This window comes from Stenella coeruleoalba (genome assembly GCF_951394435.1).
Source record: "Stenella coeruleoalba genome assembly, chromosome: 3".
NCBI classification, from domain to species: domain Eukaryota; kingdom Metazoa; phylum Chordata; class Mammalia; order Artiodactyla; family Delphinidae; genus Stenella; species Stenella coeruleoalba.
The window spans coordinates 56,128,682-56,417,039 of NC_137148.1; the positions used below are offsets into that span (position 1 = coordinate 56,128,682).

The 288,358-nt window shown below is 42.3% G+C and overlaps 4 protein-coding genes across 8 annotated transcripts; 3 read left to right on the forward strand and 1 right to left on the reverse strand.

Annotated features, from left to right (window-relative positions):
• Nucleotides 1–9,404: 9,404 nt before the first annotated feature.
• Nucleotides 9,405–101,464, forward strand: MAP1B (microtubule associated protein 1B). 2 transcript variants are annotated; one of them, XM_079916783.1, is made up of 7 exons: nt 9,405–10,191; nt 18,821–18,922; nt 78,982–79,064; nt 81,525–81,665; nt 87,141–93,660; nt 96,575–96,813; nt 97,938–101,464. In XM_079916783.1, the coding sequence occupies exons 1-7, from the start codon at nt 10,008–10,010 to the stop codon at nt 98,091–98,093; spliced, it is 7,425 nt and encodes a 2,474-aa protein (XP_079772909.1). In that variant the 5' UTR covers nt 9,405–10,007; the 3' UTR covers nt 98,094–101,464. The 2 variants fall into 2 exon arrangements, with proteins under 2 accessions (XP_079772909.1, XP_079772910.1); XM_079916784.1 differs by lacking the exons at nt 9,405–10,191; nt 18,821–18,922 and adding an exon at nt 75,500–75,993.
• Nucleotides 101,465–102,974: 1,510 nt separating this feature from the next.
• MRPS27 (mitochondrial ribosomal protein S27) lies at nt 102,975–204,151 on the reverse strand. 4 transcript variants are annotated; one of them, XR_013827475.1, is made up of 13 exons: nt 204,018–204,151; nt 203,794–203,901; nt 197,281–197,358; nt 185,223–185,293; nt 183,113–183,171; nt 130,092–130,206; nt 126,557–126,635; nt 123,411–123,526; nt 119,606–119,708; nt 117,132–117,274; nt 114,946–115,119; nt 103,788–103,915; nt 102,975–103,010 (listed from the first exon to the last, which is right to left on the reverse strand). XR_013827475.1 is itself a non-coding variant. In XM_079916004.1 (12 exons), the coding sequence occupies exons 2-12, from the start codon at nt 203,864–203,866 to the stop codon at nt 103,901–103,903; spliced, it is 1,026 nt and encodes a 341-aa protein (XP_079772130.1). In that variant the 5' UTR covers nt 203,867–203,901; nt 204,018–204,151; the 3' UTR covers nt 103,484–103,900. The 4 variants fall into 4 exon arrangements, 3 of the variants coding, with proteins under 3 accessions (XP_079772130.1, XP_079772129.1, XP_079772128.1); XM_079916004.1 differs by lacking the exon at nt 102,975–103,010 and having other exon boundaries at nt 103,484–103,915; XM_079916003.1 differs by lacking the exons at nt 102,975–103,010; nt 103,788–103,915 and adding an exon at nt 109,068–109,813.
• LOC307184360 (NHP2-like protein 1) lies at nt 163,292–164,189 on the forward strand. The gene has a single exon (XM_079917849.1). It carries the CDS (start codon nt 163,336–163,338, stop codon nt 163,720–163,722), a length of 387 nt encoding a protein of 128 aa, XP_079773975.1. The 5' UTR covers nt 163,292–163,335; the 3' UTR covers nt 163,723–164,189.
• On the forward strand, nt 203,886–232,419 carry PTCD2 (pentatricopeptide repeat domain 2; the record flags this gene model as incomplete). The annotated part of the gene is given in 11 exon segments (XM_079916005.1): nt 203,886–203,934; nt 203,937–204,095; nt 205,377–205,469; nt 209,121–209,250; nt 213,397–213,514; nt 216,203–216,281; nt 216,663–216,754; nt 219,223–219,336; nt 220,964–221,038; nt 227,657–227,770; nt 231,337–232,419. Coding segments are annotated over 11 exon segments (1,248 nt in total). The 3' UTR covers nt 231,562–232,419.
• Between the last annotated feature and the right edge of the window lie 55,939 nt (nt 232,420–288,358).

The following is a 288,358-nucleotide window of genomic DNA, read 5'->3' on the forward strand; positions in this document are numbered from 1 at the left end:
TAAAAGAATTCTAATGAGATATTTAAAGTCTGATTTGAATTTGAAATATTACATGTTAAAGTTTAAAGCCTTATATTCTTTATAGATACTGTTTTCACCCTGATCAGTGATAGTTATCTCATGAATTCAGGTTATATCCAACAGGGATTTCCTCTAAGAGTGTCATAGACTGTAATGTCAACTTCTCCACATCTTGGTGGCTTCTTTGTCATGTTTGCCATATGGTCATGGTTTCCTGTTTTCTCATTTCCATTCTCTTTAGTAGAGTCTTCACATCACACTAAAGAAAACCTTTCAATCAAATGCCCTGGAAAACTCCACCAGGAGTGAGATGTTGGCAGAGGCCAAGGTAGGCATGTGTCCTGAAGAACAGGTAACCAGCAACTCTGAGAGGCATGTTCATACTCAACGCCCCTGGTCTATCCCATGGGTATTCATGAGCTGGAACAGAGCTTCTGAGAATGATTTTTTCTCTTTTTGGTAGGAGTTCAGAAGCAGCAGAAACAAATATTTCTGGCTCAGAGGTTGGGCTCTGTTTAATTGGTATCTTGGAACCGAAAGCCACCCGCAATCACGTGACTGCAATCTTTGGATGGCAGGCTGCTGTTACATATTATAGAATTAGGATTCACTGTGAGGAAAATGCAGTGGCCAAGGCTGTATTGCTACACTTCACAAACCATCTGAAGGGCTCTATTTATTCATAAACACTTATAGGGCACCCCAGAGATTATTTAGTCAGCTTCTGTTTGTAAGTCTGCCTGCATGTTGCTTTATCAGCATATCTTCTGCATTATATGTTGCATGTTGTTTTGCTTGTCTATATCTTTTGTGGTTCCTGAGACTCTGAAAGGACACAAGAATACAACCATGGGTGGATTATAGTGTGACATTTTTTATAGTCTATTGTACTTTAAGGTATTATCAAAAACAAACCAAAAAAGCAGCAAAAATATGTCAAACCAGTAAAACTAAGTAGTTTAAAAATAAGGTCAACTCTGGAACTGTGGACACCACCTGTATCTCCTAAAAGATTTAAAAGGACATTAGACAGTTAACATACTGTATCCCCAGCAACTAGCACTGTGTCTGACACCCAGTGTGTGTGTAGTAAACGCTGAATGAGTAAATGAATGGATGACTGAATTCTATGATATAGAAATGATAGTTATGCACAGTTTTCAAATGAGGAGATTGAGACACAATGAGGTGAGGTAGCTTGTCTAATACACACGGCTAATAAAAGGTGGGACTGGGCTTGGAAGTCAGGCAACCTGACTATAAACTCACTTGATAAACCTCTATGCCACGCTTGAACGTAATGTTAGTGAAGTTTTCAGAGATCATTTATATTTAGGTAATGTGACATTTTTCCATCAAATATGATGATTGAATATTTAGTCATTATTAATATTTAATAATTATTTTTTAGGATGAAAGGTCTAACTTCCTCGCTGTCAGTAATCACTTATTGGGGTCATCTCATTGGTGACAGTGAGGGGGGTGGTGGATGAAAATCTCAGGGGACGGCACGTGTGGCTCAAAGACTAGCACAGTGGCCTTCGTAGTCACATGACCTAAGTAGCCCCCTCTTGCATGCTTCCCTGCTGTGTGCCCCTCCTTCATGCTGCTGTCATGATTAAGGTAAAATGCTTTTCCAGATCAAATGAGAACCTTCTTTTACAATTACCATTTGGTTTGTTTTATTTGTAATCCTGATGATTAATACATTTTGGAGTTTCAAATACTTAAAAGGCAGTCAATTTTTATATTTGCCACAGGAGGGCATATGGTTTAAAAGGCTGAGAAACGACAATATAGCCTTGTTGCCTCCAGGTTATAATAATACCTGTTAGTGATGGTCCTAATGACCTCCCTGTGCCGGTGTTGTGTCCTGGAAAATGGAAGCATGGGAATTGAGAGAGACAATCTTTCTGAAGCCTGCTACAAGCTGTGAAGGCAGTACAAATGCCCAGTTACACGGGGGCTGTTCTGAGTCTGGTCATCATCCCACGCCCCTTTAGTTCTGGCAGATTCTCCACATTTCTCACTGTCAGTTGGCTCTTTCTTCTGTCATGTCCACTAATGGCCAGCTTCTCACTCCCTGGTGTGGATGGAGAAACGGTGGTTCAAGGGCATTCAAGATGCCATCTCATTCCACACTGAATCTGTGCCACTTCACAGTTCTTTCAGAGACATTTTGTCCAGTGAACCTTCCTTTATTATCATCTAAAGAATGTTTAAGATGCCGTTTCTCCCCTTTCCCTGGTTTTCTGTATCTGTACTTCTTCCCTTCTGGAAAGTAAGCTCTATGAGTGTAGGGACCAAGCTTGTTTTTCTCATCATTGCATCTTGAGGAACTACAATAGTATCTGGTACATGGTAGGTGGTTATTAAAGACATGCTGACTGAACAAATGTATGAGTGACTTAATAAAGGACTATCCCTTTGCGCACTGATATCACATCTTGGAAAACTTTCTTTTATTCTGCTTGTCTGTATATGATTTCCTTTTTTTTTTCCTATCACTTTTAAAAACTTCTCACACGTACACACAGAAGGAATCCATCTCTGAAGTAACTAATCCATAAGCAACTATGGAATTCTAAACAGAACCAAACTCTTTACAGAAATGGCAAAACTTGAATACCATCTAATGGGAAATCGGATACTTGCTGACTATGGGATTCGAGATAGATGGCCCACAGTTTTCTAAAGGGCAACTTTGATTGTATCGCTATTTTAAATCCCAGTGGTTTTCAGATGTTTTTGCTCAGCTCCAACCTATTTAGAGGGTGAATACCTTGTACTCTGAATGTGCTCTATGAGAAGCACAAAGATGAGAGACGCTGCATCAGGCAGCTTCGCAAACAGTCCCAATCCTTCATTCTCAGACCCATTCTCCCCATGACCCAGCCCACAATGGGTGGGACTGGGACATAGCCGTCCAGGATGCCAGGCTACATGAGAGCTTCCCAGAAGGCATGACACAAAGATTAGGTTCCCAAAGTGTTACCTGTGTTAACAAATTACCACAAGTTTAGTGGCTTAAAACAACACAGATGGATTCGTTTACAGTTTTAGGGGTTGGAAGCCCTAAAATCAAGGTGTCAAGCAGAGGTTCGTTCCTTCTGGAACTTCAAGGGGGGAATCCATTTGCGTGTCTTTTCCAGCTTCTAGAGGCCACCCACGTTCCTTGGCTCATGGCCTTCTTCCCCCATCTTCAAAACCAGCGGAGTACCTTCAAATCTCAATCCCTCTGTCTCTGTCTTTCTCAGCTCATCACATCTCTCTTCCATCATCACATCTTCTCTAACTCAGAAACTCCTGTCTCCCTCTTATAAAGACCTTTGTGATTATACTGGGCCCACCCAAATAATTCAGGGTAATCTCCCCATCTCAAAATCCTGAGCTTAATTACATCTGCAAAGTCTTTTTTGCCAGGTAAAGTAACATATTCACCCATTCCAGGGATTAAGACATGAATGTTTTGTGGGGGGCATTATTCTGCCTATAACCCCACCCCCCTGCTTTCTTCCTAATAGCCTCACAAAGTGGCCTCAGGTCCTCCCCTCTCCGGAGGCTGAGCACACTCACAGGCTGCTGGAGGCCTCCTGCCATTTCCTCCTTCTGCGTTTTCCTGGTCCTCCCATCCGGATGCCACCTACTTCTTTCTCCACGTTCCTTGGAGCAAGCCGGACCCTCTCGGGGCATTCCTTTCTGCTGCCTCCCACCACATGTGTGTGTGCATGTGTTACTTTCCTGACTCACCTGAGCCCAGAGCCAGCTCTCTGTGCCCTCCTGGGGCCTAGAGCACTGCGGCAGATTACAGGTGCTCAGCTGTAGCTGCCAGTGCTCAGCAGAGGACACGTGAGCCACTTCTCCCTGGGCCTGGGGCCATCCGGAGGTTTCCCCAAGAGTCCCCAGACAGCACCCCTCACCCCAACCCCGGAGCACCTGTGCCCGCGAGGGATGGCTTCCCTGACTGTAAGCTGGTTGGATCTTGCTGTTTAGACTACAGTTGTGCCTGGGGCAGGGGCCGTTTGCCTGTGGCCCGGGAAGGGAGTTTGCACTTACGTCTGCAGCTTCCCACCAAGCCGGCTTGTTATTGCTCTGCTGTTTGCTGTGGCCCCGGCAGTTTGTCTGCAGTGCCAGCCGAGGAGCTCCGTCTCCAAGCAGCCTTGGCTATTTCCACTATAATTCTCTTTCCCTCAGGATGCCATCCTCTACATGTGTTTGTATGACTCACTGGGCACTTGTACTTGGTAAGCGCCTGAGCTTAATGAGAAGGCTGGCCGAGAACTTCCCAGACCCATTTCAGCCACTTCCTGGGCAGGTCTTACCTCAGCACAGGCAGAATCTTACCTCTAGCCATCAAGAAATGCAGAAGTAAGAACTGCTTAATTGCCAGACACTAGGTGAAGCTTGGGGCTGGAGTTGAAGTGGATGAAAGGGCAGGGCAGGTGAGGGAATAAAAACATGAAATCAAAGTTTCTGCTCTTACACATTCAAAATCGGCTGGGGAGAAAGATAGGTTACCAAGTCATTGCAAAATCTTCTCTCAGCAAAGTGCTGTGGAGCTGAGGCAAAATGAGTGGATTCATGTCTCCCAGTCTTCATCTGGATAAATCCAAATCATTAAGAATAAAGTCTTAAAAGTACTAGAAAACCCCTGGGTGAATTTTTCTTACATAATCTCAGAATGGCAAAGGCCTTTCTAAATATAACATAGGACTCATAAACCATAAATGAAAAAATAGTTAATTTAACTACATAAAAAATATTCCCCATGGCAAAATCTACAATACATAGAGTCAAAAAAAAAAAAAAGCCAAAATGAGAAAAAATATTTGTAAATTTTACTACAGAAAAAAAGCAAAGTTCCCTAATGTATAAAAAATAGACACGGATCAATAAGAAAAACACTAACCATCCAATAAAAAAGTGGGCAAAGGATATAAGCAGACAGTTCACAGAAGATGAAATGCAGATCGCCCTTAAAAGTATGAAAAGATGGTCCAGCTCACTTACAATAAGAGAAAAAATTTTAAATCCATTCATAAAAACTGAGAACAAAATGTAACAAAGGAACCTATTTATGTATTGAGTTAGTGGCATAATATATAGAAAGGAGTTAAGTGACTTTAAAACTGCATCCCTGTGGGATATATCTAATAACAAAGAAAATTGCAAAAAACAAAAAATCCTAAATTGCTTTCAGTAATCCTATTGATATCAGTAGCATTTTTATTGCTATTCTGTTATTCTAAGAGGGTTGTATACGAATTGTAAAATAAAACAAATAGAAAAATGACCATTTTGGTGTTTTTGGCAACTGGTTATTTTGGTTCTCTAGTGTGACACATTCTAAGAAAAAAAGTAATTGCAAAAATTTTAAACTGCTTTTAGTAATTGTTGGCAAAAATATTTTGACCTGAGACTCCTGTGAGTATAATTTTTTTTTTTTTTTTTTTTTTTTTTTTGTGGTACGCGGGCCTCTCACTGCTGTGGCCTCTCCCGTTGCGGAGCACAGGCTCCGGACGCGCAGGTTCAGCGGCCATGGCTCACGGGCCCAGCCGGTCCGCGGCATGTGGGATCTTCCCAGACTGGGGCACGAACCCGTGTCCCCTGCATCAGCAGGCGGACTCTCAACCACTGCGCCACCAGGGAAGCCCCTGTGAGTATAATTTGTATATATTTTCAGGTAAGGAAAATGAGAAATTATCTGCTCTTCTAATTCTTTCACCCTTGGTGACTTTGAGAACTGGAGTTCTTGGCATAAGACAAAGGAAATATGTTGTAAAATTGAGGGGTAAGCAAAATCTCTGCAGTCCTGATCCTGAATTGGCAATTTCAGAATGAACTCTTATTATCTTGAAAAAAAATTCACTTTCTATTTCTGTCCACTGAAAATATCTATAAACAATGACTAAGATAGTAGCAACAAGTCACTCCTAGTATTCAGACTATGGTCTCTAAATACAATTTCCCTCTTAAGGAACTAGGGTTCCTTAGAGAAATGGCTAATTCCATGTTCTGAGGCCAGGTATATTCAAGGTGAGCTGGGAATATCTTAGCATATCACTGCCCAAAGATTGAAAAATTAAAATATCAATATGAATAATGACTTAAGTTATATTCTTAATGATACAAAAAATTATTAATCACCTTTGGAGGGATGTTATGGAATTCATTATTTTCAAAATTAGTAAATAAAGAGAATCATGTGTTTATCTTTCCCTTCCTGCATAAGTGTACCTCAGGCTAACCAAGTGACAGGGTGATATTTCTCCGAACAGAAGTCTCCCAGCTGTCAAATGAAGAAAGAATAATAAAATTAGAATATTATTATATTCCGACCTTTAATGAAATAAAGGATCTAGGTAATGATCATCAGTGGCTGCCAGGGCCTCAGGACAAGGTCAGCCAGTTTTTATGTGCTTCCTGATGGAAGAACACAGTATCACCCAAGAAGTATAATTGCAAAAACTATCAAACCTGAATGTGATCAAGCCTTTAGATTTAACTATCAATATACAGATAATTCAGGAGTTGGACGAACATGTTAAATAACACAACAGAGATGCAATCAGCAAAACTCAGACTGTGAAATTCTGCAGAACAAATGTTCCTACTATTCAACAAGAAGTTTCAAAGGAAAAAAAAAGGGTAGGAACACATAAAGAGACTTAAAACATATCAATCAATCGAAATATATGGATCTCATTTGGATCTTGATTTAAATAAGCAAACTGTAAAAATCATTTGATTGGGGATAATGGGTACATGGCGGTTTCTTATACTATTCTCTCTCCTTTTATATACGTTTGAAATTTTCCATAGTAAAATGTTTAACAATAGCAGGAACAACTAACCCTTACTGAGTGCTTATTATATATACGGCACTATTTTAAGCACTTTACGTATTTAAACTGTCCCCCTGTCTGTGAGGTGGGCACTCATCTCTACCATGCAAATGAGGAAACCAAGGCACAGAGTGGTTAAGCATCTTGCCCAAGGTCGCACAGCTAATAAACCATGGTGCTGGGACTTGAAAGCAGGCGGTCTGACTCCAGAACCCAATTTCTAACCTGTACACTACTGCCTCTCATGATGATGGTAGCTTGGACCAGGATGGGGACAGTGGAAAGAAGTAGAAGGATTGAAAAGATACTTAGGAGGTAAAATTGACCAGACTCCATGCTAAATTGTACATGGGGCTGAGAGAAAGGAGTCCAAGATGTCTGTGACGTTTTTGCTTGATCACAGGATAGGTGGTGATACCGTTCACTGAAATAGGAAAAGTGAGAGAGGATCAGGTTTGGAGGCCAAAGACAATTTGGGTTTGGAGCATGTTGAGCCGGAGGGGCCTTTGGGACACCCAGGTAATGTCAAGTGGCAGCAGGTAACACAGGTACTCTTATATGTTCGTTTTCCCCTTCTTCCTTAGGACTGTATCTTTTTTTCCTGAGATGGGGATGGGAGCAACTACTTTTCTAGTTTGTAGTGTCACTTAACATTCAATTCTTGTTTCAGAGGTGTTGGTAGTTGTGCCCAACTTGATGTCACCTACACATTTTGTAAGGGTGCTTTTACTTCATTATCTGAGAAACCTGGTCAAAACAGGTCTATTCATCAGTCATGTCTTGAGTGCTTACTATGTTCCAATCACTGTATTAGGCATTTACATTTATATCATTTACTCTTCTCTTATGTAGTTACTCACGCAGTTGTAAATATACTCTGCCCAGTCTATAGATGAAGAGACTGAAGATAAGAATAAGTCACTTTCCCAAAGTTACAGAGTTTTACAGTGGCAGTCAGCGTCTCTGGTCTGTGTTCTTCCATTTTGTCTCTTTCTCCAAGTGTGGGTAATGACTTAGGTGGTTCATGGTCATGGCATTTAATTGCACGAACTCATACAGTAAAAAGGCTCTTCTGTTGTTTCTTTACATCCAACCTTCTGTTATGACAACGGAGAGTGACTCTGGTGCTAGTATGTCTTCAATACCTCTCTAACACTTGCTATCTCTGTGTTTAACTTAGGGTACACCTCAGGGTCAGAGTCTTCAGCAAGTAACAACAGTGTATAGCAGGAATTTTATAATTTACTTATTTTCATTATGTTTATTCTTAAGGATACCTCCTAATTATAGTAATATTAGTGTTTCCATCTCTACAGCAATAAAGAATTTCATTTAAAATAAATTTAAGTAAAAGAAATAGAGCTAATGAAAACTATTACATAAATAGAAGTAATGGTGGTTCAGAGAAATGGAAGACAATCACTAGCTGACGCTAATTCCAAAGCCTGAAATTGGAAAACAGTGCCCTCGCCATTTCTCCTCCCCCCATCATGGGCTTTGGTGCTGGCCTCATCTCTCTAACAGCAATTGAATGCCTTCTCTTGACCAAAATGTGATCTGTTACCATCTCACTTGGAAACTCTTTGTCACTGCTCACTGGTGAGGGCAGCTCACCAGTAAGATTGTCACAGACCTCAAGTGCTGTGGGCCAGATGGTATCTTTAGTCCCCATTGACCAGACTGGCATTTAGGATGGGGCTAGGACCATGTCAGGGTTTTAGGAAGGAGCTAAGAGCAAAGAGTACATTACCAATAAGTCAGGGTGGTTAACAGCTAAGACCATGGGCTATTTTGGAAGTCTTAGTATATCCAGGTGATTTTTTTTTAATATGCATTCTAGTATTAAAACTATATTGACTACTCTAGTTTCCATCCATTCCTCTTTCCTAAGCCTCTTATCCACCAGTCTTTTATGATAGTACTGTGTTTGCACGTTTTGTTCCTTCTTCACCACCACCACCCCCTTCCTGGGACAGAAGCTATATTCAGTGTTTGTGAGAAATGGTTGTAGATGGGCTGCCTTTAAACAACATTTTTATGAGTTATTCTAAACATAGACAAAGACAATAAAAATTCCCAATGCTACATGTATTTTAAAAGACATCATTGTCACATGAAATAATTTTTCTTGTGTGTTCCCCAAGGAACTGAAAAGTATATTATAGTCACTGTAATCCTGCTGGGTAGAGACAGTATCTTCTCTTTATTCTTTGTTATGCCTGATATCTGTTCAGGCATATTATTAAGAAAAATCTGTATCTGGAATAATGCATCTGCATTCTTTTCATTTCCCACGAGCACCACAAAGCCAGTACTTTTTCATCAGTGGCTCCTGCAGAGTAAGGTCCAAAGCCTGAACAATGGTAAGCTTAGGTTTTGCATTTTTGATGTATTCTTTACAGTGAAGGTGGTGAATACTGGTAAATATGTCTTCCTGAATTCACATCAAAGAAGAGACAGGTTCCATCTTCCCGGGCGGGGTACCCTCAGCCCCAGGTCCGCTGTGCTAACACAGCTCCTGAGAACCTGGCTTCAACGCAGACAGGACATAAGGCAGAGACCTGACTTGTGCACCTCGGACAAGGTAAAATATCCCAACTCTGAAAACGGAAACACATCCCATTCTCCTGCACCAGCGGGGTGAGGGTTTGCAGCGGGCGGTGGGTGTGGTGTGGGGTGTAGGTTGGGAGTGTTTTCCCCCCTTAGAGTCCTCCTGCCACTTGACTCGCGGCCCTGCCCTGACCATTGTCCGCACATCTCGTCCCTCCAGCTTCCGGGCCGCGGGCGAGATGATTTGCTGCAGATGACATCAGCTCTGGGCCAACGGCTGGAAGAGCGGAGGCAGCCACCCCGTGAGGATGTGCCGGGTGGTCCTTGCCTCCTCCTCTTCCTCCTCCTCCCCGGTTCCCTGCCTAGTCTCCATATAAGAGGCGCCGCCTCCCCGCCCTCTCTCACTCCCCACTCCTCTCCGCCGCGCGCTCTAGGAGAGGGCGGAGGGGGAGGTGGCGCGCAGCGCCAGGAGGAGGGGAGACGCAGGGGGCGGAGCGGAGACTGCACCTTCGGAGATAATCCTTTCTCCTGCCGCAGAGGAGAGGAGCGGCCGGAGCGCGGCACTTCGCCGAGGCACAGCAAGCCGGCAGGATGGCGACCGTGGTGGTGGAAGCCACCGAGCCTGAGCCGTCCGGCAGCATCGTCAGCCCGGCGGCGACCACCTCGCCCAGCCTGTCGCATCGCTTCCTCGACAGCAAGTTCTACCTGCTGGTGGTCGTCGGCGAGATTGTGACCGAGGAGCACCTGCGACGCGCCATCGGCAACATCGAACTCGGTAAGAGGCCCTGCGCCCCGAGGGGACGCGTTTGGGGAGACGCGCAAACGCGACCCCACCCAGGGCGCGACGGCCACCTTTCTCCTCCGGCACACCCCGCGCCCATGTCTTTCCCCGCTACTTCCCGCACTCGGTCCAGACTCTTTTTTTCTGGGCTCATTTCGGAGAATAATTCGAATTATCAGATTTGAGACGCAGTGGGAGAGCCTCCTAATCTTGACGGATCCGTTACCAGGCTGGGTCGGCAGATCCCAGCTGGCTACCGCCTCTCCCGCTAAATGAGATGCAGGTGTCAAAGGGGCAGAGGCCACAATAAAGCCGCAACCGCAGGAAACCAAAGGTGGGGGGGGCGCTGATGCGGCCACTCCTTTCAGCCCCCCTCTCACCCCCGCAAAATGCTGGGATTGCCCCTCGCCGGCAGACCCCAGGCTTAAGTACCATGTGCCAGGGCTCTCGTGGGAATCATTCCCACCACAAACACCTCAGCCCCCAAGAAGTGCCTTTGCTGGCTTAAAACCTCCCCATCTTTTCTTTCCTTGGAATGACTAGGCTAGTCCTAGGGCCACGCCCGCTTCCCCCCCACCCCCCGAGATGCGGAGATGGAGAACCGCCTGCGCCTCCTTCCCAGGAGGCGCCTGCCTCGCTACCGCCCCTGGGGCCTTGGTTGCAGCTTTTAGCAAGGACAATGGGACCCCCAAGTTGTGGGGTGGGGCTTCTTTTAAAAGTCTCGGCTTCGGGAGTGATGGCTTAGGGAGGGGGACGGCGGGAGGCCCGCGGGTAGGGCCGGCGCCTCGCCCGGTGCGCGCACTACTGGCGCGCCCTGCAGAGGCCGAATAGCGGTTTGCCTGGAACCCTGGGCGGGGCCGTGAGGGTCCGGCGGGCGCAGCCTCGGGCGAGCGGACCGACCCGCCCCGCAGCCCCACCCGGGCTGCCGCAGTGCCCCCGCCCGCCGCACCTGCCCCCCGCACTGCGGCGCCCCCGAGTGGGCGCGGCTGGCCGGGAGTGCGCTCCGCCAGGGCTTGGGGGTGCTACCTGCCCCCACCTCTCCCCACCCCGGCTTTGTTGCGCTCTAAGTCCCTGGGTAGGCAGTCTGTCCTCTGCCTTTCCCTTTACCCCCGGCGTCCCAGACCTCCCCTCGCCCTGACAGAGGTCGCTACTCCCTCCCCAGGCCCAGCCAGCGCTCTATTCTCTCGGGGTGGTGCTGAAGCGGTTCTGCCCGGAGACACCGGCTGGTGGGCGTGGTGCAGTCCGCACTGCGGTCTCTACGGCAGCCCGAGGCGGACAAAGGGCGTTCACGCAGCCCTCGCTCCCCGCGCCCGCCCCCACCCCATAAATTTAAGAAGAGAGAAAAACCTTGTTTTAGATGAAAAAAAAAATAAACGCTAGTAGTCTGCCTCTGCATTTGGAAACGGTCGCCTGTCCCCAGAACAAAAGGCTGCAGGGTGGGGGCTGGAGTTGCAGACCTGGTTCTTTTGTTTAACTTTAAAAGCACTGATGTTCCCTTTCAGATTAAAAAAAAAAAAGAAAGAAAAAAGAAAAAGTGAGCAACAAGCAGTCTTGTTATTTTCTTCGGAAAACAATATTTAAGATATAGGATATGTCAATAGTGAAATGCCTCATTTGAGCATCTCAATAACGCTTTATTTTCAAACTACAGCCCTTTAATCTGATCTGTACTAATTTAGTTTATTTGCACATTTTCTCCTTGGAAGATTTCACACGTACTGATTTTGGGTGTGGCTACTGTATGAATCAATGACTTTGTATTTTTTAAAAAATATTATTTGTCAGCACCTTTGCTGGGAAGCAATAATACATCAGGAAGTGTTTTTCTATCTATAAAAGGTTCATAACCACCCGATGCAGTGCGAGGAGAGGGACCACCATCCCCATTTTGGAGATGGGGGGCCCAGAGAGGCAGGAAGGATAAAGGGACCAGCTCAAGGTGACACCACTCATAAGTGACAGAGGTGCCAGCACTGCAGCATCACTGGTTTTCTGGCCCTGTCATGATGTTAGTGCAGGACAAGCTAACATCAGGGAGATCAAACAGCAATTTTCAGAGCTTGCCTTTATACAAAGGCAATAGTCATCCACTTGTGGGCAGCGCCCCATGCAGGGAGGTGGTTCAGCAGTCACCTTCCATGTAATTATATTCCTGCTTTGTTACTCTGCTGATATCCTTTTAGTGCCCCGTTTCTCAGGGGGTTTATTCAAGCTGCTTCTGTTTGAGGGTAAACTAGAGGCATTCAAGTATCGCTGTGAAGTGCTCTCTACTGTGTTTTACACTGCTAGCACGTAGTGATAATATTCAGATTTGTCTTCCTGTCTTTTAAAAAAAATTTTTTTATTGATGTATTATATAGAGAGGAAAAGGCACAAATCATAAATGAGGAGCTTGGTGAATTTTCACAAAACGACATACCTGTATGATCCTGATCAAGAAGCAGACATTACTGGAATCCCAGAAGCCCCCTCAGGTTTCCTTTTCAGTCAGCATGCCTTCCTGATTTTTTTTTTTTTCCTTTTTTGCGGTACACGGACCTCTCACTGTTGTGGCCTCTCCCGTTGCGGAGCACAAGCTCCAGCCGCGCAGGCTCAGCACCCATGGCTCACGGGCCCAGCCACTGCATGGCATGTGGGATCTTCCTGGACCGAGGCACGAACCCGTGTCTCCTGCATCAGCAGGTGGACTCTCAACCACTGCGCCACCAGGGAAGCCCGTCTTCCTGATTTTGAATTCCCTGATTCAGTCAGGTTTTTGCAGGTACCTCTGAAATGGCAGTATTGATCCCATTAAGAATCAACCAAGTGAGTGAGCAGAGCCATTTCCTAACGCACAGTAACAGATGCTGCTTTTCCTCTGGAGATCACTCTCTTGGGTCCTGGGGTCTCGGATGCAGATCAAGCTGCAGGGCCTTCCAGTGCTAAGTGAAAATACTGCTCCCGTAGCTTTTCCGACAGTCTGAGATGACTTAGCAACAGGGCAGGCTGGCTGTTTCCCTGTGCCGGATTCGCTGCCGCCTCAGCTTTCAGGTCCCAGCTGGACCTCCTCCAGAGGTCACTCTGATACCACGGCTGTAGTTGCTGGTGCCCATGGACCCCGTTGTGTGAAGCAAGATGGAGATGCTCCAGGGGGTTCGGCTCTGCTTGTGTGCTGCAGGCTGGGAAAGCCGTTCATCATCTGTTCCTCTTGCTTCCCATTTCCCCTCTTGCCTTAACAAAGGCTCTGTGGGTTTGGAGACCCTGGTGACTTGGATTTTTGCCATTTGATGACTTGGGCCTCTTTGGGAAGTTCAGCAAATAGGTCTGTAGGAAGATGGTGGTAATGCAGTAAATCAACAGGCCTGAAACACCCCAGCATGGATGCTTAGTAAATTCTTCATGAAACCAGGTGTTACTGAACCAAACTCAGGTCTGCTCACCCTCGCACAGTAAAGCCAATCTACTGACACCAGGTTGTGGTGAAGGAAAGTGCAGCTTTATTGTAAGGTGCCAATACAAGGAGAATGGGTAGTTTGTGCTCAAAACCCTGAACTCCCCGAAGGGTTTCAGCGAAGCATTTTTAAAGGCAAGGTGAGGGAGGGCGTCCCAGCGTTTGTGATGAGCTCGTGCACAATTCTCTGGTTGACTGATGATGAGGTAACAAGGCGGTAATGGGCACTGTGTGCTCATGGTCATCAAGTAGTTAATTCCTTCCATTTGGTGGTGGTTTTAGCATCTGAAAAACAAGTCAGGAAGTAATGCATCAGAAACTAATATCTAGGTACTTCAGAGAGGAGCTAAAGCAGAGGATATAGGGGAGGGGTCTGTCCCAGGAAGGCCCCATAGGGTCCTGCTTGGTTACACAAGGAAGAGAGACCATCATTCATTTCTTCAGCTGTATTCAGAATGCATAATGGAGGGTCTGGTCATTTCTTCTCAAATTTGAAACAATAGACTTTCCTCAGACTGGTCTAGCTTTAGTTAGTTAGTTATGCAAGACTCAATGCCAAACCATTGTTGCTCCACCAACTGCTCTTTGGCACCTCTGTTGCCCCCTTCCTAATTAGTCCCCAAGAAGGACTTAACAGTCATCCCTATTTTTAGCAGAGCCTCCACTCCTCCTGTTTATTTTAGGACATGGACTACATATATCCATGCCTTGCAAAACTAATTCTATAGCCTTTTGAAAAGTTTTCTTTGCTTTATTTTTTTAAAAGAAACTAAAACATATAAAGAATACTAAGTGTCCGTTTAATGTTTTCAATTACTGTTAAAGAGTTTAACTTTCCTCTAGTTAACATTGGGAATCAGCGGGATTTGTTCATAATAAGATAGATGTGTGTAACATCTAATGTCCTGGATTTTTAGATGTAAGTTTCGCTAACTACAGTGTTTCTGATGTCATTTATTGAATGTTTTTAGTCTAAGATGGTTAAGAGAATTAACCCAGGAAAGATTTGGGGTTTCATTTCCATTTTGTTTCAACAGGAAAACAACAACAACATGGTGGGAATTAAAAGAAATGTTGGGGACTGTTAAATTGATTATATTCATCTTCATACGTTTCAAAGTCAAAAGGCAGATGCCTTCTGCTTGCGCTGCTTAATTGGTGTTACCTACTAAGGGTTCTTTGATCCATGCTGAAATATAAGCCAGACACTAAACTAAGGTCATTAAATTGATGAGTCATTATTAACCTTCTCTAAAGGCTTACTTTTTAAATAAGTTCTCACTTTTAGGCCAATAAATAAATTATTATAAATCACTTCTTTTGCTTGCTTCTAATGTGAAGTGCTAGCCAAGACCTCAATTATTTATCATCAATGCTTTGAAACGAAGAACTCTGTAAGATACTGTCTGCATTACACATAACATATAAATTATGAACGTCAAATTGTTGGCTTAAAACAAAAGGAAAAAAGCAAATTGAAGGTTAGGTCAAGGGAAAAAATAGGAAAACTTTTCTCTAGGAAAGAAAACCTTATGGAATTTAGCATTTCCTTTGTTTTAATTGTTTCTTTATGATTCAAATCTGACTTCAGATCACGTTTTAGCATAGTTTTGAAAATAGAATCTTATGGTTATAGTTTAGTAATAATTTAGGAACTTGGGCAAAAAATATTCAAAGTCTGTTTCTGAGAGGGAGCAACTAAAGCTCATGGAAGAAAACCAAGTTGCTCAAATAGCAGTCAGATAGAATCCGTGTACCATTTCAGCACACAATGCATGGTCATTTCTTTCTGCTTTCTTCAATCTATTTATTTCAGGATATAGATTTTCGCCTTTAAATGAGAGGCGTTTTTAAAAAATTGTTGGTTTTATTAAATAATCCTGCAAAATGCTTGCATGATCAGTAAACCTGGCAAGATCTAACCTATGTAAAATAAGGCGACCTGGTTCTTCCTTATTGTTCACCCTGACTTGTCCTGTGATACCCACCCCCCAACAATACACACACACACACACACACCCTTTTCTTTTCTCCTTTTTTCATCTGTCAACTTTATGTGCACTTTAGCCTCCCCTTGTGCACTGCCACCCCTGGAATCAGAGAACTGAGATGGAAATCCATGATCCTTTGTTCCCGCCTGGTCATCAGGCTACACATAGACAGTGATGGTACTTGCTTCCAGGGCTGGAAGATAGTGCCAGGTTAGGCAGGGGTGTTCTCAGGATGCCTAGCCATAGGCTAGCTGCCCACGGGTGACAGATGTTCTCTGGGCCCAGTTTAAAAAGTGGAGGTTGATCTCCTCCAACTGGTGGGGTTGTTTTGTCCCCACCTGGGTAAGCCTGTAAGGGCACAGTCATGATAGAGTTTGCTGGAGAAGCAGAGGCCCAGGGAAGAGCTTGACCCGGCGTGGACTGGGGGATAGTCAGAAAAAGGGCCAGGAAATTCCATGGCTTTTCTACTGCCCACTGGAAACCAGGATGACCTGCTTCTGAAAGCCTCTTCAGACCTTCTTTACCAGCACCCCCCACTATCCCCTCCAGCCATGAACTCAGGGAGGGGACTATGTGAGAAGAGCCAAAGAAGACATTTTTTTGTCCTGTGAGCTTTAGAGAGGCCACTGCTGGCTTCCTCTTAGGCACAAAGGAGCGATATATAAACTAAGTGCAATATGAATCTTCATTGAGAAGCAGTATTTCCCTTGACTAACATTATCCAGTAGAAGGTACAAGGTAATTACACAGTCTTTTCTTTCTAAAATTGGTATAGAAAGTGGCTTGGTTCCAAAATTTTCCTTTCCAACTAAAATTACTAGTAAATCCATTGTAACCTTTATTTTATAAGTGGTAGTAGTGATGATGCATCGTTAAGATGTAATTTGGCTGGAAATTGCTCCCTTGAAAAGAGAATCCTGAATTTTTAATTTCACTGGGAGTATAAGTTACATTATCAGCTGTTTGCTAATGTAACTTAAAAATTACTAAATGGTTTTTCTACTGTTTCATACTTTTTCCATTGCTGAATTACAAATCATACAACCAGGAGTTTATGAAATAAAAAGCAAATGTTTAACTGCATGTGTCATGACATTGAAGTTAATTGAAGCCAAGGGAAAAATGGCAAACAACAATCTAAGAACAAGTCTATGTATAACTCTAGATGAAGCCATTCAAATAATGTAGCAATTTAGACATTTCTTAGAACAAAGGCAGAAAAATTATGCAAATTTAATTTTAATACATGTGTTCATTATTAACTTTATTGACCCTACTTGACAAGCCTGAAGGCAAAGTGGAGCTCAGACCTGGAGCACAGATAATCCAGTCACCAATTTCCAATTAAGCAGCTCAGACAGGAGCTCGATGATTTTCCATGCTAGCCGAATACATAGTATATATACGTGGAAGTAAAATACTCTGATGAATTCAGGCCTCTCGACCTGTCACGCTTTCTGTGAAACAAACAAAAACCCACGTATCATTTCTGCACGGAAAAGATCTGCAAAATCACAACATGCCTTTCTTGTTAAAATTTAAATACTCCATTAGCACAAATGCAAACTGAGGCTGTTAATGTTTCCAGGGAGACCCATAAAATTCTCCCTTGTAATTTAGCCTCTCTTTAGGAATGTTAACTCTTGCACACCTGAATTCTTCCCAAAGATTGTATGAGAAATTTCTCCCTCTATGTAGCAGATGTACATCTATTTGAAAATATTTCTCATATTCGTAAAGATGTTTGGTGTGTCATCTGAAGATATTTTAGATGTGTAGTCAACTCAGTTTCCAGAATCTTTGTTGTGTGTGTGTGTGTGTGTGTGTGTATCTACCTTCATTCTTTGCAAGACAGGAAAACTGAACAAGATTTAAATGGGGGTAAATGCACGTATGCCTTAAGGATTTGAGAGGTGTGTTTAAATAACACACTGCCATTTATACTTCCAAGTCTGTATGCATGACTAATGACCAGAAAAAATGATTAAATGACCAAGTGTTTATTTAGAGATAGTTCACCTGTGTGGTACCCCTAGACGTTCAAGTCCCTGCCTTTAGTAGATAGGCAATAATGATAGTTGTTCCAGAGGTTTGTTTCCGGCAATGGAGGATGCTCCATGCAGGGGTACAATCTAGGATACTACCTACATAATGGCTCTACCATGAGCCGTCTATTTGGGAAGATATAAAAATACATGAAAAACAAACACACGCTCCCAGTTCTGTGGTTCCCCAATTTTGCCTGGCCTGCTTCCCAGGACTCCCACCTCTGCTGTACCCTTTAGCCATCTCTCTTGGAAGGTCAGGAGAGAGGAAGGAGGAAGAGATGAGGGAGGTAGGGTGTCAGCACTCCTTACCCTCGTATTCCCCTCACCCCAGCTTCCAGTCTTGTGAACAGAAGCCTGAACTTTTGTGGGAATAGACAGTTCATGGCCCTCAACTCTGTAGAAGTTTTATACAGTATAAAAAGTTGCCACATTTCTTTGCCTCTGGATAAGAAAATTCAGGACAACTAACAATTGTGAATGAAAGAGCTGTCTGCCAAGCCAGTCAGGTAAATGCCTGGGAGGACAGAGAGGCCACGTCTTTTAAGATTGAGATCCAGCTTTCTTAGCAAAGATCACACAAATTTTGATTGATATCTAGGGGTTGAGAAATCAAGGTCAAAAATGGGAGGGGTAAAGAAAAGTTACCAGATACACAAAATGCATATGCACACTGCAAAAACCTTTAAAAACAGAGCCCTGGACTTGAATGCCAGCCTCCATATCTCTGCTTCCCCACCCTCATTCTACATTTTCTAGCCACGTACAAGCGGACCATGGGAAAGCTAGCAATTGTCTGGTAGCCCCCTAACTGCTACAGGCTCACCATCTTCCTGTCCTTTCTACTCCCACCCTGGAGTAAAGCCTGTCATTTTCCTAATAACTGTTTTCCTTTACTCTTCCAGAAGAGCTGCATTTACAATTTATGAGGGGCAGGAGTTCAGTCCACACTGCTAGTTATCCTTCCCCTGTGGCCTGGTGGAGAGACTTCCCCGGCCCTCCCGTTTTGTGGGCATCCACTGCTGGTCACCACGCTCTTCAGGAAAGGAGTTTCCACATCCTTCCTTAAAGCTTGAGAAATGCTACCGTGATGTTTTCCAAACCACTTCGAAATGAGTAACTGGAGATCTGTCATCTGTCTTCCTTTCCTTCCTTAGGAATCCGATCATGGGACACAAACCTGATCGAATGCAACCTGGATCAAGAACTGAAACTTTTTGTATCCCGACACTCTGCAAGATTCTCTCCTGAAGTTCCAGGTGAGGCTTAGTTAAGTATTAGTCAAGGTAGAATTTGAAAGGAGGAGAAACAGGCCATTGGCTGGAAAGCTTTGCCTGGGGCATGGAAAAGATTTCCTCTTATTGCTAAAGGATTCTTTGTGTTTGTTATTATCAACTAGGTTAGCAAGAAGCCATATTTTAGGAAGGTGAGCTAACTCTTAAGTTGTCACTGTGTGGGTTTCCATTCTGTGGAGTCTTAAAAGTTTTTAAGTTCTAGGGTAAATTTAAAAAATTTTTTTCGTATTTATCTCACTGTACTCTGAGCTTAAGGGTTTGTAAACTATTTAAATGTTAATTTTACTCACATGAAGTTATGAATACAAATTGGATGCTCCCAGAATTTCATAACTGCCCTTCCCTCTCAAGAAAATGAAATATTTGCTTTACTGCATTTTCTATCTGAATGAAATACACATTATCATTTTCGTCATTGCATTATCACCTACTTTTCTTAGTGTGGGTAAAAGAGTCTGAAATTCCAAACTACTGTTAAAATAGCCTTTCTTTCAGAGATGAAAAGAATACTACAGAATAATTAAAGGTAAGGACACAAACATTTGTCATTTATGAAGATGCTGCCGCTAACTAGCCGCTTCACTGGGGATGTAGTCTACCTGTGCCTCTAGGCCTGGGGATGTAGGCAGACTCACCCACCTTGTCTTCCTCATGTGGGCTGTGACCCATACTTCTCCCACTTAGTCACATTTGAGGATTATGAACAGAGTTACTTGCCCATAAAGACTCTAAACCTGGGGTGTGTTTTTCAATAGCTCTGTCATTGATCTATCACGTACTGTTTTGCATTTTATTTCTTAAATACCACCTAAATTTTATGTAAAAGAGAGAACACCCTTTTCTGTTTACATGATTTTGTTGTATGATTGCAAATTTTGTTGGCGTTGATAAAAAACCAGCAAGGAGGTTCAGCCTTTTTTTTTTTAATCTTTTTTTTTTTTTGCGGTATGCGGGCCTCTCACTGTTGTGGCCTCTCCCGTCGTGGAGCACAGGCTCCGGACGTGCAGGCTCAGCGGCCATGGCTCACAGGCCCGGCCACTCCACGGCATGTGGGATCTTCCCGGACCGGGGCACGAACCCGTGTCCCCTACATCGCAGGCAGACTCTCAACCACTGCGCCACCAGGGAAGCCCGGTTCAGCCTTTTTGACTGATTACATCGTTGTACATACTTGTACGTAGCCTTGTACATACTGAGATTGGAAATCACTTACAGACCGTCAGTGCCTTCATGCATCACACTTGGGTACAGCAGTATGCCCTTGAGACTGGGATAGTTCTTCTCTTTGAGTTCGCTATTAGAATAAAATCCCTTACTTTTCAGTTATCAAATGAATTGTAGCTTTCAAGCATGGAGTTGAGTAAATGTGTTCAGAAAAACTTAGCAAGAACTGGTTCATTAAAAGTTAAACTTGCTGTAAAGCCATGTGAAAATCAGCTCTGTAGCTTTGCGTCGAGCAAAAAGAATGATCCAGAGACTATCAGACAGCGCATGATTTGCTGAAGTAAAGGTACAGTATATGGTTGTTTCTCTCGTTGTTATGTTGCATTTTTATGTCTTGCACATTTCTGTGACTTTTGAATTCATCTCACGAAAAGAAAAATAAGGGAAGTACCCTTTTCGAACAAGTATGTTTCAAAATGTAAAATTCAAGCTTTTGTCCTTTCTCTGTAGGTTGTTCTGGCTTTCTTGCTATGACTTTTTTTTTTTTTTTTTTTGGTAAATGAATCCTGTGATTTGCATTGTGTTCCTTCATCCTTGTATTTGACTTTATAGAATGACAGTATATTGTGAAATGAAAGGCTGCAAGAATTGCTAAAGAATTAACCATTTTTGAACCAGGGACCTAGTATGACTCTTGTGGACTAAGGAAGGTCAGGTCCCCCCACAAACCACTACCATGGGCTCATGTAGCCCATTCTCCCTTCTTTTCCTGCTGTCACCCACAGTAAAGGTTGGTTACCGACCTAGTTGTAGCAGTGCTGTGCTAGGCTCTGTGTCTAGACATTGGCGCCTGGACACGCAGCACCCTCCCATTCTTGCCAGGTCCAGGAAGAGGTTATGAGCTTCCTTCCCCAGCCTAAGAGTGCAGCTGTGCGGGGCTGGGCCTGCGCTCTGAGAACCGAGCATCCAGAATGCCGCCATGGGGGTGAGGCCCTGTGTGGGAAGCATTCAGAGCGGGGTGAAGGTTTCTAACCAAGACTACAGCAGAGGTTAAAAGCACACTTCAGATTCAGTTCAGGTAAGTAAGGGTGTTTTAGAGAGAAGAGATGTTACGTTAGAGGATGAGGGTGCCAGATTGGGTAAGCGGAGATCGTAGGGTGATCGCTGGATTGGACCCAAAGAAGTCTTTAGCTTTTCCTGGACGAACTGAAGGGTTTTATGGGAACATTTGAGATCTGTTTTTTAAGTGGCTCCAAATCTAGTGTGTCTTCCCCACTCCCTGATAGTCTGTAGAAGCGAATGCCTGCACCTCAGGCCCCTAAAATGGAGTCAGCGGAACCTCTGCATTTAGAGTTTCAAGAGTCTGAGTTAACTTAGAGGCAAGGAACGAGATGAAGGTTGAATCCTCTAAAAAAATAAAGCTGTCCCTTCAGCCAATTAAAAAATACCTAAATAGCACCTACAGTGTGCCAGGCCGTGTGGGGTGGGGAAGGTGAACACAGTGATGAACAAAAAAAAACACAGCCACTGCTCTGCTTACTCTTGTCTTCTTGTGAGAAGAGTAGGCATTTAACAGTCATATACAGACTAGCATCAACTCTAGCACCCTGCATCAAATCCAGACAGTTTTTTTGTTTTGCTTAGGCTGGCAGAGTTTTAATAAAATATTCATTGCCCTCCCTGATGACACAAGTATAGGGGCACTCAGAATCTGTAGAGATTTGGTCCAGGACTCCTGTGGGTACCAAATCCGATGAATTCTCAAGTCCCTTATATGAAATGGCATGATGTTTACGTATAACCTACGCACATCCTCTCATATACTTTAAATCAGCTCTAGGTTACTTATAATACAATGTACAATACCTAAAAGCCATGTAGATAGTTGCCAGCCTGTGGCAAATTCAAGTTTTGCATCTTGGAACTTTCTGGAATTAAAAGTATTTTCAACCCTTGGTTGGTTGAACCTGCAGATGTGGGACCCGCAGCTATGGAGGGCCAACTGTAGGTGAGGAGCTAGGGTTGCCCATATATCTGTTTTGCATTCATGCCACTATACCCCTGTTGCTATTTTTAAGAATTGGAGATTCCTTATAAAAGACTGGTGACAGCCTCAAACGCAGCTAATAGCTCATGCGAACAGCACAACCAGATTTGTCAGATTAGTTCCCTTGTACTAGTTTACGTCTTGTACTAGTTTTTAAACATGGTTTTGAGATTCAGTTGGCCTATTTCTTCAGGATTGCAGGTCTGATTGAATGGCTTAGTCATCTTGAACAAATATCCTTTGAGCAGGAAGCTGGAATATGTTGCTTTCTCTGCAGAGGTGGAGGTCATCTACTATGAATAATGAGGTGATGGGTCCCCCAGTTCCCCAGAATGTGAGCTCTGGGATCACCAAGTGCCGTCCAAGTCTGGCATGCTCGAATTCTTAGAATAGTCAGTCATCTAGGGTCATCTTACTCGCTCAAACCTGTTGCAGCATTGACTTCCTCAGTATCCTTCAGCAGATGTCTCTGTTCCCAGGGCAGATCTCTGCTGATTAGCCCTGGTGTAACACCACTCCTGGCCACATCTAAGCAGGGTTCAAGTGAGACCAGTTATCTTGAGAGAAAAGGTTATGTATTCTTTCATGAACACCCCCCAGTCTTTTCACTCAAGTCAAAGTTCAACAGTTGAGTCTTTTGAAAATAGAGGAATAGTCATATATTTCCTTATATGTACAAATTCAAATACTATTGTAAATTTTTGTTTATATATTACAGTATCTTTTTTGTCCCTTAATTGTGTTGGATGAGAATCATTTTGATAAATCTTACCATGAGAGTAGAGCTAGGTTTACCGTGCTGAATGGAATTTATTTCACTCTCCATTCCTGTTTGCTTCTTTCCCTAACTTAACTTTAGATCTGTCTGCCCCTAACAATAGAGAGGACTATATCCTAGGGTTCTAGAAAGTGTCCCATGATTGCCTGTGTTAGACAAACATCATTTCAAAACAACAAACAAATACAGAGCATTCCTAGGACAAGGGACACCAGAATGAAAATTAATTTCAGTCCTTTTTCCATCATTTTGCTACTTCTGCCTAGAAAAATAATTCAACATTTTTGTTAACCCAAATCCTCACTAGCAACAGAGCATGATGCAGATTCTGGGTCCTAGCTCTAAAAGTTATTTGCTGTGGGATCTCTTGACAGGTTACCTAAGCATTCTAAGCCTCAGTTTTGTTGTTTGTAACACAGAGATGATCACTTCTACCTCGTAGAGTTTTCATGAGGATCAAGTGAATTAATTTGTATAAAGATCTTGAAACAGTGCTCATCACATGGAAAAACAATAAACATAAGCTAGTATTAAAATTGTGGCCCTTGTTGAAAATCTATCAGATTTGTATATCTGGTGATTATTATTATCTAGGGGAAAGAGTGGCTTTAGATATTGGCTGACTTCCTTTTTGTCATTAAAAAATTTGTATGAAAGGTGTTTCTCGGAGAAGCAGTTGCCATCGACATTATCAGAAGGCACATAGTTGCTGGGTATGTGCAGGAGACAGCAACATGCTTTGGCTGGGTTTAGGAAGGTCCTTTGGGTGTGAGAGCGAAATGGAGGTGATGCATTAAGGTGCTGCCCCAGCAGGACCGTAGGGCAGGGTTGAAGACCATGTGCAAAGTGGTCCTGTTGCTGCCCCTCTGAGGATGCTGAGGTGGGTGAGATTGCTAGCCTGCTCTCTCGCTGTGATGATCTGTCCACGGGCGACGTCTTCTGATCCCTCCTACCCCTCGGTTCTCTCTTCTTTTCTCTCCAACCAACAAGTGACTATAGACTTTTCCAGTTTTAAGAAACTGAGATTTCTTATGGCTTATTTTCTTAGTCAACTGAATAAATAGTAGTAAGACTTTGGTACATTTACATGTTGTCACTCGTTTTATAACTCCTAGATCGCATTCACAAAAAAGCTTCATGTGGTGTGATTGACTTTGTAATGTGTATATGGGTGCTTCTGTTTAAGAATCCATGCCTTTTCTCTGGAAGGTAAATAAACCACAGATTTGTGCTGAGTGACTGCTCAAAATATCTTGCCTCAAGATTGGTTTTTGACGGAGAATTAAAATCAAGCCCTTTGAATTTAAGTCATGAGAATCCCTTTCACGTTGAAGAGTCAAGGATTTACAACATTTGCTGGTAGAATGATAAGAAAATACTAAAATGCTCTTAGAAAAGGTCTAAGAATGTTGGTACTCATCTTCTTTCTCTGTCTAGACTTGTATGTTTAGTCTGTCGTTGCACAGAATTATAGCCTAATTGTATGTGCCTAGAATACATCAACCCCTCTATAACAGCCAGTAATGAATGTGTTTTCAGCCCTGCTCCCAACCTTTAAAAGATAAAGCACACAAATACACGTTCACTTGCATTCGAGAGGCTGACGCGACCCTCAGGGATCCTGTGATTTCCGAGGGAAAGCAGATGCATTATCCCCTGTTCTCTCTCTCACGTGCACACGCACAGGTACAGGCACTTGCTCACATGCCCAGCGGGCTCATCTTTTCTCACTGCATCATCATATGAGGTTATGGCAGGAATCCTGGTCTTAGAAGAAAATGGCAAATAAAGAGCCTTAGTTTTGTTGAAGTAACCAGACCTCTGCTTAACATCCATTGAGGTCAATGCCGCCCGCCTGGGAAGGGGCCTCCCATTTTAATGCAAATCACTCGCCTTTCTCCACTCGCCCCCTGCCCTCAGCCTTCCCGGCCCCTCCAGCTTCATGCTCCACCCAAGTGCTCCCATTCACACGCTGCCCCAAACTGCCTGCTTGCCCCTCGACCCCCCGCCCCATCCGCATTCCTTTGAAACAGTGAGCGGGCCAGACTTTCCAAGGAGAAGATCCAGAATTTGGTAGTGTATGCAATACAGGCGTTAATTCCTGTGAGGTTTGCAGTTTGCTCAGCTTTGAAATTTGGCGATCCTTTATATCCATAGATCCTTACAGCGCATGTGATTTTTTTTTTTTCTTTTTCTGGTGCAAGTGTGGCCAGAGGAATAAAACGGTGTTTCATTGCCCTTTGCAGATGCCTTCATTCCCCAGGGTTGTTAATGATGGCTCATTCGGACCACCCTAGAAATACCTATTCATCTCACTTTTTTTTCAGAGTCGGAAGGATGCTTTACTCTGCCGGCTGTAACGGCTCTCAAGCAGTTCCTAATGGGCACTGCGGGACCACTCAACATAGGCAAGCATAGGCAGGAAGGTAGCAGAAAATTGGCTGCCTGGGCCCAGTAGCCATTTTGGGGACTGTCAGTAACCCCGCCATTAAATCTCACTCGGTGCATCCCAGAACAGCTGCTACCATCGCCCACCAAGGACGGCACCTTACGCTGAATGTCAGTGCTTTTGTCTTCATTTCCAGAGACCAAAGAGAGCCCATGGTTTTTGCTAGATTTGTTGCTGGGGTGGGTGTGTATTTGTTTGTTTTTAAAGCACACCACACAGCAACCAGCAAGTACAGTCCCTTTACTTTTTACTGCCTGCTTTTTTTTTTTTTTTGTAGGATGTTTTTTTCAGCATCTATGAAAACATGCTGGAAATGATGGTGGAAGATGAGGAATAAAGCATAAGCTAGTAGATTTCTTTTAAAAAAGTCAAGTAGTATTTCTGAGTGTTTAGGAATAAGCAAGGAATTTGTAAAGGGATCTATGGAAGAATTAGGTATCCCCACTGCTTATAAGTTAGTTGGGAAAATACGTCATTCACAGCTTTAAAAGACACTAACAAAGAGTGTTTCCTTAATTTAAAAACCATGTGTGTGAGAGAGACAGACACACGAGGAGGGGTGTGGGGGTGGATTTAGTCAAATTCCTAAAGAAGACAAGGGGTGAGAAATGGACATCATAACAAGCATTGCATTTTGATTGTTCAACCACAGATTGAGTCACAGTGACAGAGGTTACCCAGGTACCAGCACCCCACCCCAGCCGCAACCCAAGCCTAATTAAACGCTACCCAGGCAACCATCAAGTATCTCCAAACATCATACTCCAGGGCTTACGCCTTTTGTTTTCTCCGCCACGGTCTAAGGGTAATTTCTATTGCATGTGAAGTCAGATTTCTTTGGTCCTAGAGAAATGTGAGAAAGTAAGAAGTGCCCCTGGGGATGTGCACTTAAAATTGGGCCACAGGGACTGGAGAAATTAACATAAACACAAGACGAAAATAATGTTGTTTTAATAAACTTTTCTAACCCATGTCAAAGACTTGCCTACAGTCAGGACTAGAGAGGTGACTGCTTGCAGAAAATGCAATATGAGAGTCTACATATGATTTAAAAATAAAATTATCTAATTAAAAATGAGCATTAAAAGCCTGGGGAAGGTGGCGTTCTATGAGATGTGGCTCCTTTCCGCAGTTACAGCATCGCTCATTTTAAAGACGCAAACTGAATTGCCTCCAAAAATTGCCTTATGGAGTTAATTACCTGAGGGTTTGAGATAAAATATGAACATCCCTAGGATTGCCTTGATTTGGAAAGCCCTCTAAACCTGCCCTTTGCTGGCCCTTTCTTTCCTGATCAAACTGATTTTCACTGGAGGCTGTGAGTAAGTGAGGCACAGTGGAGCATTTTGGACGAAATTCATAGATTTCCTGTTTGCATCTCCCATGGAGAGTCTGGGGCAGGGACAGCTGCTCCCCTGAGGGAGCACCGCATTTTGGTGCACCTTGTCCCTAGGATACTGCTCCATATAGACGTTGGTTTTTGGTTCCGGAGATGTCAGTCGGTGGAAATGTCACATTTGGGCAAGCTAACTTGATAGCCATAAAACTAAAGACGGCATAAATTCTGCATCTCAGGCTGACGACACTCTCTTGGTACAGAGCTCCTCAGCCATTTGGGGCAGTTGTTTTCTGCATTCTAAATTCCCATCTGGAAGTGTAGACCTGTGTAAAGAAAAAGACCAGTGAAATAGGCATGAAGACTGATTGATGGAACTCTTCCCCTTTAATGTTTGTGTGCATCCAAGACAGAGAGAGAGCGAGAGAGAGAGCGAGAGAGAGCGACAGAGAGAGAGAGAGAGAGAGAGAGAGATGGAGGGAGGGATACCTTATCATATTTAGAAAGGAGATAATCTTTTCATATTATGTCTTTTGAGAAGGTGTCGTAGTATCAGCCAGTCATTAAATATTTTCGTGGCAGTTCCTGGGAGCTGTTTACAATTGAGCCTGAAAATAAGATAACTAACAGAACAAGTCAGGGTATAATAACGTGTCAAATGAGAATTTTGCAGGAGAGAATCCTTCTGTAAATTTTTTTGTTCAAGCTATTTAAAAAAATATACAGGCATAAAAATATGCACTAAAATCTTATTATCTATACAAATTGAGGCATAAATACAACAGATCTAATGTACTGGATTCCCTCTGTGATCGAGAAATTTGAATTCACACTGAATTAATTATTCCCTAGTTTGGAGCTACATTGTAAGCCCTTAAATTTAATTATGAAAAGATTGAAAGTTTTAGGATTCCTTCCCCCCTCTCTCCTGCCCTTCCCAAAAAAAAGAGCATGTGAGAACAGAACTGCCGAACTGAATGTAGAGACTTGATTTCAAAATTGTCTTCATCTTTGAGTGCTGGAAAATTATCCATTGGCAGACTCTGAAGACACTTGGGAGAGATTGTGGCAGTGAAAGGTTTTATGGAAATAAATCTGAAGTAATCGGTTCACTGCCCCGAGGCTAGAAGGGACACTTTGGAGAGAGCAGGGAGGGGACGTCTGTTGTGAGCTGCTTCCCAGGACCGCCCCCTTCCAGAGAGTCCTCGAAGCCTGACCTAGTCAGCAGCTCTGGGCCACACCTGAAATTACTGTTGCCCACGTAGCCCCCTGAAAAGTTGCTATGAGGCCTTTTCCCCTTCTTGCAAAACAAAGGGGCTGGACTAGATTGGGGTATCCGAAGCTTTGTTCTGCCAACTGTTAGTTCTCTAAAATATTAATAGATAGTCAGTGGGGAGGAATGCCATGGTGAAATAAATCTGGGAACTATGGCATACTAGATCTTGTGTTTTGAGGAGCCATAAGGTATGTAACTGCGTGTAAATAAACTTGTTTAGTTTTGTATAACCGTAAATGTCCTTAACCTGTTTGACCTGTCACTTCCAGCGCTGCTGTCTCCCAGGGATCTAAATTGCTCTAGAACACAATTTGGGAAAGGATGGACTAAATGACCTCTGAGTCCCTTCCAGTTTTTGTATTCCATGATTCATGGATTTTTACTAAATTGTCTCATCTGTGAAATGTAGAAGGGAATTTGTCCTGTTCTGTGTTTAGCTTACAGTGGCTTTTAATCCAAGTTTTAAAATGTCAGTGAACAAATTTAGTTTAGAAAATCTGCCTGTCGCATCTGCTAGGATTATTAATTTTAGGGGAAGATGCACGGCTTTTTGACACTCAGGCTGATCTCCCAGTTTGGTAATTCTTGGCCCTTGGCTTTTCCCATCTGTCTTTACCTCGCAGACAGACCAAACAAGACAAAACTTAATCGTGTTTGCACGATGCCAAACACCTGCATGGAAAGTATTTCAGATGTCAAATTCTTGAGTGTTTGGTCTACATAATGCCAAATAGGAAATAGCTCCATTTTTTCCCATTAAAATTAGAATTTCCACGTTGATGTTTGGTGCTGCATTGAGCTTCAGATTAGTTACTTATTCACAGATCTTTGGAAGGAGGCTGAAGACTCAGCCTCCTGAGTTCTGGGGATCATCTGTAGGTTGAGTGTATTAAAAGTGCCAGGGACCTCGTTTGTTCTGGATAATTGAGAATGGCCTGCGTTTTAATAAGCATGATCAGCTATGCATATCTTGTCCTGTGAACCATCAATTAGCACAACACAATTTAACAAGTCAGTACATGCAGATATGAACACCTTTGGGAAGCAATGCTCAAATCAAATTATTACTGACAGTGTACAGCTTGCATGCAGGTAATCATTATCAGAAAGCCATGATTGTCCAGAAGGGAAAGTGATTTTTATGGTAATGTGTCATGTGATTGACTCTTGGTATCTGATAACCTTTGAGGTAACGATTTCAATCTGTCCTCTCCCTAATTTGATCATGTTTGCAAAAAATGTTTAGTTCACTCCCTAAGACCTATGTGTAATATTTTTACAGCAAACCTTACAGAGTGTTCTAAAACCCAAATGAAATAATCTTTGTACCAAAGACATTACTGATAATATCTCTATGGATGAGAAGACTGGTGGGCTGGTTAATCAAATATTCTACGTAATAGAGAGTTGCCAGTAATTCCTTGTGGGATTATTATTCTTTGAAAGTTTTAGAATCTAGTTATACAGCCCTTTCTTTTATATATACCCTCAAATTTATCTAGAATTAGAATTCCTAAACCAAATTTATTTCTTTAGCTCAGGATATATTTAAACAATGTATAGAAAACATGCCCTTAGAAATCTGTTGTTCCTTTTTCCTTCCGATTATGGTGATATTTTCAGAGGGAGTTTTTAATAAATAACTATTGTACCTTTGGGGCAAATATTGGCATTTTATTGAAGCATGGGCCAAGAGAGATGCACTCACACGAGAGAACACCCTTTGTTTGCCACCTACTTGGAACCCAAGCTCAGAACAATCTAAGTGAGTCTTCCTTAGATAATTCAGGAGGAAATTCCCCTGTGCTTTGGGTCCTCATTAAAAACGCTAGTGGTAACTACACTGTCTACACAGGGGTGTGCTGATTAGAAGCAAGTTCTTGTTATTGAAATATTAGTGAGCAAACCATTTATGTTGAGCTAGCCAAATGGCCACCTCAATACTAATATGATTGTGTTTCTATATAAGACATCGGATATCCCCGGTAGTTATACTGCTTTTGAAGAAGAGTTATTGGATCTAAGTATTGCAGTGGAACTCAGAACTGCGGTAGGGAAAGAAGGGGAGAGCGGAGAAAGAGACGACGGCAGTCTTCTAGGTAGCTTTACAAAATGCGACTTTGCAAAATATTTGTTAGCCCACTGCATTTACATTGTCCTGTTATATATACAACTACTACACCCCACGCCTAAGTCCTAGCCATTTTTCCTTTCTGCTTCCTATGTCTCTTGCACATGAAAACACGATTTTTTAAATAGAGAACTGTCTTCTCCATCACACCATCTCCCTCCTCATGAGCTAATAAACAGAAAAACCCAACCAAGTGGTAAAGGAAATGAGAAGTGAGATTATTTTTAAAGGCTTATGGCCTGTGCTTTTAGATGGTCTAGAATAGCTTTGGATCTGGGAATAGACAGGTTGTGTGGCTAAAATTGTGTAAACATTTCCATGCACATATGTAATTATACGTGTGTGCGTGAATGACTTTGCTTTTACATTATTTCAAAAACATCTTTCCTCTTTAAAGAAGCATTCCAAGAGCCAAGTAGATATCCGTTGATGAAAAAGTGACATTTCACGTGGGTTTACCTCCTTTACTTCCATTGTTTTGTCATCTGTATCAATCACTCAAGCCTTTTTTTTCTAATCTAATGTCATCTATTTCCCCCGTTTCTCTTTTCTTTTTCTTACCCTTTTTCCTAATATGCCCCTCTCCACTCTCCAATCACAGTTTTCTTTTCTACAGATAATGCCGGTTTGGGTTATTTTAAAACATCTGACAAGATCGTTGTCTGCTTTCTAAAGAAGCATTATATTATGTATTCGTTATACATATTATTATACTGTGTCTTATTTTCGTTTTATTGTTTTATACGTAGAACAGAGACTATGCGGAGCCTTTGGAATAACATTCCAGCATATAAATATAAATGAAATCATTTGGCAAATTGACTCACCCTGGGGTCATCTAGAAATATGATTCCATCATCAGATAGAAATTTCTGTTGTTGGGATCCTTTAGCCAGCAAATGGATTTTCTATGCTTGGTTAGCAGACTCATCAAAAATACGAAACTAGTTGTTAAAAAACAAAACAAAACAAAACAAAAAAAAACCCAGTCTCTAACTTACAACTTAAAAAGAAGGAAAAGAAAAAAACCCAACTAACCAAACAAAAACCTATTTCGAATGAAAAAAGTGGAGACCAAAGACCTTGAGTCAAGTAATTGTAGGGCTAGATTTTTAATCTTTCAGGATTCTAACTTTTCAGAAATGGCTTTTTCCCGGTCGCAACTGAATGATAAGAGAAAAGGAATGCAATTAGGTCATAACCACAGAACTAAGGAGGCCTTAGGCTAATGTCCCTTAATAAAGAACCGTAGATCAGTGCCTGGCACGTAATACTGGCTTAGTATGTGTATGACAATGAAGAAGAGGTGTCATGGGTTTGAGAAACTATAATTAGCTCTCAGGCTTGACAAATAAGCTGCGTAAGAAATCTGAAAATTTGTAGTGATTACTTATATAGCAAACAATTTCTTTATTGCAGATTTCCTTTAAACATTGAGGTGCGGCAAAATGTTTATTTACAAACTATTGATTACTTTCAGAGACTTGGTAACCTAGAAGCTCTGGTTAAGAGCCAGTGTCTTGAGAAGCAATGGATAGAATCTTTGGAGGGTGGAGGTGAGGGATAGAAAATGTGTTCCAATCCCAGTTTTACTGCTAAGTAGATTGTGCTATTGTGGACATATTACTTAGCATTTATTAACTTCAGTTTCATTACCTCTGAGATTCCTTTTATGTTCAGTACTCTGATATAATGCCAACCCATAGTGAAAAAAGCCATTTACGTGTTAGAAAAAAATGGTTTGCCTGGAAAGTTGATAGGCATAGCCAACGTGTAGAAGCAAGATGTGTTGTTAGTATAAAGTGCTTTGGGATTCTTAGGATACAACAACTTGCTTGGTTGAACAGTGCATAAAAACATATACACTCAGTCTATTCCTTTCACATATATATTGCTTGTCTGATGGGGCTGGTCCTGTGTCAAATATTGAGGTTAACGATAATAAGCAAAATAAATAAATCCGCTCCCACATGGTCTCCCATGGAGCTCTCAGTCAAGGTAAGGAGGCAGATATTAATCAAATAGCCATGTAAATATGGATCACAATCTGTGCTAAGTACTAGGGAAGAGAAGATGGTGCTATATAAGGATATAAGAGAGGAAACTGACCTATAAGGGGAAAGTGAGAGAACTGTAGAGCTGAGATGCGTGATGAATGCTTTTTATTTTATAAAACATTGGACAGCGTATTTATCTTTCCCTTTGAATGCAACATTAGCAATTTAACCTAGTTTTACAGGTTCTAGAGTATACAGATATTTCTTGACTTTCACAGGGATCAATGTGAGGTTACAATAGCACATTTCTCAGGATATAGGAACAATTAAATAGACATGATTTTAAAATATTTCTGTGAAGATACTAACATTCTTGTAAGGATTCCACTACTTTGCTCTGAGTTAAGAATGGAAGTAAAAGAGAGCTATCTGAATATTCATTGGCCTCTTAAAAGCGTGGGCTTAATTACAAATTTGCTGGGCTGCAAAAATCCCAACGAGAGGGAAGTGAAGCAACCAAAATTTCTGAATCAGAATTTGAAGGTTTGTGTTGCAAAATAATTATGGTCCCTGAGTCCCTCTGGAACATCCCTCATATACATGGTTCTTAGAGGTTCGTTCAGTACCTTCTTCCCAGCATCTTCCCTGTGCCTCCTTCAGGGATACTCACCTGGTCATTGTAGGGCTCTGTTAGGCCAGACATCCCTTACTGATGTTTTCTTTTTTTTTTTCAGGCCAATTATAAGCAGCTTCCTCGCATCACCTCTCTGATCATTTGTCATTTACCTTCTGGTTTAAATGTCCATTTCTCCTCTTGCATGGGAATTAATATCTCTTGGCCCTACTTGATGAAGTATAAAAATATTTTTGCTTTAACCTGGAGGATATGACCATAGCAACAATCTGTGTATTATTGGAAACCAGTGTCCCTCATTGGGAAAAAGAAAACCCGACTTTCCCATCAAGTCTAGTATAGAACAGGCTTTCTTGTTCTACATAGGATTTTATGTGGAGGTGTTAAAAATTCAGTTGCGTTCAGATTAACTTTCCCAGTCATTTGTTCACTCCCAGATCTTGGCTGCTCTTCTGACGCTATCTGAAATTAAAATATGTTGTAAAGAAATATTGAGATAGAAGTATATTTCATTATTTTTTTCTGAAATACTCTTGAACCCTTTCAGACTGCAGACTTTGGTCTTTTTTCAGGTGCAAAGTTCCTTTCCATATATCCTTGTCATTGTCTCTGTTCCCGTTCTGATTTTAGCCTTAAGAATATGTATATAATTCTTATAATAGTATAAGTTGTTTTTATACTCATCCTCTGTCTCATCATTTTTCTTTGATCTTTTGCCACATGTTCTAGAACACCTCACATTTGCCTTGTACGTCACGGTCAGTATTCTACAGGGTTTGTCCTGCCCTTTATTGCCAATTTAATTTCTGCTACTGCATTTCGTCTTTCCCAGAATTATTTTGTTAATTCCAACTGTCTTCTTTTTCAATCTCTACCTATAATTCAGCCCATTCTATTTTTATTGTTCTCTGTCATTTCACAGAGATGATGTCTGCCATCTTTTGTATCGAGTGTCATTTTCTAAAATTTTATTTTTTTCCCTGTGGAAAGTCATTTTTAGAGATAGGGTTTTCCACCAAGCCTCAAAACAGTGCTCATTTTTTCTTGTGCTGCAGACTCTTTTCAAAGGTCCCATTTTTTTCTATTTATTTTCTGCTTCTTATAACACAGAGAAAGGTCTGTCCAGGCACAGCACTGGCTAACAGTGGGTTGTGGAGACTACTTACTGATCCCCACTGCCCACTTGGGTGCTGACAGTTTCACCCTTTCATAAGTAGAGCCTGGAAGTCAGGTTCAGGTGCATATCCCCACCCCGTGTCCATGGTCCAGCATGTGGCTTGGGATGCAGGCCTGAGAAACGATGGTGTGTCTTTACTGTCAGAGCTTCTGCCTCTGATAGAGAACTAGATGGAAGCTGCAGTTCTGCTTTGTACAAATAAGATGTTAGGAAGCTCGTGTACAGTATGGGCTGCTCTCTGAGTTCTTCCTCTCTCTGCTTCCACTTGCAAGTGCTTTTCCTGAGAAACCATTCAGCTCAGGTTGTAATGCAGGATGGCAATATTTTTCTACCCCCAGTGTCTGCTGGGTTCTGAAGGTGAGTAGCTGGAGGGGAGGGGGGCAGGGAGCAGTGGGAACAGAGTTATCAGTTACCCTGCAGTAAGGGACCAAGACCTCTTTTTCTGGTCTCTGCATCCTAGACTTAGGGGCAGATATTGAAAGGGTGAGTCAAAACCTTTTTAACCTTCTTGAATCCAGCAAAATGGTGAAGGGCAGGGACTCAAGGGCTGGAGTGCCCATGTTCAAATACAAGCTTCACCTCATGCTTAAGTTCTTTGTGTCATGGTTTTCTCATCTATAAACCCCACCTTTAGGGGATTTATGTTCTTCATCTATAAATCTACCTTACAGAGGATTTATGAAAATTTGGTGGCATTAGGACATGTAAAGCATTGACGTGGTGGATGGAACATACTAAGTGCTCCACAAACGTTAGCTATTGTTAATATAGGTACTGTTTTTCTGGGGTGGAGAGTGTGTTCAAGTATGTCCAAAAATGTGTATTTATTTCAGTTCCCTTTGGTGCAATTCTTCCGGCCCCTGCTGAACCCCTCTACCCACCACCTTTCAGCATATGGCCATCTATTTACTATTTTTTTTTTTTTTTTTGGCTGCGTTGGGTCTTCGTTGCTGCACACGAGCTTTCTTTAGTTGCGTCGAGCGGGGGCTACTCCCTGTTGCAGTGCGCGGGCTTCTCATTGCGGTGGTTTCTCTTGTGAAGCACGGGCTCTAGGTGTGTGGGCTTCAGTAGTTGTGGCACTCGGGCTCAGTAGTTGTGGCTCATGGGCTCTAGAGCGCAGGCTCAGTAGTTGTGGCGCACAGGCTTAGTTGCTCCGCGGCATGTGGGATCTTCCTGGACCGGGGCACGAACCCGTGTCCCCTGCATCGGCAGGCAGACTCTCAACCACTGCGCCACCAGGGAAGCCCCAAAATCATATTTTTAAGAGAGAATTACACATGTCATTTGTACAAAACAAATCCTCTGGTAAACTTGATTCGTTTCATGGTAAACAGCATACCATTCTTATTCTAAATAATGTGTAGAATTCTGTACTATAAACCAATAGCTTTCTTTACCAAATATGTTATATTTTCTAAAGGGATTTTTAGATAAAAGTGCTTTAAAAGAAAACTTTGTGAATGATTAATGCTTTTAACCTGCTGTTCAAGGAAATGAATTAGAAATGTTAGCAGGAAAAGCTGATTCATCTTGATGTAATGTTCAAATGACCTGTAACATTTGCTACTCATAAAATCTACAGTATTATTCAAGCATAATTTGTTTGGGCTTATGGTTTCTTTATAACATTATCAGTTCTCTTTACTTGAAGTTCCCTAGAGCTAAATATCTTTATTTCTCTGTATCTAATCAAGGCTTTACACATTTCAAAAGTTTATGTAAATCCCTCTCTTCTTTACAGTTTAGAAAATTCCTTCCTGCAACTTCTAGTTTCTGCCAAATGAAGTGCTACATTCATTCTTATGTCACTATATGAAAACCTTGTGATTTACAGCTTTCTTTCTTACCTTCAGTTTGTGCATGTTTGTGAGTGTTTTATGTGTGTACGTGTTGTCTTTTGTGACACTACAGTTCTCCTTGGTTGAATGAGAAAAATGCAGTTTTATTTAAGTGGTATCTTGGGGACGTAAAGTTTGCATCAGAAAAATCAAGCCTGAACCCATGGCCCAGGTAGTGCTTTGATTTCTGCTTCTTTTGGTATTGTCCCAGCAAGACTCCACCACTGCATTCGTGGGTCCCATTGTATTCACAGAGAGGGCCCAGTGGGAAGGGCTTGCCTGCCCCTCCCAGCGCCTCCATCACTCTGCATTATTAAGCCTGTAATTACAGCGGACATTACATTTGTCCCCAGCTTCTGTGGGATGATGTCATCACCCGTCAAACAGGGGATTATCATGAAGAGAGAAATCCTACTGACATGTTCGTTTTCATTAAGAAGAATTTGGTTTTACTTCATTTTGTTAACAGGAACTGTTGTCTTACTTCATAGGATAAATTTTTAAAAAGGAAAAAAAAAAACAAGAAAAACTTGAGAACGTAGAAACAGACATGCGCTGACTGCATGAATGGGAACGTGCTCGGTAGCGCTACTCTATCAATTAGTGAAAGAGTCTGGGACACAAAGCATGCCTGGGAAATCTGCTCCCTTTCTTACAAAAGCAGAATATCATTCTTCTCAAAGCCCACAATGGCCTGGGCCTGGCTGCAGAAAATGTTCCTGAAAAGAAGGAAAGCAAAGACTGTGGCTACAGCTGAAAGGGTTTGCAGGCGGCTGGTCCCACCCACCTCTGAAACGTTTCCCTTTCTCATGATGGCGTTGATCGAGGATGTCTTAAAGTCTCATTCCTTACATCTTAGGGGAAAGCTTAGTTCCCTTCCCATGTGGAAAAAATAAATCAGGGAGAGAGGCCTGATGGCCAAAGGATGCTTTGGTCCCAGAGCTGAGTCCATAGGAGAACATAATTTATATCAATCATTTTCAGTGCCTCCAACAAAAATAAGCATAGGAAGAAAGTCATGGTCAGGCTTGGGAAAGGGAGTCCTGTCCTCCTTTGGAGCAAACTACCAATAATTCTGCATCAGGAAAGCTGGACTCAAACGCCAGCTCTGGCTTCTACTTAGCTCTGTGACCTCGGCCAGCTGAATCGCTCTGAGCCTTAGTTTGTTCATCTGTACAGTCGAGTTAACTCGCAGGAGTGCCTGCACCTCGCAGGGCTGTGCCTGGTATTTTTCATCTCCCCAGATGATGTCCTTTCAGAATATAGTTCTGAAGTGGCCTTATTACTCGAGCGAGTAAAGGAGGCAACCTCCTCTTGTCCTTTGTCTCACCATTTCCCTCAGCGACTTGCAGGCACAGACCTAGATTCTCGTCAGTCTAGATTCTCTCCCTGGAGCGTGGGCTGGGAGCCGTGAGATTGAGGAGATCGAGGGTCCCTGGATTAGACAGGCTCTGGAATTTCAGTCTTTTTGAATTTTGTCACAGCACTGGAAGAATTTTTAGAAGTTCTCACAGATTTTTCTTGGGAGATTTTCAAACCCTTCTAATGTTTCTCAGTTCTCTATATTTGGACACCAGAATTTTCTTAGCATCCAGTTTCTTTGGAACAGAGTCGTCCTGTGAAGAAGGCTGAATCCAGTCCAAATCAGGCCCTCCTGCCGAGTGATAATTTTCCATCCACACTGCCCTGGGACCTTTCCATTTTCATTTTTGTCTTGCTTTGAAAGGTAGCTGGTAAGCTGTTTCTTTTTTCTCATCTGACTTCTCAGGTTCAATTACCTAGCTGATTGTTGCTTGTTAGAATGACATTTTAGAAGTAAGATCCTGAACCACACGTGGTTTTGAGGTGTAGCACAGCTGGGTTTGACCAAAGGTCAATGTGTTTGATTGTTGTGCTGGAAGGGAACCTAGATGTGCCAAGCTCTGCGTGAATGTTCTAGAAAGAACTAGACCCTCCGAATCACCTCTCCCATTGCCCTCGTGTGGAATGAGGAGAAGGGAGAAGGCACTGACTCGTGCTGAGCACTTAACTGCGACGTGAAGTACCAGTTACTGCCCTGGACATACCTGGGTACATGTGCTCTCTCTGAGTTTCCCCTGAGTTTCTCTACTGAATTTATGGAACTTTGCCATTGTTTCCTTCACCCCCACCTCCAGTACTCCTTAGATTATCTGAAATACAGGGCAGGTCTCTTACCACAAGTTACCCGTGTAGATGGAATTCCCAGGAGACATATTACAAATAGGAAATTGTCAGTTGCTTTTGGAAGTTGAAATTGCTCTCTGTAGGTGGCAAGATGCTCTTTCCTGGGCGGCTGGTGGGGCAGTTAGGTCATCTTCCCAGTGCCTCATTGTGTCCTCTCCAAGCTCTCAGCATGGTGCTAGGATAATTAAATATCTGTTTTCCACCCCCTTGCCCCCCATCTCCCCAGACCTGATAGCTGAGATGGTAGGAAAGGGAAACATTCTCAGATGCCCCAGATCATACCTGGTCTAATGCTTTCTTCTCTCTTCTTAATTGTTGGCCAGCCACTCCCTTCCCTTCCAGTTAGAGGGTATTCTTGAGTTGTTTTGCATTCTCCCCTGATTATAAACTGCAGACTTACAAATTTTGTCTACTGAGTCCAAGTCAGCCTACAAGAAAAATCTTGTCTAGAGTTTGCCAAGATGAGTGAATAATATGTGAATCTTTTTTTTTTTGCAAACACAATATAAAAATTTTTTATTAAAAATGTATTGAATTCAGTTTTGAGTATTTTACATTCGGTCATTACAGGTTGTAGAGAGATTCAGATTTCTGCGTCTTCTTCCACCCAGAGAACCGAGTGCTTTCACTGTTACTGAAGGCTGTGCTTGTGGCACAGAAGTCAGTGGGGTTCTTAGAGTGATTGGCATTTTTGTTTACAGCAGCAGTCTCAAGGGTTGAACGATAGCTAATTCACAGTTCCACAAAGTCAGTTCAGTTCGTTCATTAGGATGCTTTTTTACAAAGCAGCTTTTCCATTTATCTTCCTAGGGATGACAGACCATTTGCTGATAGAGCCTGTAGCTTGGCTGTTGACCTCCATGGATAGGAGTAAAATCAGTGACTGGTTGGCCCTGTTGCTTTAGTGGTTGATCATCTTGACAGCCTGTTTCTGTAGAACCTTGGAGTGGATTGTATTTCCCAGATCAGTTTCCTCGAGACGTACAGGCAACAGAGGTGTTCCATAACTGTGGTTTCGTGAAAACCACACATTAAACCGTATTTTTCATTTGAATTACATGAAAACCTTCTGATCTTTAACTGGTAAGACCCGTCTTCATCCAAAATGAAGTGGCAGCATCTTCCCTTAATTGGCCTGGCCAAATCAAGCCTGTATTAATTTTGAATGATCTGTAACTAGTGCATATCATGGTGTAGGAGAAGCTCTGGTTTGAAGATACCTCTTTCTAAAAATGCCTTTTGAAAAAAAATAATAAGGCTACCTCTCTCCATTCATCTGATATTTAAACTTGGGTTTTCAATTATCACGATTCCTTAAATCAAGGCATGCATACCTGTGTCTAAAATTGGTTCCAGAGATGGCTTCAGAACTAAACTTTGCTTTCTCTTAATGATATCTAACAAGAATCAAAGCTTGTCTGTTTAAGTGAAGTAACCTTAAAAATATTTAGTGAACAGATATTTTTAGTCATAAGATCCATGTGCGTGAAATGTCATAAATCGCTCCAGTCCACCATTTGTCTTTTGTTTCCAACACTTTAATATAATCAGCGTGGAAAAAGTATTAACTCTGCATCCTATCTTAACTCTGCATCCTGTCTTGGAAACATGGAGAATTGTCCTCTGTTTTGTTTTGTTTTTTTACCAGCAGGTGGCATGAGTTATTGCTATGCTGGTAACAATGTAAAAACCAATGCATCTTGTTACTTTAAATTGTTTTAGAGTTAAAAGTGATTCCCAAAGTATTTGCTCAAAATATAACAGTCAAAATTTAATATCCATATTATATAAAGAGATTTTATAAATTAAAAGTAAATCCTTAACATTTCAGTAGAGAAATGGGTAGATAGGAACATTCAGTTTACACATATGTACACAGACACACACAGCAGGGAGTTGGTGGGGGGGTCAGGAAAAAGTGAGGGATAAAAAATGGCCAATAACATAAAAACACTCAACCTCTCTATCAATTAAGAAATACAGATGAACACAATGAGGTACAATTTTTTACCTATAAATTGTAAGGCTTTAAAAAACTATACTAATGATTGGCAAAGAGGACAAGATAGGCAGCTTCATATTTTGTTCTTTGAATATAAATAACCTTTCTGGAATGGAATTTTATAATACATATCTGGAGTCTTAACAGTACTCACACCCTTTACTCAGTAATTCCCTACAGAGAATTTGTTCTATGGAAAATAAGCAGAGATATGTACACACACACACACACACACACACACACACACACACACACACACAAACCTATGTAAAAAGATGCTTACTGCCACATTATTTATATATGTGAAAAACCGGGAAAAAAAAAACCCCGAAGTTGTCGGTAATAGTGAATGGTGTAATGGATAATGATTCATCAGCAGGATGCCACATTTGGCCCGTTTTATGAAGCATATATTTAAAGAATCTTTACTGATTCGTGTATTTAATGAATCTTTACAATCATTACTGATGTGTAATGTTGAGTGAAAAGGGCAGGCTATATGAAAGTATTTTTCAGTTTGATCACAATTTTGTACCGAAAGAATTTTTGTATATTCATAGACAAAATACACCCACATTTTTAATATGGGTTATCACTGACTAATATGTTAGCAAGTTATTTTAATTGTCTTCCTTATCTTTTTCTGTAGTTTTTACATTTTACACAGCGGGCACGTGCTATGTTACAGTGAGGGAAAAGTATAAGACTTTTCAAAAATGGGAAGCCTAGCATTGGAGACATGAGTCACGAGTGCTTTTGTGATTCTCATGGAAATGAGATTCAGTAGTAAGTTATATGTCTGGGGAAAATAGAGCTCATTTGAGTCGGAGGTTGGGAAGCTCTTACGAACACTAACCTCAGAAACCTCAAACCAGTATAAAGTGGAATAATGACATGGCACTAAAAGCCACAGATGTCAGTTTGAGTTAAGGAGGTTAGGGTAAATACATAATACAGCCAACAGAGGAGAACACTCACTAGTGTCTTTTCTCCAGCTCTGGTAACCTCTAGGGTCAGTCTGTGCCGCCATATTTAATCTGTATCAAGGTGCATTGCACTGGGGCTGGGTACTGGAGGCCTGTGTTCTCCTTCTGGCTGCTGTGCTGATACATTTTGTACTTAACCTTGGGCAAGTCACCAAGCTTTCTGAACTCTGAGTTTTCTTCCAGGGCTGGATGTTTATTCTTTTTTGCAGTTTGGCGTTCTGATACAGTTTTGAGCCCTATAAGGTGAGTCTCTTGTGGTGTCTGGCCAATGCTGAGGCAGATGGAGGCCCCTTTGGGGTCACACCCTTGAATCAGATGCGTCTGATGTAATCCTGGTCCTGTCATTTTTGAATAATAAGTTACTCTGACATAAATCCTTGAGAAGGACTGCAGTCGAGGGTAAAAAAGGCAGTTAGTTTCATTCTCTCTTGGAGCTCACAAAATGAAAGCAGAGATATGTCACAGAACGTGAACAGACCTGGTATACTTTAACAATATATTTTTTTCTTATATAAAAATTCAAGTTTGCAGACTCACGGACATAAAGAACAGGCTTGTGATTGCCGAGGGGGAGGGAGGGAGCAGGGGGAGGGATAGATTGGGAGTTTGGGACTAACAGATGCGAACTATTACATATAGAATGGATAAACAACAAGATCCTATCGTAGTGTATAGCACAGGGAACTATATTCAGTATCCTGTAATAAACCATAAGGGAAAAGAAAAAATTTCAAGTTTGCAATTATCAAGTTAATTTTCATCCCATCAATGGTAGAGGTGGTTTTAGAATTGAGACTTTAGGGGCCGTGGATCTGCATCCAGCAAGTACACTGGCACATAAGGAGGGCCCAGTGCAGGAGATTTTATCGTTTAACCCAGACGAACTTATATTCAGAGATGTATGGGAATGTTTTATAGACTTGTTTTACCATAACTGCAGTATAAAAAATATGTGGTGACTCGTGAATACGTATAAAATAGAAATAAAATTCTCACAAGACAATACCTGTCCTTCCTATTTTCAGTGCGTTAGGATTGTTTTCTCTTCTATTTTATTCTATTCTATTAAATACTGGTTGCGACTCACTAATGTGATTTCCTGCCACACCACCATATTGCAAACTTCATTTTGAAGAACCCTGGTATAGAGCTTTTTAAAGAGGTGCACAGAATGGAGAGAAAAACTATTAACTAACCTTGAGAGCTGTTAAATATCACTTACACATTTCTTTGCAGAGAAATAGGAAAGGAAAATAGATCCTTTCTGTATTAAGTTCTTTGTGAGGAAACAAGAACGCAAATAACATAGGGAGCACATGTCAAAGAGGAGGTTTGCACGTATCCAATAATTTTCAGGTGAGAAGAATGCATCTGAAAAGAGGTAAAATTGTGCTTGTGGAAGCAATCACTTTAAACCTCTGCAGGTGGAGGAAATGGCCACGGACTTTAGACACCTCAGGCAAAGAAAAGGGCCAAGATCTAAGTGGGCCTGTTTCTAGTGTCCACCTAGTTCTTTTTGCTTTTTGTCTCAATACCAACCTCAGTGTAGGGGTCCTTGTGACTGAAAGGATTACCACACGATAAATCAGCTCTAGGCAGCAACTCCTGAGGGTGGGGGGGTGGTGCACTGTCCAATTTCCACCTGCCTCTGGACCACTCGATTACTGGGGATGCCCACGACATCATGTGCTTTTTCTGGTGTCTGGGTCTCCTGCAGCATCACCTTGGCCAGCGTAGGGAGGAGTACCCTGCACCCCAGGACTCCACTCCCACCGTGTAACTCCCTGCACTCCCTTTCTGCACATTGCCCTCCTCCTGCCCGTGAGCTTTTCTCCTCCTTTCCTCCCATCCTCTCCTCTCTTCCCCTCTTTTCTGCCTTTGCTTTACTAATGGCACCGGTGACCATATGGCTGGTAAGGCTGAACACTTGTCACCCAGTGTGCCAGGATTTAAGTGGTTGGAGGTCCTTGAATAAGACTTGGTAGCCACAAGTCTTTAATTTCTTCAGCAGGTTTTTAATGGCCTCGGATGCCCAGTTAGAAATAGATGAAAAGACCTTTGTGCCGGGCACTTTATCAGCAGGCCAGCCCTGTCTGTGGGCCGAATGGATCTCTTGAAATCATTAATGCGTCGAGCGGGGACCAGTAGCCAGACTGACCTTTCCCACTCGTGGCCAGCCTGGAGCTTGGAAAGGTTGAGCTCTTTCCTGTGTGAGCTACCCACTCCGTCCCCGGTACTGCATGACTCAGAAAGCTTGAAAGTGCCCTAGGATGACTTTCTCTGTTGAGCCCAAGAAACATTGTGTAAAATCAGTCTGTCTGAAACTCCTTATATGGAGAGGTTCTGAGACTCTATTTTATGTTTGGTTTGTAAGAGGATCACAGCTTTAAACAAGAAAGAAAAGAAAGGAAAGCCTAAGGCAAGGGAATGATATCATATTACTAAGAGGCTTGGTTAGAGAAAGAAAAATACCCTTTCCAATCCGTTCCACCCTAATTCTGGATTACTGTCGGGGCGACAGCAAATCCATCATTTGCACTGGTTCTGGCAGACCTTCCTCTGCATCTTGAACCCTTTGGACCAAGGAAGCCTTCCCTGATGAGACGCTGTCTGCCCGTGTCTCCCAGCGCGGGCTGCAGAGAGGCTGCGAGGCCGGGAAGTCCTGCCACGTGTTTCTGTAAATGGGAGGTTTTTATTATTTCTGGAACGCAGCCCCCAGCCCTAAATCTTAAAATGCTGACAGGGCAAAAGCGAAGGAGATGTGTGGGGCCTTAACCAGCTACAATTTGCTGACCCTCTCCAACCTGGCTCTGTGCCCGGAGGAGTGAGTGACAGCAGGGGGGGACTGGCTTAGGGGCTGGGACACCCTCCCTGTGCCCACCGTGGACCCCCAGCCCTCCTAGCTACCCTGAGTTGACTGGGGGCGCAGGCTAATCAGTAAAGAGGAGTAACTGATTAAGGTACCTCTGTGGGATGGGGGTCTGGGCGCTGCTTATGATGCAGATCAGAGTGTGTTGCCAGAAACTTGCCTGTCTGTGGGCGGGGCCTGCCTTCCTGTGGGTGGGGCCTGCCTTTTCACATCCACCTCCTTTCATCCGGGAGGAGCAGGGGCAGGCTTTCTGTGAAACCTCTCAAAGTCCTTTAACATAGTGTTGACCTGGAACCTCTGATGGGTGAGCAAGAGCCGAGAACTGTACCTAGGCGTTTCTAAGCCAGGATATTGGAGCTAATTGAGAAATAATGACGTGGAAACAAATTCAATATCCAATCTTAAATGGATTATTTAAAATGTAGTTAAATAAAGCTGTGCACTTCTAATTTTCAAAGATGATTTGAGAAGACAAGACTTTTCAAGTCAAAGAGACTTGAAATAAAGAAAAAGAGATTTCTCAGGGAAAAAAATTGCTCTCCAAGTGGAACAAGTGAAATTTTCCAGCATAAGTTTCAATGAAAACAAGCAAGCAAACAACACCCCGGCAAACTGACTTCAGCACATGGTGTTTGAGCAAAGAATCAAAGACTAAATCAGAACTGTTGTGCGTCATTTTTATATGGCCTGTAATCTATAAACATTTTAAACTTCCAGTTTTGATTTTCTATTTCTTAATAGGTTGGGGGTGGGTGGGTGGATTGAGGCATAGAGTTTTTAAGTGATTTGAAGGAAAGATATAACCATTCTAGGTCCAACTGCATAGTTGACCCTTCAGAAATAAGATTTTCTGGTTCTTGTGTGAAATCCATAGTGAAAAGTTTGGTTGTCTAGGGGCCAACATGTTGGTGTTCTCATAAAGGATTCTTCTGTTGTGTTCTTAAGGGGGGTGTGTGTGTGTGTGTGGTTTCTACAGGAACACACAACTATTGACTCAGTGTGGAAAATCTTTATATTTACTTTAGATAAGCTGTATAGTTTGACCAGGATTCCCAGACAAGAAAATGTGAAATACTGGTCCTGGGAATTTAGTAACAGAAGAATACACTGCCTTGTTGTGATGCTATATAAAAGAGAATGTTCAGTGCAGTCCAAGGGGCAAATATGTTTCCTTTCAAAGACCCTGGGGGGAGGCAGTGCAGTGAGGCCTTGCTTGAACATCCTGAACAAAATCCAGCCTTTTAAAAACCAATTCAAGGTGATCATTATGAATGTCCACAATTGGGTTATGTCATTGTGCGTTCAGTGTCCTAGCAGAGTGGACCTGTTGGTTTTTCCATCGCACTAAATGGTCTCATCTATGTTTTTTTATTTTTAAAAAATTTTTATTGGAGTATAGTTGATTTACAGTGTTGTGTTAGTTTCAGGTATACAGTAAAGTGAATCAGTTATACATATACATATATCCACTCTTTTTTAGATTCTTTTCCCATATAGCTTCAGCTATGGATTTTTTAATTCATAGTCTTTTAGAAAACTTATCCATCTTCATCTCCTCCATGGGTATCATGCTGTAGGTTGTTTCTTTCTAAATTACCTTCAGTTGTTTCTAAGTACTCTTCCATTGTTAGTTTTCTATGGCTGTCCTAAGGAAGAATCACAAACTGGGTGGCTTATAACAACAGAAACTTATCCTTTCACACTTCTGGAGGCCGGAAGTCTGAAATCAAGATGTCAGCTAGGCTGGTTTCTTCTGGGGGCTCTGAGGAAGAATATGTTTCATGCCTCCCTCCTGGCTTCTTATGGTTGCTGGCAATCCTTGACATTCCTGGGCTCATAGATGGCTCTGCCTCTGTCATCACACGGTGTTTTCTCCCTGTATCTCTGTCTCTGTTTTCTCTTCTTATAAGGACATCAGTCATTGGATTAGGGCCCACCCACCGTAATGTGATATCACCTCCTCATAACTAACTATATCTGCAAAGAGCCTATTTCCAAATAAGGTCACATCCTGAGGTTCCATGTGGACATGAATTTGGGGGGAACATTTTTCTTCCTTCTATTTTGTTCTTTTGAATCTGCAGTAGATTAAAAATCCAGCCACAAAGCCTATTAGACCTCGTATCTAAAGGAGAACAAAAGAGGAGAGACTTGACCCCGTGTGTCAAACCTTGAGGGATTTCCCTGGGATAAAGTCCTTGAGCTTTAGCGCTTTGACTGAGTTGTATCTGTCTTGGAGCTCTTTTCTTTTCTTCCTGGACTCTAGCCTGAATGTCCTGTAGTGGAGATCGCTGAGTAAAGAACCTCTGAATACATGATGTGTTATGGTTGGACCCTTCAGACAGCGCTTTGTAGGGTACTGGGGGAAAATGAGCCAAGTAATGCTTCTCGGAGGTAGTCTAGGCCATTACCAGAAATGGGCAAGAAGAGGCTGTGTGGGAGAGGTCCTAGAATGCATTCCTTCTTACAGCTGAAACACAGATCCCTCTTTTTTCTTGCCCATCTGAGTTGCTGGAAACTGTTGGTGCTTGTGTGTGATTTTAGAAGAGGGCCCATCCCTGCCTATCTCTAGTGCTGCTTGTGAATTACTCTCTGTGTCGGTGCAGATCATGTTCTGTACAGCTGTGGGGGACAGTGTCTGGGACAAACTCCCTCCTCAGTTCCACTTATTAATATTTTTTAAGAACTACCCTTGTGCAGGTTTGCCCACTAGACTGTGGACGGGGAGGGCACTGGCCTCTAGAGAAAATGAGAACAACCCTAGTGGAAAATGGTCATCCACACAGTATGAAGTTATGGAAAGATCTTCCTGGGAATTTGGGAGCCCTTGCCACCAACCTTTTTATTTCTCTGCCGAAAGAAAATACTAAACCTCAGAGGAACACAAAGAAAGAGAACGATATGAAATGCAGAATGATTTTAATCTTCGGCAGCAGCCCACACACTTAAAAAAAAGTCCTGTTTCCATTGTCGTGCACCTGTCATGACACTGAATGAATTCTTTTTCTCTCTTGATGGTTGGTGGTCTTAAAAGCTTGGTATTTTTCATTAACAAAGTGGAATGGGGTGCCAGTGCGAATGCTCTGTCATTCTGATGGAGTATAATGCCTGAATCGGTGTAATTATTCAGTGTTTGCATAATCAGCAAGACTTTGAAGGGGAATGTTGCACAACTCACAAGTGGCCTCATTTCACCTACAATATTCCATTCAGACTCCAAGCACCCCCTTCAAGAAGAAGTGAAGTGTTGGTGGATTTCTGTAAGGCACAAGGCAATGATGATGGGAAATTGAGTTGTCCTAAATCACTGGCTAATTATGATAATGCCCAGTGGGCACCTAGAGGGTCTTGCTCTAGATCTCAGATATATTCATCGCTGTTGTTTGAGAAATGTCCTTTATTTATTATGCATGAAGTATGATACATTGTCCCACATGGGTCCAGTAAGGAACGACCAGCCAAATCCATTAAATTCCATTCAAGAGTCAAGTGAGACCCAGAAATATGGGCAGTTTGTTGGGAATCCTGACAGAAAGGCAGAAGCTGAATAAAGAGGTAGGTCAAATCAGAGACTCATTGGGAGTGATTTGGAAAAAGCTACGTAAGTTAAGTGTATACTTTCCTTTCTGAAGGAGAGGGTCTCATTTATCTATACAAGGAAGGAGCTTGCTCAGTTGAGCTGTTTCAGAAACCCTTGCAATACCAGTTGCAAAGAGGGAGACTGAATTTTTCATTAACTCATTTAAATCAATTTATTTCAGCCCTGCATGACACCAGAACCAAAAATCTGAACAGTGCCCCAGGGCTGGATCTCACAGTCATCCAGCTTCATCAGACTTGGACTAGATTGCTTTTTTCATTAAATCTAAAAATAATTTCAGGCAGGCCACCTTTCTAGGGATTTCTGTGGTGAATCATATTCTAGGGAAGAATGCTCGCCTTTCTCAGACAGAGCTAGTGGCTTTTGAGTCTGCGTTTGTTCCCCTTTTCTCCATGAAGCCAGCATGTCTTGAGCCTCATTTTTTTTTTTTTTTAGTTGAAGTATAGTTGATTTACAATATGGTGTTAGTTTCAGGTGTATAGCAAAGTGATTCATTTATATAGATGTATGTATATACGTGTATATATAGACATACATAGACATACATATATAATCAAAAAGAATATATTCCTTTTTTCTATTCTTTTCCTTTATAGGTTATTACAAGGTATTGAATATAGCTCCCTGTGCTATACAGTAAATCCTTGTTGTTTATCTATTTTATATATGGTAGTGTGTATCTGTTAATCCCATACTCCTAATATATCCCTCCCTGCTTCTCATTCTTGATGAGAGTTAATAATAATAATAATAGCTAACATTTGCTGAATGATCACCTTGTGCCAGGCACTGTTCTAAGCACTTTACATGTATTAACTAATGTAATCCTCACAACCTCCCAAGAGGGAGGTACTATTATCATCCCCATTTAACTAGGAAGAAACTGAGGCACAGATTAGTTACGTAGCCTGCCCAAGGTCACATAGCCAGTGAGTAGTGTAGAGAGATGGGGCTCAGACTTCAGCAGTCTGGCACCAGGGCTCGCTTCTCAATTCTCCAAACCTCTGAATACAAGTGGAGAGCGTTCTCTAGGTAAAGAACTCCTGCATCCCAAGGCAGACCCTCTGAGCACCTTATGGGTCTGGGGCAAATGGATTCCAAGCACAGGTAGTACATGCATTTGAGATGCAGCATCGACCCCTTTCTGGGACACGTAAAAGCTTTTTAGAAAGCGGAGTCTGGGGCTTCCCTGGTGGTGCAGTGGTTGAGAGTCCGCCTGCCGATGCAGGGGACACAGGTTCGTGCCCTGGTCCGGGAAGATCCCACATGCCGCGGAGCGGCTGCGCGCGTGAGCCATGGCCGCTGAGCCTGCGCATCCGGAGCCTGTGCTCCGCAACGGGAGAGGCCAGAGCGGTGAGAGGCCCGTGTACCGAAAAAAAAAATAAATAAGCGGACCCTGATTGGCAATGAGATATGCTAAAGGATACTCTCATACACAGCTGATGGAAGAATATATTTTATCAAAATCCTCTTTTTTAAAAAAAAAAATGAGCAAAGCCTAGAATCAACACTGCTGGCCACTTTCTCAGTAAGGCTGTACCAGAAAGGCCTGTCTTTTGTCACTGGGCCAACATCCTGAAGGACACCTGTGCCGTATCACTTGCTCTGTAGTTATTTATAGCCCACGTTAGAGGAATTACTGGAAGGATCCCTTTTAGTGATTAAAAAAGAGACGGGGGAGATGTCTGGGAGGGAAAGGCAGGCTCAGTCCCTGGAAACCCAGAGCCTGGGGTGAGGCCCACAGAGGACACCCCGCTGAGTGATGAACTGGTCAGTGTTCACGTGTCCTCCTAGGACTCTGCCCATCCTCTCCTCCCACTGCAGTCGGATGGCCCGCTGGGAGGGGAGGACTTGGGAGAGATGTCAAGGGAGAAAACTGGTGACTATTGGATGGACCAGGGTTGGTGGCTATTGTCTGGGAGACCCTGCTGACTACAGAGTGGACCAGAGGAGGAGCCAGTTTGCTGTCTTCACTGACAGATTTATAGACTGAAAAACAAGGCTTTCTTACCAGACCCCAGTGAGAAGTTAACGTGAGAATGAAAAGGAGTCTCTGCAAAGTGGTGTTCAGGACAGTGGTTTCCAAAACATCTCTTGGGTACAGAGGAGAGAAAATCACCCCAATTAGGGAAATGGTAAGTTTCCCTAAATAGAAGAACAATTTCTTACAAAGATGGTACCTAGTTTATATAGCAAATGATCCATATTAATTATAAATAAAGTTTTTGGTAGGTAGGAGGGGTATGAAGACTTTAAAAATAGGCATTATTTTGTAAAATACTTATTTCCTGAAACACTTCTTTTGCAATGCTCCTTGGAACCAAAGAACGTATCCAGCTTAGTGAAGCGACTTCTGAAGCTCTCTTCTGTGGAATTTTTCATTTCACCCTGAGGCAGCACAGGGCTTCTTAAAGTCCTCTTTCCTCCTAGTCCCCTGGGGATTCAGAGGACACTCCCTCAGCCCCTCTGTTCTTGGAGACCAGTGGAGGCGTGCAAAAGAAGAGCACTCATGCAGGGAGGTCTTTGCTAGCACCGTCTAAGGAACTGGCCACCCGTCCTCGATGTTACCCTGCTAGGGTTTTCAATATTCTCCTCTTCAGATTCATTGCAGAAAGTCCAGCTTAGCTAAAGCTTTCATGAGACTCCCTTGGCGGGGGCATGCATGTGACAAATCTACAGATTCCTGAGTCTCATCCCAGAGCTGCTGAACTGGAGCCTCCGAGAGTGGGATCCAGGACTCTGCATTTTGAACAAGCTCACCACCAGTGCTCATCAGAGCAGTTTTCTGCTCTTTCTAGAGTTTAGAAAGCGACATGCTCTTAAGCATTTTAAGATCTGTTGAGGTCTTAAGCATCACTGTTCCTTCAAACTAACAAGGAAGAGATTTCCGATTTCTAACCAAATGATTTATCCCCTCTTGGGGCAGTGTACTAGTCAAGCATGTTAGGGGAGGTGGTGAGCAAAATCTAATTTCCCTTTTTTTCAAAATAGACATTTATTTCACTGTATACTCTCGACATACATCTGATGCACATTATATTTGTCAAGAAGTGTTTGGTAATTTGTTGCCTTTGTTGAAAAGATTGTTAGCTCATTAGTAAGACTCTGGTCCAGCTTCCTAAGATTGGAGAACTTGATTTTCTAAACAGATTGTTGTAAGTCTCCCAGGACGCCCTCTGGATAGAGTTTGTTTGCTCAGTGGGGATGCCTCTGTCTTCTGTCACTCCTCTGAACTTTTATTTAGAACCACGGAGGCAAGTGGGTTGGAACAGAAGATGGGGGAGGTAGGGGCAGGAGGTGCGGACCAAAAGGAAGGTTTTCTCTTACATATACCCTATAGCCAGAAGGGAGAAAGTGGGATAAATGAAATTCAAAAATAAGAATTGAAATTTATTCCTCAAAGCCAACTTCTCTGTGTGTGTTCGGGTTTTTGTTTTTTGTTTTTTCCTGAATATTGATGTAGCCACTTGAGTGTACCATGGGGAGAGAAATCTTGGCAGGATTAAGTTTGTTTTGGGATTTGGCTGTGTGTGTGTGTGTGTGTGTGTGTGTGTCTGAGTGGGTATATCACATGGGATCCCATTTTCTCCACTAGGAGCTAAGCGTAGGCCATTTCTGCATCTTTACATACGTAGGTTTTCACTCATTTCTTAATATCGGGTTGATATTTATTCCCATTTAGGTTTTTACAAAAATGAGTGTGTTGACGTAGTGTGCAACACAAGCAGACTGGCTCATTTAAAACACCACCATGGCTTTCTAGGTCTTGATGTCTGCTATTTTTATTTTACTATGCACTAATTTCTGATTCAGAATCCATTTAAGATTTTATACCTGTGTAACTCAGGGCACTTGCATTCTCTTTTCTTATGGGCTGAAATTTTCTCTGGTGGTCCCTGGCGTTTTATTCTAAGCATCATTAACTGACCACAAAGCCAAAATGGACCCAAACATTCTGGAACAATCTGTTGTGCCTAATTTGCCAGTGAGGAGTAACTTAACCCCAGAGAGAACTGGATACAGGACCGTTCTTTTCCTTAAGCCATCCCTGTGGTGTATTAACCGAGTGGACACAAGTTGGATGCACCCTGATGCAGTGGGTGTCCGGTTAGGGTGAACTGCAGAGCTGTTGCCCAGTGGAGTTTGTGGGCAGCCATTAAACCTGTGTTTGCAAAGCTTTGGGTTCACGTCGGGAAGTCAATTACGAAAGAACATTAAGTGAAGAAAGCAGGACCGCAGAACGGTGTTTCCAACATGCCTTCAACTATGTAAAAAATGTGTGTGTAGAAATGAAAGGAAATACAATGAAAGATGAACAAGAATGATTGTTTCTGGGGAAGGTGAGTATAGGTGAATGTTAGCTGCTGCTTCATTTATGGCATCCAAACTGTCCACAGTGGGACATTACATTTACTTTCAAGATTTGTTACAGGTGTTAGAAAATCCATCTCTGTGAGACTGAAAAGGGCGTGGTCTTGCTGTTGGTGCAGGTGGCCTCCCAAGGCGGCAGCGCCGAGCTGGCCTGACCCCAGGGTCCTGGTTCTATCCCTCCGTGGTTGTCACAGCTCCCTCCCTTGTTTTTTGGGTAGGTAATAACCCCTGTGTGTGGACTGAGCACATTTTAAATCCCTTTTGACATTTCTTTTATTTTTGAATAATTTTAGGTTTACAGAAAAATTTTAGATATACAGACATTTGAATAATTCTGGATTTATGCAAAAGTAGTACAGAGAGTTCCTCTAGATCCTTTACCCAGCTTCTCCTAATATTAACGAGTTCTATAACCATGGTACCTTATCAAAACTAAGGAATTAACATTGGTAGAGTGCTAGTAAAGAAACTACAGATTGTATTAGAATTTCCCCAGTTTTTCCCATTAATGTCCTTTTATTGTTCAAGGATCCAAGGAAGAATTCCACAGTGCATTTAGAGGTGGTTCTTCTTAAAGGTACAAATGAGAACAGCATTCTAGCAGGTGTGTATGTAGATTATTCTGTCTGTTGTAGATTATCGTATCTGTTTTATGTACATAAAAACCAGATTTGTTTTCCTCTAGGGGTGGAGTGACACAGTTAAGCAATCAGCCTCTAACTTCTCAAAATGAGAATTTATTTTTTCTCCAAAACCCAGGGGTCGACTAGACCCTTCCCACCCTGAGCATTATGGTGAACAACCGCAGGGGAAAAATAGCAGAACAAAAGAGAGCATTTGGAAAATCCCATATGATTTTTGATGGCATTTCTTATAAATAAATCAGGTTCTGTAAAAAAAAAAAAAAATACAACTTTTGTTGAGAAATGCCATTTCAAGGGAGGACAGTGTACAGCTAGGCCTCTGAAAGCAGTGTGGCTGCAGCGTGGCCCCCCGGCTGTAACGGGAAGCAGCAGCGTGGTTCCCCCAGCAGAGCCGCAGGGAAACCCAGGCCGTCTGAAGTCTGAGAAGAAAGCCTGTCCAGGGTCCCAGGAGTGAGCATAAGAAAACAAAAGTCAGTCGGGAAATCGCACTGTGGCTGTGTCTGGCGTCCGGCTCTATAGAGTCTGACCAGACGATAGACAGGTGTTCGCTCAGTTACCTTGTATTTGCGGAACCTTTTCGCATAGGTTTGTCTTTCTTTGCGTGCCACCAGCACACGCGAGGCCACAGGTCACCCTTGTTGCATGGCAACCGGCTGCGCTCTCAGTGCCCGAGTTCTCATGGGAGGGTGCTGAGCAGGTGCTGAGCCCGCACATCATTCTCCCTGGAAGCTGTCTCACAAATAGGCAGGGGCCGCAGTTGACTTGAAGAGAAGCACTCACTTGATCTTGTGAAGGTATGAGGTCTTTTAATTGGCTCAAGTCAGGAAATATTTGGTAGAGGCAATAGTATTTTGCCATTTTTTTCTGCGGGTACCAATCTTCCATTATAGTCGCACTCAAAAATGAAGTGAAGACAGGCAGAACTGAGGCCTTAAAGCTGGTGTGGTGGTGATTTATAAGGGTGGGTTGGAACTGAATCCGGGTGGGACCACACATAGCGGGTGGTGTGTGGCTTTGGGCCGTGGGGGATGAATAAGATAGGCAGTTAGGAATATAAACCCTGAAGATGTCGGAATTGGTTTACTTTCCCCTTTCCATTCCCTGGGTTCCCTCCTGTGGGTCATGAAACAAGGAGAGAGAGGGCATCCCTTACCCTGGGTTTAGAGACCACAGGTTGACTCTGAATAGCAAATGAGAATGGAAATGCCCAGAACATCTCCAGCTCTCAGCTGTGGGACCCTGTGGGCAGCGTGCTGCATGGACTCGCTCCCAAAGCCTGTGCTGGTGCTTCTACGTTGTGTATTTTTTTTTTTTTAAATCTCTTTTCCTTAGATGACGTTCAAAACACAAATTCTGACTAAACCCTGCAGGTTGGAGCTATAGTTAGGGACCAATTCCTGATTAAAACACCCTGGAAATTTCTCATATATTGAACAAAAGCAAAACCAAAACACATATAGTGGTATAGAATTACTATTTTGCTTATATTTCCACTGGGGGATTGATTGTCTTTATTACTTGTCTCTTCTTCCTCGCTCACCCTGTGGTGTCTGTCGCGGTGGGCATGAGGCCGTCAGGTTCTCTAGGAACGTTATGTACATGGAGTGTTTTCATGAGCAGAGGGGACAGGATTTTGGGCCAAGGAACAGGGATGGCCCTGTTTAGGGCCCACGTGTAATGCCACACAGACTGAGTGACTTTCTTCCAAGTGTATGTTAGGCTGACATATTTTTGGATCAGTTGAATGTTTTTGGTCCCGTTCCAGTTGCTGTTAACAACTTTATCTATTTGTAAACAGACATAGAGGTGGTGTCTCTACAACGTGAAGGGAGGTTTGACAACTTACAGTTAATTTGGCCGATCCAGATGGCCACGGGCAGGCGAGAGTCAGAGGGACCTGGGGGAGCAGTGAGCCTTGTGGTTTCAGCTGTGCCCAGCATCCTGTCCAGTGGAGCTTGTGAGCTCTGCCAGCCAGGTTTCCTGAATAAATAAGCACAGGGCCCCTAGCAGACAGAAGGGTGAATGTAGCACAGGCCTCCAGGTGAGCGATTGTACCACTCTCTGAGCCTAGGCTTGGGGGACTGAGGAGCTGCTGCTTGTTCATGGGGGCCTCTGTCCTCCAGGTGCACTGGATCCCAGCAGGACTGGGCTTCCTCATTGCTTCCCTTCGTGCATGCCTCCTTGCACTGTAAACAGGCATCCTACAGCTGCTGTCTATCTCTGCTCATCTTGAGAGTGTCTTCTAAACAGGCAGAATCTTTTATCTGGGGAAATTTTGCCCTGACAAATCCAGGCGCACTGCAAAGTTTTGAATGTCATCAGCGAGCTCCGAAGCCTAGGTTATACTACACTCCAGGTTGGACAACAGATTAGGTGTTTTTCCAGAAATAGAGGGCTGAGCAGTGTGGTGAATTGGAGATGAATCCATGTCCTTACCCACTGTGTCCCTTCCCTGGCCGGGCACTTGAATATATACTAGCATATATTTTCTAAATATTTTCTATACAAAAATCTGGCCTCACTGACTAGAATGTTAAACTCCTCAAGAGTGATAATTCCATGTTTTGTACAGCTTGTTCCCCCCAGAGTACAGCAAAAAGCCAGCTTGGGAAAGGGCTTAAATTCTAGGCTGAGGAACTTGGATCTAATCCTGAGGGCACTGGGAGCCATTGGTGGTTCTTGAGCTGTGGACTAACTCAACAAAAGCAGTGATTGAGCATGTGATTTAGTGAGAGTGTGATGGCTCGAAAACAGAGGTTGTGGTTTTGTGTATTCCTGTCCTTGAAAGTTTCTGGTAGTTATGCTAACAATAACAAAAATACGTTATGGATTCCATGAAAATAGTGTTTAAGTCTGTGAAGGGTAATGTCCCTCATCAAGGAATGGCACAAGCATCCCATTATTTCCAGGCTCACACAGCCACATTCAGGGTCTCCATTCTGTGTTCCCAACATCAGCAGACTTGGAAGACCAGTAATGTTCTCTGGTCTATGGTGGCCTTTTCTTTAAAAGCATATATATATATATATACACACACACACACACACACACACACACATATGTATATATATTTACTTATTGAAGTATAGTTGATTTACAGTGTTTCAGGTGTACAGCAAAGTGATTCAGTTATGCACATATATATATATACACACACATATATATATATTCTTTTTCTTTTTCAGATTCTTTTCCATTGTAGGTTATTACAAGATATTGAGTATAGTTCCCTGTGCTATACAGTAGGTCCTTGTTGTTTATCTATTTTACATGTAGTAGTGTGTATCTATTAATCCCAAATTCCTAGTTTATCCCTCCCCACCCCTTTCCCCTTTGGTAACTATAAGTTTGTTTTTCCATGATGGCCGCTTTTGAAACATTTCCTAAATCACTTTGTTTCTTGACAGTCTCCCCCTCACGTTCGAGTAGCCTTTTGGTAGAACATCCAATAAGAATGGTGCAGAGGTAGTTGAAGGATTTTCATGTTGAACACACATCTAGCCCCTCAGGCTCACCCCTCTACCCCTGCCCCCCGATTTTCACTTCCTCTGCTTCTGAAACACCCAATTTTCTTTATGGCATTCACGTGCCATCATGCTTGCTACTCCAGGCTGCGTGAAAACAGCAGGGGAGGTGGGGACCTTGCCCACGAAACCCACCCCTTTCTGCTCCTCAGCCTAACTTTCTTCTGTCTGGGGTTTCTTAAGCCCCCTCTGGGGATAAGCACTCAATTTAGGACACAAAACAGAAAGCTGTCTGGCTAAGCAAACATTTACTTTATGGACCAAGGAGACAGTAGATGAGGGCAGGAAATTTTTAAAAATCTCATCTTACAAACAGAAGACCACCTGATCGTGGAGTATAGCATGGCCACATAGTAAGAGCCACTGTGTGCTAATGGAATGGTATAAGCGTAAAATACGACAGAGATGCTTAAGCACAGTAGAAAGATAAGCTATCGATTCCTGATCCTGAAGATTGTTGCATTTCAGGGATGTGAGTGATAACTCGTATTTGTACAGTGCCTTCCAACGCAGTTCTCATGTTACCTCTTTTAAATTTTGGAACAACCCCGTAGATAAGAATTGTCATTGTTCCCATATTGTATACCAGGAAACTAGGACCTAGTAAGATTTAGGGACTTTATGGTTCTTCTGGTTTCGGCTCCTGTTGCCGTACTTTTCCACGCACCATGTGGGGAACTGTTTTTTCTGACATACACAGGAACACAGAGCAAGACCAAAGTACCTGAGTTCCTCTGGAGTGTCAGAGCAGAAAGAGACTCTCTAGGGAAGCCAGTACAAACTCCCTCCCCACCTGTTCCCACTTTACAGATGAGGACACTGAGGCCAGGGAGACCTTGTGAGTCAGAGCGGAGAAGCAGCGGCCTCTCACGGAGCAGACCTTCCGCCTTCCTGGCTCCTAATCACTTTGCTGTAGACTTATTTGTACCGGGCAACGGATCGTAAGCTCCCACATCCACCCTAACTGGCTGGGGGCCCGTGACCAGCGCTTGGTCAGTGCTTAGTAAATGTGCGTTGAACAGATGTATGAATGATTGACTGCCTTCAGTTGTAACTGTATGCAAATGGTAAATTTCTTTTGTAGCTGATTTTTCACTCTGGATTGAGAGGGTGATGTTTATAAAAATCCTGAGACGATCAGCTGAGAGGCCCCGTATGTGTATCAAGGACCATCAGTGGTAATAATGAGTCTCTTTTCTGTGGTACTGTGGGTTAATCAAAGACCTTTGTTATCGTTGTTTTAAACACAAATCTCCAATTTGTTATTTAATTTCTTGCTTTTTCTTAACGTATTTGAAATGCAGATAGTAGCAAAACATAGGTCAACAGCTGCAGCTGTGGTCTGAAGACAGTGGGAGGCAAGGGACTAGCTGGATGTGGGATCCCATGCCCTCCCCGGGGACTGACTAGGGAGGACAGCTTCGATTACGGGGAAGCGGGGCGGGTCTAGGAGCAAGGGGGCAGCAAAACCTAAAAGGAATCATTGATCTCATTCCCTCAAAGTGGAAAAAATGACTAGAGAGCCCATACCTGCCTGATAAGATTCATGGCCATCCCCTAATGGATCATGGCTGGAGAAGCAAAGTCCAAGCCTTCCAGTAATTGCTCTGGACTATGGGAAATGACAGTGGTAAAGAAAATAATGCATGCAGAGCACTTTCAACAATGCCTTGCCCAGGGCATCCCTCGTGGCGCAGTGGTTAAGAATCCGCCTGCCAACGCAGGGGACACAGGTTCTAGCCCGGGTCCGGGAAGATCCCACATGCCGCGGAGCAACTAAGTCCGTGCGCCACGAGTACTGACCCTGCGCTCTAGAGCCCGCGAGCCACAGCTACAGAGCCCGTGAGCCACAACTACTGAAGCCCGTGAGCCACAACTACTGAAGCCCACGCGCCTAGAGCCTGGGCTCTGCAACAAGAGAAGCCACCGCAGTGAGAAGCCCACGCACCGCAACGAAGAGTAGCCCCCGCTCGCTGCAACTAGAGAAAGCCGGCCCGCAGCAACGAAGACCTAACGCAGCCAGAAATAAATAATTAATTAATTAATTTAAAAAATGTCTTGCACATAGAAAGCACCTACTACATGCTAGCTATTATTACTTTTTCATCTGATTTGTATAACATTATAGTCCTCATAATCAGATGTATTAGTAAGAGAGTGGGAAACTCTAAAATGATGCAAAATGAAATGAACTTTAAATCTTGTCCTAATTTCGCACGACTATTGAGGTGACTAAAGCAATTGGAGAGAAGAAAGAGAGGTGTTTGGGAAGCGTGACCGGGTTCCCTTCCCGCTAGCAGCGATGGATACACAAGGGAAATGTCACGTGGCTGAATGGGGGAACTTTTCAGTGTTGTTTTATAGGTGTGTGATTTTTAGGATGACTAATTCGGAGAGGATCACCGATGTATCGATTGGTAAAGCAATGACAGCTTGGAATTTTGGTGAGATCTAAAACTCATGCTCAGTGGCAATGATAAAGGAAGTGGCAGGTAAGATTGAGGTGCACAAAGCACTGTGCTGTCCCTGTTCTAGGACTCTGACGGCAGAGCAGTTCAGGAGTGAGAGCTGATGAGTGGAGGACGCCGAATGGAGACAGTCGGGGCATCCTGGAGAGGAGCACAGGGATGGTCCGGGGGGGTTATATATAAATGTCTCTATTTTTGTATTGAAAGGGTTCATTTATGCAGGAAGTTAGATATTTGGGCAATATATCCGACTCTAATTATGATAGTAATTATAGCTACGCCCATTTAGTGAGTACCCGCATGCCAGGCTCCTAAGGAACAAGACCTCATTGAACCCTCACTGCAGCCCTATGAGGTGTGGGTCCTGTTATTCCCATGTAATGATGGGAACGAGGAACCTGAGGATCAGAGGGTTTCAGTAATCTGCCCAATGTCGTAGCTAGCCAGTTGCAGCGCTGGGATTTGAACTCAGGTCTGCTTTCTCCACAGCTTCTCTCACTGCCTCTATTGAGAGAAGGAGCTTTATACAATCAAGACGGGGGATAAAAATCTGTCTTTGATAAAAGGCTGTAGAGAGGTGATCCATCGTTGAAGACGGATGTTTAGGAATTAGTCAAAATGATAGATTACTACTCCATTATGCCTACATTTGCACTTATTTCTTAAGAATCCTTAAAAGTAGCAACAACTCTCTGAGTCTTTTGAAGGGGCAAAAATATCCAATGTCTGGAAGCTCCTGAACAGGCAGATAGGCTGTTAACACAGTGAAGAATATTGCTAGGTGCTTACTTCCTAAGGGCTGGTAAGTAATTAACAATAGGCCATCTTCTAGCTTGGCTGTGTACATGAAATTATGTGGTTTAAGTTGACCTATTGTGTTGTTGATAAACATCATTATACCAGTGATTTAGTTTAGGCCCTGGAGGAGGAAGTGCCTAGCCTCTCTTAATATTCATTAAAAGTTGGCATCGGTGGATTTTTGAGGGTGCCCTCTAGCCATTGAACGACGGAAATGAAGAAAGGAACACTTATAAAGGTTCAACAGGGATTTCGGGGGCCCTACAGGAACTAGAGTTTCGTACCAAATTCACATCTGAGTCTGAGTCCAATTTTCAGGGGAACAGTGTTTCACGAATAGCGTGAGATCCAGGCCTTCCTCATGGTTGTTTAACTTGAGAAATGGCGCACACACCACCTCTGTCCACAGGAAATCATGCTTTTCACCTGGTAGAGGACGGGGCTCCATCGGAGTCACGCCCAACTTGCTTCTTTTCTGCTTCCTTATCTTTCTGTGGTTTCTTCTCGAGCCAAAATGTGAGGTCTATTTCAGTTTTTGTGGAGAAGGGCAAAAATACGTTTTTGAAGATTTCAACCCATTCTTTTCTCTTCCTCGTATTTCCGTTTTCACTTTGAGCACAGAGGAGGTTGGGGGGGGGGGCAGGGGAAAGGAAGATGATGTTATTGTGCATCAGGGACAGAGGAAGAGGGGGCTGAGTTGGAACTAAAGCCACCCTAAGCGAAAAGACCTCCTGCAGCCACTTGAAAAGACTCTGAAAGGAGAATAACATCTTGAATCAGGATCAGTAGTGTTAGGTCTTTTACTACAAGTTATACTTTTCTTCGAGTCTGTATTTATTTTGCCTGGCTGGAAATAGCTGACGTTATTTCAGCAGCCATGACTGTTGTCTAGGAATTGGATGTGGGCTGGGAATAGACTGGCTGATTACCACACTGTTTAGAAATAAACTCCTTTTTTGGCAATCTCTTCTGGTGAGAAGCGTTCATAAATGTCCCTGTGGCTGGTTGTTCCATGGTGCTTTTTTTTTTTTTTTTAAATCAATTCAGTAGCCTTATAATGCGATCATCTTCTTCTGGAATATATTATTTTAAGCAGAGTGCACAGGGCTAGTCTTGTTCCTGGAGACAGGTACTATAGGCAATATCAGGAAGCCTTATAAGAAATCTCTTAATTAGTGCTAGCACTGGTGCTACAGTGAAGGGATGAATGAACTGAAATGCGTCCCTCTCTGAGATTCTTTTCAACTGAAAGGGCCTCTTGCCCCATAACAGCCCGTAGTCCGGCAGATGGACGGACTGGGAAAGTTGCAGTGGCCGCAGTTGGTGATGTTCCTGGCTTCCTCTGCCCTTCTTACCTACTTCTGGGGTTTTCTGCACCCTCAAGTCACACTTGGCTCTGTTGATGGTGTGGTGAAAAGGTAGGTGTTACAAGAACCAGAACTGACAGCAGTTCAGAGACCTTATGGGCCTTCAGGTCTGAGACAGCACTGTAGGCAGCATGACTCCATCCAAGGTGAAAGGCAATGGACTTTCTGTGGTGCTTAAGACCTAACGTTCTGTGATCAGGGATGTGGCCTGTTGTGATAAAACTGGTATGATGGACAAGATGAGTGTCTGAGCTGGAAAGAAAGGGAAGAACCGAGAATAGAGGCAGAAGTTTTTTTTCTCCTATGAAAGTCATTGTCGATATGACCATTTGAAAGACCTTTTCATTTCCTCTGAGATCTTTTCAACGTGATTACCTTGAAAAATCTTTGATGTGAGGGTCAGGACATGATGGGGAAAACATCTTCTTTTTCTCCACTTTTATCTTACTCCTTGGAGGAGAGATGAAAATAAAATGGCTCTAAGGAAAAGGAAAACATTCTTTTAAAAAGAAAGTTCATAAAAAACAAAAGGTGATAGCTCTTTCCTTACCCACTGTGGTTACCTATGTTACCTATGTTACCCATGGTCGTGATAATGAAATATTTCTGAAGAAATATAAGGATGATCGCATGATTTTCCCTCCTTAGATGTTGTCGCTTCGGTGGAGCCCAAAGATTTTGTTTATGTGCATCGTGAGGGACCCAACACAGTGGGGACTTCGTAAATATAAAATCATTATCATTAAAAAACACTTCCTACTTCATTCTGAGATCTTTCCGCTTTATGAATGCACATGGGGAGAAATACTAATTACAGCACAGTGAGTGTTGCTCGGAGGTGATTACGCCACCCAGCTTGAAGCCTTCCTGTGCCAGGGTATGAGGATTTTTATTTCGTCCATCCTCCAGAGTTTGCCACGAGGGGTCTCCGAAGACAGGAAAAAAGGAGCCTGAGGAGAGGAGACTTACTGGACATTCTGTGATAGAGTTCCCTGCCTCCACACTATATCGTTTTGTAAATAAGATAGTTATGTTTTCCAGTTTGTTATTTTTCTAAAAGAAGAGAGGATGTGTGATCAACAGTTTTAGCCTAAGTGGATGAGGTTCGATGTCTTTGCCATCACTGATCCAAATAGGTAACCTAAGAACAGAGCTTCAGTTGCTTCTCTCTCAGTCCACTTTGGCTTCCACTAAGGAATCTGAGCAATATCTAGACTGAGAATCAGATACCTTTTATGTCACTTAACAGGGTGCTTCCGTTTGCTATGGGATAGAGTGCAGGTGCAGGAGGGAGGCATCTGGATCCCAGAGCCGTGGGGTCACGAAGCTCTGTGGGAGCATCCTCAGCCTCTGCAGTGGTCCTTCCAGGAGAGGGAAAAGCTTGGGTGTCGGGATACCCACGCTTGACTCCTGGCTCTCACATTCTCTTGCTGTGTGGCCCTGGACAAGTCACTTAGCCTTTCTGAACCTTAATGTCTATATCTGTAAGACAGGGGTTTGGAGTAGATCCATCCAAATTCACATTTCTCCAAACCTGGATTACTGGCTGTAGGCCTTCTAGTTGGACTGGATCTCCTCACCCCTGATGGCTCATTTCTAGGGCTTGGGGCTCCCTGCCGTACACCTTCTTGCTTCATTTCCCCACCATCTTCTAACTCCCATCTAGATGCCATCTTAGTACGGAAGCCTTCCTAAGCACTCCAGTTACTCCCATGAGCACTTCTCTCTCCTGGGTCAGAGTGGGGCCATCCTGCTCTTTTTGCTGACCACTACCCCACAGTTCTAGGGTCATGCCAGGGTCAGCACTCTGTCAGGATTTGGTGAATCGAATTATACCCGATCATGAAGTAAAACACGGCCTCTGCCCAGTCATTCGTTCTTGTTCTCACATTGGCTTCTAGCTCCTTCCAGACTTCTTTGACTCTTCGCTCTCCTGGCTTCGTCCTGGCCGGAGGTCTTTTTCTTTCATTCGAGCGTGCCACCTCTTTCTTTTCCTGTTTTCTTAACTTGTGAAAGCCCCTTAGATTATCTCCTGTTTCAAATCCTAGAGATGACTATCTTGATACATTGATAAGAGGAGAGCTTGCCAAGAGGAGTTGCTTTTTACAGTGTCACATGTGGTTATAAATCACTGGAACTTAGGATTTAAAGGGGCCCTTAGAGGAGCTTCTGGAGAGGTCAGCCCTCCCCCCAACACTAGAATAGTCTGTAGAACGGAGCTTCCCAAATCTGCTTGGTGATCAGAATCATTGCTTTTAAATCACAGCTTTCAACCCTGGCTCTAAGGTTCTGACTTAGTAGGTCTAGACGTGCGGGGGCAGCCATGTGTAATTTTCACAAGCACCTCCGGTGCTCCCGGTGGCCAGCCAGGACCAGGAGCCCCCAGGCTAGAACTGCTGACAGCTGGACCCTCAGCTCCTGGTTTCACACCGCCTCTACAGTGCGGGCAGCCAGCCTCTGGGAACGTGCTTTCAGCCCCCTTTCAGCCAGCCTCTGGGAACGTGCCTTGACTCTACAGTGCTTGAAACTATTAGCTGGATCTAAAACCCATATTTGTAGGTAAAGTCATTTATTTAATGACTAGATTAAATCAGGTACCTGTTTAACAACTTCTTCTCGGGTATTTATGAACAGGTAGAATCAGCTTATGGGGGATACCTTTATGCAGCTATTTAAACATATCTGAGGATAGCTCATAGTCTGAATCAGTATCTTTCCCTGTCTGCCTCATTTGCAAAGTCTCTTTTTAATGATTCTGCATCCATTATTCAATTAATAGTACTCTTTTCAAAACCTTGAACTACGATTTCCATTAAGGAGACCTTTTCTTCACACTGTCACCCCACGGACGAATAATAAATAAATGCCGAGCACCCCCCTGTAAGAAAGCACCGGATTCCATCTTGAAACCTGATTTCTGACCACGTGGGAAAGCTGAGAGTGATGTTTACCATCGTGGGAGTGAGCCCCAGCTGCTCTGGGGCTGGGCCCTTCAGGGAAGACTCCCCAGAGGTGGTGGTGTGTCTCCAAGACCTGAAGGAACATAGGAAGCAGCCAGGAGGGGACCAGTCTTCTAGACAAAGGGAGCAACATATGTAAAAACCCAGAAGGACCGGGTAGAACAGGTTGAAACATCCTAGCTACGGTTTGTGTGACTATGGTGTAAAAACGGCATAATTTATGAGGTGTGTCCCAGCACTTTGAGCCTCAGAACGTCTTCCCAACATTTCCTCCCAGAGCCCTGTGGCTTCTGTGGCTCACACAGAGCCTCGCCTCTGAGCAGTGCTGCTGTCTCGTGATCCACATGAGAGTCCAGGGGGCAAGGGCAGCTCGGGGACCCATTTCCCGCGTCTGAGAGGAGAGAACTGACCACTGGAATTGTGGTGGAGAGTATTCCAGGGTCCTGCTATATGATGGACACCTGTGTGTAAAAAGCATGTGGTTTTGGCCCAAAGAGCGTTCAGCGTGGTCTGGTTCTTTGCTCTCATCTGCTGGAATAGGGCCCAGTGATAACAGAGCAGTATTCACTCCCTAGAAATCGCTTCCAGGCACCCAGAGGTGTCTCCCTCATCTTCCCCTCGGCTCTCTGGGGTGGGTGACTACCTTTAGCTCCTTTATTGTCTGCAGCCAGCAAGCCCTTGTGATAACGTGAGACCTTGGAAGTCCAACAGTGCCACAATTTGTCTCTGGGACTCTCCTCTGATAACGTGGAAAGAGAAATACAAGCCCCAGGCACCAGCAGCTGGCCGGCTTCCAGAGCCAAAACTGAATTAGAAACTCATTAAATACTTCGAGCCAGTTAGGCTGGCTGGGCCGTGCAGCGGCTGGGAAAGCTGGGAGCGGAGGAGGGGACGGGGCGGGCGTCTCTGGTTGGCAAATGGCAGGCTGCGCGCCGGGCAGGAAACAAGACAAAACAGGGCCGCCTTGCCTGTCACCCAGACGTGTTTGTGAGTGTGCTCGTTTAGCACAGTCACATAATGTATGCTAATTGCTATATTTCCTTTATTTTTTCCACTGGAAACGCTCCGTTGGAAAGCTTTGAAACCAAAGAGGCGGCGCAGAAATGCCCAAATGTAGACGCTACAAAAAAGGGAGGAGGAACAAAGGGAAACGGGGGATGTGGGTTTACAGAATGGCTTAGCATTCTGGCTCTGTGAGCACCTCCCTCTCCCACGCAACCTTATGGAGAATAAGTAAGCAGAAGGGTCTGGTTTCCTAGTCCGAACTTTGTTAGTTGGATTTTTTTAAACAATGGAGTGAACATAGAGGTAGCAAGACGAAACTCCAGAGTAGTTCTCACAGCTTCCAGTAAATGTTAATAAGAAAGCACGGGCTGGTTCTCTCTCTGCGACCCTTCTGGCCAAGCCAGAAATGCAGAACTGAGGAGGGCACGCAACTGAGCCCACTTAAATAATTATCCATTAATAGGAAAGACTCTCTCAGTACCTTGTTTTTAACATGTCAAACCATGTGACTCTAGTGTCCCATCAGATACCCTTGAATGACTGTCATTCTTTAAATCAAGTAAAAACAGACCAACATATTAAAATAATGGTTTTTCTAATGAAGCTTATCAGAGTGCACAGACATTTTATATTGAAAAAAATGGGCTAGGGAAGAGAAAAATATATTTTCTTCATCAGTGACATCAAAATCCCAAGGGTTGTAGTATCGATAAGTGAACGTCTTGTCTTTACCCCAATAACCCTTAATTTTTTTATCATTAAAAAATGTAATTTATTTTTTTAAAGCAGTTTTGGAGACATGAGACATTTAGGAAATTTCATAATGAATTTGATTGGTCTGATAGCAAGACAATGTAGATATTTTCTGGAACAGTATAGAAAACACATCAAAGCATCAGATTATATCCTTTCAGAGTTGTAAGGAAAAAGTGGCATAAATTTAAGCATCTTTTTCAGATGTTTTAAACTTCCTGTAAGGCTTTTTGTCCCAGGATTAAACATTTAGCCACACTGCACAAAAGATACTGGATACATGGTCAAGTGCCTGTGTGGGGAGGCCTCTATTTTATACACAGAAATCCTCTTCTGGCCCGTTTCCCCCCAAGTCCTGGTTGTCTGAGGGCAGATTCCTTTTGTGAAGCCTAAAGTTGTGAGAGAAAGAGCATCCTCTTTGTCTGGGGCTGGTATTCTGGCCCAACTTCAGTTAGGAAGTTGCCTCCAGAACCACATCCAGACCCTGATCCAGAAGCGTTTCTCTGAAAGAGGGAAGACATCCAGCAGGTCCTGGAACCTCTTCATGGAAAAAAGTTAAGGCTTTAAAGGGGGGATGGTATTGGATTTGCCTGGAGGCAGGATGAACAGTGGTCCCTTTTCTTCAGTGTGATTTGCAGAATAACTGTCCGGGCTGCAGTAAAGCCCCTGGTATTTGGTTCTCTGTATAGGAGAACCTCGTACTGAAGATTCCAAAACCCGGATTGGGAAGAGCCAGGAACCTTCTAGTGCACTTGTGCAGCCCCTGGTCGTGACCAGCACACTCCAGGCTCTCACCTGTGCTCCAGCCTCACAAAATCGAGTCAGTGGTACCTGATACAACCTTCGTGTACCCAGCTGACCTTTCTAGCTTCTCCAGTGACAGCCTCTACTCCAAAATAAATGGGCAGGTGTTCAGAGTGTTGTTTTCTGGAGCAGAATTTTATGTTCTTTCTTTCAGTTATACCCCAGGGCTCCAGCAGAGGACGCTCTGGGGAACCTGATTCTGTCTGTTCTCCAGAGCCAGCTTACCTGTCGACATTTTCTACTTGGGACAAAACATACTCTCAACTCACACTCTTTTGTCTGTGAAAGGACAAAGAGTAATGCATTCTAAGAACTTTGCTTAGCATACACGTGGAAAGTGCATATATTCCATGTGTATAAATACATAAAAATTAACCAATAAAGAATAATACAAGAGGGCTTCGCTGGTGGCGCAGTGGTTGAGAGTCCGCGAATAATACAAGATAGGAATGTAGAAAAATGCTAATTTTCTTATGAGAACCTGTTACTTCTCACCGAAATTAAAACCTGGAGATTCTCTTAAAAGCAAGTTTTCCCAAAGTCCCCAATTTACCTACCTTCCTCTTTGAACTTATTCTAAACTGGAATTTCAGTCTTTCTTAAAAGATGATTGAAGAGGGTAGAATTTGCTTGACTGACTATCTGTTAGAATCACTTTGCATCACAGGGTTTGGACTTTTTTTCAGGAGAGCTACCTCTGTTGGTTCAGAGTACACTTAACACTGCCTTGAAAATGTCCCTTAGCCGGATTTGATTGAATCATGTCAAAAACCAATCTCTGCTAAGTAAATATTAATTAATTATATGGCCCTGAATTTAGTCCTTGTTTCCTACATTAAATTTTCCTAAGTCTGCAGATGTAGTCATTCAGCTACAGTCTCCCGCAGAAGGTCAAGTGTGGTTTGGTGACATACAGTGGTACCCCACTGATTGTGACCTTGTGAAGAACTTGTAGACGAATAGAAAATCAAGATGGAATCTTCCTAATGATGCCCTATGTTAATTCTTTAAGGAATCATAAGAGGGTGGCTGAACGACCAGAGGCAAAATTCAGTGCACTGGTGAAAAATATGAACACAAACAACTCCTGACATCCTTCTGCTGCTGCCTGTTAGAACAACACACACAGAGTACAGAGGATAAGATGGGAGCAGCCGGGGGGTGGGGGGGACACTAACCTCTCCTTCACTTGGAATAAGAAAAGGAGGGGACTTCCCTGGTGACGCAGTGGTTAAGACTACACACTCGCAATGCAGGGGGCCTGGGTTTGATCCCTGGTCGGGGAACTAGATCCCACATGCATGCTGCAACTAAGAGTTCACAAGCCACAACTAAGGAGCCCGCCTGCTGCAACTAAGACCCAGTGCAACCAAATAAATAAATATAAAAAAAAAGAATAATAAAAGGAGCAAACTAAGGAGGAAAACATGTGAGCAAAGATGTCAGTCTGCTGGGGCCATTTGTCAGAGCACGGCAAGGGATCGAGATGAGCAGAAATCATGAAAGACTGGCTAGGAGCCATGGGTTTTCTAAAGAAAAGTCCTTTACAAATGGAAAGAGTGCGCTCCGGAATCAATGAGATGTGAGCAGAGCGTCTGAGTCAGAGAAGCTGAGGACCAGGCTGTTAAGTGAAACTTCACATCCTGGGTCAGCAGACAGGGCACATAACTGAGGGCAAAGAACAGGAAAGCAAAGAGGAAACACGGCTCTGCCCCCGGTGTGCTGAGCATCACCCTTCAGCCCTAGGAGAGGGAAGACCCAGGTCCATCAGAATTGGCTGTACTTTTCCGGGCAGCCCAGGCACCAACCCAGGACGGGACAACACAGGCACATGTAAAGGAGAAATATACAGATGCTGGGCGGGGCAGCCATTTCCGCACCCCCCTTTCTGAATGAGGCAGTGTATACATAAACAGAACTAACACAAACAACAAAATGACAGCTCCCTTGGGTTGGGCTAAGGCTTTATGCCAGGTACTTTAAGAGATATGACCAGGTTTACTCATAGCAGCTGGAACACAAGACTGTGTATCCACCTTCTCATTACTTACTACAGATGGTGGCAGTGGAGGCATCACTTCAGCTAAGGCCAGATCTCAGGTCCCTTGAGCCTCATACTTCCAGGTCAGGATCTTGACCTCAAGAAGTCCCTTCCTGGCAGATCACCAAGCTATTTGCTGTGCCCCAGCCCGACGCTACTACTGCGGGTTGCATTGCCCCCTCGGGACGTTACCAGGAAAAATTCAACTCCTGCTGTTTCTCCCTGGTGTATGGCTAAGAGCTACCAGGGGATTAGTAATTATTAGTTAGTACGTGTGATATATGTTATGTCAGCTATTTTTTTCTTTTTCTGTTTCCTTTTCAATAGCCAATACCAAAAGGACTGATTTAATTTTTGTTTTTAAGGCAGCTGGCTTTGAGGTTGAATCGTGTGATGATTTGGTTCTGAACAGTAACAGATGAGGGTGAAAGGTCAACCATTTCCCTGGATTTGATCAATGGCAGAAGTTTGATGGCAAATTAAACGCCAGATAAAACTGTCAGATGATTCTGAGAATCGATACTGACTGGGGAAAGTCGTTTGAGCCTTTAATGATCACACTGGCTCCCAAGGGAAATAATTCTAGAGTCTGTTCAGACCTTAGGGTAGTAATGCGTGAAATCAATGTGAGGATGATTTAAAATAAGATCACTTATTATGCTGTTATTGAGCAGTAGCACATTCAGCATCTACACTGTCTAGTTTCTCAAAGAAGGGACCACAGAACCAGAATTGAGACTGCAGAAATGCAGAGTCCCAGGCCCCACCCAAGCCTCCTGAATCAGACTGCCTGAGGGTGGGCCATGCAAGTCTGCATTTTATTAAGTCTCTCAGGTGACTGCGGGGAATATTACACCCTGAGAACTGCCAACCTAGAGTCTTTTCCCTCCACCAGGCAGATGTCTCCCAGACAAAAACTAAAGCCATGCCCCCGGGCTAAGCATAGTATCACGGCAGTGGATATGTAGGTCAAAGTGCGTATGCTTTGGGTTGAATTTGTAAAGCAGGTATCAGTTATTACTGGATGATTTAATGTATTTGCAATATTCTGCCTCGACTCTCCTCTGTGTGGAGGCGGTTTGAGTTTGCAAATCAGGACAGCACTGCAGTTATAGGTCACGTCAGGGGCTGGGGCTGAAGGTGAGCAGAGAAGTCGGTGGCACCATCACTTCTCTCGAGTTTTTCTCCATCACCTTCACCAGCTCTTTCCGCTTTTGCCCACCCTTTAAATAGTGGCATTCCCCAACACTGTTCTCAGCAAAAGGCTCTTTCTCCAAGAGCATCACTTAAAATATGCTGATGCCTCCCTGATCTGTGCTTATGGCCCAACCTATGGCCTCAGCATCAGATCCACGTTTCTGCCTGCCTATTGGACAGAGCCACCTGGCTCTCCCATGGGAGAGACCTCAAATTCAGCGTGCCCCAAATCGAACTCACTGTCTTCTGTCTTCCCTCCTCCCGTTTAAAATGACTTTTGTGGCTAAGAGCCTGGGCTCTGGACACTAACCACCCAGGTTTCCATCCTTCATTAATATTCCCTTGGGCTATTGCTTAACTACCCTGTGCCTCATTTTTATCATCTGTAAAATGGGATTAATGACTTCCTCATAGGGTTAATGTGCAGATTAAATGCGATAACCGCGCATAAATAACTTAGGTCAGTGCCTGACCTGGGGCAGGTTTCAGTATATCTTAGCCATTTTTATTATTCATTCCTTTATCAAATATTGATTGAGCTCTCTGCTGTGTGTCAGACACTACTTCTGACTTACGTTTCCCAAATTAGACACTTTCAAAATTCCAAGTCTCCCCGTGAAACTCTCTTCCCTTCAGGGTAGGTATAGCATCCCATTCGTGCTTTAATCTCAATGCTAGTTTATGAAGGTAGCACTAATTTGCCCAAATTAAACTTTAGAAAGGTGTGTTCTCTAAGTAATTCACATTGTCTTAATAAACAGGGGATATAACATCTCTTACAAAGGCAAGGAAAGACCAGTAGGATTGAAAAACATTCTCCGAAACCTACTCTGATCTCAAGAAAGTGAGGTCTAATTGTTGAACCATAGGAAAGTGTCATTTTTGAGTTAAAAAGTAGCTAATATTGGCAATCTTATGGTTTAACCTCATAATTGGTAGGGTACCTGGAACATGGCAGGTATCCCTCAATACAAAAAGAATTTCCAAACCTGGGTCCCCAATTCTGGGAGTATTCTATAATATACTAAGAGAAATGTATCTCAGATAAACCTTATTTTTAAAAAATAAGGTTTCAGACCTTGTAGACTCCTAAAACAATCTGAGAAGCATTGGGAGGCAGTGACAAGAATGGGGATCAGGATTCAGACGGGCTAGATTTAAAACCTAGTTCAACAGCTTATTTTATCCCTGTGTTGCTGGATAAGACGGCTAACTCTTATTAGACAACCTGCTTCATCAGCTTCAATTTCGCCATCCGTAAAAAAGGAATCATAACAGTTGAACTTTGTGATGCTCTGAGATAACATGCAAAGTAGAAAAGATTTTATAAGCCACCAAGTGCATAACAATGAAAGGTAGTGTTAGTATTTTAGCACCTACCCCCAGACAGAACTGTCTACAGTATGCATAGGAATTGCCTTTGGCAGCTGTACAAATACAACAGTCACCTATCATGGGCCTCTGTGCCTCTGAGGCTCGGCTTTCTCTCCTGTAGAGGGAGAAGAGTGGGATGCAATGTCGCCAGGGCTCCTTCAGGTCCCCCCATTCTATGGGATGAGGAAATTCTAGTTTCTTCTTCCACAGGGCTGGCAAGTCCTTCTCAAGGCTCATGGGTAGGAGGTTCTCTCCTTGGCCTGCTCGACTCCATGCATCTCAGAGGCAGAAGGGACTCCTGTCTTATGCCTGAGGAGCATATGCGTATTTTTCTTTGTCTGCAGCAGGTTTTGCTGAGAACAGGGCACTCAAACCTCCCACCTCGCTGTAGCCCAGGGGACCGGGTTCATAGACTTGGAACACCTTCATCAAGGTTTAAATGGGTGAGCACAGAGGAAGGCGCTTTGCAAATGGTAAAGTGCTAGATAGATGTTGATCTCCGGAGTTGGCGGCCCTGACAGGTTAATACATCGCCCTTCACTTTTTTTTTTTTTTAAATCTGTAGCATCTGTACATTTTGAAGAAACAACCTTCAGGTTATCTTATCACCCTCAGCTGGTGCCAACGTTGGGTGCTACTGTTTCCCCGTAGATGCTCTCCAGGGAGCCAGACTTTCATCAACACCGTCTCTGAGATTCATTTCTACTTCTTTCAGCCAGAGCATAAAATAGGGGGAAAGAAAAAGGAAACAAACAGCTTTCTTCCACTCTCTTCCACTTCTAACCCTTGATAGCCTGGATTCTCATCCCTCTGCCTTCAGACCCTTAGAAAAGGGAGTGGGGAAAGGGAAGAAGTTTACCTAGGAGAGCAGGATTGGGTAGGAGAAAACCCCGAAGAGAGGATTTAGAAAAACGGTGCACTGTGAGAACCCTGCAAAAGGAATAGACCTTTTGTCCCTGGCATCCCATTTCCTCACGAGCTGTGCTCCTAGTGTGAGCAGCTGGAACAGGATGGGAAGGAAATGCAAAAGGAGGCTCCGCCCGCCCCCAGGAACAAGGGTGCCTGCACCTTTGTGCGGTGAACGTGCTTGGGACGAGGGAGCCTCGGAAGCCTGGGTAATTTGGGTTGTTTGCTTATCTGGGCATCTAAAGGTCAGGGAAACATAAAGCAGAAGATGGCAGAGAACCCAAGAGAATGATGGGGTGGAAGGACCAGCAGGTACATGAAAAACCAAACCAAACCAAATGACAATAAAAAAGAAAGATAGTTCGGTCCAGAAAATGTAAAGAAAAATAGGTATTAGACTCAAATTCCATTATAACTAAATTCTCTGTAATGCAAAAGATATCTGTAAGTTTTTGAAAAAAAAAACCTCCCAAGCAATGATCAACTTATTTAAATTTAAAAAATTATTTGTGAGGGGCTTCCCTGGTGGCGCAGTGGTTGAGAGTCCGCCTGCTGATGTAGGGGACACGGGTTCGTGCCCCGGTCCAGGAAGATACCACATGCCGCGGAGCGGCTGGGCCCGTGAGCCATGGCCGCTGAGCCTGCGGCCTCTCCTGTGCTTCGCAATGGGAGAGGCCGCAACGGTGAGAGGCCCGCGTACCGTAAAAAAAAAAAAAAAAAAAAAAAAATTATTTGTGAAGTCTCCTGAACTTGTTTATAATGGAATTTGAGTTCTTATTCTCTTAAAAAAAACAAACACTGAAAATTTGGGGAGTGACATGACACTCAGGAACATACATCGGTGTTGAAACAAATGCAGAAACAGAAAAAATGTATTTCCAGTAGAAAAGAAACACCATTTCCAGGAATTTCAGGGGTAAGGTGGGAGAGAACTGGGCTCCGATTGTGCAGCAGAAACAAAGAGGGAATTGGCCTCGGGGTGTGTGGGAGGCCAGTGTGCCCGCTGGAAGGGTGAGTGAGTGAGTGGGCAGGCATTGGCTGACCAGTGGCTGACCCAGGCTGCGTGTTTACTGCTTACAAAGGAGAATCTTGGCATCACAACTTGAAAACCTTTATTTTGGACGAGGTGGATCAGGAAAAGAGGGAGAAAAGGATAGCGTCACAGCCTTGGCCACGAGTGGCTGCATGGCGTGTGACATGGGCCCTAGTCCTGCTCTCCTGTAGTGTCTGTGAGGCCTTGGGCAAATCATTAGACCTCAGATATTTGGTCCATGAAGAGGGGAAAAGAATATTTGCTCCCACCACTTCACAGGAATGTTATGAGGATTAAACAGGGCACCACTACCCACAGGACAAAGTGCTTTGGAAACTCTGAAGCCGTCTACAGGCAGAAGGGTTTACTGCTGTGTTCTTGTGATGGGCTCTCTGGCAAAGAGTTGGATGCTCTTACTTCCACTCATTTGCCTCCTATTTTAGGTGTTTTTTTTTTTTTTTTTTTGCAGTATGCGGGCCTCTCACTGTTGTGGCCTCTTCCATTGCGGAGCACAGGCTCCGGACGCCGCAGGCTCAGCGGCCATGGCTCACGGGCCCAGCCGCTCCGCGGCATGTGGGATCTTTTCGGACCGGGGCACGAACCCATGTCCCCTGCATTGGCAGGCGGACTCTCAACCACTGCACCACCAGGGAAGCCCCTTTATGTGTTTTTTGATCCAGGTGGGATAGCGGGAAGCACACAGAAGGTGCTCCCACACCTGTGTGACCTGAAAACCAGCTCGCAGGGTTGGGTCATGCTTCTGCTGTCTTTCCCCCCTTGTTCCCCCTTGCCTCTGGGACACCCTGCCTGGAAAGGGTCCTCTTCCCAGCCCCAGGCTGCAAGCTGCAAGAACAGACAGATGAGAAAGATAAGGAGTTGATTTTGATGTGTGAGAGCCCCTGGGGAATCAAACTCCCTCCAGCATTAGGAGTTTTACTGCCCTGGGGAGGGGATCTGTGTCGTCTCCCTGACAGCTGGTGTCCTGTGGTCTGCACTGACACGTTGGAGGTGAGAGGTTTCCTCTTTGAGAATACACTTTGGTGAAGAGGTAGAGTTGGAGAGCTCTCATTGCTGTCATTTTCTCTTTCTTTCCTCCCTCCCTCCCTTCCCTCTGAGGAAAACAGACTTTAACCTCAAGCCCTTCTGTGCTTGTGGGCTTTTCTTGATCTACCAAACCTTACCTTTAGTTAAATAATCACAGCCCTTCTCTACCCCACGCATTTCCCTTTCTAACTCTAGAATCTTCTTTAACCCTCTCTAAGATTTCTGCTTCTGCACATTGGACCTTTTGGTAGTGCTAAATCATTATATCAAATTCCTTTTCCAAAAAGAGTCCACTCTGATTTTCACCAGGGCCAGGGGCTGGAGGACTTGTGGGTGAAGACAGGGCAGCGGCGGGAGCTGGCGGAGGAAAGGGCAGGGCTGGCGGGCAGAGGGCTCTTCTTCTCCCGTCCCAGTTACCGGTCCGTCCCTATCAGTGGTTCAGGACCCTTCTCCTCACTGCCCCCCGATACTGAATGGATACAGAAGCTATCTTTATTCTTCATATCCGTTTCTTCATTATGCTCGCAAGAGTTCATTTTTTAGGAAAAGCAAGTTGTAGGGATAAGGTTCTGGATTGCGATCATTAATGGAAATGGAAATTACATAGTCATCCCCAAGATATGCAGCTATCATTCCTCTTAAAGACAATCTGAAAGGTTTTAGCGTTACTGGTTATTATTGTCATCAAGGATTTTCTCCCATCTCTTAGCGCCCCTGCAGCTTGGGTCCAGCACTCTCTCCTTTGCGCTCAGCTCTTTCATTAAGCGGCTGCCTGCCTGGGCGGAGACCGTGGCTGGTGTTGGCCTGGCAGCAGAGACGCCACAGCCTCCTAGGCCACTGTGTTCTGGGGCCGACGTGTGAGATGTGTGTGGGAGACAAGGGGAGCTGTGTGCCGGCGAGAAGGCTCTGAGTTTTATGGGGCTTGGTTACGGCTGTTCCTCAACAGTGCGTGTCTTTTAATTTAGCCACGGTCGGACCCTTCTGAAACCAGGAGAGAGCCTGTGTCTGTGCGTGTCTGTGTGTCTTTAGATGAATATTAACTCTGTGGAGATAAGACCCTATAAGCGTCCTAAAAATCAAATACCTAGAAAATGACGTTTTGCTTTCAGAGATTTCAAAGTCACCTGGATACAGTAAAACGTAAACCACTAAAACAGCCCAACCTTACAAGACACATAGATTGAGTTAATCTGTCAGAATTTCAGTAATTAAAAAAGGATCCAACAATAGCTGAAAAATACAGGCTTATTTGAGTTTTAAGCATAGCCTTTGGGAGCCCACAGACAAAAGTCTCATTGTGTGTGAGGCCCTGCTGCTTCAGGGGGTCCCCAGGCCTTCCTCTTTTGATTCCGAGGTGCAGCACACCCCTTTTTGTCACATAACAGTCCCCCCCGCCCTCCCTGCCGCCCAGGATTGAGCCTTCACAGTGACCCTGAGTTTTGTGGGGAAGCCCTCAAGGACCTTTTTTTCTTATCACGGCAGTAAGTGACACAGTCAGTCCATCTCAAGCCCCCGCTTCTGGTGCCCCCAGACCAGTGCTGAGGAGACCTGACTATTCATCCGGGCTGCCTAATGGTTTCCCTGTGAGCTGTTTCTGGAGAATGCAGGCGATAATGGCAAAGAGAGAGGCTGCAACCGCGTTGTCTTTCTCTTCTGGGAACTTCTTTTCTGAAGCAACTGAATGAGACCTCTGCAGGCGAGGGTGGTGGCCTCTCCTTCAGAATGCCTGGCCTGTTTCCCAGTGTGAAACATTCCCCAAATATGCAACTTCGTGAGCGTCGCAGCAGCCCGAGCCCAGAGCCGCCTGCGGCCAGGAGAGCTGGCACCCCACTGGGATGTGGGAGTGCGGGCATGGCTTGCCCGGGCCCCTCGTGCAGGCCCTGGGTCTGCCAGATGCCAGGAAGGCCCGGCCCCTGCTTACGTTGTCGGTCGTCTGGGGCGAGAATCTGGCCAACAGTCGGCTGTGATGAGAGCTTGAAGCTTCTCTCTCTCTCTCTTTAAATCCCCTTCTTCATTCAAATCCCATCCTGTAAAAAGGCTTTTGTTGAAGGAGCAGCCATGGCATCTTGGTGCATGTCTGTGTCACTGCTGTCCGTATTTCCAAAGATGGGCAGAGAAAACGTCCTTGGTTGAATTCCTGAGCCAACAGGTCCAAAAACTGACTTGGAAGGAGTAGAGGTAAACGGCAGCTGTCACGTGGCGTTTGTGTTGTTTGCAAGTGATGAAGCCAAAGAGGAAAGGAACTTCTTGAGGATGGTAAGAACCCCCTTCCAGGGGGCTTGGCAGGAGGGTCCTCACTGCGTGTCTCGGGGAGGGGGTGCTGGGCTTTTGTGCTTGGACTTGCATTTGGGAGGGTGCAGCTAGCAGGGTCTGGGCACTGTGTAGATCACTTAGGAAAGAGGAGCTCTGGGGAAGGAGCTGCTTCCATGTACCTCGCTGGATCTACTTTTGTGGGTTCTTACAGAGCATAGCCATGACCACAGCCCCACCTTGGCATTATGCTGCCTGAGGCTTTGGGTGCCAGAAGGAGGCACATCCAAAGTACGATCGAGGAAACGAACACTCACTTTTCCTTAGTCTTAAGCTTTCGCGTAATTTCACCTCAACTTAAGCACCTCTGAAGCTCCTGAAGTCTTTGTTTCGAGGAGGCCACTGATGGAAGGACCTAGAAAAGGGACGGTTTTCTTGTTTTGCTGATTGTCGTTTTATCGTTTGCTTAATTCAGTTTGATGTTCTTTCGCTTTAGCTTGAAATGCACATGCTCGTCAAAAGCAAAAACAACTAAGCCAAAAAGCCGTGTCTAATAAGTTACAGGCTTGAGCGTCCACAGTAAACAAATGTTCTTTCCCATGGCTTAGTTGGATTATTTTTCCTGAGGCTTTAGTCCTTCACCTGCTCAAACTGTGTGACACTGTTCTGTTTTGGAGTTTCTTCACTTCCAGGCATTTGTAGTAAAACGTCATGTCCCTTCCCTTAACTTTACCCTCTTTTATGTGGGTGTTCTGTCACCTTCGCTTTTTTTTTTCTTCTTTTTGCCAGTATTCTTCTCCTCATGCTTTCTGAGTTCTTGCTTCTTTAAGCACATCTCTGATTTTATTCCTTTGGATTTTTCCCAAGCTCTCCCTTTGGCATTCGATGTCTGCACCATGTCTGTTTTTCCAAACCCTCATCCACAGAGCAGTGAGGCGGAGGGCTCAGGAGCCTGGGTGCAGGTCCCAGCGTGACCACTTCTTAGTTCTGTGACTTGGGGCTCGTTAGTTCTCCTCTATAGGCTTCACTGTCCTCAGCAGTAAAAGGGGATAATCATGGTACCTCTGTCACAGAGCTCTTCTGCGGACTAAATGAGTTCGTACTTTGAGGTGCTTGGAACAGTGCCTGAAACGATTATTTACTTTGGGCTTTTTCCATTTCTAATGTGGGGGTTTACTGGTAAATATTAGCTGTTAGCAAAGATAAGACAATGGAGGAGAATGGGCTTGTCAATGTGGTGGTGGTAAGTATTTCAAAATATTCTGTTTCTGTAGTACTTCTGCTCCTTGATGATATAAAGGAAAAAAGCCCTAGCTAAAGCCACCTTCTTTTTTTTTAACCTCTTTATTGAGATTCAATTCACACACCATACAATTCGCCCCTTTAACATGCGCTTTTCAACGGTTTTGATACACTGCATTAATAATTTTTTTTCATTTCTGGTAAAATATATATAAAAAACGAAATTTGCCATTTTAACCATTACTAGATGTACAATTCAGTGGCATTAATTACATTGACAGTGTTAGGCAACATCACTGCTATTCCCAAAACTTTTTCATCACTCCAAAGAGAAACTCGTACCCATTTAGCAGTAACTTCCCCAATCCCTCCCCCTGCAGCCTCTGGTAAATCTCATCTGCTCTCTGACTCTGTGAATTAGCCTACTCTAGATAGTTCATGTAAATGGAATCATACAATTATTTGTCCTTTAGTGTCTGGCCTATTTCACTTGGCATCTTTTCAAGGTCCGTATTGATGCATGTATCAGAACTTCATTCCTTCTTATGGCTGAATTATGTTCCACTGCACGGATAGACCATAATTTGTTTTCCAGTCATCCATCGGTGGACACTCGGGTTGGCTCCACCTTTTGGCTATTGTGAAAAGTGCTGCAGTGAACATGGACCTACAAGTCTCTTTTCAAGTTCCTACTTTCAGTTCACCTAAAGTGGAATTGCTAGGCCATAGAGAAATTCTGTTTTAGCTTTTTGAAGAACTGTTTGCCTGGAAAGCAGTTGCTTTCTGGCCATCCTCTCTTGTATATTCTCCGTTGGTGTCTGTCTCCCTCAGATTCTATTCCATTTCCTCCTGTCACCAGTGCTTCATTGTCCTTCCTTTTCTACCGTCCCAAGCACATGTCTCCCAGCCGTGTGTCTGAGGGACACCCCTCTGCAGCTCTGTCCGTCACCCACAGCCGGAGCATGTATCACCCACTCTGGCCATACATCCGCTTGATCACTTTCATCTCATTGTCTGAGGAGGGAGACGCTTGTAGAAGGTCATCCGTAGACCGTGCTGGCCACATGAAGTTCCTAAATCCTTTCGGGTGCGGGGAGCCAAAAGCCCCGAAGAATTTCAGCCCTCCTCAGACAGGCTCCTTCATCCTCACGTCCCCTTGCTTTCATGGTCTCCATCCACTTTGCTTGTCTTTTTTTTTTTGGCCACCCTCTCCAGAGGGAGAGTTGTTCTCCCATCTTTATTTGCTCACAGTTTCTGCACTTTTCTATGAGCAAGTGAATTAATGAATGAATCCCCCAACAGACTGTAAGCCTGCCTCAGACAGACATTCTGGTTGTTGGGCTAATTGTTAGCTGGGGTTTCTGGTATGTCATTCATAGTAAGGCTCCTAGTTAATCTCAGCGCCGTTCTCACCAGAAGAAAGGCTGATACGGAGAAACATCCTCAATTACCATGAGAAAGGAAATGTCAAGAGCCCCGTTGAGTTTTACTGGCATCCACCCCTTGTCTCAGATGAAAACCGCCCTTAACGCGCAGAGGCAGCCTGGCGATCAACCCTGACAACTAGAGGGTTGTGAGAGCCCGTGGAGCCCCGGACCATCTTGTTTGGTGACACCAATTGTGTTTCCCAGGACAGTGGGGAATCCTGGAGCCCTGGGCGGCAGCGCCTCTGCTGTCCCAGAAGCAGGCGGGGCGGTTTTAATTCGGAAAAGCTATAGGTCTCCTCTTTTGTCTGTGTTTTTGTGCCTGCAGGACAAAAGATCCTTCATCACAGAAGTGACGTTTTAGAAACAGTGGTCCTGATCAACCCCTCAGATGAAGCAGTCAGCACTGAGGTAAGTATCTGGCTCTGCAGGGCCTCACACAGTGGACGGAGACCCAGCTGATGAGAGGGGCTGGGCAGGTGGCCAGAGAGGGACAAGGGAGAGACAGGTTCTGGGTCCAGGGATGCTTCCATACCCCTAGTCAGTGGCTGGTTCTCTGCATCAGTACCACCCGAGACTGCCCCTTTCAGTAAGGACGGAGTGGAAGATGCTGGCCAGAACTGGAGTATTTTGTAGAGGTGAAGCGGGTGTGGAATGTGGGGGTATACCTGGAGGGTGTGCTGCTGGGATGGAGTCTGGCTGGGAGATAGCAGGGGAAGTAGACTGCAAGCCTTCGGGCTGAGACCTTCATGACCCAAATTTGGAGAATAATGGCTTCTCAGATGCAAGCCTCCTTCAGAGCATCCTGCCCACCCCCTTAGCACTGTTGAAAGGCAGGGCAGCACAGCTGCCAGGGGCACGGCCTCTGCTGCTGGACTGCCTGGGTTCTGCCACTTATTAGCTGGCGGCCTTGGGCAAGTCATTGACCATCTCTTGTCTCATTCCACCTCTATAAAATGGAGATCATAATAGCACAGACATTTAGTTTTGTGTCCAGAAGTGTCAAGTGCTTAGAACAGAGCATGGCATATGACAACCGAAACATATATGTTGGCTTTTCTCAGTAGTAATATTTTTATTACTACCATATGAAATTGTTGCCAGAGAGAGTGGGTATTTCAGAGCCTACTGTAAGGTAGGAACTAGGCTGACGCCAAGAATCCCTGCTCACCCAGGGTAGAAGAATTGTTTCACCTCCGTTTCCCACTGTCTTTACTGCAGTTTGGTACCTTTGAGATTGAGTTGCTTCTTGGATGTTAGTTAGAATAGCCACAGGCCCAGGGGCCTGCACCATCCACAGCATCTCTTCTCCCACGCTGAGCATCTCTGTGACTGTAGCTTGTTTTTCAAAATTGAGATATAATTCACACGCCATAAAATCCATCCTTTTAAAGTATGTAGTTCATTGGGGTTTAGTCTATTCACAGTATGGTGCAACTATCATCAGTATCTAATTCCTGAATGTGTCCATCAGCCCCCTAAACCCCAAGCCCATTAGCAGTCACCCCCATTCCCCCAACCACCGGCAACCACTAATCTGCTTTTTGCCTCTGTGGATTTTCCTGTTCTGAGCACGTTATTTCAGACAGTGGAATCATATGATATGCGGCCTTTTGTGTCTGGCTTATTTCACTTTACGTAGTGTTTTCCAGAGGCATCTACATCGTAGCCCATATCAGTACCTCATTCGTTTTTATGACAGAATAGTATTCCAATGTATGGGTATACCACTTTTATTTATTCATTCATCAGTTGATGGACATTTGGTTTGCTTCCACTTTGTGGCTCTCATTATATAGCCTGTTTTGATCCCATTTCATCTGCTCCAGATGAGCAGGACCTCTCTGACAATCCCTGAAGGTACAAGGTGAGGCAAGTGATGGGCTAGCAATCTGTCTTTGGCCATCAGGATCAGGAAGTAGATACAACTTGAAAAAAGCTGGAGGTTGAATATATGTGCAGGCAGATTGCCTGGAACAGCTGTGAGAAATGAAGAAGGAAAAAATGAGGAATTTCTTTAAGGAACCCAGGCTTGCCTGTGGAGCAGATGGGGCTGGAACAATTACTTCGGTACATGTGCATTTCCCTGGATCCTGGGGTTCGTGGGGACCGTGGGTCACGTCCTGTTTACTTTGCATCCCTCCCTTAGTGCCTAGCATGATGCCTGGCAGTCACTTTGTGCTGAACTGAGTTGGGCTCAGAATGAATAACCTTGGTGCTTGGAGTGGTATTTCTGCTGAAGGACAGGCTGGCTCCCTGCCACTTAAAGAACAGAGAGTTCTTTCGTGCAAACCGTTTACAATTCTATTTAAAAGATTCCCAATCAGGGCAGCCTTTTGTTTATGTTCAAGTTCAACGTTAGGCACCTTGCTGATCCCATTGGAGACTGCTTTGGGAGCTGTGTGTTCGGTGTATGGCTTGGCAGGAAAGGGGTCCTGGGTGGGAGGGGCTGACTTGGGACCCTAGCTGGAAACCTATGTTTCCTGAGGCAGCAGTTGGGAGACCTGGACTGTACTTGGTGAGTCAGCCTGTGAGATACTCATGTCTCACGGACTGCACGCTGCTAGTAGGCACAGCTGTGCAACAAATGATTGCCAGCTGTGGAGACTGCTTTGAAAAAGACAAGGAAACTGAGGGGAGAAAGTTAACTCCTACTACTGTCTTGGTGGTGGCCAGATTTGGAAAATGGCATTCATGGGCAGCTGGTGACCACAGTCATTGGCTCTGTCCAGCACCCCAGGGGCAGAGTGAATACCGGGGAACGCGTAATTCTTGTTGGTAAGAAACTTCAAGAGCTCCAAGGGCCAGCCTGATCCTGAAGGTGGGATTCCAGCGCCCCCCATGGCTCATGCTCCCCGTGCTTTGTTTCAGGTGCGCTTAATGATCACGGACGCCGCCCGACACAAGCTGCTCGTGTTGACGGGGCAGTGCTTTGAAAATACCGGAGAGCTCATTCTCCAGTCCGGCTCTTTCTCCTTCCAGAACTTCATAGAGATTTTCACCGATCAAGAGGTAGGCTCCTGTCTGGGAGTATCCAAGCTTTACAGTTGCTCGGTTATTGTTGTAGCCTTAGGCTGATCTTTGAAAGGGTGGTGGGAGATAGGAGGCTGTGGGGAGGGGGTGTTGCACGCCTTTGAAATAAGCAAAACCGCGTGGTGCAGTGCCCTGCAGTCCTGTGGCTCATCTCCCGAGGAATTTAGAGCACTCATCTATAATTAATTGGAACCATTCTGAATGTGCCCGAGATACAGATGGAGGGGGGTTGGTACAGTCAGCATTTTACAGATGGCAGAGGTGATGGAGAAACTTGGAATGACAGAGTCCAAAAGAAAACCCAGGTTTCCTGTTTTCTGAAAGAATACTCCAAAGATCTCTTGGATTTTGGGTAGGATTTAACTGCCCTGATCTCTTTCAGTGGTCAAATAATTATCCTGGTCAAATATCCTGACTTATCCTGGTCAAATAATTTCTGATTTCTCTTACTTTTAATGCCTGGCCCCAGTGTTTGAACTTGGGCTGCTTGAATAGCCCAAGAAAGGGAGGCATGTAGGAAAACGGGGTGTGTCTATGGGACATGTCCATGCCCCAGGAGAAGGATGGTTAAAATAGCTGGACTGAAGTGTGATCATTAATATTGCTAACGAATATATCTTATTCAAGGATGATACATGTGAAGTTTTGAAAATTATAGGATACTAGTGGTATTTGGTAAAATCAGATCAAACATTTGAATTTGGTTATTTCTGCTTGCGAATTTATCTGGTTGGGAAACTTCTCTTTGCAAAATAATGCGCCTCTGGTCTCCTAGTTAGAGCGACAATTCAGGGCTGTCACCATAGCAGCTTGGGGCTGCCCGTAGCTGATAGCAGGTTTCTACATGGAGAGGTTGAGGGACGTGCTGACAGGAGGAGTTGCCACATCTATTTAAAACCATCTTCCTGAGAACTTCCTGAGATGGCGGCGTCTTAGTCCCGTGGATGTTGGGAAGGGCCATCTGTCTTTCTGCATTTAATCTTCCTTGGCCCCGAGAGTCACTGAGAGGCCTCTGTGTACTTTCCATCATTGGCAAGAGCTGTAAATAAACTGCCCAGCTTCATTAGGTTCACCTGGAGGCTTTGTGTAGAAAGACTGGTCGGATGACATCACTGTTTCTCCACTCACTGGGGAGGAATAAAAAGGAACATTTTTCTCCAGCTTTCAGAAGTTATGATGTCATCTGGGTCCCGAGGCAGATAGCCCAGGCTCCCCGCCATGGTGAGAAAGGGCCCAGGGCTCCCTCACAACCTTGTTTGATTGCATTGAGATTCCCAAGCCAGAGCTCTAATTCTCACTCTCCCTGCTGCCCTGAGATGGGTGTGTGATCACTGTATTGTCAGAATCTTACACAAGATTGTGTCCCCAGGTTCGTGTTCTGCCCAGGGCCAGCTGGGCATCTGTCTGGTAGCTCAGAGAGTCACACCCACTATCAGCACCTTGGCCTGGGCAAGGGAGAGGGCTGCAGAGGCCTGGAAACAGCCCCATGGCCCAGTACCGGGTGGGCGGTTAACTGGCTTGCTCTAGGTTCAGTTCAGCCCTGAACCCTCAGCTCATTTACGTGAACACAGGTGCCTCTCCTACATTCCGGTGCAGTTCCACAGTTAGTTTCTAGTGGTTGGTTTCTACCCGCATGTCATTTGTTTGTCTTTTTTTTTTTTTTTACAGTAAAATAGAACAGAGGACATATGTAAACAAAAGGGTTTGTCATTGCCAGAATTTTAAATCTGGAGGTATCACAATCCACCCATCTGGACCCCAAATAATACCTCTCTCTCTGTCTTTAAATGAGGCAGTGTCAATAAGGTAGTGTTGTGAATATTGCTGCTTAAATCATTTTTACTAGCCCACAGAAGTAGAATTTTAGCACAAGGGACTGTGCATATATCAGAATTTACCACTAATTACAGAAGAAAAAGAAACAGCTTTAACTGGAACATGGGAGTTCCGTGCAAGGGCTGAATTCTAATCACTGAGGCGTGCTCGGAAGGGCACACATTTTCATTATACCAGGCAGGCATTTTAAAGGCCAGAGGCTCTGTCATATTCTCCTCTGCCGGCCCCGTAACCCCCACCCCGATACTTTGGGGAAGTAGTGCTCAACATACGTTAAAAGATCTCTAGAACTTTCCCTTACAGACTAGATCAGTGGTGTCAGGGGTGCTGGGGGGAGACACAGGGTAGAATTCACTCACTTCCCCTTGTCCCAGCCAGAGTACCTGGGCCTTTACCTCTTTTACATTCTGGACTTTGGAGAAAAGATGCCGTAGCCAAAGTGGGTTGGAAACCACCGGAGCAGGCCAGTGGTTAGCAGGCTTTTAGAGCCGTGACTGCCTACTGTTGCCTTGGGAGAAGGTTTTGCGTACAGAATGACTCAGTAACTAAGGGATCTTAAAGGCCGTTTGATGGCTACTCTTGCTTTTATTTAGTCCTTGAAACATACTAGTCACTCCAGAGAAACCAGAAACACAATTTGGCAAAACCAAAAATGACACTTTTTTTTTTAACAAGAATAGCTAAAAATAAATGGACTGAAAAATAGAATTATCAGTGCATTTTGAGCTTCAGCTTTTGTGAGTCATTGGAGGTCAACGACAAAACCAGAGCCTACAGATAGAACAGTCATCTGGCTAACCCATCCCTCCCTGAAATCTGAGGATGGTGAAATCACCATCTCCTGGGGACATTTTTCATTCTCTCTGTTAGAAAGTTTTTCCTCATTTGTCTCATCGTATCTTCATGGAAGGAATGTGATCCCTTTTCCACCTGACAGACAGTGTCTTAACACCCTTCACCAGTGCTGCCAATTTTTTTCCCCTCCAGATTAATCATTTTCATCTACTCAGTGTTCTCCATGAAACAAGATATTAAAAGTTCCTTACATTCTCTGGTCACTGTCCATTGGCAGGAAGCGGGGGTAGGGTGGGGATGGGGGAAACTCAGGAGCTCATTCTTGGCCATGTTTCAGTGCCTTGGCGTTATCGGACAATTAGATCTAGGAGTCCAGAGCTCGGGGAACTAAGAGTGGGCTAGAGACATTAATGTGGAAGCCATCAGTACATTAGAAAATAGATGAAGTACTCTAGAGGGAGGAATGTGTTAGAAGAGAAGGGGGCCCAGGTCTAGCGTTTAGAGGTTAAGGCCAAGGAGGAGGAGCGAGCAATTTCAGTTTGTTTGTTTTTGGTCCAGTTTCTCTAAAATGCTATGACTCACACTGGACACCATACTCCAGGGGTCACTGACCAGGTGAACCCGTCTTTCATGACGGGTTCTCTCCAGCCTGAGACTGTGTTCTTGTCTCATGCACAGTGCGTTGTTGCTTAAAGGAACCGGATTTTCCCTCTGTGGAAAAAAAAACCTGTCTGGCAGCGCTGACTTTTGTTTTCTGCTTTCTCTTGTACGTCATAGCTTTCCATTCACCAGCCTCTTTGCTGTTTTTCAAGGCCCTTGACTTCCTCAGAATTCTGCACAGCTTTGTTTCCTTTGGGGGGGTCATTTCCTTCGTTTCATAGAAACTCTCTGGGTAGAGGTGAAAAGATGGAAAGTAAGGAGGTATTCCACAAGTCCTTTTACCTTCTCCTTGATGTTGGTGATTACCTACGTCACATAAAAAGAGCTAGTGACTGAACACCCCCTGCACACAGCTGGACCATACCTTTACCTGCCACACCCCTCAGGGTAGAATTTCAAAAATTAAAATGAACTAAACTTAATTTTTGCATTTCACTATTAAAGACTCAGCAGTTTGAGTTATCCTGGATTTCTCCTCAAAAATGTGTTATAAAACATGAATAGTTTGCATGTGCTCTGTGTGAAAATTAGGACTGACACAATTGTAACTGTTCTATAGTGATGGTGATGTGGGTCTATGCTAATTATTGGACAGGAAACCATAGTTGGTGCTGATGTTTGCTTTGGTCAGCAAATATTTGAGCAAAGACTCCCCCATGGATGGCTACCATTTGCTGTTTATCAGTTTTCTTAGCTTCCAAAAGAGTTGATTCTTATCCCTTTTATAGAAGATCATCAAGTCAGAGGAAAACAGCAAAGTCAAAGAAAGTCTTATTGTTTTGTGACCCTTCACATAAAATGTAGGACAAATAGGCTAACAAAACAAAAATGGCTATTCTACTGCAATCTAACGTTGGAAAATTCAGATTTTATAACCCTTCTAAACATTCATACTAGTAGCCTCAGAACGCTGGTATCCAGGAGGTTGTATGAGACAGAGAAAACCACTCCAATACTAGAAGGGAAGAGTTTAGACCCACTGGCTCAGGGATGCCTGGACCAAATGAAATCTTTGCTTTGCCCTCATCATTTACCATTAAGGACACAGAGCTCTTTTCACTGGAAACGCTGAGCCGATTTACGAGCTTTGCTGTTAACTGAAGGAAGAAGACTGGAGTTTATGGCATGATTCTCCCTCACTACCTACTAGGCATAGGGCCATAATATGGAGTGAGAAAGAAAACAGCATTTTCATTAAGTCACAGTCTCTGTTTTGGTCCCAATTAGCTCTTCTGCATTTCGCATCCTGCAGTACTAAACAGTGTGTTGAAAACTTTTCAGCCAGATTTGATGTTAGCCACTCATGCCCAGCTTGCCCTGAAAAGAACAGGAGTTGTAATAGAGTAGAAGATCTCACCCTGGATTCAAACAAGAGCAAATGGGGGACAAATTTTGGCTCCTTGCTCACATAATTATCCAACTGCTCTGACCAGCTTGGTTTCCGAGTGTCTGTATTTGCAGAGAATCTGCTGGGTGAACTACTCATGCTTTACGTAGTGTGAACTGATGCCAGAACCAGTAATTTTTTGTAGTAATGTGCAGTCTAGAACTTTCTGTCTCCAAGATGCAAAAAAAACCCCACCAAACTTTTTTCTTCTCTACCTACCAAATTCTAAAAATTGACCCCATGTGCACTATATCAAAATTCATTTAATGTGTCATCAGTCCTTTTTGCCCAGCCCAGTGGAATAAAAGAAAACATTTCATATCAGTGGTGAAATGACTCAGCGAGCCATCCCCTGTGATAGTTTGTTACTTTTTAAAGGGCATTGTTGCATGGCAAGTACCCAGGGGTTGTATCCAGAGTATTTCATAACCACACAGGCACTGATCATCCAGATGGTCACTAGTCTTAGAAGTGGAGCAGAGTTCTGAAGATCCCCTGCTGGGCAAGAACAGATGGTGGCGAGGTCTGAGGGGGAGGTGCTTGGGGCAGGGGGGAGCGGAGTAGGGAGTTGAGGGAGAAGGGAATGGTAGGAGTGGTCACGACAGAGGCTGTTCACTTACCAGTATGGAAATATTTACCAACCAACATCTCTGACGTTTGCCCTGTGTACATCCAGTGATCCTGTAATACCTAGTAATAGATGGAGAGGATGGATCAGTGATGACAGTCACTTGAACTTCTTCTTTCTTTGTTTCTTATGATTTTTTAAATCCCAGATTGGGGAGTTACTGAGTACCACCCATCCTGCCAACAAAGCCAGCTTAACCCTTTTCTGTCCCGAAGAAGGGGACTGGAAAAACTCCAATCTTGACAGACATAATCTCCAAGACTTCATCAATATTAAACTCAACTCCGCTTCTATATTGCCAGAGATGGAAGGACTTTCCGAGTTTACCGAGTATCTCTCAGAATCCGTGGAAGTCCCATCTCCCTTTGATATCCTAGAACCTCCCACGTCAGGTGGATTTCTGAAGCTATCCAAGCCCTGCTGTTACATTTTTCCAGGAGGGAGGGGCGATTCTGCATTGTTTGCAGTGAATGGATTCAATATGCTCATCAACGGAGGATCAGAAAGAAAATCCTGCTTCTGGAAGCTCATCCGACACTTGGACCGAGTGGACTCCATCCTGCTCACCCACATTGGGGATGACAATTTGCCTGGAATAAACAGCGTGCTCCAGCGGAAAATCGCAGAGCTCGAGGAAGAACAGTCCCAGGGCTCCACCACAAATAGTGACTGGATGAAAAACCTCATCTCCCCCGACTTAGGAGTTGTGTTTCTCAATGTACCTGAAAATCTGAAAAACCCAGAGCCAAACATCAAGATGAAGAGAAGCATAGAAGAAGCTTGCTTCACTCTCCAGTACCTAAACAAATTGTCCATGAAGCCAGAACCTCTGTTCAGAAGTGTAGGCAATACCATTGAGCCTGTCATTCTTTTCCAAAAAATGGGAGTTGGTAAACTAGAGATGTATGTGCTTAACCCAGTCAAGAGCAGCAAGGAAATGCAGTATTTTATGCAGCAGTGGACTGGCACCAACAAAGACAAGGCTGAACTAATCCTGCCTAACGGTCAAGAAATAGACATCCCAATTTCCTACTTAACTTCAGTCTCGTCTTTGATCGTGTGGCATCCAGCAAACCCTGCAGAGAAAATCATCCGAGTCTTATTTCCTGGCAACAGCACCCAATACAATATCCTGGAAGGACTGGAAAAGCTCAAACATTTGGACTTCCTGAAACAGCCACTGGCCACCCAGAAGGATCTAACTGGCCAGGTGGCCACCCCTGCTCTGAAACAAGTAAAACTGAAGCAGAGGGCCGACAGCCGCGAGAGCCTGAAGCCAGCTGCCAAGCCACTCCCCAGCAAATCTGGGCGAAAGGAGTCAAAAGAAGAAACCCCTGAAGTCACAAAAGCTAATCACGTGGAAAAGGCAGCCAAAGTTGAAAGCAAAGACAAGGTAACGGTGAAAAAAGACAAACCAGTAAAAACAGAAACCAAACCTCCAGTGACAGAAAAGGAGGCGCCCAGCAAAGAAGAGCTGCCTCCGGCCAAAGCCGAGGGGCCTGAAAAGCAAGGCACAGACGCCAAACCCAAAGTCACCAAGGAGAAGACTGTGAAGAAGGAAACAAAGGCAAAACCCGAAGAAAAGAAAGAGGAGAAGGAAAAGGAGAAGCCAAAGAAAGAAGTGGCTAAAAAGGAGGACAAAACACCTGTCAAGAAGGAGGAAAAACCAAAAAAGGAAGAGGTGAAAAAGGAAGTCAAAAAAGAAATCAAGAAAGAAGAGAAAAAAGAAGTCAAAAAAGAGGTTAAGAAAGAAACCCCACTGAAGGAAGCCAAGAAGGAAGTTAAGAAGGAGGAAAAGAAGGAAATTAAAAAGGAGGAAAAGGAACCCAAAAAAGAAATTAAGAAACTTCCTAAAGACACAAAGAAATCACCTACTCCCGTATCTGAAGCAAAAAAACCGGCTGCATTAAAACCAAAAGTACCCAAGAAGGAAGAGACTGTCAAGAAAGATTCTGTTGCTGCTGGGCAGCTGAAGGAGAAGGGGAAAATTAAGGTCGTTAAGAAGGAAGGCAAGGCCGCAGAGGCTGTGGCCGCAGCTGCCGGCACCATGGCCACTGCGGCGGCTGTGGCGGCAGCGGCTGGAATAGTGACCGCTGGCCCCGCCAAAGAACTCGAAGCCGAGAGGTCCCTTATGTCATCCCCCGAGGATCTGACCAAGGACTTTGAAGAGCTGAAGGCCGAAGAGGTCGACGTAGCAAAAGACATCCAGCCTCAGCTGGAGCTGATCGAAGATGAAGAGAAACTGAAGGAAAGCGAGCCCGTCGAAGCCTATGTCATCCAGAAAGAGACAGAAGTTACCAGAGGTCCTGCCGAGTCCCCCGATGAGGGAATCACCACCACTGAAGGGGAGGGTGAGTGCGAGCAAACCCCCGAGGAGCTGGAGCCTGTCGAGAAGCAGGGGGTGGAGGACACTGAAAAGTTTGAAGACGAAGGAGCGGGTTTTGAGGAGTCCTCCGAGACCGGAGACTATGAAGAGAAGGCGGAAACCGAGGAGGCCGAGGAGCCAGAAGAGGACGCAGAGGAGAGCGTGTGTGTGAGCGCCTCCAAGCACAGCCTGGCGGCGGAGGAGGAGAGCGCCAAGGCTGAGGCCGACGGGCACGTCAAGGAGAAGAGGGAGTCGGTGGCCAGTGGTGATGACCGAGCAGAAGAAGACAGGGACGAGGTGCTGGAGAAGGGAGAAGCTGAACAATCCGAGGAGGAGGGCGACGAGGAGGACAGAGCCGAGGACGCCAGAGAGGAAGACTACGAGCCTGAAAAGGCCGAAGCTGAAGATTACGTGATGGCCGTGGTCGACAAGGCTGCGGAGGCTAGCGGTGCCGAGGACCAGTATGGATTCCTTACCACGCCCACCAAGCTAGCGGGAGCCCAGTCTCCTGTCCAAGAACCTGCATCTTCAATTCACGATGAGACTTTACCCGGAGGCTCGGAGAGTGAGGCCACTGCCTCCGACGAGGAGAATCGGGAAGACCAGCCTGAAGAATTCACTGCCACCTCCGGCTACACCCAGTCTACCATTGAGATATCCAGCGAGCCCACCCCCATGGACGAGATGTCTACTCCTCGAGATGTGATGAGCGACGAGACCAACAATGAAGAGACCGAGTCCCCATCTCAAGAATTTGTAAACGTCACCAAATACGAGCCTTCACCGTATCCTCAGGAATACTCCAAACCTGCTGTGACATCACTCAACGGACTGTCTGAAGGGTCAAAAACAGATGCCACTGATGGGAAGGACTACAGTGCTTCAGCCTCCACCATCTCACCACCCTCGTCCATGGAGGAAGACAAATTCAGCAGGTCTGCTCTACGTGATGCCTACTGCTCTGAAGAGAAAGACGTGAGAGCTAGTGCCACGCTGGAGATCAAAGACATCGTCTCAGCAGTTTCAGATGAAAAACTTAGCCCACCCAAGAGCCCGTCCCTGAGTCCATCTCCACCATCACCCATAGAAAAGACCCCGGTGGGTGAACGTAGCGTGAACTTTTCTCTGACGCCCAGTGAGATTAAAGTCTCAGCAGAGGCAGAAGTAGTCCCAGCATCTCTGGAGGTGACCCAAGAAGTAGTGGAAGAACACTGTGCCAGTCCTGAGGATAAGACCCTGGAAGTGGTGTCTCCATCTCAGTCTGTGACTGGCAGTGCTGGCCACACACCGTACTACCAATCTCCCACTGATGAGAAATCTAGTCACCTTCCCACAGAGGTCACTGAAAAACCAGCGGCAGTCCCAGTGAGCTTTGAATTCAGTGATGCCAAAGATGAGAGTGAAAGGGCTTCCATAAGCCCCATGGATGAACCTGTGCCTGACTCGGAGTCTCCTATTGAGAAAGTTTTGTCTCCTTTACGGAGCCCTCCCCTAATTGGTTCTGAGTCTGCATATGAAAGTTTTCCAAGTGCGGATGACAAGGCTCCTGAGAGATGTACCGAAAGCCCCTTTGAAGGAAAGAATGGAAAAGAAGGCTTTCCAGACCAAATAAGTCCAGTTTCTGACATGACTTCCACTGGTCTTTCCCCAGACAAACAGGAAGGGAAAAGCACAGACTTTATACCGATAAAGGAAGACTTTGGTCAAGAAAAGAAAACCGATGATGTTGAAGCCATGAGTTCTCAAGCAGGACTGGCTTTAGATGAAAGGAAGTTAGGAGGAGATGTTTCGCCTACACAAATAGATGTCGGTCAGTTTGGATCTTTTAAAGAAGACACTAAGATGTCCATTTCTGAAGGCACTATCTCAGACAAGTCAGCTACCCCTGTTGATGAGGGTGTGGCAGAAGACACATACTCTCACATGGAGGGTGTGGCCTCAGTCTCCACAGCTTCTGTGGCTACAAGCTCATTTCCAGAGCCGACAACAGATGACGTGTCTCCCTCGCTGCATGCTGAGGTTGGTTCCCCACATTCCACTGAAGTAGACGACTCCCTTTCAGTGTCTGTCGTGCAAACGCCTACCACTTTCCAGGAAACAGAAATGTCTCCGTCTAAAGAAGAATGCCCAAGACCAATGTCAATTTCTCCACCAGACTTCTCCCCTAAAACAGCCAAGTCCAGGACACCAGTTCAAGATCACAGATCTGAACAATCCTCAATGTCTATTGAATTTGGCCAGGAATCCCCTGAGCATTCCCTTGCTATGGACTTCAGTCGTCAGTCTCCAGATCACCCTACAGTGGGTGCAAGTATGCTTCACATCACTGAAAATGGGCCAACTGAGGTGGACTACAGTCCTTCTGACATGCAGGACTCTAGTTTATCACACAAGATCCCACCGACGGAGGAGCCGTCCTACACCCAAGATAATGATCTTTCTGAGCTCATCTCAGTCTCTCAGGTGGAGGCCTCCCCATCCACCTCCTCCGCACATACCCCTTCTCAGATCGCTTCTCCTCTCCAAGAAGATACTCTATCCGATGTTGTTCCTCCCAGAGATATATCCGTATATGCCTCGCTCACCACTGAAAAAGTGCAAAGTCTGGAAGGCGAGAAGCTCTCACCAAAATCTGATATCTCTCCACTCACCCCGAGAGAGTCCTCTCCTTTGTATTCCCCTAGTTTTTCAGACTCTACCTCTGCAGTCAAAGAGAGCACAGCAGCTTGCCACACTGCCTCTCCCCCACCAATGGGTGCAGCATCTGCAGAGCCATATGGCTTCCGTGCCTCCATGTTATTTGATACGATGCCACACCATCTAGCCTTGAAGAGAGATTTGACCACATCCAGCCTGGAGAAGGACAGTGGAGGGAAGACACCTGGAGACTTCAGCTATGCCTATCAGAAACCTGAGAAGACAAGCAGGTCCCCAGATGAAGAAGGTTACGACTATGAGGCTTACGAGAAAACTACCCGGACCCCAGATGTGAGTGGCTATTACTATGAGAAAACAGAGGGCACCACCAAATCCCCATGTGACAGAGGCTACTCCTATGAGACCATTGAGAAAACCACCAAGACTCCCGAAGATGGTGGCTATGTCTATGAAATTACTGAAAAGCCCACACGGAGCCCTGAAGAGTCTGGGTACGCATACGAGATAAGTGAGAAGACAATAAGGACCCCTGAAGTGAGTGCTTACAGCTATGAAAAGACTGAGCGGTCTCAAAGGCTCCTGGATGACATCAGCAATGGCTATGACGACTCTGAAGAGGGTGGCCACACACTTGGGGATTCCAGCTACTCCTATGAGACCACTGAGAAAACTGCCAGTTTCCCCGGGTCTGAAAGTTACTCCTATGAGACATCGACAACAACTACACGAACCCCTGTTACCTCCGCATACTGTTATGAGACCCCCGATAAAAGCGCTAGAACCCCCCAGACGTCTACATATGCCTTTGAGACTTCAGAGCAGCGCTACACTGCTGAAAAGAAGTCCCCCTCCGAGGCTCGCCAGGATGTTGACTTATGCCTTGTGTCCTCCTGTGAATACAAGCATCCCAAGACGGAGCTTTCACCCTCCTTCATTAATCCCAATCCTCTCGAGTGGTTTGCCAGTGAAGAGCCAACGGAAGAATCGGAGAAGCCCCTCACCCAATCAGGGGGCGCCCCACCACCTCCTGGAGGAAAGCCCCAGGGCCGACAATGTGATGAAACCCCTCCCACCTCAGTCAGCGAGTCAGCCCCGTCCCAGACTGACTCTGATGTCCCCCCGGAGACAGAAGAGTGCCCCTCCATCACAGCTGATGCGAATATCGACTCGGAAGATGAATCAGAAACCATCCCCACAGACAAAACCGTCACATACAAACACATGGATCCACCTCCGGCCCCCATGCAGGACCGCAGCCCTTCTCCACGCCACCCTGATGTGTCCATGATGGACCCGGAGGCCTTGGCCATCGAGCAGAACCTGGGCAAAGCTCTGAAGAAGGACCTGAAGGAGAAGACCAAAACCAAAAAGCCAGGTACAAAGACCAAGTCATCCTCACCTGTCAAGAAGGGTGATGGGAAGTCCAAGCCCTCTGCAGCTTCACCCAAGCCAGGGGCCTTGAAGGAATCCTCAGATAAGGTGTCCAGAGTGGCTTCTCCTAAGAAGAAGGAATCTGTGGAAAAAGCAACAAAAACCACCACCACCACTCCTGAGGTCAAAGCCGCACGTGGAGAAGAGAAAGACAAGGAGACCAAGAATGCCGCGAATGCTTCCACGTCCAAATCGGTAAAGACGGCGACTGCAGGTAGGTGGAAGGTGCTGGCATCCTGGTACAGGACACGACAATTCTACTTTTAACCGCAGCCTCTGCATTTCCATTTGACTTTGTACTGGGGAGGTGAGAGAACACAACTTGGTGCTCTCCCTTCCCTTCACTGTTTTCTTCTGCCAAAAGGTATAGATCTCAGCCCAGTGTAGCCTGTAGGCCTGGGGGTAGCTCAGCCTATGGCCCAGGGCAGCTCTGATTTCCCAGATGCGACCCCTGGGTTTGCTCCCTTTTGCAACACAGCAACCGCAACCTTGTTCTGAATCTTCAGAACCAAGGATGTGTGTTTCACGCTCCTCGGGAAGATTCTGTTGGCATTGGCTTCGGCCACGCCGGCCCCAGAATCAAGCTGAGGTGACACAGGCCAGGAGCTCTCAAAGGCCTAGGGAGAACCAGAGTTCCAAGCCAAGCCTGGAATAAGCAGCATAGGTCCAAGATTTAGGTCCCATTTTTAGAAAATAAAAACATTTAAAATAAAGTTATAACATTTTAAAAATTAAAAGTTATACAGTTTTTAAATAGAAAAAAATTACCAGGCTGGAGATGCATCCCCATTAAAGGCAATGCTTTGTTTGATCAACCAGCGAATTCAGCTGACCACTGGGTACCCAGTACAAACACAGAAAAGCATCCAAGGCTCTACTTATCCCATTCTGACCGCACGGCCTCACTAACAGAGACTCAGCGTTCTATTTCAGATTGAAATTCCACTTGGCAAGAGCAGATACCCCTGACTTCAGATTCTTAGACTTATCAAGGTCTCAGCAATGACCTGGGTTTTTGATGGAACAGGTCTCTGATGGCCCAGCTTCATTTTGTTGCTTCAAACCAATTACAGGGATTTGAATTCATATATTTTATTTGCTTTACACAGTTATTCAGGGATTTTAGATCACAGTTCACAAAGTAACATAAATTGACACAAACGTGTAAATCAAACAGTAATTTAAGCAACACTTCCTTGATTTATTATGGAAAATCTGAGAGATGAACCTTTGGGACTCTCAAATTCAGTACATTTTAGGAAGTATTAGTTACAGGTACAAATTTTTACTTTTAAGCAGCATGGAGCATCAATTTCAAGACTCAGGTCTTAGCAGGTTTCCCCTTTTTACTTGCATGTAGAAAACAAACTGAATTTGTTCATGCTTAGACTTAATGGAAAACCACCAGATAATTAACTCCTTGATCTAAAGAACTTGACAACTTGACCTGCACTTAGGAGAAAACATGAAATCCATCCAAACAGATAAAATCCAACTGAAATCTGCTACCAAACTTGCTGAACATACACTCTAGCCCTCACAATTGATTTATTTTTTAAATTTTTTTTTTTTTTTGGTCACTTAAAGAGAATTTTGAGGCAAAGTGAGTTAATTTGAACTTACTTTGAAGATGCTTCCCCAGTAGTTTTTTAAAAAGATAAAATTGCACTATTAATTAATTTTAAAACAAACCTGGGTCGACGTCTGGCTTGGGCTGCTGTGAGCAATGTTCAAGGGTGTTGATGGGAGTGATTTAGTGTGCAAGGGGAAACCGCAGACATTTTTAAATATTAGAAGAAATGTAACTCACAAACTTCTGTTACAAGTCAGAATTCTCGGGGAGACTTACACATGGATATGTTGAGGGCTTTTAGCTGAGGTTCATTATAGAGGCTGGCTAATCTATTCATAAAATGAGTTGGTTTATCCAAATACCAGTTTGGCTGATTCTCACCACGTCCCTACCGCCCCCTGAAAATAAAACTAGACCAATTCACTGCTGGTTTCGACTCTGGGATGACAGCCTCTATACATCCCATGGAGAAAGGCAAGAGGATTAAATATATAGGATCCAGCTAGTATTTTAAATGGCTTTACAGCCCTGGTCTCAAACCAGATACACACTAGCATCAGCTGGGGTGCTTTTAAAAAATGGTGGTGCCCAGCCCAGTTAAGCCAGACTCTGGGGCCTGGGGCCTGGTATTAAGCATGCTAAGTGATTCTAATCATGTGGCCAGGGAAAGAATCACTGCCTTAGAATGCTAGTTGTATTAATGTTTCAAAAAGTTTAAACCTTCTAATTAGAACAAATCAGAAAGCCAGCTCACCAGACAAGGTGCCCAAAAACTTTGGGGTTAGTCTGAATCTTTACTTTGCCCGGGCTTTCTGATTTAGACTGGGAATTTTGGCTGCTACGTGCCCCTGACCTCAGTCTGGTATGTCCTGATTGGCTAGAGAAAGCCTAGTCTTTCTGACCCTTCCTCTTGCCAAAGTTTGGTATCCGATCTTGTCTAAGGAGAGACGTCTCACATTTTAGAGTACTGTCCTAAGGAGAGAATACAGTGTTTCATCAGTTTATGAATGAGGTTGAGGTGCTGAGGGTCTTGGAAATCATATGATGTTAATTAAGATCTGACCACTGGCTAGGTCGAATGTGAGGGTATAATATTCAGCTGTGGGCAAAACTGCTTTCAAATGAGATCTTAACTGGATTACAAAGATTGCTTAACTGTGTTTTACCAAATGCAGATATTTTCTTTTGTCCTTTAGAAATCTGTTTCTTAGACCACTTTTCAAATTAAAATGCACATTAGTAGCTCTTTCAGAAGGAGTGTTACTTACCTAGTTCCATCTTTGAGGAAGGCCTGAACTCTTCTTCCTAATGGGTTGTCCACAAAGGGAAACATTCCATTCTTCAGTTCTCCTGTTGAGATGGTAAACAACCAGGTCATATTTTCTCAAACTGCCAGTGTTAAATGCCCTCTATGAGAGAGGGGAATGCCCAGTACCCCCTCCCCACGTCCTAGAGGACCTTCTTGGGAAGGAGTAGGGAAGGTGTACTGGACAGATGGGTCTCTTCGCATTCCTGTGACCCCGGCTTTCTCTTTATTTTTGTTCATTTACTGAAGGGCCAGGAAACACCAAGACATCCAAGCCCTCAGCTGTGCCTCCAGGCCCTCCTGTGTACTTGGACCTGTGCTATATTCCCAACCACAGCAATAGTAAGAACGTCGATGTTGAATTTTTCAAGAGAGTGAGGTCGTCCTACTACGTGGTGAGTGGGAATGACCCCGCTGCTGAGGAGCCCAGCCGGGCTGTCCTGGACGCCTTGTTGGAAGGGAAGGCCCAGTGGGGCAGCAACATGCAGGTAAGAGCTCCAGGACAGTGTCCGCACTGCACATGGAGCTGTGTCCAGAGGCAGAGGGAAGGGATCATGTTTAATGAGGCACCATTATGACTGTGGATCCACCTGAGGTACCCCGGGGGGTCTGCCACATATAAACTGTCCTGAGGACAAAGTGGACTTAACACACAGAAGGCGGTCTAAAAGTATTCTTGTTACCACCAGCCACCAGGGACTTGGAGGAAAGCCACTTTACCACCCTAAAGCATAATACATTTATCTGCAAAATGGGACCAAGATTACTTGCCCTTCACCCTAATATACCAAGAATATTAACCAGTGTAACCAAGTGGTCATATTTCCATGTGATGCGGATGAGGACTTGTCTTTACTCCTTTGTGCTTCACAAGTAGACCAAAGCTTGGAATATGGCCGTTTAGAAAATCGGCTGTCCAGTGAGATGCTGCAGGAGGGGCACTGCTGAAAATGGTCCCCGGCAGGATACTCCCGGCTCCCAAGCATCATAACTAGGCACGAACCACTCTTTATACTATGTCAGCTATGGTTTTTGCTTATCTAAGTTTTCCTTATGGTTTTGTACAGTCATTCAGTAAACTGTGCTTGCATAACATTGAATAGAAATGCTGGTTATTTCATCATATGAAATCTAATGAGAAACACCCAGTGGCCTCTTACTGAATACGAGGTGGAATTTTTACTGTTCAAGCCAGTGCCCGCCTACCCACCCAACTCCTCTGCCCCTAAGCACACACACAAATTAAAGATACAAACGTTTGTTCTTAGGATCAGTTATGTTAAAGGAAATACAAGAAATTCCACCTTAACCGAAGCACTTCTCTTAACACTAAAGAACTGAAAAACCAACGACTCATTGATAAACTGATTAGCTAGTCATGACGTGCTTTTGGTTCCAGTGTTCAGCTCCCACAGAAAAACTGATTTTTTGGCAGCTTTATTCTGGTTCCTAGAAAACGTTAAGTTGAAAAATTCTTTGAATTTCCTAAGGACAATGGAAGATTTTTGTCTTTGCCCTTCTTTTTCTAATGGTCTAATACCTCGCTGTTCTGTTTGTTTTTCATCCGATTTCCGGTTCTGCTCTTCAGCAGCTGTTTTTTCTCTCCCTGCAGGTGACCCTGATCCCAACGCATGACTCGGAAGTGATGAGGGAATGGTACCAGGAGACCCATGAGAAACAGCAGGAGCTCAACATCATGGTTTTAGCAAGCAGCAGTACCGTGGTTATGCAAGACGAGTCCTTCCCTGCATGTAAGATTGAACTGTAACAACCAGACCAGCCGCACCACAGGGTTTGAACTTTGTTTCCAGAAATTCTTCAGTTTGAAACCACCTTTTCTAACAAAAGTCAATTCACCTAAATAAGTCGCTGAACTGTTACCTGCCAAACGCTATACTGTGTCATGGTGATACAAGTCACTAATATTTCTCAGTTTTTGCTGATTGCTAAGGGAAGTAGCAGTCTTCCCACACTAGGGTTCAAGTTACTGCAAAATTACCTACCCCAGTTCATCTCTGCTGAACATTTGGAAACCATGCACTAGCAAACCCAACTGATTTCTGCTAGGTAGAGGCATCTGTCTTAAAGAGAGAAAGAGAGAGAGAGCGCGCACGCACAAAAGAGAGGGAACGCAGAACAGAGAGAGAGAGAGAGAAAATGAGAAAGAGAAAAAGAATGCAAGAGGAGGAGATGTAATGGTAGAGAATGCTGGTGAGATACCAGAGAGAAAGAGAGAGCAGGGTGGGGCAGAGAAGAGAAAATAACCATCAGTTAGATCTGCATTGTCTATTCTGTAGTTTGCACAGGCAAAGTTTGCAACTTGTGTCAGTCTGAGTCATCAAAAACGGTCTTAATTTCCTAAAACAAGTTGGCTGGAAGAAAACGGAAAAGAACAAAACTTGTAATGAGGGCATGTGAGATTTTTCACGCCTTAATTAAATAAGCTCCTTCAGCTTGAAGGCTGCACACTGACAAAACGTAGTGAGTGTAGATTGGACATGCAAGTGGTTTGAACCCCATTCAGAACTCTCAGACTCTTCAAACACACGAGTAGATTGATCTAAGGCATGCTCCCAGCATCTGTGCACCCAGTTAGTCCACTCTGAGTCAATTAACCTGCATGTGGAGACACCCAAGTCCACCCCGATAAACAAGCAAATACCAAAGCAGTTGGGAGTACATACGGTAGACAATTTGCCTTAGGAAGTGACTTGAATGTACAAAGATACTTGATGCACTTATTTTTTAATGTGAGACAGCGAGTTTATAAAACATCCGTGTAGGATTATAGATACTCCAGTTAAAGGAGCATGTGTGTGCGCGTGGGAGGGGTACTAGGAGCTTACCTGATTGGTGCAACAGTCTGATGCTGAGCATTGCGTGTTGAATACCACCTCAGGCCCCTCAGCCAAGCAAGTTGAGCCTTTCACAGCTTCTTTACTACTGCAAGTTCAAGACTGAAACGGCTTCTATGATCAGAACTGGGAAAACAGTGAATCTTAATGGTGGAAGAGGTTCTCAGCAAGTGTACAGTATTTAGCTTCCTTCGTCTTACATTGGCTTTTTTTTTTTTAATTTTCCATTAAGTTCAGCATAATTATGGGAACAAGTGTACAGAAGAATTTTTTTTTTTTAGATATGTGAGAACTTTTCATAGATGAACTTTTTAACAAATGTTTTCATTTACAGGAAAATGCAAAGAAAATTTTCAAGTGACAGTCTTTTTTTTTAGTGTTTCGTAAGACAAAAAAAATGAATAATGTTTTTTGAAGTTCTGGAGAGATTGAAGTCTGATATTGCAGTAATAATATTTATTAAAAGCCCATCGCTACCAGGAATAGTGATACCTCCCACCCCTTGAGTCCCATAACAAAAATCTGAGTATGTGCTATCTTAGAGTGGGGGAGAATGGCTACTTTTCCAGGCCTTTACGAGTACATCACCCAGTGGTATCCTACGTACTTCTTTCAAGATCTTCAACCATGAGGTAAAAGAGCCAAGACAAGTTCAAAGAACCCTAGCAAAAATTTGCTTGGGGATTTTCTTTTTTGGAAAAAAAAAACAAAGAAAAATACGTTGAAAACAAATGAATTCCCAACTCCTACGGTTCATCATGTAGAGTTCAGAGATCATTTCCATCATTGTCATCATTGAACTATGAACCTGGGAAGCCAGATCATGATTAAAACTGACGTTAAGTTTCAAGTTGCAGATCAACGCACCCAGTGTTCAGATGTGTCAAACTTTTCAGTGACAGCTGTGCTGGGCTCTGTCGAGTTGCGTCTCCTGCAGACTCTAAGATCTATGGAGTAGTCAACAATCACCTCGTTTTATTTTCTATGTTAGTTATTTATTTCAGAATTAACATTTTAGTTTATTTTTGTCTGATAAGTGTGTGTTTTGCACTGCTAACTACTATGAGGGTTTAAACAATGCTTCTTCCGGGTCCCTTCACCGAGGACCTAATGCAGTCTACTTAATGCTGTGAATTACATTTTTCAAATGTTTAATTTTTTAAAAAAATTAATATTCTATTTTTTTTTAGGCTTCTCTAGAAATGCAGCTTTTATTTATTACCCTATTTCTTTGAAGTCCTTAAGAACAACGCATTGATTTAGGGTACAAAAAAACGAGCACACGATGGAAAACACATTGTGACAAAAAAGGATTTCAGTGAGTATAAACTCACCTACTTAAAAGGTATTTTAAGAGACAACCTAAGACTCTCAAGGTGATTATTTAATAATTAGTTAAGTTGGTTCACATGATGCATTGGAAGAGAAACAGATTTCCAGCCTTCTTGCCAAATCCAGACCTCTGGTTGATTTTTCTTTGATAGAAGATGGAATTATTTTCCAATTTCCCAAATTAAATTTATTTAACATGTACATTATTTTGCTTTAAGAAAAAAACCAAACATTTTAGGAAAATTATAGCCACTCTTCAATTATAACCATTCTATCCCACTCCTTTTTTTTTTCTTTTCTTTTTTGCTATGGAATTTAATGGAAAAAATATACAAAAGCTGTCACTGGTCAGCTGGCTCTTTTTCCTATGAAATAGATCAGTACCTTTCTCCATCCATTGTTCTCAGTGATGACCACAGAGCCTGAATATAACAGGAACACCAATATTTACATTACAGGTTGCTCCTGTCCTTCCAGACACCTTTCCTACCTGTGTGACTAACCTAATTTTGCTAGTTTCATAAATACACGATTAGTTTAGTTAACAGCCATCACAATGTACCATGTACATTCATGGTGAGAGCTAAAGATTGACACAGACTTCTAGGAGCTTTATTCATACTGATTACTTAATCCAATTGTATAGATTGAATATTTGAGTGAAAGGAATTTACACTCTGTTTAAATGATGGGATTCCATCGAGATAGCACTCATGATCATGAACTTTTTGGTAGTATTCTTAAAATTCTACAGAGACTAAACGTTAGAGATGATCCTCCATTTTCAATTTTAACTAATTCTAGCCCCTTTCTCAAAACCCAATCCCTGTGCATGCTTTCCCAGTCTTGTGGTGGGGCTGGATACAGTGACTGACCCTCCCCTCCCTTCCCAACCCTTAAATGCCATTTTCCATGGTGTTCCAAAAAAAAATGTTTTTTTTTTCTTAACCTTACATATCATAGTGAATGGTTTCCCCAGTGTATATGAATGTTTTAAGTGTCTCCAATAGCTTACACAGTTTAGGAGCTTTCCAGTACTTATTTAATAAGATTTAATCATTTGCTAATGGAAATTTTATCACTTCCCATTTTCCCTGTTACCAAATTTCAGCTCTCAGGAGCTGCTCTACAATTCTAAAATTGCTTTTCTTGCCTCTTTAGTCACCTGTCACAGGAGGTTCTTGCTCAGTAATGACATTGTGAGTTAGATTAATAACTTTTTTTTTGCGCTTCAGATTTAGAAGAAAAGACCCTGTTTCCATCTGAAAGGAACTGTAAGCTTTTATCTTTTAACCAACTGAACAACACACCAAAAGCAGCCTAGGGGGTGAGCATTTCTTTGAAAGCAATTAGGTTATTCACCTGGTATTAAAACTATTTACATGAAAAAAAAATCTGTGACTTTATTAATTTAAAAGGCAGCATCAACAACTGAAAAGGAAGGGAAGAAATAAATAGCTTCTCTGCACTCATTTGGAGCTCCCCAAAAAAGGAGCCATCGAGATGGGGCATCAAGACCGGGGCTGCCCTTTTCAGAACGCCCCTGCGGCACTGAGTCAGGCTTATGGCGCTGCATGCAGCCCTTCTCCTTCCACCCTGGAAGGACATGGTCTTGAGCCTGGCTGAGAAGCACCTCCCACTCCTCTCTCTTGTTCTGAATGGTGTTTGTGTCAGTCTGCAGCTGTGTATGGTATTATGTCTTATAATCCTGCATCACTTCTATCCTATCCAGTCATATCTAATGTAGAAAATTAGTTTCCAGTGAAAGTAATATGTAGTGCTTTTATGATATTTGTGTGCAATATCCCCTCTTCCATTGAGGATATTTGATGTAAAAGAAAAAAAAACACCTCAGTTCCACAATAAAATACAAAAGTGGCAAAAGTTGGTGTGTGTGCTGTGCTGTCTTTTGTCGTGTGTTACTGAGTTGGGTGTGTTGGGGGGCTGGGGCGTGTATGGTGGGTTCATTCACAAGGGGTGATGGATTTTGTTCTTTCCAGAGTGGGCTCCCTGGCTTTTGGTAAACCGCTGAGAGGGCCCTGCTACTATTTCTACAACTGTTGTCTCATTATCCTTTATAGCCAAGCCCTAGAGGACCTTGGGGTCTAAGGACAGAAACCGGAAGATCAGAGAAAGAGTTAAAATTACTGCTTAAAAAGAAAAAGTCAACAGAGCAGTGTATCTGAAGGAGGATATTGGGAGGGTTTCCTACTAAATCACAATATAAACCAAAAACCAGGTTTTAATCTTAGCTCTGCCACACCTGGCTGTGTGACCTCAGTCACTTAATCCATCCGGAACTCCCTTTCTTACCTGTAAAATGAGAGGATTTGACAAGATGGTCAAACTGGATGATCCCTCCTAGGGCTGACTTTCTGGGGCTCTACAAAGTCATCGCACTCGGTCATTATATCCAGTACGTTATCTCCTTTTTGGTTTCTTGCTCAGTTACAGAGTAAGCTCTATATAACATAATATGCTGTGGATTGGATTCACACCTAGGAAATAAAAGTTTTTTAGGAAAAGTGATGATAAATAATAAGAAAAAAAGGAGGAATTCTCCTCAGTCATTCAATGATTATTGTACCTCTACTCTATACCCAGCAGTGGGTAAGACCATGGGGGTTTAAAGGTGAGCAAAACATAAGTCCTGCCCTAACTGAACGCGGTGGCTGGGACTCCCTAAATCCAAGGATGAGTGAAGGTGACCACAGGAAAAGCACCAGAAATGGTGTCTAAACTGAGACCGTGTGTGTGTGGTGTGTGTGCGCCTCAATTCCCGCCACAGAAGACGTGCCCACAGAGTGATCAACAGACCTCCAGTACCTGGTCTTGTCTGTCCTCAGAGATGGTCCTTTGGCCTCAAAAGGCCACTGCAGCCTGTCTGAAGTCATAATGATGTTCCTCTGTTACAAACACTCCTTTTAATCCTACACTGTGCTTCCAAGCCATGGGGCTGGTCGACCGGTCCCATCAGAAGTCACTGTGTACCAGAAGGCATTCTGAAATCCCTCCAGAAATTAAAGGGTTAAGCATGTGAGCACTCAGAGTGGGAAATAATCACCAAGAGATTTTGATTACATCTGTCAGATTAAATTTAAATAAGTTGTTTTCTATTCCACTGCCAAACTACTCAGTTCCAGGAAGTCTTTCTGGCCTGGACACAGGGTGACCACGCATCCTGCTTTGCCCAGGACTGCCCTGGTTTCAGCATGGGAAGTCCTGTGTCCCAGGAGACCCCCTCAGCCCCAGGGAAGCCCCAGAGTTGACCATACCTGAACCCCTCTGTGTGTTTCTATCCCACTCCCTCCGGACCGAGCACGGCGGAGATGGTGACGAGTTCATCTCCTTCCAGCTGGTCCTTTTCTACTTTGAAGGTAGCTTTTCTTCAGTTTCTGTTTTCCTATTTTGCAGGCAAATCAACAAAGTTCTGTTAAGGTACTATGACTACATTTTCTTTCTCTTTATAAATGTATTGCTCATTCTAGATGCTTCTCTGTGTCCCTTCAATGACCTTTCAACACACACTTGACTCATGAATTCTTGGGTCTCTTGCATAATCCTGGATCCCACCACTTCCTCTCTGATCTTATATTGTACGTCTTAGAAATTCACTGGAGCCATACAGGCAGATTGAGTTTTGGTCACAGTCAGTTCCTTTAATATGAGCAGTTCTGGCTAATTCTCTGGGGGTTACTGGCAATGTTTTCACAGATGATGGAACATCATTATGAGGCCACGTTCATGGGGTAATCACCTCTAAAAAGTAGGCACGGTTCTAGTTCATGGATTCGACTATCCCTGACTCAAACCAATAATGCATGTTACTTTAATGCAGTCTCATGGATTTAAATGCTATGTGTCAACTGATGACTTTTACAATTTGTATCTCCAGTCTGTACCTCTTCTCTGATCTCCAGACTCATATATTCAGCTGTCCATTAAAAGCTCCTTTCGGGTGTGCAGTAAGGGACCTTTAAAATATCCGAAATCAAATTTAACATGCCCTCAAATAAATCCCTGGTCTCCCCTGACTGCTTCTCCTTTTAGGCTTTTCCACCTCAGTAAATGGTACACACATCATCCCAGTTGCTCAGGTCAAAAATCTTGGCCCATCAGCAAATCTGCTGGCTCCACCTTCAAGACACACCCAGTCTAACCCCTTCTCCTCACGTGCACTGTTAATACTGTTGTGCAGGCCAGTCATTTCTCCCCTGGATAACTGCAGTAGCCCCCTAACTGGTCTCCTGTTTCCTGTCCTCGCCCTCCAAATATCTGCACATAGCAGCTAGACTAGAATAATCCTCTAAAAATGTTAGGTTACACCATGCCATCCGGTGCTCAAAACCTTCAAATGGGTTCTCATCTCAGAGTAAAAGCCAGCGTCCTTACTAATGGGCTGGCAGTCTTCACCACCTGTCCTTTCCTTTACCCCTCGTCTCCCTGGCCTCAAATCCTGCTGCTCTGCGCCTTGTGCAGTCCGCTCCAGCCACATGGGCCTTCCTCATACATGCTAGGCACAGTTCCCTCCAGGGCCTCAGCACTGGTGTCTTTGTCTGCCACGCTTTTCCCCAGGCGACCGACCCCATGATCCTCAGCCTCGTCCGCGTGGGTCTTTTCTCAAATGTCATCTTCTCAGGAAGGCCTTCCCTCACCGCCCTGTGTTAGGCTGCAACCTCCACCACTTAACCAGAACTCTCTTTCCCTCTTCCTTGCTTTGTCTCTGTATCACATATCACCACGTGACATGTTATATACTTATTACGTGTCTCCTTCCGTAGACTAGAAACACCACGAGGGAAGGGATCTTAGTCTATTTTGTTCCCTTCTGTATCCTCAGTGACTATTTTAACCATTCCTGACACACACTAGATGTTCAATAAATATTTCTTGAATGACTGAACGAATGAATGAACGTACGTAGTCCCAGGTTAGCACAGTGATTATAGGGGCTTGTTGTTTGAAAGGGGCTTTGGAATCAGACAAGCATGGGTTCAAGCACTGTCCTTGCCACTTATTGTGTGGCCCTAGGCAATTCACATAAGTCTCAGTTTTCTCCTCTGCAAAATGAGGGTAATAATCCCTGCCCTGAAGGGTTGCGGTAAGGATTAGAGAGGATTTATTTAATTAGGATTAAATTACGTAGGAATGGGCATTCACAAAGAGCAGTTGTTAAATATAATTTGTGTAATCAAGATAGGTACATGATTGCTTGTGAACCAGATCCGGGAAAACGCTGACACCCAACAGTGGCCCAGCAGACTGTCACTGGAGGAAACTTAGCGGGCATTCTTGCAGAGTGTATTCCAGATACTATCTTAGGCATATTAACCTCGGCATTTTAAGAATTAAAATGTTGAACTCTGTAGAGATGAAGCATCATGGAAACCAAAAGGGCAAGCAAATTCTCTTACCACTGGGTATATCAGAGGATATAATGTCCCTTTTATAAATCCTTTATAAACCTTCCCCAAAGTCCTTGATCTAGCATTTAAAGCCCATAATGGAACTTATTTTCAGACACTTCTTTTTTAAAGAACAAACCATTTTCTGAACATGTCCAGCTCAGATCTGGAATCATCACATTCATGTATAATAAACACAAAACCTAAGTGTCACTCACTGTTTTGTTTTAAACAAAGATCCTGGTGGTAACTGCCACACTCTCAGAGGCGTTGCCACCATCCTTTGTTTGGACTTCCTTGTTACCATACATCCTCATGGCAGCATGCAATGTCAGTGAAAAGGCCAAATCAATGAGGAAAGAAAAGGTTATTTTCAAGTGAAGAAGTTATTTAGAATAAAAGGCAACTTTCTGACATAACTATGTTTGTTAAAAAGTACTCCTTTCCCTGATTCACTAAAGCCAAAACTTCATCCCTTCCTCAGCCACACGACTGGGTGCAATGGTGTCGGGTTCCGCTGACTCAGGGGAGGAAGCAGCTTCATTGTGGAACTCAAGACTCCTGGTTCCAGCTACATACCCCCAGGTAGCAAACCATATATATCACAGACAGCCTACGGACTGGGAGAAACTATTTGCAAATGATGCGACCGACAAGGGATTAATTTCCAAAATATACAAACAGCTCACACGATTCAATAACAAAAAAACAAACAACCCAATCAAAAAATGGGCAGAAGATCTAAATAGACATTTCCCCAAACAAGACATACAGATGGCCAAGAAGCACATAAAAAGATGCTCAACATCGCTAATTATTATAGAAATGCAAATCAAAACTACAATGAGGTATCACCTCACACCAGTCAGAATGGCCATCATCAAAAAGTCTGCAAACAATAAATGCTGGAGAGGGTGTGAAGAAAAGGAAACACTCTTGCACTGTTGGTGGGAATGTAAATTGGTGCAGCCACCATGGAGAACAGTATGGAGGTTCCTTAAAAAACAAAAGTAGAGTTACCATATGATCCAGCAATCCCACTCCTAGGCATATATCTGGAAAAACTCAAATTCGAAAAGATACATGTACCCCAGTGTTCACAGCAGCACTATTTACAACAGACAAGACATGGAAGCAACCTAAGTGTCCACTGACAGATGAATGGATAAAGATGTGTACACACACACACACAATGGAATACTACTCAGCCATAAAAAAGAATGAAATAATGCCATTTGCAGCAACATGGATGGACCTAGAGATTATCATACTAAGTAGAATAAGTCAGACAGAGAAAGACAAATATGATATCACTTATATGTGGAATCTAAAATATGATACAAATGGACTTGTTTACAAAACAGAAACAGACTCACAGACATAGGAAACAAACTAATGGTTACCAAAGGGGAAAAGGGACGGGGGGGTAAAGTAGGAGTTCGGGATTAGCAGATACAAACTACTACATATAAAACAGATAAACAAAGTCCCATTGTATAGTACAGGGAACAGTATTCAATATCTTGTAATAAACTATAATGGAAAAATATATAGATATCTGAATCACTTTGCTGTACACCAGAAACTAACACAACATTGTAAATTAACTATACTTCAATTAAAAAAAAGAAAAAAATCATATAAATCACCATTTATCCTTTTCCATATGGACTTTTCTGAGGAAGGATAATGGCCCACCCTCTATCACTGCATATTTTATACTCATATACAGTTAGACAAGAAACAACTAATGTACATCACTGCAAAAATTCCTGTGGCTGCCTGGCTCGTATACCCTAGACGAGGGTTTGTAAGCTTGGCACCACTGACATTTTGGACCAGATAGTTCTTTGTTATGAGGGCTGCCCTATGCACTGTAAGAGGTTTAGCAGCATCCCTGGACTCACTAATATGTTATTTCATTGAGTGAAAAAACGACTTTGATAAACCAGTTTTCAAGGCCTCTATTTGTAAAATGGACAAATTTCCCACACACATATCTGATGTCCACAGCCAGCTAGAAGGTATGAAAACAAAAGGCAAAGTTTGGTGCCAACGCAACACAGCCCCAAGAAGAGGAGAGCAAGGTATGTGTACCTCGTAATTGTTTTTTCTTCTTCCACTGCTCTGCCTTTTTCTTCTATTTCTTCTTCCTTTTTTGGTGGGGGAGCGGGGGACGCACAGGGTGAGTGTGGGTTCATTCCAGTGCCACTTAATTTCTCTTGAACACCTACTTTACACGACTCCATGGGGAAGAAGAGGACCATCTCTACCCCAAGACAGCCTGAGGCAGACCTATGTGACTAACTAAAGCACAAAGCAGGTGATGATGCTTTCCCTTCATTAGAGCTTTCCCATCTCTGGGCTTGAAGTGCTCTTGCTGTGAACACCCATATCACTTTGTGTCTCTAATGATACTTTTTGGTTTATCAAGGGCAGGGCTTTTTCAACCACTCCATTATTATATCAAGAGGAAGGTTCAAGATACATCAAAAGGCGCCTTTTGCTCAGTAAATTAACCATCATGCATGAAGCATGATAGGTGCATATGTGCCTGCCCCCTCTCTCTCCCTAGAATATAAGTTATTTGAGGGTAGGGTCTATCGTGTACTCATCTGTGTAAACTCAACAGTTCTTAGTACAGTGCCCAGCATACAGTATGTGCCACACAGAGGCCTGTGAGCGCAGGAGAGCGGCGCCAGAACAGAGAGTCTGTGTGCTGTAGTCACCAAGCTTCTAAGGGAGTGATCAGTGCTGCTGAACAGAGCGGAGGGGAAAGAATCATTGCAGTTGGTATGCAGCAGAGTGAAAGCCAAATTCTCAGGGTCTAATGAACCAGCAACGAACCAGTAAGTGGAGATACCCTTTTAAGAAGTTTGGAGACAAAAGGAAGGAGGGACAGGGTAGGAGCTTGACTGATGGCAGGATAAAGGCTTTTTTGTTTCTAAAAGGGAAGGAAGTCTTGAATAAGATTGCAGGCTTGGAAGAAGAAATCTGTAGAGACGATGCAAGATGGAAAGAGAAGATGGCTCTGGAACAGGCAGGCAGGTAAGGAATCAGGTCACAAGTGAAGAGCCTAACCTTGGAAAGGAGGGCGGGGACACCTATCACTTTGAAGTAGAAGGGATGATGGAGAGAACAGGAAAGGAGAGAGCTGTTAAGGCAGAAACAAGGGAGACTGAGGTTGTATCATGTGGCCTAAATTTTCTTGATAAAGCAGGAGGCAGGAACATCTGCTCACAGTTCTGGTGGGGCAAGGGTCTAGGGCTTAAGCAGACCCAATAGAGAAGCTATTGAGGTAAAAATGAGAGTCAGTAAGAGAAATGAAAGAACTAAGTTGAAGAGGACAGCTGTAAATCTGTAGAGGAATCAGCCTGACATTACAACTTTGTACGTCAAACTTAGTGGGTCAGAAGCAAGGAGACAGAGAACAAGTGGCGGTGTGTTTGTCTCCTAGGGCTGCTGTAACAAAGTACCAAAAACTGAGTGGCTTAAAAAAGCAGAACTGGAGGCTAGAAGTTCAAAATCAAGCTGTCAGCAGGGTCACACTCTCTTTGGTGGCTCCAGGAGACAATCCTTCCTTGTCTCTTCTGGCTTCTGCTGTTGGCTTGCAATCCTTGGCTTGTGGATGCACCACTCCATTCAGGTAGCCATCTTCTGCCCATGTGTCTTCACCTTGTCTTCCTTCCGTATCTATCTTTTGTCCAAATTTCTCCTTTTTATAATTTGATTTTAATTTGATTATCTTTGTAAAGACCTTATTTCCAGCTAAGGTCAGATTCTAAGGCATTGGGGTCAGGGCTTCAACATATTTTTTCCTTGGTGGTGGTGGGTGGACACCATTCAACCCATAACAGGTGGCTCCAAGGATACAGGTCTGTGGACGGCAAGTGGGCCTGGATAAAGGGAATGAGAAGAAATTAGAGATGCATCAGTGGGATGGCCAACCATGGGGCCCAGACTGGAAGGCAGGCAAGCAGGGTCTGAATTCTGGAGATTGAGGATTTGAGTGACAGGGTTAAGGCTAAGGGTTTGCAGGCAGAAAGTACAGGGAAGAGCTGGTTCAGCAGGAGTCACATGATGAGAGAAAGGGAAGACTGGGAGAATGCGACTTCAGGCTGTAAGAGCTTGGATTAGTGATACGAGACTGGAGGTCTGGCTGTGACTATGGCAGGTCAGCTAGAGGGAAGGTCATCTGTTACAGTTCAGGTCATCCCCAGAGGCCAGGGTACTGACAGCAGTTTCTCCATCCACGTGGAAGAAATACAGACGGTGATATTGGTGAAAAGACCAAGGACAACTGTGGTCAGCTCTCACCATCTAGGAGGGTGGTAGGGTATCCTATAGCTCAGGGGAGGAGAGCCTGGGGAAAGGGGAGTAGATGGTGGGGAAAGACTCTCGAGAGTTCCTGAGAGAGATGCGGGCACATGTGTGGAAGAAGTCCGGGCGTGGAGAGCTTGGAAACTCCTGCTGGGCAGCAGCACAGTGAAGTGGTCTCTTGAAGCCTGGAAGTAAAGTGCCACAGGCACAGACAAGGAGGAAAATGCAGGCGAAACTATGAGCTGAAATATCAACCAGATGCTTCATGTGTGATGGTTGTTAATTTACTGAGCAAAAGGCGTCTTTTGATGTATCTTGAACCTGCCTCTTGGTATAAGGGCTGAAAAAGTCCTGCCCTTGATAAACCAAAATGTCAGAACCAACTTTTGGTCATAACCCTCTTCCTAAGTAAGACTCAGGCCCTGTGTTGGATACGGACTGCAGGTATGTACGGAGGGAACATGCAGGGTGAGAAGCAGTGGGAGCCTGACCCCACGTAAGTTACTTAGTTTCAGTTTCCTTATTCAAAAATAGGGTAATAGCAGCTCACTCATAGGGCTGCTGGAGCTCAGCGAGTCCTGAACACAAGTTAGTGGTTGTGGTGATTATTACTATTATTACACATGCCACAGTCTACTGGAGAAGGAGGGTTGAAAATATGTTGCTCAAAATCATAGTGACTATAATGACAATGAAACTCCCTACTCCTCCCTCCCCTCCCCCAAAGACGAAGAATACACCAAACGATCCTAGAACATTTATTTCCACAGGTTCTTGATACAGTCCTGCATAAAAGTACACCACTACACATGAGGGCAAAATTACACAGCAAGCAAGAGCGGCCACTGACCCCTTCCACAGAGAAACCCCAGAGAGAAAATTTCCACCTCCTGGCAGTTTTACAATCATTCATGTCTTCTATGCACTGCAAGCCCCAACCCATCTCTCATTTTCTCCAATTTCTAACTGAAACTTGTGTTCACAAATTGTATGTGTGTTCATGTGTGTACACAGAAGGCTCACTTTACCTACTTGATGAGGGGCTGAGACAATGCTTTGTAAGAAAGTTACCGCAACATGATGGGGAGTCAAGCCACGGAAGCTTCAGAGCTAGGGCTAGCTCTCTCCTCAAAAGCCCTCACATGCTAAAAATGCCACTGGGGGTCCCTGAAATTTGAGAGCCAGTAGGTCTTGTGTTTGCTCCTGTACTGAACTTCTCCCAGTTCAGGTCTGGGAGGGGAAAGTGGGGATGTGCGGGCATCCCATACCCAGCTCAGGCTGAGAGCTTGCACGCGAGAGGAGACTAGGGGACAAGGTCTCAGGACCTGCAGGTGGCCTCGGCTGGGGACACAGAGACCATTCAAAAGCTTGTGCTTGAGACCAGATTCTTCAGTCACGGCTTCTCCCACCACCATCGCTAGGTATCAGGGATTTTCAGTCTTCAAAATTGATCCCTGTCCCCCAAGAATTCCACTATAAGCGTCGAGAGCCCTTATTTAAGGTATTTAGCTAGTGGCTTCAGTCTGACCATTTGCCACTTTCATGGTTCCAGCCTTCTTGGCATCCGGGTGGGTGGTCACGTGGCTTGACATGTGAACAGCGTGGCTTCTGTACCTTAGGGGGTCTGCTTTAAGAACAGGAGAAGGTGGATGCAGGACACTGAGGCTGCCCTCATGGTCACTGTGGATCCTGAGATGGGCTCTTGTGAAGTTCCTGTGGCCCCTAATTAGGCAGATGCCTCTGCTGCTCTTCGAGCCTCCTGCGCTTGCTTGGCCCTCTCCCTCTGCTCCTTTTCCCTCTGAATCAAATGTACCCAATCCAGATGCCACTGCTGCAGCTTCTGCTCATAGGCAGCGATGTCTTCTGCTTCACAGGTAGGGAGCTGTTCCTTGACAAGCTGGGTGGTCAGGGTCAGAAGGCTTTCTGACTCAACTTTGCCCAGAGCCTGTAGCTTAGAATGTAAGGCCTATTGGAAACAAAGGAAAAAAAAAAAAAGAAAAAAAAAAAAGATGTGGGAGGGGCAGGTAGGTAAAGAATACAAAGAGGAAAAGAGAAGAGGTTAAGTCACTTACAAAATCTCCACACATTCTGCTCACAGGAGAAGGTACTTTATTGGGAGCCTGTCATGCTGCCTTTCATCCAGGCACTGTTAGCTTTTGCTGTTTTTTTTTTAATTTCAGCCCAGCAATTCTGCTAAGATGCACCACATGTCATTTCTTCCCCTTCACTCACAAACGGTAAATGGAACTCCATATGCTGTGACTCCCTGTGTAATTTCTTGTTTTAGACCACAAACACTGCACAAGAAAAGAAACCTTCATTTCCACTCTGACCTGCACCAAACCAAGCAGCAAACTCCAAGAACAAAGAACCCTAAGATGGAAACAAAATGGCAGAAGCAGCTGATAAAATGGAGCAAGTTCATCCATAGCTTTTCCTGTAGAATTACTGGGATAAATGTTTGCCTAACCAGTATTCCTTTCAACAGATGGAATTCATGTCAACGCTTTCTTACTAACGGCATGCTAAACAGCTCCCATGAGTGCCTGCGCTATTATAAGCCTCCACGTGCTGTGCTTCACTGCAGGTCAGCCTTGACAGCCTGACTACTTATGGCTCCATTTGAAACGGCAGCTCGATTTGGTCAGTATTGTATTTCTGGAGAAGTAAAGTACTAAAAACACTAATCTACTTAAGTGCTTCAAGATGTAGATCATCAGAGACCCACTTATGGCCCCAGACTTAGCATATATGACACACCCCATGTTCCACAAAACAAGTGCAGTTTACTGGCATAGGTGATGAGGCCTGCTCTAACAGCAGGGGCTGGAAGGTGGGAAGGATCCACGGGCTTCAAGGAGTGGCCAGACGTCTGGTGTGACAGGTCAGCCACAAAAATGAGCCCCCAAAGAGATTACCTGGGACTAACAAAAATCAGGCACCAGGAAGAAAAAGAAGCGTAAAATGAGAATTCATTCTTTCTGATGTCACTTCCCACCTGGTTTGAGGCCAAGGAGACAGCTTGGGACACCAGAATAAGGACTCAACTCTGAGTCAGCAAATCCAAAGTGTTCAAATTTGTGTTCAAATCCAAAGTCAGTCACTTATGGACTAGGTTCCCTCAACCTTAGTGTCATGTAACACAGGAAGAGCAGTATCTACCACCCAGGTAAGGGTAAAGGAAACGCAGTAGTGCCTAACACACAACTAGCAGTCAGGAAATATTGGTCTTTTTTTGTGTGAATTTAAAAAAAAAATGCACTGTGGAAGAGTGAGGGCTGAGAATTCAAGGCTGGCACAGATTTCTATTCTCCGAGATTAAATATATAAGCAATAAGAAAAAGGTGGTAACTTTTAAGAGTTGTGGGGCAGCCTTGGTCAATAAGAACATGGTAAATGATAATCTATGGGGCTAAGCAGATTTTTTGCTTTTTAGCTTTTCTAAATCTGCAAAGTTAAGAGGAAAGAACAGGTATGTAAATTCTTAACCTAGCTGCTAATTCTCCATGTACCCTGAAAACATCGATTAACCTTCCTTTTTCAGTTTCTAAATTATAAAAAGGGGAAGTTGAGCAATTACCTTATAGAAGTACCGGGAAAAACAGCTACTAAAGGTATTAGGATCCTCCTTAGAACAAGGGGAAATAGATTTCCCACAGCTGGTTCAATATAATTACTGCAAAGATTTCAATGTAATACTCTGGCAAAGTATACATCCCTCTGCACCAAAAGGACACAATGGGTCAGCTGGGAGGGATGGGAACGTTTTCTGCTTCACACAATGAATTCTCCTTCAGGCAGCAATTTTTTTTTTCCCCCCCGCTTTGTGCTAAATAGATGAGAAACACAGCAAGGAAGAGGCCAAGGGCTTACAATCTGAACGTGGCTCTTCCTCCCTGACTCTGATCACAGAGCATTTTGGGACGTAGAGTTGAAAGCTACCAAAGGCAGTTTGAGTGCTCAGGGCTGTCCTGAAACCTGTAGAAACCTGTTTACACCATCCATGTAGTCCAGAGAGCATTTCCAATGGCCCTAGTGCACACCACAAAGCTGAGCAAGAGAAGATGCCTGCATTTCATCTTCATCATATTCAAATGAGGCTCTGTGATTTCTACCTGGGTTTCTGGTGATCAAGAAGCTTCAATGTAATATGGAGAAATGACCAGATCCTCTTCACCCAGGGCTGAAGTCAGGTGCTTGCTATGAGAAGGCAAACTGTTACCCACCCATCAGGCAGACGTCAGGGATGAGTAGCGGATAATGACATGCTGCCTCAGGAAAACTGTGACCCATTCGCTCAAGTATGAAAAGGAGCATAAAAATTCCATTTGTTTCTTTTAAGACCACTTCCTGTGTGAAGCAATAACAATGTGATTTTTTTTTTTTTTTTTTTTTCTGTATGCGGGCCTCTCATTGTTGTGGCCTCTCCCGTTGCGGAGCACAGGCTTCGGACGCACAGGCTCAGCGGCCATGGTTCACGGGCCCAGCCACTCCACGGCATGTGGGATCTTCCCGGACTGGGGAACGAACCGGTGTCCCCTGCATCGGCAGGCGGACTCTCAACCACTGCGCCACCAGGGAAGCCCAACAATGTGATTTTTGATGTCAGTTTTTAATGCCCTTGTGTGTGACATTGATGCATGAAAGGACTGCTGGTCTATCACCATGGCAGAGAAGCTGAGAGGGACTCAATTCTGCTACAACTCACCTCAAATCGTTCCAGGTAACGGGGAAGCTTGGACTGTTCAGTTTCTTCCACATCCAGCTGCTCCACCAGTTCTTCTGACCTCTGGGTCTTCTCACCTTCTTGGGGCTGGTCCTCTGAAGACCCCTGGGCCGGAGCGGTCACAGCCGCCTTCAGCGCTCTGTCCAGCACATCGAGCTGCAGAGCAGAAAGGGGGGCAGAGATTAAACATCCTATGGCCCTGAAAGCACTGGGAAAGGAAGCTGGAGAAGGGAAAGGAAGGGAAACCTGGGATCTAAAATATTGCGAGAAGAGTTCTCTTATCAAATTATAGGGAACAGAAATGGTTATATAATTTTACACTAGAAACACCCTGTCCCATGGCATGAACACTTAGTACAAAACAAATGGAACAATAAGCAAGCTCAGAATTATCTGTATAAGTGAATCAACACAGCAGCTTTTGGTTTCACTTTTAATCACCCAGGTAAGAATTCAAGAATCATGCTTGATGGGTACTGAAGTACCACCCCTTCCATGTTTTTCTGCCTCAATTGCTTTGGAATTGGGAGAAAGGGAAAGAAAAACCACTACAGACCAGAACCAAAATGGGCCACTTTGAATGCACAGTAAAACCTCTGAATCTAGGCAGGGACCTTCTTCAGAGAAAAATTTTAGCTCATAGGGTATCCAGAGATTAGGGATCAGTCAATCTATATAAGCTGCTGACAAAGACCAGATAGGCATACATGAAATTTATTGTAACAGGTGATTTCTATGGCTTAGAAAGTAAATAAACTATAAAACGGAAGGTTTCTTTTTGTTTTGACCCCTCTCCCCTACCACTTTCATTTTGGGGCAACCTCCCTCGACCCTCAAAGGGCCTAATCATCAGAGATGGGACAGAAACAACCTCAAGGCCAGCATTAGCACCTGCATGGATAACGATTAATTCTGTCCATGTCACTTCAGAACAAAAATCCAGAAAATACTCCAAGGCTTTTGAATGCCACTAATACATTATACCCAAATGTGTATGTGGGATATACATACATATACATATACACATACATATATGTGACACATATCCCACTCTTGCTGACATCTGAATCACATTCCTATGAAGTCAGAACACAAACAACGCAAATCTGTCTCCAACTGGAAGGAGTATTTCCCTGGCAAAGCATTTATGTATAATTTTGTGTTTTCAATCACCAGCACTGACTACAGCAGGGTTAAAACATGAAAATGTATTTAGAAATGTGTATACTTGGTAAATGTCGGCAGAGAACATAAGGCCTCACTAGACACCAGTATAAGGAGCCAGTATAGGGACCAGACTTGTGCATCCTGTGACTGCGCAGAAGCCATGAGGTGAGTCCTAGTGATCAGCATCAAGGCAAAACAAATAAGCAGCTGCTCAAAGTTAACTTTTACACCCTGTTAATGAAACAACTGATGTCCTTCTATGCCTCACTCTGGCTACAACAGCTGCTTGGGCAGGAGCGAACACTGCTGGCTCCCTATCGGGTGTAAGCTCGTCGCGTGCTTTCCTGTAGCCTGAGCTCACTCTAGTAACTTCGTAGTGTCAAGAGCCCAAGGTGACCAAGAGGGATGAGCTTTGAGGCTGGTGGGAGGACAGTGTCCTAGTCCAGGCAAAGTGAACGCCTTAGAACTATGAAAGGAACATTTGGTCCAGATCTCCTCAGCATCATGCATTCACCACAGAATAGTTTAATGGAAGGAAAGAAAGACAGTGCCATCTCTAGTCCCTAGACTCATTTCTTGAGAGCTTGTATGATGGAAAAAACTGACAGGTAGTTAGGCTCCGGGGACTAAATGAGGAGACAGAAATGCCAAAAATTAAAGATGAAATCTTAACCTCTCAAGCTCCTACTGAGATTTTACTTTAGGGGTCGGGCGGAATTAAACAGTATTTTACAGAATTCAGTTTGAATTTTAGGGAAGGGGAATGGTCTTCCTCCCAGATAGTGAACTATAAAATCAACATCAATCTTATTTTCTAGTGCTTTTTGTCAGTAACATTGAGAATGTTTGTGGTTTTTCACTCCTTTTCACCTGAATAAGTACATGGTTCTATAGAGATAAAGAAAGTGGGGCATGGGGGAGACAAGGAAAACAAATCCAAAGCTTGACTTATGAGTAACAGGAGATGGTAAATCCCACCGAATTAGAGACAGGGAACTTACCGCTTCTCTACACAGCTTTCCGTCTTCTGGGGAAGAGGCCACCTTCTCCATTACTTGAAGGGCTCTGTTGAGGTACCCTGGCTGCCACAGCAGGGGCATGTTATGGTACACAGCCCGCAGCCCTTGCTGCAATTCCACCTTCCCTGTGGCCAAAAAGAACAATGAAGAAGGCTCAGCTGTGGCTTCCCACTATGTCTGAGATGGAGGACTTGAAGGCACAAGTGAATACTTACCTGGCAGCTCTAGAAATAGAGAAGGATCGTTTCAAACCTATACCAAGAGCCTCATCCCACCCAGTGAATGGGGACACTTTGGATGTATGATGAAAAATGTAAAATTCTATGTATACACCTTTCAGTATAAAGTCATATGAACTTATTTTTCCTCTTTTTCATTTGGACTACTGGAGATTATCTCATGAGGATATATGAATCAAAGGGTTGAGGGAAATTTACAGACGTTGCTATTTATTTTTTATTTATTTATTTTAATTTGGCTATGCCGGGTCTTAGTTGTGGCACGTGGGATCTTTAGTTGCGGCATGCGGACTTCTTAGTTGAGGCATGCATGTGGGATCTAGTTCCCTGACCAGCGATCGAACCCAGGCCCCTTGCATTGGGAGTGTGGAGTCTTACCCACTGGACCACCAGGGAAGTCCCTACAGAGGTTGTTATATCTGCCTCTAAGTGGAACTACCCTGACAAAACAAGTCAAACAACTGAAATACTAGTTTTGTTTCAAGAACAAAATATTCCTCTGAAAAAGAAATTCCACAACTTTTTTACAGTGGAAATCTTGTCAATGTCTGACAACTTCCCCTGCCAGGAAATGTTTGACATTTTTCAAAATGCTCCAAAACACCCCATGAAACACTATGAAAAAAAAAAAAATCTCACTTTGCTCTCCTTTCCTTTATTTGAGGTTCATCAGTACTTAAATCGTATAGTCCTCATTCATCCTTTTGGGTCTCAGGACATGAATGTTTCTCTTGGTACCTCAAACAATCACAACTGGAGCTTAAAACATGGCTGGCAGCAAGGCCCCCGAGTGAGGACAGGGGCTGTCTCTGGACTCCTGGGGAACAGAAACTTCTGCACTAATGACCAAAGTCACCTTGAGCTGCCAGGTCTTAAATCTACCTTCACTTATCTTTCCCGGGAAGGAGGATTTGGGAAAGCTGTAGTGGAACATAAATAGACAAAGCTCATCAGGTGACAGCTAATTTTAGATCTGTAAGATGCTTGGGGCTGGCTGCAGTCACGTTCTGGGAAGCTGCTTCTGTCAGAGGTGAATGAGGCTGCGCAGCACAGGACACAGTGAGAGCAAAGGGCTTTGGATCTGATGCTCCCAGACCCAAAACACCCGGGCCTCTGCTTAGCAACAGGAACAACAAAGTACATTTTCTTAGCCTTGACAACTTCCCGGCCAATTCATGCAGTGTAACAATCCTGAGTGCTCATCTGAAGGCAAAGGCCAAAAACGTGTAAATCAATATCAAAAGTAGATGGTAAGTAAAGAGAAAATGATTTTTTAAAAGAGTGGTCAACTCTTTTGTTAGTCTGATCACCAGCCTGATGAACTCCTCTCTCTGAGTCAGTTTCTATCAGAATCAGCATCTGAGAATGCCACACTACATTTTATTGGTGAAGATCAACTCCAAAAGCAGTCAAACTGCTATAACTTAGGTGATTTGCAGAAAACAAAGGTAAGCAGACACAATGTATGATCAGAAGGGACTTTCTCAAATGCCTACCTACTTAGGAGAGAGACTGCAAGGATAATGAAATAACATGCATTTAATAAACCTGTGTAAGTCGGGACACATTTTATGCACATTTAGGGTGGATGTTATTTGCCCAGATTCCACACAACCCAAGTGCCGAGGCTGCTCCTCAGAAGGCTTTGCCCTCCTGACTGTCTGATTCTCATGCAAGCCGGGGTCTAAAGCAGAGCTAGCTGTCCTGTGTGTGGCACAGCCACATTGCACCAGTGAGCCCCTCTCTGCTTTCCCAAGTGCTGCTGGATGTGCTCTCTGAGTTTCTCTTCCCTCACACCTGAAAACAATACCAAGGATATGTGTTCAACTCCAACTCTTAATTTCTTTCCTCCTGGACTTTAAGTTTAAGAGACAGAAATATCTTTGTTAATAATGGGAAAGATCCTACTGGCCAGTTCTCCCAAAAGAGGGTCAGAACTTTCCTTTCTTTATCCCTTCCTCACACTGATCACCACTAAAATAATCGAGAGCCATCAGAACTAATTCTCACCTTGCCAGGGGTGGGAGGTTTTAGAACCCGCTTTATTGTCTTAGGTCATAACTGTAAGGCCATCAAAGTCTAGTTTTACGTCTAAAAATGAAAGCTGTATTGGAATTTCACTCGCAAATTTAAATCAAATTATAACTTTATTATGAAGTAAAAGAATGCATCAGTTCTATCCATGAAGAACAATGTTTGTAAGGACCTCCAGCTTACCAAGAAGCGCATAGCCGTACAACTGGGAACTCAACCCCACCGAATTCTTCTGCTTTAGGCCTGGGAGTAACAGGGATGCACCAAAGTTCCTCTCCTCTTCCCACTGCAATAGAATATACCAGATCACGGTGCAGCCAAGCAATGCATAAATGCATTTTGTACGCAAAAATGTGATTTTTAATGACACAGAGGAAAAAAGAACATGTTATAACATTAAGTAAAAGGAGCAAAATAACAAAACTAAAGGTACATTATAATTCTAATTTTGGAAAGAAAAGATATTTATGTTTAATGAAAAATACAGAATAGAAATGCCCAATATGTTAACAGATTTCTGGGCAGTGAAATTACAAGCAATTTTGGTTTTCTTCTTTGTACTTTTCATTACTTTCCAAATTTGGGGCAGTGAGTAAGAGTTCCTTTTACGATCAGAAAAGCAAAACAAAATAAAAATAAAGCGTACACTCTGGACCAGCACTGCCTCGAGACAATCAACAAAGATTACCCATGCTGTTAGCCCTGTACTCACACTGCTATGAAATGACAGAGCAAGCTTTTTGAATTTTAAACAATTCAGCAATAAGACTCCTTCTACTTCACAGTGTCCAAATAAATATAACTATTAGGCTGCCTTTAGATAGATTTACGCCTGTCAAAAATCAATTAGGCAATCAGAAACACTTGGCAATCATTTCTTTCAACCCAGGGTGCAAAATTACACTTCAATAAAATTGAAGCCTTATGAGACACGGGAAAAGAAGGGGCAAAGTACAAGCATTGCTAAGGCTGCTGCAGACTAGCAACAGCAGGGACGGGGGACTCACTGTAAAGGCAGGCCTGAGGAGAGCCTTGGCAACTCCCCAGACGAGGGCTGTGATCTTCTCGGTGCGGGTGCAGTAGGAGCACACAGCGGCCTGAGCCTTTGTTCCAGCTTGGAAATACAGAACGCAAAGCTCAGGTGGCCCTGCGCTGGTCAGAGAATGAACAAAGTGTGCAAGCTACAACTGCAGCCAGGTATATAAGTGGGGTACCCCAGGTGTTAAGGGGCACCCAAACCTCTTTATTGGGAATGACCTTCGTGCAATGCAAGTGCAATTTCTTAAGGTTTTTCTAAACCTTTGAAACAAGCAAAGACCTTGGGAGGAAAGCAAAGCCTCCTCAGGGGCTTCTGCAGCACACATAAGCAAGACAGTTGGTAATGAAGGACCAGGTCATTTCACTTGCGAAAGCAAATCCCTTGGAGGTTTGATGTTCCCCCACAAAAACTGCATGAAAAGGGGCCCAGGGAAAAATTAAGAAGGAGGCTTAGAAGCATTTTTTCTTTTCTTTAGGGAAAAACATGACCTATAGTATCAGGATGCAACAGGGGCTAAAAGCCAAATGAGCAGCATCCTTGCCGTGCTAGAACTGAGCAGGGGTGGTGATGGTGCTGCAATGGTGATTCTTCCAAAAGCACTTTTACAAAGATGAATGAAAGCACATGGATGTGTTAGAGATTTTTTGGATGATTGGGAAAAATACAACCACTGCTGCTTAGATGAAAGGCTAGTTATGTGTTAACATAAAATATCAGGTCTCTTCCAAGCCTTTACCTTCTACTCTATGTACTATTATGGACTAAATCAGGAGCTATTTTACCAACGTCCTCAAGGTTTTCTCATTTCATGCTTCAGCTTCTCCCATTAATACAAAGCAAACCCTCCTTCTCTCCTTCCTCCCTCCACTCCCCTTCACAGCCAGACATCTCAAAACACCGCTGATGCTCACTGTCTCCTTTCTGCACCTCGGACTCACTCCACAATCCACTCCAATTTGGTTTCCTGCTCCATTACTCTATGGCTCTCACACCACTAAGTTCAACGCATTTCATAAAAGTCCTCGTCTCACCTACCCTCTGAGGAGCGTTCTACATGCAGACCACCTCCTCCCACGGTGTTTGTTCCAACACATTCCTGACTCTCCTTTTGGCCTGTGGCTCGTCTGCAGACACTTACACATGGATTTGTAAATTACATCTCCAGTCCAGATTTTTCCATTAAGATGCCAATTTCCCTTGTGAAATCTCTTGACTGTCTCAAAGGTATCTCAAAATGCAACATATTCAGAGCCAAATTAATGATCTTCCTCATCAAAAGAAGTCTTTGCAAACACATGGTGACCCTTTTGTCCAGATACACCAGGCAGAAACTGAGGAGGTCAGACTTCACCCCCACCTCCCTGCCTCCACATCTACTTCCTTCCTCATCATGCTCTTTGCCTCCTAGATACGGTCATCGGCTACTTTGTAACTCCACCACATTCTGGTCCCCACACTACCATTACTCTTACTCAGACGACCATGATAGTCTCCTACGTGCTCTGACCATAACCACCCTGGCCCTGATCTAACCTCCTACCCATGTTACAGCCCAGATACACAAATCTGATCATGCCACGCCTTCTGCTTAAAACTTCTCAGTGGCTTCTCACTATTTTTAGAATGTAGATGAAACAGCTTAGCATGACCTACCTTCTGCAATCTCATCTCACCCTACAATTCTCTCTGTGGCAGCTACACTATCTTCCTAGCTTCTGCCAGCCCCTTTCTGCTCAGCATGTTCTTTCTGCCACAGGACTTTTGCACATGTCATTTTCTCTTTTTGGATTGTTCTTCCTCTCTTCAGTCTGTTAATTCCTATTCATGCTTCAAATATTAACTCAGGAAATATTTCCTTAAGGAAGAAGGCTTTCCTAACAAGTTTAAAATACAAACAAAAACTCACTACCATACAGGCTTTTCATAGAAGACGTCTTTGTAGTGATCATTATAGTCATCATTTTATATTCGTGTGTTTGTTTTAAATGCCTATATTCATCTTAGATTGTAAGAAGGAAATTTTTGCTCACCACTGTATAAGGAGCACTTGAAATGTATGGAATGTAGTAGTTGCTCAATATATATTTAATGAACTAGTGAATGTGAGGTGTGCCATAGGCTATGACATTCATCTTACAAAAACAAAACACACAATAAATTTTTTTAGAATGGGGGCTAGACTAAATGAGCTTTTCAGTTCCTACCCAAAGTAGTAGTTTTTGGTGTTACATGTGAGGTTAAGGGCAGACTGTAGGGCCAGGCTGCTTGGCTTCATCACCTACTAGCTGCGTGGCTATTATGTAACATCTCTGTGCCCCAGTCTTCTCATCTGCATGGAGTTGTGAGGATTAAATGAATTAATAAATCTAAAACACCAAGAACACAGCCTGGTGTAAAGTAAGTGCCATTTAAGTATTAGCTACTGTTGTTGTTACTGTTGTTATTCTTAGGATAGCAATAAACAATGACTAAATGTCCTAACCTAAGAGATGAAACCAAACTTAGTCTTCTGGACTGACCCAGAGCAACCTTAGGAAAGTACTGACATAAATTAAACAATGAGTATTTAATACCTGAGGTCGTGGTCAAAGCTGGCTGCCTCACTGCTTCGTTGGTATGCCATGTCCAGCTCTCACTGATCATCGATTACCTACTTCTGCACGTGTGAGGTGCACTTAGCCTAGCTCAAGTCTCAGAATGCACATAAGGACTTTCCCTTGAGATTCTTCCGAGTGGAAGAATGTCCAATTCCACTTTGTTAGAGCCCAGTACCTAAAATGTACAGGATGAACACTCATTCCTGGTTATACGGGGCCACAGTGCTACACATCAGGCATCTTTTTCCAGATGCTGAGGGCAGAGGTCTCCTCTGGTGCCCACATCACTACTGAGCAGCCACTGCTTGCTTCTTCTAAGGCTCTCACTGCTGCTTTAAGGTAGATCACTTACACTGAAGTCTGTCTTCTTTGCCAGGCAGTAGTATAAAACGTAGAGGGAGAGGAGTTGGGTGGAGGGAACCTCAAAAGCTTCTTGCAACATGATCTCAAAAACCACAGACAGAGCATCTGGAAAGAAGATCAAAGTAAAAATGAGAGGTAATTAGTTTTAGGTAACATCATCAAACCTGTATTTAACTATAAACACTCTTAAAAAGTGGGACATGACAGAAAAATAAACAGAATTAAGAAGTTAAGAAATGTGGGCTCTGGTCCTAGTTCTTCCATAAACTAGGTCTTTCCCAAGTTTTCAGCTTCTATTGTACACACTACTGTGTACTGAATCAGGTGCTATTGTATCACTGTCCTCAAGGATGTCAAATAAACCACTCAATTTCTCAATATCATCTTCATGATGTTAAAATACCATTTGTCCCACATACATCACAAGACTGTTGACAGTCCAACAAAATAATACATGTGAAAATGCCTCATAAACTGTGAAGCAAATTTAAGGCATCATGTCCATCAGCTGGAAGAGCTAAGGCATACAGAAAGGAGGCAAATATATTTTCCAGGTCACCCTGACAAGTAGAGAGGGGGCTTGGCTGACTGCCCCACTGTATGTTCTGGAATTTTCTCCCTGTTTGGGCAAAAGAGAACAAATGCTAGAGACAATTCTAAATCTCAGGTATTATTTCAAAGACAGAAAACTGATGACTACAAAAAGGACAATCAGGCTCAATTTAAAAGAATTGAAAGAATGGAAAGGAAATGCTTATTCATAAGTTATAATTCCGTGAGTGTAACATAGAAGATATCTGTTTTCACATGAATGCTGATCATAGGAGACCAGACCGTAAGCAAGGTCTGATTTATTGTCCCTCAATATTTCACAACATAGGCAGAAGGCAAGAAAATCAAATTCAAACAATTTCTTTCCCTTAGTATTTGTTGTTAAATCAGAGAATGTTAATATTGGTTTAAAATACGGTGCCTGCACATAACACAGGCACAACAAATGTTTTTGAATAACTGACTGGGCTGTTCTGTTAACCGATCTTTGCATATAGGGCTGCATAAGAGTCAGCACTGATTTGCAGCTGTTGCTAGCCAGCTGGTTTTGTGTGTGTTGTCATGGTTCTACATGAGGCCACAGCCAAGAATTTCTATATATTTTTTGCAAACAGGGAAACTGAGATAGACAGGCAGACCAGGGAGGAGTCACCCAGTCAGTCAGTAGCAAAATAAGAACCTGGAAGAGATTAAACAAACAACACTCCCATCTCACCAACAAACCGACATTTTAAAAGAACACAAAGTTACAAATCAGTTTAAAAAAAATCTGTTTTGCCAACTGTTCAATACTGAATCCAAAATTACACATGAAAAATAAATCAAATTTATTTTATCTCTAATTTATATTCATTTCAGTCGGCTTGGGAAGTGAAATTAGGTTGATCTGTATAAGTAATTTCCTTTTCCTCCGTAATTATTTATATACTTGGGTATTTCCTATTTTAGCAATAAAAAGTATAACATTTTCTAAATTTTTGCCATAAATAATAATAATCTTCATCAAAACTTTATTTTAAAAAATCCTCAATATTATTTACTCTGAATTTAGAAGGAAAAAAAAAGAAAAAAAACCAAACCCAAAACTCCTTTTACCCTTCCAACATTACCTTTAAAGAGAGAGGGGAGAAAACTGCTACTACATAATTTTCCAATGATAGAGTAATAAGGATTCTTAAATCTGATGTTCACAGAGAACAGACGATGAAACATGCAAAAGCTAACTATCTTTTAGTTGAATTCAGGAAGCCCATGTTTAAAATGGACAAGGGATAATGAGCATTTCAAAAAATAATGCACAGGGCTTCCCTGGTGACGCAGTGGTTGAGAGTCCGCCTGCTGATGCAGGGGACATGGGTTCGTGCCCCGGTCCGGGAGGATCCCGCGTGCCACGGAGCGGCTGGGCCCGTGAGCCATGGCCGCTGAGCCTGCGTGTCCGGAGTCTGTGCTCCGCAATGGGAGAGGCCACAACAGTGAGAGGTCTGCATACCGCAAAAAAAAATAATAATAATAATAATAATGCACAGCAAATATTTTTAGGCAGTCCACAACTGCAAGCCTTATGAGAGAGAAGATAAAGCAGAGGCCCGGAGAAGAGAAAGGAGAGAGGTCCCCGGTCCCCAGGTCCCCAGCCTCATCACTGAGCCCAGGCAGTGACGCAATGGAAAAGGCTGAGGGTGCTGGTGTGCAGGAACAAGAGGATGTAACCCAGTGACAGGAATCACAGGTGTCATAAAAGCGTAAGTGACCACCAGTCCACATCCACATTCCTGAGGTAGTGACTACCCCAACACAGGCATGGCTCCTCAGAACCAAGCCTGAGGATGAAATGGTGGAAGGGGAAGCCAGTGTGTGTCTTTACACGACGGCATGGCCTCCTCTTTCCTTCTTCACTGTCTGCGTAGCTGCAAGCACGAGCGTGCTGTACTACCCTTCCCTGTCCACTGGAGACTGGCAGGGCTCCACCTGACTGCTCTGTAGGGTCTGCCACATCCCCACCTTTCCTTGGCCCCCCTTACTGTAGCTGAAGGTAAGAGCCACTTTAAATTAATTCCATGGGGTCAGAGGATTTTGGGGGTAAAGAGATCTCAGAGTTCACCAATGCACTTACTTTAGAGAAGGGGGAACAAAAGCCTAGGGAGGTGAAATGACTTTCCTTCATAGCGAGGGTACTACTCTCTCCAGTATATAAGATTTTATACTTACACACTTCACATGCTGTAACAACTGTGATTTAAATAAAGGAAGTTAGCAAATGGTGCTAAAAAAAGTCAAGCTAATAGCTGAATTAATATAATCTTAACTAGCCATGGAAGCTCAGGCAAGGTTTATTGCTTCACTAAATTCATTGTCCTTTGCCCAAAGAGACATGAACAAATAAACTTCAGAAACTCAGAGGAAAGAAGACCTGAATATGATTCTCCTATCTGGTCAACTGGTGTGGTAAATCAACTACGCACCTATTTCTGACTGAAAGAGTGATGTAGAGAGTCATTAAGAAATAAAAAAAGTAAAAGTGCCTACATTTACTTCCCTTTGGGAGCTGAAGATCCATTATACATGGAACTGGGTTTGGTTTCTTACCTTTGTAATTTTCTTCCTTTATGAAATGATCCATCAGTAAATTAAATGTATAGTTATCTGGAAAAATACCATATTGAACCTGTAATGAAAATAAAAGTGAGATAAGGGAAAAAATATTCATTGAATTCAGTTTATAATTTATGCCTATGTATTATTCAGGAAAAACCTTGGCACCGTTAGCTGTAAAATATCTGACTATCATTTCACAGCATCTGGGACGGTGAAACAGAAGCTGTGACTCATGCCGTTTGGTAACTGGAACTGTTGGTCAGGGTGAGAAAGTTGTGAGTGGGTGTCTGATATAAGACAACTGACGTCTGAAAAATAAAGCTCAATTCTAACACTTCATCATAACTTAAAAAAACCCCAAACCAAACCAAGACAATAAAAAACCACCATACTGCACTCGTTCAGTGATTCTTTTCAGAAGGTACGAATATCAATGCAAAAATGGACTCCCATGAGAAAGCACACATTAACACATTATGCAGCATTTTCTGGTCCTTAGAGCGCTTTTTCTCCAACTTTATTAAGATATAATTGTCATATAACATTGTGTAACTTTAAGGTGTACAACATGATAATTTAACACACATATATATTGCAAAATGATTATTACGATAAGGCTAGTTAACAAATTCATTGCCTCACATAATTACCATTTTTTTGGTGGTGGCAGTGGTGAGAACATTTAAGATCTATTTTCTTGGCAACTTTCAAGTATACAATACAGTACTGTTAACTACAGTCACCGCGTTGTACATTAGATCCTCAGAACTTACTCATCTTACAACTGGAAGTCTGTATCCTTTGACCAACCTCTCCCCATTTCTCCGCCCTCCCAGTCCCTGGCATCCATTATTCTACACTGTTTCTATGAGTTCCGCTTTTTTAGATTTCACATATAAGTGAGATCATGACGTATTTGTCTTTCTTTGAGTGACTTATTTTACTTAGCATAATGCCCTCAAGGTTTGTCCATGTAGTCTCAAATGGCAGGATCTTCTTTTTTATGGCTAACTATTCCATTGTATGTATATGTTCATATACACACACCCCACATCTTCTTTATCCATTCATCTGTAAATGGACATTTAGGTTGTTTCCACGGCTTGGCTATTGTGAATAGTGCTGCAATGAACATGGGGGTGCAGGTATCTCTTTGAGATAGTCATTTCATCTCCTTTGGATTTATACCCAGAAGTGGGATTGCTGGATCAAATTGTAGTTCTATTTTTAATTTCTTGAGGGACCTTCATACTGTTTCCCATACTGGCTGTACCAATTTACATTCCTGTCGACAATGCACAATGCCACATTCTTGTCAGCATCTGTTATCTCTTGTCTATTAGACTAGTTTTTAAAGACCCAAGAAGCCTGAAGTTGCCATGGCTCCCATGTGACTTGCACGCACAATCAAGTCTGACTACTAATGGTCTAGGCTGTGGTCATGTGTCTGTTTTAAATCCTTACTTCAGTAGGCTCATCCCCCCCACCCCCCGTCAACCACCAGAAACACCTGAGGAATTCTTTTTTTTCCAATTATACCCATCCCCTTAGAAATTCTGATAACCCTAAACCCCAGTTGCAAATCACTGCTGAACTGAGTCACTATTACCAGCACGCTGTGCAGAATGCCTCAGATGTGCCGAAATGGAAAAAAAGTTTAGAATCCATTGCTTTAAAGGTTGTAGCTCATGAGCAGTGTTTAAATTCATCAAAGCAGTCAACCAAATCTGCACTAATCCCTAAGGCAGGGTAAAAACAAAATATCTTAGAACGATAAATCATTAAAGCCAGAAGGAACCTTAGAAATCAACTGGTCGGTGATTCTCAACACTGACTGCAAATGAGAATCAGCTTGGGAGCTTTAAAAAGACACCAATGAGGTATGAAAAGGCAGAGCACAGAGTATTTTAAGGGCAGTGAAACTAGTCTGTATGATACTACAATGGTAGATACATGTCATTATACATTGTTTAAACCCATAGAATGTACAACATCAAGAGTGAACCCTAATGTAAACTATGGACTTTGGGTGATTATGTGTCAATGTAGGTTCATCAGTTGTAACAAATGGCTCACTCGGGAGGCTGTGCACGTGTGGGGACAGGGAACATGTGGGAAATCTCTTTACCTTCTGCTCAATTTTATTGTGAACCCAAAACTGCTCCAAAAAAATAAAATCTATTTTTTAAAAAAACAACTAAAAAAATACCAATGGCTGGGCTCCAGAAAGATCAAATTAAATTAGAATCTTGGGGGTGGAGAAAAGCATCTATAATTTTTAAAAGCTTCTTGTGTGATTCTAACGGGCAGCCAGGGCTGGAAATCACTGATTTAGTACAACTCACTTGACTTAAGAGTTGAAAAAACTAAGACCTAGAAGAATAAAATTACTATTTGCCTGAAGTTATGAGCAATTGGTAGAATTTATGAGGTTAAGCTTGGGTCTTCTGACTCCTTGTCTGGTGTTCTTTCCACTAAAAGACTAGTAAGAGTAGAAAATGAGACAGACATTTTTTGTCTTTCCAGAACTTCTTGTTTTGTTTTCATAGGGATCTTCTTCTTTGAGTACGATCTGTGTCATTAAAGTCTGAAGTGAAGAGCATGATTTAATCCATTCCTTCCCCTGGGGCCTAATATTAGATTTATCAGTGAACCTGCTTATCTACTTTATTAAATTATAAGCTTTCCGAGGGAAAGGATAGGACATTGCTCCTTTTTTGGGACAATGCCATACCCAATACAACATCTCACACACAAACGATCTGAAATGTATAAGTTAAATTAGGCCCAAGTCATGGGAATCAGAACTCCCAAAACCAAAATTAGTATTTCTTTTTGAGGTCTGCCACAGAAGGTCCAGTGACACTACAGAAATAATACATTTCCACAGAAATACTGTTAAAGTCTTGTTAAGGGTCAAGCTAGGATTGTAGCTTGAGACTCACAATAATAACATTCTAAACTTTTGCTTATTTTGTACTTATTTCATACTATGAAGGGAATGAAGACTCAACCCTTGGGTAGAGTATAACATGCAGAAAGACCCTAATCAGAGGGGCTCTGGGGCTTGAGGGGAGGACTCAGGGACTTAGGAAGACATGTTTTGAATAACCTAGGAAGTCTGTCTTCTTAAAAATGTGTAAGATGATCTGAATGCTCTGGAGATCACACTCCAGCAAAATGGTCACGTCTTTTTCTCTAAACTTCACCAAAGGGAACTAGGCAAAAAATCCAAGACTTAGGGATCAAGAATGAAATGACCACCGACAAAGTTCTTGTGATTAGATTACCTTTTGCTTTTACCACTCCATTTTTAAGTCACTGTGCTTGGAACAGCCACAGCTACCGGAATGTTTATTGTTAATGGGCTGGTTAATTTATACCAGCTCCATTCTAAAAAGATTTTCTGAGGGCAAATAAATTTAAAAGTTACTTCTTGTACTATTCTCTGCTGTTCTGTAATGGTACAAACACCAAATCACCTAAACTCAGGAGAATAAGCTGCAAATGCCAGGAAACCACTCACCTTATTTACAAGGGTATATAAGGCCTTGTCTTGTGCACCATATTTTAGACACTGCCTAATCCAGGTGTGGATAGTCCAATCTCTCAGGTACCAGCAGTTGGGGCTGTGTCGAAATCTAAATAAAGTATAAGAAGAGAGAAAACTGGGGTTAACTCTTAAATGTCAATGCCAAAATCCCTCTTCCATCAGCAGGTCCTGATGTGCAGTCAATGTGATCATAAAAGTCATAAAGACCAACAGTTGCTAAAAGCTTGAGGGTAAAACTCATTCACTATAAAGTCTGAAATGGGAAAAAGAAGGCAAAATAATAATAAACAAAAAGTATAAAAATTTTGTTCCTTATTTATACCCCCAATGCAATACGTTGTTTTAACGTAAGATTTACAAAAATGATTTCAGGAATATGCTCTACTAACCATGGTGTTACATAAGTACACATTTCATTAGAAGACATGTGGAAGCTTATACTTTAGAAGTTTAAAATAAAACAGATGAAGCAAAAATGAAAACTAGGATAGCATAACAATTCTAGAGGAGAATCAGCTTTGAGTTATATTGCTATTTCTTGTGGCACTTAGGAGACATTAGGACACTCTTCAGTGAACTGAAAGAAAACAAAAAGAAAAAAAAAATTTTTGAGCAAAATTTAGCATTCAGGCCCTCCAGGATCCGTGATCACGCTTTCTCACAGCCCTATTCCAGTGCTTCGGTCTATCTCCTCTTGCTTCCTACTGTTCTCCACATGGTTTTAAAAGGCCTAAGCAGTCCAAGCTGAGGTGTATAATAGTACCAGTATTCTGACAAAAGAATGGAACTTGGAAAGGAATTCAAATGCTGCTCTTGCCTTGAGTTGGCACACACTGGTTGGAGCAGCTTCTCCTTGCTCTTGGGGGTCTGTGCCACAAGGCTGAGTGAGAGGGGAGACCTCTCACTCAGGTGAGAGGTGTGAGTGTGTGAGGCCGCCTCTGTTCATCTCCTTTGATCGGGACGGTTCCTCAAACATCATCTCGTGTCAGCTGAAGTCCCCACTTTGACCACTGAGGAAGCAAGTCAATCCCTGGACCCCACAAAATTCAAACAGTTTTCTTAAAAACAAAAGGCAAGACAAAAACTTAAAGTGAAAGAATTTTGTGCCATATTTGAGAATTGGGGCTAGAGGCTAATACTGGTGTTTTTCAAAGGCTGGTTATTCAATCTGCCACCTGCTATTTCCTGCCATCTGGCATTGGGATAGTTTCCTGCTGAACAGGTTCTCTGCCAAAGTAAAAGCTGAGAAAAAGAGAGCAAGTGAGAAGTAGTATTTAATTTAGGCTATTTATTAGTGATCTGGTGAGAGATTTGATAAAAATAAGATCTGAAGATGTTTTATGGATTTAAAGTCATCTAGCTCTGTCCAGTTTTTTGACTGCCTTAGATTTGGCTGGAAAATGTCTCTCTCACTCTTTCTTTACAGAATTAACCCCTTTTGATAAAAGGAGAAGGATAGAAATATGTCAAATTATGTTTAAGATGAGAGTGACCTAGCCAGAGAAAGCCATTGTATAAGTGCCCTAGATAGTAGGTCTAATGAGATCCTCTGCATAGAAATGAAACAAACTATATCTTTTAGTATTTCATGCTTTCCCTCACATTTTAAAGTCAACAGTTGAGCAACCTGAGCGTCACTCCTTGTTACTCTGAAAAATCTGAGATTTGAAGTGTAATGGCCAATTAACAGCTAATTCTATTTAAAAAAAAAAAAAGTCAAGTGAAATACCAGGTGTACTGCCTAAAGATGGTGATGTTTTCTCGCTAGCCTGTAGGCTCCCTGGGCAGAAAGTAGGGGCAGTGACTGCCTTGCTCCACACTGGTTCCTCAGTGCCTGACACAATTTGTGGCCCACAATAGGTTGTTGACAAATAAAAAAAGAGCTTTAAAAATCAGCACGTATTAAATGCAATAATGTATTGATCATTATGTTAACTTCTATGGTATATTATAGAATTGTAAATTCCCTGTTTGGGGTATTTATAATCTCATTACAAAAGTAAGGTATATAAACCAGTTTAACAATAACACGGGGGCGGGGGGCGTGATAAACACTAAAAATGCAGAGGGCACTACTAGATGCTAGAGGTATTTTTGGTAGTAGTGGCTTTTAGGTTTAGTCTATTTTTCCTTTGAAAACAAACAAACAAAACAAAACAAAAAAATGTCAATTATCTCCTTTACCCACGATTATTTAAATCTTATCTTCTGCTTTAGGATGTCTCCAATGACCATTAAAGTTATTACTTTTCTTTTTGATGGACTTTAAAATAAGAGCACCATGACCACATCCAACCAAACACCCTTTTCTCTTACTCACAATCAGCAGACCATTTTTAGGCTTTGAAAAAGAGGAACAAAGATGGATAGGATCTATAGACCTTCAAAGCACAAATGAAAATTTGTTTAAAGCCATTTGCTAACACACGGATGAACAGAAAAGTCTTTTCTTCTCAAATCTTTCCTTATCACCTTTTATTTCTTAGAAGCTTAAAGGGAAAAGTAACTCAAGACTTCACACAACTAATATAATCATCTGCACGGCTGTCCTTTGAATGATGTGTCAACAGACTCACATGGGTCTTTACTAAGTTCACTCTCTCTCCCATCCTGGAACAGGGCTACTTGGTGTGATCTCTGCTCTGTAAGACCTAATAATCCAGATACACAACCATGACTAGGACATTTTCAACTAAGTGACAATATTAAATCAATTTAGGAATAAGAGGCAAACACACATATATTATGAAATATGTTGCTCAAAGTGCAATTCTTGTATTTCCTAGCCAGGCAACAAATAAACTCCTTTTGAAGCCCTCATTAGCATTAAAAAAAATTAGCACACAACTTATGTGAGTAACTATCTAGAATATAAACCACTCAAAACATTGGAATGGTAGGGTCCAACTTTGGATGTTGAGATTAAGAATTCTCTGTCAGTGGCTTTTTAAGCAGTTCAGACAGAAAAACTCGGGCCCTTTTCAGAACAGCCAGTGGAAATATGACAGGCAGGTAAGTCTCTGGAATGGGTACTTGCCTGGAAAGATTCTGCAAACTGCTGGACCAGCATTCTCCCTTTTAGCCAAGAGAAAAGCAAAGAGACAAGAACACAACTAACACATTGATTTTCCAAATTGCCTGCAAACAGACTGGCTTTTGTTCTTGCCTACTCTGACCACCAGCCCAGCAGATTACAGGCAGCTACTGTAGGAGTCCCCTCTGTGCCCCATGCCATCAGCTGTTTGCTCACCTCGACAGAAGCTTTATTATTGTCCAGGCCAGCAGGCTGCCAAGCTACGCAAACCGTGTGAGTGTGGAAAAGATAAACAAATGCAACCCAAATAACCCCAACAATGCTTGTGCTCATGAAGGCAAGAGACATTCTGAGCTTCCCGCTTATAAAACAGAAGCAAACTTGACAACAATCCTAAGGACATGAGTGTTTTCTTGGAAGGAAGGAGGGGCACAAGAAGGAGAAGGAGAGAATGAAGTGTGTTCTTAAGCTCCGGCTTTACTAGTTCCCAAAGCTGGTATCCTATGGCTGAAGATAACACTGTCCATAGTGCAAGACAGAACTTGCCCAGGCAAGTCAAATGGCGGGAACTGAGAAGCTTCCTCTCCTCAAAAATCAGGTTACATTCCAGGCTTTTCAGGGCATTCACCAGCACTACTGTTCATTCAAGACTGATGTCACCAGGAAGGAAGGAGAGCAGAATCACAGGATGCATGACATGGGGAAAAAGTCTTTGATACCTTCGAGATATCTTAGAAGGGAAGAGCAGTTATATAAAGGAAGTCAAGAGTGAAAAGTAAAACACCAGAGACTTACTATGATTGCATAGGAGGTACCTCATTGTGTGTAGAAGTCACATGAGATTTCCTATTTGTGACCAATTTCATCATTGCATTAAAAAAAAAAAGCGATACAGCCTTTTTTCCATGGGTTCAACCAAAGGTTATTGTTGAAGGCAAAAGTGGTGATGCTCCTCAGCTATTTCTGTATCACAAATAAAAGCGCTCCTGACTGAGCAGGACTAACGCACAGATGCCAGAGCCTGGAGCTCAGCGGCTCCACCATTTAGCTGCAGCGCTGGCTCTTCCATATGAATGAGCAAGCTTTCCACAACATTTATCTGATTATGAGAGCCACCATCCTTAAACACACACACGCAGCTTTCCCCTCCTCCCGAGTGAATTCTGTATCCTGTAGCAACAGGCTTTACAGATGGAAACCTCAGGCCCCGAGCTGGGTAGACATGGAGATGGGTGAGGGGCTGGGGTAAAAGGAGGACTGGAAGAGTGCCAAGAAGAAAACACAGCTGGCTTCAGAGTCTGTAGCGCGGATGGGGGGCCTTATCAATGAAGCAAAGTGGGCACCTATTGAAAGGTTTGAGCGCTTCCCTGAACTAAACCCAAAGAGCAAGAGGGTATCATGTGATTATTCAAACCAGAATCTGATTCAGTCATGGCTACGCACTTTCTTATTCTACAAGGATAATTACTTTCTTTCACATCCTGCTGGAAATTCTGCTTTCATCAATTATTAGTTGCCCCCAACTACCACAAATAAAACCAAGTTCTGATGCAATAATTTTCTAATGACTATTATATCTTTGTCAAGTGTTTGAAAAAGGGGGCTAATATAGGAGTCTAATATAGGAACTGATAATAAAGACATCAGTATTCTAGATTAAAACCACTTTCTTGCTTGAGATCCCAGATTCTTACTTTTATAGGGGAAATTCAGGTCATTTTAACCTTTTAAAAATTTTTATTTATTTTATTGATTGATTGGCTGCGTTGGGTCTTCGTTGCTGTGCACGGGCTTTCTCTAGTTGTGGTGAGCTGGGGCTACTCTTCATTGGGGTGCGTGGGCTTCTCATTGCGGTGGCTTCTCTTGTTGCCGGAGCACGGGCTCTAGAGCACAGGCTCAGTAGTTGCGGCGCACGGGCTTAGTTGCTCCGCGGCATGTGGGATCTTCCCGGACCAGGGCTAGAACCCATGTCCCCTGCGTTGGCAGGCAGATTCTTAACCACTGCGCCACCAGGGAAGCCCAAGGTAATTTTAACTTTTCAACAAATATGTCCTGCGTGTGCACTAAGTGACGCACCAAGAGCAAGAATCCCCTCCTTTTAAAACATTGCCCTCGCAAATGCCCAAGTTTGGGCTTGTACATTTCCAATGAATTCATTATCTACCTCTTAGGCAGATAAAAATGTCTTTTTTTTTTTATTTTCAAGTTCTAATGCTTTTTTCTTTTTTAAAAAACAGGTTTACAAAGATACACAAACAGTAAAATTCACACTCTTCAGTGAATCTGTCTGAATTTTGACAAATGCATCCAGTTGTGTAACCACCACAGTCAAGCTAAAAGAACAGTTCTATCAACCCTAAAAATTCCTAATGCCTCCTTTAGAACCAACCTCTCCAGGGTTTGCTGCTTAATTTGAGCAAATTTTATACAGATAACCTCCTCGAGATTCTTTCTAAACCTAGAGTTATTAATTTTATAAGAGGAAAAGCAAATAAGGTAATAAAACTATAATTTCAGTTCAATTGTAATTTACATTCTGCCAATTTCCAAATTAGAACTTGAAAAAATTAAAATCCAGTTTACAAGTAGTTTTCTCTGAGTTCTATACACAGCCATGAGACATTTGGTATCCCTGTTTGCCTTCTAATAAGGGTAACAAGTAAGTGGATTTTTTGGTAGAGAATAACACAGGCATAGAATTTTACAAATGTGAAGTGCTAAATAAATGCAGCATAATAATACATTTTAAAGTGAAGATGGAAAACAGAGGGACTTGCTAGATATCAAAGTCAAAGTCTAAATTTGTCATACCCTGGGCTTAAAAATGAGGTCACCAGCATTTCACCTGGTATAATGAAATAACATTTCACATCCAAGAAACTACTCTAGGAGAAATACTCTATTTTCCATATCCATTCATGGACTAGAAAACAAGCAAGGACAAGTAGGACATATATCCCCAAACTATTCTGTCTTCTCTCTGATCTGGCTATTGTTTAGCCAGATAACATCTCTCAATATAGGGGCCACATTTTTCATTCACTAAGAAAATACTTACTAAGTAGCTACCCTGTGCCAGATGGTCTGTAGTCTAACCCTGCTGGTCTACCCAGTTTCCTCTAGTTTCAAACAATCTTAAAGATGACATCTCTCCCTTCAGATACAGAAAGAAAAAAACCTATAGACTGACTCTATGCTCTGCTGCTCCTCCCCAGTCAGATGAAGCCAATTGTTCTTTGTCTGAAGCCTACTATTTTTGTCAGCCTCCAAAAGGTGATGCATGTGGATAACAGGGAAGGATTATTTGTGGGGAGAACTGGAGAAGAAAAAAGTATTTACAGTGATTGCTGAGGTGCCCTCCTGGCGATGGTCCTAAAAGCATAAAACGTCTGTCTTTGTAGTCAACAACTGATCTGTCAGTGAAACTGCACCCAGAAGTGCCTGGTGAGGCTTCTCCAGCCACTTGCAAGGTGGATACACAGGTTAGCTTCATGCCTGAGAGATGGTGGAGGGCAAGGTGAGGCTAAAGGAAGAGGGCCTTCAGCTCAGGACAGCTGGAAGCTGAGAAAAACTGGATTTTGGAACCAGTCCTATTTATAAAAACACGTAGAGTTGTGGGAACTGGCTTGGGTCGGGCAAAGATAAGGGAAATATTTTTGGTTTTCAGTAGGAAATCTATGAGCCATAAATGAGCCAGTTTTAAAAAGACGCCAACATTTCTTGATGTCTTCTAAAGTTTTGGCTAGGAACTTCAGACATAATTTCTGCAAAATCATAAATAATACGATGACTAAGGCAGGAAAATCACATATATTAATTAACCAGGGGTAGGCTATATATCTGAAGAGTTCTGAGGAAGGGGGAGGCGTGAAAGAAAAAGGAGGAAGACAAAGGAATAGCATTTCGGATTTCTGGAGTATTCTAGCCTTAGTGAAGTTGTCGGGATTAAGTCTGCCACAAAAGAAATGAGCAGGCAGAGGACTGGCCCAGGGGACGAAGCACACCAGCATAAAAGCACGGAAGAGTTAAGCTGGTATTGAGCGGATTTATATGTGTTTTTGTGTGTGAGATTATGGATCTCTTTTGGGGTATTTTTGATGGAAGAGAAGCTCAGCACTAATCTGGATTTCTTAAGAATCAGATCTTTTTTTTTAAATAAAGAAGAAAAGCATCACAGTGTTTTAAACATTTTGATTCTCTAACACATGGAAAAGTTGAACCTCAAAGGATTCTGTTTACAGCAAAAGGTAAGATTGGATTTACTTCCAGTTATACAACCCAAGTTCATAGCTAGTTTCTATTTCTGTAACTCTACTGACTTCATTATTAAGGCTTTAAGCTCTTAAAAGGCAGGGGACAAGTTTTCTATCTTTTCGTGACCTACAACAGTAGGTGTCTGATGATTTGGCAATAGTGCCTAGGCCTGCTAAGACTGTATAAATACCAATAATGTATGTTGAAACTCATGAATATTATTTATATTTGAAACGATAATTCACTTCTGGTTTTGAAGTATTATCCTGCCTATAAACAGACGAAGCCAGGAGGAAATGCTACCTTTTTTGTGCAAGGCAGGAGGAGATCAGAGACGGCAGAGAATGTGAAATAATATGTGGTCATTCTGGAAAGCCACCTACTCCTCACTTCTGCCCCCTGCTGCCTCCTTCCCATCATACATAAAAGGATACAGGGATTCTGCAGTGCAGTGAGTTCAGGGAACAGACAAGCTGATGGGAGAGTGAAACCAAAAACAGGAGGATAGACAATAGAGCACATGGGTTCAAAGACCTCCCCTAACAAGTTCTAAATCAAAAATCTTAGACTCCTCTCAAGATTGGAAGAGACTCTGAAAGCCATCTAGGCCAAGTAAATTGGGGATGGGGAAGGAAGAAAAGTTCATATAGAATTAGAGAATCTATAGTTTAGTGCTGGTAGGGGCCTTCAATAACCACTGTTCATTAAACTATTTATTGAGAAGTCACTACTTACCAAGCCCTGTACTGGGTGATGTGAAATGGTCTAGTCTAATTCCTTTACTTTATGGATGAGGAATCTTGGTGTCCAATGAGATGAAATGATTTATCCAAGATAAGCAAGATAACTCCAGGACCTAAACTATAAACTAGACTGTTTACTCTTACTATTCCACCACTGCCTTTCAATTCTTTTATTTGTAAGACATCTTTAAGAAACACCTCTGCAGTTTGACAAAGATCTCTAACCTACTAAAAACAAAGAAACAAACAAAGAAAAAAAAACTCAGGCGGTGAAACAGTTTTGGAATTGCCCTGAATTAGCCATTTGACATTGTAGTCACTCGATCCTTGGGGTTTCAGTTCCTACAACTGTAGAATGAAAAGGTAGGATTATCTAGATCATACACTCAAATGTCTGCAGGGGCCAGTCAGTTAATATAAATGCATGAAGAGGGGGCTTCCCTGGTGGCGCAGTGGTTGAGAGTCCGCCTGCTGATGCAGGGGACGCGGGTTCATGCCCCGGTCTGGGAGGATCCCACATGCCGCAGAGCGGCTGGGCCTGTGAGCCATGGCCGCTGGGCCTGCGCGTCCGGAACCTGTGCTCCGCAACGGGAGAGGCCACAACAGTGAGAGGCCCGCGTACCGCAAAAAAAAAAAAAAAAAGCATGAAGAATCATGTAAGACAATAGGTACAAAGCTACTTGTATTATTATCGAGCAAAGTAGCTGCCTAGTTATACTGTTTTTGAAACCATATTGTATGGGTCAAACAAAATACACTGGAACTCAACTAGACCAGACCCCTGAAACGCCTTCCAGCTCCCATGTTTAATGACTGAAGAATAATAAGCCTAATCCATTCATTAAAACATCATACATTTACACACCTCTGTTAAACTAGAAAAATGGCAGTGATACAAATAAGAGAACAGAGACTCAAAGACAAAAGCTACCATTCAGTCCACATCTGATTCTACTCTATTCCACTAGCCTCATTCCCCAGTCAGGTGAATATCATTTCACCCAGCTTGGGCAGTCTACATAGACTATTATGGGGACAGCAGACCTCACAAACTGGCATCTAAAATTTCAAGATGAAATGATACAATCACTAAATTAAATTCAAGGTCCTTAAAAGTAGATTTTAATTGGAGATCAAGTTTTGCAAGATAATAAAAATTTCAGCAACTGATCCCTCCCTAAGTAAAGGATTTTCTACTCAAATGAATACTTCATTGTATTCAATTTATATCTAAGAGTCAGCCATCCAAAGTAACTTTCCTATAAAACACAAATTGTTTCTGTATGTTGCTACTTTCTTTCACTCCTTAAATTATTGCTAAGCAGGCATAAACATCCAAATAGTTCACCACCATAACTTACTTATTTTTGGTATCAAACCCCTGTTAAGTGGCAATTCTTAAAGCAGAGATGGTTGAACCCTTCAAAACTGGGGGAGTGATATGGGAGTGGCCACAGGGATATTAAGAAATTACTTGCCAGTTTCTGGAACCATAAAAGGACATAATCATTTTTTGTAGCTAAAAGGGAAAGAAATTTGAAAACTGACGATTAGATTTGTTAGTCTAACTGGTTTTCTGCAAGCTTTAATTTACCAATTACTAAAACATCCTTATTTATATATGAAGGTAAGAGAATTAAGATGTCTTTTCTTTCCTGTGCTGCCAAATGGTAAAAACCAGACTGCCTACATTTAATAAGCAGCTCCTCTATTTAGCTCAAACTAGCACCCCCACACTAAAACCAAACTTTTTCTTTTTTTTGCGGTACGCGGGCCTCTCACTGTTGTGGCCTCTCCCGTTGCGGAGCACAGTCTCCGGACGCGCAGGCGCAGCGGCCATGGCTCACGGGCCCAGGCGCTCCGCGGCACGTGGGATCCTCCCAAACCGGGGCACGAACCCGTGTCCCCTGCATCGGCAGGCGGACTCTCAACCACTGCGCCACCAGGGAAGCCCTAAAACCAAACTTTTTAATAGCTGAATATTTGAAATTGTACATCACAATATACTAAGAAAATTCTTAAGAATGACCAAATGCAACATGATAACAATCATTTAAGAAAGAATGATTACCAATTTTAAACAGGGAAGAGCTGATTCCTTAGTAATACTCCAAAAACAAAGGCCTGGGTTCGTCTGTTCTAGCTGGCAAGACTTCCATACAACCACCATGCTACAGCTAAACAAAAGCTGTTAGGCTGGCCCAGAAGGAGGGAATGAACAATTTGAAAAACATCTTTTATTGCTTAAGAAAATTTTTAAAATGTCTGAAAGTGCCAGGAGAGCTGTCTCAGTGTGACTGCAGGCAGCTTTCCAAAGTCCCTCTGCTTTTCTAAGGATGAGTCACAAGGAGAGGAGAGAGCATCTTGGCAAAGATACAGTCTTTCCTCTGGTTCCACGTTCACTCCCCCTTTTATTAAAAAAAAAAAAAGAAAAGCTTTGATGGATAACATTTAAATAGATTCCAGACAGGCTTAACTGAAGAAGTTTGAACACCAGGGAGGCAAAATATCATCGCAGAAGTCTCTATTGTTTGCCATTGTGAGCCACAGACACAGGGAAGCATCTCCTGCATCCTAAAAAGGGCTGCGTCCTTTGATCGTGTGTCAGATCGTGGCCATGTTTTGTGGGAGAGGAGAGAGAAACAAGCTATGAAAATACCTTTGCTTCCCTAGCTTCCTAAATGCCATTAGCTCATCTGCTGAACAATTACAGTGAGCTGGAAGGAGTGGGAGCCCGTCCTTTATGAATACACATCAAGTGCAATTTCACCTGCAGTAGCTGTAGGCTATCCACGTGTACCCGGCTCCTACAATGCATGCAGCCTTCAGTGAACAGGCACAATTTTTCCTTCACTAACTTTAGGCAAAAAAGCAAGGGAGCTAGTTAAAAAAAAAATTTTTTTTTTTTAAACAGAGAACAATTAAGGAAAAGTTGAATGTTAAACTAGAGAGAATAGTTCTGCTACTGTACCTATATGGAATCACTTATTCCAACAGAATGGAGCATGTGGTGAGGACAAAGCTGCTCTCTTCTGCATGTGATCATTCATCAGCCTACTATGAATCAGGATATTCTGCTGGACACTAAGTGACAAAGATAAGCAAATATACTTCTTGCCTTCAATGAGGTTCGATTGGGATTATCAAAAACCAAGTATTTTGTGAGCACCTAAAACAAGCATAGAAGGGTAATTCAGAAGGATTATAATACAATTCCTCATTTATACAACACTGATTATTTCATAACACTCTGGTACTCAATTTTCTAAAAATCAGCTCTCAGTAGAAAAGTAAATTCAATGTTTCTCTCCTCTTCCCAATAATCTTTTTTGTTTTCTTTGAATATATTTTAAAGACAAAATATTACAGATATAAAGTTGTACCTTCCTCCTCTCACTTCCAGAGGAGGAAAGTTGGTGGCCATCACTCTCAGGCATGTTTTTATACCTTTATTACCTAGGGATGTGTCCTGTGTTGAGTACTTTAGGGTACATATGCCTTTTAACTCTGTATTCAAGGGCCTGTCTGATAGAGAACTGAGCCAAACCATAGTAATGTGTGCTTCTCCAGGGGTAGAAGGGTAGGGACAGAAACAACAAAATTTCTGCTACCTGAGAGATGAGGGAGGCTAGGATGCTACTTTTCCTGTGGAAACTAATCAGCATTGTCACCCTGACAATGAACATCCCTGACAAGGTGATTGCTGCTCTGCATCTGACTGGAGCCCAGCCCTGACTCACTTACTGACTGGTTAAACCCACCTGAGAATCAGTTTTGTCACCTGTAAAATAAAGGTGATAATGCCTTTATCACTGGGTTACTATGAAAATCAAAGGAGAACTGGGTTAAGTATTTTGACAACTTTTAATCCTTCTTGGAACCAAGCAGAGTAGAAATATGCACACAAACAAGAAACATTATTGTTACGGCCTACGTGATATAGCACTTGATGGCATTCTGTCTGGTACTGCTTACTCGCTGCCTCAAGTGTGTCCTTCCTGAGGCTAAGGCCTGGGGCAGAACTGCTTTTGGTAGTAGAGAAGTAGAGACAAGATCTGGCAGCAGATGGACCTCACTTCTGTGTTATATCCCCAGGAAACCGACTCTAAAACCTCAGGATCCTAATTTGTAGAATGTGGGTAAAAGTTGTTCCCACTTGTGTTGTACACCCCTGGATTGAAATTCAGGCTGGAGAGAGAAGACATGTGATGTGCTCAGTGCAATGGCTGCAACGGCGCTTGCAGGCAACCTGGACAGGGTGGCTGACGGCAACCACATGCTGAGGGCCGCTGAGTTAAATGTGAGCTCTTAGGACTACTTTTCTCCACAAAGGATGTGACTTGCACGGTGCTGGGCACCTGTGCGGCAAACACCTGACTGCCACTAGCCAACAGGGATGGAAGAGAAGGGGAAGGACGGTCTCAGTAAGAAAGCGAAGAGTCCCCTACCCCTCACTCCTCTAGAGGCGGTTTCAAAGGAGCCGCTGGAAGGTGAACCAGAGGAGAGAACAGAGAGGCTTTTCACAATCCCAAAGGCTCAAAGTCAGCCAGTACAGGGTGTGCCAGTCAGTCTGATGACTGGTAGCAGGGTTTCTGATTTTATTTATCAGAGGAAAAGGTTCAGGCTCCCTTCTCCCAAAGAAGGGAGTTGGGAGGTGACCTAACGAGGAGTTAATTTACCCATTAGTGCTCTTGGGCCCTTGGACCGGTTTTCACGAGCTTGGCGACGCAGGGTTACAGCACAGTAGAGTTTATGCTTTGAGTCCTCTGTCCACTCAGTGCCCAGCAGCCTGTGGCTGGAGCCAACAACTAAGGAGTACAGACACCTACTGAAGATACACCAAACCACTCCGAAGAGAGCTGCCAAGTACGCTTATGGCTCAGATCTGTGTGTGGGGTAGAATCTCAGAGGAAGGAAAGAGTATCTACATAGGACATGCCACCCATCTAAGCCTAGCAAGTAAGGAAAAGAGCAACAAGGCAACCCATTTGCCACTAAACAAACCACTGCCCAACCTGCAACCTTTGCCTGCTCCCACCCCACAAGCGGCCAAGAACCCTCTTTTCCATCACTTTTCTACCATTGGGCACCCAAGAAAGAGTGTAAGGCTGAAAGCTCCCATTCCTGCCCCCAACCCAATGGTGCCATCAGCCCCTTCAGACAACTTGGACAAGGCAGCTGACGACAGCCACATGACAGTAAAGGGCCACCGAGTCAATGGGATATCTACGAAAAACACAATAGTTTTTCTCATGTTGAAAAGAAAAAGTGTGGATACGTATAACTAACCACTATTAACTTGTGTCTGTGTTAAGATAGGCTCCAAAAAGGAGAGAAAGACAGGATAAGCTGTTGCTATAGTGACCACAGAATTTGATCATTTCTAGGATTTTTCCATAATCCCATGCAACCTTAGGAAAGTCTAATTTATTAGCAATACCTGAAGTATTTGGTTGGCCAAAAAGTGCCTTCAGTTTTTAAGTAATAATTAAAAACACATTTTTCATTTTCACCAAGAACTTTATTTAACAATCATATTCACCCTTTTGTTCCACTACCTTCTGCCATTTTTTCAGGCAACTTCATAATTCCATCTTCCCAAAACTTTTTAAGAACAGATGCCTTTCACAGTCTTCCAGGGAATTGAAATTTTTTCCATTAAGAGAATTTTGTAAAGACCAAAATAAATGGAAATTCGAAGGTGCAATGTCTGGTGAATACCACGGATCAATCAGAACTTCCCAGCCAAGCTGTAACAGTTTCTGCCTGGTCATCAAAGAAACATGTGGTCTTGTATCCAGATGGAAGATTATGCATTTTCTGTTCACTACGCGTTTTCTGTTTTCTGTTTCTGTAGATGCTTTTTGTTGAGTGCTGCTTTCAGCTGGTCTAATTGGGAGCAGTACTTGTTGGAATTAATCGTTTGGTTTTCCAGAAGGAGCTCATAATAGAGGACTCCCTTCCAATCCCACCATATACACAACATCACCTTCTTTGGATGAAGACCACCAGCCTTTGGTGTGATTGGTGGTGGTTCATGTCACTTGCCCCACCATTTCTTCCGTTCCACATTATTGTACAGCACCCACTTTTCATCGCCCGTCACAATTTGTTTTAAAACTGACATGTTTTCATTATGTTTAAGTACAGAATTGCATGCAGAAATATGGTCAAGAAGGTTTTTTTTCCACTTAACTTATGTGGAACCCGAACATCAAAGCGATTCACATAACCAAGCTGGTGCAAATGATTTTCAGTGCTTGATTTGTTTATTTTGAGCATGTCGGCTATCTTCCGAGCGGTATAATGTTGACTGTTCTCAATTAATGTCTCGATTTGTTTTTGTTTTTGTTTTGCGATACGCGGGCCTCTCACTGTTGTGGCCTCTCCCGTTGCGGAGCACAGGCTCCGGACGCACAGGCTCAGCAGCCATGGCTCAAGGACCCAGCCGTTCCGAGGCATGTGGGATCTTCCCGGGCCAGGGCACGAACCCGTGTACCCTGCATCGGCAGGCGGACTCTCAACCACTGCGCCACCAGGGAAGCCCTAATGTCTCGATTTGATCGCTATCAACTCCAACTGGCCCACCCGCCCAAGGAGCATCATCCAGCGAGAGATCTCCAGCACGAAACTTCGCAAACCACTTTTGACATGTCTGATCAGTCACAGCACCTTCTCCACACACTGCACAAATCTTTGTGTTTCAGTTGCATTTTTACCTTTCTTGAAATAATAAAGGATAATGGGCTGACAATGTTGCTTTTTTCCTTCCATCTTCAATGTAAAATGGCTACACAAAAATTCACCAATTTTGATGTCTTTTTTTAAATGCACGCTGATATGACAGCTGTCACATACAATCTAACAAAATTGTTTCCAATGAAGTTAAAGACAGCTAAGTGCTACTAGAGCCATCTTACAGAAAAAAAAAAGAATGAACCCTTTGGCCAACCCAATATATTTCTAGAAATGAATGCTTATAAAAGAGTACAACATACTAAAGAACTTGCTTGTTTTGAGTATTTAGATCTTTTTTTTAAAAAAAAAAAATCAAACTGAGGGAAAGCTTCCTCTTCCTGGATCAGTTTGTGCAAAATCTTTATTACTGAGATTAATGATGAGAAGATGATAATGAATAACAGTATTATTAATTAAAAAGTACTGAACACTTATCATGTACTAGGCGTTATCCTAAGTACTTTATATACACTTTTTCCTTTTTACAGAGTAGGAAATTGGAACTGCAGAGGATAAATATCTCGTCTAAGAGCTTGTAATGAATCCAACACAGGTGGTTTTCCCCATAGTGTTTGAAACAGATTGCTGGTTGTTGTTAAGCATCAGACGTAGTTAGCTTGCATTTAGACAGCCTTCTTTATAAAAAATGTGTCACTCTGAGCACTAAACTTGAATTCAGCGTGGCAGGAATGTAGAAATGAAAACAACAGGTTCTTATCTTCCATCTCATGCTTTTGCGAGGGTAGCCTGGCAGCGTTATTTTGTTGGGGGGCTCCCAAGGAATGCATAGGTCTTTTCTCTTGCATTGGTCAGTTTGCTCAGAGAGGACTCCCCCAGTCTCCTCCCTGAGAGGCATAATAAGGCTTGTATCCTCAGGTCCAGAGCCTTTCTGCCTCAACTCTCCAGAAAGAAAACTACCAGTCTTCTGCTAGGGTTGGAGAGAAACAATCTGGGCATTTCATTACGTCTTATGAAAACCTCTAATTAATCTGCCTCAGTTCCACCCACATCTCTTCTTTGGGAATTACCTGCTGCTTTTTATTTATGAGCCTTTCTAGGGTCCTCTGGTATGAACCACCTTGCTTCCAGATTTCCTCTCCCGCCAGTTTAAGTTGCAGCTTTCTCTTTCTGCTAAGAAGTTTGTTACCTCCTGTCCATCTGTTTTCTAGCTTCCAAAGTTTTGTTGCCTCCTCTCTTGTTCTCTTTATTCTGTAGGTGTTTATCTTTTTTACCCTCTATTGACATATTTGTGGAGATTTTGGTAGGAAATGGGGTTAAGCACATATGTTCAATCTGTCACATTTAATCAGAAGACGTCTACAGGCTCTTTGATCTCTCTATGGTTGGTCAATGGATATATAACGTTAGAAGTAATGATGATAAAGAAAATGTACTATTTCAGCAGTAATATCCTCTGTTTAAAAAAGAAGGAAACATCTTGAGTAAGACACTTAACCTCTCTGGATTTCAATTTTAATAAATTATGAAACAAGAGGCTAAAAAAGTCTCTCAATAACCCTTTCAACTCTAATACCCTTCAACGAAGGTCAAAAAGAAATCACAGTACTACATTATGAATTATTTGTTCAATCTAAACCATTTTACTGAAAACATTTGTGTACACATATTAAGACCCTAGTACATGGATGGTATGCTAAGTGTTAAGAGTACTGTTAAGACAGGGCTTCTCTGGTGGCTCAGTGGTTAAGAATCCGCCTGTCAATGCAGGGGACACAGGTTCGAGCCCTGGTCCGGGAAGATCCCACATGCCGCAGAGCAACTAAGCCCGTGCACCACAACTACTGAGCCTGTGCTCTAGAGCCCGCGAGCCACAACTACTGAAGCCCATGTACCTAGAGCCCGTGCTCCGCAACAAGAGAAGCCACCGCAATGAGAAGCTCGTGCACTGTGATGAAGAGTAGCCCTCGCTCGCCACAACTAAAGAAAGCCTGTGCACAGCAACGAAAACCCAATGCAGCCAAAAATTAAAAAAATAAAATAAAAATTTAAAAAGAGCATTGTTAAGACACAATCCCTAAATATTACCTTTTTTTTTTTCCTAGGGATAATCATGTTAACATTATTCAGGATTACTCTGAGCAATGAAAGACAGGTAAATCAAGCTTGGCTAGTTCCTTCTTAAGAAAGTAAGACATTATGTAATATTGCAATAATTTCTTAAATGGTAAAACTTCAGCCATATTCATAGTACCTTGTCTGCTCTGATTTTTAAAAAATGAAACACTTTATTTACATCTTAAGGGTCAAGAAGCTAGAGGAACGGATCCCACAAGATTATGAAACCAATATAACAGGAATATCTAACCTAGGTTGAAGCCCAGCAGAGCATCAAGGTACTTATGTGGCGACGTCCTGTAGCTGGTTTGCACAAAGCCTGGGAAACTGAGAACATACATCACACCACAGCCTAGCTTCCTGGGAAATACAATATCCACCCTCACTTATTCTTAGGGTTGACACAATGCTAACACCATTTCCCCCTTCCTGAAACTCTATACACGGACCCTATTGCTTTACATGGAGAGACAGCTACAGTCTAACAGAGATAGAAAAATGTCAGAATTTAGTGAATTCAGTACCACATAAGAACAGGGAACAAGAATCTCTTCCTTTGCGCACTGTGGAGAACCATTTGTATTACAGCACAATATCGCATATAATGCTACCTCTTCCTCTAGTAAATATGACAAAACTTTTCATTCCTTGTAAATGCCACATGGGATGTGACATTACACACAAGCCATGTCTTTAGGTACATTTTATTTTCTACCAATTTAAGGGATAACAAAGACTCAAAGGGTTCAGTTAAAAATTCGACTTTAGTGAATTCAGGTCATTCAAAAGTCAGGACTGTTGTTTGATATGCTTAATGATCTTCTGCTTTCTGGCTACCCTATTCTTTTCTTCAGCAAAGAACCTGCTGCCAAGAAATGTGAATGTCACTTTTATTCACTGAATCAAAGAAATCTGTAGGATTTAGTAGCTGTACAGAGAAGAGCTTGTCTTTCGCATCTAAATGTAATACTTTTGTCGATATACATCAATATACACATATACATCTGAAATAAGAATAGCAGACGTGGGGAATTCCCTGGCGGTCCAGTGGTTAGGACTCTGAGCTCTCACTGCCGAGGGCCTGGGTTCAATCCCTGGTTGGGGAACTAAAATCCTACAAGCCTCGTGGTGCGGCCAATAAAAAATAAAATAAAATCAGTACCCAACATTTTCTGAACTCTTATGTTGTTCCAGTCACTGTGCTTGCTAATTGCCTTCGAAAGATTATTTCACTTACGTATTAGAATGACTCTATATAAGGTAAGTATGTTATTATCCCCTTTTTACAGATGAAGAACCTGAACACCAAAGGGTTAAATAACTTCTCCAAGGTCGCACAGTTAATATGAAACAAGACGAGGATTTAAACCCAGAGAGTCTGACTCCAGAGCTCTTGACAACTAAGCATACTGCCTGGTACCATAATTAGGTGATTTTAGGGGTAAAGTCTCTATTAACTTTCTACCAGTAATTGGGGCTTCTTAATGCTCCAGTCAGAGTATCAGCAACAGAATAGGAGGTCTATTCTAATTAAGATTTCCCTCTAGAAGGAGGAGGATTTGGCTAGAAAACTCTGACTTACCATTTCAGAAGTTAGAGATAAAATCATTTGGTTTGAATTGTACTGAATGAAAGCCATTCTCATTTTTCTCCTGATCCTGGAACACAACATTATATATAGATGTTCAGCAACCTCTCAACCCTAGCATTTCCACTGTTATTCACTAATGACAATCAAGTGTCACTATCTGCTATTATATCCTGCCAATGACTATATGCATCTAATGATATCACAGACATGTGTATCTGTGTATATCTGATATATTCCATGTATAGTGGAATTATATGTATTATTTCCATACAAGTTCATACATATATTCACACATAAGAAAATGCTATCAAATGGAATAATACACATTTTATAGCTAAGAAGCAGAGCTACAGCCAAAAATTTAAATACCTAAAAGTATAAATGAAAGAATGAAACTTAAGTTGGGAGGGTGGTAGGTAGGAGAAAGGACCCGTGCTGACTCAGTGGCAAGGCATCCTATTATAAGAATAATGGAGAGCTGGAAAGGAACTCTTCAAAGTAGCCAGTCAATCCTTTCACTTTCTTCATTACAAAGTGAGGTTGGAACGATCATGTAAACTTGGCCAAGAGCTCTTTGACAATTTTATTTTGTAAATTATATTAACTAGCCTTAATGTACTGCCCTCTTTCTTTTCTCTCAGCAATCCCAATGCTAAGTCATTTGGCACTGTATTGAGTAGAACTGCAGAAATATAAGGGTGAGGCAGAGTGGAAGCAGTTCAGAAAGAAGCCTCTCAGAGGAGAGGAAATTATTCCATGTGCTATGATTTTAGGCATTTGCCTAAGTGATCTTCAAAACAATGAGTCTATTATAATGCTCACTTTCCCATAAAACGTCTACCAGTTCTGTACTCAGTGCCTCCATGCTGATTCATGCTGTATTATCAAATCTCAAGAATAAAATGAAAACATGAGACTCCTTAAAGCCTAGTGCATTAGAGGACATTATTATTCTTATAAGATGCTATGGTGTGTTCCTGTACAGAACAACCAGACATGCCATCCTTGATAAGCTTAGGATTTAAGGCAGTCCCTAAGATAATTTCCAAAAGAAATATAAATGTAAGAATAAATACAGTATATGTGCAATTATGTGTTATTTATATACCATTGACAGGAAGGAGACTCACCCACAGGTAACCCACAAGGTATCCAAAGCCGTTCCTAAAGCTTCAGCTTTGATTCTCTAGCTCCCACACCAGTCTACTTATAACTGTAATGATTTTTGGTGGAATTTGCATATAACTATACTCTATTACAAATAGCTATATACCTTTGGAAAAGTCTTTTATTCCTTTTGACATAGTTTCTAGCTCTGTAAATTAGATTATCTTGAACATTCCAAATAGACTACGAATCTATAATATAACACTGTCTTTGAAGGTCCACAAACGCTTAGACTATTCTCCCTACACTAAAATGAATATAGACTTTTCCCCCCATGGCTGGTAAGTCTTTCTCTTCTGTCACTATGGGCTGCTAGGGAGGAGCTGACCACTATGCCTGCTACTTTCACCCACAATCCTGAATCAATTGAATCCACTGAGTCAACTGAATTATAGCTCCATTGCTCCCATGTAGATTCATGTGCATTCGTTTTATGGGTAGCCTGTTTCAGAAGACCAAAATTTCATATCCCAGGCTATGGTGGGAAGAATAAGAATTGGATTTTTGTGACACTCCAAACAGCAGTAGTAGGGTTTCACCATTGTTATTATTTATTCAGTGTGGATTGGAGTGGTGGTGGTAAAGAGAAGACATTTTAGAATTGGCTGTCTCAGTTAAGATGGGATTTTGTGATTATTTAGAGTAGCAGCATGTACTGCTTATCCACCCAAGGAGTTGGTCTACAAGAAGGTCAAAGACTTGGAGAGTCCCTGTTACCATAGCACTTCGAAGATCAAAAGTCCTCGACAAAGGGAGATGACATCAAAGAACTCTGACCTACTATATATAAAATAGGTAACTAATAAGGACATACTGTATAGCACAGGGAACTCTACTCAATACTCTGTAATGACCTATATGGGAAAAGAATCTAAAAAAGAGTGGATGTATGTATAACTGATTCACTTTGCTGTACAGCAGAAAGTACACAACACTGTAAATCAACTATACTCAAATAAAATTTTAAAACAACAGAAAACCAAAAAAACCCCAAACCTCTCCCAAAAAACCAAAGAACTCTGACCAGAGAAGCTACAAGGAAAGCCCATGTATCTAAGTGAATGGAGCTACTGTTCCGAAATGCACTTATGTCTACTGTGTGATATAAAGAAGCCTACCATGTTTTCTCATTTTTAGAGGCTTAAAAAGCAAAAGGAAACAAGAGATTTCATGCTTTCTTTGATCTCAGCTGAATATGAACCATTTCGTCATCATGATTTCAACAACTAAATACCTCAGGTGAGTATGTAGGTAATAAAAAAGCTTAGCTGAAAACATAGGCAGAACACTCTTTGACATAAATCACAGCAATATATTTTTGGAACTGTCTCCTAGAGTAATGGAAATAAAAGCAAAAATAAACAGATGGGACATAATTAAACTTAAAAGCTTTTGCACAGTAAAGGAAACCATAAACAAAACCAAAAGACAACCCACAGAATGGGAGAAATAGACTTAATTGATATTTATAGAGCATTCCATCCAAAAGCAGCAGAATACACATTCTTCTCAAGTGTACATGGAACATTCTCTGGGATTGATCACATGCTGGGCCACAAAGCAAGCGTCAGTAAATTTAAGAAAACTGAAATCATATCAAGCATCTTTTCCGACCACAATGCTATGAGATTAGAAATCAACTACAAGAAAAACACTGTAAAAAAACACAAACACGTGAAGGCTAAACAATATTCTACTAAACAACCAATGGATCACTGAAGAAATCCAAGAGGAAATCAAAAAATACCTGTAGAGAATTGAAAATGAAAGCATGACAATCCAAAACCTATGAGACACAGCAAAAGCAGTTCTAAGAGGGAAATTCATAGCGATATAAGCTTACCTAAGGAAACAAAAAAAATCTCCGATAAACAACCTAACCTTATACCTACAGCAACTAAAGAACAAACCAAACCCAAAGTTAGTAGAAGGAAAGAAATCATAAAGATCAGAGCAGAGATAAATGAAATAGAAACTAAAAAAAAGTAGAAAAGATCAATGAAACTAAAAGCTGGTTCTTTGAGAAGATAAACAAAGTTGATAAACCACTGGCCAGACTCATTAAGAGGGAGATGGCTCAAATCAATAAAATTAGAAATGAAAAGGGAGAAGTTACAACTGACACCACAGAAATACGATGGATCATAAAATACTACTACAAACAACTATATGCCAATAAAATGTACAACCTAGAAGAAATGGACAAATTCTTAGAAACGTACAACCTCCCAAGACTGAATCAGGAAGAAATAGAAAATATGAACAGACCAATCACAAGCACAGAAATTGAAACAGTGATTAAAAAACTCCAAACAAAAGTCCAGGACCAGATGGCTTCACAGGCGAATTCTTTCAAACATTTAGAGAAGAGTTAACACCTATCCTTCTGAAACTATTCCAAACAATTGCAGAGGAAAGAACACTCCCAAGCTCATTCTATGAGGCCACCATCACCCTGATACCCAAACCAGACAAAGATACCACAAAAAAAGAAAATTACAGGCCAATATCAATGATGAACATAGATGCAAAAATCCTCAACAAAATACCAGCAAACTGACTCCAACAATACATTAAAAGGATCATACACCATGATCAAGTTGGGTTTATCCCAGGAATGCAAGGATTCTTCAATATCCACAAATCAATCATGTGATACACCACATTAACAAACTGAACAATAAAAACCATAGGATCATCTCAATAGATGCAGAAAAAGCTTTTGACAAAATTCAACACCCATTTATGGTAAAAGCTCTCCAGAAAGTGGGAAGACAGGGAACCTACCTCAACACGAGAAAGGCCATCTATGACAAACGCACAGCAAACATCATTCTCAATGGTGAAAAGCTGAAAGCATTCCCTCTAAGATCAGGAACAAGACAAGGATGTCCACTCTTGCCACTTTTATTCAACATAGTTTTGAAAGTCCTAGTCATGGCAATCAAAGAAGAAAAAGAAAAGAAATTCAAATTGGAAAAAGTAAAACTGTGACTGTTTGCAGATGACATGATACTCTACATAGAAAATCCTGTAGATGCTACCAGAAAACTACTAGACCTCATCAGTTCGGTAAAGTTGCAGGATACAAAATTAATACACAGATATCACTTGCATTCCTACACACTAACTGTGAAAGATCAGAAAGAGAAATTAAGGAAACGATCCCATTTACCATCGCATCAAAAAGAATAAAATACCTAGGAATAAACCTACCTAAGGAGACAAAAGACCTTTACTCTAAAAATTAAAAGACACTGATGAAAGAAATCAAAGACAACACAAACAGATGGAAGGATATACCATGTTCTTGGACTGGAAGAATCAATATTGTCAAAATGACTATACTACCCAAGGCAATCTACAGATTCAACGTAATCCTTATCGAATTACCAATGGCATTTTTCACAGAACTAGAGCAAAAAATTTTTAAATTTATATGGAAACACAAAAGACCCTAAATAGCCAAAGCAATCTGGAGAATGAAAAGCAGAGCTGGAGGAATCAGACTCCCTGACTTCAGACTATACTACAAAGCTACAGTAATCAAAACAGCATGGTACTGGCACAAAAACAGAAATACAGATCACTGGAACAGGATACAAAGCCCAGAAATAAACCCACACACCTATGGTCAATGAATCTACAACAAAGGAAGCAAAAATATACAATGGAGAAAAGACAGTCTCTACAGTAAGTGGTGCTGGGGAAACTGGACAGCTACATGTAAAAGAATGAATTTAGAACATTCTCTAACACCATGCACCAAAATAAACTCGAAATGGATCAAAGGCCTAAGGGAAACTGGACAGCTACACGTAAAAGAATGAATTTAGAACATTCTCTAACACCATACACCAAAATAAACTCGAAATGGATCAAAGGCCTAAATGTAAGGCTGGACACTATAAAACTCTTGGAGGAAAACATCTTTGATTTAAATCGCAGTAATATCTTTTTTGATCCACCTCCTAGAATAATGAAAATAAAAAATAAACAAATGGGACCTAATTAAACTTAAAAGCTTCTGCACAGCAAAGGAAACCATCAACAAAATGAAAAGACAACCCACAGAGTGGGAGAAAATCTTTGCAAACGAAGTGACCAACAAGGGATTAATCTCCAAAATATACAAACACCTCATGCAGCTCTATAACAAAAAAAAAAACAACCCAAACAAAAAATGGGCAGAAGGTCCAAATAGTCCTTTCTCCAAAGATGACAGATGGCCAAAAAGCACATGAAAAGATGCTCAACATCACCAATTTTCAGAGAAATGCAAATCAAAACTACAATGAGGTATCACCTCACACCTCACACATGGTCAGAATGGCCATCATCAAAAAGTCCACAAAAAATAAATGCTGGAGAGGGTGTGAAGAAAAGGGAACCCTCCTTCACTGTTGTGGGAATGTAAATTGGTACAGCCACTATGGAGAACAGTATGGAGGTTCCCTAAAAAACTAAAGGTAGAACTACCATATGATCCAGCAATCCCACTCCTGGGCATATATCTGGAGAAACCCATAATTCGAAAAGATACATGCACCCCAATGTGCACTGAAGCACTATTTACAACAGCCAAGACATGGTAGCAACCTAAATGCCCAATGACAGGAATGGATAAAGAAGAAGATGTGGTACATATATACAATGGAATATTACTCAGCCATTAAAAAAATGAAATAATGCCATTTGCAGCAACATGGGTGGACCTAGAGATTCTCATATTAAGTGAAGTAAGTCAGATAGAGAAAGACAAGTATCATATAATATCACTCATATGTGGAATCTGATTTTTAAAAATGCTAAAAATAAACTCATTTATGAAACAGACTTATAGATGTCAAAAACCAACTTATGGTTACCAAAGGGGAAACATGGAGGGGAGGGATAAGTCAGGAGCCTGGGACTAACATACACACACTACCATATATAAGATAGGTAACCAACAAGGACCTATCGTATAGCACAGGGAATTCTACTCAATATTCTGTGATATAACCTACATGAGAAAAGAAACTGAAAAAAGAATGAATATATGTATATGTATAATTGAATCACTTTGCTGTACACCTGAAGCTAACACAACACTGTAAATCAACTATACTCCAATAAAGTTACATATATATAAAAAGAAAACCTCTATACTACAGTCATGAACAGTATTGAACCAATTCTCCATAATGAATGGGGTGACAAAAGCAAGTAGATGGAAGAAAAGGAGAAGAGAGTTCCATCTTCTTGATGGAAGGGAGAATGATGGAATTCCATTTCATAGGAATTCTCCAAGAAACAAAGTGACAGTTCTTTATGCCTGTGTGATGGTGAATTTTATATGTCAACTTGATGAGGCCACAGGATACCCAGATATTTGGTTAAATATTATTCTGGTGTGTGAAAGAGTGTTTCTGGATGCGATTAACACTTGAATCAGTAGACTGAGAAAAACAAATTGCTTCTCCAATGTACATGGGTCTCATTCAATCTGTTGAAATCCTTTTTTTTTCACTTCACTGTATGAAGTACATATAGTGGACTATTTTCAGCCATAAAAAGGAATGAAGTATTGATACATGATACAAATGGATGAACTTTGAAAACATTATTCTAAGCAAAAGAAACCAGACACAAAAGGTCACATATTGTATGATTCTATTTACATGAATAGCCCAGAACAGATAAATCCATAGAAACAGAAAGTAGAGTATGGTTGCCATGGGCTAGAGGGAGGGTGTAATGAGGAATAATAGCTTAACCCTTTTGGGGTGACAAAAATGTTCTGGAACCAGATAAAGGTGGTTACTGTACAACACTGTGAACAAACTCAATGCCACTGAACTGTTCACTTTACAGTGAAAATGATATATTTTCTTTTATGTGAATTTCATTAAAAAAAAAAGAGAGAGAGAGAGAAAGAGAGAATGAGTGTGATGGGTTGAATTGTGTCCCCTCCCCGCAAAAGATATGTTGAAGTCCTAACCTCCAGTACCTGTGAATGTGACCTTATTTGGAAAAAGGTCTTTGCAGATGTAATCAAGTTAAGATGAGGTCATTAGGGGAGGCCCTTCTAAGGACAACTGGTGTCCTTAGAAGAAGAGGACAAGACACACACACACACACACACACACACAAAGGAGAATGCCATGTGATGACAAAGGCAGAGACTAGAGCAATATATCTACAAGCCAAGAAACACCAAAGATTGCTCACAACACCAGAAGCCAAGAGGAGGGTATGGAACAGATTCTCTCTTAGAACCTTTAGAGAGAGTATGATACCTACTGACACCCTGATTTCACGTTTCCAACAAGAATTGTGAGAGAATCGATTTCCATTGTTTTAAGCCACCTAGTTTGTTGTAATTTGTTACAGCAGCCCTATGAAACTAGTTACAAAGGAAAAAACAAGGTAGGTGGTAGGCTTCGAGAAGGAAATAATTATAAGATGGAATAGCAACTAGACTGTGAGGAGAGCTCAGACATGAGGTTCAGGGTACTTCTATGGGGAGAACTGGAAAAAAATGATTCTGATCTTGCAGCTTAAGATGGTGGTACAATTTCAAGAAAGAAGAGTTGCAGATACTCATTTATTTAACAGGCAATTACTGAACACTTATTGCATGCAGAATAATTTTTAAGGCCCTTTGCTAATTACCAAGTTTTATTAGATAAGGTTTACTCAAAATGCAGACAATCTCACAAAGCTGGGTCGCATGTGATCAGTGTAACCTGAGTAATGCAAGCTAAGTTCTACCAGTGGGCAAGTCAGGGGTTACTGCTGGCTGGAGTGATCTGAAATGGCATCATGGAGTCTGGCCACTTAAGATCTGGCAGACTTTTAAAAGGAAAGGAATTAATCCCCAGGGCAAGAGCAGGGACCAATTTACAGATCAAATACAATTAATACTCATTAAGCAAAACTGAATGACAGGAAAGATAATTCCATAAATGTAGGGTTTATGTTAGGGATTAGTGATATCTGGCTGGAAAATTAGGCTGGCACCAAATTCTATAAACAGTCTGGGCTATATTTGAAATATGTGGCATCAGGAGCAGGAATGACCCTTAGGGGATGGAAAGGCTTGGGTAATCATTTTATTCTTCTAACTTTGAATCTAGTATATGATAGTGGACCTACTGATGACAGTGAGAACATATGAGTCACAAAGTTTTATCACCTTACAATAGTTTACTTGGACAGATGCCTCATAGAGTCATAAAATAAGTGAATGATGATGTTCACATCTCTATTTTACAAATGGGAATTGTAAATCCAAGGAGCCACGAATATAACTTGTAAAACACAGCAATATCTAGTGTCTTAATTGAAAAAGAAGGCTGATTCTGTATAAAAACCAGGAATATGACTTCAAGTAGACTATGACATTAACTAAAGTCAAATATCTTATTTGAAACTAATGATCAGACTACTAAAATGAAAGCAGGATTCTGATTTGAAATTTGTTAATATTTTCTCTTCTTTGAAGGTTTGCTATGAACAAAATTTGAATATAGACACTTGAAATAAAAATAGAAAACAGGTTAGAGCTTGACCTAGGATGATATTCCATAGAACAGAGAAGGGAAGACACAAGAACGTGAAGGGAGAAGTCAGAGGCCTCAGTGAAGATGATAAAAAGTGAACCACAGATGCTAGGATATTATTATCATGGAGTTGAAAAGACATTGAGGCTAGGAAATTAGATATCCACTTTGCCTCCTCCTCCTACTTCTAAGACCCACTTCTTCCTTTTCTGACCAACTCCTAATGTGATAAGATGTGTGTATTCTATATCAGCTTCCCTCGAGAATCGCTAGATGTAGTATACACATGACTGCCCCAACTCCTAACCCAGGTAAAGAAGTTGAACAGCAACTTCCCGTGGCCTGAATTTGAACAAAAGTCAAGTTCCCAAAGTGGCACCATGTGCTTTTTCATGTTCTATGTATCTGCTGCCGACTCAGTTCCTAGCTATAGGAAGAGAAATGACAAAATGTTATTGAACTGAAGGAGAAGGAACTCCTACAGCAATACAGAAGGAGCCAGAAATGTGCTATGTGTTACCTTTAGGTTCATGAACCTTTCCTCACATTAGAAAACATGCTGAAGTTTAAGGCAAAGGGTCCCCAAACCTTCCCAACGTGGGTCACAGAGCTCTAGGGAAAGCCATCTAGACACTGGAGCCCCTATAGAATACGTTAACGTTTCCAAAGCATTCCTACATGACTTTCTATCTTTATTTTAAAGATGAGAAGACTGAGGTCAGCAAGGCTAAGTGACCTGACAAGGATCAGACTATAAAAACCATTTTGGTGGAACTACATGGAACTCGCAGTCCAGGGCTTACTGTCAGCCCACACCACGTCCCTAGACTGATATTCTGTTTCACGGTGAAACTTATTTGAAATTGCCTAAATATTTGTCCTTACTTGCTCAAACAATGGGTTCAAACAGAGGAAGAGAAAGTGTACGTGGTCAGGGTTTTAAATGACATTAATTTGCTTTTGGACTTCATTCAACAAATATTTATTGAGGCTCAACTATGTTCCAGGCACATGTAACTGCTGGGAATACAAAATCAAATAAGATAGAATCATTATCCTTAAAAAGTTCACCTTAGATTGGTTGTTCTCCAGAAGCACATTTTGTCCAAAGTCAAAAATGTCAGCAGTCAAAATCAAATTTACTGCTGCCAAAGATGCAGATATCAAAACAAAAAGAATCCGTACTACCTTGCTGTAATAAGATATCAGGATCTTAAAAAAAAAAAAAAAGTGTGCTCAGATACTGCTTTCCAAATACATATCCAGATGAAATGAACTATGTGAATCACTACCAAGCACTTGGCCAAAAAATTCTAACAGCAGAGCCCAAATGATTACACTCTACAAAGAAAATACTTAGAAATGAAAAAAGAGAGAAGGAAAAAAATTACATAAAGGCATTTATAACTACTTTCACACTGACTCCAACCTCAACAAACATGGACACCAAAACTAGCCTCAGGAGTCTCCCGACTTGGTTTCAAACCTGTATTCTATTCAGAGTTAAAAGTTCCTTCTACGGTGGGGAAAGATCTTCCTAAAAAAGATCTTAAAGTCAGCTCCTTAAAATGTAATAAAATTTTGGAATCATAAACATGACAATTTATCATTGGACTGTATCAGAATATAACCTTACTCTTAAAATCATTCTTTCTTTCAATCTTCTAAAAGCCCAGCGGCTTACAGACACATCTACTAGCGAATCAAAACAAATACCAGGCAACTTTTGCCTTTGTCCTTAAAAAGATTTTATTATTCTCTTTACCCCATGAGTGTTTCTGAGTAGGAAGAAGAGTGTTTTGGCACCACTAGGGAAGGTGATATGAACACCTAGCCAGAAATATGAGAGTGTACTTTCAGGAGGATGAAACATACCACCACGATTTCACGATAATTTAAATTTAACCTGTCTGGATGTTTGCGGAGCTGACAAATAATGTTTTTGTGAGATTAGGTGATATGGGAAATAAGTGTTCTTTCAGGCTTAGAGGAAGAACCAGAACTTCAAAAGATCTAGGATCAAGGTCCTCTGCTGTCACTCACTAGCCGTTTGACTTCGGAGAAGTTTCTCCCCTGGTTTACATCCTTTATCTACAAAAGAAGGGCAAAAACAATATCTGCCCTTTCTGTTTTGCAGGCTCTTATATTAGGATGATAAACAAAAATGAGATGACAATGTACTTTTGTAGAGATAAAAGTAATTATTATTTGGCCTTTATTTTGATGATCCACAATGTCACTCCAATTGACAGGTGGCTAAATGGACTTTTGAGAGGTTTGTTCACTCTCATCCCAATCTGACTGAGCATTCCCAAAGGCAGGGAGTCAGTGTGATCAGTCACTTGTATTCCCACTTAAGGAAGCACATTACTGAATGATGTAACTAGCCAGCTCTGGAGCCAGCAGCTCAGATGGGAAGGAGAAGGCAAGGGAAGGAATATGCATCTGGCTTTCTTGCTAATTCTTTCATTGACTACATTATTTGTATGGTGCAGTGCAACTCAAGACTGTTATGTACAGGTTTGCTTTGTAAAGTGGCCCAAAGTTAGGAACAGGGGCTAAAATCAGTCCTAGCAACTATGTAATCAAGTACAAGGTTGCATTTTTCAGAAAAAGGTGCTTTTTCTCTAATCTATCTGTCTAGAAGAAGTAATCTTTTTCTTATTTGCACAAAGATGCCCTAAATGCTCTTTGAGGTTCTGGTCACATACCTGAGACTTACAACCATCACTTGAGTCTCCCCACTAGGGAGAGGAAAGATGGAACGTATATTCAAATAAGGTACTTGGAAAATATTTCCATTAATAAGGTTGTTAAACACAGGAGAAAGGGGAATAATGGAGGCTGAGCAAAGAGGTGGACAAAACTGTGGACTTTTTCCTCAGATATTAAAACAGAGTAAGAAGCCACAATAATTAAAGCAAACGTGACTCTAATGGATGAAAAGGCAGATCAGTGGAACAACAAAGAAGGTTTAGAAACAGGCCCTAACTTAAACAAGAAATTAGTACATGATAAGGCAGCATTTTATATCAGTAGGCAAAACATGGGTTATTCAATAAATGGCATTAGGATAACTGGTTAGCCATTTGCTTTAGGCATGGGTGGGGGTATGTGTATGTATGACTCTGTACCTCACATAAATAAACCAAAATAAACTCCAGACGAATTGTATATTTACACATTAAAAACAAAAGCACACATTCACTGATGGAAAATATGGAAAAATTTCTTGGAATAGAGTGTCACTCTTAGTCTGATGCAAAAGCCATAGAAGAAATAAATTCAATTACATAAAAAATTTAAACATTTACATAGCAAAAACTATCATAAAATTAAAAAACAAAACCAAAAAGGAATAAGAAAAATATTCATCAATCCAAGGTTATTCCCTAACAGTGAGAGGTCGTACAAATCAATGAAAGACTAACAACTCAGCAGAAAGGATAAAAGATAAGAAAGTTCACAGAAATATGAAAGACACTTCAGCATGTAAGAACATGTCAACTTCACCAATAATAAAAAAAAGATGCAAAATAAAACTACATTGAGAAGCCATATATCTGTTCAAAATATTAATTTGAAATTTAAAATCTTAAGAAGAAAACTCCAGGCCCACATGACTTCACTGGTGAATGCTATCAAATGTGGAAGAAATAATATAAATCTTATACAAAAATTTCAGATAATAAAAGGAAAGAACACTTTCCAATACACTTTATGACATCATATAATCCTGACGCCAAAACCACACAAGGATGTTACAAGCAAAGAAATTTAGAGACCAGTATTACTAACAACACAGACACAAATATGTCTAATAAATATTAACAAACTAAGAATATATCCAGACAGTATATTCTTGGGAGTTTACCCCAAGAATGTGAGGCTGGATTAACATTTGAAAACCAATCAAAGTAATTCAGTATTATAACAGAATGGAGGAGAAAACCCATATGATAGCCTCTATATTTGTAGAAAAAGTGTTTAACACAATTTAGCATCCATTCATGATAAAAAAAAAGTCAAGAAACTAGGAATAAAAGTGAATTCCCCCTAGAATGGCCATCATCAAAAAATCTAGAAACAATAAATGCTGGAGAGGGTGTGGAGAAAAGGGAACACTCTTGCACTGCTGGTGGGAATGTGAATTGGTTCAGCCACTATGGAGAACAGTATGGAGGTTCCTGAGAAAACTACAAATAGAACTACCATATGACCCAGCAATCCCACTACTGGGCATATACCCTGAGAAAACCAAAATTCAAAAAGAGTCATGTACCAAAATGTTCATTGCAGCTCTATTTACAATAGCCTGGAGATGGAAACAACCTAAGTGTCCATCATCAGATGAATGGATAAAGAAGATGTGGCACATATATACAATGGAATATTACTCAGCCATAAAAAGAAACGAAATTGACCTATTTGTAATGAGGTGGATAGACCTAGAGTCTGTCATACAGAGTGAAGTAAGTCAGAAAGAAAAAGACAAATACCGTATGCTAACACATATATATGGAATTTAAGAAAAAAAAATGTCATGAAGAACCTAGGGGTAAGGCAGGAATAAAGATGCAGACCTACTGGAGAACGGACTTGAGGTTATGGGGAGGGGGAAGGGTGAGCTGTGACAGGGTGAGAGAGAGTCATGGACATATACACACTAACAAACGTAGTAAGGTAGATAGCTAGTGGGAAGCAGCCGCATGGCACAGGGATATCGGCTCGGTGCTTTGTGACAGCCTGGAGGGGTGGGATAGGGAGGGTGGGAGGGAGGGAGACGCAAGAGGGAAGACATATGGGAACATATGTTTATGTATGACTGATTCACTTTGTTATAAAGCAGAAACTAACACACCATTGTAAAGCAATTATACCCCAATAAAGATGTTAAAAAAAATAAAAAATAAAAAAAATAAAAAAATAAAAAAGGTGAATTCCCCTGGATAAAAGGGCACTTATGAAAAATCTACAGTTAACATCAGTCTTAATGGTGAAATATTAAACACTTTCTGCCAAGATTTGGAACAAAAGCAAGGATATCTGCTTCCACTACTTTTATTCAACATTGTACTGGAGGTCTTAGTGCAGTAAGGCAAGAAAAAAATTAAAAGGCCTATAATTTGGAAAGAAAGACATAAATGTATTTCTATTCACAGACAACATGATTGTAGATTCCTTAGTGTTTTCTACATATCCAAACAACTACTAGAGCTAATAAGTGAATTTATCAAGTTCTTGAGATACAAGGGTCAAGATACAAAAATCAATTGCATTTATATATAGTAGCAAACAACTGGAAAATAAAATTTAGAAAAATAACATCAAAACCCATAAAGCACTTTGAAATAAATTTAACACAAGACTTACAAGATACCTACAATGAAATTTATAAAACACTGCTAAAAGCAAAAAACGACCTAAAAAGGGCAGGGGGGGTGGGCAGTGGGAGAAACCATATTCATAGGATGGAACTCAATATTTTATGACATCATATTAAAGACCTAATTAAGAGGTCAATTCTTCTTAAAATGATCTATAGATTTAACAAAATCCCAAACAGAATCCCAGCGGGGCCTGTGTAACAGAAACTGACAATCTAGTTCTAGTATATGGAAAGGTAAAGAACCTAAATAACCATAATAATATTGAAAAAGAACAAAGCTGAAAGACTCCAGTATCTGGCTTTAGAACACAGTTAATTAAGAGTGTGGCATTAGCATCTGGATAGACAGATCAATGGAAAAGAAGACAGAAAACAGAAACATTCATACTGAAGAAATGAATGTTAACACTTATCTTACACCATACAAAGAATTAGAGATCTAAAATTAAATTGAAACTACAATTTAAAATTATTTGAAACTACAATTTAAAATGTTTTAAAGAAGAAAACAGAAGAATATCTATGACCAAGGGATAGGCAATAACTACTTAGGACACAGAAAACAATAACCATAAAAGATTGCTAAATTAGATTTCATCAAAATTAAAAACTTCTGCTCATCAAAACACGCCTTTAAGAAACTAAAGAGAAGAGTGACGGTACCACGGAAGCGGAGCCATGACTGAGGCTGATGTAAATCCGAAGGCCTACCCTCTTGCAGATGCCCACCTCACCAAGAAACTATTGGACCTCGTTCAGCAGTCATGTAACTACAAGCAGCTTCGAAAAGGAGCCAATGAGGCCACCAAAACCCTCAACAGAGGCATCTCTGAGTTCATTGTGATGGCTGCAGACGCCGAGCCCCTGGAGATCATCCTGCACCTCCCACTGCTGTGTGAGGACAAGAATGTGCCCTACGTGTTTGTGCGCTCCAAGCAGGCCCTGGGGCGAGCCTGTGGGGTCTCCAGACCTGTCATCGCCTGTTCTGTCACCATCAAAGAAGGCTCACAACTGAAGCAGCAGATCCAATCCATCCAACAGTCCATTGAAAGGCTCTTAGTCTAAACAGGTGGCCTCTGCCACACTCCCTGCTGCTGACTCCTACCCCAGGGGTTATGTATCGTTTGTTTGTTAGCATATAGTATTTCCAGCTACCTTCTATTGTTATAAAATATTTTAGTGCTCAATTTGGTTTTTGTATTTTTGTATTGTTTTTGTCTTGTTTTTAGGTTGTCATCTCCTCCCCAGCCTCTCCTGTAATCTCCACTTCCACTCTCTCTCTGCCGTCTTATCCTCCCTTTTGGAAAATGCATGCCCAGAATAGGTGGAAGCAGGGTGGTTGATACCATTCAAAGGCAGGGAAGAGCCAAGGTAGAGATTTGGTTCCAGCCTTCAGGTGCCACCTTCCTACTGTGCAGGGCATGATGGAAGTAAACACTGTCCACTTTGTATCCCTTGTGCCCAGCATACAGGATCATGTTTGAATAATCAAGGGGTTTCCTTTGCTCTCTAGGACATTATGTATCATTTGGGGAGGAAGTATGTTTCTGTGAGGTTGTTGGGTGTATGTCCCAAGAGTCAGTTTCTGATGTACCCCTGCTGTTTGCTTTTGGTAATATATTTCCCCCCAACTCCCACCTATGCCTCTGAGGGTGGCAGGGCAGCAACATACCAAAGAGATACGCTGCAAAATTCCAGAGGCACCTTGGTGAGTGAGACATGGGACAGTTGACCTAGGTCTTGAAGGTGTGGCAAGAGGTTCTGGAATGGAGGATTCTGGGCCAGTCATGGAGAACTGGAAGCTACAGCAAAGATGATGGAATTCAAGGGAACATCCTTGCTTTGGTGAATGGAGATTTCTACAGTAGACGCTTGGTACCAGCTCTGAGAGCCCTTACCCCTTGCCTATTTCCTGCCATGATGTGGGTCAGATGTGTGTATTCTCTGTCACATCAGAAGGACAGTGCTAATGTGTCATTCTTGTGAGCACCCTAATAAAGAACACATATATTCATAAAAAAAAAGAAACTAAAGAGAAAAGCTTACATTAGGAGAAAATATCTGCAAAACATCTATGACAAAGAATAATGAGAATAGGATTTCTTACTGTCAGAAGGGAATTACAAAATAAGGTAAAGGGTAAGATTAAAATGAAACCTGAAGTGTTAGACTGGAATTGCAGGCACCACCAAGAAGATGGTTTAAATATACATATACAGATGACAGACAGATGAATGGATAGATTGATTTTCTAGCTCTGACCACTGAGAAAGCCTGGGAACAATGACACTCCAGTAGCAATGAGCACACCTGACATCCAGATTTTGACTTCTGAATACCTTTCTCCTCTAAAAAGAACCAGGGCTCTTTGGCAAATTGGCTAATTCCAGGACTGGGGCAGGGAAAGTATAAAATAAAACTAAAATATCTTCTTGTACTAGAAAATAAGAAAATGCTCAAAGAATGATGGAGATAGAACAATGCAAGAGAGACGGTCTCCTACTGAAAGAATCTGGGATACGCTGAGCATCAAAACAAGTAGTGGATCAGAACTAACTGAATAAAATAAAATCAAGAGTCTTTATGACAGAAATAGATGAATAAATAAATGAAGGGAAAGGACAAGTTCTTTCTTACAATAGAATGCTAATTAAAATTTAGACAGAATGATGCAACTAGAAAATCATTATTAGTGGGTGAAAGTTTAATGAGGAACAGGATATTTCATAATCTCAAGTATCTCCCCACATATTACTTACTAATTACAAAGGGAAAAACAATGAATTTATAGTGGCCATATCTGGCAGATACCGCCTTAATAAAGTGATCAAAATTAACATCACTGAGAAGAACACAACATCACTTCTGTGGTACTCCCATTCACAAACTCCTCCCTTCCATGGAAATACCAGAAATTTTTGGTAGAATTGAAGGACATTCTACAGAATAACACGCCTATGCTCTTAAAAAATGTCAAGGTCAAGAAACACATGTACACGCACACACACATACACACACCCCTCCAAAGGCTGAGGAACTGTTTCAAATTAAAGGAGACTAAAGAGATATGGCAACTAAATATACTGTATGATCCTGGTTTGGATCCTGGATAAGGAAAAAAAAATATATCCATACACAACATTAAGGAGGCAACTGACAAAATCTGAATATGGACTGTATATCAGATCATACTATTGTATTACTGTTAAATGTTCTGATTTCAATCATTGTATAGTGGTTATGGAAGAGAAATGCTTAAATAAAAGGTGAAGTAATCAATATCAATATTCATGTGAGTTGGTATCTATCAGTTAACAAGGTCATCTTTCTACTTCTGGAACCTGTGTGAAAAAGGAGCACATGCCAGCCACCTGCTGTTATCCAGCATTTGTCACAGGACTGATGATAATTATATCTGTGCTCACCCTGGATACAAAACAGCCACCCAACTGATTGCTTCTCCTCGCGCTCCACTGCAAAATCAGACAGCTTAGGAGTTAGTTTCAGCTTTAGTCTCTACTTTTTCCCCTCAAAACAAAACAAAAAAAAACAGTAAGTGTGGATGAAATGATACAACAGGATGTTTCCCTCTGAAAATCTTAAGGACAGGGAAGTAGGTGAGAGTGTAGATCAAGGGTTGGCAAACTAGGGCCTATGGGCCACATCCAACCCTCAGCCTGTTGCTGTACACGCATGAACTAAAATTAGTTTTTATATTTTAAAATGGTTGTATATAGAAAAGAGCCGTATCAGGCCTGAGACTGTTATTCTTAGAAAGAGGGTAGTTATCTGGCCCAAGCTGGCCCAAACATATTATTACCCCGTCCTGCCAAAGTGAACTCTGACCCAAGGGGGGCCAGCCCTACCTCAAGATTTTTCTGAGAAGGAATTAGCCTCAAATCTGTTCAAATATGTATTCTAACAAATGTGAAAAGATTTTTTTTTCTGTGTGGTGGGAGAAGATATTAAAACATTATGAAGTATTTTAAACATTCAGAAAAGTATAGAGCATATAACATTCATGTACCTGACTACCTACCTTCATCAAATTCTAAAATCTTGTCACACTTACTTCAGACTTTTTTCTTTTTTACAGAACTGAATATTATAAATACAGTGGAAGCTCCCCTATATACATCTCCTGATCTTATTTCTACCCCACTGTCCTTCTTCACAGGTAAATAACATCCTGAATTTTTTGTTTATCATTCTTGGGCACTTTTTTACACTCTTACACTTCATATAGGTATCCATATACACACATAAGCTATGGCATTGCTTTACATGTTTTCAAACGACATAACTGGTATCATATTGTATGTATGATTCTTCACCATGCTATTTTTAACTCATTATGTTTTTAAGAGAACCATGCTTTAAAAAAAAAAGAACCATGCTTTAGCTCCTTCTTTCTAACTGCTATATGCTATTCCACTTTGTCTATTTTCCTGTTGATGAACATTGAAGTTGCTTCCAGATTTTTACTATTAGGGACAATGCTACAATGAATAATCTTAGAAGTTAATCCTTGTGCATGCCAGAGTTTCTTTGAAGTATATACCTAGGAGTAAAATGCTGAGTAGAAGACCATGCCCATCCTCACTTTTACCTCATATTGCCAAACTGCTCTTTAAGATGCTATACAACTTTCAACTCTCACTAGTATCAGTTCCTGTTCCTCCTCTACTTTGCCACAATTATTAGTTATAACTCTTTGTTTTCACATCTGATGACTGTGAAAGTATGTAGCATTTTAATCTGCAACTTAAATGTTACTAATGAGTGAGCATCTTTTCATATATTTATAACCACTCTGATTTTTTATTCTGTGAATTGCTGGTTCATATCCTCTACCCCGTTCTCTATTGAATCATCTTCTTATCTTATTGATCTATAGATGTAGTCTAATGTTTGCCAGTTACATGGATTGCAAATCTTTCCCTTGTCTTTGACTTGTCTTTTAATTTGCTAATGATATCTCTTGTGATATAGAACTCTAAAATTTTAATTCATCAAAATTTATCAATCTTTTATCAGTTTTGTCTTATTCAAAAATCTTTCAGAAAGTCACACAAATATTAATATGCTCCTATATTTCTTTATAAAATTTTATACTTTGCTTTTTCCATTTAAGTTTTAATCTAACTTAAAAAAATGTGTGCACTTGCATTTTGAGGTAGGAATTTTTTTCCCAAATAATCAATTGTCCAAACACCATTTATCAACTAGTCCATTCTTACTCCTGTGATATATAAAACATCTCAAGTTTCCATGAGTACAAATAAATTTCTGGGCTCTCTCTATTCTGTTGCACTAGTATGTTTGCCTAAGTCTAATGCAATATCTTATTTTTATTTATTGTAGCTTCTTACTAATTCTTGTTATCTATCTTGTAGATCAATCATTTTATCTTAGTCTTCTTAAAAGTGTCTTAGTATTTTTGGCCCTTTACTCTTTCATTCAATTTTAGGGTCATGATCTCAGGTTCCACAAAAAATTTTGCTGAGACTTTGAATGGAATTACACTGAATTTATAGATGAAATCTGAGAGTTAAATAGTTTAAAACAAATAAAATGCAAAGGTGTAGTAAAAAGCCTAGCAGGAAACAATAATAAGCGAGTGATTTCTCCTGTACAAATTGGAAAAGAAGTATGTCACTATGTTTTTTCATAAGCAAAACATAAGTTTAAAAATATGGAAAAATTTATATGTTCTAACCTATCCTGCAGGGCCACAGCAGTCAGCCTGGTTTTCCATATAACAATAGGCTACACAAATAGAAACTCTTACTAAGTTTCTATAGCAGGGGGAAAATACCCAATAAAATAAAATAAAGAATGGGGAATGCTGACAACATTAAGCATCCTTATCTGTTCTGAGCTGCTCTTGTGCACTACAGGTATCAGAGCTAAAAATCACTGGAAGCAGTCACTCAGTTTCTATTTCAACTGTTTAAATGTTTTCCTGTCATGCTCCCAGCCCTCAGAACAGACTTCTCTTTTTGTGTCTAATCTGCATTTTGATTGGTTATTCAATAACATCTTATCGGAGATCAGTTTTGGTGCAGGTTGTTCCTAATGGGAAATCACCTTCTTTAGGCTTCTCCCTGTCTCTACAGATGGGAAGCAGGTGACTTTCTGCTGCCCCCTTCTGGTTTCTGACTGCGGTAAAGCTTAAGCAATATGGGTATATACAACCCTCAGAATGGGAGAAAATATTTGCAAATGAATCAACTGACAAAGGATTAATGTCCAAAATTTACAAGCAGCTCATGCAGCTCAATATCAAAAAAACAAACAACCCAATCCAAAAATGGGCAGAAGACCTAAACAGACATTTCTCCAAAGAAGATATACAGATTGCCAACAAACACATGAAAGGATGCTCAACATCACTAATCATTAGAGAAATGCAAATCAAAACTACAATGAGGTATCACCTCACACCAGCCAGAATGGCCATCATCAAAAAATCTACAAACAGGGCTTCCCTGGTGGCACAGTGGTTGAGAGTCCGCCTGCTGATGCAGGGGACGCAGGTTCGTGCCCTGGTCCGGGAAGATCCCACATGCCGCGGAGCGGCTGGGCCTGTGAGCCATGGCCGCTAAGCCTGCGCGTCCGGAGCCTGTGCTCCGCAACGGGAGAAAAAAAAAAAAAAACTAAAAAATCTACAAACAATAAATGCTGGAGAGGGTGTGGAGAAAAGGGAACCCTGTTGCACTGTTGCTGGGAATGTAAATTGATACAGCCACTATGGAGAACAGTATGGAGGTTCCTTAAAAAACTAAAACTAGAACTACCATACTAGCAATCCCACTACTGGGCATATACCCTGAGAAAACCATAATTCAAAAAGTCATGTACCACAATGTTCACTGCAGCTCTATTTACAATAGCCAGAACATGGAGGCAACCTAAGTGTCCATCGACAGATGAATGGATAAAGAAGATGTGGCACATATATACAATGGAATATTACTCAGCCATAAAAAGAAACGAAACTGAGTTATTTGTAGTGAGGTGGATGGACACAGAGTCTGTCATACAGAATGAAGTAAGTCAGAAAGAGAAAAACAAATACCGTATGCTAACACATACATATGGAATCTAAAAAAAAAAAAAACAGGTTATGAAGAAACTAGAGGCAGGATGGGAATAAAGACGCAGACCTACCAGAAAATGGACTTGAGGACATGGGGAGGGGGAAGGGTGAGCTGGGAAAAAGTGAGAGAGTGGCATGGACATATATACACTACCAAATGTAAAATCGATAGCTAGTGGGAAGCAACCGCATAGCACAGGGAGATCAGCTCAGAGAGATCAGCTCGGTGCTTTGTGACCACCTAGAGGGGTGGGATAGGGAGGGTGGAAGGGAGGGAGACGCAAGAGGGAAGAGATATGGGGATACATGTATATGTATAGCTGATTCACTTTGTTATAAAGCAGAAACTAACACACCATTGTAAAGCAATTATACTCCAATAAAGATGTTAAAAAAAAAAGGGTATATACATTGAGCCCTTCCTTTTTAATGTCAGACAGCTTTCCAAAAAATGTGATGTCCTTTCCATCTGGGTGTTTAACTACTAGTGTTCATAAGCATCTATTTCTCCCTATCTCTGAGCCATGATAATCTTTGCACCTTGATGCCCTTGGGGTGGGAGTGGTGAAGATGTATGGGAACTATTAGTCTTAGAAAGGTAAACTGGAGTCAAAATACATTTTTCCTAAGGAGAGAAGTATGGGGAAGAAACAGTCCCTGTCCTTCAAGATGTTACAATCTAGCAAAACCAACACTAAGGCCAAATTTACTGAACACTAACCTTCTCTGTCCTAAGATTGTTCTAAGGACCTTATTATAATATATTCACTTCTTTAAGTCTCATATACCTATTCTAAATCACAGGCACTATCTTAATCCCCATTTTGTGGACGAGGAAACTGAGGGACAGAGAATATAAGTAACTAAATCATACAGTTAATAGATAGCTGTATTCAAATCTAGACAGATTGGCTCCAGAAGCCATGCTCTTATCTAATACATTATACTGTTTCTCAAGTAAAGAAAAATAAGAAGCACATATTTTTGATTAGTCAAAAGACAAAACAAACTAAATAAGCACCCCTGACTAGATAAAAGAAAAATCTATACAAGGGGTCAGAGAAATCACAATCAAATCATGAAAATCAGAGCAAGTTTATGGATGTAACAGAATTTGGGACAGGCCTTAAAAGACGGGTTGTACTCTTATTATAGAAGGAGATGGGGAATGGAGGGAAGAACAGAGGCAAAGACAGTAAAGTACAGGGCACATTCAGAGAGCAACAGTCCATTTTGGCTGGAGCCTAAAAGCACTGTGTAAATGTCCCATACACGTTAACTGTTTCCACCTGCTATTAAGTCAGCAAATGGAGGATTATAATAATCTATACGCAAGATCCACAAAGTTCTCGTTTTAATGAATAATTTCAGTGTCCTTCCTATCAAAACTCTGCCTGGGCTTTTATCAATAGGGACTAATGACCGATTTGAGTTCCCCTCCTGGTAGCATCCATCACTGAGCCATGAAACAGTCCGTGTGTAATAAATACAGTGTTCATGTACTGTAATGGCCTAGAGTTGGAACACCTGGTTTTAAGTCCCAGCCTTGCCCATCATTAGCTATGAAACTGGTGATAACATTTGTCTTAGTATCAGCACTGATATTAAAAAGAAGAACAGAACAGATTTCAAAATACAAACTCTTGCCTGGTTTAAAAAAACAACAACAAACAAACATAACAGGAAATCTGGCATGGAAATGACAGCAGCCAAGACCACTAAAGAGAATTCACATCAAATACTTCTAGCTCCTCAAATGTCCTCTTGCCTAGACCCATGACATCTGGAAATACTCAGGAATTTATTTGCCACTGGCCTCAAAAGTGATGATGCAATCAACTGAAACCTCTGTTCCCACAAATCTCTTCCTGAAGCTTTTGTTTATCTACTCATCTCTCCCTTAAATATTGTACCAGCTCCTGAAAAGATCTCTTAATTACCTTCAAATCAAACCTCCTCAATACAAAACCCTACCAAAGTCTCTTTAATAAATATAATATATTCAGTTATATTTTCTCTCTGCCCTATAGCTATAATTCCTTGTACCATGGTTATGACTTCACAGTTATGAAAATAACCAGTAAAAAGAGTTTTGGATCAAAGGACTCTGTACTGTGGAAAAAACAACTTGGGATATATCTTTTTATAGGAACTATTGGAGTTTTTAGGTTTAATCCGCAAAGGGTTCTGCAGCTATTAGAATAGATCAACTTTAGCCCTCTCCTTCTAAATCCCATGTACATGCAAGGCATCAAAAATATATGTTTTGTGGGCCTTTCAGATAAAGATCATAGGTAAACGTCAAATATATATGGTACAGAAATTAGTTCTCTGGAAAACAAGAGTGAATACCCTACTCTCATACCAAGAAATTTGCTAAAGGTACTTATAAGTAAGACAGTAAATGAAGAAGCCTGCCCCTCAAATCCAGAAGAGAATGAGTGATCCCCTATTCTTTCTGTTGTTTAATTTTACATCTGCTAGTTGTTCTTTTGATATTCATGGTTAAGGTGGCTGAACTTCAATTCTACTATTTAAATAAATAAGGCTCTGAGTGAGAAACTAAACAAAGACCAGAACCTCATGCTTTCAAAGTCTGAAGCTCCTGGTGATAAAGTCTAGCTTCTATATCAGTGAGACTGAGAAACAGATTTCAGATATGTAAGGTGCCTTGAGAGGCATCCAAGCTCAGCTGCTTGTCTAGGAAGCTGATGTTCAGATAGTTCATTAACTGGTTCCAATTTACAGATCAAAGTGGGAACTAAACCGGTCCTGAAAACACAGGTCACCTGACTCTTTCCTCCCATCCTGATTCCTTCAGAGTCTTTTCGGCTCTTTTTTTTCCCCCATGACTATGTATTTTTAACTGGTGAACCTCTGTATATGCTAGGTTTTTCTAGGTTTAATTAATTTCATGTCACTTTGTTAGGAGGTATTTAAATATTCACTGAGTATGCTGGTGTACTACCTAGACTGCCTCAGGAAAAAGAACTGGCACAAAGAGACACACTGGTCTAGCTGATGACCCTCTGAACTTCAAGTCAGGCCTTCATCCACAACTAGAGCTTGGACTTGTCACATGGAAATTGCTTAGTCTTCCTAGGTCTTAATTTCAGATTCTGAAAGTTAGCAGGACTTCAGGGCTTCAGAGATCACCTAGTCTAAAAGTTCCCAACTTGTACCAGGACACCGGGTAGACCCTAATGTAAGTATGTTTTGGCAGTTGTTCTTTCTCCAAAGCTCTGTGGCCAGTTCCTCTCAAACAATCCAAATGTGGTCTGTAGGCATAAGACGTGATGCAGCAAACTTAGAAATATGTATACGTACAATGAAAAGGCAAGAAAAACACACTGCCTTGCTGTCTTCTAAATCTGCTTCCAATTCAATACTTCTATTAAAGTAGACCAGCCTCATTAACTGAGGTTCAATTTTCAGTTCATTTTTGACCTTCCTTGTTTTCTAGCTTTATATTCAACCTGTCACTAATCCTGTTGATTGATTTTTCCTTCCTATGTGCAAAATATTTCTTTCTTCATTTCCACCACAGGACGGGCCTTTTATCACCTTAAGTACAGATAATAAATTTCCCTCCCACACTTACCTCTTTCAATCCAAAACTTACTCTATTAACCTTCCTGTAATAGGTTTATGATATACCTTTCTCAAGAATCTACTGATGACTAACAATCTTAAGGATCTTTAAAAAAATTTTTTTTTAATAACTAATATCTGCAGGCCTTGACGGACATAATCTTTTTGTAATGGATATTATTTCACATGTATGCTGTGCGTCAGAAGGTCCTAGAGGTGAAATTATTGGGTCAAAGGGTATATGCTTTCATAATTTTGATAGATGTTGCCAAAGTTCTCTCTACAGAAGTTGTACCACTATATATATGTATCTACTAGCAACGCATGAAGCTGCCAGCTTTCTATTCCCTCTATAATCTGCCCACCTTATTTCCCACGACTCCCTGGTAGGCCCGTCAATCCCCATAAGGTCAGATCTCACCTCACTCTATTAACCCCCCCTATACTGCTTGCTGCATCTTGAACACTCACTCCCATTTCTTCTACTCATCCAATCTTCAAGGCTGTCTCAAGTTCTGTCTCTTTTATGAATGTTTGCTGATCATGACATCAACCCCTCTTCCAGCCTGCCCAAAGCATGTTTTCTCAGACACACACATTTTGTTACATATCATCAATTTACCTATTTATCATATCGAAGATTTCTGTTGATGTTGAATTGTTTCACATATCTAGTTATCCCCAGCCAATTTATAATCTTTTTTTTTTTTTTTTTTTTTTTGCGGTACGCGGGCCTCTCACTGTTGCGGCCTCTCCCGTTGCGGAGCACAGGCTCCGGACGCGCAGCCTCAGCGGCCATGGCTCACGGGCCCAGCCGCTCCGCGGCATGTGGGATCTTCCCGGACCGGGGCATGAATCCGTGTCCCCTGCATCGGCAGGCGGACTCTCAACCACTGCGCCACCAGAGAAGCCCTATAATCTTTTTGATTGTAGTGATTCATATCCTTCCTTTGAACACATCACAGTTCTGGTAAATTAAAAAATACTTCTCTTAAACCTTCTATTGGCTTTGGAAATTCCCTTTTACACAGAACTGAGAATCATTTGTCTTACAGACTTGAAATCTGAAATTCTGTCAGGACAGTTTAAATTTGTCTTCAATGTAAAAAGAATGATTACTGACTTTCAAATAATCAATATCCCTTCATATCCTATAAGATCCTTCTTACCATCTTATTTCTAAATATATACTAGATACTCAATACATATTTCTGGAATTGATCTTGCTCCTACTTTCTCTATTATTAATAATATATGTATGCATGTATGTATGTACATACACACAAAGTGATTCTAAAATTGATATGGAACACATAGGACCCAGACTAGGTAAAACGATTTTGGAAAAGAACAACAAAGTTGGAAGACTCACACTACCTAATTTTAAGATTTATTATAAAACTACAGCCATAAAGATAGTGTAGTACTGGCATCAAGAGAGGCAATGGAACAGAGATCAATGGAACAAAACAGTTCAGAAAGAGACTCACTTGTCTATAAACAACTGGTTTTCAACAAAGATTCAAAGGTAATTCAGTGCAGAAAGAAAAGTCTTTTCAACAAATGGTGCTGACACGACTAGGTATTCTTAACACCAGAAATTTAACTTGGACCCTTACCTCATACCATATTAAAAAAAATAACTTAAAATGGATCATAGACCTAACTGTGAAACCTAAAACTATAAAACTTCTGAAACAAAACATAGGAGAAAAATCTTTGTGGTGTCGGGTTAAGCAAAGATTTCTCAGTTGACACCAAAGGCATGATTCATAAAAGAAAAAATTAACAAACTGGACTTCCATCAAAAATAAAAACTGCTCTTTGAAAAACACTGTTAAGTGAATAAAAATAAAGAAGATTATGAGAGAAAAAGTTCTCAAAACTCAATAATAAGAAAACAAGCAACTCAATAAAAGAAAAACGGGCAGAAGATTTAAACAGATACTTTACCAAGGAGTTATACGGCTGGAAAATAAGCACATGAAAAGATGCTCAACATCATTAATAATTAGGCAAATACAAATTAAAACCACAGTGAGTATAACCACTCTGGAATGTATACCTACTATATGTTCCAGCCATTCCACTGCTAGATATTTACCTCGAAGAAATGAAAGCTTACGCCTCTACAAAGACTTATAAATAGATGTCTGTAGCAGCATGAACTGCTTTGGCCTCCGAGGATAAGGGCCTTCAGGGACCCATTCATTATGCCAGAGGAATACGAGAGTATCTAAGGTGTGAGATCACTCTGGGCAAGTTGGGTGGAATGTTAGAACCATAGCCAAGAAAACACCCTTGAATGTTACCCCTACACTCCTCCTATGACCAGGCTCCAGGTTGAAATAACAAGACCAGCGGGAGAGAAGTGCAAAGTCAGAAGGAGTGGAGGCTCCATGGGTCTTTGGCAAGGCGTGGACGATGTTCGTGACAATCTGCTATCCTCTCATGCAGAGCCATTAACAGTACCCCTCTCCCAGGCCTGTGGTAAGGATTAGCAAATAAGAACTAAATAAAGCACTTGGCAATATTAAAGTATGAAAGTGTTTTTCTAAAAAATGCTTTAAGACTCATTTACCGCCCCTCTTGGGCTCTTTGCTCTTTCCTTAATAAAGTTCAAACATAACGAGACTTGGCAGTATGCTAACAGAAAAATTTTTAATTTCATTTTAGTGCTGTAAAACACAATCTCTATGCCCTCAAAGAAAAATGATCACTGCTTAAACTCATGAACAGTGTTCCCTCCTAGTAAACTACCACTTGCCCCTCTTCCTACAGGCAGAAATGGATTCTTATAACATAGGCCTGGGGTAATGCACTCACCTTCTAAGGAACCATGTGGTTATTTTTGCTTATTGAAAAATGAAGCTATTTTGGTCCTTCCTTTTTAAGGCTGGCTGCCAACCCGGGACCTGGAGACATGCAGGCTGCCATCTGCCTCGCCCCAGCTGTTCCTGACCCGCCATCCGTCTCCAACCAGGGACACTTGGGATCTGCCAGGTCGGTTAAACCACGGATGAAAGATGCCTGAGGCCAAGGTACAGTGTGGATGACTCTGTTGGCAACACACAGCCTGCCACACATCCTTAACTTCCTCTCATTAGTGGGTGGCACGCCGCTCTCCATGGCAACACACAGAGCTGTATTCCAAGAAAAACAGACCTTCTCATGGAGCTCTGCAACAATTTTTTCTTATTGTGTGACAAGTAATTCAGCATTCCCCACATTTTTGTTAACAACCAAAAGGCTACCTTTTAAAGAATGTACATTCTTAAAATAGAGAGAATATGTTATATAGACATTAGAAATGTCTATCACTTATCCTTAGGAATGACCATTTAGGTTGCAGATTAAATTATCAGTTCAAATTATTGACGCTCTAACAGTAAAAGGAAAGTTTAATTTCATGCATCTCTTAACTGCCACGGTCCCAAAGTTATTTGAAAGTCTAAATAAGCCTTTAAAAATGCAATTTGCAAACGTCCTCAGTGAAGAAGGAATTTTTATGGCTTGGGTTTGCATTCTATTAATGCAGTAATCAAATACTAATACAGCCACTGTTAAAGCTTGTTATAAACCATGAAAATAACAGCTTTTACTGATGCCACAATTTCACTGATGACATGCAGTTTTATCTCAAAGGGAGACACAGAGCCTGCCTCAGGGCTCACGTGTCTGCACGTGGGCAGCACACATCAATCTGCAGAGTCCTGAGCTCAGAACTACTGACTAGGTGGTCCAGAAAAGACACGCTCTCCAAAAAATAAAAAATGAAAATTCTAGATAAACTCACTATACAATAACATTGACCTCAAGTGGACAGATCACAAAAAGAGATTATGGAGAAAAAGCTAAGATCATGGTTCTTAGGATACAAACAACAACAACCCACAGACTATGAGAAATATAAGGGATTTCCTCTTATCCCTTAATTTAATTTAATTTATTGTTTTTTTCATTTTTTTTTTTGCGGTACGTGGGCCTCTCACTGTCGCGGCCTCTCCTGTTGCGGAGCACAGGCTCCGGACGCGCAGGCCCAGCGGCCATGGCTCACGGGCCCAGCCGCTTCGCGGCATGTGGGATCCTCCCGGACCGGGGCACGAACCCGCATCCCCTGCATCGGCAGGCAGACTCTCATTGCGCCACCAGGGAAGCCCCATTATCCCTTAATTTTAATTTCCTCCTGTTTTACCACACTCTAGACTGTACTTTCCATGGAATTCCTTCTGCCTCAATTTTCTTAAAAATAAATTGTAGCCCCATCTGAAATCCTTATCAGTATTACCTTGCACTGGGAAAGCACTGTCTTGGTCTTTCTAGTACTGTTCCACTGTTCACATTCACCCTCATGACTTCCTTTCTCAGCGCAGGACAGGCAGTGGCTTACACACACACACTCTATGTTGGGTCTGCTCAGTTAATCTCCACGCCTTAGTCTCTGTGTCAGTAAAATCAAGATGCAAACTGGATTCTTAGCAACACTATAAATTGATAGTAAGGCAAAGGTAAGAAATCTTTTTTCTTCAAAAGCCAATGAGAGGGCATGTGGGTAAGAAGCAGAAATCAATCCTTTGGCAAGGAAAAAAAAAACTGGTTGCTCAATTCCTTTTAAAACTAAAGTGGGACGTATAAAACTCTTTTTAACAAATGTTAAGCATGAATCAGCAGTCAACTTCTCATGCTCACCAATCACTGAGCAGCCTCTTCCTCTTAGCTGCCATTAGCTGTGCTGTGCTCTTACCTTTATCTTCTGTGCCACCAAACCTCTGCTGCTACTGCAGGGGGAACACCGTGGCTTCTCCCCTTGCCAACCCGGGGCTGGAGTGCAGAGGGGGGTGATGATACCAAAATCGAGCAGCGGTGTTCCCACCCAACACCCTCCCAGCGCTAGTCTCCTGATGGACAGCATCTCAGGGCCTGTCCAAATCTCACTTTTCACCAAACCTCTTCCTGCTCCAGTAGGGAGACAAGAGACTGGCTGTATCTAAGTTCTCATTTGGATAACAGAACACATATCAACCATATGCCTGTCTTACCCTATAAGGTCTAACCTAAAATAAAAGAAAGGCTTCTTTGTAAGAAGAAAAACAAAGAACTAGAAAACTTCAAAAAGCCTGGGGTAAGAAGCAGGAATAAGCCTAAGCAAAAGGCCTTCACAGTGAGGTTTATCACATTTTTTTGTGGCATGAACTCGTGGGCAGTCTGATGGCACCTTCTGGAATAATGTTTTAAATGCACAGGATAACGAAGGAGACCAATTATAGTGAAACAGAATTATCAAAACATCAAAAAATCCTTGAGATATGGTCACATGTGCTTCTCCATTAACGTACGAAACAAAACTAGCCAGCAGTAGTTTAATTATAAATGCAATTTCTAAGCAGTGATGAGCATAATTTGTCAAGATAGCTGCAACAAATGTAATGATATATAAAAAAAAAATCAATGATTTTTATTGGTGAGAAAGACACAGATGCTGCTAACAGTACTGTGATCTGTTGCCTATATTCACAATTGAAGGCAATGCTAAATACTGAGAGGTGAGTGAAAATAAAAATGTAATTTTATTCTCATCTAAGTTCCCAGAACCCCCTGAATTCTCTCCACCACCCCGATATATAAAGAAGCTGGAGGCACAGCTTTTCTGGCTGAAGCAGAAGCAGGGGGCTGGTGGCAGGACTGTCTGGTCTCTCCCTCACATCGTATTCCTCCCCAAGCCACGCAGCGGAGGCCCCTGTGAGGAACCAGCTCGAGGGCTTCTTGGAAGACAGTTTGCAAACCACTCATAAAGTGATTTATTAGTCAGCCTGCTGAGAGTATCACTGCAAGAGCATGCCTGTGCCTATTTTCCTAACCTCCCAGCCATATCTATACACAGTTTATGAAGTCCCTGGCTCACGTCCTTCTTATCTTGCTTTACTTATTTTTATTTGTTTCTTTTATTCTCTTATTTTAATGTTTTATTTTGTTACAGCCCAACAGTTCTTAGCAGGCTTTGCTCTCTTATTTCTTAGCTTTCACATTTTGTTTATTTTACTTCAATTTAGCCTTTTTACTGTTGTAATCACTTTTACTCTCGGTTTGTTGTAGAGTATTATCAGGTTTTTTAAAAACATTTCTTTATTGTCGACCTACATCGTTCCTGGTATTAACTGACTTAATCATCTTTAGTTCACATTATTCTTTTGTTTAAAGCATCATTTCCCTTTCCTTGGTGTTTCCATTTTTTATTTGTAAGTGGCAGGGCAGAAGTTGATCAAAAGGTTGTGGGCCCCCAGAGAGGAGCCCAGAGCCCAAAGAGGCATGGTTCAGCATTTTTTCTCCCTCCTGCTATCTAAATAGCAGCCTCTCTTTAACTCTCCTTAAAACATCCCTGGGACTCTTTAATGTTGATGCCCCCAAACTTTTAAACCTGTGTACTTCAGGATTCAAAGGCTGAGAGTCTTTCCTGGAATGAGAGGAGGATAAGACACTGGCACATGCCAGAAGCACCCTGAACTGCTTACTTGTTCACCTGACTCAACGGTAGGTGCTCAACTAGCTCTCCACTGATCACCCCAGGTTTCCAAACTTCTTTGGCTCTAACAGCCTTTACATAATCACTGGGGAGATCTGATCACTAGAAGATGAGAGGATGTGGTGATTACATTCTGCTTGCAGAGCCTGGTCTCTACAGACTGAGGCAGGGAAAGATTTGTGCCACTGACAGAGGTGGCAGCCAAAGTCCTGTTGTGGGCCTTCCCCTCAAAGACAGTACTGCCTGGGGAATGAGAAATTCTCCAGGCAGGCCAGGAAGTAGCTATTAGTTGCAGGATTAATGAATTGCTCCTATATTTCCGTATCTTACACCTGTGATTGTAAGTTTACCCTGAGATATCTAAAGTCATCCCATGTGGAAATGTTAGGCATGGCAACCATGAACGCTGAAGACCTAACTGGTGGAAATCCCAGAGGCCCTCGGTGTCCTCAGGATTAACATTCTTGATTTCAATTAAAGCAGGGAAACCCCAAGGGTTCATAACTTAACCTGCAATTCTGCTGAGGCATTACTATGTTTTGTATATCCTCTAAGGCTGGAAAGCAGGAGTTGATGCTTAGCTGATGCACGAATACTGGCCAGCCTCCATCATCTACACCTGATGCAGCTTTACTGTGCTGTATTTGGTCTCACACACATACAACAGTAATCTCATGAAGTCATAAAAACATTTTTTTCTTAAAAAAAAATCTCAGAAAAAGAGAGCTAATTTTCTTGGCAATGGGAGGAGAAAGAACGGAAATAAAACAGTGATAAGTCATGGTTAGAACACTAGTTTTGATTAAGCAAAGGATGGGGAATGTCAAATTAAACAACGCCTCAGATTTAAGATGGACAAGAGTCTTCTATATGACCAATATAAAAACAGGGAGATTTTATGAAGCTTTCAATAAGACTCCAGGCATCACAAAACTGGACATGATATGAAGAATTAATCACAGAATGTCTTTCTGTAGGACTTAAAATTTCTCAGTTAAACTTCAATGCGTGAAGACAGGGAGAGTGTCTAACTTATTCACCACTATATGCCCAGCACCTTGGACAAATTCTGGGCACACAATGGGTGCTCAGTAAATACATGCTGAATATTGAATTGCTGAAATCAATTATATGCTACAGAGGTACAAGTAAATTTGGGACATATTTCTTCTAAGACTATAGCACTGTGTCCTACAGGATGGAATTCTAAAAAATAGTTCCTATTGGAACTATTGGATAGTTCCTATTGGAACTATTTTCTGCATTTTCCCATGAACAAAGCAAACAAAGGTGCCAGCCCAAATACACCTTTCACCACTGGCAAAAATAACTACCAAAGGAGCCTTACAGTGCCGAAGAACCACTAAAGGAAGGCAGGGCTTGCTCCCATCAAGGAATCCGTTTATGTTTATCTTAATGAAGGGTAGGAGGGCACTTGCAATTATGATTTCAGCACCTAGAATTTAAACTTCAGACACTGTTAAAGACAATCTTAGATTTAAAATAATTTTTTTTAAGGTTTGGAATCTTATCTACTTGAGATTTGTATTTAAACAGAAAACACCAAAACGGTGGTAGAATCTACCCAATTCAGGAAGAAAAAAAAGAAGCCTTATTACTAGTTTGCAATATCACATGCAAGAAAATTGGATATGTTTTCCCTAATATAAAGAAAGCTTTAAAAAAAATATACCCAGATGTAAATAACTGAAAACTCTCTTGATCAAATCAAAGTTAAGGGACTTCCCTAGTGGCGCAGTGGATAAGACTCCACGCTCCCAGGGCAGGGGGCCCGGGTTCGATCCCTGGTCAGGGAACTAGATCCCACATGCATGCCGCAACTAAGAGTTCGCATGCCGCAACTAAGGAGCTCACGTGCACAACTAAGGAGCTGGTGAGTCACAACTAAAGAGCCTGCCTGCAGCAGCTAAGGAGCTGGCAAGCCGCAATTAAGGAGTCCACCAGCCGCAACTAAGGAGCTCACCTGCCGCAACTAAATAAATAAATAAATATTTTTTAAAAAACCAAAGATCAAATGGGAAATTCTAATACAATGTTTACTGGAAACATTTTAAATTTTAGCCTGAGTCTTTTTTTACAGCCTAGGAATTGGAACAAATCATAAATCTGATTTTTAAAATCACAATAATGAATCACAATAAAAAGTTAGTTGTAAAAAAAAAAAGCTAGTTGTAAGGTATCATTTTGACAGGTCAACTATAAGAATAAATCATAATTTATTTGATCAATCCTTTATTTAATGAACTTTAGGTTATTCCAGTTTTTACTGCTATAGACGGTGCTGTACTGAACATACTTCTTTGTACACAGGGGAGAGTGTAGCTGTAGGTCAGTGGGATTGTTCCCAGTTGTGAGAAAGAATGAAGTAAAGGTAGTAATGTAGAAAAAGTGTTAATTGAAAATAGAAGCTGAATAGTACTTAAAGAGTGCATTTCCACCTAAATAAAAAAGGGAGGAAAAAGATAAACAGACATATATTTTTTTCTCCTATCAGACTAACAAAAATCCAGAAGTGTGAAAATACCTCTGTTGGCCAAGCTGTAGAAACAGGCCTCTTTCATACACTGCTGGTGGGAATGTAAATTGGTAAGACCCCAATGGAAAGCGATTTGGCAACAGCTATTGAAATTAAATATGTATATATATATATATACATGTGTATCATTACATTTACATATGTATTAAATATACATACTTATGAGAACTATGTGCAAAATTACCTATGTAAAAGGTTATTAATTATTGCATTGTGCATCATACAAAAAGAGAGCACAAACAACCTAAAGGCCCTACAACAGGGAACTGGTTTAAATAATATATTCATAGTATGGAATGTGACAGTTATAAAAAATGTCTAATCTCTCTATACACTGATATGGAAAGATCTCCAAAGCACAAAGTTAAAAAGCAAGGAGTTGGGGGCTTCCCTGGTGGTGCAGTGGTTGAGAGTCCGCCTGCCGATGCAGGGGCACGGGTTCGTGCCCCGGTCCGGGAAGATCCCACATGCCGCGGAGCGGCTGGGCCTGTGAGCCATGGCCGCTGAGCCTGCGCGTCCGGAGCCTGTGCTCCGCAACGGGAGAGGCCACAACAGTGAGAGGCCCGCGTACCGCAAAAAAAAAAAAAAAGCAAGGAGCTGAACATTATATACAGTACTTACCACCTTTTGTGTTAAAAAAGGATGTGAAACGAGAATATATAGTCAAATGAAATGGAAAACTTACTTGTACAGGTAATACTCTGCATGGTCTATCTCTTCTCGAGATGAAATGTTGTCCACAAACTAAAAGACAAAAAAAGAAACCTTTGGTTGAATATAAATTATGCCATATATTGAGCCTAAGTCACACACTGACCTTAAAAATAAAACACACATTTTATTAGAACAGTGTTCATGTAGTGTGGCTCCATCCTCAAAACCACTCTATGTTAATGCCAACAAATAGTCTACAACGGCCTCTCTTTTTCTATACGTAGAACAACCTTGGTTAGAAAAACTGTTTAAAAACTAAACGTTAACCTTGCTCAGAACAAGAGAGAGCTCCTCTTAGTGTATTTATAATTAGTCACTGGTATTTCCCATTAACTTTAAACCCTGATATTTTCTCTATGTTCCAAACTCCAAATACATGGGAACACATAGTTGAAAGGATGAAGACTCTAATGGCTGAAAAAACATGGCCCAAGAGAGGAAAAGTCTAAATTCAGAGAACTCAGTCTTATAACCATTTTTCCTATCTGATTTGGTTCTGCTACAGACCAGTCAACCTGTGATTCTTCTACCAGCAAAGTCTCTCCTCGAACCACAAACTCCTTCAGTGTGCTCAACTCTAAACCAGAGAAACAAACAGAAAAGACTCTTCTAAGGAGGAATTCTACTCTAAAGTAAAGACTCAGAGGAAAAAGGGTGAAGTAGGAGATAATGGATGTAGTGAATATAATTAAAACCTCGGGAGGAAGGAGAGAAAAGTAAAGAGGGGGAGACTTAATGGATCTCCCCCTTTTTAGGACTTATGGACTTGATTTAGAAATCTCATTAAGGGGCAGATAAAATATGGTTCCAACACAGGACCTGAAGTTGAGAACTAGCTCTCCTGACTGCATGCTGTGTGGCATAAACAGACAGCACAGCCCCTCTGGAACTTAGTTGCTCCATCTGCATAAACAGAATAAAGGCACCTGCACTGAAGAGGACGAGGCTCCAACGAGAAAGTGTACATGAAAGCTCTTTAAACTCTGAAGCACTGCCTAAACAAACACCAGGCATTATGGCATACAGAGATTTTATACATCATGTAAGGGATGAACCAGTGGTCTTTCAGTTCCCCTCCAATATGAAAATGATAAGTCTATAAAATTTAGGTTATAACCTAGCTAAACGGTTCCCCTACTAAAAGGAAAATATCAAGGAGCAGAAAGAAAGGACTCAAGACTAAAAAGGATGATGGTTTCTCTACTTTTCTTCTCCTAGATTTAAGTCTCTTGAATTTTATGGTGCCATTAATTTGTACAAAGAGTTTTCACATCTAAGATCTCAATTTAGCGTCACATCAGCCCTATGAGGAAAATACTACTGTCCCCATACTGAATATGAGGAAATTGAGAGGGGCCCACTTGCCCAATGTCATAAAGCAAATTCATTAAGACAAGATAAGATCTATTTAAGGGAGGCAACAGAAAAGAACTTCAATGTCACAGAGATCTGGGTTTGAAGCCCAATTTTTCCACCTATGACCTGTGTGAACTTGGGAAAGTCATCAAGCTTTCTGAGTCTTACATGCAAAATGGAGATAACAATGCTTACCTCATACAGCCGCTATGAGAAGAGCAAGATAATGTAAGTTAAGAAACTAGTACAACAGCTGGCATAGAAGGTGATCAGTAATGGTTACTCTCAAGTCCAATTCCTGACTCCTAGCCTAATATTATTCTCCCATCCATTGCTCTGTAGCAGTTTAACATTAATATTAATATCCATTCTTTTATAGACTTTCTCAACTACCAAAATTACTTCCAACATTAACAAGTAAATACTATCACTTTGAAGGATATATCAACTTAAAAAAAAAATCATGATACCAAATCCTGGAAAAATTAAAATAAACCAGATACACAACAGTAATCACTGACACTGGAGTCTGATAAATTTATTACCTTTTATTTTAGTCAAAGAAATTTGCTACTTCATCATAAAATATCTATTAGCAACTACAAAAACATACCATACTCTGGGAAAATATATCCTATGAAAGATAGACTTTATTTACAGAGCCTCATGTATATAAAGTGGCTTTCTTGCCTTCTTTCTCTTTCTTTATATTTAAGTTTTCTTACCCGTGATATTGTTAAAGAACTAACAGGCAGCTTTCTCTCATATGTTTTATCCATTAAAGATGCCAGATCAGCTGTGAAGACAAAGAAGAAAAAAGAACCTTGTTAAATATACATATTTCTTAAGAAAAATCTAACAGATACAACTCCTGCCAGATGGTTGTCAACATTGTGAAGTCAGTATTAAAACAGATGCTCTTTCTTGCTCTTTTTTGAAATTATTTTTATATAAATTAAAGAGGATAGAGAAATATTAGTATAATTTTTTAAGTATTTACTTGATTGAAGAAAGGATTATTTTTAAAGTCCTAGCATAGATTTAGCTTTAAAAAAATGGATCAGTAAAATATCTCTGGAAGGAGATACAAGAAAGTGTTATTATTGACAGACTCCAGGCAAAGGAGGGCCAAGATGGTAGGGGGGCAAGAAAAGGAAACTCTTCATTGCTTACACATTTACTCCTTTTGCATTTTGAACCAGGTAAATATATTAGCTGTTCAAAAATGTTTTAAGCTGGAACTTACTAAATTACTTTTATACATTCCCTGAACGAATCACAGGGGCCAGGCATTCTGCTTATAATTAATGATTTTCAGCCTGAAATATTCCTATTCTGATTCCTTTTACCAGAACATCCATACAAATACTTGGTATTCCTGAGATTACACTGCCATCTCAGAGTCTAAAAAGACCTGGAATAACAGGCAACATACTCTTCAAAATAATTATTTCATACCTTCTCATTGCTTCTAGAACTTAAAATGTGTGTCTTTCCCCTTCTCCGCTCACTCTCACTCTCAGCTCATGATTTTGTGTCTTATCTCCCTAAGCATAAAACAGAAGCAATCATGGGAACTTTATCCTCCTACCATCAGGTCTACCAGGCTACCAGCATCTGTATCCATATACCCTGCCTCCTATTTTTTTTTAAACAAAGGATGAACTTTATTAAACAAACAAAAAACAAAAATGACAAAAATTTCCTTTGACCTCCTATCGCTCTCCAGCTACTTCTCCTTTGCTCTGCTCCCGTCAGCAGTGAGATGCCACAACAGAGTCATCCCCAATACAACTGTCACCACTTCTTTAGTTCCATCCTCCCTTGAACTGACTCAAATCACATTTTGGTTTCCATCACTCTACTGACACCAAAGACCACCTCTACTTTGTTAAATCCAGTAGTTAATTCTTCATCCTCATCTTACCTCACCTCTCACTAACAATTAATATAGTTGAGCATTTCGTTCTTCATGAAATGCTCTTTTCTCTCTTTCTTGGGTTCCTTTGTAGGATCTCCTCTTCTTGACTTCTTGATGTTGATGTGCCCTAAGTCTGAGGAGCAGACTCTTCACCATCTGCTCGGTCTCTGGGTATCTCATTCTCTCCCTCCCATAGCTTTAATCATCATCTACAGACTACTGACTCCACACATATATGCCTACCCTGACTTCTTGTGACTCCAAACTTGTATTTCCAACTACATGGGTGACATCTCTATGTGGGTGTCTAATAGGTCTCTTAACATTACATGTCCTCTTAATTCTCCAACCTTCCACTCCAAACCTGCTTTTCTCCAAACCTTTCCCAGCTCAGTAAATGGCCCCTACGTTAACTGGCTTACTCAGGCCAAAAACTAAGGTGCCATCCCTGATCCCATTCTTTCTCACTCTCTGTAACCATATGTCAGCAAATCATATACGCTCTAGATCTGAAATATAAATATATATATATATATATAAATAAATCAGATCCTGTCATTTTCTTTTCTCAACCAGCCAATAGCTACCTATCACACTTGGAATAAAATCCAAAATATTTTCCATGATCTATAAATGCCTATATACGCTGGTCTGTGTTTGGCTTTTTGTTCTCTTTTACACTTAGAAGTAAAAACCATGAAGGCAAGGACTTAATTCACTGATATATTCTCAGTTCCTAGAAAAGTTCTATAAAAGGCACTCAATAAATATCTAAAGAAATAAATAAAAGGAATAAAGCAAGGGAGGGAGAGAGAGAGGGGAGAAAGAGAGGGAGGAAGGAAAAAGAAATGCAGTTATCTCTTGGCGTCCACATGGGATTGGTTCCAGGACCCACTGTGGATACCAAAATCCACAGATGCTCAAGTTCCATAGCTGGCTCTCCGCATCTGCGGATTCAACCAACTGCATCATGCAGTGCTGTGTGGAAAAAAATCCACATATAAGTGGACCCACAAAGATCAAATCCATATTGTTCATGGGTCAACTCTAACTGCAGTTCCAAGTTTTTTTTTACTGCCTGGTGGAAGAAATGAGTATTAAGCAAAACGGCAACAGATAATCAATTGACAAGTATTTGTTAAAGACCTATTGCTGTGCATTTAACCGATATTTTTCTCTTTTCTTTCCCTGGGATAATGCTCTCAATGACTCAATAGCTACCAGGGGAAAGGAACTTTGCAAAACCACTAAAACCTGATATGATGTAAAAGTAATTACTTTTCTTATGACTATCTTATGACTATCTTTTCTTATGACAACCCCTTAAAGGGGTTGGTACCACGTGAGTTAAAAATTTTAAAACACAAATACACATATACAAAGAAGTCCCTAAAACCTCTTTATACTAAGGCAAATTAATATTGTTAAATCTAACTGCTCACAGAATGATATTAAACAGCATTCCCATGATACCAAATCTTTATGATCTCTTCATAATAGAGGCTCTTGTGTTGAGATGACAGGCAATATAAAGAATCAACTAACCCTTTACTCAAAATTTAAATTTTAACTAAAAAATGCAGGATCAGGATCTACTGGCCTAATTAAAATGACCTCCATTTCCTCATGGGTTTCATATAGTACACAGCATATAACAAAACAATGGATTGAGCGGGCTTCTGTAGTGTGATAAGTCAAGATTCCATTTTAATTTTCTACACCAAGATATCCTCAGTCAAGTAAAATCGGCTGGGGCCTCAAAAAAGGCAACAGCTGCACAGCCAGCAACTGATGAATAATATTTGCATATTATAAGTCAGAGAAAGGTTTGCTGCTAAATATAATATGCAACCAATCACCTCACATGACAGCACTAGTGTGATGAATGAGGCAGAAAACTGCGCGGAGCAGGGATGGCCATGAAAGCTGGGGCAGCTGCAGCCTGCAGAGGGCCAGTGCCACAGGCTTCTGGACCATGGTTTCAACAGTCAAAATCACTCTTCGTGTTTCAGTGAGGGGCCAGCAGATGCCCAGGTTTTATTCAAAGGGATGTGCCAAAGAAGATGCTTTCTTGCCTGTCACTCAGCTCCTCGGGAATATACGTTGCAGCGGATGGTTGTGGTCAACAAAGACTGTAAAGGAAAATGGGTCTGAAATTTGAATTCCTCATTGAATTCTTCATTAACAAAACTTAAAGCTGTATAGACAATGCGGAAGTATGTCCAGAAAATGAAATGTATACTAGTATAAAAATGTTTTTGTTTGAAGAAAACAATACCATTGATAATCTAAGGACATAAAGGATTTTCCTGAGGACCCTGCACTATTCGAAGTATAGGAGTGTAATCCTGGTTAAGGATCTGAACCCCTAAGAGGCTTTAAGACTTTAAAACGTCAGATTCCTAGGCTTCACACCCAGAGGGCGATTCTAATTCCATAGGTTTGAAGTGAGACCACAGAAACACAAATTTTTTAAAAAAAGCCCCAGGAGATTGTGATGTAGCCTGGCAAGCACTCGAGTGAGTTAGTTTGAGAACTACCAGAGGGAACACAAAAAGGATGTTGCTCCTAAGTTCGAAGATGATATTAAACTGAATTCCACCTCAGCAATAAGGTGGACTAAATAGCCTTTAAAAAATTCCCCCTACTATAAAAACAAAACACCTAAATAAAACGTTAAAAAAAAATTTCAAATATATGACTGAGCTTTCAAGAAGATAGATGTAATTGTCAGCGGCTAAAGGCAGGATGGGAGCACAAACCTTGAGTGTTTAAGGGACTACTAAGGGAAGCAGTCACCTGAGAGCATCCGCAGGTCCGCAGGGAAACAGAGCTGTGGTTTTAATGACTTACAGGGAACGGAGGATAGAACCAAGGCCTCTGTAAGATAGGAAGCTGTTTCAGAGATCCTAGGTAAAGCCAGAGCTGCCTAAGGCTACACCTGCAGTGAAGGTGAACTAGAAAGTAATGCACCCTGCAAAGGGAAAACAGCAAGGACATCGTCCCCTGAGGATTCTAAACCACAAAGTCAGCCTTCACACCTCTGAGGCCCTAATTATACTTCCTATGTCATACAAGATACACCAACTTGAGAACTGTTTTAAGTGGTTTAAAGAGTTGATTTTACGATATAAAATTGTAGAAAATACATACTAATCTATGATGACAGAAAATATCAGAGGTTTCCTGGGAATGTGGAAGGTGGGCAGGAAGAAGAGGAAAGGACTACAAAGAAGTAGGAGAACATGTGGGGGGTGGGTGACAGATATGCTTATTATCTTGATTGTAGTAATGATTTCATGGACATATACACACGTACATATGTCAAGACTTGTCAAATTGTACACTTTAAATATGTGCAGTGTATTCTATGTAAATAATACGTCAAGAAAGCTGTAAAAAAGAAATTCGATGAGTAAGTTAAAGAGCAGGTAAGACACAGGTGAGGTGAGAATTAGCAACCTGAAAGATCTAAAGGAAATTACAAGAAACTAGAAGACTCTGCAGCAAAGATAGATAAAAATGAAAGTATAAAAAAGGAGTTAAGAGATATAGAAAATAGAATAGTAAGGTCTAAAATACATTTAATTGAATCTCCCAAAGAAGTTAATAAAGAGAATGGGGAGAGGTAATAGATGATGAGCTAATTGCTAAGCATTTTTTAGAACTGATAAAAAATATCCATTTTCAGATTCAGGAAACACAAAAAATCTCGTCCATTAAGTAAAATTAAGCCCACACCATGATACATTACACTTAAACTGAAGAATAAGAGGACTTTAAAAGTAGCCAGAAAGTACAGACAGATTACTTACAAAGGAAAAACAACTATACCAACAGGTGTTTTCTCACTAGAAACAACAGAAGACAGTAGAATAACATGCTGGGAGTAAATACAATCAAAATAGAATTACGTATCTAGCAAAATTATCTTTTAAGATTAACGGAAAAATAAAGACACTTAAAAACTGAAAGAATTTATTAGCAACAAATACTCACTAAAGGAACTTTTTACAAGTTGTGTTTTTTAGAAGACGTGTTTTTGGAAGAAGGAAGATGATCCTTTAAAGAAGACTTGAAATGCTAGAAAGAATGGCAAGTAAATAAAATTAATTTAATTTGGGGGGAAGTTGTATAAAATAATAATGTCTTATGTGTGTACGTGTGTTTTAAAGGATAAAACTTTAATGTTAGACAATAACACATGGTTGGGGGTTATGTGACTGGACTAAAGGACAGCAGCGTGTGAATACCACTAGAATTTAAGGTAAATATGCATGCTAGAAGTTATGCAGCAACCATCTAAAAGATGTAGATTTAGAATGGTAAAACCCACCATTCTGAAAGAGTAGAAATAGAGGATACAATTTCTAGAGGGGGAGGAAATGTAAAAAACAAAAACACCACAACCATCCAAAAGAAGATACAAAAGAAAGAATAAAGAAAGATGGGACAAATCACTAACTATGGTAGAAACAAATCCAAATAAATCAACAATCATAAAATGACACTAAATAAACTTTCCAGTTACAAAGACAAAGATTGCCAGATTGGTTTTAAAAATACATAATCCAGCTATATAAATCATATGAACACATGAAGAGTTGAAAATAACTGTATGAAAAATGTACTAAGCAAAAAGTAGCCTAAAGAAGCTGGTATAGCTATATTAATATCAGACACAATAGATTTAAAGCAAAAAGAATTCATTTTTCAGATTAGGTGGGTCATTACATAATGACCAAAAATTCATTTTTCCAGGAAGATAATTGGTGTGCACCAAAGTAACACAGCTTCAAAGTATATAAAATTCTGAGAAAGAAAATGATAATCTCCTCAATGATCACAAAATCTATAGTAGAGATGTGCTAGGAAAGAAACCTCTTATAAAGGAGGGTGGTCTCTGGGTCAAAGTTATGATGAGGAAGTTCTCTGAAGGAACGATGGATCCTCTGTTGAACCCTGGGAGCTTTAGGTGAGAAATTATTAGATGGTTTCAGTTTTTCATGATTTCTATGTAACTGTACATCACTGTTACCCATTCAGTAAACACTAAGTTCTTTCTGGGCATGTGTGTACCTCACCTAATTTATGTAATTCTTTAAGGACTAGATACAAGTTATTACTGTACTTCCTAGAAGAAGTGATCTGGAAAACACAGGCTAAAACTCTGTTTTTGTTTCAGGGATAGATGACCTATAACATGTATGGAAATAATAGAAGCAATTAGGAAAAATTAACCTAAGAACCATTTGAATATAGATATTTAGCTTTCCTTCTATTTGTCTTTCTGTCACCAGAAGCTTTAAAATAATAAAGAAAAAAATGTGAAGGCAAGCTTCATATACATATATACTAAGACTAAAGGAGGAGGATGTGCACAGGCCAGACCCATCTCTAGAACTGCCAGCAGACAGTAAATATGAAGCCTAGTGAATGAATACATGTCACAGACATGCAAATAGGAAAGCAGGCCTCAGAAAATCTCCATCAAGCTTCAAGAGCAGGATTTGAAAAACTACTGCAACAAGCCAAAGGCCTCCACAGCTGAAATGACACAGTAAAACTAAACCTCAGCTAATAAGTGTCCAGCTAATGAAAGATGACCACAGTGCTCAGTTTCAACCTCAATGCAAAAAAAAAAAAAAAAAAAGAAACAAAAAAGCAGTAACTAAAACTGAAAGGTATCTCTTACTTTATGATTATTTATAAAATGAAAAATCAGAAATAGAATATTTAATTCAGTAGGGCTCAGGAACTAATTTAGTTCAAGTCACCTAGTCCCTTGCCCCTGGCAGGGTAACCCAAGCAAACTTCTCATGGAACACAGGGAACTTCCCCCATGAGGCCTGCCTTCCTACTAGCACCCTACCCAGTTCCCCAGAATGGTTTTCTCCTGAATCCTATTCACTGTGGGCCCTAATCTGTAACAGCTGCTAACTGGCTAATGCTGCGAACTTTCACCCTGTATCTCTCCAGTAGATCTGCATGGCTAATGCAGGAATTCCAGAGACAATGCTTTAATTCAGTGTTTATTTTAACCAAAGGGAAGCCCAGTACAGAAACAGTCTAAAATTGAAATCTTCTGATTTGAGTTGGAAAGCTCAAGAATTCCCAGGGCTCTACAAAGCCTAGCTGGAGAACTACGGCTCTTTCAATAAAATATCAACTGCAATGAATTAAAATGTCTGGAATAGTTAAGTCCATGAGTTCATAATATTAGAAAAAAAATTAAAACCCTCACTGATAACCTTTGGAGGATGGTAGGAGGTCAATTTATTATTTTCGAAGCTGCCTCTTCCATACAAACTATAACTCAGGATAACTGAACCGCTGATGAAAGGAAATTCTTTCACAAAAATTTTCTGGGTAATTAATGAAAGAAATGATATAATTAAGATAGCAACATTCTGCAGCTCCTAATGAAAAAATGGATCTAAGCAATGATCACGAATGGCCTTTAACATCACAGTGACAACCAAATGCTCTGTGCCTCTTGACAACAGTAAACAACACTTCCTATGAAGTACTCATGCCAAAAGAAAAAACAAAAAACCCCGCTGAATCTGATCAAGGCTTCCTCTCTAATTGCCAGTTTTATAGGACATATGGAAGGTAGAGGAACGTGTTAAACACCACCATAAGGATGAAAACAGCAAATCTAGAATGTGGGAAACTACAAAAGAGACCTGTTTTCTTCAACAAATAGACTGCCAAGACAGAAAGAGAAACCTATAGATTAAAGTCATCTCAACATGTTACAATGTATGGACTTTATCTGGATCCCATTTCAACAAACTGTAAATTAAAAAGAAATTTATAAGACATCTGAGGAAATGTGAACATTGAGGAAATATTTAATGATGTTAAGGAATTACTAATTTTTAGATATGAGAATGGTATTATAGTTATGTTTTTAAAAAAATCCTTATCTATAGAGATACGTATCAAAATATATATAAAATGATCAGATAACAAGAATTTGTTAAAATGTAACCTGGTGATGGGGTAGGGTTTGATGAAACAACACTGGCAGGGAACTGATAACCATTGAAGCTGGGTGACAGACCATGGGGGTTCATTATACTATTCTCTCTACCTTTGTATGTTTCCATAAAAAAAGATTTAAAAAGAGGCAAGATAAGAAGGAAACATAACCAACTGCACTGTATGGACCTTATGAGCATAACCATTAAAAAAAATTTACCAGAGTATCAGGGAAATTTGAACACTGACTTGATATTTCATATTTAAATGATTATTAATATTTTAGATGTGAAATGGTATTAAAAATATCCTTATCTTTTAGAGGTATATACTGAAATATTTATGGGTAAAATGATATACTGTCTGTGATCTGCCTCAAAATCATCCAAAGGATCAGGATGGGGAAATAAGAAGAAGTAGAAATGAAAATTGGCCAGGAGCTGATAACTGTTGAAGCCAGGTGATGGGTAAAGAAGATTCCTTATACCATTCACTCTACTTTTGTATGTTGTACATTTTCCATTATAAAACATTTAAAAAAAAAACACTACAGTGCTAGAAGTCAGAATAATGGTTACCTTTCAAGAGGGTAATGGGAGCCACAATAAGGGCTTCTGGAGTGGTAGGAACCTTCTATTACACAGGCTTGTTTACTTTGTGATAATTCATCAATCTGCACATTATGATTTGTGCACTTTTCAGTATATTATACTTCAATCAAAAAATATTTTTTAAAAGCAAGAGATCCACTACTTCAATGCAAGAGAAGACACTAAGGTAGAATTACAGGTACTACAGCAATCACTAAGAAAGTTTAGTGAGCAGAAAGGCAAGAGGATACTGTATGGCCCTAAGCAAATGCTGGATCTGGTCTCACTTTTCCCATCTCTTAAGGGAAATAGGAGCTGCCTCGGCCGCTGTTATGGAGCATTAAACGTAACAGTGTGTGTGAAAGTGCTTAGCACAGACCCGGGGCACACATCTAGCAGTGAACAAAATCTGCCTTTTGACTTTTATGTCAGAGGACCCAGCCTGCATTCATGGCCTGCTTGCCCTCTAGACTGCAGCATACGTATACGGCACTCGTGGTGTTAATCTAGACCTCCGTAGTAATAAATTACTCTCAGACGGGGAGCTGGGTAGATACCCATCAGCCCTCCGCCAAGGCTCTAACAGAAAACCACTAATGAGACTGAACAGAGGAGGCACCATAGCAGCACGACCATCCGAGAGAACCCAGCAGGTCTCCTCCGCTGTATTCGGCATGGAGGCAAAACCGCTTCAGACCAGGGAAGCCCACGCCCACGCCCACACCCACATCCAGGCACAGTCCCTCCCGAGCCGCGATCCACTCCACCCCACTCCACGCCCTCCAATGGGGACGCGCGGAATAAAAGCCTCATATCGCCCCCTCCTCCCTCCCCCAATCAGCAAGCCCGCACCAGATCACAGCGCCCAATCACATTGCTCCACATGCCGAGGGCAGCCCTCCGCGCAAGCGCGCATGGAGAGGCTTCCCAAGGCCAGCGCCCAAACGCCGGGCTCCACCGGCTGCGCGCGTGTCCGCAGAGGCCACACTGCCATCTACTGCCCGATCACCCGCATGTAGCCCCAGGCGTACTACCTGATTCTCTGGGCCCATACCCCAGCCCAAAGGCTCAAATAAGAATTAGGGAAAACATGCAGTAATATCACGTATGAACGCAAGTTTTAATTACATTCTCTTACACAGAAGAAAAAAAATATTGTCTCTAACAGCCTCTTTTTCTTCCAAGCAGTTTGAATTTCAAAACCTCATCTCACCTCACAATCTAATGTTTTATATATGAGTAAAATGAAGGGGCCTAGGGACTTGTTCCTTTCACATATTTCTGAAGCACCTACTATATGTCAGGGTATTACCTGGGGCGGGCATTATCATCCCTAATTTATAGATATAGGAACCGAGTTAAGGGACAGTTTCTGAAAGCTGGCAGAGCTGGGGTTCACAGCCAGCTGTCTTCCCCTCCAAGTGCAGACTCTTCACCACATCACACTGCATAATGAAGGTACAAAGTGCTGTAAGAATATAGGATGAGGAAAAAATCAACTGACTCGACAGGGACTCAGGATGTACAGAGAGGATTATTAGCAGGGTTGTATTCAGTAAATGGTAGCTGGTACATACTGCTTTTCTAAGTACATTAATCTTAACAGAGAGGAGACAGTTACCTCCATGTGATACTTATTCATTGCAGATTATGCTCATTCTTTGGCAAAAAGCATCTGCTCACTCAGGAATCCATGACAGTTTTCCCTAGGTTTGTCTCCGAATAACAGAGATGACCCATACCAAGGCACCAAATATAATGGTCTTGTTTCCTAATTTTCCCTTCATACCTAGGAAAGTGTTAACAATAGCTTATATGAAATTCTTCGTTCTCGTTTCTGCACTTCCATAGCACTTTTCTTATAATTCACATATGGCACATCAGAACGAGCTCTGCAATATAATTAACTGAGCCCATTGTGCTTTCATCACTAGAACAGTGGTTCCCAGAAGAAGTACCAAAAGGCCCTCAAGGGCATTTTAGAATATGGAGGGGTATCTTTTTGACTGTCTAAATGACTGCAGGCCATTACTGGCACTTACTGGGTAGAAGACAGGAAAATTACGTAACTTGCAATCCCTAGACTGATGGACACATCAAAACACTGTCCCTGTTGGGAGCCAGTGTTTTCAGTATGGAGGGGAGATACAAACATGGACTAGAAGAAGGCAAGGAAGAACTCTGTAGAGATGAACTGGAATTGCAGGTTTCAGAATGATTTTTTCATAATTTGTAAACTATGTACATATAAGCTTATATGCATGTATGTGCACATATGTATGTTTATGTGTACATGTATACATGTTTTTCCTACCTCTGTCCACTGAATGGGCAAAGCAGCAAAAATTCCATAGTAGCAAGGGGGACACCTAGTGCACAGATCTTGGTTTCTAATACCACTCCCTAGTAAAAGGAACCAGTGCTCCTTGGAGAAATACAGCTGACCCTTGAACAAAACAGGCTTGAACTGTGCAGGTCTATTTACACATGAATTTCTTTCACTAAATGCGTACTACAGGATTACATGCATGATCCGCAGTTGGTTGAATCCGTGGGCAGAAACTTGGCTAGGAAGAAACCACATATACGGAGGACCAACTTTACATTATATGTGGATTTTTGACTGCATTGAGGGTGGGCTCCTTTAACCCCCATTGTTTAAGGGCTAACCGTAATTGATTTCAGGGCTAGAGCAAGAAAGGTACAAGATGGAACACTGGGAGACAGCTTGAAATGCTTCTACTAGCCAAATTTCAGAGAACTGGACTACCGAAATAACTAAGGATGGTAATGAATCATTAAAGGGAAAAAAAAAAAGAGGAATCCATAAGATCATACTGATAATAAACAGAGAAAGAAATGGGAGAAAAAGGGTTCTTGCTTACAGTAAATACTGAGTAATAATTAGTAAATGTGGAGGTATTAATGAATTTAGAAAACCATCATTTTGCAACCATCATAGTAAAGATTGACTTTGCAGATAAAACAGTCAGGCTGCATGGTAACTAACTATATGATAAAAATGAACAAAAAACAAGAAAGAAAATAATTGTTTACATAATTCAGGGAGACTGTGAAGGCAAAATGAAATAGAAATTTGCAGGAAAGAAAAAATGATTTTGCCACATGTGAAACAACAGTCTAATTCTTTTTAAGGCTTAACAATGTGCTTATCTGAATTGGATTATCATAAAAGCATCATTTCACATATATCTCATACGAATATATGATGACAAACATGGAGTGACTAGAAATGACCCACATAATAGCCCGATAAGTACCTACCAAGGTGACAATCTTCTTTTTCTCTTGCTTCCCATTTGTGGCTGTCCACATATGCTGCAGAAAGTAGGCATCTTTTACCTGAGGAAAAAGACAATTTTTTCAACAGGCATGGTTTCACAACAGGTTCAGTTTATATACCTGTTTTATTAAACATATCTTTGCCATATTTTCCATTTACTAGATTACTTAAAGATCTATTATGAAACTGTAACCAACAGTTTACAATTCAGTTCATGACAACATGCATTCAACCTCTAACAAGCAGAAGATGCAGAAAGCCTGTTAAAATTTCTACCATAACGTTATGAGCAAAAATGTTGCTAATTCTGTTCCTATTACTTTAGGACTAGGAGCCATTTGTTTCCACTAATGCAGAGCCTAGATGAGCCTTAAAACTCCTTCTTAGAACTAAAATATTTGCTGAACAGCTGTTTAACTCATTAAAAGACTGCTTTATCATTATTAGTTAGTCCTAAAAAATTTCCATCTGACTTGGATCAGCATATTTACCCTTATTTCACATAAAGCAAAGAGTAATATCTTACCCGGTAACACAGCACCCTAGTGGTAAATAACAGAAACCTAATAAGCCAAATCTGGTGTAACCCACAAGATGACACCTGTCACAATGACTGGCATACAGCAATGCTCAATAAACATGAGCTCAAGGAATTAATGAGAGAGAATGAATGGCAACCTAGAATTAAAACCTTTTGAGCTTCAAAGACACCATCAAGAAAGTGAAAGAATAACTCAGAATGGGAGGAAATATTTCCAAACCATTTATCTGATCAGGGACTTGTACCCAGAATATATAAATAACTCTTACAACTCAAAATTTAAAAAGACAACCCAGCAGAAAAATGGGCAAAGGATTTAACAGACATTTCTAAAAAAAAGAAAACACACAGATACATACATACACATAAATACATACACACACACACACACACACACACACACATATGGCCAACAAGTGCATGGAAAGATGTTTAATATCATTTCCCATTAAGGAGATGCAAAATATATTTAAATACAACTTCACACCCACTTAGGATGGGTATAATCAAAAAGGCAGATAATAACAGCTGTTGATAAGGATGTAGAGAAACTAGAAACCTCATGTATTGCTGGTGAGAATGTAAAATGGTGCAGCCACATTGGAAAAGTTCAGCAGTTCTGCAAAACGTTAACATGGAGTTACCAGGTAACCCAGCAATTCCACTCCTAGGTATGTACCCAAGAGAAATGAAATCATGTTCACCTAAAAAACTGTACATAAATGTTTGTAGCAATATTATTCATAATAGCCAAAAAGGAAAAATGCAAATATCCATCAATTTATGAATGGCTAAACAAAATAGTATATTCTTATAAAGGAATATTATTCAGCAATAAAAAGAAATTAAGTACTGATACATGCTACAACATGGATGAAACTTGAAAATATTACGCTAAGGAAAAAGAAGCCAGTCACAAAAGACTACGTATTATGTCATTCCATTTATATGAAATGTCCACAATCGGCAAATCTAGAGACAGAAAGCAGCTTATTGGTTGCCTAGATCTGGAGGGTAGACAGGCAGAAAAACCTGGGTGGAAATGGGGAGTGACTGCTAATGAGTATGGATTTTTTTTGAAGTGATGAAAATGTCCTAAATTGATTGTGGTGATGGCTGCCGTACAACCCTGTGTATATACAAAAAAAACATTCAACGTTAAATTGACTACTTTAAATGGGTGAATTGTATGTGAACTAAATCTAAATAAACCTGTTTAAAAAAACTGAAAAGGAATGAATGGCAGACTATTACCTGAAGGTCATAGCAGACCATAAACCAAACACAACTAGAAGGCATGGGAGCTGATTAAGCACAGTATTTGCATGCTATTGTTATTCTCTATCCATCTCCCAACTAAAACAAATATAAATATGTCTGTGTGTTTATACACAAGACCAGTCCCTCCCTTGCCTTCAGCAGAGGTTGGGTCAGACCTTTACTAGAATAGTATGTCTAAATTTGAAGTCTAAAGTTTAAGCAATGAAGCAATAATATTAAAAGCTGTCAAAGACTGCCTCAAAGGGGAACTAAAATATTTCTTAAAAATAGTAACTATTAAAAAGTGCCTACATTTCAAATGGATTTTTTTTAAATGATTAGATGTTTGGAACTTAGAATACATTTTTCATACAAACGATGTTATAAATTGTCAGTTACATTCCTAGATCTGTCAAGAAGGATGAACAAAATGTAACGGCATTGATGGCATGACATTAGGTGTGTAGCTGCACACTAGGTCAGGAGTGAGCAGACCTGAGATTTAGTTTGAGTTTTACCAGCTGGTAGAAAACTTCAGACCGTGCAGTTGTAAGTGAAGGAACTGGCTGGGTGATATTTAAGGTCTCTGCATGCTCCAACAGTCTGACATAGAACCAAAACAATCAGTTCAGATAACCCATTCATAATTTACTGTAGCATTTCTATGCAAACCGAATTCCAATTTCTAAAACCAGGTAGATCTCTCCTTTCTGTGGGAAACAAGGGCAGCCCTTTTCTACGTGAGCATGAGCTCAGGAGAGGGCTGTTAACCTATATACTCCAGGATACCAGTGACTTAAATATTCTCTATTTGTTGTTATTACATTCTCTTACTTATTCTCTATTTCTTCTCCTAGCATATGTTTTATTCTAGCATAAGAAATCAGCCCTCCTTGTTCTAAAGTCAGAAAAGACAATTATCTAGAATTATGTTCATGAGTTTTGAACTGGGAGACAAAAAGCAGAGGAGGTGATGGTGGGGAAAGACAGGAGTGCCAGAATGCTGTGTGCAGTTGTTCAAGGAGATCACATGACCGAAAACAAAATTAGAACTAGTAAATTTACAAAAAATAAGCCCAGTAACTTTCATATATATATGAACTTTTAAATGTTTGCTTTATAAGAAAGTAACCAGGGCTTCCCTGGTAGCGCAGTGGTTGAGAGTCCGCCTGCCGATGCAGGGGACACGGGTTCGTGCCCTGGTCCGGGAAGATCCCACATGCCGCGGAGCGGCTGGGCCCGTGAGCCATGGCCGCTGAGCCTGCGTGTCCGGAGCCTGTGCTCCGCAACGGGAGAGGCCACAACAGTGAGAGGCCCGCGTACCGCAAAAAAAAAAAAGTAACCAGTAATCATTTTCCACCTCCATTGAGGATACAGTGAAAGGAAATAGGTATAAGGATAAAGAATTTAAATTTGGCAAGTGGAAAATCTTCCTAATAGAAACCAATGACAAACATAGGAATGAGTTACCAAGTGGGGTAGGCAGAATAATGTCCCCCCCCAAAAGATGTCCATGTCCTAGTCCCCAGAACCTGTGAATATTAGGGTACATGAGAAAGGGGGATTAAGGTGACAGATGGAACTAAGATTAGCACATCAGCTGACCTTAAAATGAGAAGACTGTCCTGGGTTGTCCAGGTGGGCTCAGGGTTTGTTTGTTTGGCCACACTGCACAGCATGTGGGATCAAACCAGGGATCAAACCCAAGCCCCCTGCACTGGAAGCGCAGAGTCTTAATGACTGGACTGCCAGGGAAGTCCAGGTGGGCTCAATATAATCACAGGTCCTTAAAAAGTGGAAGAGGGAGACAGGTTGTTAGTGTGATGCATGAAAGACAGAGGTATATAAGAAGGACCTGACTTGCCACTGCTCGCTTTGAAGATGTCTGAGAAAGGGACGATGAGTCAAAGAATGCAGGTGGTCTCCAGAAGATGGAAAAGACTAGGGAAACAGATTCACCCCTAGAGATTCCTAAAGGGAATACACCCCTTTCAACACCTTGATTTTAGCACAAAAAGACTCTGTATCAGACTTCTGACCTATAGAATAGTAAGGTAATAAATCTACGTTGCTTTAAGCCACCAAATTTGTGGTAGTTTGTTACAGCAGCAACAGGAAATTACTACACCTTCAGATAGACAGACATTTCATTATCTGTAAACCTTTTAAAGTAGGGTATTCATCTTGCTGAGATACTTTTAAATGACATCATTTAAAGTTTTTCCCATCTCTGTATGGTAGTTGAGGGGTTTGTATATTAACGTTAAAACCAAAGAATTTCTATGAAGCCAGACAGGACATTAAGTGGACAATGGCAAAATGGAAAATCTAGATCACCTTCTCAAACCTAATGTCCATATGAATCTTGATAAAATGCAGATTCTGATCAGTAGGTCTGGGGTGGGAACAGAGATTCTGCATTTCTAAAAGTTCCCAGGTAATGATGACGATGTTGACCCTCAGATAACATTGAAATAACGAGGGAATAGGAGGTTATCAGCCTCACAAGTTTAGATCTCTGAGTCCGTTTAATCCCACTCCGTATATGCCACCCAAGAGCATATATATACCCTTCTTGAACCTGCTAACCCTTCAGCCAGTCAACTTTAAGAGCAACAATATTCTAAGATAACTCTCCACTAAAAAGCAAATATCTCCCCTGCTTAATTCTGAAAAGATACCTCCATGGACCAGAATTTCAAAGTTTAGTAAATACTTATTTATTAAAAACTTACTTATTTTATAGTTAATTTGGCCTTTGGTAAAATGTCTCCAAACATGTTCTCCATCCAAAGGGAAGCAGTGTGATTGTGAACACAGATAGGCTTTAGAGTCACAAAGTCTAAGTGTGAATCCTAGCTTTGCTATAAAAAATTTTATAAAAATGTGGGCAAGTTACACCAGGTCTCTGAGCCTCTTTCTTCATATGTAAAACAGGGAAATACTGTATCATAATTTAAATAAGGGCATATATTAAGTACCTAGCCTAATGTCCACTATGTAGTAAGTGCCCAAAAAGTTTCCCTCTCTAGCCTCTTCATATACTGAAGTCACTTTTTCAGTTCATCTCAATAAACCTTTCTCTCATCCTCTTGATCACTTTAGTTGCCCTTATCCATTATGTTGTAGGGAGAATCAGTGGAAGCACTGAAGTATTCCAAATACTGATTGGTCCTCAGTTTGTACAAATTTTTTCTTCTTTTATTTGGTAATGGTTCAAGATGTTTTGATGACTTAAAGCTCCTTATCAAACCCCCAGTGGTCCATAATGTACTATCCTACATACTTATATCACTTGCCTTATACACTTCAGTTGCTGATTTCAAGACTCCTTTCATCTGTGGTCTAACCCCCTGCTTGTGCAATATAACTTTCTGTAATGAAGGAGATGTTCAATTCTGAACTATTCAATACAGCAGCCACTAGCCACAGGTGTCTACTGAGCACTTAAAATGTAGCTAATGTGACTAAAGAACAGAATTTTTTAATTTAAACTAATTTAAATAGCCATGTGTAGCTCCCGGCTACGTCCATGGAACAGCACAGGTGTAACCTATCATGAGCACACCATTTCAAACTACGATCAAAATGCTCACTGGAAATTCTCTCAATTCACCTTTATCTAATTTCCATTCCCGTTAGTATGACTGCTCCCGAATATCCTAAGCAACTATGATACTTTCCCTGATAGACAATCCAAGGTCTTGTTTAAATTGAAAAGCATTTACTAACAACATAAGTAAACAAGCTAGTAAATAGCTACAACAGTTAATTCTTACTGAGGTGCCAAGTACTGTGCAGACTACTTTACCTAATGTGTGGCATGAAACATTTTCATTAGCTAGGTCAATCAGTTAATTCTCAGAAAACTTCTGGTGGCCAGCTATAAGGTTTCACGTCGATATTTAAAGGCGTGTGGGCAAAACTGTGTGTTGCTTTTTAACAGGGGCTAGAGGAGGTATGTTGGAAAGAGGAGATAATAGGCATTGGAAAAATCAATTGTGATTATTGTATTTTAATCATATAATCAGATACATCTGTCAGGACTTAGGTTCTGTGAATTAAAAAAGTTTTTCCCAATGTCTTCATCAGCAGGTCCTGTAAACAGGCTTTGAGTGAGCCGTCATTCATTCGGATATCAAAGTACTTTAAAAGTAACTATTAGCATTTATTGTCTGAAAGGAAAACTTGGGCAAAGAAAAGTCAATCAAAAGTTGCGCCCAAGGTCATCAGGTAAACAGAGATTAGTAAGAAACTCCTTCACCAAGTGAAAACCAAGGGTCTGGCCACACGTCAGGTGTTGAGGAGAACGTTTATGACGCCCCTTTAAGGAAACTCAACAGGGAGAGAAATTTCATAGCCCCAAGGGGGACACATTTGGGCTTTTCACGGGCAGCAAAGAGATGACCACCCTCACACACAAACCCGGCAAATCACACGCAAAAGCTCTCGTGCCCGGACTTCCTCTGCTCTTCACACCTTTGGATAGGCAGACACTATTATTTTAGGGAAGGAGATGGGTCATAGACCTTACCTCCCCTCTCTGTGCTACCAAACACCTCCATGGGTTTCTCCAGCAACTAGATCCCAGAAGCATTTCCTCTCCCCTTAAAAGCCCACTGCTCCCTTTACTCAAGGAACAGAGTTCTCAGGGGCCTAATGAAGCAGCCCCACGAAGGTAGCAGCCACCAACCTGTCACGGAGATCTGAGGCAGCGACACTTTCCGCGCCCAGAGGATCCCGCGCCGCACCACGTGGACCGCCATCTTGGAGCATACCAAAGGAATGACCGGTAGGGGGACTACAGGCGGAGGAAAGGCTAGGCAACAGTCCACGCTCCCCCCCCCCCGGCTCCCGCAGTTGGTACAGCCCGGAACAGTATGGCGGCCGCCTTTCTGCCCCCGAAGCAAGTCTTACCGCTGCAGGCGCTGCGGAGTTTGGTGCATCCAGGGTTGGGAGGCTTGGGCTCCACCTGCAGCCGCTGCCCTCTCGGAGGTATCCTAGGCCTTGGGCCGTGAAGGAGGGGAGGGATGGGACAGAAGCGAGCTTTACACCTCAGCGGGCATCTCTTTGGAGAAATAACGGCGCCTCACTCAGGGGCCTAGAGCAATCGAGCATGCACTTGCCCTCTGCACGTGGGTACAGTGGTGGCCTCTGGATGTCGTGGACGCCCGTGTGCCTGGGAATCAAAGGACAGATGGGCTGGGCTCTTGACCTGGGGACTGTAGTATTCCCTCGGATGGAGCTGTGCTGCGCCCCGGGAACACCCCCTCCCCCTTGGGTGTACTGTCCTGCAGAGTTTGGGAGGGGAGGTCAAAGACTATGAGTTTGGAGTCCAGCTCTGTAGCGAACAGTCTGAAAGACTCTGAGCAGGTTTCTTTATTTGTAAAATTATCCCTTAATATCTTTTTGAAAATGATTAAATTTGAAGATGCTGGTGAGTGATAATATTTAACACTTCGTGTCAGGCTTTCCTGTAATACCTTTTACATACATTCATTCCTTTTCTCCTCACATCACCCAGTGAGAGAGGTACTATTCTTCATTTACAGAGGAGGAAACCGCAAAGCTAAGTAATTTGCCCAAGATCAGAGGGAACTGGTAGAGGAAGGGTTTGAACACAGGCAGTCCTACTGTAACCCCTTCTCTGGACTGCCTCTCTAGAAATCAGCAATTTTTGTTGTTACATTGTTACTGTAGTACACAGAGCTCTTGTAGTGGACGGTTCTTTGGCCAAGCTCCAGTTCATGCACAGCCGAGCATCCTAAAGAAATGATGTTTCCTCAACTGATCATTTCTGCTAAGTTGTGGTCAGTGATTCCTGATGTATCTAGAGGATACCAAGAGTCCAAATCTGAGAGGCCATAACGCCTCATTTCACAAACTGTCGACAGTCCTGGAAATTCCAATGGTCACACTATAGCTTTTTCCCCTACCCTATATGCTTCTACCTGTTTAAACCAAATCTAGATATACCTGTTTTGCTGTCTGTCTTTCAGATCCCAAATTCCTGTCTACCCATCCCCATACCCAGTTAATCACTAGCTCCTTTCACACACACACACAGACAAAACTTGTCTTGTGGAGGATTTGCATTCTTTGGTACTTTGGACATTTTTTTCCCCACCAGGGTGACTATTCTATTTGTACCTGTCTAGGTGGGTTATTTATACTAACTGAAGGTCAGTTATTAGAAAGAGACAGTCAAGCTCTACACGTTATTTGCTAAGTATAAAACAGTCAAGATGATTTTACTTTCTTTTCTCTGATTTTTAGCTAAAAGATATCTACTTACAGACAATATTGTGAAATTAAAGGACTTTCAGCATAAGAAGGTGGCTGTTGCATGTAATCTTCCTGGCACCAAAGGTAATCAAATCTATTTCATTACTTCTTTCATTGACCTATCGTTAAACTTCCCTCTGTCTTTATCCCTGTTCAGTCTCTTCTTCAATGACCTTATCTCACAGAAGAAACTGAGATGATTTATTCTTAGTTTCTTAGTCTGACCTTGCATGCCCCTTTCACCTCACTCTGTTATTACAGAGTCTACCGCTCTTCTCTTGTCCCTTCTCCCAGGACCCCAGAGAAATACTAAAACTAGTGCTGCAACCAGTCCTCTAGATCAGTGCCACTCAAAGTGAGGTTCAAGGATTAGCAGCAAGTGAGAGGTGGATAGAAATGCCAAATCTCGGGCCCCAGACAATTTGTCTGCAAAATAAAGTCTGAGGGCTTCCCTGGTGGTGCAGTGGTTGAGAGTCCACCTGCTGATGCAGGGGACACGGGTTCGTGCCCCGGTCCGGGAAGATCCCACATGCCGCGGAGCGGCTGGGCCCATGAGCCATGGCCGCTGAGCCTGCGCGTCCGGAGCCTGTGCTCCACAATGGGAGAGGCCACACAGTTAGAGGCCCGTGTACCGCAAAAAAAAATAATAATAAAAAATAAAGTCTGAGAAGAACTGCTCCACATGACTGGCTTTCAGACTTCTTGATGCCACCCTCAGTAAAAAATACAATTTGCTTTGCATCTCCAGTATACATATATATATATCTATAGATAAATGAGATAAAATGAAACAAAAAATGTATGATGATGCATTTTCATATTTTCTACTGTGTGCTGGAAGAATCAGTAGACTAAAACAAAGGTTTCTTTAAAAAACCAGCAAAACATTGATAACTGTTGAGGCTGGGTGATGGGCACATGGGAGGTGCCCATCTCTAATTTTAGGTATGTTTGAAAATTTTTATTGTAAAAAGCTAAAAACACGTCACCACCACCCTACGTCCTATTCCCTTTCAGCATCTGAGAAATCTTGTTGCATTCATTCCCACTTCTCCTGCACGTTGAGTTTTTCCCAGTACTTCAGATTCCTTTATAAACACAGCAAGCCTCTCCTCTTTTTTTGTTTTTTTTGTTTGTTTTTTTTGTTTGTTTTTTTTTTGTTTTTTTTTGCGGTACGCGGGCCTCTCACTGTTGTGGCCTCTCCCGTTGTGGAGCACAGGCTCCGGACGCGCAGGCTCAGTGGCCATGGCTCATGGGCCCAGCCGCTCCGCGGCATGTGGGATATTCCCGGACCGGGGCACGAACCCGTGTCCCCTGCATCGGCAGGCGGACTCTCAACCACTGCGCCACCAGGGAAGCCCTCTCCTCTTTTTTAATAACAACTCTTTTGTTTGTCCTACTTACTTTTCCAGCTTTCCTCCTTCTCACTGTCAGATGTTTGTGAGCACCTAATGAACACTCCTTGCTTCTCATCTCTCCAGAAAGCAGTCTTCCTTCACTGGTCTGCTATCAGGCTGTTGTACAAAACCACCTACAGAACAAGAAGATAAGAGTGACGGAAAATAGATTAATCTTCACTTTAGTAGACTCAATCTAGATTTTACTTCAGTCTTTTCTTCTTACCCCAGGTCGTCTGGAGCTCTGTAAAGTTCGCAGTTAGGGCTTCGTGTCACTATCTAGTTGTTATTCCAGTTGTCATAGTCTTTCTAAGGCTGTGACAGTCGTGCATGTGTTCTAAAAGGCAATTAATATAATGAGTGCCAATCTACTCCACTGTCAGGTATTTATAAAATCCTGTCCACATTTCATCATTATAAGAACCCACAATGGTAGTCTGTTATATACCACATCATGTACAAACTTGCCCCTTCCCTCCAGCTTCCTAGCTCTTCCACAGTGGATCTCACCCTTTCTAGAACCAGTGTGATTTCCTGTTCATCTAGTCACGGTCTCCCCTCACCACCTTTTCCCCCAGTTCTGTGCTTTTTCTCATGCTGATTCCCATACCGATAGTTCCCCAGCCCCTCAGCTTTGCTAACCCTACTCAGCCCCTTCCTTCCTCTCTGGTACCTCTCCACTTGCACCAGACCTGGTCTGTTTCTGCTGCCCTGATTTCTCTCTTCTCTCCTGTTATGTTTATACTGTCACATGTCACCTACTCTGTCATTATTTTCAGGTAGCTTTATATAGATATATCTTGTCTTCTCAAATAGACTCTAAGCTCTTTCAGGGTAGGAACCATACCTTCTCCTTCCTTGTGTCTCTCACACAAAGAAGGATACCTCTGACTATAATATACGATAAGCACTTAATTTTGATGGATTTGTTTTAAAATACACATTACATCTGTTGAAATTTTGGACTTATTAAGTATTAAGAAGTACAAGATGTAAAGACGTCCCATTAAAGTCTTTTAGCTTGGAAAATGTTTAGAAATATTTAATAGAATAAATCCTCGTGACAGAGGAATGAAAATAAGAACAATATGTCTGTGATCTCCTAGCAGTTACTACATGCTGGGCCCTGTGCTAAGTGCTTTACGTACATTGTCTCAGGATGACCCCACGAGGTAGGTATCATGGCCCTCACTTCACACATGAATCTTGTCTCAGAGACAGGCCTCCCCAGATCTCCCCATAGCATGCAAGTGGCAGAGCCCAGATTTCAGCTCATGTCTTCCCAACTCTAAAACCTTTAACCATTACACGATTCTGCAAATAGAGATTGGAAGGTCCGTTGCATTAATTCAAACCTAATGGACCTTCTTTTCTTGTCAATCAAGAGCAGTGTCTGCCTCAGCTTCCCGATCTTGTGTTTTTAATGTATATTGTGCCATCCCTTTAAGCAGCATTCCTTCGGAGCTCTGGGTCTTGGAACAAATCCTGTAGACTTTCGCAGCTTCTGATACTGAGAACAGCCCTGTCTTCTGGAAAGCAGATGTTTGCGTGGTGGCTGCCTTGCATCTCACCCTATGTTCTGCCAAAAATACAGTCCCTTCCTAATGCCAAGAAGCAGTGTTTCCTGTTGGTGTTTGATTGTCTCCACAGTTGATCAGATACAAGACGAGGGACATAGAGCGTGATCACCTTGAAATGATTCTATTACTAAAAGAGGGTTTGCCGCTGTTGGGAGGACTCTTTTACCCCCTGTGCCTTATGCAGTACTGTGGCATGCTTTCTAACAACTGAGTAGAGAGGGACCAGGAGGAATGAAAAAGCGGTAAAACTGAATCAAGTGAAAAAGACTTGAAGTATTCCTGGATCATGTGAGTCATCCGTTGTGGGTTGACGACATTTTCCTTTCAGTTTTCCTGCTAGGTGCCCTGCCAACTGATGGTTTGGATATCTTGGTTAGTTTTTTTTTTCTCATGCGTCACCTGTAGATACAGTTCTTTGGGCTAAGCCTCTGGGACGTTAGTTCTCCAACTTTACGGTGCATAAGCATCACCCAGGTAATCAAAAATGCACATTCTTGTGCTCCTCCTCCCAGAGATTCTGTGTTGGGAAGTCTGGAGTGAGGTTTGGACCTGCGCCCTGTGACAGATTCGCTGCTTCATACACCACGTCTGACACTCTGCTCTCGAGACCAGCCAGTGACGGGAGCTGCATGGCCGTGAGCCCCCCTCAGTGGCTCTTTGCATTGTGCCAGGTTCTAGCCTCCCCTTCTCCCTGAGGTCAGCCTCCTGACGGTCTGAGACAGCCTAAGTGATGGCCACCACACTGTGCTTTCTTCCAGAAACCTATTTGAGAAACTTGGAAGAGAAACTGACCCAGAATAAGCTCATCTTGAAAGAGGAGTTGAGAACCTTACTTCATTTGTGTGAGTGCTGGGACGATGTGGAGCTGGCTAAAAATGTCATTTACAGGTGAGGCATTTCCTTAAAATCCTGCCAGCCTTTGTCTTTTCCTACGCTCTCCTTTTTCCTGAGCAATCTCATCTACCTCCAAGATTTCAGCTCTCACCTCTAAACTGGTGACTTCCCAATCTCTTGTCCAGATGCCTGCCCTGAGCTCCACCATTTATATTCATTCATGCATTCAGCGAACACTTACTGGGTTCCTACTACATGCCAGGTGCCGAAGATAGCAAAACAGATAATTCATGCTCCAGGAGATCACCAACCTCTTCACCAAGTCCACTTACATGTTCCCAAGGTCTTCACATTCAACCTACACAGATTTCTTCCTCTTGCTGTGTTTGCTGTCACACTGACCAGTCATTTTTTCCCCCGATCTCATTTGCCCTCCTCCTGCGTCTGCTCCGCGGTGTCTCTCATCCCTAGCCTTCCTCTCTCTGTCCCCATTACCAGTGTCTTAGCTCAGGCCTCACGCCTCTCACTTGGATCACTTCAGTGGACTCCGAACTAGCCTCCCCCCTACAGGCTTATGCCTGTTCCGTTCACTGTCTCTGATCCCTTATCAGACTTCCCCATGCCAGCAGGAACTCATATGTAATCACAGTCTGCTGTTAGGCAACCGAGCAAAGGTGTCACTTGGGAGCAGGATGGCACCAAATCAACAGCTTCCTTTCACCATTCTTTAAAGATACATTTCTATACATGAAGCTGCATTTATACTGTACATTTACAGAGAAAAATACGAGGTATTCATATATGGAATACTGGAAGAATACATACCGTAAGTTAACCATGGTTCTTTGAAACATTATATTTTTTGTTCGTCTAAATGTGTACTTTTCTGATTTCTCAAACTTGTCTATAAGGGACATTATTAATTTTATAATGTGAAAAAATTAATGTTATTTTTAAAAAGGAAAAGAAAAACAGAATTATGCAAATTTCATTGAAACTTTGAAAAACACGAAAAAGTAGAAAGAAGAAATACTGCATACATCACACAGTTTGCTGTTTCGATTGTCTCTTGCTGCATAACAAACCACACCAGAACTTAATGACTTAAAATGACGACTGATTATTATTTCTCATAACTCTGTTGGTCAGGAACTGAGGCCGGTCTCAGCTGGGCAGTTCTTATTGTTATCAGCTGAAGTCACCTGCACACCTGCAGTCAGCTTGGTAGGCTGAGCCGGGAGGTCCGAGAAGGCTTCGCTTGCGTTTCTGAAGCCTCAGTGCCCCTGCATGCAGCCCCTCCCCTCGCTGGTAGAATCTCACTGCTTACGAGTCCAGCCTGAGCTGCACTAGCGCACAGCACACGTGGAAGCTGCAGGCCTTGTGGAGCTGCCGAGGATTGGCACGTCTTCACTCCCGTCCCATTCTCTTGGTCAGGGCAAGTTAGCGGCCCGCCCCGATCCACGGGGAGGGGAAAGGATTCCACCTCTGGAAGGACGGAGCTGCATACACATACAGGGAGGAATGATGGCGGCCAACTTTGGGGCCTGTCTACCACATCCAAGAAACCACTGTTAATATTTTGATACATTTTCTCACTGATTTTTTTTCATGCAAAGATTTTGAGGTTTAGCTAGGGTTTATTTTACATAGTTGTATTTATTACTGTGTATATAAAATGATATTTTCTTGTTTTCTAATTAGCATTGTAGCATAAATGTTTTTGCCTGTTAATACTCTAGGAATCATATTTTAATGGCTATACACTGTTTGATTATAGGTTAGGTATTTTAATTAACTGTGCCCCTATTGTTGAACATCTAAATTATTTCTAATTTTTCACCAGGATAAATAATGCCATGATGAGCAAACTCTATGCATAAAATTTATTCTTTATTTCCTTTTGGGGATCGGAGGGCATGCACCTTTTAAAGCTTGTCAATACAGACTGCCAGATTATTTTCCAAAAGGGATTATGCTAATTCACAGTCACACTATATCTGCAAACCTAAACCTGCTATTTCAGTTTCATACAGTTGAATCATTTGAGACCCTCTGGCTCGTTTTACTCTCAGTTTTCTTTTTACTGCCCAAAGCTATCAGATGTTTACAAGAGTAACAAAACAGGATAACATTCTAAATGCTCCTTCCACTCTTATTTTTGTCATAAACATTCAAAGTATGACTCATAATCCGTTTATTGATGCTAATACTTTCTGCCTGGTTGCTGTCCTTTCCCTCTACTTGTGGACAGCTGGACAAGCTGCGGGGGGCGGTCCATCCTCGGCCTAACCAACCTATTCTCTCTCTTCCTGAGACAGGCGACCCCCTGTTGGGGAAAAAGAGCAACGAGCCAGAACATAAGCTCTTTATTGAGCCAAAAATGGGGAACAACTGAATCTCCTCATAGTCTGGACCACATGCTGTTGTTTGGTTTATAGCAGGGTTTTAGATCCTCTAACTTGAATGTTTCTTGTCAAGAAGAGGTGATATTAACTATCTCTGTGACTTTCTAGCACTTTTATTAGTGTGTCATTTAAGTTAGGAAAATTTTCATTTTTGGTTTTAATCTGGCACACATTTCTCTTGAGATTATTTACTGAAATACTTTGATTTTTTTTTTTTTTTTTCTTGCGGTACGCAGGCCTCTCACTGTTGTGGCCTCTCCCGTTGCGGAGCACAGGCTCTGGATGCGCAGGCTCAGTGGCCATGGCTCACGGGCCCAGCCGCTCCATGGCATGCGGGATCTTCCCGGACCGGGGCACGAACCCGTGTCCCCTGCATCGGCAGGCGGACTCTCAACCACTGCGCCACCAGGGAAGCCCTGAAATACTTTGATTTTTAAAGATGTTCTCCTCAACTTGCCTTACATCGTATAAGAGGGAGCATATGTCTAAGGATTACTGTGTGCCAGGCATATCATCTCATTTGATCCTCACAAAAACTCTCTGAGTTGAGTTCTTTTCTTATCTCCATTTTACAGATGAGGAAACTGAGGTACAGAGTCATTAATTAATTTGCTCATGGTTACACAGTTAGTAAGTAAAACAGCTGGGATTTGAACTGTCATTTTGGAATCAGAGTCTAAAAATCCTTAATCACGACACTATATTTGCCTTTTAATAACTTAATTATTTCTTCTTTCCTCCAGCTTTATTGAGGTATAATTAACAAATAAAAGTTGTATATCTTTAAGTTATACAACTTGATATTTTGATATAATAAGTTAATTCATAACTGTTGTAAATGAAGCAATGAATATTTTTTGTAACTTTTATAACTGGATTATGAAATGTATCTTTAAAAGTACACTCATTCTTTTTGGCAGTACATATGTTTAAAATAGACTATCCATATGCTATTATGACTTTCCTCACTGATTTTAGCAGAAGGTAAAAGAATATTCTGTTCTTTAAAATCAGAGCTTCCTAAAATCTGATTTACATGCAATCATGAGGTACTTGTTTTGTCACCAGATTGTCTTCTTGGTGTCTAAAGCAGGAGGAGTTGGTTATTGAAAGGAAATTTATGGGCGCAATTTTCAGTTCTGCAGTTCTAACTGGCAGACTGGCTGCTTGTAGAAATCCCAAGCCACATACATATAAAACATCGCTGTCTTTGAAACTAGCCTTTTTCTAAAACTAAAATTTCAAAGCTGCATTTAATTTGTTCGGCTAGGTGATTGTAGTTCACATATACTTTTCCCTTAGCCAAGAAAAACAGAGAAATTGGTTTAATTGTAAAATGCACCTATTGGTCGTTTGCCATCCCATATGGGGATAAAGCCAGACTTGAGGGGGACACAGCATCACCCCACTCCTTTCCTTGCTCTTCTCCAGGAGCATGGAAGGAGACAGTCAATTCTGCCGGGCTTACAGATACAAGACCCCTGCTATTCCCTGACATATGCTCATATTCAGTCCTAGCAGGTTGTTGGTAAATTGAGATGATTACAATCTGTGTTTTTACTTTCTTTTATTTCAGAGTATGTGGGCCTCTAACGACCTTGTTTGTTTATTTAAATGCCTAGTATACTTCTGCTTGCCAGGGTTCTTCTGGTCATCTTTAATTCTGCACTTTCCCCTCCAGACTATGAGAGGACCTCATTCTTTGCTGTGTCCCCAGCACCTAGTAGAGTGCATGCCACGGTCTGTCTTTCCTCAGGTCCCACTGTTTGGCTCATTGAATTATTTTGTTTACCAGGTACCATGCAGAGAACAGGAATATCACTTTGGGGGAGTACAAGTTTGGACCACTTTTCATGAGGTTGTGCTACGAGTTGGATCTCGAGGAATCTGCAGTGGAGCTCATCAAAGACCAGGTTACTGTCTCCCAATTGCCTTCCCTGCCATGGTGACTTCCTTGCGCTGAGGATGGGGTGTTTTCAGTGATGTTAGGAAGGGCAGCTTTCTAAACACATTATTCCTGGGTTCGATTTTCAGAGAAAGGCTGCTGGGTTGAGGGAATGAGCTCTTCCCTGGATTTTTAAGGTTTCCTTGGAGTCACTGCCTACGAAGAGGCATAGGCCTCTTTATACAGAGGTGTGGAAGAGGTGTAAGTACAGATTACAAGGTATCTACCTACCTTGGATGTGTGTCCACCTGGGACTGACATCTTCTCTTTTGAGGAGCTTTTAGTGGGGGCTAGTTTGAGGCAAGCTGTCATTTTAAGACTGCCTTTCCTATTCTTCACCTGTGCCTCTCTCCAGTTTTCGTATTTTTACTTCTGGTTGAAGGCTATGTTGTAAAGTGCTTTTCTGTTTTCAGAATCTCTGCTTTTCACATATTCTGATTTTATTTTCCTAAAAGCAAAAGTAACAATAATTAGTTTTGTAATTATTCATTGAATATTTACCAAGTTCGCAGCATCATGCTTAAGCATTATACATGTTTCATTTCATTTGTTTCCCACAATAGCCCTGGCGAGGTAGGTACTATTATTATTTCCATTTTACAGATGAGGAAATGGGGACTCAGAGACATTATAAATTCATCCATGGTCAGAAACATTTATTAAATTTAGGGGCCAGGGCTGGCCCCCTGGGACATTTTAATATTTTTAAGAATCTCCGTAACTAAGTTGTCTTTTTGCCTCTTACTTTTTTTCATATAAAGTGTTGTATCCGTGGAGGAACTGTTAACTCTCACCTTGCCCCTCTTTTAAGGACCCTGGGTATTAGAAAGATGACCATAATATATTAGTAAGCAGAGAAAAGGTGGTTTCAGAACAGTATGGATTAGCTTGAGCCTATTTTTTCCTAAAAGAAGAAATATACATACATATTTACATTATAGCATATATGTTTTAAAAATCTAGAAGGATATACACTAAACTACTGCTTATCTTCAGGGGGTAGAATTAGAGGAAATCCTCACTTTTTACTGTATATACTTTTGTATTGTTTGAGTATTGTTTGACTATTTTGTAATAAGCATATGTTAATGTTGTAATTAAAAGAAAACAAACGTTTCATTGTAATAAATCATAGCCATGAGTATAATGATAAACAAAAAGAAAGAAAATGAGGGTAAAGGTTTTCGTTTTTTGGTTTTTCTTAACCTACCTGAGCATGAAGCATTCATGTATGTATATGTTTCCTGGAGTTGTAGAATAAACTGAATTAGAGTCAAATACCATAAAGCCTAATCCTGCTTCCACCTTACCTTGTCGTGTCCCCTGCCCAGAACCCTGAATTCAGTGCTGCCAGTATGGTAGCCACTACCCCCACGTACCCTTGGAGGCCTTGGACTGCGGCTAGTTCAGATTTACATGGGCTGTAGTGTAAAATACATGATGGATTTTAAAACCTGGCATAAAAAGGAGAATGTAAAGTATCTTATTAATAATGTTTTATATTGATTACATGTTGAAATTTTGGATTTCGTGGGTTAAGTAACATATTATTAAAACTGATTTCACGTCTTTCTTTTTACTTTTTTAAATGAAACTACTTGAAAATTTAGAGTCACATACGTGGCTCACACTTGAGGCTTGCAATCTCTCCCTATGGACGGGGCTGCTCTGGTGGCTTCCCATCCCACTTCGCATAGAACTCAGATCCCTGACCATGCCCTCAAGGTCCCGTTGTGGTACTTCATGTCCTGCCACTCTCCCTCTCGCTTACTCCACTCTGGACCTTCTGGCTTTCTCTCAGACAGCCAGGCCCGTGGCCTCAGTGCTCTACATCTGCATCACTTCATTGAGGTCTCCTCTTCTCAGAGAGCCTTCCCTGACCGCCTTCCATCATCTTCTCTGTTCCCTTTATCCTGTTTCACTGTTCTTCATAGCCCTGATTGATACTTGAAATTATATTTTTATTTTTTCCGCTTGTTTTATTCACTTGTTCATTGTCTCCTCTGCTAGAATTTAAGCTCCCCTAGATTATAAGCCCTTCTAGAGTTTAGGGCAGGGCCATTGTCTTGTTCATCATTTCTTTTTTCTTAACACCTAGAATAGGGTCTGCCTAATAGGGTCTCAAAAAAAATAACAGACTTGCACAAGACATTTAATGGTGTATTTGAATAGCATGTGTCACATTATCATCCCATTAAAAATGATGAGAACCACTGTTGTAGGGAGTTATTTCAAAAAGTGAATAATCAACTATTATTCGGTTGCCAAAAGAGGATCATAGTTGTGTAAGCCTCTCCCACCTTAGCCCTCAAGCATACTTATAGCTGCCACTTCGTGTTAATATTCTGCACCCAGGTTCCAAGACAACCCCCAGGAGGGCTAACCGGCTTGCTTCTTTCTTCTAAGCTTAGCAGAGCCCATTGCATAAAGACGTCCTTCACTGGATTTCTGAAACCTAGAGATCTCTTGCCGTATCTTTTGCCTCTTGTTCACTGTGCCCGTTGCTAAAGGCATGACCCCAAAAGAGTGGGCACCATTTAAATTTTTTTGCTAAATGAATAAAATATGTAGACAGTCCTAGACAGAGAAGATGCAGTATAAGTACTCCCTTAATAGTTTTACCTTTTAACCAAACTATATTGTTTTTCTTCATTAGCATTTACGAGGTTTCTTCTCAGACTCCACATCATTCAATATATTGATGGATATGTTGTTTATCAAAGGTAAATATAAAAGTAAGTATCACAATTTATGTTTGCTGAAAAACAATGGACTATGTAAAAATGATCTTTATATTCCTGATGAGTGGCTGAATTATGGAGACCCCATTCTTTAAGTGTGAAAACATTATTGCATCACATCATGACTTAAACACCCCAGATTTTACTTATGCTGCAGTTATAATAGGTTTTAAAATACTAGTTCTTCCTGTATGACCTGATAATTTATTTTGAAATTTAGTTAATTGATAAATGACTTCAAAAGTTTTTATTGTGCTGAAGTGTACTTTTCAGTAGATGGAGCTAAACAGATTGAACTCTGGGAATCAATAGTAGAGGACTCTGAACTCACTTGAATGCATTTAACACTGCCGGCCCACTCCTGGCTTTTGACAGGTGCATTGGAAGTACTGATTGAGATGAAAAACCAAGATGTGAAGTTCAACAAAGATACTTACATCCTTGCTTTTGCAGTTTGCTACAAACTGGTAAGACTGTCTTCCCTAAACTTTTAGAGCATTTTGGGTAATGTTTGAGAGAGGATTTATTATTTTTTTTCTCTACAAATAAAGTTCAGTTCCCCTGAAGTCTGTTTTCCATCTGGTGCAGATATTTCCATTTTAAATATGTTCATTTTTAGAAAACCCAAGTTAGCCATGTCAGACAGTTTTATCATGGGAAAAGCAATTTTATCATCTTTCCATCTTTCCTGGCATTTGTGTAGATAATGAGAACAAGAAACAGCATGCTGGGTTCACACTCTGCTTCAGAGGCCTCTTTCTCTTGCTGGACCTCACCAGACCAGTCTTCTCTGTGGCCCTCTCCCATGGAAGTCTTAGCATCCTTCACTGGTGAACTCAAGGGCTACTTTGTCCTCATCTGTGAAGTTTTCTGTGATCACCTAAGTTGGAAGTGTTCTCTCTGTCCTCCAGTATCCCTTGATTGTGATCTATTTGTGTTCACAGACATGGCACTTCTAACACTGCCTGATCTACTAAGTGGATGCACATTCCATCCTCCCCACTAGAGGGTAAACTCCTTGAGGCACCTTTATTTGCCAGCACCTAACAGTGCCTGGTTCACAAGCGATCTTTAATAAACGTATGTGACATTAAAATGAGTTCTTTGAGAATAGAGAGCATGACTTATAAATCCCTGTCTTATTACTCTATCAGGATTGTTTCTTGCACATAGACTGTTCCTTTATTACTTATTGAATGCATAAATGGTAACTGAAATAGTGCAGTGACCAAGATTCCATGCATTACTGTACACATTCATGCCGTTTTAACACTGGAAACTTAACAAAACCTTTTTATACTGAAAATGAAGGAACACTAAGTAAGGTAGAACGTGGCTATTGAAAAATTTCCCTGAAAAGCATAGCGATACCAATTTTCCAAAACAAGAGGGGCAGTTGGGTTACAGGGGGAAGAAACCAACTTGGAAATTGAGAAATGTGGAGTCTAGTCTCAACTTTAACATGAACTGGCTTTGAAGCGGTCACTTACCTCATTTGTGAAATGAAGCATTTGGATTCAGGAGCCAGCAAGCTTTCTCTATAAAAGGCCAGATAGTTAATATTTTAGGCTTTGGGGGCCACTTACGGTCCTAGGCACATCTTCTTTGTTTTTACAAATCTTTAAAAATCTAAGAACCATTTTTAGCCATAGGCTGGCTTTGGCCCCAGGGTCGTAGTTTGCTGACTGCTGGATTACTAGATGATCCTTTCCAATCCTGCCACTTTATGATTCTGTGAACAGAAGCCAACATGACACACACTTGAGCATTGGTTCTTCAGCACTGTGATACACAGTTTCCTGGCCTTCTTAGAGATGTCTCCCTGAGCGTATACTGAAGTGGAGAGAATTTAACTCTACTACTTACAAAAGGCCAGAGGACTTTTCTCCCCTATATCAGGGGTCCCCAACCCCCAGGCTGTGGACTGGTGGCAGTCCGCAGCCTGTTAGGAACCGGGCCGCACAGCAGGAGGTGAGCGGTGGGCAAACAAGCAAAGCTTCACCTGCCGCTCCCCATTGCTCGCATTACCGCCTGACCCATCTCCACCCCCAACCCCAGCTCCGTGGAACAGCTGTATTCCACGAAACCTGTCCCTGGTGCCAAAAAGGGTGGGGACTGCTGCCCTATATTGTGTTCAAGAATAATTTGTTTCACTCAGTGGAGACTGGAGTTGAAAAACTGAACTGGTCAGCTGTTACAAATTGCAAGCCAATTCTGGGAACCATCCCCTCTCATTAAATTCAGATTTTCCTTTAGGATTTGAGTAACGAATCACGCCATGACAGACAGATACAGAACTAATGCTGCTCTCGTAAACCTAACCCACCTACAACATAGATAAAGGAAGAGAATTCTGTCTTACCGCTGCTGTCTGCTACTTTGTATATCACTCATCTTCCTGGTGTGTGTGGGGTTTTTTGTTGGTTTTTGTTTTAAGGTATCTGGTTTTATGGGATTCTTTAATGATTTCCATTCAGGTATGTTTTCATGTTTTCAAACATTTGACTTAACACGGATATTTTCAGATTGGAAACCCCCTAAGGAAAAGTTCTGTGGTGTTGCTAAGCTTTACTCTTATCATTTAACATGATAGTAGCACACTGACTCTTCACACGTGTATGTTATGGTACCTATGTCTTGAAACCAGCCTGCCTGGATGAAAAGAGACCTGTATGTTTGTGGGTAAAGCTGCCCCAGGTCAGAAAACCGAAAAAGAGCTAAAAATAAAGTTCATTTAAGAGTTGAGCTGCTAATATATAGATAACTGAGTCTATTTGCAAATAGTCTCTATATGGAACTTAATCTTTTAAGCGGCTTGAGATAGGCTCCAGGAAATTCTTCCAAAAGGAAATCTGAAACACTGGGCACCATTAATCATCTTATTAACCTAAAGGTTTGTGACATTTATTTATTGAGCAATCCTGTCTTCCCCCAGAATAGCCCTGAATCTTTTACAATCTGTACCACGTTAAGGGAAGAAGCCCTCATCAAGGGAGAAATCCTCTGCAGGAGAGCATCCTGTTTTGCAGTGGCATTAGCTCTGAACCAGGTAAGGCTTTGGGGTGCACATAAGTGAATTAGGAGTAGGCAAGACTTTACTACTTTCATTTGTTCTTGCTTTTATTTTATCTTTTTTCCTCTGACTCTGTCATAAAGAAAAAGTCCCCATAAAGAGACCAATGCCTTTGGTGCCATGGCAACCTACATCTACACCTCTGCCTCCAAAGAATGTTTTCATTTACAGTGGAGGGCCTAACATGCACTGCTGTTTACATGGGGCTGGCCAGGATCCTATGGACAATCAATGAGGGAGGCTGTACTCAGAGAAATTTCTCAAATAATTAAAGTGGAAATTTCAAATGATTCGTTTACCAAGTAACGTGCTCAGGGAATGGTTTTAATTTAAGACTCTCCAAAGTGTGTTCTAGTAAATTCCTCAGGGGAACAGTACTCCTTGAGTTCTTGGTATTTTAAAATTATTTGCCTTTTTTTTTTTTCTAAACTACAGTTTGGCCAGATATAAAATTGTGAGGTGATATTTGCTTTACTTGAGGTTTTCTTTGGCATTGTTTTTCTGTCTTCTAGTATGGAATGTTGCTATGGAGAAATCTCAGGCCTGCCTGAATTTTTTTTTTTTTTTCCCACTTCTGAGTGACTTGATCTTGTTAGTTTTTCTCTTTTCTGTCCCTTATATCCATGGAAACATTTTTCCTTTGGGAGTTCTTCATCAGCCAGTTCTTTTCTTTTCTTTTTTTTTTTCCTTGCTGTAATCCTTTTTTTCTTTTTTCCTCATAATGTCTTTATATAGTTTACATGCTGGTTCTTTTTTGGTTATTCATCATTGAAAGATGCTTAGACCAGCCACTTGCAGAAGATTCATGTCAGAAGAGAATAGCGCCGTGTTGCCACGTTCTAGGCCAGCAGGAATTTTCTTTATATCTGAGTTTTGTCTACAAATATGCATTGGCTCTATTTCTTCCTGGCCAATGGGAGTAGGCACGTAGGTGATTTTCAATGAAAAGTCTCTTCTCTGACGCTGCTATAAGTGACACATTGTTTCCTGCAAGTATGGCTGATCTGTGCAAATTCTTGATTAGCCTCGCCTCTGCCACCAAAAGGATCCAAAGACCTCATTACTAGTTCTAAACTCTATTATCATCGTTGTAAACAGGAATTTAGTACTTCAGGCTGTGCCCTCACCTTTGAGAACTACTTTGTGCACTCCTTCCGAGATATGCAGCAATGTCCTCCTCTTACTGCTTTGTCTGGAACTCGCGTATGCTCCATCTCCAGTGTTTTTGGCAATGCAGATTTCTTCTGTGGTTTGAGGTTTCTGCTATGTTCTAATTATGTCAAAGATGGGTGTGCATTTCTATTTCTCAACCTTGTTTTTTTTTTGAAAGCTCATTCCAGTGAGAGAAGGGGAAATGCCAACTTTATGCCCCCATCTTAGAATGTGGAACTCAGGCAGGTTGTTAAAACATTCAGTAATATGCCACTGTAGGAAACACTTTATAGAATGTCCATTTTTGATTACCAAAAAACTTTTTTTCTTTGTGTACTTCAAAACCCTGAGGCACCATGAATAGGAATATCCTGACATCTTAAATGATCTTTATGATAGCAGAGTAATGTTTATATGCCTTGGGGGTATGACTTGTTTTTCTTCCTTCTAGAACCAGCTGGCAAAAGCTATATCCATTTTTTCTCAAATCATGAAGCCAGAAAGCATAATCTGCACTAATTTAAATGTAAGTGACTTCTTTATGTTTTAAAGTAAGGCTTGAAGTGTAATAAAACGAAGTCTAGATTTTTTTGTCTGTGTACAACAAATGACTTTTGATCTCCCAAGGTCATCCATTATGTTCATTTATTGATCACTGTGTGAAAGTTATAATGGAGCCCTATGAGAGGAGTCAATACGTTCTTCCAGGAGTGTATAAATAGGTGGGAAACGCAGATATGCTCAGATATAAGAGGTGGCTAAATGCTGCAGGTGTAACACATGACTACAGAAAGGCTGTCAATTTAGAGAGAAGGGAGATGGACTCTGCAGTCTCTCCACTGAGACTTAGGAAGAGCCTGCGTGCTGATTACATCCTATCCATGGTACCTGACTCACGGAGTCAGTACACCTACGGCATAAGGGGGCATCTAACCTGGTAAGCGCTCAATAAATGCGAGCCATTTTCATTCTTTCTTTGTTGCCACCTTTACAGTGAGCAGTGAGTCGTCTGCGCCTCCTTGGGGCAATGAAAAGACTAAGAGACTCTCCTGTCATTAACGACATCACAGCCCCCACTCAGCTAGGCCCTGCTGAGGCCCTGCTTGTATGCTGAGTACGTGTGTTGTGGGGAGTTGAAAAGAAAGCCCCTAGCGTCCAGGAACTTACAGTCTCCTGAAACATCAAGGGGTCAAGCTGAACCGAAATGGGTAAACACCAGCATGACATGAACTGGGATAGCGGGTCATAGCCAGTGCGGTATTCCAGGCTGGGGAGCAAAGGGCTGGCCAGCAGGAGCTAACGGAGGAGAACTGGGGAGAAGAATATTGTTGAGCAGTGTTCTAAAGGAGGACAAGGCTGTGGGACTGGAGGCATGGAGGTGAAAGGGTGAATCTCCTCTGTTGGGAGATTCGTTTTGCTGAGGGTTCTAGTTTGCCAGTTAGTTTGCTGGTTCTCTTCCTAGTTTTGAGTCCTTAGGCAAAGTTACTTAACCTCTACCACCCATTTTCCTTCTATCTGAAGTAGCAGTAGTAATAGTACCATTCTTTCATCAGGAGAATTGAAAGAATAATGCATATAAAGTAGTTAGTTAACACAACACAGGTGGTGCCTGGCATGTAATCAGTGTTCAGTGATGCTTGCTAATACCAGTAGTATTTGTTTAAAATGAAATATGTTAAATAAAAGGATTATTTATTTCTAACAAATCCTAGAACCCATGAACAGGAATTGGGCATAACTGCAAGCTCCCGTGGTTTTCAGTTCTGCCCATAATTATCCTCAAATGTCACCCCCAGACCAGTGCCCAGATGACTTTCAAGAGAAGGACTAGATAAGCCTTTATGGTAAATTCTGGGCAACAAGTTCCACCAAGAAGTCTGAGATAAGAATACTTTATATTTGACCTCATATTTACTTTTCAAAATGCCTACACAGGAGGGAAAGATGAGCCTAGGGAACCAGAAAGATGGAGACAGTGATAGTAGAGAACCTGGAAGGAAAAAAGGGAAAGAGGTGGGTTTGGAAGGGAAGAGACTAAATATAAGAAAAATACGCAAAAAGAGATGTTGTAGTTGGCAAAGGGCAGGAGCCTGGAGTGGGGATGAGTGTCAAAGCTGTCAGTTAAGAACTTATCTGTAAAACCTGGTAATGGATCTGCTATAAACTGATGAATGCCACAAAAAAGGGAGGTAAGAGGTCCCAGAAATGAGTTTTTACAGCATTAATGGTGAGGCAGAGGAAGCAACAGAAAAAGACAGGGGAGGAAAAAGAAACAGAAAAAGACCAGTGGATCGAAACCCAAGAGAGCTGATAGCCCTACGTGCCATGGCCTCCTGCAGGCAGCCCCTGGCCCAAGACTGGGCACCTGAACAGAAACTGCAGGTCAGCCTGAAAAGCTCTCAGCTGATAGAGGCCAAGGTGGCAAAGGTCCAGAGTCCAGAAGTCCAGGTCATGTGAGTCAGTAAGCCAAACAGGCTAGGAATCCTGGTCTTCCAGCAGATGCATGTTATTTTTTCTTCTTCTCAGCTTCCTACTGTATGTGGACGGCTCAGCATCTCCAAGTATTAATATATTTATCTGCTTCTGAGAGAGTGGCCTGCAGATGCACTCATTTCATGATTGGATAGCAGTAGAATTGCTAGGGTTCCAGGTGGTTCATAGCATCAGCGGGGAAAGAAACACAGGAGACTGTGTGAGAGAAGTTTTATGTGGGTCATTAGTCGCTTTTCCAAGAGTTGAAATGGGCATGGGGGGATCAATAAGGGTTGATAAGAAACGGAAGAGAGTGAGATCGGCAGGGTTTCGGTTTATTTTAGCTAAGGTGCCATGCTAGATACTTACATTTGTCGGTTTATTTTATACAACACTGTCAGAACAGTATTTCTCCATATTATACATGTGGAAAATGAAGATTCAAAGGGTAAGTAAACTACCCAGGTTCTCACAGCTAATGAAATAGCAGAGTCGAAGTTTTAACACAATCAACTCTGTTTGACTACATACAAAGCCTAGGGTTTCCCCACCACTCCAGACCTACAGAGATTAGCGTTGTGCGTCTTTTATCTAGGACTGGAGCTAACTGCTTCTCCGGAATGGTGAAAGGAACACAGGATGTCAAAAAACGAACCTGCTGTTAGCGCACATACTCCATGTCCTTGAATTTAGATTCCTCGGCTATTCAGTCGTGGCAGCAGGAACAGCTCCTCCTGGGAGAGCTGGGTTGGGGGGCGGGGAGACGGCCGATCAATGTGGTCGAATGAATGGGCATGTTTCTGGCAAGCGCTCTGTAAGGATCCTTGAGTTGATCTTGAATATGAACCATTCCCTCCATGAACTGGGTCGCAGAATTATCCATTGTCCAGAAACGTAAAGATTGTTTAAAAATTTTCACTCAGGCAATTCTTGTAAATTTCCAATCTAAATTTCTCCTATTTCAATACAAGCCTGTTTCTTCTTCCTTCCTTGGGAATGGTGGAAAAGAGCTGGTTGCCATTCTCAGGTTTAATAATCTTTCAGATTCTGGGTCTCTGTTATTAGAGCAGGTTTTTAAAAAATAATTTAATTCCGGGCCCTAGCTTCTCCAAGGCTGAGTCATCTGCTTAGAATCCTTAAGGGCAATTTGTTAATTATTCAGAAATGGAAACCTAACAAATAGGCTGAATAGAGTCTCTTCAGTCAGTATCAGCAGAAATAAATGAAGTTTTTTTCAGATCTGCTTTAAAAATTAATGCCTTACACTAAAATCTTTTCTTGCTGCCAGTTGGAATATGAACTTACCTAATTTTTCCCCTCAACTTAATTTTCTTTTCACTGAAATTGCTCCTGCTGCTGATACGACCCAGAGGGCCTGGCTCCCCATTTCCCAGCTCATGCTTGCTCCACACCGAACTGGTTGAGCACATGATCTCATTGAATTCTAATCATTTCTCTAGAAATCTAGACCCATTCTGGAATTGAATTACCTTACAGGGGAATTGACAAGTGGTGAGTTTCACTGCTTTTTTATCATTTATTTGTTAACACAGGTAAATGTTTTAATGTTTGTTTCTCCTACTCACTAAGGCCACCCTAAAGTTCTAGCTCATGCTGGGCAGTCCTAGGCCACACCGGTAGGAAAGGAGACAGGACTTATTATTTCTCATAAATCCCTTTGTGGCAGCATCTCACCTATATGTTTAAGAATTGCATTTGGCTGGAAGCAATGCAGACTCTAAAAATACAAGAGTCTATACAAATTAGAGGATTTCTTTTTCTTCCAAGTAGAAAACCAGAGGTGGTCGGTCTAGGTCTGGTATGACATTCCGTGATGTCATCAGGGACCTGGCCTCTTGTATTTCCATACCACTATCCTAAGCACGTGATTTCTATCCATTACATCTATTCCAGCAAGAAGTAGGAGAATGCAGGAGGACAAAGAAGTTGGTCCCTTTTAAGAATGCTTTCCCAAACGTCTCCCCCAACAACTTGTTACTTACACGTTAATGGCGAGAGCTTAATCCCATGACCACATCTAGCTGCAGACAGACCTGAGAAATAGTTTCTGAGTTCCGTACATGACAGCATCAGTTAAAGTTAGAAGCTCTGTTATCAAAACAAAGAAGGGAAATGTGGATATTGGTTAGAAAATTAGCAGTCTCTACCACACTGTGCTATTCTACTTCAAATATAGCAAACTTGGAAAGAAAAGAAATGCAGAGATGTCTGCATGTTCAGGGCTTCTGTTCCCTTTTTTGGTAAAAGGTGTCCAGTGACACATTTCTTGAGGTCTCAGAAAATCAGAAGGGTGGGAAGTATGTGTTCTTTGACTAGTTTTTTTTTAAACAAAAAGTCCCCCTGCTCCTTGCTAATTCAATTTTCCTAGCCTTTTGTTTGAAATCTGTAAGATTGAAGCAATGCACTGTACCCTGATTTAGCTTTCTTAATTGTACCCTGAGACTTCAGTTTGAGACGAGCTCCTAGCTTTAAATTTTTTCTTTGCCTTTCATCAGTAACTGCCTCATCTATGTTGCCCTTCAGCAGTATGGTTCCAGGTATTGAACCTTACTCTTGAAATCCCCACTGAATCAGGGTTAGTTGCTGGAGGCAGGAGAGAAACTGGGAAAAATTAGGAAGAAAAGTTGAAATCTTTCAGAAGCACATCATTAATAGTTTCTAGCATGAGGTCCAGGTTTATCCCTGTAAATTGCTAGGCGACCTACACTCCCTTTCTCATTTCTCATTGTTGAGGGTCTACGCGGTGCCAGGCGCTGCAGATGTGGCATCAACAAGGTAGACTTCTCCTTGCCCTTGACAGGACAGACCACTGCCGACCAAACTGGGATTGGTTTTTACTAACAAAACTGTTAAGAACTATTAAGACTTGGAGATTTTACCCCACTTCCGAGCTAACGAGTTAACCTGCCACAGTTTTGTGGATGCTGGTGGAGAACACAAGACACCGAGAGAAGAAGGACAGTTTATTACTCACGGCAATAGCAGTAGCCAGCGGATTAGCATTTTTGCAGCAGTTTCTTTAGCCCAGTTCCCACAGAGCGACATGAAGAGGGCTATATGCTTCTTGTACACACAGGGGATTATATTTTAAGAGAGGAGCTGTGAACTTGGGGAACCCAAATCTCTTAAATTGGACAGTAAGCATACCTGCCCTCTGCTTTGGATGAGACACGGTCTGTCTTCCCAGGCTGCTGACGGCACAAACATCCTTGAAAATACAGTCGGGACTAAAGACAGTCAGTGCTTCTGCCTGACTGTGAGAGACCCACGGAATGTTCTCCCCCTACAAAGGGTTTTGCCTGTGCTCTAGAACTCAACTTAGATCAGGGCTTTTGGAGTTAGGCTACTTGGGGCCATTTCATTCTGTTCTTCAGGAGCAAAGATAACCCCTCATCCCGATCACCTGCTCAACGGACATACAATGTTATAAAATGGACTATTAAGAGAACTTAGTTGCTTTGGTGTAAGAAAGGAATATCTCTCCCAGAAAAACTATCCTTTCTAAAGATCAAGAGGCTTAAAAATGTTTACACCCTTCGATTTTGTAATTTCACTTCTGGGAATCAAGTCTAAGAAAGTAACAATTTTTTAAAATGTATGACATTTATTGATATAATAAAGTATGGTATTGCTTTATTTGATTTATATGATGGATTGCTATGCATTCATCATTAAAAATGAGGTTTTATTTTTTCCTAAAACTTCTTGATGCTATGAGAAAATGTTCACTTTATAATAATTGACCAAAAAGCAGAATCAAATTGGGGGGTGGGGGGGATTCATATATTTGGAAGATAATACATGAGATTGGAAACAATGGTTAACATTAGTTGGTGAATTCTGAGTTATTCTCATTTTCTTTAAACTTTGCTGTATTTTTCAAATTAGACTAGTGAACATTGGTAATTGGGGTGCAGGGGAAATGTGTTCTTTTTTTCCCTTATGTTAATTGTATCTGATGGAAGGTAGTTAGTGGTATCATTTTGAAAGCCAAGTACAAGCACCCAGTTTTGATAGCTATAGTATACATAGGAGTGCCTCATTAAGACTTTAACCGGCTTCCACTTTATACTTGAACAATCTGTATGCCTGCAATTTCCTAACCAAAAAAATTAAAAGATAAAGGTATCTTTTGACCCAGAGCCAGTCTTATGAGCTTGTCTGATTGTCATATCCTCTGAATCTAGAGGAAATAGGGAAGAATCTAATAGTAATGTTTGTTGAGGACCTCCTGCGTGCTGATATTTCATTTAATGTTCACAGTAATTCAAAATGTGAGATGTAAAGGTATTTTCCTCATTTCACAAATAAAGATACTGAAAGAGATTAAATACCTGGCCAGAGTCACTTGGCTGTAATTGCCAGTGCCAAGACTCTGACCCAAGTATGTCAGACTCCAAAATCCATGTTCTCTCCATTTCTGCCTTTTAGCAAGCTTTGAAGTGGTGGTGTTTTGATTAGCTATTGGAAAACAAGTTTTGGTTGGTGGCCATTCATTCAAAGCACCTTTGAACTTGAGCAAGCAAATGAATTCGGAAATGGCATGAAAGCAGGGTCGATGCCTATAAATGTAGGCTTATCTCACGGGGTACACGTCTCAGTGTTGATCACTAGCTCAATCTTGTTTTTCTTGTTTCTTCTTTTTCTTCAGCTTATGATCCACATCCAGTCGAACATGTTGAAAAGCCTAATAGACACACTAAAGGATGCTACAGAGGGGAATCTGTCAAGATTTGTGAAAAAACCTGTGTTCTCAGAAGAAGTGGTGAGTAGGCGGCTTCCACAGAAATCCTGTAAAGGTGCAAGAACACCCTTGAAACTGTCCACTTGATAGCTTAACCCTGTAGGCCACCTCTTAAAAGAGACTGTCCAATCCGGCAACCTCTCTGTGGTTCCTGTGGCTAGATTTCTATGTGTGGGTGCAGACTTTGTTCCTCTAACACAAGAGAATTTCCTCTGAAATTCTAGGAAAACTTGTTCCTTTTACATGGTTCTTTTCCCCACACTGTCTTCATGGGTGTCGGCCCTCTTCTTTTCCTTTTTCCTTTCTCCTTAAGCATCCAATTCCTTCTCCCCACTCCTCTCAGTTGATGACCTTGCTTCCTGTTTCACAGAGGAAACAGAAGCAATTAGAGGAGGACCGCTGCCGCACCAACAGCCTCCTTGCCCCTCTCTCTCTGCTCAGCCTTCCCTCCTGAAGCCGTGGTGACTGTAGGCACCTCTCTAGAGCCTAAGAGCCCATCCCCACCCCCAGCCAGCCCAGGGCATCAGCCCAAAAGTTGCATCACCTTCTTTTGAACATCATCACTATTGCTCACCTTCCCTGTGGATCATCCCCATAGGCAAACAGTAGGCTATAGTATCTCTCATCTTAACAAAAAGAAAATCTCCCCTACCTAAACAAGTAAAAAGACAGACTGGCCTAGAGGGGTGGGATAGGGAGGGTGGGAGGGAGGCACAAGAGAGAGGAGATATGGGGATATATGTATATGTATAGCCGATTCACTTTGTTATGATGCAGAAACTAACACACCATTGTAAAGCGATTATACTGCAATAAAGATGTTAAAAAGAAAGACCTACTGGGTGTTTAGCTAGGAAGACTCAACCTCATAAAGTCAGTTCTGCCCAAGTTAATGTGATAATGTAACATTTCAATAAAAATACCATTAGGTTTTTTTCTGTAGTTAAGGTTTAGTAGAAAGAGCAAACTAGCAAGAATAGCTGGGAAGACTCTGTGAAAGAAGAGGTGCCAGACCTGCCAGATATGAAACCACATTAAAGCTTTTCTAATTAGAACTGTGGTTTTAGCTCCTGAATAGACCAACTAATGGAACCATAGAAATGCTTTGCAAAATTAAAAAATAAAGTTAAATAAAAATGAAGAGGAAGAAGCAATTTCTAAAACTTGAAAGTAAAATGAAACAAATGAACCTTGTGCCATACTGATGGCTTAAGCACACAAAGAGGAATTATTGTAAGTCATTCGAAATTTAGTAATTTGTACATCGCTAGTCATATATAACCTACAGGGAAAAAAGACTGTGAGGAAATCATAAATTATTGGCAGTGATCATATTGTTAGTAATGATACTGGTATAGTCATTTTGACTAACCAAGGGGCCTGGTTGTCGGTCCTCCCCCAGCTTTTCTCCCTCTTCCCTGGCCTTTGGTAGCACGGTCCCAGCTGCGTTCCGGCTAGCACCTGAGATGGCAGGTTGGCAGCAGAGGGCAGGTGGCAGGCAGCTCCCCACCTCTGCCACACTGTGGCCTTCCCAGCCCAGTCCCATTCCTCACTCCTACCTGAAGGCTCTGTAAAGGGAGCTTGTCGGGAAACTAACTGGTTGATTAAATTTAAAGCTTCTTTCTATTTGAGGTCTTAGCTCTGTGTAGGTTGTGACCGACCTGAACCTTTTGGGAGTGTGTTCAGAAAAGTAGGGGAACTAGAAATGTAAACTGGTTTGAAAGCACACGATCATGTGCATGTGTGCGCAGCACTGACACAACCTCTGCTTTCTCACTAGCACTGACGTTAATCCTTCCTTAGACCTGGCCCGTCAATATGTTGCCTGAATTACGCGACTAAAGCATCCAAACTTCACACTGAAAAATACTCATTGTTTTTATCTGATTCTCCGCCCCCCAAAGCCTATAAGGCTGATTTACTTAGAAAGCTCACCCTCTAGTTCAGTGTATCCCCTGGTTGCTGTGAGGCTACCCAGGGAACTGCTTGTTGAGAAGTGAACTGATCCCTAAAACCCCAGCAGCTTTTGAGCTAGTTCTGAATATCTTTGTGAGATTGCAATGTGGAGTCTTATGTTGTAAAACTCTGCATTTTACAGATGCTCTATTTAGTGTTTATGCCACCAGTTACTGGACATGTTTAATGTGTGGTGAGAAGGTGCTGTTGTGCCCCTAGAGGAATGGTGAAAAGAACTGCGGACTTTTCTGCAGCACCGTGACGGAAACCACTCCAACGTGAACTGTTTCCTTATTGACTTCTTTTTTAAAACTTCATTAACAAACAATGTCGTACCAACTGTTTTCGGCTTCAATTGTAGGATGGTCCTAGTGATACCATTTAATATTTATTTTTGTAGTGATTTAAGAGAACTGAGGTAGTTAAAAAAAGAAAGAAAGAAAGAAAAAAGAAAAAAAAGAACTGAGGTAGTATCTGCAGTGAGAGCAAGGCTACCTCCAGCTTGGCTCACCTGCTTTGCTTCTTTTGAAAGCCATATGCTGCTGCATCTCACCCTGAACATGAGGACTAAACAAGCTATTCTTTTTAAGAATGTTAGAAGTGTTTAAACTTTACCTGAAGGTTCAGTGGGGAGCCCTTGTTTGAAAAGAAGGTGTGCAGGTTTGTGTTATATTACACAAGCTGTGTATATGTGATAGACTCACATTCACATTCTAATTTTGAGCTCACTCATTTTTGTAGAATTAAATACCATTCATACACTTGTGATGCTAATATTTATACCTCTGGTCTAGACCTCGCCCCCATGCCTCATAATTGTGTAGCCAATAACCTCTGGACATGTCTGCCTAGATGTTTCACAGACATCTCAATCTTGTCCAAAACAGAACTCTTGATTTTCCCTCTCCAAATCTCATCCTGCCATCTTCCCCATCTCAGTTAATGACACCCCCCCATCTCCAGGTTACTAAAGCCCAAATTGCGAAGATGTCTTTGATGCCTCCCTTTTCCTCTCCCCTTCAACAATAAATCCTTTCAGTTTAATCTCCAAAATATACTTCATATATATCTACTTCTCCTTCTTTTCTATACCTTTCCCAGTCTAAACCATCACCTGCTCTCATCTGGCCTATGATGGGGGCCCCTAGATTAGTCTCCACATTCTTGTACCCTCCAGTTCTCCACACAGCTTTTTAAATCGAAATCAGATCATGTCCCAGTTTGAACCTTCTAATGGCTTTTAGAATAAATTCCAGAAAACTTACCATGAGCTAGAAAGCCCTACATCATTTGACCCTGCCTCCTGCTCTGATCGTTAAATTGGACACACTTGATTCCATGCTGTTTGACCTCCTTTCCCTGGTATGTTTCATCGTATAGTATGGGCCACTTGAACCCCCCTTTTATAAAATACCAGGGGTGATTTTTAAGTACTAATCCTGAATGTTGTTTATAGCTTATGGAATCCCTTATAGTTAGTTATACCTCTCTGTGCCCCCGCACCCTGGTTTTTACCATTTTAGGTGCACACTCTTTTTTTGCATTTATATCTCTGCTTCTTGGAGGATAAAAAGAACAAGGAAGAAATCTTGCAGAGATATAACAATCTACTCTTCTTGCTTTTTTTTCAGCTGGTCAAAGTGAGGGAAAAAGTGAAGGATGTGCCCGCTCTTCTGGCCACATTTGATGAGCTGTATGGGAAACTGCACATAAATGGCCAGGTCACCACTTACACTTTGGATGCTCTGCTCTGCCACACCCCCAGTGACAGGAAATCCCACACGGTGCTATTAAACAAGAGGACAGTCAGCCGTCGGACCTTCCAGCCGCTCAGCCAGTCCCTGTGGGCTGAGTAACCCTGAGTTCAAACCATCCGTGGGTCTGAGTTGGAGGGGGCCTGCTTCTAGTGAATTACTGGCTTCCTAAGAAATCGGGCATCGTACTCCAGTGTACAGTATACTAACACCTGGTCTCCTTAAATTTCCAAAATCATTGAGCACTGGCGTGCTGCCTTGAGACGTTCGTATGTTGTGCCACCAGGAAGATCTAGACACTGGCAAGCAGAAAGCTCGGGCTCCCGCGGGAAGGAGGCTTCCCCTTGTGAAGGGCTGAGGATGCTTGAAGGAACACAGTCACGGTCTCCAGGGGAACCCAATAAGCACTAACAGGAGGGAATTTCACTATAAGTGGCCACCTCCAGCTAATTTTCAGGGGAATCGTGGTCTGAAACCCTACTCTACCATGCTGGGAAATAGCCCAGGATTTTCTCACTGCTTCTGTCATCATTTACCTGTGACCCTAGACAAGATACTTGAGCCCTCAGTTTTTCATCTGTAAAATAATAGTGCCTGTGTGAATCTCCATATTGATTTGAAATTTTCATTCAACGTTCAGTAGGGTCAAGGTTTCTCAAAAATCAGAGAAATTAAAAGGTTCGTGAGAAAACTTGTTGTTTTCTCAGCAGAACAAACAAAACCAGAATTTAACTCTCAGAACTGATAATAAGCCGAAATTTAAATGGTTACCACCTTGGTCACGGGCAATCCACGTGCTTTTCAAAGTAAATGCCAATAAAAACCACATAACGCTCTCTGTGTTCCTTAGTTTTCTATATAGGTCATAAATATTTGGTCCTATAGTTCGTCTCGTTTGTTAATGATTTTCTCTTTTCTCTCTCTGGATGTTTTATCTTTTATAAATAAATATGTCATGACAGCAGGTCAGAGCTTCCTCGCAAGGATCTGCCTCTTGATGGTTTGAAGGCCAGCACCTGGGGGGGTTCGTTTTGCCTTTTCTTTCTGAGGGCCCACATGATGGTGAAGTCTCCCAGCTGTCTGCCTGCAGTGCTGCAGACTCCTTATTCAGTGCTGTTTCAAAACCCGGAGATAACTCTAACTTTACTGTTATTCATAGAACCAGAAGTTCTAGAGTAGGAGGAATCTTCTAAGTCTTCTCCTCAGGTCAGGGGAAATGTCCTGTCCAAATTGGCGGAGCTGAGATTAAAATCCAGATTCCTAGTCTCATTCCCTTCCCACTGCACCACACGATGTCTCCTCAGAGAAGAAACAGGAGGTTCTCTTCAGAGACAGAGCACTAAGAGCTCCTTGACTTACTGTGTGGCCATGGGCTCCCCTCAATCTCATCTGTTAAACAGGGATAATAGTAATACCACCTCGTGGACTTAACTGTGGACAGAATGAGGTAATAAATGCAAAGCAAGCTGAACACTACCTGGCACAAAGAAAATGCTATATAAACATTAACTCTTGTTATTACTGTCAGTAGCATTCAGAGTGTTCGCACCTAGTTGAAGAATTACATAAACAAATGAGTTCTTCCTCCTGTTCAGAAATATCAAAAGAATTTCTTTAGCCTATGTTCTGTGAAGCATAAGCTTCATTTAAAGAAAATTCTCTGCCTCATAGAATCTTAATTACATCTTATGTGTGTCTGGTGTTTTGCAAAAGAAAAAAAAGAAGGATTTAAATTTCTCTACCTTCAAAGTCTTAGGGAATAATAGGGGATGCTTCCTGTCCCTCAACTTATCTTTTATCTTCTCCAGCATTCACAGACAGCATTCAAACGGCTATTATGCCCTGGGTGAATGTGGCCTTGGTTGTTAGCTAACAACTATTCATTAGCAAAAAAAAAAAAGATCGTGAGCAATAAATAGCAGCCATGACCTTCCCAAGCCCTGCTGCTCCGAGCAGCTGCCGGCTGTGCTTCTCTGCGGACTGCAAAACCGGGCTCTTTGACCTGTTCCCAGAAGTCTTACTGAGGGGCAACTTAGTCATGAGGTAATGAATGTGCATAACGTCCACCTCAAAATAACAGACGATTCTAAAGGCAAAGACAAAACCATCAAAGTATGCTCAGTATATAGTGACCATTTCATTCTTTAAAACTTGGCAGTTTCTTTGAAAAATGGTGTTTCTCTGCGATCCATAATTTGCCTAAAGCATCTATGTACTCTACGGTAATTTGCCTAAAGCGTGTACTTACTCTGTTAATGAGAATATTTGACGGCCGGAACATCTTACTCCCCAACTCTATGTGCCTTTGTAGATTGTTTTCATTTAGTGTAAATGTTGCTACAGAAGCCAAAAATTATGGTGAGTACAGCACAGTATGAAAAACAGACAAAAAGATATCTCCTTAATTGGGTGATATAAGGGTAGTGGTCTGGTTATCTATTGCTGTGTCAAAAATACTCCAGAAATTAGTGGCTTAAAACAAGACCAATCATTTCATTAGACTGGGCTCAGCCAGGCAGTCACCTCAACGACTTCTTCCCTTAATGCTTCTGGCACTGGATTCTAGGACCTCAGCTGAGGCTGGGGCCTGCACATCCACACGTGGCTCCCTGACAGCACAGTACCTGGTACTAGGGAGTGAGTGTCCCCAGACAGGCAGAAGCTTTGTCACCTTTCATGACCTATTCTCAGAAGTTGCATAGCATCACTTCCACTCAAGTCACAGGCCCATCCAGATTCAAGGGAGGGAGCATACATTCCACCTCTCAGTGGTGGTGACGTCAAAGAATTTATGGACATGTTTTAAGCCACCACAGATCATTTTTTCCAGCAAGCTCTTTAAACTTGCCCTTTCCCGTTCATTGTTACTTCCCTAATTAAAGTCACCATCATCCATCAATCATCTGTCTTTCAGCTCTTCTCTCTACTGAAGCCAGAGTGAGGTTTCCAAAACAAATTTGTCCTCTGCCCTGTTTAAAACCTCCTCACATCCCTCTGGGTAGAGCTCAGACTCTAACATGGCTTCGAAGGCCTTTCCGAATCTGGCCCTTGGTTTGCCCATCCAGCCCCACCCTACTGCACACCTCTTCTTCCCTCCTACACATCTTTTGGGTCGTAACTTAGACATCTTTTCATCTGGGAAGACTTCTGGATCCACTGGATCCCAGCCAGGTTAGGGGAGCTACCAACCTTCCCCTGTAATTCACTCATCAACACACTTATCATACTCCCGTCGTTGCCTGTTTTCACTTTTTTACTAGATTCAGGTGCCACATCTATCTTGTTCTCCACTGTGTGCCCTGTACCTAGCGCGGTAGGGAACGTATCAGAGGATGAGTACTCATTTAACTACGACCTCATTTACATTATGTAATGACAATGGCTGCCATCATGATCCCCCTGGGAATAGCGTTTCTTCTCCAATGCCATCCACTCAGTCCCAGACACTTCTCATTTAGACCCCACTCCACGCTTTTGCTCAGCCCACTATGTATCCTTGTCTCCTCCCACCCAAAATGCCCTCACTCTTTCTCTACCCACCCTTTTCTACCCAACTCGTGTCACCTCTTCCATAGGCCATTCTCAAGCTGTAGAACCCATATGGATTCTCCATTCATTCATTTACCAACTCCATATTGAGCATCTACAAAGGACGAGGCGCTATGAAAGGCCCTTAAGTTGCCACAGGGTAAAGACTGACCGTATTCCTTTCCCAAAGCAGAATATTTTTATCCTGCATGCATGAACTTAAGGACCTTTTGGCCTAGTCATTTGCTCTTAGCTTCTGTAGATAGTACTCATTACAGATTGATCAAAATCCTACCAAAAATAGACTCGGTAGTGAAATAGACCAACCCTGGGCCATTTTTGCTAACAGTTTTGTTGATGATGACCCAAGAAATTAATACAAATTTGAACTAATTCATAATGAATATCACTGGGAAATTATAATGGGGTGGTAAAGATTTATCTGCTACAATTCAGGTAGGCAAAACTGTAGATTCCTCTATTTCTTTGCAAGTGAACAAAAATTTCTTATTCATTTTCTGGTTATATTGAGAACCCAAGAGAGGAATTCATGGGAGACTTGATCTTGCTTGAAGGATATTTTTAAGCTTTGTTTTAGATAAATGTTTGATCTTTCTGGATATCTTCCTCTTACCCATTTTCATAGCCACGAGGACAGCTGGGGATAAAGCTGTGGTTGTCAAACTTTAGCAAGCACGAGAGTCAGCTGGAGAGCTTGTTCAAACCCAGAAGGCTGGGCCCCAGCTCCAGAGTTTCTGAATCCGTAGATATGGGGTAGGGCCCAAGAATGCATTTCTAGTACATTCTCAGCTGCTGCTGTTGCTAGTCTGGAGACTGTGCTTTTCACCACTGTGTGAGAGGAAGCCTGTGCTTCTTCATGTGCATGGGAAGCTCAGGCTTCAGAGGCAATCTCTGGGTCCTCTCTGGTCTCTGCTGTGAGGAGGGAAGAGCAGGGAAGCGTGGCCTTGTCCCTGGACTCCTGAGCCAGTATCTGCTTGCACCCACTTCTGAGCTCTGTGCCGCTGCCATTTGCCTCTACTCATAAGGACCCTCCCTCTGATGTCAACCAACCCCAACCCCTCCACTGGACTCAATGAATCAGGAGTCCCAGGGCATTATGATTTAAGATCAGTGAAAAGTGTATCTATTTAGTGTTTTCAGATTCACATATCCATATAAACAGATGGCAAAATAGTACAGGGCTTGACAAAACTAACCCAAGATTCAGGTTACGTTATAACACTTCTATCTACAAATTTGACTTGGGGAAATTAAACTCAGTAGATAAAGTAGCCATTTAAAAAATCACAATGGAAGAAGCTATCATTAGTAAAATTTGATATGCATTATGCATAAAAAATGTGTGGTGAACCAAATCACTGTGAATGGATCTCAGTGGAAATAGTTCAGAAAAGTAAAAATCAAAAGATTTTTACAAAGGAAATGGTTTGACTCTATTGCATAGAAAATGGATCACAGAATTAAGTTGGCTTAAATGGCATTACCTCAAAAATATCTTCTGAACAAAAACTGAATGATATTGGTGTAATTCTGATTGAAATATTTTTTATTCATTAACAGGGAGTTAAGAACAAGGGGATTAAAAATGCCCTCTGTTCTCATGGAGCTTGCATTCTACAGGAGGAACAGACATTAAACGGATGACAGTGCAAATGACCCCATGATCACAACTGGGATAAATGATTAGCCTGGGGGCATAGAGAGTAAGTGGTGTGTGTGCACACATGCACACACACACACACACACACACACATAAGAGGAGGACCTTTTCTGGTCTTGCATAGCACCAGTTGTCTATGGCATTCATTTTGACACAGAAAGTATGGTGCCGTGTATTGTTACAGAACCTTATAGTATATCAAGTGTCTCCTGAAGGACGAAGTATTCTACATTTGTCTTATATGACCCCAAAGTGCCTATGTAGCATAATACTGTACATACAATGGGGCCTTAATGTTTTTTGAAAGAATGAACTAATTAATGGCAGGTTTTAGTTAATATGGACCATCTGCCACAATATGCTTTAAGTATTTCGCGACGTTCTCACAAACCGGTCACTCTTTCTGTCCCAGTTTTATAGATGACAGACCCCAGACCCAGAGAAGGGCGCGTGGGCCGACCAGTGCATTAACAGACTGGCCGAGCCCCTCTACCTTCCAGCTCTGACGCATGGATTCCCACCCCTCCCCCGCCTTGTTGCCCAGCCCTCAGCTAATCTGAGACAGAAGTGACCATGCATCCATCCAGCTGCCCGCCTTGCTCAGGTGACCCTTCTTCTGAGGGCTGGGGCCTCCAAGGGCCTCAGAGGCACTGTTAGCACCGTGATCAAAGGTGGGGTTGGGGAAAGAAGGCTCAGAGGGAAAAAAGCCCACGCTTGGCTGCTAATCACTGCCCTGCCGCTGAAACCTCCAAAGCTGGGTGAACTGGGACGGGAGAAGGCCTCATTTAATCAGGCTCTGAGAGGAAAATGCACCAGTAGCCCGAGTGGGCCTAGAAGGCATCAGGGTTTCCTGTGTGTCACCTGCAGGCCTGCCTGGGCAATGCCTGCCCAGATTAATGACGTTTACACCCACCATCTTCGCTGATTCCTTTTTCCTACCCCAAATCAGGCAAGCTGCTCACTCACAACAGCCCAGCGTCACCATGTCACTTAATCCCCCAAACCTCCCTCACTCCCAGGCAGCAAGATCATCCTGTCAAATTACAAGTGACATCACAAAGAAGGAAGGCACAACCCCCCACCAAGTGACTGCTCTACAACTGGATTTGGTTTGAGTTCACGAATGCAAGTCCCATGCCTGGCCACCAAGCAGCAGAACCTCATGGTGTGTCCTACTCACCCCAGGGGGACATATTATGTAGCCCTTAGGGTTCAAGGGGATTAAAGTGACCTTCACTTTCATGGCTGAAAATTACTGGATTAATATCAGGTAGGTTAAGGAGTATGTTCTGGTTGTAGCAGGTGGCAGGATGGCCACATGCACATCCAAAGATAATTCAACACGAGTGCCACTCGCTGAGAAGCCAGGAGAGAACCAGGCAACTCAACATGAGGCTTTTGGGCCATAGGGTTTGTCCCCCCCATATAAAACAATAGAGAGCAGAGAAAATGTCATTTCCAATTTAGATTAGCATAATCGCTTCTTTGACAGTTTGCTGCTCCGGTGACAGGAAATTCAACAACAACATATGCTTTGTATGCTAAACTTCATAAAATACAAGAAATAGAAGAAAAACTCTAACACATAAGACTTACCGTTTGTCAGATCCTGTTTAAAGCACTTTGTATACAGTATCTTATTTAATCGTCAGGAAAACTCCACGTGGGACTATTACCCCACTTCTCAGATGAGAAAACGGAAGCTCAGAGGGGTTAAGGTACCTGCCCATGGATATGAGTAGGGAGTGGTTGAGCTCACGTAGTCTGGCACCAGACCTCACGTTTTCAACTCCGTCTCTGTACTCCAGCTCTCACGGCGGCTGTACGTACACGTGCGCGCGCGTGTGTTCGCACATGCGCATATGTGCCCTTTTCAGGCGAAGCGGTTTGCAGTGTTGATTCAGCAGAACCTCAAAGGGGCCTCTGAGCAAAAAAGGTTAAAATATACATGCTTACACACATATACATAGATATACATGTTATATATGCGTATATTACACACACACACACACACGTACATAAATGTGTGTGTGTATGTCTGAGTCTTTTTCAGTTGATCCCCGGCCAGCTTCAAGCTTTGCTCTGTCGCCAGGACGCAGCTGAAGAACTTAGAGTAGCCAGCAGAGGGCGCCCAGAGTCACTATTTTTAAAGGTGCAAGTTTTTAGAAGCATCTTCCATTTCTGGAATTCAGAGAGAACAGAGGTCCACACTGCAGGCTAGACAGGAAAGGTAGCTGTAGATAGACTTCAGAGAAGATACAGCCTTCACTCAGATTGAGAATTATCCAGTGTAGAAAGGATGTTTTTAGAAGAAAGAAAACAGAGAGGATGATCCTCTGCAGATAATATACCAATGCAAGTGCGTGTTGCATCAACTAGATGTTTCATGAGAAAATATACAACTCAGCTCCTTATGAAGGAAAAAAGATGGTCCTTGCCTCACTTGGGAAAGTTTCCTCCTATATTAAGAAGAAAAACAATGAACTGTTTGCTTTATTTACTAAAATCACATGGTTATGAGAGAGAAGTGAAAAGGAATTAGGCTCTTAATTATTTCTATTGTCTTTCCACCCTAGTCAAATCAACCAAATGAATGCAACCTGACTACCTCTTCCGGCTGCCATCAGAAAGGTCCTATGTCTTGGAACTTTCTCCACTTAGGTGAGGGAGAATTTGGTATTCTGGTATTCATCACTGCCCATTTCTAGGAATACATCAAAAATCAAGTCCATTATCACGAAGCTTTAATGTATATTTAGACTTCACAGAGTACTAATTATTCTAACAGGATTGAGGTTGGGATTCCGGTGAAAGACACCCCTGACAGAGACCAGAGCCCAGAAGGAGGAGAATGGCAGAGCCCTTGCTCAAGAGTATTCAATAGGTAACTCCTAGGAACCATGAAAAGTACCTGGAGGAGATTCTGTCGGACTGGATATCTGACAACAACTGACGGGGGGGTGAAAAAAATCACAAAACACCTGGTTGATGGCCATTTGATCAAACTCCTGTAGGAGTGTGGAGTGGCCAGAGCTAAGTCTGTCTACATGCCGTGTCTGCAGACTCTTATCCCATTCAGAGGTTGGATATGGAGGTACGGCTATGTGACGGCAGTGCTCTACTGCACTGCACCTGGTGGAGGGGATCTCACCATCACCTGACCCTCACTGCAAGTAAACAATCAGTAGCATGAAACTCAGTCACGCAGGATGTGTCCTGACAACGTTGAGAGCTGAGCGCTTAGCCAGTGAACAGTTGGTATGAGCAGCAGTTCTGGACTCCTACACACCTGGCAGTCCACAGCTTCTGTTACCTTCTTAGAGTCAAAATGCTGAACTCAGTGGACCATGGGTCTGGCCCAAATGTATAAACCTTTTATTCATATGGACCATTCGGGTCTGTTTTTAAAATCTTTTGTTCCTTCGAACCATCTGAATTCCGCATTTCACTCTGCAACAGTAGACAAAACTTATAAGTTGTCTACCCTTTCACTCTGTTGAAATCCTTTTATGTGCGAAACACCTGGATAGATGCAGAGGGGGAAACAGAAGTAAACAGCACACAACTGCTACCTCTGAACAGCACATCTCCTGGCTCCATTTTGAAGATTCTGAGACAGACAGCTAATGAGTCCCCCTGTCTTGGAGTTAGTTTTGACAAGCAAGCTGGGCTGGAGGAGACTGGGTGCAATTTTGCCTTCTGTTAAGTTTTCAATAAACCAATGTCATGATTTTTTTTTCCTCCTGAATTCTACTTCCTCTTTCTTCTTTCTCTGTTCTTCTATTTTGTGTCTTCCCCATCAGTTTGTTAATGCTTCTCCCTTCGAAAAAAAAAATTTTAGGTCCCTTTTTCGGGCTCTTTGGTGACGGAGTTCGGCTTCCTGTGTTCTCACTCTTTCACTCACTGACTCAGAGTGGAGGCTGCTTTACTGGAACTTAGGAGAAATTTGAGGTTTGCTTTCAGTCCTGTTTTCTCCCTAGCAGAAACTATTATTTCAAGGGAGAAGATCTCAATAGGCCAAGTTGAGAAAAGCAAGCAACAAGCCTAAAAACCGGTTTTCCTCACCAGCTGCCCTTGGGCTATATTCTGTAGAAAGGGAACAAGGCCTTTTGGAGCTGCCCATTTGCTCCCCAAATATGTCTTCCGTGCCCAGCGTCTTATGGAGCCTTTTTTTTTTTTTTTTTTTTAAAGCCGCGTTGGGTCTTCATTGCTGCGCGCGGGCTTTCTCTAGCTGCGGCGAGCAGGGGCCACTCTTCGTTGAGGTGCGCGGGCTTCTCATCGCCGTGGCTTCTCTTGTGGCGGAGCACGGGCTCTAGGCACGCGGGCCTCAGTAGTTGTGGCACATGGGCTCAGCAGTTGTGGCTCGTGGGCTCCAGAGCACAGGCTCAGTAGTTGTGGCGCGCGGGCTTAGCTGCTCCGCGGCATGTGGGATCCTCCCCGCCCAGGGCTCGAACCCGTGTCCCCTGCATCGGCAGGCGGACTCCCAACCACTGCATCACCAGGGAAGTCCCTTATGGAGCCTTTGACACAAGTTAAGTCCCTCATAGTAGGGCATGGGCAGGATTAACGAACTACAACTGTCTTTTACCTCAACCCAAGGTACATTTCAACGTTCCCACTTTATTCAACAGAGAATATTTAGCAAGCATCCATTCTGCCTGGAAGACAGGACAGATTAAAAATAACAAAATGGGGCTTCCCTGGTGGCGCAGTGGTTGGGAGTCCGCCTGCCGATGCAGGGGGCGCGGGTTCGTGCCCCGGTCCGGGAGGATCCCACATGCCACGCAGCGGCTGGGCCCGTGAGCCATGGCCGCTGAGCCTGCGCCTCCGGAGCCTGTGCTCCGCAATGGGAGAGGCCACAACGGTGAGAGGGCCGCGTACCGCAAAAATAAATCAATAAATAACAAAATGTGTTTCTGCCAGTTCAACGTTTCCAGACCCGATATTCAGGTATCTCCTGACGATGACCTTCAGATCTGAGTTTAAAGTTCAAGTCTAGGACTTCATCTTTCATTCTCTATTATAGTTTGGAAGATGCTTATTACCACAAAATTAGTAATAATATCCCATCACTTTCATCTTTGTTTTAAGTGGAGGCAAGCAAATTACCTTTGTCCATAGCAGCTAGGAGAGGAATATCTATTTTAAAATTGATCCCATTTTTTCATTCATGGAAACTGATAGACGACTAGAAGATGCCCAATCAAACCTCTGGGTAAGAAGTCAAAGATTGTGTGCATGTGTGATCAGGGAAATTGTACACCTAATGAAGACAACAGTGGGAAAAGAATGAACCACGATGCTCATGATGACTCACTTTTCGGTAAAGTCCACACCGTTTGGAAAGCACATTTTCATCCCTGGTGTCAAAACCTCCAATGGCACATAGAAAAGTAAAAGATGCTGGTCCATGATGAGTTTATCTAGGGTTATTTTGGAAGCTCCTGTAGTATTTAATGATGATGACTATGCCTTTTATGTCTTCACCTTGTCTAGCAGACTCCTTGTCCAAAATAATGAGTAAAAAGGAAGGAAGGCCAACTAACGAGTAGTCAGCCCACAACTGGACTGGTTCCAGTCAAATCCAATAGAACCACATCAAGTTGCTAAAGAAATTTACCTGCTGACAACAGTGGCACAGCAGCAAAGCTCGAGCCTTTGTTTCACATTCCCCACTGTGACTAGGCTGTTATGGCCCAGATTTTGAGAAATTTAACCTGCATGCAAATGTGTGACAGGGCTTTCCTGGCAACCTGTAGCTCAGCAAAGAATAGGAAATGAAAACCATCATTATCGCCACAAGGTTCCTCTTACACGAGTTTCCATAACTTAGAGAGGTACCTCTGCTAAGGACTCTCTGTCCTAATTTTCTATCCATGCTGCTCTGCACTACCTCAGAATGAGGAAGAAGGAGAAGTGCTTGTCCCAGGGGTGAGAGTTCTCAGGAATTGGCTGAGACTCCTTTCAAGGGCAAAGGGTTACCCCTCAGAGTGGGCACGCTTCCTTTTGCCCAGTTGGAGCCCAGAAATCACTGCCTTAAGGTGAATAATTTGCATACCAAATATATCAAAGTTAAAAAAAAAAGAATACCATTTGATTTGGAGTTTCTCAAGTAACCTCAGCAACACTTAAGACCGAGGGCCATGATGTACAGCTGTGTGAGCTGTTCCTCCACCAAGGGTGCTTGGCAAAGGGGCTAAGTGTCAGCAACAATACGAGGAAGCACCTTTTCCTAATTCACCGAGATCCACTGTGTGGACAGGTGTGCTGTGAAGAGCCACCCTGACCCCTTCTGCCTGATGGTAAAAACTCAGAACATGTCATTCCCTGTTTCAAAGCCCTTCCCATCGCACTGAGAATCAACTTCAAGTCCACACGGTAACATAATCTGGTCCCAAGACCTCTCCAACCTCAGCTGTCACACTCTTTCCTAACTTGCATTATTCCTGCCACGCAGGCCTTCTTCCTTTTCCCAGAAGACCCCAGGCAGGTTCCTGCTTCAGGGCCTTTGCACTGGCTTTCCCCTCTGGTTTGCTCCTTCACTGCATTCAGCTGTCTGATCAAATGTCATCTCCTCAGGGAGGTCTTCCTTGACCACCTCGTTGAAATCCCACCTTGCCTCTTTTCTGTCTCTTATCCTGCCTTTCAAATAGAAGAGCACTCACTACTTGAATTTTATATTTATTTGTTTATTATCTGTTTTCTCTCTAGAACGAAGGTTGACAAACTATAGCCTGAGGGCTAAATCACACTTGCTGTCTACTTTTGTAAATAAAATTTTATTAGGATACAGTCCCTCTCACTTCTTTACATATTGTCTTTGGCTGCTCTCACCCTACAACTGTAGAGTTGAGTGGTTGCAATAGAGACTGCATGGTTGGCAAAGCCAAAAAGATTTACTTACTATCTTGCCCTTTACAGAAGAAGTTTGTCAATCCTGCTCTGGAATGTAAGCCCCATGAGGACAGGCCTTTGTCTCTTTTGCTTACTCCTGTATCCCCATTGCTCAAAATATTGCCTGATACGTGGTAGACACTTGGTAAATATTTATCAAATGATTGAATACATGGATGAATGAGTATCAAGATGTATCTAGAAAATGCTTTTCTTAATTCAGCAATTGAGCATCAACTTGTGACAGGATTCTATGCAGAGGATCCCACAATGATGAGAAACCAACAAATTCAAAGCTCTGTGAAGAATATCACGTTACAAGTAAGTGCCAGGTGTCACAGGGCCATAAAGAAAGATACCTGGCCAAGGCATCCAAGAATGGTGATTCCTTCAAGCAGTTCCACTCCTGGGTATATATTCAGAAAAGAATGAAAACACTAATTTGGAAAGATACATGCACCCCAATGTTCATAGCAGCACTATTTACAATAGCCCAGACATGGAAGCAACCCAGGTGCCCATCAACAGACGAATAGATAAAGAAGATGTGGTATATATACAATGGAAAACTACCCATCATTAATAAAGAGTGAAATTCTGCCATTTGTAGCAATGTGGATGGACCTAGAGAATATTATGTTTAGTGAAATAAGTCAGACATAGAGAAAGACAAACACTGTATGATATCACTTACAGATGGAATCTAAAAAATAATACCAATGGTGGGACTTCCCTGGTGGTCCAGTGGGTAAGACTCCGCGCTCCCAATGCAGGGGGCCTGGGTTCGATCCCTGGTCGGGGAACTAGATCCCGCATGCGTGCCACAACTAAGAGTCCGTATGCTGCAACTAATGATCCCACATGCTGCAGCGAAGATCCTGTGTGCCACAACTAAGACCCAGCACAGCCAAAATAAATAAATAATAAATAAATAAAATAAATATTAAAAAATAAAATGAAATAAAAATAATACCAATGGTGTATATGCAAAATGGAAACAGACTCACAGATATAGAAAACAAACTAGAGTAGGGGTCCCAACCCCCAGGCCGCGGACTGGTACCAGTCTGTGGCCTGTTAGGAACCACACAGCCAGAGGTGAGCAGCCAGCAGGAGAGGGAGTGAAGCTCCATCTGCCACTCCCCATCACTCCACATTGCTCCCATTACCGCCTGAACCACCCCACCCCCATGCCCTTCCGTGGAAAGATTGTCTTCCATGAAACTGGTCCCTGGTGCCAAAACGTTTTGGGAGCGCTGAACTAGAGGTTATCAAAGGGGAGAGGGAAGGGGGAAGGGGCAAGATACGGGTATGCGATTAAGAGCAACAAACTACTATGTATAAAATAGATAAGAAACAAGGATATCTTGTATGGCACAGGGAATTACAGACGTTATCTTGTAATAACTTTTTTTTAAAATTATTTTATTTCATTTACTTTTGGCTGCGTTGGGTCTTTGTTGCTGCACGCGGGCTTTCTCTAGTTGCGGCAAGTGGAGGCTATTCTTCGTTGCGGTGCACGGGCTTCTCATTGCAGTGGCTTCTTTTGTTGTGGAGCACAGGCTCGAGGCGCGCGGGTTTCAGTAGTTGTGGCACATGGGCTCAGTAGTTGTGGCTTGCGGGCTCTAGAGCGCAGGCTCAGTAGTTGTGGCACACGGGCTTAGTTGCTCTGCGGCATGTGGGATCTTCCCGGACCGGGGCTTGAACCCGTGTGCCCTGCATTGGCAGGTGGATTCTTAACCACTGCGCCACCAGGGAAGTCCCTGTGATAACTTTTAATAGAGCATAATCTGTAAAAATATTGAATCCCTATGCTGTATACCCAAAACTAATATTGTAAATCAAGTATACTTCAATTAAAAAAATATATATGGTGATCCCTAAGGATGAGTTTCTCCAAGCCAAGAGAAAGGTGAAGGGAGTTGCAGGCAGAGTAGAACGTGCACTGGTCCAGAGGCAGGCAACCGGCCACGGTCATCTGGGTTGCAACAGGTTGTTTGATATGTAAGACTTGTTTGAAGGGGGTTTGAACAATTCTTCATGGGTCTGAATAATCACTCTCTTCATCTTTCTGATTCTGACTCCATTGGTTGTCATTTAAAATTTGGAGGAAAATAATGATTCTTCTCAAAAGCCTACCCTTTTTCTTCTGATGTCTTCAGTCAAACCCAAAACACACAAAATGCATTTTCTAAAGGGACGTCTGGGATACATTACATCCAGATTTCTCAACCTTGGCACTAGTGACATGTTGGACCAGATAAACCTTTGCGGTGGGGGCCATCCTGTGCATTGTAGGAGGTTTAGCAGCATCTCTGGCCTTTACACACTACATGCCAGTAGCACTCCCCCAGTGTGACAACCAAAACTGTCTCCAGATGTCGCTACATGTCCCCTGGGGCCAATAGCACCCCATACTGATAACCACCGCATTAGTCAGTGCCAGTGAAACATGACGGGCAACTTGCAGATGAAATATGTTAATGGTCTGCAAATGCTGGATAGAGGGGGCTTTTGAAAGCCTGAGGGGCTCAGTCTCTGGAATAAAAACTTCCTGTCCCTTTTCATCTTCAGATGATCACCCCATCATGGTTATGACAAGTAACCATAGTTACAGAGTTATGACAATTCGCCACAGAATTTGAAAAATTAACCTTAGCTACTTCTTCACTTGGTTACTTCTTCACTTGGTTACTCAAGTGCCATTTTTTCTAGGGGCTCATGGGGTCTTTGCTATACCAGTAAAATGCTAAGTTAAATATGCACTAGGACAATGGAACCCTAATCAGCAATAAAAAAAAGAATAAGCTGTTGATAAAGGCAACAACATGGGTGAATCTCAACAGGAAAGAAGACAGTTTCAGAAGGTTAAATGCCATCTGATTCTATCTGTATGACTTTCTGGAAAAGGCAAAATAGATTAGCGGTAACAAGGATTTGGAACGGGGGAGAGTGTGACTATGAAAGGACAGCATGAGAGTTTTGGGGGTGACAGACTCTTCTGTATCCTGATTGTGGTGGCAGTTACGTGAGTCATTTAATGCATGAACTTAATACATGCATTAAAACTGCACACCCAGAAAAATTCCTTGATTTTACTAGATGTTAATTTTTAAAAATTTATTTATTTATTTATTTTTGGCTGCATTGGGTCTTCGTTGCTGCGTGCGGGCTTTCTCTAGTTGCGGTGAGCAGGGGCTACTCTTCGTTGTGGTACACGGGCTTCTCATTGCGGTGGCTTCTCTTGTTGCAGAGCACGGGCTCTAGGCGCATGGGCTCAGTAGTTGTGGCACGTGAGCTAAGCAGTTGTGGCTCGCAGGCTTTAGAGCGCAGGCTGAGTAGTTGTGGTGCACGGGCTTAGTTGCTCCACGGCATGTGGGATCTTCCCGGACCAGGGCTCAAACCTGTGTCCCCTGCATTGGCAGATGGATTCTTAACCACTGAGCCACGAGGGAAGCCCCTACATGTTACTTTTAAAAACAAAAAGGTAGTTCCTGAAGAATATGAGGGGCTTTTTATATTTACATGTCTTCTTCCAACTACAGTGAAGCATTTAAAGCCACATTTTTAGAAGCATACCAGGGGACTTCCCTGGTGGCGCAGTGTTTGGGAGTCCGCCTGCCGATGCAGGGGACACGGGTTCGTGCCCCGGTCTGGGAAGATCCCACATGCCGCGGAGTGGCTGGGCCCGTGAGGCATGGCCGCTGAGCTTGCGCGTCCGGAGCCTGTGCTCCACAATGGGAGAGGCCACACAGTGAGAGGCCCGCGTAGAGCAAAAGAAAAAAAAGCGTACCAGGTAATGAGGCCTTTACTGCTGGTAATTACAGTGCTCAAGGGGAGAGGAGAAAGTCGACGCTCTGAAAGCAAAGGAAGAGCGTTAGCTTTCTTGCTTCGATTCCTCTTTCACTTTCCACAGAACAAGGTGATCTTCACTTCCCAATCCAGGTTTACCAAATTTCACCCCAGAATTGGTTGAGCCTCTTTGGGCAGAAGAGAGAAAATGTTTTCAGTACTTGACATATATTCGAGCAGATTTACCACACACTTTGAGGACCGTACAGGTCAGAATGTTGCATCGATATGACATTCTGGGGTAGGTAGAAAAGGCTAATCTAAGGGTTAAAAGAGAGTCTAAAAGAGTGTGGGGCTAGCTTTCCAATGCTCCAGGCAAGAGCAGGAACAGAGAGCATAATGGAATGACTTTGATTCTAAAAGAGAACAGTATCCTGTGTTTTTATTCATATGAATAATATCACCAGATTCATGTGTATATGAAATAATCAGTATTTCTGGGAGATTTTTAACTCACCTGAAATATCTAGTCTGTTGGTCTATGATGATGGTGATGGGGCCCAGGGTATACATGGGAAGGTAGTGGTGACATTTATCTAGGATCCTACTTCATAAGCATCCGGTTCAGGGTAAGAATATTTAGCATTCCTCCTTTTCTTGTGGGGACGGCACGCTGTGGTTTACACATACATGAAAGGGCTGTTCACAGGAAAATATTGCTCATCTGCTTATGCAATGATGCCTGTGAACCACAGAATTATCACACCAGAAAAGAATGTGCCTGACTTCTCAGAGAATGAAATGCATGGCAACAGTGAGAATCAGAAAGTGTCACATTTTCAGCAACATGATTTCAGACGGACAGTTGAAGTGTCTTTACATTTTTTCAGAGGTAGCCTAGTACACCAAACATCCTCAGGGGCTATTGATTCTCTTCCCCCTTGGCTAAATGTAAAATGTGAAAACAAAGTAAAAATTATAGCCTTCCTGTGTCTGTGGAGGGGAGCAATAGGGCAGAGTGGCAGAGGTAAGAAATATACTGCAGAAGGACCAACTCGTGACTTCAGATCATCTTGAAAGTAGAGCTTTGAACTTTTCAGTAGCGTTTTACATCTTTTTTTTTTTTTTTTTTTTTTTGCGGTACACGGGCCTCTCACTGTTGTGGACTCTCCCGTTGCGGAGCACAGGCTCCGGACGCGCAGGCTCAGCGGTCATGGCTCATGGGCCCAGCCGCTCCGCGGCACGTGGGATCTTCCCGGACCGGGGCATGAACCCGTGTCCCCTGCATCGGCAGGTGGACTCTCAACCACTGCGCCACCAGGGAAGCCCTACATCTTTTATCTTAATTGATCCTCACAACTACCCTCCCCCCATGATGTAAGGAATTATTACTCTATACCCATTTAACAGAATATAAAACCAAGGCAGATGTATGTTAAGAATTTACCAGAGGTGACACGGGGGGTTAGTGGAAAAACAAGGTACAAAACCTGAGTCTCCCGATTCTAGACCCCATGGTTCCAGTCAGCAGACTGTATTGTAAAGTGTCATCTGGTTTCACCAAACTCAGACCAAAAGCTAGGAGGTGAAGAAGGTTACCTTCTGTAGGAATTATTGAACTCGTACTCCTATTTCCAGGCTTGAAGATAGTTGGGAATATGTTTGATCCCTTTTAAGACTTATCTCAAGCATCAAGCTGACTCATTCCTACCCACAAAGAATTGTTTACTCCCTTGGCTGAGCCCCACCATATCTAAAACACAGTGCTATCCTTGTGCCTGCAGCTCTTTCACATGTTTCAGGGCCTGGCTCTTGTTGCTCTTGGATTCCCAGACCCTGACACAGTGCCTGGCACACAGTAGGCACTCAAAGCTTGTGTGCTAAATGAAAAGCATGGCATGAACTTTATTCCTTACAGGTGCAAGTCAAAGCCTTCCAAGCTGGGCATGGAAGAACCTTGGGAACGTCATTTACACTCTCAAAGCCTCAGTTTCCTCATCTGTAAAATGGGGATAGTAAGAAAACAAGAACCTTGCAGCGTTATTGTATGTAAAATGTTTGGCAAGGTGTCTGTCTCACAGTAAGCTCTCAGTATATGGTAGCTCTCTGTGGTAGCCAGCCTCCAAGATGTCTCCCAACGACTCTCACCGCCTGGTACCCACACCCTTGTGTGGCCCCCCTCACACTGAATAGGGCTGACTATGTGACAATAGGATAATGGAGAAATGACAGAATGTGACTTACCAGACTGTCTTAAAAACTGTTGAGGCTTCTACCTTGCTCTCTCTGGGATCACTTGCTCTGGGGGGAGTAGACATCCTATCGTGAAGACACTTCAAGGAGCCCCATGGAGAATTCAGTGTGGTAAGGATCTAGGCTTCCTACAAAAGCCAACATCAAGTCACCTTCCGCGTGAGTGAACCATCCTGGAAACTGATCTTCCAGCCCCCGTAAAGCCTTCAGATGGCCCGCAGCCCTTGCAGGTAACTTGACTGCAACTTCATGTTAAGCCACTCTTAGATTCCTGACCTACAGAAATCCTGTGAGACAAATGCTTATTGTTGTTCTAAGCTGCGATGTTTGGGGGCGATGTATTACAGAGCAGTAAGTAAACAGTACACTCTTTTTGTAAATGGTTGTACGTGCATCAGTAACGAGATACCTCCTACGTGGGCAGCTCTGGTTCTTGCCCAATCTCAGTTCACAGGACCTATGTGGAAGGAAGGCTGGTTTTGACCAAATTAGGACTTCTCCTTTCTCCAAACTGAAGAGGTAACTAAGGTAGACCTCCTCAGGAACTGACCTGAGGAAGGTGAGAAAGTCCTCATGGTGATATTTGCTACATCAGACAAACTTTCAGAGAATATCACTGGACCCCGAACCAGATATTCTAATGTTATTTAACCTGGTCAGGCATGTAAGTCATCTCTCCAAATAATGGGACAACTCTGACCCTAAGAGCTAATCTTGGACTCCTTTTTCTGTCCCCTACCCTAGCAGCTAGCATACCACCCACACTAGTTCCTGGTTTGTGTTCACCTTCCCAAGCCCTTCATACCACAAAACTTTGATGAAAATGGTGACATTTTTAAAGTGGCCAATATTTGAGTGAATATTGAGAAATCCTTATTTTTTCAGGCTACACAGGCCTTGGCGATCTTCAAAGCTTGGGTGATGGGCATGGAGGTGTTTGGCTCTGAGCTCCCACATAGTTGTGTTACTGTAACTCTAAACCCCAAGTCCCTTCCCTTCCCCCATGATCCCTGGTGTCTCCCTAGAGTATTTGCCACTGCTTCTGGAGCATTCCATTCCTCAACAAATGCTTTCATTCTTTACCGCCCTCCCCAATTCTCCTGTAGTCCCTGCCCTGCTCAGTTTCTCTCAAAACCACAGGGTTTGTACCCCAGGCCCCAACCCAGGCAAATCCAATTCTTTCAGATAACCATGAACTGTCTGACCCTTCAGTGACCACAGACTTTGAAGGCTGCCTCTGCGTAGGAATTTACTATTTCCCTGGACAGGAAGACACAGCTCTTTGTTTTGTACTCAAAAGCATGTCTTGACTCTAAAAGATGAATGCCTCAAGATGGGGAATATGAGCTGTGTCCCTCCTTCACCTCAGAGCGTTCTTGGCCTACATGCACTCCCTCTTCCTGCCAAGGGGTTGGCAGAGACGGAGGCTCTTCTTTTTGTTCAGGAATCCTGAAGTTCCCACTGTGTTCCAGGGAGCTTCATCACCTATCATCATTGGTTCTACCATGGCCAGTCTGCCTGGGATCCTAACCCTTATTTCTCCCCAGTCCAGCTGTGACAGGAACAAGTGGAAGGCACGGTGATCCTAGCCACCAGACCACTCTAAGGCCTTGGTTTAAGGATCCCCCAGCAACTGGCCTTCATGTACACCTGACGCTAAAGTCCTGTGACCTGATTGCCAGGGCCTGCTTTCACATCCACACAGTCCCCTGAAAACGTGGCCTTTTTAGGAATCCGTGGGCGTTGTGTTGTCTGAAACATCTAACGGCCTATGCTTTAAGCACTGGAGAATGTCTGAGCTGACTTTAACACTCGGCAGAGAAACCAATGGGCAGAGTACGCCCTTGGGGTCGTTACATGGAATTTGAAATTTTAACAACTCACCTCTGCTTCAATGCAGACTATTACACTGACAGTACACAAATCTCTGTCCCTAAGCTCAAGGAAAAATTATTCAGTGTTTTCTCTTAGCGTGGTGTGTTGCACATTGAGGGCAGCCAGTCAAAGTTTTTGATTTGGCTTCATTGGGTTGGGGGAATCACCAGTTTAGTGTTTGTACAGAGGGTTTCTTCCTCTGTTTTGTCAAGGTTGTCATTTTGTTTTATGCCTTCAGCTATGTTAAGAAAGAGAGGCTCCAAGTTCAGGCTGGGGCAAAAGGAAAAGACAGTTCAACCTGTCACCATTTTTATCAATGGGTTTCTCCACCTGTATTATTACTGACCCCTCTGGATTTAGGGGTTAAACCCTCCTCTTCGGTCTTCTCACCAATAAAACTGACAAACGAACCCACCTCCAAACTTGGTACTTAATCTCCAGTGACAGAAAGACATGTTTCAGCACCAATGTTATTTGTGTGATTGGCAGGCTCGAATTATATAAGTAGCTTCAATAGCTGCAAAACACACAGAAGAAAATAGAAGTTACTGATTTTCACTCTTCCCAAGACAAACCCACAAGTAGCTTAGCCCAGTTGCCTGAAACTTCTTACAAGTAATTTCATAGTAATTTTACTATGGAAAAGAAAAAGGAGAACTAGAAGGTAAAGCCTAGGAACTTCTCCTTTATCTCAATTGTCTATCTCTTCTCACACTTGGAGTGACAGGAACAGAGACCAAGCGTGGAAATGGTATGATTGATACATATACAAAATCTCACCCGTGGTTAAGACTTTCAAGGGGAATTTAGACCACAGTCTCAGCTTCCCGTGCTCACTACCCTTTGGATCAGTTCTGTTTTTAAAAATCAAAAAGCGCAACATTTGGAAGCTTCAAATAGGATATATTATAAGAGATGAACAGCATATCTCTCTACCAGAGGCAATGTTTTGTAGCAGAGCTCAGTTCCTGCAGGACTGACAATTCCAAGCTTGTGACTGTCATAGAGAAGACAAGGAGGTAGGGCACTTGAAAAAGCCTCCTGCTTCAGACGATGAAGCCAGCTGTGAAACATTTCCTAAGATTACAGGGCCCCCCTAGCTATGCATGCCTAAATCACCTCAAGGCTTTAGTCCAATCCTTCTGACACCTGTCTCCAGGCTAATCCTTCTAGTCTAAACAGCTGCCTCGGTTACATCATGCCTGCCTTTAGTGACTCCCCAAGGCCTCCAAAAATGTCAGTTACACCCTAGGCTGGCCTTTATATTGTGCAAGAATCTGGCTGCCTCTGACATTTAATCTCCCTCCATCTCCAGCAGGAATCTACCACCCCCAGTCAACAGTCTCTGCATCACTTTCTCTTTGCCCATCTATATTGCACATCTTTCCCTGTAACCATCTCCATTCTCTTCACCTGAAATACCCTCTTCCTCCTGCCCTCCCTCTCACCCACCAACTCCAAGGTATGATACAAAGACTGGGATTTTGAATTAGGTAGATCTGCGTTAAATTCTAGCTCTACTACCTGCTTGCTGTGTCTCATTGGGCAAGTGTCTTACCTTCTCTGAACCTCAGCTTCCTCATCTATAAAATGAGAATGTTCACACCAGGTTCATGGTAGGTGCTCACTAAAGGTTAATTCCTTTTTTCTGCATGTCTACTCAACTCCATGCACCATCCCAAGCTCCTAAATCAACTGATTTTTTATCAATGGGCCATAAAATATGGCTTACATATGAGAATAAGGTTTAAGTGTAGTAAAGCTGTTACCAAGGAATGCCCAGGTCAGGAACATAGAGATCACAAGACCCTCTCAGGACAGAGCTCAGAGGCCAAGGCGTATGGGTTCATTCTCTGCTAGTGACATGCTGAAATTTCAGTTTTGAGGGAGTGGAACCCAACACAAATACTTGGAAAAGAGCCCACCAGTCCATGGATGGGAAATTATAGTGGTGTCATGACTCACTTTTAGATAGTTGAAAGAATTCCTGAATAACACATTTTAATAATTCCCCCCAAATTTGCAAAAGATGCCAATTAACAAATTCAGTTCCACGATACTTGAATCTTAATTTTTTAAAAAGCAGACGCATTAGATGTATTTATGATGCTTCAGCCCCTTTGAAAGAAATTGACCCATTAACAGATCTTCACTTGGCAGGTGATTTTCCATGTGATGGAACCCTTCTTTGCACACATCTGATTAGTGTAGGGATGGGCACCAGACCAAAGGACAGCCAATCCCATGGTCTGGAGGGCAACTATGACTCATGTCCAAGTGCAAAAAGATGAGCTGAGCCAATCACATTCTCTGTCTTGCAAGAGCTGGGACTAGGAAACACGGAAGGAATGAGCCCATAGCAACAAGAATAAGGATGCCCTAAGGGAAAGTCAGGGACATGGCAGGCAAAAGCCATAAGCAAGCCAGAGTTAAGAAAGTTCAGAAACGTCTAACAAGCAGAACCAGCCAGTTAGTAATGAGGAGAACTGAGCAGAAGTAGAAGGAGAAGCAAGAAGCCATGAGAAAGAGATGGCCTGAGCAGTGTGTCCCTGGAGTTGACCAGTTCCTCAGGTTGCCTCAATCTTTGGAGCTATCTCAGTTCCTACAGTAAAATCCCCTGTTTCAAGCTAACTTACATCAGTATTCCTTATAAACAGAACCTAACCTAAACAGTAGGAAAGCGATGAGATATTTTATTACCAGAAAAATACAAATATACCTACCCTGAATGCATATATTATTCCACAAGTCACAAAACCAATAGGACCCTGAGGATTATTTCTTTTCAGTAAGATGCAAGGTGCAGGGTTAGACTACCTTAAAGGACAGAGCAATGTTTTCTCAGAGCACCGGCAGGAGGAAGCCTCTTATTACTTCACTTTTGAGGGCAGCCATGACAGTTTCCAAAATGTTTCCACTGGCTTTGAGGACTTGGTGGAGGATACCAGGGCGACTTGGAAGAGAGAGCCCTCTTTTGCAATAAGACATGCCACCTGTGCCCTGTTCTTGGTGATACCTACTAGTCCTGTGACCTGCAAGAAAGTTACCTCATCTCTCTGAGACTCAGCTTTCTTCCTTGTGACAGATGATCACTAAAGTAACTTTTGGAATTAATAATATATGAATCTTCTAAGTAAAATTCTTCTTCCAGTTAGATCAGAAGAGGAGGCAGCTTAGAAGAAAAAGAAAAACGGTGGACCACAAGTCAGGAAGCCTGCATTCCAGCTCTGATGCTTACTGGCTGGGCAAGCTTGGACAGCACCTATCTGGGTATCACCCCTAAAAGGAGGAAGTTGGTTTGTGTCTCATCAAAAGGGCAGTTTCACCCCAAATTCATAATTCTAAGATTTCTGAACATCCCGATCTATAATTCCAATGGCTCCTTACATCTGTATTTAAAATTCCTTACGATGTTTCTCTTTCCCACCCTGATGATGCAGAAAGCAGTCTGTGCCACGATTCCTAGGAGAACTTACTTCTTTCAGTTTGTCTAGCTACAGACTAAGTATGACGCATGTTGGGGACAAGTCTGATATGTTTCAGTCCAATGCTAGTTGGAACAGACATGTGGACTAATTTGGATCCCTGGTGGCACAAGTTCTCTGGTTGCTGATAGAGAACTGTGAAGTCTAAATAGGAAGACAGGCCACATCCAAAAGAAAATCTGTGTCTCCTTCCCAGAAAACCATAAATCCATAAATAGAAAATAAAGATGTGGAGCCCCAAGCATTCCTCAAGGCCTTTTTAAATGTCTCTTTTTAAAAAGATTAAATTGATTGGTGGAAATTAGGAGTTTTGGGGTCCATGGATTAAGGGAGTCACGAGAAAAAGGGCAGAAGCAAATATGGCTCGTTATAAAAGAAAATAGTGCCCTGCGATTTCAGCAAAAACTGAAAGCACAAATGACTCCAAGATACTGAAGGTCATGGATTTTCATTGTCTCGCCAACACAGCAAATGCTCTGGCTAAATGAAGTCACAAACCTCTACAGTAACATTTTTATTAGCCCGTAAGGGCAGCTGACCTAAAGTAATCGGAAACAAAAGGCGTGAACTGATAACTCACAGAATAAATACCTACAGGCAAGAAAGGTATGAAAAGGGGTTCAACGTCAATAATAAAATTTTAAACGAGATTTTTCTTTTTGCTCATCAGGTTGGCAAAAAATAAATAAATAGCATTCAGTGCTGCTAAGGATGTAAGGGAATAGCCAATCCTGAACACAGCAGGTCATGCAAAATTTTAAATCTGCATAGTGGTTGATCTAGCAATTGCTATCAATCCTAGAAATTAAGCCATCAGAAATTCTTCCATGGGTATTTACCTAATGTTCATTTGCTCTTAATAGCAAAAACTTGAAACTACTCACACCAGTAGTGGTTTGGTTCAACAAATTTTGTAGACCCAAATAACAGAGTAGTACTTCAGAGCTGTTTTTAAAAAGGATGAGCAATATCTAAATGTACTGACGTGGGAAGATCTTCCTGTGAAAAACAAGTTTTGGAAGAGAACTCTAAAGAAATTTGAATGATCCAATTTCTTTAAAAGGTGCGCAAGTGCATACGTGTGCATGGGTGCACGGAGGCACACACACGACGCTCTCAAAGTCCCCGCCTGCCTCCACCCTCATTTCTGGCCACGCCCACGTCACACGCCTTGTCCTAGCACCAAACTGCGTCTCCAGCTTCTGTAATGTCTCTTACGAACACAAGTTCTCAGCCCTGGCTCCCCACTCAATGACTGGTCAACTCCTAACCTCAATCCTATGTTAGTGCAGGAATCTGGGAGAGTATACGCCAAACTGTTAACGTGGATATCCCTGAGACCGAGATGACAGGGTATTTTCTCTTTCTGTATCAAACTTTCCTGTATTGTTTGAATTTCTAATAATGATAATAATGTCTGACTATTTTTGTAATCAAGAAAAAAAAAACACTGTAAATGTAAAGAATAAAACTGAAAAATAAAGTGATCAGATTGTACTTCTTGTTCTGCAACTATTGCTACATTCTGCCCCCTATAAATTCCTCCAGTTCCAGTTAGATATAACCCATCTGTGGACTAAAAAGCTCCAAATAAAGCATCCCAGGAAAGTCTAGGATAGAGGGGGTGAGACAGAGAGAAAAAAAGGAGATTTGCCAGTGACTTAAAAGAGGGTGCTTACTTCCAAATTTCAGGTTAGAAGACTGGAGTATTTTTAGCCCTATGGAATGAAAGCTGAAGCTTTGGTTTATTGTTCAACTTCTCAGAGAACCTAAAAAGAGAAATAACTTTAGTAGGAACTAGACACGATGTTTAAATTTTATATTATCAAGCCCCCAAGCCAAAAAAAAAAATCAAAGAATACACTTTTGTTAACTGTAAAATTAAACAAAAAAAGCTCTGTCACTTAACTGATCTCATACAAGTCAAAGTATGCTATATTTGAACATTTGTAAGTATCAGAGCATCTGGGTTATAATTTGAGTTCTACAATAGTATGTGGTGCGCCACTCCAAACATAGTAAATTCATCTTTAATTTCTTTCTTTCCATCCCCTGATGACCTCCCCACCCTCCAGCCAGTGAGTCTCCATTCCTGTCCCTGGGTGCCTCTCCGATCCATCCACTGCCACTGCTCTACCACTGCTCAGCGCCCTTCCTCACCTGGACCACAGCTTTATGGCTGGTATCCTTAGTCCTAGCAGTCTCTTCTCCACACTAGAACTGGACTGATCTGTTACCATTCAAAATGTGATCACGTCTTTTCTCTGCTCTAACCCCTTTGGTGCCTTCCCAATGCTCACGAGACAAAGTCCGAACTCTGAGTCAAGGGTGAGGCTTGAGGAAGCTTTCCTATTAGGCGCTGCCTTGGTTAAAGCAGTGATTCTCAACCCTGAGATTTATTCCCCCCCACCCTCAAATTTTAATGCTGATCCATTTTGAAAATTCATCCCAGGTGACTCTAGCCTAAGTGGCCAGATGCCCACTTAGAGGCACACTGATGAGGGACAGGAACAAGGAGAGGCAGAGGTCCAAATGTGGGTGCAGCCTGGAGTCTGGCATTAACCAAAGGTGGCTTCCAAGTGCAGGCTAAGCCCCTGTTCTCAGAATCTGCACCAAAGAAGCCTCATTTCATCTCATCCCCTCTCCATGGAGGAAGGTTCTGGTGACATGTTCCAGCCAGGGGCTCTTTAAAAAAGCTATGTAAATATTGAATCTTCCCTTTTGTAAATAATACACCTATTTGTTTATAAGAAGTGAAGATTTAACAAGCAGCAGTGTGGCAATTTTAATTTGGAATTTAACCTGTTTACAAAATCCAAGAGCAAAATTCCACAAGGGCAAGAAAAATTCATACATATGCTGAGTCTCTGTTGCATCTCCAAGCATTCCTGTGTACCGCTTGTTTAAATATGCCTTGGATCCGGGCAGGGGGCAGGGGCAGGGGGCAGGGGGCGGGGGCAGGGGGCAGGGGGCAGGGGCAGGAAGCATGTTCCATACACTCTTTTAATCCCATAGCTTCTCATTGAGCTTATTATCATTTTCCCTTCACACAGGACTGAAAAGTAATTCCAAACAGCACACATCTATTGGATGCTTGAAAAAGAACTTGAGGAGAGTGTCTCTCTTAGGTAACTGTGCATTCTAATTTCTAAGTCTTATTACAAGGGCACTTTTATACTTATTCTGATACAAATTATCTCCGCTTGTTATTATTATTACTCTTCAAACTAGCCAGGCCTGGGGTTGAATACCATCCCTCTGAGCTACTAGTTGGCTAACTCTGGTCAATTTACTTACCCTTCTCAAGCCTGTTCTCTGGTTATTCTTCTTATTTAAAATAAGTATGCAGGACCTGGTAAAACAAGGTAGGTGTCCCAGGAATGTCAGTTCCCCTCCCTTTCCCTTCTCCCCACTTCCCATCACACATCACAGCATTACCTCCAGGCTGCAGTTGTGCTGTTGATAATCTCCTTTTAGTCTAGAATTGGAATTTCTTTTCTTGCAGTCATGCACTCTATAATAATATCAGTTTAAAGGAAACGTTGTTTGGTCTCACAGGGTCCAGCAGGGCATCTTCTAAGAGTGCGGCTGGCTGGACTCCTCTTTGAAGGTGGTGTTTACCCTGTGGGAATTCACGATGGCCCCAGGTGTCATCTTCAGCCTTCCAGACATGGAACCTGATTTGTCCAATATGCTGATGGAGGGTCTCTCCTCTCTGGGATGCTGTCTGTTAACCGAGGTCATGAAGCCTAATACATACAAACCAGAATATCAATTCTTTAATTTACAGTGGTAGGGGAGGGACACTTTATTAGAGGTACAAAACAAGAAAAACTGGCTCTATAATGTCACTGTCTAGGAGGCCCTGACAGCTCTCTCTCCCACCTTCAGAGATGAGAGTTTGCTAAGGTAGACACATCCAGCTTCTTATGTTCTAGATCCCATTTTCTATGTTCTAGTTTATGCTTTTCTGCTTATGCATCTTTCTCCAACTAAAGTACAAAACTATTCTAGTCCTGCCGCCTTGCGTTCTCCTTGGTTGATGTCCTGGGTGCCCCCAACTCTGGAGTCATGCTGTTACACCCTCGTGGTTTACCCCCCTGGCTGGCATTTCCTTCTTTGTGATGGAAGATCGATTAACATAATAGCTCAGATTTCCTTTCACTCTCCCTTTCACTCACAGTCTCCTCCTCTCGACTCCCTAGGAAGATGGGGTGACTTCTCCACTTGGTCAATTTGGGGAAAATAAACTGGATGTTCAATATCAGCTTCTTTTTCTTTTTCTTTTTGGCAGTAGACCTGTTCACGGAGAATGGGATTTCTCCTCTGTTCCTCCAGTCATGCTTCCCATAAGGAGAGGTCCAGCACTGCCTGAGCCAGGTGGAAAAGGCTACCTCATGCTGGGGCTCAGTATCACGGAGCCCCTCCCATAGATAAAAGCCTTGTTCTGATCTATCCTTATCAGTGAAAACACTGACTATTTTGATCCGTTTGTCTTTCTTACATTATTGCTCATTGCTTCAGAAGCTGAGCAGGGGATAAATGAGGCTGTTTATTAGGCCCTATTGAGCGTCCAGTGGCTGTTAGGTGTTCAGCAAAGCCATTTCCACTTTTTCTAGCGCAACGCTGATGGATCAACCATCCTGGTCTGTCTGGAACTGAGGGGTTTTCTGGAATGAGGTCCCTTCTTTTTTTTTTTTTTTTTTTTTTTTTTTGCGGTACGCGGGCCTCTCACTGTTGTGGCCTCTCGCATTGCGGAGCACAGGCTCCGGACCCGCAGGCTCAGCGGCCATGGCTCACGGGCCCAGCCTCTCCGCGGCTTGTGGGATCTTCCCGGACCGGGGCACAACCCGTGTCCCCTGCATAGGCAGGCGGACTCTCAACCACTGCGCCACCAGGGAAGACCCATATCTACACTTTTTAAGGTCGTATAGTAGAAGCTCAATAAACCTGTGTCAATTCAATGGATTAGTTATATGAGATTCACAACAGGCCCTTGTCTTCAATAGCTTTCTATTTTGTCAGTGGCAACAATCATGGCTGCTTTGTTTTAAAATTGTGGGACGATGTAGCCAGTGAAAATATGTCTTATAATAGCTTTATGCTTAACTTTCTATATCTTGAATCCAAGTTCCCAGAAAAGAACAATAATTCTTACCTGTGACTTTGACGAAATCTTCACAAACATATTGAAAACAAAAGGATTTAAACTCTGGTTGTTTTAATACTTTGATTTGTGTGAACACATACAAGAGATCATACTGACTCTGCACACGAATGGAAGGAACCATTGACACAGAGGGTTTTAAAAGAGGATTAAAATATTTTCCTGATTATTTTTGAGTACAGATGCGCCAAAGATCCTGGAACTCCCATTGTTTCAAATAAAATAATGAAGTCATTGTGAAAAGATTTGATCTGGGAGAGCTGAGTCATGCTTCTGTATCCTGTCTTAACAAACTGTTCCCTGATCTTTACCCCATCATAAAAATTGACTCTAGCACCCCTCACACGGATGGAAAGTGAACCTTATCAACACTTTGTTTCAAAGCTGGCTGTCTTCATTATCCTACTTCCCTGATGTTGCAGTAAAAGCTTTACTTATGTATTTTAACTGGAAAAGAGTTAACAGATTTAGACTAGTGTTGACAAATTATTCAATAAAATAAAGTTGATGACGGTAACAACAACTGTAGGGCAAATTTTGCTGGGGATGACTCACAATGATGATACGGTAGGAGTTTGTAACCTGGGCTCCATTAAAGAAAAAAAACATTCGATGACACTGGTTAGAGATGGAAAGACAGACTTTCTTCAGGACCATCATGATAGGTGTAGGAATCGCTGCATCTGGGTGTTACAGTGGGGAAGAGAGATTCGGCTCAACTCTGAATACAGCCTGGACAAGTGGGAACTTAGAGCCAAAGAGCAGGGTGGGGCCCCATGCATGGAAGGTTACTAGGAGGAAACATCAGGAGTAGGGGTTTTTTGGCTAAATCAACCTAATAGGATTCTTACTGAAGACAGGCCAGGGTGATCAGATATCACCTGAGAGATGGTGGAGGGTGAAGAACGTGATTAGATGTTAAGGGTGATCAGATTTTATGGGTGGAAAATTCTAGTTAAACTGACTTAGTGGGGCTCTGGTTAAGCTAGATTTTATAGGGACGTGCACCGATGGGCCTAGGAGAAGGTTCAGGAGCCTGACTAAAGTTTGGTCAAGTAAAGAATCTTTGTCAGCTCCCCAGACCTCTACGGGCTTTGGCACGCCCCTGAACATTGAATGCAAGCTCTAATGGTCCATCCCCACAAGGAGGTTTTCATCCACTGGGGGAAGAAGACAATAAACAAGTAAATACAGAGGATAACAGGTATTAAAATAAACTACTAGGAAGCTGTAAAGGAGAATTAGAAGAGGCCACTTTGGTAAGTCAGTCAGGGGTGGTGCCTTGAGCAGTGCAAAGCGCTGAGGCCAGGGGGAGCCTGGTGTGGTCTCAGAAGGGTGGGAAAGCCAACATGGCTAGAGTGCTGGGAGGGCAATGCCCAATGCCAACGTCGAGAGGGAGCTGGGCCCAGGGCATGCAAAGGAGGGTCTGTTTTATTGGATGTACAGGGTAAGCCGGTGAGGGGTTTGAAACTAGGTTGAGATTGGGCCTGACTTGCATTTTAAAACAATTGTTCTCCACTCTATGGAGAGAAGTGGTGGTAGTGGAGCCAGAGGGAAGCAGGGAACCCAGTTAGGAGGCAATGCAGCAGGCAGTAAGAGCTGACGCAGGCTTCTCTAAGGCTGAGACAGTGGGCCCTCAGGAAGAAAGATGGTGTCAATCTGAAGATACATAAGTAAAGATATCTCATAGTTAAATAAAGGCTTTTTAAAATATTGAGTGTTTTAATGTTGACGTTGTCCTCAAGAAATGCACTAACTTTATGGAACAAATAATCCCCAATTTCCACATAAATGCATAGGATTGACATGTAATTTTCATTGAATCTTCACGCCTAGCAGAAGAATCCTATACCAGCCATAAAGCATAGGAGCTTGGAGACGGTGACTGATTCTCCTGCCAAACAAACTCCTGTTCTCCGTGATTAACAGAGGCTGAGTCATGCAGGCAACAAGCCTGTTTATGTACAGCTGTCTTAAAATAGGCTGTGTGGCAGAGTGAGGGAAGAAGGAGGAAATCACACTCCTAAGTTTTTCTTACTAATTTCCTCCTTGGGGCATTGGGTGCAGGCAAGGATCTATTATCAAAGATGTATCAGGTTATCCTGGGAAGATGCAGTGAGTGAAGGTTGTATGCACACATGTGTGTAACTCACTGCTTTAATCACCTATGCCTCGCTATAACTAGCTACAAACAAAACAAGCTCATAGAAATTCCATTAGGGAAAAGGTTCCGAGAGAAATGACTTCATTTGGTGACATAAGTAGAAACTCCACCAAAGTAAACTTCATGTGACATCTAAATTGCTTGGCAGGAAATATTAACAGGTTTGAAATAAATAACTTGGTGAAATCATTCTACAGAAGCTATAGACTATGAGGCAGAAATTGGGCCTATTCTCTGGGTAATGAATTTATCATGTAAAATGGCACTGTTTGATTTGAACCCAGCAAGGGAAAGGAAAACTCAGTACCTCTGCTTCACCTCAGCCTTTAGGCCTGTTTCCCGTCTTGAGGCAATATGTGGCTGGCTATAGGGTGATTGAGATGTTTGAGGTGAGGAAAAATCAGAAGACTGGAAGGGGCACTGCTACCTGAGGGCAGAACAAAAAACTGGGATCAGCTCAGCTCTTCCTCTCCACAAACCAAAGCAGTCAAATAATTCATTCAATTTTTTTTTTTTTAAAGAATGAATGACATTTGTGAATGGGGACGAAAGGAAAATGCTATTATAAGATCATTTATTTTATAAGATTTTAAGCATATCAATAAAGCTCTAATCCAGGATATAGAAGATGCCCTGCCCCAAGTTATTCAAAATTGGTTTCATTGTTGAAGAAATGTTGGTAAAAATTTCAAACAATTCAGAAGCATAGAAGGAAAAAATTGAAATTCCCCTCCTCACTTCCTATACTTCCTCCTCCCCCCAAAGCAACCACTGTTACATGTGGTCTATATCCTTTCAGATTTTTTCTAACCATATATAAACTTATATATAATACACAGCATACTACTAACACATAGCATAGAACATAAATTTTTTTAAAACAGGGATTCTACTAGATGTATTCTTCTGCAAATTGCTTTCTTTACTCTCTAGACACTGTACATAGTCACCTCATATTAAAAAATAAACGCACCATTACTTTACCAGTGTCCTATTGGTGAACATTTAGAAAGTGAATTTCAAAGAAGAAGTTTTCTTCATGTAATGGTAGGATTCTTTCCATGTAAGGGTAGAATGTGCCTATGCTGTGGTAGGATTTTTATCCAGGTGGTTTAAACCAAGTATGGATATGAACTGAGAACTATTTGAATTTACAGACAGCTGAGGCCCTGAGACATTGAAGAGCTCGTCCAAGGTTGTAGGGCCCTGAGCTGTCTGCCTGCTTCTCAGCCTGGGGTCTTCCCTTTCGAGCCAGTGAACGTCACTGTCCCCTAGAGACTAGAAGAGTGCTGAGAGGGGGAAGAAGAAGTTTTTCGTGGAGAAAATAATGCAAGGAAAGGAGGCAGGAAAGTGACACAACAGGCAAGGGGAGAAGGAAGAACAAAAGGCATTGGTGACCTTGCTGGGGGTCCCCGAAGAGAAGAAGGAGGCTACAGGAGGGAACTGAGAGACTGTGGGGAGATCCTTGGAATTCAGGAGATCCTGGAGTCATTGTTTTCAAAGGATATTTTGATGCCAAAATAAAATTTAAGGGAGAAACCAGAAACTATTCACATAGGAAGGACATTGTGAAACTTTGATTACATTCTGACAGATGACTCAAAGAACATTGCCATGACTCAGATTGGAATAAAAAGCATGATGCAAGTTTTAGGAAGGGAGTGATTTTTCATGTAGTTAGTTTGAGGGTTAAGCATGCCAGAGATGAAGGTTACAGAGATGATGTGTGTTGCCTCCAGGCACAAATTCCAAAGGAGATCCAACTTTGTCCGGGTCCCCATATCCCCATTCTCAGCTATCTTCCGCCTTGTAGGGTGTCCCCCGCTCTCTAATGCCCCGAGTCACAGTGGCAGCTCCAGAATTTCTGTAGTGGAGGAACTTAGGGGCAGCAATTCGAGTAGAAGGAGGGGCTAGAGGCCTAACCTTGAAATTGCAACTATAGAGCAAGCAAACCATTTTTTGCTTAGAGTATGTCATAAAGCAAGACACATAGCAAAGTTTCTAAAGATGCTTTTATTCACACTCTTCATAATAGTAAGAGAAAGTTAATTATTCACCTCAAACGATGTTTCTCGTATTTTCTACGGGGTGGCTTGAGAGAATGGAGGGAGGGAATCTCTTCCCAGGCCACACACTCATTCCTTTGTACTGTTGGCCACGTCCTCGCGTCCTCTCTGCTTCCTTCTTCTCATCAACACTTGCTGTGAGGACAGGTTAGGATGAGCTCAAATAAGGCACCTCTGGATCACAGGCTCAACTATCACAATGACTGCGCTATCTGTATTTTGTCAGGGAAAAACCCCAAGCCAAAGAATCAGTCTCTTTGGGGTACAGTGTTAGTTGGTGGAGTGAGGATTCTGGAAGAGAAATTGCTCTTCTCGGGCTCCTAAAGTTTGTCTGCCTTTCTGTCTGCTCCTGAGGCCGAGTCAAGTAAGAGTCAAGGGATTTAGCTGATGCTTTTAGGTTGGGGAAAAATTACACTGTCATTAGTCAAATAAATAAAACACTGGATAGATCCTTGAGTACGTAAAGACACACAAATGAAGATATTATCTTCATGGTGAATGATGTGCTATTTTAAACACTTGAGCCCTTTTCATGTGACCAAGCATGACAAGAAGCTCTGGAGGGGGGCTCCACGAGGACTGAACCGGAGGACTGCCCTCAGGAAGTTTATAAGAGAATGCTAAAACGGAAGTGTCAGCCTGGTTGTTGATGTGCCAGTGAATTTTGTTCCCTCCTCCCTTTCCTAAGGGGAGGTATATCAGTCAGGGATCATTTGCAGGAAACAGAAACCACTCTAGATATTTTAATCAGAATGAGGTTTACTTCAAGGAATTTGGTGCTTAGAAAATTTTAGAAGGACTGGAGGAGTAGATTTCAGGCCAGGCCTACAGAAACGACTGTCAGAAGAGGACCACTGAATGGGTCCCCAGGGGAGCTGCTACTCTGGCCACCATCCAGAGGTGAGGAGTCAAGAGGCCAACACTAGGGCTCTAGAACCACTGGCGTCAAGATCATACCAGCAGGACTGTGACCCAGGGAGGAGGACATCTCTGCCATCACTGATGCAACACTTTTTTTTTTTTATTTTTTAACAACTTCATTGGAGTATACTTGCTTTACAATGGTGTGTTAGTTTCTGCTTTACAACAAAGTGTATCAGTTATACATATACATATATCCCCATATCCCCTCCCTCTTGCGTCTCCCTCCCTCCCACCCCTCTAGGTGGTCACAAAGCACCGAGCTGATCTCTCTGTGCTATGTGGCTGCCTCCCACTAGCTATCCACCCTACGTTTGGTAGTGTATATATGTCCGTGACACTCTCTCACTTTGTCACAGCTTACACTTCCCCCTCCCCATATCCTCAAGTCCATGCTCTAGTAGGTCTGTGTCTTTATTCCCGTCCTACCCTTAGGCTCTTCACGACATTTTTTTTTTCTTAGATTCCATATATATGTGTTAGCATACAGTATTTGTTTTTCTCCTTCTGACTTACTTCGCTCTGTATGACAGACTCCAGGTCCATCCACCTCACTACAAATAACTCAGTTTCGTTTCTTTTTATGGCTGAGTAATATTCCATTGTATATATGTGCCACATCTTCTTTATCGATTCATCTGTTGATGGACACTTAGGTTGCTTCCATGTCCTGACTATTGTAAATAGAGCTGCAATGAACATTTTGGTACGTGACTCTTTTTGAATTATGGTCTTCTCAGGGTATATGCCCAGTAGTGGGACTGCTGGGTCGTATGGTAGAAGATATACAGATTGCCAACAAACACATGAAAGAATGCTCATCATTAATCATTAGAGAAATGCAAATCAAAACTACAATGAGATATCATCTCACACCGGTCAGAATGGCCATCATCAAAAAATCTGGAAACAATAAATGCTGGAGAGGGTGTGGAGAAAAGGGAACCCTCTTGCACTGTTGGTGGGAATGTAAATTGATACAGCCACTATGGAGAACAGTATGGAGGTTCCTGAAAAAACTACAAATAGAACTACCATACGACCCAGCAATCCCACTACTGGGCAACTACTTCTTAATGTCCTTGAAGATAGCGGTTGGACACTGGATCATGGATGCAGAAAAGTTCTATCTTTATCTCCGTGGCCTTGCATACAGTGAGAAGATCCCTCACCCCGTCCCCCTGCTCCATTCTGCCTTACCAATCTTGTTCAAGTGCCATCAACTGATGGAACCTAATTTGCTTCCAGAACCCTAACTGCAAGAGAATCTGTAGTGCAGTACAAGAAAGCACACAAGAAAGGAGATTGGAATTGATGCTAAGGACCAATTCACTGTATCGGTCATAGAAGGGAGGACTTGGGGCAGGTGTCAGGGGGTGATTCCCCCTTCCTTCAGGTCAAGAAAAAAGGGCCTCAGGGACACTATTCAGAAAGTGAGAAGTGTGTCCTCTGCAGTTTAGGAGGGAGGAGGGGGATGCATTCTCACCCCTGCCTAGGGAATCTAAAAATGAGAGACACCCTGACAGCAGGAGCAAAGGTGATTTTGGTGCTGCACTGTCTGGCCTATCCTCCCAGAGTTTGGGACTCAAAAGGAAGAAAGTAAAAGGAAGCATGAGGGTTTCCAATGGACATAATGGCCCACATGTGTCAGTGGACACATGAGAGGGAGCTGGTGTGGAATTGACTCACGTCTGTGCAAGTGGGTCATCTGAAGGGGAGAAGGGGTTTCGGCAGGAAGATGCTGGAAGTCAGCCCTGGAATTCTTGGGGGTTGAGGAAAGAGCTGTAAGCACGGAGCAGGAGGATGTAGCAACCATATCAAGAAGGCCTACTAAGGACTGAAAACTATTCTTCCTAAGAGAAGGAGTCATGCTTACACTCTACCAGGCCTGGGGAGTGTACTGAAGTCTCACACCAACTTCAGACAAGTATAAATGGTCCTGCTGGGACTTCCCTGGTGGTCCAGTGGTTAAGATTCTGTGCTTCCACTGCAGGGGGCACGAATTTGATCCCCGGTCGGGGAACTAAGATCCCACATGCTGCGTGGTGCAGCCAAAGAGAAAAAAAATAAAATAAAATAAAAAATTCAAACGGTCCTGCTTCATCAAATCTCCTCTCTCCCCATATTCATGGGTCAGAAAGTAGGTACAAGAAGGGAAGGAGGAGGAGAGGCAAAGTGATAAAAGTAAGTTTTACAGACTGAATTGTGTCCCCCCCCCCCAAATTCATATATTGAAGCCCGAACCCCCAGTGTAACTGAATTTGAGATAGGGCCTTTAAGGAAGTAATTAAGATTAAATGAGGTCATAAGGGTGGAGCCAATTAGGATCCACTAATTCTAGATCCAACAGAATTAGTGCCCTTATCAGAAGAGACACCAGAGAGATCTCTCGCTCCATCTTGTGAGGACACAGTGAGAAGGTGACTGTCTGCAAGCCAGGATGACAGTCCTCACCAGGAATTGAATTGACCAGCACCTTGATCCTGGACTTCCCAGCCTCCAGAACTGAGAGATATATTTCTGTTGTTTAAACCTCTGAGTCTATGGTATTTTGTTATGGTAGCCTGAGCAGACTAACACAGTGAGAAGCCAACCAAACCCCTTCTCTGTCTCATCACAACTCACAAGCTGAAGGGAGGGATGCACCCATTTGCTAACACAAGTCCTCAAGTCTTCTGGATGACTTGACAATTCATGCTAAGTTCACAGACTGGTGTTTTGGTGTGTGCATATCAGTCCCTGTGAGCTTGGCTAATGTGAGTCTGCCCCTGAGGGAGAAGTCCATTCTCAGTGCCTGTCAAACATCAATCCATCAAGCAAGCCATGGATTGATAAGGGTTCTAATTTTAAGACTGATACCCGAGTCTAGAAAATTATCAAGGGAAGTACTTTATTGTGTCTCTTGGCAACTAGCTGTTGGCAACTAAAGCTATACTTCTGGAGACAGGCATTGTCAGATGCCTTTCCATTTCCAAAAGTACCAAAGGCCTATACAAACAGAGGCAGAATTCAAGTTCGTGAGCCCTTCAGGGAATCCATGCAGATCATGGCACTTAAGTTGGAGCTGTTGAATGAATCGCAAACTAATTTCCTCCACTGTTCATGGCTGTTTTGTTGCTGCTGAAAATGTTTGCCAAGTAAAGGATCATACAACTTCTTACTTTAACATGTTAAAGCATATTTGGTATATGATGGTATATGACGCCTCAGGCCTGCAGCACAGAGTCAATTTATAACCTATGTGGAAATAACAATTGTGCAAATAGTCTGACAAGGAAATGTAATTTCATTCCAGTGACTGGAAGCCAAAGCAAGGAGATTCTGTCCATTAGCCACCTCCAGTCTGCTTTCTTCAGCCACTCTGGCCCTTTTCCCAAGGAAGATAAGTCTCATTACTGAAACAGCACAGCTTTAAAGCGGGCCACCCCCATGATGTATGAATGGAATGAAGACGCATGGGAAACATTCTTGACCTTCTACCAATAAAAAACCAGAACAGGTTAAGGCCCTCTTTGTAGGAAGAAACCTAATCTGACAGGTAACAGACAACCCAGATTCTGATGAAAAATTTGACCCTGATAAAGGCAAACTATGTTGCCTCTCTTCACCACTAGTCTTTAAATTTTTTAATTAACTGAACAAGGTGAAACCATTCTTTCAGGTCTTAAAGTCAGCATTTCAAATGTGTCTGTTTATTCAGTGTTGGATTTTGAAGACTCTAACATTGTCTAAATTTGGTAACCCAGGAAAGGAAATCAACATACACTTTAAAGGCTATTTGTAGTTTATGTTGCTCAGTGGCCAAGCAAAGGCAAATGACACCAAGGATCAGTGTAATGTGTGTGGACCCTCTCTCCATCGTGATGCTAGAGTTTCCCAGAAATGAAAAATGCCAAGCAAAGCAGCGTGGGTTAATAAGGTTCAAAAGTCAATAAAGATAAAAAACTTAGCAAAACAATTCTCTAATTTGTGTATCACATGTTTTAGCCATTATGTTTCATTATTTCTAACCAATTGGCAGCTGTATAACCATCATCACACCCAGTTTTAGAACTTTTCTACTGTTCCAGACAGTGTCTTATGCCCATTTACAGTAAATCTCCATTCTACCCTCAGCTTCAGAAACTAATCTAATTTCTGTCTCTATAGATTTTATATAAATGGAATACAAGGTGTACTTTTGTATACCTCTGGCTTCTTTCAGTTGGCATAAGGTTTGGCTTTTATGAATAATACTGTGATGAACGTTCTATACAAGTATTTGTGTAGATGTTTGATTTTATTTCTCTTGGGTGGATACTTCAGAGTGGAATAGCTAGGTTGCATAGTAAGTTTATGTTTAACTTTTTAAGAAACTACAAAACCATTTACCAAAGTGGCTCTATCATTTTACAACCTCATCAACAAGGTATGAATGTTCCTATTTCTCCACATCCTCTGTAACACTTGTTATTGTCTGTCATGATTTTAGCCATTCTAATGAGTGTGAAAAGGTAACTCATTGCTTTACTTTGCATTTCCTTGATGAGTAATGACATGAACACCTTTTCGTATGCTTATTAAACTCCCTATTTAAATCTTTTGCTCACTTTTTAATTGGGTTATCTTTTATTATTGAGTTGTATGGGTTCTTATACATTCTGGATATAAATCTTTTATTAGATACATGATTTGCAAATATTTTCTCCCAGTCAAGAGACTTGTTTCGGTTTTCTTAGTAGGGTCTTTTGAAACATAAAAGGTTTAATTTTAATCAAGTCCAATTTATCAATATTTTTATTTTCTGGATCACGTTTTGGTGTGACAACCTTTTTTATGGGGGACGGTTCTATCATAAACTAGTTCATGGGAATATATATTCTCCTCTGTCCCTTTTGCTATATCCCTAAAGCTGCCCAAAAGTATTCAGCTGAAGCAATACAGGGATAGGGGAGAGTTTTCAGGTATGCAAAATCTCTAACAGATTATTTTGAGAGTGGAGAAAACTGAGCTTGCAATGAATAAAGGTAGAAAATAACCTAAAACACAGTCCAAAAGTTACTATTAGAGAAATGTTGCAGTAAACCTAACATTAAATTAATGTGAACAAGAGGATGGAAGAGCAAGAAAGAAGAAATGGTCAAAAATTAATGCTATTGGGGGCTTCCCTGGTGGCGCAGTGGTTGAGAGTACGCCTGCCGATGCAGGGAACACGGGTTCGTGCCCCGGTCCGGGAAGATCCCACATGTTGTGGAGCGGCTAGGCCCGTGAGCCATGGCCGCTGAGCCTGCACGTCCGGAGCCTGTGCTCCGCAACGGGAGAGGCCACAACAGTGAAAGGCCCAAGTACCGCAAAAACAAAGAAAAAAAATTAATGCTATTGATTCTTTCCAGGGATTATAAAAGAACAAGCAGATGGCTTTGGGGGGACCTTGACTCCAGGTGGGCCATGAGAGGGACCGGTGATGTTTTCCTCTCTGTCATTCTCTTATCTCTCTTCTGGTCACATGAACTGAGCGGGTGAGCAGAGTGTAGTAAACGAGAGGAGGAGAACAGAGCACGCAGTCGGTAACACATACGGAAAAGGATGATGAGCAGGAGTTGAAGTCAGAACACTCAGGCTTGTATTCCAGCTCTGCCCCCAGCTAGTTAAGTTGCCTCAGACGGGACACTGGATCGCCAAGACTTGTTTCTTCCCCTTTAAATTGGGAACAGAAATTCTGCTTCCCAGGGGGTTGTGAGGACCAGGTGTGTGTGTGTGTGTGTTGGGTGGAGGGTGCTTGTGAATGTGCCCCCGCTGCACGATAGGAAATAAGTCGACTCCACCACGAGGATCCAGAAAAGTTCTGGAGCAAAGTACATCTAGATGTGACAAGAGAATGCCAGTACCCGGTCCCAGAAGCTAGAGACTGAAATAACCATTCATAGCAAAAGTCTACATCCCCACTGGAAGCCCTCCCAGACACTACGAGAAGGAATCCCAGGGTCATCAGTAAACTGATTTGCAGAGTGGAATATAGGAAAGGCTCTCTGGGAGAAAGAAACCCCATCGTTTATTGTTTTTATCTTAAGTTATTAGAGGTGTTGGAGATCTTAGACCCTAATTGAAAGATAACAGAGAACAAATGGGAGAGGGAGAGATGAGTTGAAATCTAATCACTGTCATTAAAAAAGGAAAAAAGCAGGAAGGATTTTTCTCGTCAGTCAGACGAAGGGGTTGCCATAGATAACCTCGGAGGCTATTGCTTGCTTATGATTCCACCAGGAGGAAAAGCTTTTCACAGAAATAAGACTGTACTTGCCAGAGGACAGTGTCCAGAAGAGATTTTAAGGTAGTTGGTAAGACAGAGAGTTGCTCAAAAAATTCCCTTAAGATGGAATGTATTTTGAATGAAGTGAGAAGGCAGAAATAAAGAATTCCTACCTTAAGACACATGCCAGTACTTAAAAATTGATGCGTGGAAAACACTAAGGACATATTTAATTCTGTAGATAGAATTCTCTTTATATAGGAATTCAGAAAAAGTCGGTATTTTGGAACATGATGCTGAGAGTGTTAACTTTCAGATTGCAATGTTAGTCACTGCAAAATAAGTACATTTGGAAAGGCCTGGAGATTTGCAAATAGATTATGAGAATCAAGAAGGCAACTGAGGGATAGATTATTTAAAGGGTCTGGACCTACACTGGGGCTTGAAAGAATACTGTGACCCACATATGTCACAATTAAACAGCTTGTCATTGAAAAGAGTATTTCCAGCGACTGGCAATTTCCCCCTAATCCTCTAGGCCTGCAACTCTGGTTGCCAGCACCCTGAAGCTTAGACCCACCAGGCAGGTTTATTTGTGGCATACTGCTATGAATGAGTTTTAAAATATGTTCTTCAGTACCTGGATATGATGTTCTATAAAGATGTAACTACTAAAGTAACTTAGTCATCACACCTGTGCTGAATCTTTTCCATTCTTCCCCCTATATCTTTTTTCTACCGTCACTGCTCTGCTCTTGGCCCTGGAAGGCTGCCCTCTTTGGTGTGCACCAGCAGAGCCCTTTGCCCTCTAAATCCCTGCTGGGACCCTGGCAAATACTATACCTAGTGCTAGGTGTTAGGAAAGAAACCTGATTAAATTTCTCAGTCTCAGGAGAATAGGAGTTTTGTTTGGGGTGTGAGTGTGAGTGTGTGAGTGTGTGTGTGTGTGTGTGTGTGTGTGTGTTTAATTACATAACAACATGTGCTGATTTTGAAAATTTTGAGTATATAATACTGTATGGAGGAAAAAGTAAGAGACACTTTTCCCTTTTGGATCAGAAGTTGATAACGGGACCTCAGACTAAATAACATAGTTTCAGCCTTCAGAGTATTGCTCATAAAACTTGGTCACATGCTCACAGCCGAAAAATGTACAGGGAATGCTAACTTTGAACGATATTTCTCTCCCTGAGGTTCACAGTTTCTCCCTGTCTCTGTTCCCCTCTTCTTCTTAGTGAATAACTATTTAGTCATGACAATTTTGATGACCATGATCTTAGAGGACCTTAAAAAGCTTTAGGTAGGAATTCTTTCCCTTTCTGAACAATGTAAAGGTATTTTTGAATTAAAAAAATAATTTTTGTAACAAATTAGTACATTATCATAAAAACTTTAAACAAAAACAGTTAAAATCAAATGTAAAGGTGCCCTGTTCTCCCAATCACTACCCCAAAATTGCCCCAATTCCACACTTGGGGGAAACTATTGCTTAAATATATTTTTTTAAAAAACTGAATAGAATGGCTATCATCAAAAATAATAAATGCTGGAGAGAGTGTAGAGAAAAGGGAACACTCCTACACTGTTGGAGGGAATGTAAATTGGTAGAGCCGCTATGGAGAACAGTATGGAGGTTCCTTAAAAGCTAAAAATAGAACTACCATATGATTCAGCAATCCCATTCCTGGGCATATATCTGGAAAAGACAAAAATTCTAATTAAAAAAGATAATGCACCCTGATATTCACAGAAGCACTATTTACAATAGGAAAGACATGGAAGCAACCTAAGTGCCCATCAACAGATGATTGGCTTAAGAAGATGTTGTGATATATATATATATATATATATATATATATATATATATATATATATATATATATATACATAAAATGGAGTATTACTCAGCCATAAAAGTGAATGAAATATTTGCATGCATATTCCCATGCCATTTGCAGCAACATGGATAGACTTAGAGATTATCATACTAAATGAAATCAAACAGAGACAAATATTATATGATATTACTGATATGTGGAATCTAATCTAATAATACAAATGAATCTATATACAAAACAGAAACAGACTCACAGTCATAGAAAACAAACTTATAGTTACCAAAGGGGAAAGGAGTGAGGGAGGGCTAAATTAGGGGTATGGGATTAACAGATTCACACTACTATGTATAAAATAGATAAGCAACAAAGGTGTACTGTATAGCACAGGGAAGTATATTCAATAACTTGTAATAGCCTATAATGGAAAATAATCTGAAAAAATATATATACAACTGAATCACTTTGCTGTACACCTGAAACTAATACAATATGGTAAATCTTACACTTCAATTAAAAAAAGAGAACTGAATAAACAGAACAATTTTCATCAGATGTTTTTAAGGTATGAAAAAAAATTTTGGAGCAAGAGAATCAACCTATATTTTGCCCATTTTAACTGGGCGGAAAGGGATAACACCAACACAAAACTTACAAGGTGAGAAGGAGGCTTACAAAGCAGGCAGCAAAAAGGTAAGAGACAAGGTAAAAAAAAAACATTCTGAGAGAAAAGTGTACCCCTAAAGAAAAATGCAATCTGTTGGGGGGGAATTAAGAAGCGATTCAATTTTAGCAAGTTTTAAGAATTGAAACTTCCAGAGGGAAGTAGAGATGGAGTGTGGTTCATACACCAGGGGAAATGGCTCACTCAGGAGGTCGTGGAGGGCTTCAGTGGGATGGTGACAGGGTTCCCCAGGGATGTGAGGGAAACGAAGGAGAGGGCTGGCCACACTTGATTGCTGGATGCCTAATTTTAAGCCCTCGGGCACAACTCATTTGGCATAGAGGCAAAGGAATGTGGAATGGGCTGAAAACGGTTGGTAATAAGAACATATTAAGGAGACAATAGAAAGCTTGATATGAGAAGAGGAACATTAATGACCCCGATGGTACATTGCTTTTTTTTTTTTTTTAACAGTTTAAGATGATGTTTATAATTAGAGAGTGTGGTTAAGAAAATAAAAACCAAGGATGTTTACCAAGTAGGGCACAGGTGAAAATCTTTCTGGTTTTGTTGATGGCTACAATTGTATGCAGGGCTTATTACTGATTTGTAACCAGACTTCTTGGAATTTCTTTTTTTCTTTCAAAAATAGCCACCGTATTTTTGGAGATCGCTGTGTTGGGATTAGAGCCCTAAAGCCATTTTGCAAGGAGAAAATGTTTGAAAGTAAGATCCTGCGCAAGCTTTCATGGGACCAATTATGGGCTTGAGCCCATTTAGGAAAGAAAGAAAAATCCTCCTTAAGGGGAAGTGAGAAGAAAAATGAGAAACAAAACTGTAAGAAAGAGGTAGGCTAGAAATGTTTATGTTCAGTAACTTTGTGTTATTGGTTTCTGAGTGTGGTGTGAAAAAAATTAATAGATGATGATTGAGTAGGAAGTGGTAAAGTGGAAAGAAAAAGAATCAATCCTCCAAAATAAGGTTAAGCTATTTTTGTTATTATTGTTGTTAGGCAGTTATTAGTCGCTGAACTGGGTGTTTTTTTTTTTTAAGTATAGGAATTATGAAGTTAAAAGAGTTGGTATAGGAAGACGTGACACTTGTTTCATTATTTATTTTTTTAAACTTCCTTTGTAGCACTTTTACTGCTAGAGTACGTTGATCATTAAGTTGAAATCTGGCTTTGAAAAGTCAGCAAACAATATATACCCTAATCATCCCATTGATGGAAGCCCAGCTGTGGAGCCTAACAATTAGAAGAGGACTGTCCAGCTAGCATTTCTTCAAGCGGGCAGACTGAAGCAAGTAAGTGGCAGAAAGTGTTTTTAATAGAAAGTGGTATAAATAAAGTAGCAAAACTAGCTGTTTCCACCTCCAATCCTCCTACTCTTATATATATGCTTATTAGCTGCATGCTAAAAAAAACAACAGCAGCAACAATTTAAAAAACCTATTTGCATTTCAGTCTGTTGAATATCAAGAACCCCTGTCATGGTTAGAATTCCTTTGATTATAACAAACAGTGTGGTTACATGCTAACAAAGACACATGCTGACGCCCCTGGGAGTCTGACCACCAGGCCACCGGGAGGGTGAGAATCAAGGCAGCCTTGAGCCCTGGCTACATTCTCTCCTCTCCTTTCCTGCTCGCCCTTTCTTTTCCCTCCCCCTTCCTTTCCTACGGCCCCTTCCCCCTTCTCTCCTCTCCTTTTCTTGGCAACTTTCTTCATTCCTCTGTCTACTCAGTTGGTCCAAATGGCTTCTTCTGGTTACCCCACCCTCTCTCCCTCATCCCTCTGCATCTGCATGTGCTGCATCTTCACCCTGACTGTTCTGCTTCCTCTTCTTAGCCTGGCTACATCCTGTCTGCACCTGGTGCAGGATGCAGCCTTCTCAGGTGCAGCCTTTTCCAGGTAGCTGCCCTTGGTCCCCCCAAGGCTGGGGTAATTGTCCCACCTCTGAGCTTCCAGGTTCGCCGGTGCTAATTATTCCACCTTACATCTTTCCACTCTGTACTATAATTGCCTGACCACTGGTGCCTTTCTCTCACTGCACTGAGCCCCTTGAAGGCAGGGACTGTCCCTTGCTCCCCTGGAGCTTTACGCAGAGTGTGGAAACATCTGTGAATGGCATGCCCTGGAGCAATAAAGTGCCCGCTGACCAGGGGCTCAATGAACACTTACTGAATGGATGACCGGGTGAATAAATGGATCTATGGCTCACACTTCTGGATTACACGTAAATTGTTTGTACTGTCACAGGACCTAGTCTTCCAATCTTTGTCTTCCTCATCATAGCATGCATCAGGTTTACTTGGGACTGGAGCTGAAGTCCAGAATTTTATAGTGCAAATCAGTACATGTCTAACACTAAGTAAAATTGTACTGGAACTGAACATAAAGGAACCTGACTCAAGTCTTGGACTCCCTGACTGAGAATTCCAGCTGGCAAAGAAGCAGCACACCTGCAGGAAGATGGCTAAGATGAGTGGCTTTGTCCCTATCCATAAGACAAGTCCCACTTTGGATATCAAAGGACTGAACTGGTTGGTACTCCTCTTGAAAGTTTCCATTCCCAACTGGAGAAATTCACAGTGCATGAAGAAAATAATGGCTTGTCATTTACGTTTTTGTGACCTTAAGAATATTCCCAGGAGGCACCTTGTGTGTTCATCCTCTCACCAGGCTCATAAACTTTTGTTTCGGGTCTTTACCTAGATTGCAGAAATTGGTTTTAACGTTTCTGATTTGATTTCATCATAGTCTGTGAACACTGCAAATTGGCCGTGTCTATGATGAAAAAAAATTTGTCTATTTTATAGTTACTGGGATGGGAAGGTCAGAGAGAAAATCAAGTCATTTTTTTTTGTGTGTGTGGCGGTGGGTGGTTGGGTGGACAAGGAATAGCACCTTTATTTGGAAAGCCAGCAGATCTGGAAGATGCTGGACTAGCGTCCCAAAGAATCATCTTGCTTGGGTCTGGATGCTAGTTTCTTTTATAGAACAAAGATGGGAAGGTGAGGAGGTCAAGTACAAAAGACGATAAGTTTGTTGCAGAAAATCAAGTCAATCTTGATTAAAAATGGCCACTTAAACAGTGAGAGTCTAACATAGATAACCACATGGAATTTCATTTTTGTTATAAGAAGCCAGGTGGATGTCTACTAAATATGTCGTCGTTTCATTAAGTTCAGCTCTGACGTTTGGTTTCTGGGACATTGTGAATTAGGCAGAAGCTGAAAGGAGGTAGCTTATAAGCAAATTATTTCCTTTTGCAGGAAATAGCCCAACTGGTGGTGTATCGGCTTACGGCCATACCCACTTGTAAAGGTCCAAGCCAAGATTTTCTCTTTCCTGGATTAAGATTTTTCCAGAACCATATTTAGGAGCCACTGTATCCTTCCCTTATTAAGGCTCGGGCTATGGAAAGAAGAATGGAAAAGGAGGAAGCTTGTCTGTCAACAGGGTCACGAAGGTGCTTGGGCAGTCATTCAGAGTTGAAAGGCCGCAGGACACCTGGATCAGGTGCTTCCTGCCTTACCTTGACGGCACAGGAGCCACATACTTGGACAATACTGAATGTGAACTGACCAACCTGCCTTTCAAATTCCCTTGCAAATCATACATCAGGCATCAGGTGATGTCAAAAATAGTTTTTCAAGGCAAAAATATCTGCCCTACTTTCCAGTCTCTGATGCCTAAAATACCACCAGTCACTATCCTTGTACTGAAGAACTGAGTTCATAAGCCAGAGGTTTGGGACTGTGTCACTGTGTACTGCGACAAGGCACTTAACCGCTTTGAACCTCGTCTATAAAATCTGGTAAGTAATGTCACCTTTTAGGTTGTTGCGAGGGTTAAATGGGATATTAGCTGCTTCCAAACTTTGGTGCATATGAAAATTATCATGGGTGTTTGTTAAAAATGTAGATTCTCAGACTTCCTTCAGAAGATAATGTGTATTAACTAATTTTGTAAATGTGAAGAGTCATACAAATATAAGTAATCACTCTTGTCATCCTGGGCACTCCTAGAAGGTTTAACACTTCGAGTAGCAATCAGCCTGTTACACAACAAGAAAGGGAGTGGGGTTAAAGAAACTGACATTTATTGAATATCTAATATGGTCTAGGCCTATTAAATACTTTAAATTATTTAATTACATGAGGTGGATATTAGTATTCCCACTTTACAGATGAGGATATTGAGACTGAGAGAAGTGAAGAGTCTTGTTCAGCATCAAACAACAGTGGTTGTTTGTGAAGCAAACAGGTCTGTGAACCTGCTTTACTTGCCTCCAAAGACCAAACTCTTCCCGCTATACTAGAATTACATCACTGATAGGGGTGGATCCTCTCTAAGTAACCATAAGCAGAGACCAGGCCTGTAGAAGAGGAGAGATATAAACACAAGGTCCTCAAAGTGTGGTTTCCAGGTCAGCAGCTTTAGCATCACCTTGGGAACTTGTTAGAAATGCAAACTCCCGGGCCCCAGGCTTCTGGATCAGAAACTCTGGAAGTGGGGCCCAGAAATCTGGGTTTTAAAAGGCCCTGCAGGTGATTCTGATGCACGCGCACGTCTGACAACCTCTCCGGCAGACCCAAGGCGCTGAGCGTGAGTGTGTGTCTCTGTGTGTCCCTACTGTGGGGAGGACCCTGGGAGGGTGCAGAGGAGGGGCGGCCTGAGGTAGGAGGTGACCTGAGAAGGGGGAAGGTAACTGAAGCACAAGCAGGAGACCTTGCAATGCTCCCCTTCCCTCTCCAACTTGCTCTGTTTGTCTCACTCCCCAGGCAGGGTGGGGCTGTACATCACACACCCCATGCCCAGGAATGAAATGGTGTCGGGAGAGTCTTCAGTAAATCGAAGGATCTGCTAAAGTTCTGAGTGAATCGTTCATTCATTTTATATAGGTGACTAGAGACTTAGCGCAAGTTCAACAAGAATATCTTCAACCAAGGATCAGAATGATCTCATAATGAATGGAAACAGAAAACCTGCATTAAAAACTGTTCCTCTTTACTTTTTGCTTGTACCTCACCTCCCTTCACCGCCACCCGGAAAACACTAGCTGGCCATCACTGCAACTATCTTTCTCCCTTTCAAATTGAAAAAAAAAAAAATTCCCCCCCAAAATTTTGTTGAGATTAAAAAACAAGAGTGAATGGAAATCAATAACTAAGTGGCAGGAGGTTTAAAAGAGAATTCGAAAGTAAATATCTTTAAGAATGGAATGACTAAAATGCACTTTTTGAACTGTGTTAGGTCATGAGCGTAAATTAACCGTAGGCATATAAGAAACTTCAGAAAATTACTAAGTGTGGCAGAAATGGATTCTTTCAATTAATTGCTTAGCCTTTTAAAAATGTTTTTGAACAAGCAAGTATACTCACATGGTTCAAAATTTAGAAGATTCAAAAGGGCACAAGATGAAAAGTCTCCCCGTCCCTCTCCTTCAGCCACCCAGCTCCTCTCACGCTAGGCCACCAAGTTTATCATAAATCTTTCTAGAGATAGTTTACACATTTAAACATTGTTACCTGAATTTTGGGATAATATACAGTCTTCTGCATTTGACTTTTAAAAACCTAAAAATATATCTTTCAAACCATTAAAAATATGATATTTTAGGGCTTCCCTGGTGGCGCAGTGGTTGAGAGTCCGCCTGCCAATGCAGGGGACACGGGTTCGTGCCCCGGTCCGGGAAGATCCCACATGCCGCGGAGCGGCTGGGCCCATGAGCCATGGCCGCTGAGCCTGCGCGTCCGGAGCCTGTGCTCCGCAACGGGAGAGACCACAACAGTGAGAGGCCCGCGTACCGCAAAAAAAAGAAAAAGAAAAAAAAAAGATATTTTATATAAAAATAGGAACCAGAATTATCAGTGTGCCTTCCAAAAGAGTATTCCCAGAATAAAAGGGTATTTCAATATAACTTGTTCTTCTATGAACTAGTGCTGCATTCATTAACTTCATTCTATCTAACTTTGTCATCTATTGGTGGTTTCTTGCTGTGAAAGAGAGACAGGGGGAGGTGAGCTGATGTTTCCAGTGAACACACTTGGGCTGGGTGGCCTAATAAGAGGGGCTACCACGTGCCTTTGCACATGGGTGGTGGGGTATCATGAACCTTTACAGGTCCAGAAACACCCCTTTATTTCACCACGAGTTGTTCCACCTCAGTAAGACTCTCAGAGAAAATTTGTAAGTGCCCATTTTAAACAAGACCCCCAAAGAGTCAAGTGGACTCCTGTTGGCTGATGAGCCCCATCTCTTTTTCTAGGTAAGTGTACATAGGAAACCAAATCACTGTCTAGAGGGTACTTGGTAAAACTAGAGCTTGGGGCATCAGGTGGTGGTATTACTGGCTTTTGTCGTTGAGCTACTCATAACTGCTGGCCGGCAAACTCTTACTTTTATACTAGCTATATTTTTGTTGTGTAGTTATTACTTAAGGCTTGTCACCTGCCGAGCACTTTACTCCTGTTACCACACTCAATTCTCACATAAGGCTGTGAGGTCTTATCTGAACGTTACAGATAAAGAAACCGAGGCTACGAATGGGTAAACAACTCGCCTAAGGTCACACAAAATTCCTAACTAGTCCTCTCCACTCTCTCCTTATGATCTCTGGGCAAATGCTCCAATTAACAGATTCACTCTTCTCACAGGCTAAAGAACCTTGGGGTTACAGGTTTTTTTAATGACATCCCAGGCCTGATGACATCCCCTACTTTTTCCAGCACCTGTTCATGCATGTATCCAGCATCACTGGCTCCTTGGCTGCTAGAAATGCAGGTATGAAGGGGCTCCCACCTGGTGCCCTCGTCTAGGGGTGAAAAAGACTAATATTTACAATGCAGGATGTTTTCACAGAGACTAGGTATATCAAACTTTACCCGAGGGTGTAGGAAATGCATATAATGGCTAACATTTACTGAGTACTTGCCACATGTCATGAACTGCTAATTTATTTTATACTTATTTAATCATCTCAACGATCCCCTCAGGGAGGGACTATTATTATGCCATCAGTCACAGGGAGGTTATGTAACTGGCCCCCGTGGCACACAGTTATAATGTAAGCTAAGCATTCCCACGATGTGTTTTTCTTAGTTCAATTCAGAGGACAACATAGCCGAGTCTTGTGGCACCTTGCCATGACACTTAAGAGCCAACTGTGTTGTTGTAGCTAATGTTTGATGATGTGGTAGCTAGAGTAGTGTCTGTGGAGAAAGAATAAAATATGAAGGTACCCAAAGAAACTCCTTTGGACTTTAACTGCGTGGTCAGATCACCCTTGAGGGAGAGACTGGGGAGAGGAGACTCAATGTGGTATAGACATAAGTCAATTTCAAAACTGATAATGCATTCCATTCAGGGTGCAGAGCTCTTGTGCCTGGATTAACTTTTCACTCCCTGCACCGGCCACCCAACCTTTCCACTGGGAAAAGCCCTGTTTTGCAGTTGGCCAAAGACTATACCTCGCAATCAGCCAGTTTGCTCTCCAATGCGTGAGGTCACAAGGGAAACTAGTCTGAATGACTCAGCATGACCCATAACTGCACTAGAAAAATCACCCAAACCAAGATTCATGGGCTCTGATTTCCTGGTGTCCAAAGAGCAGTATCATCTCACTGATCCTAAAGGAATCCCCTCTAGAGAGGGGATTTCACAGAAGCACCTAAATGTGTAAGACGAACAAGAAGGCACATCGCACATGGGTGGGACCTGTGCGGGAAGGGGACTCGGGGCATTTCAGAAATGGGTTGGCCTGGAGTGGAGTGTGGACTGGGGAGGGAAGACAGAAAGGGTCCATCCTAGGAGAAGTTTTACAATCTATTCTCGGGGAGGGACCGAAGGTAGGAGCTGGGGAGGGGAGTCAGGAGAGTAGCAGCCTCTTGGGGCAGTTGCCATGCTCTCATTTCCTCTTCTGAGAACTGGCCCCTAATCACAGACACTGTGGCTGGGCCCCCGGCTGCTGCGTCTGAATTCCTCGACCCTGTTCTTTCTTGACCGCAGTGGATGGGTCCAGGGGACCCCAGAACTAAATGGAGCCAATCAGATTTGTCTCTGAGGAATGTGAAAGTTTGAACCGAGGAGCACAGATATCAGGATCCATGCTGCTGAGTGGGGCTGGTGGCCTGGAACTGTTGCTAATGTGTATGACTGATCTGCCTTGGGTCCAGCACCCCCTCAAGCGGATTGTTCAGCTCCTGCTGGGTTTTCCTTATTTACTTATTTATTCACTTACTTATTTACTTACTTACTTACTTATGTTTAAGTTAGCTAGGGTTGAGTTCTGTGATTCCGGACCAGAAGAGCATTATCTGAGGCTGTCAGAGAGCTGGCAAACACCTCTTCAGGCTTCCATGCTGTCTGCCCAGTTCTGACTGAAGGAAACCCATTTCTTCTAAGTAAGATTGACAGGTTACTCGGCTGCAAATTAAGGCTCCGATGAAGTCTGAGAACACTGGAGAGTGGAAACCGAGAAAAGCGCAGCCCCCAACCCCCGTCGCTCAAATCCTTTAAATTATATTTCAGGGAACAAGATAAGGGTCCAACTGTGTTGACTCCAGCTAGGGGTGGCTGAGAGGCCTACCATCTGATGACAGCTAAGATTTCTAGAACGTACTACTGGCTGCTAAGCCACATTTATTACATTAGAATAGCTACAGAAGATCTAGGACCCAGGAGTGTGCATTTTACACAAGCTCTCCTATTAGTTTTTCTGTTATTTTTTAGATGGATTATATATATCAGTTATCTTGGCTAATTCCAATTTTTAAAAAACATTTACTAATCATTGGCTTACTATAGTAGATCTTTGGGGCTACCTAAACAAATGACCACAAACTAGGTAGCATAAAAATGACAGAAATATGTTCTCTCACTGTTCTGAAGGCTAGAAGTCCAAAATCCATGTATAGGCAGGTCTGTGCTTCCACTGAAGACACTAGGGAAGAATCCTTCTTCTCTCTTCTAGCTTCTGGTGGTGGCCAGCAATCCTTGGCCATCCTTGGCCATCCTTGGCCATCCTTGGCAATCCTTGGCCATCCTTGGCCATCCTCGGCCATCCTTGGCAATCCTCGGCCATCCTTGGCCATCCTTGGCCATCCTTGGCCATCCTTGGCTTGCGGCTGCATCACTCTAGTCTCTGCTTCCATGGACACACAGCCTTCTTTTCTGTATGTCTGTATCCCTATTTCCCTCTTCTTACCAAGACACCATTCAGTGGAGGAAGGACCCACTGTAATTAAGTATGAGATATCTTAACTTGATTACGTCTGTAAAGACCATATTTCCAACTATGGTCACATTTGTAGGTACTGGGAGTTGGGACTTGAACATATCTTCTTGGGGGATGCAGTTTAACCTATAACACTTGCTGTTGGATATTTATGTTGTTTCTAATTTTCTTCCAAATGATAATGCTACCGTGAACTTCTTTTGTATAAATCTTTGATGTCATCTTCTCTGATGATTCCTCTATGATAGATTACTAGAAGTGAGTGATGGGTCAAATGGAGTATCAGTTAAAGTCCAATCAGGAAAACAAAAAAACACTCAAGTTTTTCTAACGCTGGGGAATTCATGCAAAAAATTGAACCTGTGTAAACAGGTTCTAGAAGTAGCCGCGGAGCCATCAGGGGACGTGAGGTTACCCAGAGCTTAAGAGTGAAGCCACTCACCCTCTGTGAGCATCTGATGGAATCTAGAACTAGGACAGGACAGTTGGGCAGGAGTTGGATCCTCAGCAGTGGCTTTTAGAGGTGCCGCCCAAGGTTGAGAGAGAGGGGGGACCTGCCTCATCCTCTCCTCCCATCCCCCAGCTCCTCACTAGTGTGTCCACGACCAGGTGACCAGGGAGCCTGAACACACAATCCATAGGGATCAGCCCCCTGCAATTCAGAGCAGACTAGGGACAGGCAGAGAAAGTAAGCTGAAGGCAGACAGACCAAGGCTAGACAGATGCATGGCATTTTAAGGGTTTGATATGTTGCTAGATGCTTTCCAGAAGATGGCTACCAATGTACACCCTCACAATAATAACTGAGGGCCTGTCTCTTAAAGCTTTTGCTAGTGTTGAGTATTTAAATTTAATAAATAATATTTCCTCTTTGTTTCCAAGGCAATACATATTCATTGTAAGAAATCTGTAAAGTAGAAAAGCAAACAGAAAAATATGAAAATCCCTTCTAACGCTGTCACTCAGTGACAACCAGTTAACAAGGCCCTCATACACACTAGCGAGAGCTCAATAAATATTCCAGAAACTCCAGAAACTAAGTGGCATTATCCGTTAATTGCCCTATTATATGCAAAGTAAGAGTTGCCCATGAATGTCCCTGTTGAAGATTTTTCTGAGCATTTGCGCTCCTGAATTCCTGAGCTTACATCACTGTTAAAATATGCAGTATGATGCAACTCAAACATCCAGCAAGGAACCCCAGAGATTCTGCCTTCTAATCCTTGGTTTAGTAATTCATCTTGCTGGATGGCAAACATTCTGACCTTTCCTTCTCAGCTTCCTATCCCCAAGTCCAGCCCAGTGTGAGGCTCATAGTAGGTACCCTATATATAAATGAGTATGTGTGTGTTTAATGATGAGAGAATGAGTACACCAGTACCTTCTTTAAAATCAACCACATCAGCACAATCAGCCTTATACAAACTCAAAAGTAAGATAGGAAGGGCTTCCCTGGTGGCGCAGTGGTTGAGAGTCCACCTGCCGATGCAGGGGACACGGGTTCATGCCCCGGTCTGGGAAGATCCCACGTGCCGCGGAGCGGCTGGGCCCGTGAGCCATGGCCGCTGAGCCTGCGCGTCCGGAACCTGTGCTCCGCAACGGGAGAGGCCACAACAGTGAGAGGCCCGCGTACCGAAAAGTAAGATAGGGAATACTTTTCTCACAGAATAACATAGTATGATTACTGCCTCTGGCCGTGTTCTCAGAAATGAGGGAGATGTGTCTCAGGCTATGAAATATGCCATAGGTGCTAGAGTTCACTCTTCCTCGGCCGAGGCAGCTTCCCCAGGTCTATTGTCTGACCAGATTTCAAATCAGGCAATCCATGAACACATCCAGGATTCAGACCAGAGACAATGCAGACTTAAGTAAATAAAAGCCTATAGGACCTGCAGAAAGAGAGGAAACAGTTTGCTTACATTCACTTATGGACAGATGAGGTAGAGACAGCAGCTTGTCCCGGCTGCCAGCCCTCCGCTCACAATATCAGAGGCTCAGGCATATCAAAGGCAGAGCCTGCCTTTAAGTTCTCATCACTGGACGCTGCTTTTTATTCTACTTCCCCTACATTACTAAAGTGATGACAGAAAGGCCCCACAGGCCCCATAAAAGATAGGCATTTTGCAACTTTGTTGAGTCCTTGAAATAATTTCCAGACCCTCTTTCCCAAAAGAGACAGGCGTAGTTCACCATGATGCTGGTGTCATGTCAGACGAGGCTGTGAGTTATGAAGGAAGCTGAAGAGGGATGCCTTATGGTGTGTTAGGTCTAATCCAGGTGTTTCATGGGGGACCCAGGAGAACACGGCTAGGCAAAGGGAACTAGAATCTAGACACAAGGGTTGCAGAAGTGTGGCTGCCCCCAAGTAGGAGAGGGGGAGCGAGGGCCATTTGCGCCTCAGACACCCTTGGCTCTTCTTGTCTGGGATTGCCATGGGATCGAGTTCATCTTCCTTAAGTGGTCTAGGGCTAGCTGCTCCTCAAAAGTAGTTTTTCCTTCCTTCCATTTTTCAGCCAAACTGTTCAATGGGAAGCATTAGCTATCGATGCCTAGGCTAAAAGGCCCCAGCACAGACTGGAAGTCCTGGGCCACATCCTAGCTGGGTTCCACTGCTCCGTACCCCCCCTCACGCCAGCATCTCTGCAGTGGACCTTCTCCCAGGGGAAGGGGCTATAGCTCTTTTTCCTTGCTCTGCCTCATTCAAACATCGCCTTATCCCACTACCCTGAAAGATTTTTAAGAATTAAGAAAATGTAAGAAGAGTTCCTTTCACAAAACGAAGTCTTAAACTAGACAATTCATTCTTTCCTCACATATTTATTGAGTACTTAGCCTGTCTAAACCAAATTCGGACCCTAATATCCCATTTGGGGGCATCAGTCAATATCAGCCCAATGTCAGTGTAATATCTGTCATTTCCCATATCTTCCCTTTCCTTTGGCTCGCACCTGGACACTGGCTCCTTACAGGTGTGTCTCCAAAGATGTGTGTTATTGTGTGATTGTGTGTGTACAGGGGACAGGAAAGGCGTCTGGTTATCATTTCACACCAGTTACCCTCGGCATCACTCCGCCTTTGCTGCACACTGCTGCTGCTAACTGGCCCCTGTTTCAGCAGATCTCCGCCTTCGCTAGAGGTCTGGGTATAAGGGCCCAGCTCACCTCTGAAGGCCAGCAGAGTCATTTGGCATCTGGCCTCTGTAGGCATCACACAGGTCCTGCTGGTCAGACCCTGCCCACGAGGAACACACGCCCTGCCTCTCTCCTGGTATCCTGGAAACCAACGACCAAAATAAGAAAAGGTGCTCTCTTTTATCTTCAAAGTACAAAAGGCAATTCTCCATGCAAGGCAACACTTTGAGAGGAAAGCCTCTTTGGGGGTGTCTGGCAGTTTTCCTTCGGGCTGTGTGTGTGTGTGTGTGTGTGTATATAGCATCACATATAAAATTTACAAAACCACTGTTAACTCCTCCTTGAAGGTTAGAATAAAGGGTTAACTGCCTAGCCTTTCTTAGTGGAGAGAAGGGGGTAAAATTCCCTTTGTTTCTTTCCAAATGTCTAGAGTAAGGAAGAGAAAAACAAACAAAAAGGCAACAATTCATATTATAAGAATTCATCTTGTTACATATTAATTCATTCCAGACTTAAAATCAGGTTACATCTGGATTCCAAAGCTGAAATAAATGTGAGCCAGAAGAAAATACTGGAGTGGTGGGAGAATTTATGTCAGTAGAAAAGGCGTTCACAGCGAGAGGGGGCAGGGCCTAAACGCTCAAAGATCTAGGCTCCTAGATTCTAAAAAGTGGAAGGAATCATTGAGACACAGCTTCCCTCCCCATTTCAAAACCAATTTCATGATACCCTTTGCAAGTGATGACCTAGTCTCAGACTATCTACACATAGTAGGAAAGGGCTTTTTCTTCTTTTGGAGGAGGTTTATTCCTTGTCTTAAATCAAAACATTCTAAATTTCATCCCTTAGCCTTCGTTTTGCTTTTCAGGAGTAATGTGGAAGCAGGCAGCACAGCTTGAAGGCTGAAAGTCAGTTATCACCCTAACCCACCTGGCTCCCTGACGCCCCTGCTTCCACAGCTGGAACTGCTTCCTCCTTACTGCAGGCCAGTTAGAGACCCAGAGAAAAGCAGCCTTGAAGTTCTGCCTCTGTGCTTCCCGTCAAGCAGTAAGATGGTTTGTTCTACGTCACCAATATACCCTAGTTCTAGTGACTCATGTTAAGAGCAATGTTCGCAAGGCTTAAATATGCCAGAGTCGCTGGTGTAAGTGCCTTTTGCATGTGTGTTTGTGTACGTGAGAGATTTAATCCTCACAACTACCCTATGAGGTGAGTACTATTTTTATCACCATTTTATAGATGAGGAAATTGAGATCACACAGCTAGTTACTGGCAGAGCTGGGATTTAAACTCTGGCATTCTGGCTCTAGAGTTCCTGTGCTTAATCACCAAGCCAATGGTTCTCAAGTGTGAGCACGCATTAGAAACACAGAGGGCCTATTCAAACATAGATTGCTGGGTGTTTCTAATTCAGTAGGGCTGGGGTGGGCGTGAGAATTTGCATTTCTAACTAGTGCCTGGGTGATACTGATGCTGCTGGCCTGAGAACCACTAGTTGGTGCTAACTGACTCTTTCTCTTGATCCCCACTTTGATGCCTGCCTGGTATCCCAGCTCCTCAGGAACTGGACAGCTCCAAGTACCAGAATACGGCTGGGTCTCCTCTCTCTGCTGTCAGACGCCCCTGATACTACCTGCTTTCCTGGACCTCTGCCTGTGTTCTGTCATCTGCAAGATGTGCCCGTTTCCATCCACCTTCCTGGGCTTTCAGATGCTAGAAACTTCCCCAGTCATAGCCACTCTGTGGTAGGTTTATCTGGTCTGTGGATTCTACTCTGTCCTGTCCTACGACTGACCGAGCTGTGGCTGACAACTGTCCCATAACCTTTAACTTTTCTCTGACCTAGAACAATTAACCTAGGTCCTGTGTTCTCAAGTGACATGGTCTTCAAGATCTGTCACTGTTCACATGACCCTCCTCTGACCGTTCTCTAGGCCATCAATGCCTGTCTTTAGTGTGTGGAGCTCAGAAC

Bases quoted from the DNA above. Each gene is read 5' to 3' on its own strand.
- MRPS27 (XM_079916002.1), bottom strand. From the start codon at position 203,866: ATGGCGGTCCACGTGGTGCGGCGCGGGATCCTCTGGGCGCGGAAAGTG. The intron at 123,527-126,556 runs GTAAGAAACCAA...TCTTCTTTCCAG, and splicing joins AAAGGAAGAAAATTACAAAG to ATGCTCTGTCTGTGGTTTTT. The intron at 112,204-114,945 runs GTGAGTTGTAGC...TGTTTCCAATAG, and splicing joins GTTACCTGGAACGATTTGAG to GCCTTACATTCTAAGCTACA.
- MAP1B (XM_079916783.1), top strand. From the start codon at position 10,008: ATGGCGACCGTGGTGGTGGAAGCCACCGAGCCTGAGCCGTCCGGCAGC. The intron at 18,923-78,981 runs GTGAGGCTTAGT...TTGTGCCTGCAG, and splicing joins ATTCTCTCCTGAAGTTCCAG to GACAAAAGATCCTTCATCAC. The intron at 79,065-81,524 runs GTAAGTATCTGG...GCTTTGTTTCAG, and splicing joins ATGAAGCAGTCAGCACTGAG to GTGCGCTTAATGATCACGGA.
- LOC307184360 (XM_079917849.1), top strand. From the start codon at position 163,336: ATGACTGAGGCTGATGTAAATCCGAAGGCCTACCCTCTTGCAGATGCC.